Source organism: Macaca nemestrina, chromosome 19 (genome assembly GCF_043159975.1).
Source record: "Macaca nemestrina isolate mMacNem1 chromosome 19, mMacNem.hap1, whole genome shotgun sequence".
Taxonomy (NCBI): domain Eukaryota; kingdom Metazoa; phylum Chordata; class Mammalia; order Primates; family Cercopithecidae; genus Macaca; species Macaca nemestrina.
Genome location: NC_092143.1, coordinates 40,616,376 through 40,875,553, shown reverse-complemented (window position 1 = coordinate 40,875,553; position 259,178 = coordinate 40,616,376). Strand labels below are relative to the sequence as shown.

General features: G+C 40.7%; 4 protein-coding genes across 5 annotated transcripts; 3 read left to right on the top strand and 1 right to left on the bottom strand.

Moving 5' to 3' along the window:
- The first annotated feature begins 22,711 nt into the window (after window positions 1-22,711).
- Window positions 22,712-93,720, top strand: LOC105489415 (malic enzyme 2). The gene is made up of 16 exons (XM_011754235.2): window positions 22,712-22,875; window positions 40,626-40,745; window positions 52,302-52,435; window positions 57,010-57,159; window positions 60,427-60,502; window positions 61,575-61,736; window positions 62,351-62,454; window positions 64,671-64,780; window positions 64,886-64,983; window positions 65,449-65,562; window positions 68,517-68,631; window positions 70,175-70,317; window positions 76,918-77,020; window positions 84,487-84,557; window positions 85,207-85,305; window positions 92,183-93,720. Exons 2-16 carry the CDS (start codon window positions 40,638-40,640, stop codon window positions 92,348-92,350), a joined length of 1,755 nt encoding a protein of 584 aa, XP_011752537.1. The 5' UTR covers window positions 22,712-22,875; window positions 40,626-40,637; the 3' UTR covers window positions 92,351-93,720.
- Window positions 93,721-114,919: 21,199 nt separating this feature from the next.
- On the top strand, window positions 114,920-137,296 carry LOC105489416 (elaC ribonuclease Z 1). The gene is made up of 4 exons (XM_011754236.3): window positions 114,920-115,015; window positions 121,475-121,639; window positions 131,525-131,992; window positions 134,140-137,296. Exons 2-4 carry the CDS (start codon window positions 121,483-121,485, stop codon window positions 134,604-134,606), a joined length of 1,092 nt encoding a protein of 363 aa, XP_011752538.2. The 5' UTR covers window positions 114,920-115,015; window positions 121,475-121,482; the 3' UTR covers window positions 134,607-137,296.
- LOC105489435 (uncharacterized) lies at window positions 135,257-180,714 on the bottom strand. Its single transcript, XM_071085360.1, has 2 exons — window positions 179,989-180,714; window positions 135,257-136,362 (listed from the first exon to the last, which is right to left on the bottom strand). The coding sequence occupies exon 1, from the start codon at window positions 180,712-180,714 to the stop codon at window positions 180,001-180,003; it is 714 nt and encodes a 237-aa protein (XP_070941461.1). The 3' UTR covers window positions 135,257-136,362; window positions 179,989-180,000.
- LOC105489417 (SMAD family member 4) lies at window positions 180,533-242,234 on the top strand. 2 transcript variants are annotated; one of them, XR_011616879.1, is made up of 13 exons: window positions 180,533-180,701; window positions 198,286-198,661; window positions 200,053-200,227; window positions 200,660-200,689; window positions 205,824-206,036; window positions 209,010-209,129; window positions 209,226-209,342; window positions 210,762-210,812; window positions 220,644-220,827; window positions 222,220-222,388; window positions 233,573-233,711; window positions 234,242-234,354; window positions 235,514-235,648. XR_011616879.1 is itself a non-coding variant. In XM_011754237.2 (12 exons), the coding sequence occupies exons 2-12, from the start codon at window positions 198,413-198,415 to the stop codon at window positions 235,723-235,725; spliced, it is 1,659 nt and encodes a 552-aa protein (XP_011752539.1). In that variant the 5' UTR covers window positions 180,533-180,701; window positions 198,286-198,412; the 3' UTR covers window positions 235,726-242,234. The 2 variants fall into 2 exon arrangements, 1 of the variants encoding a protein (XP_011752539.1); XM_011754237.2 differs by lacking the exon at window positions 234,242-234,354 and having other exon boundaries at window positions 235,514-242,234.
- Window positions 242,235-259,178: the final 16,944 nt, after the last annotated feature.

The window sequence follows — 259,178 nt, the reverse complement described above, 5'->3', positions numbered from 1 at the left end:
TCCAAGTTCCATGTTCTCTTCATGACATTATGGATCTAAAGCAGTGGCATTTAAAGAAATGGCACTTCTGGGAGGAGTGGCCCATAGAGGGGAAATACACTGGCTTTGATTTGGATCTGAGCTGTGGTAGGATATCCAATTTCTGATGTTCCATACTGACCTGGCTGATGTCTTGCTTTCCAACCTGACTCACATAAAAACCAGTGATCTTCACTGCACGACTCCCTCTGGATCACACTGGATCTCGGCCATCTCAGGCAACTGCTCACTTAAAACTTCACTTTCTGTCTACAACTCTCCAACTTTCCAGGCTTCCAGCTCTCTCATTCCTATTACAAACACTGAAATGCTTTTGACTTTTTAGTCATCAGTCCCTTGATATTTTTAATTTTTTAGAAACATCAGTCCCTTGATATTTTTAATTTTTGTTTTCTCCCAGTCTCTCTCTCTCTTTTTTTTTTTTTTTTTTTTTTTTTTTTTGAGACAGACTCTCACTCTGTCACCCAGACTGGAGTACAGGGGTGTGATCACAGCTCACTATAACCTCAAGTTCCTGGGCTCAAGCAATCCTCCTGCCTCAGCCTCCCAAGTAGCTAGGACTACAGGTGCCCAACACCACTCCTGGCTAATTTTACTAATATTTTCATTTTTTGTAAAGATAGGGGCTCACTATGTTGCCCAGGCTGATCTTGAACTCCTGGGCTCAAGCAAGCCTCCTGCCTTAGCCTCCCAAAGTACTGGTCTCCCAGTCTTTTTTTTTTTTTTTTTTTTTTTTGAGACAGAGTCTCACTCTGTCACCCAGGCTGGAGTGCAGTGGCGCAATCTTGGCTCACTGCAACCTTTGCCTCCCGGGTTCAAGCAATTCTCCTGCCTCAGCCTCTCAAGTAGCTGGGATTACAGGCACCGGCCACTACGCCCAGCTAATTTTTTGCATTTTTTAGTAGAGATGGGGTTTTACCATGTTGATCAAGCTGGTCTCGAACTTCTGACCTCATGATTCGCCTGCCTTGGCCTCCCAAAGTGCTGGGGTTATAGGCGTGAGCCACTGTGCTCGGCCCCAGTCTTTTTTTTGTTAGTTCCTCCAGACATCTCTATCTCCCCAAATAACCCCAGATGCCTTAGCTCATTATCCAAAGCCTACTTTTGCCTTTGATTTCCCAGTACCCCAATGGAGAAGTACAGATGTTACTCTGTAACATCTCTCAAGACAATACCCCAAGTCTGGCTGGATGTTACAACCTGTCTTCACCTTTACTTAGTTGCCAGGGGAAACTTTCTCAGTCTTCTTGAGAACACTCACAATCTCCAACTTCAGCTGGGCCCTGAGCACCCCTCAATTCTTCCCCTGCCCAGAGTCTCTCCCTCATTGCCTCCCATTTCATAGAAAAAGCCTGAGAGCTTCACACCTTCTCTCTCCATCACCCTCCTACCTATAAATGTAGCAACGTCCATAGCCTTGCCACTGCTTTCCCTCCCCTCAGCAGAGAAGCCACTGTCCCTCCTGCCCAAGGCCAGGACCTGCCCTCCTGGGCCTCCCAGGATTCTGCTTCTTCACACCACTGAGTGTCATCTCTCTTCCTCTGATGCCTCCTTTCTGTCAGCTTCTAACGTGCTCCAACCTCTCCTTCCACACCCCACAACTTCTCCATCCCTGCTTCTCCAAACTTCTCAAAAGAGAGAGAGCCTTGACTTCCTCACCTCACACCTGCTTCTCAACCTGCTGCAGTCTGACTTTCACTTCCATTAGCTCTTGAAACTATACCCCTAAGATCTAAAATGCCCTCCTAATTGACACATCTTATTTTTATCTTCCTGGGCCACTCTGCTCCCTTTTTTAAAATTTTTATTTTAAATTCTGGTCAAATACACATAACATAAAATTTACTGTCTGAACAATGTTTACGTGTACAGTTCAGCAGTGTTACATATATTCACATTATTGTGCAAACCCATTTAACAACAACTACCCACTCTCCCAGCCCCTGGCAACCACCACTCTACTTTCTATCTCTGTGGATTTGACTATCCTAGATACCTCATATCAGTAGAATCATACAGTATTTATCTGTTTGCGTCTGGCTTATTTCACTTAGCATAATGTCTTCAAGGTTCATCCATGTCATGGGATGTGTTATCATTTCCTTCTTTTTTTTTTTTTTTTTTTTTTTTTTGAGATGGAGTTTCGCTCTTGTTGCCCAGGCTGGAGTGCAATGGCGCGATCTCAGCTCACTGCAACCTCCGCCTCCCAGGTTCAAGCAATCCTCCTGCCTCAGCCTCCGGAGTAGCTGGATTACAAGCATGCGTCACCACACCTGGCTAATTTTGTATTTTTAGTAGAGACGGAGTTTCTCCATGTTGGTCAGGCTGGTCTTGAATTCCTGACCTCAGGTGATCCACCCGCCTCGGCCTCCCAAAGTGCTGGGATTACAGGTGTGAGCCACTGCACCTGGCCTAATTTCCTTCCTTTTTAAGGCTGAATAATATTCTATTGTATGAATGAACAATATTTTGTTCATTCATTCATCTACTGATGGACATTTGGGTTGCATACACCTGTTGGCTACTGTGAATAATGCTATGAACATGGCCATACAAATATTTCTTTCTAGATCCTGCTTTCAATTCTTGTGGACAGATAACCAGAAGAGGTATTGCTGGATCATATGGTCTGCTCCATGGTGTTTTGTTTTGTTTTGTTTTTTGTTTTTGAGACGGAGTTTCACTCTTGTCGCCCAGGCTGGAGTGCAATGGCGCGATCTCAGCTCACTGCAACCTCTACCTCCCAGGTTCAAGTGATCCTCCTGCCTCATCCTCCTGAGTAGCTGGGATTACAGGCATGCACCATCATACCTGGCTAATTTTGTATTTTTAGTAGAGACAGGGGTTTCTTCATGTTGATCAGGCTGGTCTGGAACTCCCGACCTCAGGTGATCCACCCACCTCAGCCTCCCAAAGTGCTGGAATTATAGGCGTGAGCCACTGCACCCAGCTGCTCCATGTTTTAAAGGCCATGATTAGGCCAGGCACAGTGGCTCATGCCTGTAATCCCAGCACGTTGGGAAGCAGAGGTGGACGGATCATGAGGTTAGCAGTTCAAGACCAGCCTGGCCAACCCGTGAAACACTGTCTCTACTAAAAATACAAAAAAAAAAAAAATTAGCCGGGTATAGTGGTGCGTGCCTGTAATCCCAGCTATTTGGGAGGCTGAGGCAGGAGAATCACTTGAAGCCAGGAGGCGGAGGTTGCAGTGAGCCAAGATTGCGCCATTGCACTCCAGTCTGGGTGACAGAGCAAGACTCTGTCTCAAAAAAAAAATTTTTTTTTTTAAAAAGGCCATCATTGCTTCCTTCCTGAAGCTCCCTGCTACATTTTCTCCATGAGACACAGTCCTTATTCTCACCTCCAGTTCTCTTGGCACCCTTCTTACCCTTCCGTCTCCTCCTCTGCAGGTTTTCCCTCTGCCTGCCATAGGGGTCTGAATCAGAGTACAATCAGAAAAACAGAAGTTTCCCTATAAAAAGAAGGTGTTCAATACAGGGAATTGATGAAATAGCCATTGGAAAGTTGAAAGAATATACAGGGGAGTGTTGAGATAGCCCAGATCAATAACTGCAGGAAGTCACTCCCACTCCTACAGCTGAAAAACAAAGAGGTGAGGTTCACTCCCACCTGTAGAGGCTCTCAGAGACCTGTCTCCCTTACTGCACAGCTGGGCTTTGACCCTTGAATTAGAGAATTAGAGTCAGGGTTTTCCAGAGAAACAGAGCCAACAGGAGACAGAGAGAGAAAAATAGATAGAAGAAAGAAAGAGAGAGAGAGGAAGGAAGGAAGGAAGGAAGGAAGGAAGGAAGGAAGGAAGGAAGGAAGGAAGGAAGGAAGGAAGGAGGGAAAAAGAAAAGAAAAGATAGGAAAGAAAAGAAAGAAAGGCAGAGGCAAGAAGACAGGCAGACAGACAAATAGGGGAGAGAGAAAGAGAGAGAGAGAGAAGAGAGAATTTGTTGGCTCACACGATTGTGGAGGCAGAGAAGTCCCACAATGTGTCATCTGCAAGCTGGACAGCAAGGAAACCCCATGGTATAATTCCATCTGAGGCCAAAGGCCTGTGAATGGGAGGCTGGGAAAGGGTGAGTGGGAGTGCCAGGGTTGGTGTAAGTCACAGAGTCCAAGGGCCCAAGACTCAGGATCTCTGATATCCAGGAGCAGAAGATGGACATCCAAGGGCAGGAGAAGCTGGATGTCCCAGCTCAAGCAGAGAGTAAAGTCTCCCTTCCTCTGTCTTTATGTTCTATTCGGGCCCTCAACAGATTGGATGATGCCTTTTCACACTGGTGAGAGCAAATCTTTACTGACCCTACTGATTCAAATGTGAATGTCTTCCTGAAACACCCTCACCGACACATCCAGATATAGTGGGAGACTGGAGAAAACAGTTTGCAAACCTCAATCATAGCCTCAAAGAACAGAGTCCAGAAGGACAGATTTGGAGCCAAGAGACAATACACAGATGACGAGCCTGGGTCTCTGTCCTGGGTTCACCATTCTTCTCACTAAATTCACTTTCTAGGAGAGGTCTCAATTTTCCAGGAATAAACCCTCACGCTTCCAACCACTACCTATATGCCCATGACATCCAAATCCATTTGTCCAATGCAGACCTTTCTTCTGAGTTTTAGACACATTTCTTCATCAGTTGCCTTCTGGGAACGTCCGCCCTGATGGCCTTCAAATTAAATAGGCTACAAACAGAACTTGTCATCTTTCCTGCTTGACCCACCTCCAGTCCTCGGTTCTGCAATTGTCTGGGCACGGTGGCTGTTGCCTGTAATCCCAACATTTTGGTAGGCCAAGGCAGGAGAATTGCTTGAGCTCAGGAGTTCGAGACCAGCCTGAGCAACATTGTGAAACTGCATCTCTCCCAAAAATACAAAACTTAACTGGGCGTGGTGGCATGAACTTGTAATCCCAGCTGTTCAGGAGGCTAAGGTGGAGGATCGCTTGAGCCCAGGAGGTGGAGGCAGCAGTGAACCCTGGTTGCACCACTGCACTCCAGCCTGGGGGACAAAACAAGACCCTGTGTCCCCATTATACACTGTAACACTTTTTTTTTCTTCTGAGACAGAGTTTCACTCATGTTACCCAGGCTGTAGTGCAATGGTGCAGTCTTGGCTCACTGCAACCTCCACTTCTCAGGTTCAAGTGATTCTCCTGCCTCAGCCTCCCGAGTAGCTGGGGTTACAGGCATGTGCCACCATGCCCAGCTAATTTTGTATTTTTAGTAGAGGCTGGATTTCACTATGTTGGTCAGTCTGGTCTTGAATTCCTGACCTCAGGTGATCCACCCACCTCGGTCTCCCAAAGTGTTGGGATTACAGGCGTAAGCCACCATGCCCAGGTTGTAACACTTATCGCACTGACATTATAATTATCGGTAGATGTATCTGCCTCCCACCTCTCTTCACCTCTCTGCCATCTCCTGAGAGCTCTGTCATGTCAGGGGCAATCATATATTTGTTTGAAACCAAGTGGGCACTCCAAAGGTGTTTGCTGAGAGAATGGTGCCAACTGGGGGAAAAGGACTGGATCAAAAGTGAAAACTCACAGTGAGGCACCCAGATGTTAGAGTCCTCTCAGTGGGGTTAAGTTTAGAATTGAACCTTGCGGATCACCTCTAATTATGAAAAAGAGGGAGAGGAGATGGCAAAGATGAGGCAAGAGATCCAGAAGAGTCCCAGGCCAAGGGAACCAAAAAAGGTGTTTCCAGGCCAGGCGCCGTGGCTCACGCCTATAATCCCAGCACTTTGGAAGGCTGAAGTGGGTGGATCACCTGAGGTCAGGAGTTTGAGACCAGCCTGGCCAACATGGTGAAACCTTATCTCTACGAAATAAAAAAATTAGCTGGGCATGGTGGCAGGCACCTGTAATCCCAGCTATTTGAGAGGCTGAGGCAGGAGAGTGGCTTGAACCCGGAGAAGGCAGAGGTTGCATTCAGCCAAGATGGAGCCACTGCACTCCAGCCTGGGCAACAGAGAGAGATCCCACCTCAAAAAAAAAAAAAAAAAAAAAGTGTCTCCAGAAGGAAGGGAAGATCAGTTGGGCCAAATTTGGCTGAAAGAATCAGGAAGTTGAGGACTGAGAAAAGGTTTGAATGTCACCAAAAAAGAGGAACTTTTGCACAGTTTTGAAAAAGTTGTGGGGATAGAAGCCAGATTCCCTGAGCTGCAGATGCAACTGCTTTCACAGGAGTCTGTAGGCTGCTTGTGGAAATGGTTTGGCAATAAGGAGGTGAGTTAAGCTCCCCCATTTGGATGGAGTACAGTGAGCCCCAGAATGTTATTTCTCATATTTTCTTCTCACTTCTCCTTTCTGCCCCAATAAGTACAAAACGAACTGACAGTCACAGGGTTTGTGACCTGAGAACAGTTCCATTTCCCTTTCCTCACTGTTGGCATAATGCTTTTTGAATATTATTTTCACAACTGAGGCCAGGTGCGGTGGCTCACGCTTGTAATCCCAGCACTTTGAGAGGCCAAGGCGGGTGGATCATCTGAGGTCAGGAGTTCAAGACCACCCTGGCCAACATGGTGAAACCCCATCTCTACTAAAATTACAAAAATTAGCTGGGCATGGTGATGCATGCCTGTAGTCCCAGCTACTCAGGAAGCTGAGGCAGGAGAATTGCTTTAACCTGGGAGGCGGAGGTTGCAGTGAACCGAGATCACGCCACTGCACTCCAGCCTGGGTGACAGAGCAAGACTCTGTCTCAAAATAATAATAATAATAATAATAATAATAATAATAATAAATGTCATTTTTCTTCACAAAAGAAGTTAAAATATATTTTTGTATCAAAAATAAAGTTGTAAACTGCTTTTTAAAAAATTCCTCTGTGGGAGGCTTTCAAAAACATATTCTACAGCAATTATTCTGAAAGTCAGTATGTCAGTAATAAATTACTTTCTTGACCTAACAATATGTGCCCCTGGCAGAAGGAAAGACATAAACAAATTCCTCTTCACATGGAACAGAAGATAGCTAAGACAAGTTTCCTAAATTATAAACCTAGGAGGCTGGTAAATTTGTCCAGTTTTCAACTTGAAAGTAACCTCTGCAATGTTAATCAGTTAAACCTGCATTTGTGTCATAGTGTGGATTCACCCAGTAACTGGAAAGCCCAGGTAATGTAACATTGTCCCTGGCAAAGCTCAACAAATTGAAAGAGTGGAGTTTACTGAAAGTCACAAAACACCTGTTGACGGAGAATGTCCCCACTTCACCTTGAAATTGCGGATCTGACAAAAGAAATTGCTACGGCAGATTGTTTTCCATGATCACAAGTTGAACTCATAAACTGCTGACAGATAAAATAGGGTTCCTAGTTGAACTTAGATAAAAACTGATAGTCTGGTACAAGAGTTCTTAACCATAGGTGGTATGTGAACTTGGACTGGGAAAAATACACAAACAGTCCCAGACTTTAGATTTTTTAACTTTATGATGCTGGGATAGTCACACGTATTCAGCAGAAAACATTCTTCAAGCATCTATACAACCATTCTGTTTTTCACTTTCAGTACAGTATTCAATAAATTGCATGAGAAAGTCAACACATTATTATAAAATAGGCTTTGTGGACGGGCATGGTGGCTCACGTCTGTAATTACAGCACTTTGGGAGGCCGAGGCAGCTTGATCACTTGAGATCAGGAGTTTGAGACCAGCCTGGCCAACATGGTGAAACCCCATCTCTACTAAAAATACAAAAAATAGCCAGGCTGGTGGCGCACACCTGTAATCCCAGCTACTCAGGAGGCTGAGGCAGGAGAATTGCTTGAACCTGGGAGGTGGAGGTTGCAGTGAGCTGAGATCATGCCATTGCACTCCATCCTGGGTGACAGAGCGAGACTTTGTCTCAAAAATAAAATAAAATAAAATAAAATAAAATAAGATTTTGTGCTAGATGATTTTGCCCAAACGTAGGCTAATGTTAGTGTCCTGAGCACACTGAAGGTAAGTAAAGTTAAGCTATAATGTTCGGTAGTTAGGTGAATTAAGTGTATTATCAACTTAACAATATTTTTATGATGAGTTTATCAGGGTATAGCCCTATTAGAGGCTGACGAGTATCTGTATTTATTTACACTAATTTCTAACTGGAATTTAACATTTTCTTCAATTTTCAATGTAGGGAACAAACTGCTAGAATTAACAAAAAATACAGTTTTTTTTTTTTGTTTGTTTGTTTTTTGAGACAGAGTTTTGCTCTTGTTGCCCAGGCTGTAGTACAATGGTGCCATCTCAGCTCACCACAACCTCTGCCTCCTGGGTTCAAGCGATTGTCCTGCCTCAGCCTCCCGAGTAGGTGGGATTACAGGCATGTGCCACCACACCCAGCTAATTTTGTATTTTTTTAGTAGAGATGGGGTTTCTCCATGTTGGTCAGGCTGGTCTCGAACTCCAGACCTCAGGTGATCCGTCCGCCTCGGCATCCCAAAGTACTTGGATTACAAGCGTGAGCCACCACAGCCAGCCGAAATTACAGATTTTTTTATGTCACTTTACGGTTGTTGCAGATATTAGGTTGGTGCAAATGTTATTGAGGTTTTTGCCATTGAAAGTAAGAGGAGAAACCACAATTACTTTTGCACCAACCTAATACTTTGAAATATCTTTATCACTAGTTATTATAGCCACTGTTATTTAATGCATTAAAAAGTAGCATATATATTATTACACCAGAAATTTGGGGTTTAAAAAATTATTCTGGTAACTTTATTTCATTATAATTGGATTCTGTGGTTATTCTATGTATTTTGTTTCACGAATTTAATAAAACATTCTGAGGAGTCTGTAGGCTTCATCAGACCGCCAATGGTGTCCAGCACACCAAAAAGGTTAGGAAACCCTTGATCTAGGACTTTATGAATAAAGTTTTTAGGCCATCATCTTTTAGTTGCAGGCACAAAGATCTGAACAAGAAATTCTATTTGCACCGTTTGGTGGCCTTAATAAGTTGGAATCTAGATTATCCTTTTTGCAAAGTAGTATTATTTAGGAATAATCTATGTCTTTCTGTATAATCTAATTTACAATTTTGGTTCAATTTTGGTTTTACAATCTAAGTACAATTCCCGTTCTGGGATTTTTTTCCAGATGTCAGCCAGAGACTTTGCCTCTATCCTATTTAGTGAAACCTTCTACCTCGTGCCTTGTTCATTACTACACATCTAGTGAATAGGACAATACAATTGTACTGCTCATGGTTTAAGCAGAACGTGTGGTTCCAGTGCAAGGAAGGAAAGACATACCACTTTCCTTTGGATGCCTGTTATTCAGGAATGCTCCCAGTTAATTTCTGGGGCTGGCACAGACCCCAAAATGGCCAAGTCCCAAGGTGAAACACTGGAATTGAGTCAAACCTCTAAAGAGGTCTTGGAGTCCCACAGACATTCCTAAGGTAGCTAATGGCCATGAGAAGAACATTTGGAAGGATCTTCAGTGCAGGAGCACAGCTTGCTGTGGGAGGTAATTCAATTCAGAAAGCACTTCAGAAGGCTAGCAAGTTTAAAGTAAAAAACTATTGGGACCAGGCATGGTGGCTCACACCTGTAATCCCAACACATTGGGAGGCTGAAGTGGGCAGATCTCTTGAGCCCAGGAGTTCCAGACCAGCCTGGGCAACATGGTGAAACCCAGTCTCTAATAAAAATACAAAAAATTAGCTGGGCAGGGTGGCACATGCCTGTAATCCCAGCAACTCGGGAGGCTGAGGCAGAAGAACCCATGAGCCGGAGGTTGCAGTGAGCCAAGATTGCGCCACTGCACTCCAGCTTGGGTGACAGAGTGAAATCTTGTCTCAAAAAAACAAAACAAAACAAAAAAAAAAAAAACCTATTGGAAGGAAAGGCACACCTAGGAGGTTCCTTTTGTGGTTCGACCACATCTTGTTCATGTAAAATATTTGAAAGATTCAATGTACAATGTCAAAGCTGTTTTTAGGGTTCTGATATCCCATGCACAAAAGAACTTACCATTTGTTGCTTAGTAGGAAAAGATATTGGATAATCAAACATAATTTATCCATTTTGGTGTCCTTAAGTTACTGTACCTGTTGTAACTGCTCTCTTGGCCAGAGAAATTATGAACACTTTACAGAAAAATGTCCCTGTACTGCCCCCAAGAGATAGAATCTCAGAGGTAGCTTTTCATTTATTTATTTATTTATTTTATTTTATTTTTGAGATGGAGTCTCGCTCTGTCGCCCAGGCTGGAGTGCAGTGGCACAGTCTCAGCTCACTGCAAGCTCTGCCTCTCGGGTTCACGCCATTCTCCTGACTCAGCCTCCCGAGTAGCTAAGACTACAGGTGTCCACCCCATGCCCAGGTATTTTTCTTTTCTTTCTTTCTTTCTTTCTTTCTTTCTTTCTTTCTTTCTTTCTTTCTTTCTTTCTTTCTTTCTTTCTTTCTTTTTTTTTTTTTTTTTGTATTTTTAGTAGAGATGGGGTTTCACCGTGTTAGCCAGGATGGTATCGATTTCCTGACCTCGTGATCCGCCCGCTTCGGCCTCCCAAAGTGCTGGAATTACAGGCGTGAGCCACTGCGCCAGGCCCTGGAGTGGCTTTTTCTAACAAGCTGCCAAGTGATGCCAAATTACTGTTTCTGGAGTCCTCAGGTAAGGACTTCCAGATAATGATGGAGCCAGGACTAGGATTTAGAATAAGTAACAATAAGCAGCCTACAACTCAGGAAAATTTTAGGGGTGGGGCTTCAGCAAGATTGAATCACTTTTTATAAAAGAAGAGGGTATTTCCACTATGCCATGATGCTAGTCAATTTTTCCTTCACTCCCTCCGGGTTACCTAAAGCCCAAAGAGAAAAATCAAATGTAGTACAATACTATCCATAAATATCAACATGCTATTTTTCCTTAAGGAATAAAGGTTCTTACTATTGTTAATAAGCCTGTCATGTTAACTTCTTTATTCTTCACAAAAATTTCTAGAACTTATCTTAAAATATTTTGATAATGAAGACACTGCTTATTATGGCACTAGTTTACTCTTTAGGCAGCTTGAAAGCTGTATTTATTTTAATTATATAAAGAATTGTTAGTACTTTTTTGGAGGTAATTACCACCATCAGCACTTCACCATATTTGGGGAAAACATGATTTTTTCTTAATGATCGTACTTACCTACATCAAATGCTTTTATGCTTCACTTTCAGACTAGGCTGACAAAAGGTTTGTTTTTGCAGTATGTCTAGCAAAAAAAAATGTCTTTAGATATACTGTTTACTTACTCTTGTATTTTTAGAGTTTGCATTTTTAAAGATCCTAATTTATTAGAGAATAATTCTCAGTGGTGCAGTCAGTATTCATTATTAATATCTTCTATTCTATTTTTTTTTTTTTTTTTTTTTTTTTGAGAGGGAGTCTGGCTCTGTCGCCCAGGCTGGAGTGCAGCGGCCGGATCTCAGCTCACTGCAAGCTCCGCCTCCCGGGTTTACGCCATTCTCCTGCCTCAGCCTCCCGAGTAGCTGGGACTACAGGCGCCCGCCACCTCACCCGGCTAGTTTTTTTTTTTTGTATTTTTTAGTAGAGATGGGGTTTCACCGTGTTAGCCAGGATGGTCTTGATCTCCTGACCTCGTGATCCGCCCGTCTCGGCCTCACAAAGTGCTGGGATTACAGGCTTGAGCCACCGCGCCCGGCCATATCTTCTATTCTAAAGCAGATGGAGTTATACAACTGTAAAGATGTGAGTAGCACAATCTATCTGCTTTTGCAGTAGATAATGTGTCAACCTAAAGCCAACAATCTTACTCATATACTACTCTCATCACAAAGAGAATAACCTTCTGTAAGTCTCTGAAATCTCAATAATATGGATTTTGGCCAAGCAGGGTGACTCATGCCTGTAATCCCAGCACTTTGGGAAGCTGAGGAGGGCAGATTTCTTGAGCTCAGGAGTAAGAGACCAGCCTGGGCAACATGGCAAAATATATATATATATGTAAAAATTAGCCAGGCATGGTGGTGTGCGCCTGAGTCCTGGCTACTCAGGAAGCTGAGGTGGGAGGATCGCTTCAGCCCAGGGGGGTCGAGGCTCCAGTGAGCCATGATTGGGACACTGCATTCCATCTTGGATAACAGAACAAGACCCTGCCACAAAAATAATAAAAATAATAATAAATTAATAAAAAGGAATCATGGTGCTTGGATGAGATAAGTCTGCTCCATTCTCACAGCAACTGATACTTGATACAAAAGTTTTTCTAGGCATCTTCCTTTAATTTTAAGAAAAGCTGTGAATATATGCCCATCTTGAGATAACTGGCACATATACTGCTTTACACTTTGCCAATGGAAGGATTTTACAGGGAAGTCACATGACCAGGTGTGTGCCCGCAGACTGCCACTTTAAGACTCCTCCCCATTCACAGGTGAATAGGCTAACTGAAAACAAAGCCCAAAATAGCAGCCTCAGTTTCCAACAGTACAGAATTCATACAACTAATCCACACCCCTGCCTTCCTCTGTCTGTTTGGTTATCAAACCAAACACCTATTTCTTCCTCTGGTTTCATGTTCATTTGGGCCTTGGCACCTTGTTTTACCTGATCCTCTGTGTTGTAATCCATCTTTCTTCCAAGAAGAGCTTGTGTCTTCTTTCTGGGGCCAGCATTGTTTGTATTGTTTGCAATGCCATTTGACCACGCTGACAAAGCCTTGTGAGCTTTATTCTGGGCAATCAAGAATGTGCCAAGGATGGCTCTTTCCTTTTTCTCAGAGAGTTTAGTATCAGACACCAAGGAGGAAGTCCATTAGGAAGATATTGAATTCACAACTGAGTTGCAGTGAACCTTTACTCCCAAAGAAACAGCAATGCACAATGCAAATGGCTTGTTTTATATATTCATTGGGGTGGATATAAAATTTATGCAGTGAGGTATACAAAGTACACCAATTTCAAACATTATGAATTTTTACATATGTACACACCTATGTAGCCATTGCCCAGACTAAAAGATAGAATGTTTTCAGCCTCCAGAAATTTCCTTTATGTCTCTTTCCAGCCAACCTATCTTAACGGTAACCAATTTAATGACTTCTGTCATCATAAATATTACCTTAAAGACTTTTTTTTTTTTTTAGGCAGGATCTCGCTCTGTGGCCCAGGCTGGAATGCAGTGGCATGCTGTGATCTCAGTTCACTGCACCCTCTGCGTCCCAGGCTCTAACGATCCTCTCACCTTAGGCTCCCAAGCAGTTGGGACCACAGGTGCGTGCCTCCACGCCTGGCTAATTTTTCTATTTTTAGTAGAGACAGGGTTTTGCCATGTTGCCCAGGCTGGTCTTGGATTCCTGAGCTCAAGTAGTCTGCCCGCCTCATCCTCCAAAGTGCTGGGATTACAGGTGTGAGTCACTGTGCCCAGCCAAGGTTAAGTTCTTAAAACTCAAATGAGTCATTTCTGTGTCCACAATAGCAAATAAAATGTCATAATTGTTTCTCATTCACAATAAACTTAGGTTTCAAGCATTATAATAAGCAGTATTTAATTAAGAAATTGGAAAACTGAAATTCAGAACTACACAAAACCTTTTCCTAATTTCTTTTACCACAAGAGCTTTACTTTTTGATCATACAAATGAATGATGCCCTTGGAGCCAGCTGGGTTTCAGAATTTAGACACTTTTGGAGCATATACTGTTTGTTACATAATACCCACTGTGGGATCCGGAGCAGTGCCTATTAACACATTCACATTTTTGAAGAGAAATAAATAGATACTTACACTATGTTGGGGAAATAAAGACTATAGATAGCCTTGTGACAAATTCTTATTTGTCACCAAATAAATTCTGGCACTACCAAAATGACAAAACTACACAAAAAAAAAACTTTTTGGATTTTGGAAGTATAGATAATAGTTTGTGGACCTGTAGTAGATAATATTTATATTTATTTATTTATTTATTTTGAGATGGTGTTTTGCTCTGTCACCCAGGCGGAAGTACAGTGGCATGATGTCGGCTCACTGCAACCTCTGCTTCCCGGGTTCAAGCGATTCTCCTGCCTCAGCCTCCTGAGTAGCTGGGATTACAGGCATGCACCACCATGTCCAGCTAATTTTTGTATTTTTAGTAGAGAAGGGGTTTCACCATATTGGCCAGGCTGGTCTCGAACTCCTGACCTCAAGTGATCCATGCCCCCCCTGGGCCTACCAAAGTGCTGGGATTACAGGTGTGAGCCACTACACCCAGCTGATAATATATCATTTAAGGGACTTTTCTGCTTGAGGCAAGGCTCATTCTGATATCCATGTTCTCCACAAAGCTTTCTGAGGTAATCCAAATTTAAGAAGTGACTACTTCTTTTGAACTACTACACACTTTGAGCTTATTCTTCACATGGTGACTTTAAAAAAAAAACAACTTTTCACGATGAAATGCTTGATTAAACCCAAAAGTAGAAAATGTAGTATAATGAACCCCATGAAAACTTCATCTGGGGCCGTGTGCAGTGGCTCATGCCTGTAATCCCAGCACTTTGGGAGGCCAGTGTGTGGCAGATCACCTGAGATCAGGAGTTCAAGACCAGCCTGGGCAACATGGTGAAACCCCCTCTCTGCTAAAAATACAAAAATTAGCTGGTGTGGTGGTGCCCACCTGTAATCCCAGCTACTCAGGAGGCTGAGGCAGGAAAATTGCTTGAACCTGGGAGGCAGTGGTTGCAGTGTACCAAGATTGTACCGCTGCACTCCAGCCTCAGTGACAAGAGTGAAACTCCGTCTCAAAAAAACCAAAAAACAAAAGCAAACAACAACAACAAAACCTCATCCAACCTCAACAGTCTCATTAGAAATATAATGATTGTATCACTTCACCTGTACATATTTAATTATTTAATAACACACTGCCTGTTTAAATACTTACATGAGTAAATACTTTGTTTCCATATTGTAATGTAGACTCCTTGATGGTAAATGTTGTGTCTTTTTCACTCCTATTTCCCAATTACCTTTTCTCAGCAGGAAATTTAATACAGGAAAATAAATTATGCCCTGAGGAATGCTTGATGAATGCACATCAAACAGTGGTTCTTAAGCTTGAGTGTATGTCCAGATCACTAGGAGAGCTTGTTAAAAGGAAGACCCTTGGGCCCTAACTCTGGAGTTTCTGATTCAGAGGCTGTCGGGTGGGGCCTGAGAATTTGCATTTCTAACAAGTTCAAGATGATGATGATGATGGCCTGGGACCACACTGTGAGAACTCCTGCGTTAGATGTCAACATTGAGTGACTTGCACAGTAAAACAGACAGTTTTATCCTTTAATCAAGCATCAATCATATGTGAGGACTTAGGAATACAGGAAGAAACACTTTTTATAAATCTCTACTCTCATGGAGTTTCTAATATGCTGTACAAAAAGTATATGAAACAGAAATACACGAGAACTATTAAGAAACATGGATTTTGGAGACCCACATCAGAACATTCTTATTTTATGGGTATAAGGTAGGCATCAATTTGTTTAAAGCTCCCTGGTGATTCCAGTGTGCATTTACATACTATTACACCAGTGTTCACTGAAGAGGTGAGATTAGAATTTGTCCTTGAGTTATGAAGCAATTTTTAATTGACAGCTTACAGCGGGGAAGGCTTTCCCAGGTTGGGGAGTGGGGTGACATAATGCTCCAAGCTTACTTTCAAATCTTTCCAAGACACTGAACTGTACATAAACATATTTTAAAATATTCAGTCCGTACAGTGTAGTTTGTATCCTCTTTCCACTTATTAGTGGTATCCTTGGATGAATCAACCTCTAAGTCCTCAGTTTTCCCACATATAAAATGGGGATAATAATTATACCTACCAGCTGGGCACAGTGGCTCATGCCTGTAATCTCAGCACTCTGGGAGGTCAAGGTGAGAGAATAGCTTGAGATCAAGAGTTCAGGAGCAGCCTGAGCAACATAGCGAGACCTTGTCTCTACTAAAAATAAAAAACATTAGCTGGTTGTGGTGGTGCATGCCAGTAGTCCCAGCTACTTGGGAGGCCGAGGCGGGGGGATTGCTTGACCCTAGGAGATCAAGGCTGCAATGAGCTACAATTGGCACTGCACTCCAACAATTCCAATACAACTGTCCAACTCCAATAGTGACAGAGCAATACCCTATCTCCAACAACGACAACAACAGCAAAAACAGAAGTGGCACAGGTGGCTCATGCCCATAATCCCAATATTTTGGGAGGCCAAGATGGGAGGATTCATTGAGTTCAGGAGTTCAAGACCAGCCTGGGCAACATGTCAAGACCCCCCATCTCTAAAATAAAATAAAAAAAGAAAGAAAACAGAAATAATTATACCTACTTGATAGTGTTGTTAGGACAATTAAATAATTTTAATATATACATGAGGTGGGCAGGGTACAGTGGCTCATGTCTGTAATCTTAGCACTTTGGGAGGCCGAGGGTGGATCACCTGAGGTCAGGAGTTCAAGACCAGCCTGGCTAACATGGCAAAACCCTGTCTCCACCAAAACTACAATAATTAGCGGGGCATGGTGGCACACACCTGTAATCCCAGCTACTCAGGAGGATAAGGCAGGAGAATCACTTGAACCTGGGAGGCGGAGGTTACAGTGAGCTGAGATCATACCAGGCACTCCAGCCTGGGCAATAGAGTGAGACTCTGTGTCAAAAAAAAAAAAAAAAAAAAAAAGTAAAAATAAATAAAATACATTAGGTGCCTTAGAGTAACTCTTAGTAAATAGTAAGTGCTCAGTGAATGGTAATTATTATTTATGGAACATCATCTACATACCAGGCAGAGAGCCTGCATAAGAATACTTTGTATCCTTTTAAACTTTGCAAAACCCTTGCATATTTTTTTCATCTCATTCCTCTTTTCAATGCCCCTTGAGATATGTAGGGAAAGTTTAATTGTGTTCACCTAACAGGAGAAAAAGACATCCAGCCTCTTATTAAGACAGTGTGAGAGCTAGCCCTAGAATTCAAGTATTCCACACTCCCAAAGTGTGCTTTTTCCTTCTATGTAAATAATTAAATGAACAAAAATAAAACAAAAGCAAAAAAAGTTTGAAGAACTGAGGCATTTGTCCAGATAATTTTCTAACACTCCCTCCATGTCTCCCACCCCCATCCCTTAAGAATCCAAATAACCTTCCTTCTATCATTCCCTGATTATCTATAATGGGGATGTCTAATTTGTGGATAACTTATACTCTGCTTGGAGTTATATTTCTTCCTCAGCCATAGTTCTAGTCGAAAATTGTCAGGTTTTATCTTCATTTACTGGAGAGACCCTGTATTTAGAAGAGATTCTTTCCTTCTCTCAAGGATTATCCAGAAAGTGATTGAGCCATGTTTAGCCTTAAATCCTACCTTCATATTTTTGTGAAAAAGCCCATATTTGTATAAATCAACTCTAATTGGGTTTTCCATTGTTGGGAGCTAAAAATAATTTCTAACAGTTACTGTTAAAATGCACAAAAATCTTGTACCTGTCATAGTATCTTCATTTATACTTCTTCCTTTAAAATAGCTCATTAACTCTTATTAGGTCAAATTGAGGATGTCAAGTATAAACTGCTAGTAGTTGAGTAGTATTAATAGTAGTAAGGATACTCATAGTACTGTTTTGGTTCTGTGTGCCCCGACCTACTATATATTAGACTTTAACATTCATTTTAAAAAATTCTACACTTGAAAAATAACTACACACTTACATTATTTCTGGAGACCTAGGGATGTATATAATTCCCCTTGGTCCTTTAAGCATTAACTGATGAGACATTTTAGTGTCTCACTATAACTATTACTGGATCAAAGTAGCTTTTTTTTTTTTTTTTTTTTTGAGACAGAGTCTCACTCTGTCGCTGAGGCTGGAGTATAGTGGTGCCATTTCCGCTCACTGCAACCTCCAGTTTACCTCTGCCTCCCGGGTTCAAGAAATTCTCCTGCTTCAGCCTCCTGAGTAGCTGGGATTACAGGTGCACACCACCAGGTCCAGCTAATATATATATATATATATATATATATATATATATATATATATATATATATTGTATTTTAGTAGAGATGGGGTTTCCACCATGTTGCCCAGGCTGGTCTTGAACTCCTGAGTTCAGGCAATCCACCCACCTCAGCATCCCAAAGTGCTAGGATTACAGATGTGAGCCATTGTGTCCGGCCTTTATTTTCTCTTTTTTCTTTTCTTTTTTTTTTTTTTTTTTTTTTTTGGAGACAGTGTCTCACTGTCACCTAGGCTGGAGGGCAGGGATGCGATCTCAGCTCAGTGCAACCTCCGCCTGCTGGGCTCAAGTGATCCTCCCACCTCAGCCTCTCAAGTAGCTAAGACTACAGGCATGCACCATCAGGCCTGGCTAATTGTGTGTGTGTGTGTGTGTGTGTGTAAAGATGAGGTTTTGTCATCTTGCCCAGGCTGGTCTCAAACTCCTGTGCTCAAGCAATCCGCCCATCTCGGCCTCCTAAAGTGCTGGGATTACAGGAGTGAGCCACCTCACCCAGCCCAAAATATCACCATTTAAAGATGAAATAGCTCAATTCAAGCAAGAATGCTGGACAGATAGGGGATAAAAGGTAAATGCAAGAAAGCACAGTATTTTTCAAAGCTTAAGATGAGTATTGTGTTTAAAGTATGTGAATGACTTTCCGCACATCTGTTTTCAATCACGCAGAAAATTCACAACCAGTTGCAGGGTAATGACCACTTTATTTAACCCAGGAGTTATATCTGCAGTGTAATTCTTGCCTGTAGAAACCAGCAGAGGGAAATTTCAGAAGGTTTTAGACGTTATGTTTCTACTAATGATTACTCATGTTTTCCAATTACATGTGTCTTTTTCCTGCCTTTTCACTGCTCAGATCCTAATACATGTAGTATGTCACTCAGCAGCTGTTACACAGAAGGAACGTGTTAGGTTGCTATATTAACTTTTCCCGTATGCATGTGTGTGCACTGAGGAGAAGAACCCGGGCTCTTCTACTCCTCTGACATCCTTAGAGTGCAGGCCTTCATTCTCTTGTTTGTCATCCTATGGCCCAATGATGAGTGCCATGCAACTAAACATCTCTGGCAAAAAGTGAGATGAAGCAAAAAAGCCAAAGACACATGCTAGTTGAATCTGTTCTTTTTTTTAAAAAAAGCCTTTCCAGAAGCCCCAGCCATCGGCTTCCTTGTATGTGTTTCTAACAGGGTCACCTTAGACCAGCATTGTCCAACTGAAATACAGAGCAAGCCACAAATGGAAACTACGTATATAAGTTTAAATTTTCTGTAGCCACATTTAAAAAGTAAAAGAGATTTAAAAAATAACTTTAATAATACATCGCATGAACCCAAAATATACAGAATATTATTTCAACGTGTGATCAATATTTTAAAAATCAAGTTATTTCCATTATTTACATTTTTTTGCACTGTCTGCAAATCCAGTGCATATCTCAACTTAAAATAGCCACATTGCAAGTACTCAGTAGCCATATGTCACTATACTGGATAGGAAAAGAAGCCTGTGACATTGTGATAGAATAGGAATGTATATTTGGTCTTTGCCATGGTTCCTGAGAAACAGCTTCTAAATCCCTTGGAATTTCCTGAGTGACAGGGGCATCTTTTGTTCTAATGAGGCAACTCTTGGTGGGCTCCTAGATAGCCTCAGGATGGGGGCTGGTTGCCAGGGGAACCAACCACGTGATTAGAGGATTGGAACTTTTAGCTCCATCCCCTGCCCCCTGAACTCCTGGGAAGGAAGAGGAGATAGGGGTTGAATTGATCTCCAATGGTCGATGATGTAATAAATCATACCTATGTAAGGAAGCCTCCATAAAACTCCAGAAGGACAGGGTTCAAAGAGGTTCCTGATTGCTGAACACGTGAAGCATTTGGAGGGTGGGAAGCCAAGAGAGGGCATGGAAACTCCACACCCCTTGCCACATACTGTGCCCCATGCATCTCTTCCATCTGGCTGTTCATCTGTGTCCTTTATGACATCCTTTATCATGTAAGTAAAGCGTTTCCTTGAGTTTTGTGAGCCATCTTAGCAAATTAATACAACCCAGTGACAGGGTAATGGCAACCTGGGACTTGTGACTGGCATCCAAAGTGGGGGACACTCTTGTGAGACTGAGCTCTCAACCTGTGCGATGAGACACTATCTCCTGATAGATAGTATCAGAATGGAGTTAAATGATAGGACACCCACCAGGTCACAGCTGAAGAATTGGTTGTTAGTGAGGAGCAACCTATACACATTTTGGTGACTAGAGGTGAAGTATTGTATTCTGTGGTGACTGTGTGTGCACAGTAGCAGAAAAAGTTAGTTCTGTTTTCTTTTCTTTTCTTTTTTTTTTTTGAGACACAGTCTCGCTCTGTCACCCAGGCTGGAGTGCAGTGGCGCGATCTCGGCTCACTGCAAGCTCCACCTCCTAGGTTCACGCCATTCTCCTGCCTCAGTCTCCCGAGTAGCTGGGACTACAGGCGGCCACCACCACGCCCGGCTAATTTTTTGTATTTTTGGTAGAGACGGGGTTTCACCGTGTTAGCCAGGATGTAGTTCTGTTTTCATTAGAAAGTCTTTGACCAATCACGGGAAGTGGCTAAGGGGAAATAAATTGTCAGAGCAGACCAGAAAACAGCAGTGTCTACCTCCTTGACAGTAGCAGGTATTTAATAAGGAATGAATTGACTTCAATTTAAGCAAAATAAATTCCCTCCATGATAGCTCTCTACAACCTTCAACCTGGGAGTATTTGAATGTAGAATAAACTGTCCTTAAATTTTTTAAATGGACAAACAATAATTGCATATAATTATGGTCGGGCGCGGATGATTCATGCCTGTAATCCCAGCACTTTGGGAGGCCGAAGCAGGCAGATGACTTGAGGCCAGGAGTTTGAGACCAGCCTGGGCAACATGGCGAGAAACCCCGTCGCTACTAAAAACAGAAAAATTAGCCGGGCATGGTGGCGGGTGCCTGTAATCCCAGCTACTTGGGAGGCTCAGTCAAAAGAATCGCTTGAACAAGCAAGGCAGAGGTTTCGGTGAGTCAAGATCACATCACTGCACTCTGCACTCTAGCCTGGGCGACAGAGCGAGACTCCATCTCAAAAGAAAAAAAAAAAGTATATACTTTTATGCAATGGGGTACAATGTAATGTTTCAATACGTTGTGGAATGATCAAATTAGGCTAACATATCCATTACCTCACATACTTATTTATTTTTGGTGAGACTATTTAAAATCTACTCTTTTAGCCATTGTGAAATATACACTATGAACTATAGTCACCACGCTGTGCGGTATTTCTAAAACTTACTCCTAACTAAAACGTTTTACCTTTTGACCAACATCTCCCCATTTCCCGTCCACCCTCCCCACCCCCACAACTGTCTTTCAAAGACAAAAGAATTTCACCTCGACTAATGAAGCGTTTATGTAGAAAGATACTCGTAATGTTTCGTTTCCTTCATCCAACCTGCTGCATCTTGTAAGTTCCTGGCAAGCAGGGTTACTTTAGGTCATGCATATTTATAACTTCTCCACGCCTGCGGTGGTTATTATAGCAACCACACCTATGGGTTATCACCTAACTGGAGTTTCCGCCCCACCCTTCAATGTTCAGAGAGGGGCGGCTACCCCAGATTTTACATAATTGTCAGAGTTTAGGAGGGAGAAATTCACTCTTCTCTACTTCCACTCCATCTTCTTAAACCTACATTTCCAACACTTTTAATTTTATTCTGCCTTGCCTCTTTTTTATATTTTACATCTTATTTTTGAAATTAACATTACCTTGCCTTGTTTTAAGAGTACACGAACTCATTACAGTAAAGAGTTTTGGGTGATAACATTTTCTGAATTAAGGGTGAAGAAATATCCTCCCATGTCACAACAGTTGCGGGGGCGGGGGTAGGGATGTAGGAAGGCACGGTCCCTGCTGCTTTCAAGGACAAGACAATTAAGTGTTCCGTTGCTTTTCTGAGGCAGAACACTGAACATCTATTTATGGTGACTGTGACAGTGAAGGTGATTGGTAAATTCCCCGCAGGCCAATAATCTTGCCAGCAGCCACAAGGAGTGGCAAAGAATTCTGCGGAAGAGCAAGTCCTCCGCACACAAAACAGCTCGGAAAGTGAAAGCGTCGCTGAAGTGCGGAAGCCTCGCATTTCCTGGGTGTTCTTCCTCCTTCCTTTGCAGTGTCCTGCCCTCCCGTCCTCCCCCTTCCTCTGTGGCTCAGGCAGCACGGACCCCAACTCCCAGCTTCCCTGGTCTCGGCGGGTTTGGAGACTAGGACCCTAGGGCCGGGAGTGCTGGGGGCGCGGTCGGCCAGCCCCGGCTTCCTTCAGGGAGCGGCGGAGCTCCTCCTCCTACTCTGCACTGCACTTCTCACACCCGCAGCATCGCGTTCACGAAGGCACCCGCCCCGCCTCAGAACCGTAACCTCCAAGAGCTGAGTTGAGGAAGGCGCTGAGGGCAGGAACCCCGGCGCCGCTCGCTAAGCCTCCAGACGGAGTCCGCCCCTCAGGCCGGTTCCTGCCTCCCATTGGCCCGCGAACCCGTCCGTCTCCGCCGTGGGCCGCGCCTTCCGTGGGCCGCGCCTTCCTGGCCCCGCGCCTGGCCGGCTCCGCTCGCCCTCCTCTCACCCTGCAGCTCTTCGGGCTACCTCGGGGTGTGGGGTCGCCCGCGCCTGTGCGAGCCTGAGCTGGCGGCGGCTCCGGGAGGCTCGCAGAAGGGGAGGGCCGGGCGGCGCGGGAGCTGAGCATCGCCAGGGCGGGCGGCAGGGCGCAGCCTCTCCGCCGGCAGCACCACCTGTCGCGGCGCTAGACCTCTGGTAAGGCCCGGCGAGGTGGGGCCCGGGCGGGGGTCCGGGAGAGGAGCGGGCGCCGGCTTCCCTTGGCCCGGCCCCGAGAGCCCAGCGCTGCCGCGCCTCCGGCTTCCGTGCGTGCGGCCCCAGCCGGTCCCGGCCTGGCGGTGGGGGCTGGGGGAAGGGAAGCGGCCCGCGGAGTCCGCGCTGAGGGCGAGAGACCGGCTGCGTCGCGGCGACCCGGGTTCCAGCGACCGCGGCTCATCCCTGCGCGCGATTTCCAGGTTCCTCCGCACGCTGATGCCGGGGCGCCCCCGTCTCGCCCGGGAGCGAGGCCCTGGGCCTCCCAAACGCCAGCATCTCTTTCTCGCTCTTTCTGCACCCCTCCGCAGAAGGACTTTTGTGGCTGGAAACCCCTTTGGCAAGTCTATCTCTTTTATTCAGTCGGGCCGAGTTAACGGCAGGAGTTAGGCTGTGTGTGTGGCTCCTCCCTTTAAAAAAAAAGACTTGCTGCGGGCTGGAGAGTTATAAGATTGGACTGATTTCGTCTATTCTTATGAAATGCCATCTGTGGATCGGGATTGGCACGTGTTTCTTCCACGCTGGAGATAACTATCTCTGCATATGGTGTTATCTAGGTGGTCCTAGGTTTCGACTTTCTTTTTTGGTTCCAGAGATAATTCTAGAAAATTTATGTTGCTTGTGGTGAGAAGCGTGATCAAATTAACATGTGCTTTCTTACAAAAGGTTTTAACATCTTCTGTCTGTGGATTTACCTTCCTGATGCTTGTGGCTATCACCTCTAAGCAAAGCGGTTAATAGCATTGCTATTTCTGTTAGTGTTGCAGTTGATAACGATAACAATAGTAGCATGTGTTAATCGCTGGTGACAGGCAGAGCGCTGGTTTCTACACGGATTATCTCAAAATAACCCTTTTGAGGTTGATACTGTTACTGTCTCCAGTTTACAAACCAGGAAACTAAGGTTTATGTCGGTTGAGTAACTTGCCCAAGACCACAGTTTTAACGTGACAAAGCCTAGATTCAAACTCAAGTGGTATAACTTCATAGCTGCATCCTTCACCCCCACTCCCATAAACGTGCGTGTTCCTTAAGCATTGCTCATGTTGTTAAGCTAATTGCGATATTGTACCCATGATTTTGATTTTCAATTTGCAAATATTCTGTTAGATGAGAGAAACGGTTGTTTTTAAAAACATACATATAGGTCGTTCGCGGTGGCTCACGCCTGTAATCCAGCACTTTGGGAAGCCGACGTGGGTGGATCACCTGAGGGCAGCTAATTTTTGTAATTATAATAGAGACGGGGTTTCACCATATTGGCCAGGCTGGTCTCGAGTTCCTGACCTCAAGTGATCTACCCACCTTGACCTTCCAAAGTGCTGGGATTACAGGCGTGAGCGACTGCGCCTGGCTCCCAGTATGACTTTTATCGGGCATTAATAGCAAATGTTGGGCTATGCTTCTGTAGAAATATTCTCTTGAGAGTAATATATTTATGCTTAATAGCTATTCCTGAGAACTGCTTATGGGTGACACCCTTAGAGGGTGTTTGTATGTTTTTGTCTTTTAATATATTTATGAAAACAAAATATTCATAAAGGAAAAAAACCCATTTACCATTTGGGAACTTAGTTTGTAAAATTAAAAACTTCTAGTTATATGTGTATAATTTGTATATTAAGTTAAAAACTCTAATTGATTTTGGTGAATTTCAGACAAACTAGACCTATTTTATTTTATTTTATTTTATTTTTTTTTTTTGAGACGGAGTCTCGCGCTGTCACCCAGGCTGGAGTGCAGTGGCCGGATCTCAGCTCACTGCAAGCTCCGCCTCCCGGGTTCACGCCATTCTCCTGCCTCAGCCTCCCGAGTAGCTGGGACTACAGGCGCCCGCCACCTCGCCCGGCTAGTTTTTTGTATTTTTTAGTAGAGACGGGGTTTCACCGTGTTAACCAGGATGGTCTCAATCTCCCGACCTCGTGATCCGCCCGTCTCGGCCTCCCAAAGTGCTGGGATTACAGGCTTGAGCCACCGCGCCCGGCCTTTATTTTCTTTAAGACGGAGTTTCGCTCTTGTTGCCCAGGCTGGAGTGCAGTGTTGGTGATTTCCGCTCACTGCAACCTCCGCCTTCCGCATTCAAGCACTTATGCATCAGCCTCCCTAGTAGCTGGGACTACAGGCATGCGCCACCACGCCCGGCTAAGTGTGTGTGTGTGTGTGTGTGTGTGTGTGTGTGTGTGTGTGTGTGTGTGTGTGTGTGTGTGTGTGTATTTTTAGTAGATACGGGGTTTCACTATGTTTTTCAGGCTGGTCTCGAACTGCTGACCTCAACTGATCCACCTCCTTCGGCCTCCCAAAGTCCTGGGATTACAGGCGTGAGCCATATTTTGAAACACAAATAACATTAAAACCTATATTTACTAGGGATTAATGTTAGAGGACAAAATTCACACTAAAAATTACATTGACTTTATAAAAAGATATCTTTTATTAGAAATTATTTTATTTGAAAGTTACCATTTTGATTTTATGGTAGCATATTATACCTCCTTTGATCAATATATACAGATTTCAAAAGTGATAAAAAATATATTGATTCTGTATATACTTGTTTAGGATGACATTTAATGTTGCCTGTATCTGTATGCCATCCAAATTCTCATTCTTGACTTAGAGATTTGATTTGAAATATTTTAAATAAATGTTAATCATGATTATCCTTTCAGTCTCTTATATTAATTTCATCATTAAAAGATGTTGATGCAGAAACTAGCAGGCATTTAGAAGGCACCTTGAGACCACCTTAGTCTATAACTGCTAATAGTAATGCATATAACTAGCTTCTAGAGCACCTAGAGGGTGTTGTGATAAGCATCTTAAATAGATTATCTAATTTAAATCTTAAAACAGCCTATTAAATAGGTCTTGTTGTTTAATGTTCCCATTTTACTCATGAGAAAATGCGAATCGGGAAGGTTGTGCCTTACTCAGCATCACAGAGCTAGTAAATGGCAAAGCCAGGATTTATTTTGTTTTGCTTTGTTTTGTTTTGTTTTCGTTTTGGAGACAGGGTCTCACTCTAACCCAGGCTGAAGTGCCCTGGTGCTATTATGGCTCACTGCAACCTCAACCTCCCATGCTCAAGCCATCCTCCTGCCTCAGCCTCTGAAGTAGCCGGGACTACAGGCGCATGCCACTACCCCCAGTTAATTTTTGAATTTTTTGTAGAAATGAGGTTTTGTCATGTTGCCCAAGCTGACCCGGAACTCTTCAGCTCAAGCAGCCCACCCTCCTTGGCCTCCCAAAGTGCTGGGGATTACAGGTGTTAGCCACAGGATTTAAATCCAGGCAGTTTGACTCCAGAAATCGCCCTTTGACCACTCTGCTAGACTATTTGGTATGGGTTTTATTAAGCAAACTTTCAAGTCAAGTAGTCAAGCTCTTTATACTGATACTATTGTAAAACTCTAAGGAGTATATTAATAATATGTATATCGATATTACTACACAGAATTCTGTAAGTTTCCCCTCCCCCACTTTATTGATGAGAAAAATGAGACATCTAAGTCAATAGCTTCCAGACTTTTGGACTTAGTGGACAAGTGAAAAACTGTATGTGTGGGGGACAATTGGGACCAGACATAAGATCTCCAACTTTTAGTTATGTCAAGGTTAAGAACCTTCTTAAAAACTACTGCAATCTGGTTGGGCGCAGTGGTTCATGTCTGTAATCCCAGCACTTTGGGAACCAGAGGTGGGTGGATCACTTGACGTCAGGAGTCCGAGATCAGCCTGACCAATGTGGTGAAACCCCGTCTCTACTAAAAACACAAAAATTGGCTGGACGTGTTAGCACACACCTGTAATCCCAGCTACTCAGTAGGCTGAAGCAGGAGAATCACTTGAACCTGAGAGCCTGAGGTTGCAGTGAGCCGAGGTCATACCACTGTACTCCAGCCTGGACGACAGTGATTTTTGAGACTCTGTCTCAAAAAAACAAACAAAAAACCTACTGCAATCTACTGTCCTGATCCTTTTCTTTAAAAAGGGACATTTTTACCACCACAAAGGTAGGAAGGTCATAATTACAACATAAAAACAGAATAATACTATGGAAAACTGTATTACGTTGTGTTAGTTTTTCCTCATTTGGTCATAGACCAGTCAAAAACATGTCCTAAACTAACACCAATTCAGAGACCATTTGGGAATGCCTGGGTGACACAACTGATTCTGAACTGGTAATTAGCTGAGTCCAGTCCAGATTCACTCTCCACTCTGTCTGACCGCAAGGCCTGTGCTTGTTGCCCTGTCTTGAGCTCTTTCTAGTGAACAGTGTCTAGGGTTTTGGTCTCCTGTGAACAGTCTTTCTCAGGTGTTGACTGTTTCCTTCTCCCCCCAGGTAGGGGGCCAGGGAGAATAGTCTCCAACAGCCAATGTCTTCACAGCTTTAGTCCCAGTGCAGTTTATAAATACCACCCAGAGGGTGAGTTCCACTGCCTCCCTGTTTGAAGTAGTTCTTTTGTCCATGCTTACTCATGGAAAGAGCAAGGCAGTGGCCATACCAGGGCAGGAAACCACAGGCATATTCCAGTATTCAAGAAACTCTCCGGCCAAGTGTAGTGGCTCACACCTGTAATTCCAGCACTTTGGGAGGCTGAGGCAGATGGATCACCTGAGCTCAGGAGTTCGAGACCAGCCTGGCCAACATGGTGAAACCCTGTCTCTACTAAAAATACAAAAAATTAGCCAGGCATGGTGGTGGGTGCCTGTAATCTCAGCTACTCGGGAGGCTGAGGCAGGAGAATTGCTTGACCCGGGAGGTGGAGGTTGCAGTGTACCAAGATCGTGCCATTACACTCCAGCCTGGGTGACAGAGGAAGACTCTGTCTAAAAAACAAAAGAAAGAAACTCCGGTGAATAGCTTGATTTTACTTAGTTATTCAAAATTAGAATCCCCACCTTCTTTTATTTGCTGTTTTTACTTCCCTCGCTCCTGTAGTTCTCCTTCTGTCATCTTTGTGTAACATAAGGAGTTAGGTGTGTGTTTTCTGCGTTCTGTCTTGTCTCCAGCAGATATTAAGTCCACCTGTCTGTTTCTCTCTGTAAGTGTTCTGAGTTCTGATTTCTGCAAAGATTGGTTTTTTCCTTAAGTTATTTTTTTGCTTATGCCTACTAAAGACACTGTTAAAATTACTTTTATATTTTATTTTACTCTATCACTTGCTAATAAAATTAAATTCTCTAATACTTTGAATAATATGTTTTATCTTTATAATACTCTTTTGCATATATTCTCTTATTTGATCATCACAGTTTTCTGTGAGGTAGATTTGAGAGGTGATGTTGTCTTTATATACAAGCCAAATTCATTATTTTATTTATTTATTTTGAGACAGAGTCTCACTCTGTCACCAGGCTGGAGTGCAGTGGCGCAATCTCTGCTCACTGCAACCTCCACTTCCTGGGTTCAAGCAATTCTTCTGCCTCAGCCTCCCAAGTCACTGGGATTACAGGCACGCACCACCTCGCCTGGCTAATTTTTGTACTTTTAGTAGAGATGGGGTTTCACCATGTTGGCCAGGATGGCCTCAATCTCTTGATGTCGTAATCTGTCCGCCTTGGCCTCCCAAAGTGCTGGGATTACAGGCATGAGCCACTGTGCTGGGCCCAAATTCATTATTTGATAGGAACAAGATTTTAACTAGGAGTTGAAAATAGAATATTTCATATATCAGAAACCTGATCTTAACTGATGATTCCAAAATGCATTTTTTGGGGGATTGCCTTTGATTCAAAATAAAATGTATTCCATACCATTTTAGATTTACCTAGTTTGCAGTACTAATCACCAAAGTGTGCGTGTGTGTGTTTGAAATGGAGTTTCGCTCTTGTTGCCCAGGCTGGAGTGCAGTGGCATGATCTCCGCTCACTGCAGCCTCCGCCTCTCGGGTTCAAGCGATTCTCCCACCTCAACCTCCCGAGCAGCAAGGATTACAGGTGCCTGTCACCACACCCAGCTAATTTTTTTGTATTTTTAGTAGAGACAGGGTTTTGCCGTGGTTTGGCCAGTCTGGTCCCGAACTCCTGGTCTCAGGCAATCTGCCTGCCTCAACCTCCCAAAGTGCTGGGATTTCAGACTTGAGCCACGACGCCAGGCCCAAAGTTGTAACTGTAGTAAATAATGCTGTCTCTCCCGGAAGAGCCACACAAACATATGATGAATTACTTTAGAACTTCTTTTTAGCTGGATGTGATGGCTCATGCCTGTAATCCTAGCAACTCACGGGCTGAGGTGGGAAGATTGCTTGAGGCCAAGAGTTCAAGACCATCCTGGGCAACATAGTGAGATGCCAGCTCTACAAAATATTAAAATCAGCCAGGTACAGTGGCTTATGCCTATAGTCCCAACTACTTGGGAGACTAAAGCAGGTGAATCATTTGAGCCAGGAGTTCAAGACTGCAGTGAGCTATGATTATACAACTGTACTCCAGCCTGAGTGACAGAGTGAGATACTATCTCTTAAAAAAAAATAATAATAAAACTTTTTTTAAATGACAATTTTTAAAATTTAAATAGGTTTTTTTCACCACTTAGCAGAGTATCAACCATCCCAATTTTGTTAATAATACTTTTGTCGCCATGTTGGGGATTCTGGGGAGAAAGCTACTTGGTGTGCATATTTTTAACACTGTGCTGATATAATTAACATTATTAGTAATTTGATACTGATTAATTTTAAAAGTGTAGAAACATGATGTATATAGAATTTGTACTTGTAGAACCAACTGCTGGTACTTTCTGGAGTACGCTAATAAATGGAAATGAAGTGCCATGGACCTTTCATGCAACATAATCCTGAAACGATGTATAAAAGTCAAATTTGAGTAACTTGAAATTTAAAAATAGCCTGAAAAATCTTGCTATTTAAAGAAATCCAGTGAAGAATTCTCTTATATAGCAAATTCTCTCTCTTAAAAGTAAAATCAACGGAGTTTGTTCGAATCAGGCTCTGCCACTGTTTCTCCTTCTAGATTGTATGTATTTAATAGATATCAATTATTAGATTCAGATAGCGAAGATATTTTGTAAGTACACAATGCTGGTTCTATGTGTGTGTGTGTGTGTGTGTGTGTCTGAATACCCATACAAATTTAAAAATTTTAAAAAAGGAACACTTGGGAAGCCTATACAGATATATGTCTATTTTTTAATTTAAAACTGAGAAAGGGTGAGTTAGATTTTGTTCTGAGATGGAGTCTCACTCTGTTGCCTAGGCTGGAGTGCAGTGGCATGATCTCGGCTTACTATAACCTCCACCTCCCTGGTTCAAGCGATTCTGATGCCTCAGCCTCCTAAGTAGCTGGGATTATAAGAATGCACCACCCTGCCTGGCTAATTTTTGAATTTTTAGTAGAAGTGAGTTTTCACCACGTTGGCCAGGCTGGTCTTGAACTCCTGACCTCAAGCGATGCGCTCGCCTCAGCCTCCCAAAGTGCTGGAATTACAGGTGTGAGCCACTGCACCTGGCCAAGTTCTTTTTCTTGGTTTTGTTCATGTTTATAGTTCTTTTAAAAAGCACAAAGGTGAGCTTTATATAGGACTTTATAACTTACTGGTAATAGAACATTAACAGAATATATTGCATGGTGGTGATTTAATAGATTCTGTTGAATGCTTTTGATGTTTACCTAAAGAAAACCAAATCTGGCTGGATGCAGTGGCTCACACCTGTAATCTTGGCACTTTGGGAGGGCAAGGCTGGCAGATTGCTTGAGGCCAGGAGTTTGAGACCAGCCTGGGCAACATAAAGAGACCCTATCTCTACCAAAAATACAAAAAAATTAGCCAGGCATGGTTGTGTGTGCCTATAGTCCCAGCTACCTGGGAGGCTGAGGCGGGAGAATCACTTGAATCCAGGAGACAGAGGCTGCAGTGAGCCAAGATCGTGCCACTGCACTCCAGCCTGGGTGACAGTGACAGCGAGACTCTGTCTCAAAAAGAAAAAGGAAAACCAAATCTGATGGTGTAAGTTTCATAGAGGCTAAAAAGACATGGATTCCTGTAGTGTTAAGTAGGATTATGAGAGCAATACTAACCGTAGGCCTCATTCCGGCCTTGGCGTGTGGTAGGTGCTCAATAGATGAGTAAATAATTATGATATAGGTTTAAACTGAATCAACTTCCAGTTTAAAGTGATCAATTAGTCACATGCCGGAATCTCCCTTTCTTGCTCTAAAAACACAGAGATGGTAAGTAAAATTGAAACAACACAGAGCCAAGTTTGAAAGCAAGAGAAAAATCTCCGCATGCAGGAATGAAGAAAGAATCTATAGCAGTGAGCTTGATTGAAGACAAATGTTCCATGGGTAGACAGGGAAGAAATACAGTACATAAATACTACTTAGGGTCTGAAGTGTTTATTGCTTGCCAGGAGATGGAAACTGAGTTCCCAAGGCCTGTTCAACATTCAGAACCAAAATTAGACATATATTGGGAAGCTGAGAATGGGGAAACACTTTTCTCTCCATGAATGAAGACTGTATCCTCACTGGGGTTGAGACAAGAGTTAAACCATCCATCCCACCCCATAAGTAGAATCCTAAGCCTCAACTTGTTTGAATTTGACTTTGGAATTCTACCCGAGGTATGTAACCATCTAACACAGAAACTAACGTAGAAACTGGTTTTAGCCTGTAGACCCTCTAGATCTCATATAGAGGCAAACTTAAAACTGCCCCCAAGGGTTGATTTCCACAACATACAACATGTATGGGACCACCGTGAAAGATTGCTCTTATTTTTTTTTAAAGTGAGCTTACAGACAAAAATTATGCCATTGAAAGAGACTGAAAATTTATATTCAGGCACTAAAGACATTAGAAAATGTCTTTAAAATAAATATTTAGGCCAGGTGCGGTGGCTCAAGTCTGTAGTCCCAGCACTTTGGGAGGCCGAGATGGGCGGATCACGAGGTCAGGAGATTGAGACCATCCTGGCTAACCCGATGAAACCCCGTCTCTACTAAAAAAAAAAAATACAAAAAACTAGCCGGGCTAGGTGGCGGGTGCCTGTAGTCCCAGCTACTCGGGAGGCTGAGGCAGGAGAATGGCGTAAACCCGGGAGGCAGAGCTTGCAGTGAGCTGAGATCTGGCCACTGCACTCCAGCCTGGGCGACAGAGCGAGACTCCATCTCAAAAAAATAAAAAATAAAAATAAATAAATAAATATCTATTTAATGAGGTCAGAATTTAAAGTTATGAAGCATGAACTGGTGACTGTAAAACAGAACCAAATAGAAATATAGACATAAAATAATTGAAGTGAAAAAATGGAATATCAGAAATAGATAACTAAAGAGCTGTATAAGAAGTTAGATGGTGGATAAATTGCTTAATCAAGAAATGAGGCCGGGTTCAGTGGCTCACGCCTGTAACCATAATACTTTGGGAGGTTGAGGTTGGCAGATCACTTGAGCCCAGGAGTTGGAAACCAGCCTGGGCAAAATGGTGAAACTCTTTCTCTACCAAAAAAAAAAAAAAAAAAAAATCCTACAAAAATTAGCTGTGCATGGTGGCACATGCCTGTCATCCCAGCTAGTTGACAGGCTGAGGTGGGAGGATTGCTTGAGCCCCTGAAGTCAAGGCTGCAGTGAGCTGTGATCATGCCACTGCACTCTAGCCTGGGGAACAGAGCAAGATCCTGTCTCAAAAGAAAATAAATGAAATGAAATTTTGTCTTTAAAAATGGAATTTAGAAAGGAATGGGAGGGAATACGTTTATGAAACAAAAACAATATAACCAAAGGCTCAGAAGCTGAAAAATTTGGAAGAGGAAGGGAAAGCAAATAAAAACCATGGACTACCACTAATAAGCTGAGTGATACTGGACTGTCCATTTCTATCTCTGGGCTTTAGGGTTTTTTTCATTTAAATTAAGATATTTAAACTAGGTGATGTCTAAGACTTGTGATAACTATAATTATGATTCAAGAAAAATCTATGTAAATCTAATTAGAATAAAGCACTATTTAGTTTAAGGTTTATGTACTTGGTAATATATACTGTTTTAGGAAGGAAGCTCTATAAAGGGTATCAGGGTCATAAAGATGCATTAAATAGTGTGGTATTGTACTGAATATATTGATCTTCCCAATTCTGTCACAGAGCTCCTCCAACCCTTGGATTTCCTGAATGATAGGAATGTCTTTAAAAAAATGTTTTTAACTGATGCATAATAGATGTACATAGTTCAGGGTACATGTGATAATTTAATATATTCATATAATTTGTAAAGATCAAGTCAGTGTATTTTGGTTAGCCATCACTTTCAATATTTGTATTTATGCTAGAAACATTCTTTTAACTATTTTAAAATGTACAGTAGATTATTATAAACTATAGTCACCTTACTGATCTAACACTAGGTCTTATTCCTTCTGTCAAGCTGTATATTTGTATCCATTAATCCCCTCCCCCCCATGATAGGCATGTTTTTTGTCATAATGATCCCCTTTTGATCACACCTGAGTGTGTGCTAGTCACATGAGGTGACTCTACTCTGCCTAGGTAGAGCCCCTAGGCAGCCTCAGGATAGGGCTGATCACTAGAAAGACCAAGTGATTAGAGGGTTAGAACTTTGAGCCCTATCCATGAGCTTTGGGGTGCTGAACATTAAGCTCTATAAAACTCTTGAACAACAAGGTTTGATGAGCTTCTGGGTTGCTGAACACATGGCGCTGGGAGAGTGGCCTGTCCATAGAGGGCATGGAAGCCCTGCATCCCCTTGCCCCCAATACCTTGCCATCTACATCTCTTTATCTGGCTCTTCATCTGTATCCTTTGTAATAAAGGGGGATCTTTTTGAAGATGTATTAGGAAAAAGCAATTTACCACGGATAATAAGACTTAAAAATGGGCCATGGTTAAAGACTTGATAAGAGTTCATAATAATAATGATACAATTGACAAGGAAATTTAGTTATTTCTGTGACATACAACAGTTTAGCATTAGAATTATGACTGACAACATTTCCTAAGACGTATCAGATTTCCAGGAATCTCATGCAGTTTTGGAACACATATTGACCTGTTCGTGTTAATGTGACTGTAGGACATGGTCAAACATTATTCTTATTTGATAATGCTTCCCATATAATTTAACATGCCCAGTAAGCCTAATGTGTTTCGCTTGGGCTTCTGCGTGCCCTTTTGGAATGTCCAAGAGTTGGTTTAAGGTCAAAAAGATATAATTTGGAATTTGAAATTTGATTTGGTGATAGTTTAGAGATTTCAAAAATCAAGAATCCTCACTCTTTGATAGAAAAGCAACCCCATTTTCCAAAAAAATCAAAAGGCTCAATAAAGACAGTATGATGCAAACAGAATGTTTCTTCTATTTTGCAGCTTACTCAAAAGGCAAATTATAGTCTTTTGTTATTTTTTTATTAATACTACACAAACATCTTGTTCAGAAGAGAAAAACAAATTCAATATATTATTATTATTATTATTTTTCCTTTTTTGTACTTTTTGTGGAGACAAAGTCTTACTATGTTGCCCAGGCTAGTCTCGAACTCCTGAACTCAAGTGATCCACCCATCTCAGCCTCCCAAAGTGCTGGGATTCCAGGCATGCGCCACTGTGCAGGGCCTCAATGTAGTACTATTAAAGTGAATTTTAATAAAGCCTTATAAATAAATTCAATCTCAGTCAACTTTGACCACACAAGATAAGATTTCTGTAAATTTTTTACAACTACTTACAAAATTATTTCAGGTTTTTTTCTTCTCTGACTTATTTTATCAATTTAGTTTTATCTATATCATTTTTTTCCTTCATTGTAAAACTTTTAAATAACCTCTAAACTAGATGGAATTACTTTTTTAAACAAAAAACACATCTTTTGTCTTTCTTATAACTTTCCTCACCAAAAAGCATCCTGCCTTTCTTATAAAATAATTTTCTTTATATCTAGTTGTTTTAATTACATATATTGCAATTTTGACTCTTACTAATTTCCAGTATAAAACCTAGCAGGAAGCAATTTTAATTGCTATGTACCAGGTACAGAGTCCTGGACAGAGCTATTAAGACTACGTCTGTCTGGGGGACCCAGCCCCTTCTAGCATGGCCAGGAGGCACTACTGGACCAGCAGGGCAGGACCATATAGGGCCTGGCTCTGCCCTGCAGCTGGTGGCCCAGGTACTGAAGATAAATGTATGTACCTGGGCCTCACCATGGTCACCTGTGTAGACTGCAGAATTTAAAGGCTCAAAACCAAAAACGTAAGTTCAGACAAATCAAACAAATATTTAAAATATCTCAGGAGCAACAGTTTGATGACCTTAAAATAACGAAGAAGAAACTGTAAATCTGACCAGTAGACCCAAGGCAAAAATGTCTGAATTATATTTAATACTGACAATTTTGAGACATTCTTATTTTACCAACAATTTTTAAACTAGCTTTATTTCAAATAGAATTTAAGCTTTTTCAAGAAGGAGTTTGGATAGGTCAGAGGAGACACTGAGGAAGGTTAATCTGAACTACCAGACTACAAGGTGGAGTGGTCTTCTTTATAAATCCCACAGGGGATCCAAAGCAGACAGTTTGAGCATACAAAGAAGTTTTGCTTTGTTGTAAATCTGAATTCTGCTTGCGATTTTCCTTTTGTATCTTTTCATAGATCTCTGAAAAGATAAGAGGTCTCTGAAAAATTTTCTCATAAATACAGCCAATTAATTTATTTCATAAGCACCTAAGCCAATGAGCCTTTTTCATGGAAAGTCCCAGAGGTAACTCTGCAGGTTTAGAATACCATAGACATGAGTGACATTTTTTAAATGGCACAGATGTGTTTCCGCATGATCCCCAAAAGAATTCACTCCCACAAACAGGCTAAGATAGCAGAAGACTCTTGTTGCCATAGACAGTGATGGTGTTTGTTCATGGTGTCTCCAGTATCACACAGATTTGTGGGGGGCACTAGTCACAGACCCGTTTCTCCATGACACCAGGAAGCCTACCTGGACCACCTGGAATTGGACTTACAATTCTTTTTTTTTTTTTTTTGAGATGGGGTCTCACTCTGTCATCAGGGCTGGAGTGCAATGGCATAATCTTGGCTCACTGCAACCTCTGCCTCCCAGACTCATACAATCTTCCCACCTTAGCTGGTACCACAGGTGTACACCACACCCAGCTTAATTTTATTTTTTGTGTGTGTGTGTGTGTGTGTGTGTGTGTTTTGGTGGAGACGGGGTTTCACCATATTGACCATGCTGGTCTCGAACTGCTGAACTCAAACAATCTGCCTGCCTTGCCCTCCCAAAGTGCTGGGATTACAGGGGTGAGCCACTGCACCCGGCCTGGACTCGTAATTCTTTATAGTTTCTTTACTTTCTGAAAAAATGTTAACATCTTTAATCTGTTTGAAAGGTTTTGCTAACTGTAATGGCAAATCCTTCTACCTCTTCTTTTTCAAAATTTCTTGGATTTTCTCACATTTGCTCTTTCAAATATTCGTTCAAGCTGAGTCTAAAGCTCCCTAAAGTTCAAGGATGCAGTGAGCTATGATTGGGCCACTGCACTCCAGCCTGAGCTCAGAATGAGATCTTGTCTCTAAAAAAATAAAAAACAAAGCTCTATAAATATTCGTGGAATTTTTGTTGGAATTGCCTTAGAACTGTGTGGATTGTTTCAGGGGAAACTGATATTTTTACTGTTGACTATTCCCATCCAGAAATGGGTATTTCTGTCCATGTATTTAGGACTTCTTTATGTCTATTAGTTTCTCTGTTGGTGTACTTCCTAGGTATTTTATAATTTGTATTAGTATTATAAATAGAATCTTTTATCCTATTAAAGATCTTATTGCTGATATAATCAGCCACTTTGCTGAAGTCTTCTTATTAGTTCTAGTATTTTTTTCGGTTGACTGTCTCAGATTTTCTAGATGGCAGTTATATCATGTGCAGCTTTAGACCTGTGTTGTAAATGGGCCCAAAATAATGCTGCTTTTTTATTCTAAGAAAAACAATTCAGTGGAGTCATGAAGTGAAAAGTATAGTAAAAAAATTACTCTTTAAGGCCAGGCGCGGTGGCTCACACCTGTAATCCCAACACTTTGGGAGGTTGAGGTAGGAGGATCACAAGGTCAGGAGTTCGAAACCAGCCTGGCCAACATGGTGAAACCCCATCTCTACTAAAGATACAAAAAGTCAGCTGGGCATGGTGGCACATGCCTGTAATCCCAGGTACTTGGGAGGCTGGGGCTGGAGAATTGCTTGAACCCGGGAGGCGGAGGTTGCAGTGAACTGAGATCATGCCATTGCTCTCCAGCCTGGGCGATAGGGTGAGACTTCATCTCAAAAAAAAAAAAAAAAAAAAAAAACCCTTTAAATTTGCTTGAATACTTGAGTTATTATAAAATAATAAGCATAAATATACAGAATAATAGTAATAGTGTATATGCAAAATCGTAATTTTATAGTATTTTGAACTTAAAGCATCAAGATGGTAGCATAAATTAATTTCTAAAAAGATAACCTGAACACTTATTTTTCATCATGGTTATTTTTGCTACTCTATTATGACTATAATAGAAATGCAGCAATGAAAAAGGATGAGGATAATGATGTAGCACCTGCTTAATGAATAAAACCAGTCAGATGAGTAAAATACATAATTTCAATAATTTGTGTTACCTTTCCCCTGAAAAGGCTATCAGGAAGTTGTTAGAGTTTGATGCCTCCCCAGTAGTCAGCCTTGGTAATTGAGAAAGTAATTTGCTTGTGTTTGACTCAAAAGGTTTGTGTAGGCTCAGCTACTGGTTATTTTTCTGTCTTACTGTCTTTTGAACAGCTCAAATATTTCTTAAAAGGGTCTCAAATCTTCTATGTGTGATTTTGTAGTTTTATTCTACTAACAACATATTCAGAAATTAAATCATTTTTTTAACAGTACATTGAAGATTTTCTATTACTGCCTTTTCCTCTTACTCTTTCTGCTCTTCCCATTTTCTACATTCTTTGTCAGTGTTTTGTTAAGGCTCATAATTAATTCTTAAATTTCTTCTTTGAAGCTGTGAACAAAACCATCCCTACTATCTTGGCCTGGCTACCTGTACAGTGTTTTTCACTTTTTTGACAAAGAACAGGAAACCTTTTAAATCATTCACACATTCTTTTCATTCATGTCCTTAATGCTTTGATTATTTAGTTTAATTGCATCAATGACTATTTAATGTGAGTGAAACATTCTTGGCAATGTTGAAGGACTTCTCACTCTGACTGCGTCATATTTAATATCAGGCTTACCATCCATACATGGATGTGTTGATGAAACGCTAAGCCTCATGCAGGTGGTCTTGAAACATCAAATCGCACTTCATTTCAAAGGTTGGTGGATGGAAGTGGTATGGGAGGCAGAAAACAACTTCAGCATAGTTACTTGCAAACTGGAGTGTTTCAGTGTCCAGGAATAAGTGATCATGCAACACCTTTAAAACATCCCTTTTTGGCCGGGCGCGGCGGCTCACGCCTGTAATCCCAGCATTTTAGGAGGCTGAGGCAGGTGGATCACCTGAGGTCAGGAGTTCAAGACCGGCCTGGCCAACATGGTAAAAATGTTGTCTCTACAAAAATACAGAAAAAAAAAAAATTAGCCGGGCATGATGGCGGTTTCCTGTAATCCCAGCTACTCGGGAGGCTAAGGCAGGAGAATAGCTTGAATCCAGGAGGCAGAGGTTGTAGTGAGCTGTGATCGCGCTGTTGCACTATAGCCTGGGCGACAGAGAGAGACTCCGTCTCAAAAAAAAAAAAAAAAATCCCTTTTTTGGTTGGGCACGGTGGCTCATGCATATAATCCCAGCACTTTGGGAGGCTGAGGCAGGTGGATCATGAGGTCAGGAGTTCCAGACCAGCCTGGCCAATATGGTGAAACCCCATCTCTAATAAAAATATAAAAAATTAGCTGGGCGCGGTGGCATGTGCGTATTGTCCCAGTTACCCAGGAGTCTGAGGCAGGATGGCAGGATAATCACTTGAACCTGGGAGGCGGAGGTTGCAATGAGCCGAGATGGCGCCACTGCACTCCAGCCTGGATGACAGAGCCAGACTGTTTCTCAAAAATAAATAAATAAATAAATTCCCTTTTTTGAAGTTCTCACTGACCTCTGGATTGAAATATGCGTAAAAGTAATCCAGAAATCATGCTGCCACTGAACAACCCCCCCACCTCGTGTGTGTGTGTGTGTGTACAACACAGGCAGGATAGTTTCCTTCCTGCCTTTCGGGTCACAGGGATTTGTAACACTTATAGTAGAGCTTGGCAAAACTTTTGTTGTAAAGCATAAATATACACAGTAATAGTAATAAAGAGTTTATGTTGTAACGGACCAAAAGGAGGAATGGGGAATAACTGCTTAATGGGTATAGTGTTTCTTTCTGGGGTAAAAAGTTATTTTGGAATAAATAGAGGTGGTGGTTGTACAACTATAAGAATTTTCTGGCCGGGCTCGGTGGCTCATGCCTGTAATCCCAGCACTTTGGGAGGCCGAGGCAGGCGGATCACGAGGTCAGGAAATCGAGACCATCCTGACCAACACAGTGAAACCCCTTCTCTACTAAAACTACAAAAAAATTAGCCAGGCGTGGTGGCGGGCGCCTGTAGTCCCAGCTACTCAGGAGGCTGAGGCAGGAGAATGCCGTGAACCCGGGAGGTGGAGCTTGCAGTGAGCTGAGATCGTGCCACTACACTTCCACCTGGGCAATAGAGCGAGACTCCATCTCAAAAACAAAAACAAAAAAAGAATTTCTGAAATGCCTCTGAATTGTTCAGTTTAAAATGGTTACTTTTATGGTATATGAGCTTGAAAAAGAAAAAAAAAATCCTTATGTAAATGGTTTTGCTGCCCCCTCACACAGATCATGGATTTCTCCACAAATAGAAATTCCATTTAAAAAAACTTAACAGCATAATCATTGCAATGATTTGTAATGTTTAAAGAAATAAATAGGCATTTCAAATTCTGATTTTTGGTGAGGTAATTGGTAAGCAGAAGAATCTATTGTCACTAAATATTTTATATTTAATGTATAGTTTTCTCTTTAAAAATGTCCATGTTTATGATGGATGCAATTATTTTATACATTATTTCATATAATGTAATTATACACAATTTATATGTTTTCTAGCCAATTTATATTATTTATTTATATTAAATAACAGGTTTGCTAAGACAAAAAATTCTAGTATATTAAATTTAAACATTAAACATAGTACATTGAAATTCTAGGTCTAGATTAAGAATCAGGATAGTTTTTCTTCCTCTGTGTGTGTCTCCACTTTCCTATTATTTACTTTTCTACCTTCAAGCTAAACTCTCACTCACTAAAATGAAACTCACTTTGCTATTTACTATGTTACCTTGTTTCTTAACCTCTTAATTTGTTTCTCTCACAAGTGGGAGATGCATACCTTGCCACACTTGTGTGTCTAGAAAGAGGTTAAATGTTTTTTGCAGTGTCTGATACATAGTAGGTGGTACATAAAGAGTAGCAGTGATTATTTCCCAAGAACATAAGAGTGTTATCAGAAAAAGTTAAGTTTTCACCTTCGCCTTTTGTTACCTTTTTAAAACAGTTGCAGCCTATGGAAACATGAATGTGTTTTGAAAACTGATACCCAGTGGACATGGAGGCCTATAATATGATTCTCAACAGTGGTTTATTTGGTTTGTTTTTTTCAGGTGAAAGAAAAGATGTTGTCCCGGTTAAGAGTAGTTTCTACCACTTGCACTTTGGCATGTCGACGTTTGCACATAAAAGAAAAAGGCAAGCCACTTATGCTGAACCCGAGAACCAACAAGGTGGTAACATTAATACCAATGTACATTTTCTCTCTTCCTGTTAAAGGTTTGATATATTTAAGACTGATAAGGTGTGACATATTTTTGTAGCTTTATGCTAAGGCTGTTCAGAGATAGTTGTTTACATGAACTTTTTACGCTTCTCTACATGGCAAAATCGTGGTTCATCCTCATGACTTTTACCACCAGAAAAGGATTGACTTTGATTCCTAGTTCTAGCTTTAAAAAATAAAAACTTGGAATAGTGCTTTGGCCAGGACGTTGGGCCACATGTGAGATATTTACATTTCCCCAGCTCACATCAGGTACTCACCCTGAGCTAATCAGTTAGGTCCTTGGAAGGTAGGGTCAAAATTGTGAAATGAACCTTTATGTAAAGTCCACATCACCCCACCTCCACCTGTCTTTTTGGACACAAACCATTGCACACAAAAAACTTTCCCCATTAGTTGGAATGATTAGATGACTGCTTCAAAAGAGAGAGACTCTTGACTCTTTATTATACTCTTGGGACAAAAGTGACGCGCAGTATTGAGATCCAGTCATGACTTCGTCCTTCATCTGTGTTTAGTTCAGTGGACAAGTGCCTGTCTGTTTTTTAGTGGCAATATTAAATGGTAAGTAAAAGTTCTGGGAAGAGATTTTTTTACAAGCAGCTTGCAAGAGGATACATTGCAATATATGAAATTTACCTTTGGGGGAAAGGTAAATTCAAATGAAAGGTGTGACTTATTTTAAAAGAGCAGTCATAAAAAACTTGTCAGTCCCATTTGTTTCCCACTATCAGGGAAAATAGTTTATTGTTATCATATGATAAGTAATGAGGGGTTTCAGGCCTACAAAGGGGAATTTGACCATGGGTAACACAGAGCACCTCACCTTTGTATTCTTGTGTGTGACACAGAATGAGTTCGGCAAGCAGTTAGTGCGTTAAATGAAGCTTAATGAAGGATATTCTAATCCTCTCTTCTTTGTGCTTGACCTCTCCACATCACATTTGCTCTTCATTTCAAATCCAGTTCTCCTGTAGAACCTTTTTATACCACCATGGAGGAGTAATTACTCCCTTCTCTGAAACCCCATAGCAGTTTCTTCCTGTACCTGTGGCAAGTAATCAATATGTGTTGCTTTGTGCTTCTTTTCATGGTTTTAAGCTGTTATTGAAGTCATTTATGGTAGTTACATTTTCATGAATTTATATCTTCTTGACTATATTTCTGGTTCCTTTTGGGCAGTGACCATTCACATACTTCTGTGTATCTTTTACAGTGCTATGGGTGCATTTGATAAATATATTGGTTTTATTTTATCTGTTATCCTTATGGAAATAATTTATTTAAAACCTACTCTGGGGATTTAGAGATTATAAGAAATTTATAAAGTACATTGAGTGGCAAACAAGTTTGCAGATGGAGCATAGTCTAAGTGCATTACCATACTTCTCTAAAGAAAATAATGTCAGCCAGGCTCAGTGTCTCATGCCTGTAATCCCAGCACTTTGGGAGGCCGGGGCGGGTGGATCACCTGAGGTTGGGAGTTCGAGACCAGCCTGACCAACATGGAGAAACCCTGTCTCTACTGAAAATACAAAATTAGCTGGGCGTGGTGGTGCATGCCTGTAATCCCAGCTACTCGGGAGGCTGAGGCAGAATTGTTTGAACCCGGAAGTGGAGGGTGCGATGAACCTAGGTTGTGCCATTGCACATCAACCTGGGCAAGAAGAGTGAAACTCTATCTCAAAAAAAAAAAAAAAAAAAAAAAGAAGAAAAAAGAAGATAATGTCTAACATCTGGCCTTCTGAAATCTCTAAGATTGAATAGCATCTGTATGGTCACATCATTGAAGGACCACTTCTGGAAACCCCTTAAACATCAGGAAGAGTTTAATTTTTGTTTGAAGAACATAGACCAGTGATTCCCAAGTCATAGGTTAAAGACTCCTCAGGAACTTACCATGTAAAGAAATCAAGTTTGCACTTCAAACATTGTAGACTTAATAACTTTTCACATTTTTGTAAATATTATTTTAAGGATATGTTGCTGCTATAATTAATAAAATAGTAATTAAAGGCAGTATTGAATTCTGAATCTTTTTAAATGTATGTCTGTAATCACTGTATACTCAAGGTATACCTGCTCTTTGTTTATAAAACTTTTTTATTGTGGTAAAGGAAGCATATTATAAAACTGACAATTTTAACCATTTAAAAGTATACAATTCAGTGACATTAAATTCATTTAGTGTTGTGCAACCATCATCACTATCTAGTTCCAGAACTTTTTTATTATCCCAAGTAGAAACCTAGTATTATTTCATTTTATTTTATTTTTTATTTTTTATTTTTTTTTGAGATGGAGTCTCGCTGTGTCACCCAGGCTAGAGCCAGTGGCACAATCTCGGCTCACTGCAAGCTCCGCCTCCCTGGTTCACACCATTCTCCTGCCTCAGCCTCCTGAGTAGCTGGAACTACAGGCGCCCGCCACCATGCCCGGCTAATTTTTTGTATTTTTAGTAGAGATGGGGTTTCACTGTGTTAGCCAGGATGGTCTCGATCTCCCAACCTCGTGATCTGCCCGCCTCAGTCTCGCAAAGTGCTGGGATTACAGGTGTGAGCCACTGCGCCGGGCCTATGTTATTTTTTTGAGACAGGTTCTCACTCTGTTGCCCAGGCTGGAGTGCAGTGACACTATCACGGCTCACTGCAGCCTTGACCTCCCTGGGCTCAGGTGATTCTCCCATCTCAGCTTCCCGAGTACCTGAGACTACAGGCACATGCCACCGCGCCTGGCTACTTTTTGTATTTTTTTGTAGAGACGAGGTTTTGCCATGTTGCCTACGCTGGTTTTGAACTCCTAGGCTCAAGCGATCCACCTGCCTTGGCCTCCTAAACTGTTGGGATTACAGGCATGAGCCACCACACCTGGCCAAAATTTCTTATACTTTAAAAGGTGGGACACCATTATGCTAGGTTATAAGCAGGAGTTTAGGTGCTAATTTGAGCTTTACCATTTACTAGCCATAAAACTTTGGCAAACCCTTCAACTTCTGTAGGCCTTAGTTTTTTCATGTAAATAATATAGGTAATAGCATTTGGAAACATTTAAAGTGCTATACAAGTATAAAATTGTATTTCTCCTTTTCTCTGCATGCTCATTTGGCTAACTTTTCTAATAATTTTCTGAAATTCAGCTCTGCATCCTTTCCTATACAGCAGAAGGTGAGCAGTGGTTGAGCAAGTGAAGCTTCATCTGTATTTACAGCCACTCCCCATGGCTTGCATTACCACCTGCGCTCTGCCTCCTGTCAGAGGAGCACAAACCGTAATGTGAACTGTGCATGCAAGGGATCTAGGTTGTGCACTAATTATGAGAATCTAATGCCTGATGATTTGAGGTGGCACAGTTTCATCCTGAAACCATTCCCCACCCCCTGAAATATAGTCAACAAGATAAAAACTCATGAAAATATAACTATCATCAATTACTTCAATAACAGCTAAGACATGAAAAGAAAAATTGTCTTCGGCCGGGTGCAGTGGCTCACACCTGTAGTCCCAGCACTTTGGGAGGCTGAGGTGGATTGCTTGGGCCCAGGAGTTTGAGACTAGCCTGGCCTGGTCTCTACCAGCCTGACCTCGTCTCTACCAAAAATACAGAAAAATTAGCCAAGCATTGTGGTGCATGCCTATAGTTTAAGCTACTCAGGAGGCTGAGGTGGGAGGATCACTTGAGCCCAGGAGGTGGAGGTTGCAATGAAATCGTGCCACTTGCACTGCAGCTTGGGTGACAGAGTGAGCCCCTGTCTCAAAAAAAAAAAAAAAAAAAAAGAAAAATTGTCTTCCATGAAACTGGTCACTGGTGCCAAAGAGGTTGGGGACCACTGCTCTAGGAAGTTTTCACTGACCCTTTTTTCTACTTCCTCACCACACTGGATGAGTTACTTCCCTGTTTGTTCTTTGAGCATTCTTGTGCTCACTTCTGTCAATACCATTTATCATACTCAGTTGGAATTATCTCATTCCTCCCTTGAGGACAAGGACCATATCTTGGTCTGTATCCTCAATATCTTACCCCAGAGTACTTAGCACACACAGAGCCTCAGTACATGCTGGATAGATGGATGAATGCATGAACAAATGAACACATAGGAAAACAAAATCTGACATGATTGGTGCTCAGAGTTTCACAGATAATTAAACATGGGTTTTGTTTTCAGAAAAGAAGTTTGGATTAGGTAGGAATTTTGTTACCTACTTCTTGTAAAACAAGTTAGGAAATACCCCTATTCACACCTTTTTTTCCCAATGTACTGATTTATATGTCTTCTTGTCATTTTTTTGTGTTTTTCTTAAGCCCACTTCATCTTACAAAGTCTTAAAAATTGAGTGATACAGTTTTTTTTTTTTTAAATAAGAATAGGAGGAAGAAGAAGGAAAAAAGTAAGAATAATTTTAAATTATGTTAAAAAGTTTTCAGTTGATGAGTGATATGATTTAGCTCTGCGTCACCACCTACATCTCATCTTGAATTTTAATAATTCCCACGTGTCAAAGGTAGGACCCGGTGGAGGTAATTGAATCATGAGGGTGGTTTCCCCCATGCTTTTCTCGCAAGATCTGATGGTTCTATAAGGGACTTCCCCCTTCGCTCAGCACTCATTCTGTCTCCCGCCACCCTGGGAAGAGGGACCTTCCACCATAATTGAAAGTTTCCTGAGGTCTCCCCAGCCATGTGGAACTGTGAGTCAATTAAACTTCTTTTCTTATAAATTACCCTGTCTCAGTATTTCGTCATAGCAGCATAAGAATGGGCTGATACAATGAGTATATTTTATTTCAAATTTATGTATTAAGACCTAATTCCTATACCAAAACAACATAAGCAATAGAACATGCAATGTGAGTAATTGTGGATTTGTGATGAACAGAGCTTTCCACTTAGTTATAATTTGCCCTTTTTAGTGCAAGTTCATCTCAGTTAACACATTTTCAGAAATGTAAACATGCATTTGAATGCTAGTGAGGCACTGGCTATGTAGTGCCTATCCGTATTGAGGTTAAGGGAATGCATTTTATCTCCTGCATATAAATATATATAAATGGATTCTATCTCCTGAATCATTTGCCTTCTTACATTTCTCAGTACAAACCCAAATCAGTGTTAAAGAGTCTGAAAAGTTGTTTTAGTCTTAGATTATTTCTATTACACTCATGATATGTCTTATATTAGATTGTAAAAGGCTTAAAGATATAGATAAAATGTGCTTTAAAGTATGAAATGAGTACCAGTAAATAAATATTTGGTTGAATCATAGAGATAATAAAATATATAATAAATGAATTGGCTATTCATTTTTAGTGTGGATTTAAAGCCTTTAGAGGTAGATAAAAGTGATACTTTCTTTTACACTTTAATAATGCTTCCATAGAGTAGAGTTCTCAAACAAGAAATTTGGGGAGGATTCAGGCTGAAGTTTATTATGATTACAACTGTAAAAGTGTACAATTGTTTGATTACAAGATGAGCCAACTCTAAACTATGTACATAGCCTCCTACCCTCAATTTTTTTTTCACTTTTGTTCTTCCTACCTCTGTGTTGGCTGCCTTAGCAAGAGAGACGCCAGCATTTTTATTGATGACCCAGTGATTTAAAGGTATAGGAGTCCTTCTGAAATTTTTTTTAAAAACACCTGAACACTATTGATAGAAGCTAGTAATTCTCAAATCACTCCTTCTATCTACATTTTTTTCTTTTTCCAGTTCCTCCCATAATAGTACTGAGCATCTCTTTTAAACCAAATATTCTCTTCAAGATGTAAGATTGTAAAGAGATTTTACTACAGATTTTTAATTTATTTCAGCCAAATTAAAATATCCTAATGGACTCTATTTAGAATAATGAACCATAGATTGCCAGAACTAAAAGAGCTAAGTACATAGTAAATACCTATGCAAACCATTAACTTAATTCAAGAAGGAGTGTTGAAGAGAATCAATAACTCCTTTATTTTGTAGATTCCATCCCTAAGATTTAAGGACATGCTCAAGTTTTGTATCTGGAACTCTGGTTTTCTGGTTATTAGTTCTCTGAGGGTTTTGTTAATTTATTTGTTTTTATTTTAACTTCTCCTGGCTAGTTCTTTAATAAATTTAGAATTTTCTTCTGGTTCTTATTTACGCAAATAATATGACTAATAAAAGATAAAAAAAACTATCATCTATTTTTATTTGGCCATGATTCTCTTAAAAGTATATTTACTTTTAAGATTATAGCATATACTTTTATATGCAATTTTACCACTGAGAAAAGTATATTATAAATATATCCCCAAAATGTTTCATAAGCCATATAATAAATACATGGGTACATAATAGTGTAATAGTCATTGGATTTGGAATTCCAATGGCTGATGAGACTCCCACTTTACACCCTTACTGGCTCCCTAGCATGTTTACCTGAATATTCAAGTGTCTGTTTAAGAGATTTGTGTCGGTATTGACTCCTGTGGAGAAACTGCATGTGCCTAAAGGAAAATAGTTCAGGATCTTTCAGGATCAGCCAGAAGAAGTACACCTCTGCTATGTAAATTGGGAGGGAGGGAATTGCTGTTGCATAGATGAGAAAAAGGGAGACTTGGGAGAAGTGGCAAAGGGAGATGGAGAAGAGTAGGTGAGAGGATGATCATTTCAGCTTAATATTAAACTAATAAATAATTTGATATGTTTCTTCTTTTTTTTTTTTTTTTATTGAGGCAGAGTCTTGCTCTGTCACCCAGGCTAGAGTGCAGTGGTGCAATCTCGGCTCACTGCAAGCTCTGCCTCCCGGATTCATACCATTCTCCTGCCTTAGCCTCCCCTGCAGCTGGGAATACAGGCGCACGCCGCCACGCCTGGCTAATTTTTTTGTATTTTTAGTGGAGACGGGGTTTCACCATGTTAACCAGGATGGTCTCAATCTCCTGACCTCATGATCTGCCCACCTCGGCCTCCCACAGTGCTGGGATTACAGGCGTGAGCCACCGCACCTGGCCGATACGTTATGTTTTAATGCAAAGTATCTTCTGATTTCCCTTGTGATTTCATCTTTAGCCAGTTGGTTATTTAGGAGTATGTTATTTATTCAAATATTTGTGAATTCCTCAAATTTCCTCATATTATTGGTTTCTTATCTCCTTGCATTGTAGTCTGAGATCACACATCGAATGACTTAAATTATTTTACATTTTCTGAAACTTGTTTTATGGTCTAACATGTGATCTGTCCTGGGCTGTTCTGTGAGCACCTGAGAAGAATATGTATTCTGCAGTTGTTGAGTGTTCTGTGTATCTGTCAGGACTCATTAATTGATGCTGTTGTTCAAGTCTGCTGTTTCCTTATTTTGTCTAGTGTCTCCTCCATTATTGAAAGTGGGTATTAAAGTCTCCAACTTGTTGAATTGCTTTTCTGTCTTCAATTCTGTTAGCTTTGCTTCATGTATTCTGGACCTCTGTTGTTAGGTATGTCTATATTTATAATAGTTATATCTTCATAATAGATTCACCCTTTCATCGTTGTAAAATGTCCTCTGTAGTAGCAGCATTCATTTTAAAGTCTGTTTTGTCTGTTGTTAGTATAGCCACTGCAGCTCTCTTTTGATTACAATTTGTGTGGTATATCCTTTTCCATCCTTTTACTTTCCACTTAATTGTGTCCTTTGCAGAAAGCATATAATTGGATTATGTTTTGTTTTTTCTGGTTTTTTGTTTTTTTGAGACAGAGTCTCGCTCTGTCACCCAGGCTGCAGTGCAGTGGTGCAATCTTGGCTCACTGCAACCTCCACCTCCTGGGTTCAAGCTATTCTCTTGCCTCAGCCTCCCAAGTAGCTGGGCCTACAGATACCTGCCACCAGACCTGGCTAATTTTTTTTTTTTTTTTTTTTTTTGGTATTTTTAGTAGAGACAGGGTTTCACCACATTGGCCAGGCTGGTCTCAGAACTCCTGACCTTGTGATCCACCTGCCTCGGCCTCCCACAGTGCTGGGATTACAGGCATGAGCCACTGCGCCCGGCCTAATTTTGTATTTTTAGTAGAGACAGAGTTTCTGCATGTTAGTCAGGCTGGTCTCAAACTCCTGACCTCAGGTAATCTGCCTGCCTCAGCCTCCCAAAGTGCTGGGATTATAGACTTGAGCCACTGCTCCTGGCCGACGTTATTTTCTTTAGAGAAGTATGGTAATGCATTTAACTATGCTCCATCTGCAAACTCGTTTTTGTCTTTGTCTAGGTGTAGATCTCTTTGAGTTTATCATACTTGGAGTTGTTGAGCTTGTTGGATTAATGTTTCTCATATTTGGGAAGTTTTGGGGCATTATCTCTTGAAATATTCTTCTGCTTCTTTCTCTTCTCTCCTCAGACTTCATTATGCATATGTTGGCATACTTGATGGTATCTCACAGGTCTCAGAGATTCTGTTCATATTTCTTTTTTTTGAGACGGAGTCTCCCTCTGTCCCCAGGCTGGAGTGCAGTGGCACAATCTCGGCTCACTGCAACTTCCGCCTCCCAGGTTCAAGCAATTCTCCTGCCTCAGCCTCCTGAGTAGCTGGGACTGCAGGCACATGCCACCACACCCAGCTAATTTTTGTTTTTTTTAGTAGAGATGGGGTTTTATCATGTTGGCCAGGATGGTCTCGATCTTTTGACCTCGTGAACCGCCCAACTAAGCCTCCTCCCAAAGTGCTGGGATTAGAGAGAGGCATGAACCACCATGCCCGGCAATTCGTATTTCTTTATTCTTTTTTCTTTCTGTCTTAGACTAGATAATCTTGGGCGACCTATTTTTAAGTTTGCTGGTTCTTTGTCCCACTTGCTCAAATCTACTGTTGAACCCCTCAGGTAAATTTTTTATTTTCATTTATTGTACTGTTGATGAAACGATTAAAAGTCTGTAAAACATTTGAAGAGATTTATTCTGAGCCACATAATGAGTGACCATGGCCTGTGACACAGCCCTCAGGAGATCCTGAGAATACGTGCCCCAGGTTGTGGGGGCACAGCTTGATTTTGTACATTTTAAGGAGACATGAGACATCAAATACATTTAAGATACACATTGGTTCAGTCCAGAAAGGTGGGATAACTCGAAGCGGGGGCTTCCAGGTTATAGGTAGATTCAAATTTTTTCTTATTGGCAGTTGGTTGAAAGAGTTACTATCAATAGAAATAAATGTCTGGATTATGATAGGAGGTTTTGGAGACCAAAGTTTCTTCATGCAGATGAAGCCTCCAGGTAGCAGGCTTCAGAGAATAGATTGTAAGTGTTTCTTATCAGGCTTAAGGTCTGTGTTGATGTTAATGCTGTAGGAGTACAGTGAGGCATGTCCAACCCCCCACTTGCTATCATAACCTAAACCAGTCTTTTCAGGTTAAATGTTAGAGTGCCCTGGTCAAGGAGGAAGTCCATTCAGGTGGTTGGGGGACCTTATAATTTTATTTTTGGTTTGCAGTACTTTCATCCCCAGAATTTCCATTTAATTTCTTTGTTGATAGTCTGAATTTGGTGGGACATTATTCTCACACTTTCCTTTAGTTCTTTAGACATAGACATCTTTTAGGTCTTTGAATGTATTCAAAGATGTGAATTTAAAGTCTTTATCTAGTAAGTACAATGTTTAGGCTTCCTCAAGGACAGTTTAATGATTTTTGTTGAAAACTGGACATTTTAAATAGGGTAGCAGCTCAGGAAATCGAATAGTCCTCCCAGGGTTTGTTGTATTGCTGCTCCTTTTGCTTGTTTAGTGATATTTCCAAACTAATTCTTTTCTTTTTTTGAGACGGAAAAGAAAAGAATTAGTTTCTTTTGTGCAGGCTGGAGTACAGTGGCATAATCTTGGCTCACTGCAACCTCCACCTCCCAGGTTCAAGCGACTCTTCTGCCTCCGCCCCCCAAGTAGTTGAGACCACAGGCACGTGCCACCATGCCCAGCTAATTTTTGTATTTTTAGTAGAGATGGGGGTTTCACCATGTTGGCCAGGCTGGTCTCGAACTCCTGACCTCAGGTGATCTGCCCTCCTTGGCCTCCCAAAGTGCTGGGATTACAGGCATGAGCCACTGTGCCCGGCCTCCAAACTAATTCTTTATAAAGTCTGTATCCTTGTACATGCCCACTGAAGTCTCTGATTGGTTAGTTTTGTGGTCAGCTGATAATTAGACAAAGACTTAAATGCTTGGAACTAGTAAATTTCCCATTTTTTGCCAAGCGGTATGTGTGCATGTTGCGGCATACCTCCAGCACTGAGCCAGGCAGTTTACAACTACCCAAAAGCCTTCACTTCCTGCTTGCACAGAGCCTCAAGGTTAGCCAAAGGTGTGAGCTAGGGTCTTTTTCAGGTGTTTCCTGGGTGTGTCCATAGCTCATGTATGTGACCTTCTAGAGTCCCAGTAATACCTCATGGCTTTTCAAAGCTCCAATCCCATGGTCATCTCATTCTTTAGCTTTTCCTTGTCAGCTTTTTGGTTACCCTGTTGTTTTCCTCAACTGTTATCCACTGTCTTGGGCAGCTGCTATGCTAAATTATTGCCTCTTGATTGTTTCCAACAAGCACTTCTGGGGAAATGGCTTTTCACACTGGGTGAGCACCAAGTTAGGTCAAATGAAGACAGCCTTGCAAGTGGGGTCTTCCAGGAAGCCACCTGACAGGTCAAATAATGACATTTTCCTGGAATGGGGTTTTAGAAGAATCTCCAGCCCCTTCTCCCTGCTCCAGTGGCTTCCAGGCTGCTGATTTTCACAGTAATTGTGAGGTGTTAGTTTTCAATTTAAAACTGGCACAAAACTTGCTGCTTACTGAAATCCAGCCATTTTTCGTGAATAACTGCTCCCTGATTGCTACATTCCTTTGGTAGATTTCCAGAATGTTGAAGAAGTTGTTTCTGGTTATTTGTCCAGTGTTCTTTTGCTTTTATGGAGGAAAAGATTTTCCAAAGGCCTTGCTCCAGCATTTTCACTGACATTGTTTTGATATGAAGAATTTAACCCATAGTCAAATACCAGAAATTGAAAAAGATTTTCTTATGATATAGATTAATTTTTTCTAAAGCATCATTTCTTCTATCCCCTTTTTTATGGTATTTCATGGTATGAATATACTATAGGATGCTTAACTCTTTCATAGTTAATGGGCTTTTGTTAGATTGTAATAGCCAAGAGAACTAGAAACAACGTTACAACTAAATTTTTGTATATGCCTCTGTATGCCATTAAGAATGTTTTTCTGGAATGGCTACCTGGAAGTCAGATTGCTTGATGAATAATATGTGCATTAAAAAAATTTAAGAATACTTTAAAACTGTCTTCCAAAGGCCTAAACTGGTTTATATTTCCAGCAGTGGTTTGTGAGAATATCTCTTTTCCACACCCTGACCAATACTGGACATCAGTCTTACAAAGTTTTGAAAGCCTGGGCAAAAATAATATGTCATTGATTTTTCAAATTTGCATTTAAATTATATTTTGAAGAACAATGTCGTTGCTACCCCAGTAAGTAATAATTTTTAATCCTTTTATTTCTCCTCTTTAGGGAATGGCATTTACTTTACAAGAACGACAAATGCTTGGTCTTCAAGGACTTCTACCTCCCAAAATAGAGACACAAGATATTCAAGCCTTACGATTCCATAGAAACTTAAAGAAAATGACTAGCCCTTTGGAAAAGTAAGAGTTGGTTAGCTGTTTCATTTTTTTATTGGTATTCTGATTAGAAAACTTGTGAGCATTATGGTTATTATGGCATGAGAAATATACAATCTCATATAAGTTTGTGTTTTGTCAGTTAACTACTTTTATAATGATTTTGTTTCTTTTACTTCAGTGAATACTTCAGAAGTATTCACTGTTGTAAAACTTAACAAATTAGTTTTTATGCTTACAGTCAGAGCAATTCAGATTTCAATGGAATATTAGAAGCAAAGGATACCATCTAATTTGCAATCATTTTATTCAACAACTTTTATTGATCACCTACTTTGTGTTGACACTGTACCAGCCACTGAGGCTATAAAGTGGGTAATAGATAGGGTGACCATATGCTATATCACCTAATCCAGGATACTTTGGAGAATAAAAAAGAGGTGTACCTAAAGCTATCCCTGGCAAACTTTTTTTTTTTCTTTTTTTTGGACGGAATCTCGCTCTGTTGCCCAGGCTGGAGTTCAGGGGCGCGATCTCAGCTTACTGCAGTCTCTGCCTCCCGTGTTCAAGCAGCTCTCCTGCCTCAGCCTCCTGAGTAGTTGGAATTACAGGCACCCATCACCATGCCTGGCTCATTTTTGTATTTTTAGTAGAGATGGAGTTTCACCATGTTGGCCAGGCTGGTGTCGAACTCCTGACCTCAGGTGATTTGCCCGCCTCGGCCTTCCAAAGTGCTGGGATTACAGGAGTGAGCCACTGCGCCTAGCCTTTTTCTTTTTCTTTCTTTCTTTCTTTTTTTTTTTTTTGAGACAGGTTCTCACTCTGTTGCCCAGGCTGGAGTGCAGTGGCACAGTTTCGGCTCACTGTAACCTCCACCTCCCAGGCTCAAGCAATTTGCCCACCTCAGCCTCCCAAGTAGCTGGGATTACAGGAGTGCACCACCATACCCGGCTAGTTTTTGTAGTTTTTAGTAGAGACAGGGTTTCACCGTGTTGCCCAGGCTGGTCTCGAACTCCTGGACTCAAGCAGTTTACTCGCCTTGGCCTCCCAAAGTGCTGGGGTTACAGGCTTGAGCCACTGCACCAGGCAGCAAACTTAATATATATGACCAACCCAGTAACTCACAGCCCTGTCTTCTAAAAGGTCATCAACAGATAGTTATGCTATGATTGTTATTGGTCTCTAGACCACAATGTACAGTACAATGAGAAAAAGGTACATGCAGATATATTCTGAGAGCCTGCAGAGGGCATCTAGCTCAACTTAGGGGAATCAGATAAAAGCTTCCTGAAGGGAATGATGCCTAAGCTGAATTGTAAATGGCATGTTACAGGTAGCAGGCCAAGTATTCTGGGTAGAGGGATAAGTCTGCATGTAGAACTAAGCGTATCAATTGAGTTTGTTAAGTATAGGAGATTATTGGTGACTGGTAAGAGTGGTTTCTTTGGTGTGATGGAGCAAAAGAGATACTGTGATAGACTGAAAAATGAATGGAAGGGGAGGAAATAAATGTAAACTACCCTCTCAAGAAGTTCAGATAAGGAGGGAAGGAAGACATTAAACAATAAATAAAGCAAGACTTGGGATTAAGTATGTTTCAAGCTGGGAGAAAGTTTAATGTTTCATCGTAGTTATGAGGAATGAGCCCAGGAGAAAGGATAATTGATGGAGCAAGGTCTCAGGGAAAGGAAGAAGGCATAGGGTCAAATGCAGAGATAGAGTGGCTGGCCTTGAGCAGGAACAAAGAACAGCTCATTCTCCAAAGCTGGAGGAAAGATAAATACAGATATTAGTAAGGATAAGTATGGAGATGATTGAGCAGAAGTAATGAACTCTCAGTTTAGCTGATGACCTTGCTTTCCTTTATGAAATAGAATATGAAAGTCATCACTCAAATGTAGAAGGGCCAAGGTTGAGTAGAGTTGGTGAAGAGAGTGATAAATGCTTGGAAGAGCCACGTAGCTATAAGATAAAGCTGAACAAAAGCTAGGCTTGGTGGCTCATGCCTGTAATCCAAGCACTTTGGGAGGTCAAGGTGGGAGGATCGCTTGAGCCCAAGAGTTCCAGACCAGCCTGGGCAACACAGTGGGACCCTGTTTCTACAAAATTAAAAAAAAAAAAAAAAAATTAACCAGGCATGCTGTTACACACCTATAGTTCCAGCAACTCAGAAGACTGAGGCAGGAGGATAACTTAAGCCCAGGAGGTCAAGGCTGCAGTGAGCCATGATTGCACCACTGCACTCCAGCCTGGGTGATAGAGTGAGAGCCTGTCTCAAAAAAAAAAGAAAAGAAAAAGGCCGAACAAGAGCAGGTTAAAGGGATGAGAGCAGACCCTGATGGCCTGGTGGCAAGATCTTGTTTATATTGGTGCCATTCTGCACAGCAATGTTATTTTTCCACAGAAAGGATGAAATGTAACATTGATTCAGGCTTGGAGTTTGCTGGGCTGGCAAAGGTTACATCAATTCATTCAGTTAATATTCAGGACTGCTATGTGCCTGGCACTGTTCTAAGTTTTGGAACTCCAAAAATGAAAACACTCAGCCCTTCTCTTCAGAGAGTTCACTGTCTCTGGTGGAAAGGCAGACACTGTGGAAGGGGAGTACAGTGAAAAATCATGTGGGGATTCCTAAACAGGAATGACAGGGAGATATTTGCTCAGAGTGAGAGATTTGATCCTGGGATTCAGAGGAGGAAACAAAGAGAATCCCCAAGGGAGCCCATAGAATTGGGAGAGAATGAAGCAGTCAGAGCTAGAGATCCCTCTGAAGGATGATGAAGTGAGGGCATCATATGGTTACCCAAAGTGGTAGAGGATTGTGATCCGAGAGTGGATAAGGGCATTCACCATTACTGAGCTGTAGCAATCCTAGGTGAGTGCTGCCCATCACTGAGGTACACAGAAGAGTGACTAAAGTGAAATAAAGAAAATGGTAACGTTGAAGAGATCCATGACTTGCACAGCTTCCCTCTATCACATGCCTCGTAGGTCATCTGTTCTTTCCTTAACATTACTTCCATCTCACAAAGCCATCCATTCCATTTTAGCAGCCCAATTTGTTTACTTCCCTATACTGCAGAGAGATCTTCTTCCCTTTAATTTCTATCTATTGATACCATTGCTTCCACTATTAGCTATGTAGAAAATATAATTGAAGGGATCACTTCTCCCCATTTATTCACCAAATATTTGCACACCAGTTGTATGCCACATATTGCTATTAATAGTTCCTGGACCTATAGAAGTATATGAGGTGATCGTTTCTAACTTACGGTATTGTCTAGACTGGAGGAATCCAGAAAGTCAAGAAGTGGAGTGAGAGTTACAGAGGGAAGTAGCGTATCATGGGACCTGAAAACAGGAAAGTCTAAAACGTGTATGTATACATGATAGGGGAGGGGAGTGGATAGAAAAGGGCCCCCAGAGAGCACGCCACCTGAGCTGCATTTGGAGCGCACGTGTATAGGACTATGCCTGGAGAGAGAGTGCAGGCAAAGGGTGCATCAAGCACAGCAAGTCCAGGTTGAGTTGTGATCCTTTTGAGGAGCTAAGTAAGTCAGCATGAAGAAGATGAGGCTGAAAAGTAGGCAGAGGTCTTGTTAACTATTTTAGGAGCTTGAGCCTTATTGTACGACAATTTATTTGGAAGCGAAATGATCACAGTTAGGTTTTTAAGAGAAGAATGAATTGAAGCATAGGAGGAAAATTGTATTTATAAAGACTGGTAAGAAGGCTTTTGAGGTAGCCCAGCTGAGAAATGGTGGTAGCTTGTACTGTGTGAGGGTGGAAGGAGCAAATGGATATATTTGAAAGCTATTTAGCAGGTAGACTCTGTAGGACTTGGTGATTTATAGGATTGGTGTTGGGGAGGGTAGGAGAGGAAGAAATCAAGAATGGAATCTGGGTTTCGCATTTGGTCATATGATAGCAGAAGAAACAAGGTCAGGGAAAGATAAGTCTGCTTTAGACATATTTAATTCAAGATGATTACTGACTTTCAAGCTTTCAAGCCGATAGTTCCCTGTTCTCTAAATTTAAAAAGAAGTTATTTATATATTTATTGACATCAATTGACAATTGCCTTTTTTGTGCTGCTTCTGCACTCTGTGTAGACCTTATAATGCTTCTAACCCTCCTGGGTTATAAACTCCTTGAAAACAGGGGTCACTTCTTATATCTCTGGAAAATAGTGCCAAGCAGATAGTGTTAAGCAAATGTTTGAATTAATGCCACTTTATTTTGCTTCCTTGTTTATATGTCAGTGTCCTTGAAGAATGATTCTTTAAGGGTAGGGACCTCATAGTGATCTTTGCATTTCCAGTGCCTTCTACAGAGCCTGACCCACAGTAAGGGTTCAGTAAACATTGTTTCTATTGTTACTTCATCGTCATCATCATCATCTACCATTTAAGTACCCTCATATTTTTGTTAATTTTTAGTCCTGGGTGTTAAATAGTGATAATCTGAGGTTTTGGGTTTTTTTAGAATGTGATGTGAGCGGGGCTCAATTTCAATTTTAGGTTTAACTTTCATAAGCCAAGACTTTTAATGTAATGCAGGCTGACTGAGACATTATTTACTGTGCTTAATTTCAGATATATCTACATAATGGGAATACAAGAAAGAAATGAGAAATTGTTTTATAGAATACTGCAAGATGACATTGAGAGTTTAATGCCAATTGTATATACACCAACGGTTGGTCTTGCCTGCTCCCAGTATGGACACATCTTTAGAAGACCTAAGTAAGGCTTATTTAAAAAAGAAAACTTGTAAATGGTTATTGAATAAGGAAAACATCATTCCATAACAGCTATTACATTTCTATTTTATATATCTTAGCCGAATCACATTTCCTACCTCACAAAAATGTAATTTTTATTAAAAGTGATTAACAAAAACCCAACATATTCATAACTTTTATCTTTGTAAAAATAGCATCATTCATTTCTAATCTTCTTTAAATTATTGTGATTGTTAGAGTCATTATATACTTTTAGAACCTGCCCTCCCACCAAAAAAAGTCTTAATTCTGGTGGGAGAGAATCCAGAATTATTAAAATTTTTGTCAATAAAGCCAAATTAAGAGATTTTTTTTCTCATTTTTTGATCGGTTTTAATTTGTTTGTTTTTTGTTTTTGAGAGAGTCTCACTTGGTCACCCAGACTGGAGTGGAGTGCAGCGGTATGATCTTGGCTCACTGCAACCTCCGCCTCCCAGGTTCAAATGATTCTCGTACCTCAGCCTCCCTAGTAGGTGGAATTACAGGTGCACACCACCACGCCTGCTAATTTTTGGATTTTTAGTAGAAATGGGATTTCGCCATGTTGGCTGGGCTGGTCTTGAACTTCTTACATCAGGTGATCAGCCTGCCTCAGCCTCCCAAAGTGCTGGGATTTACAGGCACGAGCCACTGCAGCCTGTTCTCCTTTTTTTTTTTTTTTAATGAATTTTCATTTCAAATAGTTCTAGCACCTACAAACATTGTAAATGGGAAGAGTACTGAAATGGCAAGAACTGACTGTATTCCTTGAATGAGTCACATGATCCCCATGAATGTGTTTCCTTGTGTAAAATGGGAATAGCAGGACCTATCAAAGAGCTATTAGAGAAACCAATGTGACAGTTCTTTGGAAAATTATAAGCTATATATATATATAGCTATATATATATATGTATACACACACGCACATACATGCACACACACACACACACACGCATGCTGTTTTTACTTAATCTGAGTTTTCTTGTCTTATTCCTCTAATCTATTATTACTTTTCTCAATCCTTATAATATTTTCCCCATGCTCAATTAACACATTCTTCCACGTGTGGAAATTCAAACAATGTATGACAGCTTTTATATTCAGTCTCCTGTCATCTAGTCTAGTGGCTTTCAAACTTTAATGTGTATAAGAAATACCTGTGGGACTTACTCAAAATGTTGATCTCTGCCAACTTTCCTCTCCTCCCCATCCCCAAGATTTCTGATGAAAAAGAAAAAAGGTCTGGAGGTCCGGATTTTAGTGAGCACCCTCAGTGATTGTGTTGCAGGTATTCCCTGGAAGACACTGAGAAACAGACTGTTCTAACCTATATGCTGCCAACAATTACTGTAACTAAAACATTTCTGTGACATAACCATGCTGTTCAGCTATTTTATAGTTTCCTTATTAGAATGATTAAAAGATAGAGAGAAACTTGGAAATACTGATGCCTGAGCCCCACCCCCAGAGATTCAGATTCAGTTAGTCTAGACTTAGGAGTTTCACAAAAGAGCCTGGTGTGATTCTGATGTGTACCCAGAGTTGAGAACTGACTTGAAACATGAAGAGCATGGCTTATGTGTGAGGGCAAATACTGTTTATTATTTATGCAATGTATTGTGCTACGGGTTTTTTTGTTGTTGTTCGTTTTGTTTTTGTAGATGGTCATTAAATCTTGGTTGGTTGATTGATCTAAACTTTAAGCCAATTAAATCAGAATCTTTGGAGATGGGACCCTGGCATTTTACAGCGTACCAGATGATTCCATTATATAGCCATGATTGAGATATTGCTGAACTAAACTGATTTGAACTGTAATAGTGGTGCCAAATTTAAGATACCAATGAGACAGTTAAACATAAGATCAGTTTGACAGCAATGAGGATCCGTTGGCCCTCATGTCTGCCTGAACTGTGTTCTTGAACCTGCATTTCTTCTTTTTTTCCTCCTTCTCTTCCTTCCTTCTTTGCTTTCTCTTTTGAAATCTGGATTGATTATCTGAATTAGGTAACAACATACTGTGTTTAAAATGACTTTTTGTTAGCCATTCCACAATTTATACACATTTCAAAACATGTTTTACATGATAAATATAGTTGACCCTTGAACAACACAGGTGTGAAGGTCCATTTTTACTCAGGTTTTCTTGTCCTTCTGCCACCCTTGAGACAGCAAGACCAACCCTTCCTCTTCCTCCTCTTTTTGATTTTGTTAATAACATTTTCTTTTTTCTAGATTACTTTATTGTAAGAATACAGTATATAATATGGCATATAAAATAGTGTTAGTTGGCTGGGCACGGTGACTCATTCCTGGTGGGTGGATCACTTGAGGTCAGGAGTTCGAGACCAGCCTGGCCAACCTGGTGAAACCCTGTCTCTACTAAAAATACAAAACTAGCCAGGCGTGGTGGTGGGCATGTAAAATCCCAGCTACTCTGGAGGCTAAGGCAGGAGAATTGCTTGAACCCTCTGTGGGGGGCAGAGGTTGCAGTGAGCCGAGATCATGCCACTTCACTCCAGCCTGGGTGAAAGAGCAAAACTCCAAGTCAAAAAAAAAAAAAATTCTTAGTCAACCTATGTGTTACTGGTTAGGCTTCTGGCCAGTGGTAGGCAACATTAGTAGTTAAGTTTTTGGAAAATCATACAATTTTTGTACATAAATTTTTATCATGTAAATTTTTGACTTGATTTTCTAACACCCACATTGTTCAAGGGTCAACCGTATATCCAATTTTTGTCAAAAAAAAATATTAAATAAGTAAAAGTAACTTTTCACTTTTTCCTTATGCTTCAGGTAGCTCATCTTTTGTGTGAATTTATTGTAATTTTCTTCTTTCCCTTCCTGCTCCTTCAAATTTCAAATTTCAGTTTCAGTAAGTTTTAACAGTAGTTTAGTTGGCCTTGTAATGCTCTCCTGCATTGGTGGCTTGCTTCAGATTTTTTTTTGTTTTTTTTCCTGTTGGTGTATTGAGTTTATTTGAACATGAGATGTGGATATATTTCTTCTTGGGTAAAATGATTGTATCATGTAACAATAATCTTTGTTGCATCTGCTAAGAACATTGTAATTACAGTTTGAAGTACTTGAAAATGTTTGAAAATAAACCAATGTGACTTAGGTAAATCTGCTTGGAAATTATACCATGTCTTGATATTTTATTAAAATATCAAAATATTTCAATTATGAACAAAAACTTAGAAACAAAGCTGTTGTGAAATGCAAAGGTGTTTTTGTTCTGTTGCAGGGGATTATTTATTTCGATCTCAGACAGAGGTCATGTTAGATCAATTGTGGATAACTGGCCAGAAAATCATGTTAAGGTACTAATAGTACAACCCTCCTTTTCACAATGTTTTCTCTTTTCTTGTAAATTACCTCTAAATCTCCAAGAACAGTTTTTCGTTGTTGCTCTGATTTATTTTGCACTTATATACATGCAGATTTAGTGCTTTGCAGCTGAGGCGATGATAATAGTAGTAGTTATAAAATGGGCTACCAGTATAGAGTTTGACTCTGAGAAAGAAATTGGAGCTAGAATACAAGGTGAGCCCTGTCGGTATCGGCACCACCGGTGTCTCCTGCCCTCTCAATATCCTTTCCTATTTATCTGATATTATACCATAAAAACTTTTGTTTATAATGGTGTTAGAAAAGTTTGATTATGCCTTTTTTTCTTTTAAATCTAAGATTGAGAACCTTAGCAAATATGAAAGTGTTAAATATAGCAAATAGAAGCCCTGGCCTATTTAGTTATCTTTCATAAAGTGAAATGTAATAACTTATTTCAAGATTTTTGGGTAGGCTTTTGTAAATTTTATTATAGGCAACAATCTTACCTGCCTTTATACTCCTTTCCAAAATAAACGTTGAATGATCATTGGTTTGAATAATCTAGCAAAAATTTGGTCAAATAATTAAACTGACAGTATCATCTTAAGACCTTCCTTATAAGTAGGTATGTTTTTTTTGTTCTAGACCTTTTCTTTTCCACAGTTGCTAAGGTTTTTCTTGTTTGGCCTAGGTTATTGTGTTGGAGTACCATACTGTTTATTTCTAAACTCTTATTTTTCTCTTATGGTAATCTCTCCATCTTGTTCATCTCTGCCATATTTAATCTTTCTGAAGATATTTAAGTTGGTCCTTTAGTCAGAAGAATTCTATTCCTAAACCGAAGTCAGAGGGAAATCAAATCTAGTTAATGTCTCATAATAGTCAGAAATCCTAGAATTTTAAGTATGGTTGATTGGTTTATATTGGAAATTAGCCAAGAAACAATTTTGTTTTTAAGAGCAAAGAGTAAATATATGTGAAGTGACTCAATCTTTTTAAAAATGCTTTTCTTTAGTGCCCCATTTTTGACAACTTTTAATTTGCATTTTTTTTGTGTTTAAGGCTGTTGTAGTGACTGATGGAGAGAGAATTCTGGGTCTTGGAGATCTGGGTGTCTATGGAATGGGAATTCCAGTAGGAAAACTTTGTTTGTATACAGCTTGTGCAGGAATACGGCCTGATAGATGCCTGCCAGTGTGTATTGATGTGGGAACTGATAATATTGTGAGTAACATCATTTTCCCCCTTTATCTTCCTCCTGTATTTTTAAAAATTTGTATAGTATCCCTCTTTTGAAAATGATGATTTAAGAAGGGAAAGTTTTATGATTAAATGTTAGTTTTTTTCTTAAACTCCACTTTTAATATTTATATAAATAATAGTAAATTAAGTCTCTTAAAAGTTTCTTGAGCTGGGCATGGTGGCTTCTGCCTGTAATCCCAGCACTTTGGAAGGCCGAGGCGGGCAGATCACTGGAGGTCAGGAGTTTGAGACCAGCCCGGCCAACATGGTGAAACCTTGTCTCTACTAAAAATACAAAAAAAATTAGCCGTACGTGGTGGCACAAGCCTGTAATCCCAGCTACTTGGGAGGCTGAGGCAAGAGAATCGCTTGAGCCCAAAAGACGGAGGTTTCAGTGAGCCAGGATCATGCCATTGCACTCCAGCCTGGGTGACAAGAGTGAGACTGTCTCAAAAAAGAAAAAATAAAGTTTCTTGAAGGGCAATACATTTAAAAAATTGTATTAGTAATTTTTTATTTTACAATTTTTATTGTATGTGTTTAAACTGATTATATAATATAAATTATTTTATTTTTACATTTGTTTTGTTTTGTAGGCACTCTTAAAAGACCCATTTTACATGGGCTTGTACCAGAAACGAGATCGCACACAACAGTATGATGACCTGATTGATGAGTTTATGAAAGCTATTACTGACAGGTATTTTTTAAAAGTTTGAGTATATGAAAGCACTTTTAATGGGGGTGGGGGCAGGGTAAAAACTAAAGTTTTGTTTTGTTTTCCTTTATTTCTTGTGAAGATAAGCAGGAGGCGATTAAATTTTTGAGAACTTTGTTCTACTGGCTGTCTCTGCCTGATTAGATGTGCTGATTTGAGGTGGTACCCATGGTCTGCCTTGCTTTCTTGAGTTACCTGACATTTTGAGGGAAGTCTGCCCTCACTGCTCCTGTCAAACCCTTACTGCTCAGTACCTTTTTCAGCCTTGACCTTGTGCAGCTTTCATATTTTAAGTTCTCTGACCATTTGGTCCTCCCACCTCTCTACCTCTTTGCAACATCGACTAAGGTTTTCCCACTTCTATGTCCTTGGAACTCTCTCTTCTCTTGATTGCTAAACAGCTTCCTCCTAACTTGGTCTTCCTCCCACCTTTCTCTCTCTCTTTTTTTTTTTTTTTGTCATCTTCACAGGTTCTTGCTGTCTTATTAAATGTGGATAACCACCTAGTCCTCTTTTCTTTCAGCCATGTCAACTATGACCTTTATGCATGTTACTACTAAACCCATAAAAACCCATCTGTAGTCCCCCTGCTCTTCTGAGGCCTGCATTTCTAATAATCAGAATATTCCATCTGGATATTCTGTTGTGTGTGCATATTCATATCCCACACTGAACTCCTTTCCTTTCCAAACAACCTATTTTCTGTATTCCCACCTTCTATTATTGGCAGTAACATTCATCCTATTGCCAAAACTTTGATCTTGGTGTTATCTTTGACCCTTCTGCCTTCTCCATCAGTCTCCCATGCAGTCAGATATTCCTCAAATTCAGTGGGTACTACCACTTAAATGTCTCTTGTTTTCCATTACCACAATCTTGCTCTCTCCTTATGTCTCTTCTGAAGTTTTCTAATTCTTCCTCTAGTTTCTCTCCTCTCCAGTTCATCTCCACCTTAATACCAGATTAATTGTTTTGAAACATGTACTTCATTATGTCATTCTTTTGCTTGAAATCTCTCATTGGTTTCCTATTGCCATAGGATAAAGTCAAACTCTTTACCTTAATGATCTAACCCTGGCCTACCTTTAAAATTGCTGGCATGTAGAAGGTATTTAAAAATTAATTCCTTTTCAGAGTCGAAGTTAACAAGTCTAAAACTGAACTTTACATCTTCCCGGAAATTGTCATCTCTCCTTCTTCCTCTCACTTTCCTACCTTGGACAACCAAATAGTATCTTCTTAGTTATCCCAGTTACCTTGACATTGTAACAGCTTCTTCCTCATTTCCCAGTTGATCCTTATCAATTTCTATTCATCCTAATAGCTCATAATTACTCCTTTTGCTTCCTGCACCTTCTGCTTCAGATCTCTTGTCTTCGTATCACAGTAGCCTCCTAGTTGCTTCTGCCACTCGCATCTCTCCCCACACCAATATGTGCTACGTATCACTGGCAGGTTTATCCTTCCTAAAGGGAGTCATATGTGAATTTTTTCCTTTCTTGGCAGCCTTCACTGTTTCTACATGGGATGCAGAAGAAAGTCCCTCTTCTCTAATTTAGCATTAGAGATTCTCCCTTATTTGGTCCCAACCTGCATTAACCAACTTCTCCCTTATCTCTTAATGTAAACCATGAAATGTATAGCCAGACTGTTGAAAATTCAGGGTCACCCTAATAATAGCCTGCTTTTCTTTCTACCTCTTTACTTTTTGTTCTTTCAGGGCCCACCTCCTTTTCAAGCCTTCCCTTACTACTTAGCTCACCTAAACGATTGACATCTTCTTTTGCTGAATGTCAGTGAACTCAAATAGCAATTATTTTTCAGTTACTTATTTAATATATACTTTCTTGTGTTGCTGTTTAACTATTAATGTAATGAGAATATGCATATCAAATATATATTTTTTGAGGTTCAGAGTCAAAGGAAGTGTCTCCTGGACACTTGAAAATAGTTTACATAGATTGATATCCCATGGGTTTATCATGGTGCCACGTTCTTTTTAAACACCTCATACTTTTTTTATTGAATAATTTCTACATTTTGGATCTAGTCTTTTACAGGCTCTAAAATTTTTCAGATGGCCTTAATTGAATTAACATAATACATTATTTTTGAATGCTATTGTAGGGAATATTAGGTGGAAAGCTGTTTAATAGTATTATTTTCATCACAACTATTGTGGGTTTTGCTGTTTTTAGATATGGCCGGAACACACTCATTCAGTTCGAAGACTTTGGAAATCATAATGCGTTCAGATTTTTGAGAAAGTACCGAGAAAAATATTGTACTTTCAATGATGATATTCAAGGTAAAGCAAAAAAAAAAAAAAAAACTTTAGGGTTTGGATTCCTACTTTTTAAACATTTTTAATGTGCCCATTTTTTATTTGTAAAACTCTTTGTTTTTCTTATAGGGACAGCTGCAGTAGCTCTAGCAGGTCTTCTTGCAGCACAAAAAGTTATTAGTAAACCAATCTCCGAACACAAAATCTTATTCCTTGGAGCAGGAGAGGTAAGTTTTGTAGGCTTTTTAAAACTTAAGCCATCCTCTCTTCTAGAATTGGAAAATGGGCAGAATATTGATATTTATAAAAGAGCATAATGACCCTGTAATTTTGTTGAGATAGAGGGTATGAAATCAAGACTTCTTCTGTAAAACAGGTAATTTAAAATATGTTTAGAGAGAATATCACAAATAATTTTTGTTTGATTCGTAAGGGAAAAATAAACCAAATAGTTCTTATTATAGCATATAAGTTTGCTATTTAGAAGGCTATTAGGGGATGTATGTTTTGACTAGTACACAGTTTGGTACTTTTTGTAATGCTGGTTTTCATCAAATATGTTGTGATTCTTTAGCATATAGCATATATATAAGATTATATAAGATTATATGCTATATAATCTTCATATATAAAGTAATTCAAGCATTGCATCATACTCTAGTATATATTGAAATTTATGTTTTGTTGAACAGGCTGCTCTTGGAATTGCAAATCTTATAGTTATGTCTATGGTAGAAAATGGCCTGTCAGAACAAGAGGCACAAAAGAAAATCTGGATGTTTGACAAGTATGGTTTATTAGTTAAGGTAAGGTATTTAAAATTTGGAGAAGCAAAAGAGTGTATTATATTTTTAGTTGGATTTTAAAAATATTATTCCTTAAAATCTTGTTTCTCATTGGAGTCTCCAAATTATACCAATTGGGACCTTCCGTTCTCTTTTTAACAAATGTCCCCAGTCTTGTTGTCTTTTACAAAGACTCCTGCTTCATATTTAATTAATCTGTATGTTGGCATCAGACTTACTCTTTCTTGCTTTGTTCTCTTGCTCTTAAGAGATCAAATGGCCATTGTACAAGTATGATTGTGTTTGACACTCTTAAAACTAGGTTTTTAATAGGAACTGAGAATTTCCTGATTAAATTACAGTATTGCAGAACTTTTGATATTTGAGCAGAATTTTTTTTTTTTTTTTTAATTTTCTTAATTTTTTTTGTTGGGGGGGAAGGGGGATGAAGTCTCTCTCTGTCACCCAGGCTGGAGTGCAGTGGTGCGATCTCACCTCACTGCAACTTCTACCTCCTGGGTTCAAGTGATTCTCCTGCCTGAGCCTCCTGAGGCCACTGTGCCTAGCCATGAGCAGAAATTCTTAACCCTTTGGAGATGATAAGCCCCTGAAGCAATCTAGTAAAAATCTATGGACCCTTTCCCCAGGAAAAAAGCATGTGCTCCTGAAACCAATTTATGGATAATAAAGAGCTTATCTCCCAGATTAACTTAGTACCTTTGGGCCTGACTATCTTTGTTGGCATTGATTACCATTTTCACTAGCTTAAGAATGTCATATATCTTCTACTGTGTAACACATTGAAATATAAGTAAACTGTTTCATAAACCAATCCAGTACACAATGCTATTATATTTTTGTATGTACACATTAAAATATAATGGTATAGCTGTTCCTTGGCATTTATGTCTGTGGAGCAAGCTATCTAAATGTACTTTACTCCAGTTCTAAAATCTTTTCTTCTTAATTAGAACGAGTATTCTATTAGTACAAAAAATAAAATGAAAAATTGACGTATGTGAATGAAAAATCTTGAGTGCTTAAACTACATGTAATTTAAAATGTAATAATAGTTATATATCAGACATTGTTATAAGACTTTACATGTATTATCTCCTTTAATCATCTCAAAAACCCCTGTGAAGTTTTACAAATGAAGAAACAGTTTAAAAGGTCAAGGGAGTTATCCAAAGTCATCAGCTTATAAGTGACGGAGGCAGGATTCGAAACCAAGTATCCTGACTGTGAAGTCTGTGCTCTGAATAATTAAACTGTGCTGCCTCCCAAAGAGGCTGTAACTACCATATTTAACTACCATATTTACTAGTATGTAAGGCACAAGGATAAAACATCACATATTTAGAAGGCTATTGGGGGATGTATGTTTTGACTAGTACACAGTTTAGTTTGGTACTTTTTGTAATGTTGGTTTTCATCAAATATGTTGTGATTCTTTAGCATATTGGTAGGTCAGGTCTAACATGGTATTGGTAGCTACAATGTGTTTACTTAGCACAAAGTGAGAACCCTGTCCATCTCCATATTCATTATCAGATTATATATTTCTTTTCCAGTGTGCAGGTAGCTTGGCCTATGGGCATTAGGCTTCCAGTGTCTCCTGGTGACCCTAAACACTGCCCTTCATTTTGAAACTTTGAAAACACTGACTTCTTATGTCACTGTTTGCTCAGCCTGGTTTTCTGAGCTGACTGATGATAGTGTGCTGCTTTTCTAGCCCCTGCAGTCTGGGGTTATCTTGGAGTTCTGATGGAAACACACTTTTTCAGGAGAAGTCTTCTTTTTTACCAAAATAAGAATATGAACTTCTCAGGTGGTTTTTGCATTCAGTATGTTTTTGTCTGCCTCAGATCTTTGAGAAACTCTTCATTGTTCTAGTCTGTCAGTGGTATCTCTTCTGGCTTTGTGGCTCTACTAAGAATTTAACGTTTATGGTTTTCGACCTGGGATTTGGAAAAGAAAACATGTCTCTTCATTCAGCCATCTTTAACCAGAATTCCCTGTTCCTCTTGTTTCTGAACTCTTGGTAGTACAAGTCCGTGGTGGCTGTCTGCAATTCTGAAATCCTAAAGGCCTTGAAATTACAAAATTTTTTCCGAAATTTATTTTGGTGACCAATCTGATTGCCCTGAACTTAACTAGTAGCAAAACCTGACTCACACTACAAAGAAGCTCTTGGTAATCTTAACCTTTTGTACTTGATGTGACTATTCGTAAGTTTGTTCAGTTGTGGAGTATCTGTTGGGAGGGAGAATATGTAATATTTGATATATGCCATATTGTATTTCTAAAATATGAAAAATTCTCAGCCAGGAGTGGTGGCTCATGCCTGTGGTGGCTCAGCTTCCCACTTTGGGAAGCTGAGGTGGACGGATAGCTTGAGCCCAGGAGTTTGAGACCAGCCTGGGCAACATGGAAAAACCCCATCTCTACAAAAAAAATTAGCCAGGCATGGTGGTGTGCGCCTATAGTTCCTAAACTATAAGTAGTTTAGTGTACCTAAACCACTCTGGAGGTTGAGGTGGGAGGATCACCTGAGCCCAGGGAGGTAGAGGCTGCTACTGCACTCAAGTCTGGGTGACAGAGTGGTACCCCATCTCAAACCAACCAAATTAAATTAAAATGAAAAATTCCTAATTCCAAAACTCATCTACCTCAGATAAAGGGTTGTAGGCTTTTGTGCCATATTGGACTTAGGAAGACCTCATAGAGTAAATGCATTTTTTAGAGGAACTAGAAAGTTTCTAGGAATAATGGGAGATTGGATTTTTGTTTTATATTTGAGTTTATGGACATGATGAAGATAGAATTGGAAGATACAGGTTGAAGAGGAAAGTAAATGAAAATGAGAAGACATTTCTATTGTAGAAACAATGTGTAACTCATAATGATGTCTTTTTATTTCATCCTTAACATGCGTTGACTAAAAAAATACTGTATTTTATCTCAAAATTTAGGGGCGGAAAGCAAAAATAGATAGTTATCAGGAACCATTTACTCACCCAGTCCCAGAGAGCACACCTGATACTTTTGAAGATGCAGTGAATATACTGAAGCCTTCAACTATAATCGGTAGGTAAAGTTATTCTGTTAAATAATTTTACTTCCTAACTGTATGTTGCCAGTCATAATTACCATGTAGGATTACTAAAAATGAGTTGGCAGTTTTATGTTTTACCTAGATTTCAGCTTGTACAATGTTTTTCTATGATAACTTTTTGGTTACCATGCATGAAATTCAGTTACCAGATGTTGCTTTATACTTTTAGGTCCTAGACACCGTGCAGTCGATCATGCTTTGCTTTTAGAGTTGGTATGACTGTTGGACTCAAAACATGAAAAAGACCAAAGCCATTTGCAGATTTTACCAGGGAAATTCTGTGCAGACTCAAAGTTTTCGTGGGCAACAAAGCTGAAAACGTTGAGTGTGACATTGCATAGCTGCCATCAGACTATGCCATCATGGCATTACCTTCTCAGCAGAAAATGTAAAAATGTTTAAAAGAGGAGCTATTTAATTTTCTATATAGCTGTAAGTTGTTTTGTTTTGTTTTTTTTCTTTTCTTTTTTTTTTTTTTTTTGAGATGGAGTCTCGCTCTATCACTCAGGCTGGAGTTGGCTCACTGTAACCTCTGCCTCCCAGGTTCAAGTGATTCTCTTGCCCCAGCCTCACAATTAGCTGGGATTACAGGTGCTTGACACCATGCCCGGCTAATTTTTGTAATTTTAGTAGAGATGGGGTTTCACCATGTTGACCAGGCTGGTCTCGAACTCCTGACCTCAGGTGATCCACCTGCCTCGGTGGGTGAGACTCCATCTCAAAAAATAAATAAATAAAAATAAACAACTCCCCATTTTCCCCACCCCCCCACCCCCTAACAACCACCATTCTACTTTTCGTCTCTATTAATTTAACTACCTCATATAAATGGAATAACATGGTATTTTTCTCTTTGTGACCAGCTTATTTTATTTAGCATAATGTCAAGTTTCATCCATGTGGTGGGTAGCAAGTTTTATCTTCCCAATTAGAGTGATGAAGATAGTTGTATACTCTTTTTAAAAATTGGCTGGGCATGGTGCCTCACGTAATTCCAGCACTTTGGGAGGCCGAGGCAGCAGATCACCTGAGGTCAGGAGTTTGAGACTAGCCTGGCCAACGTGGCGAAACCCCGTCTCTGCTGAAAATACAAAAATTAGCCAGGTGTGGTGGCACACACCTTTAATCCCAGCTACCTGGGAAGGTGAGGCATGAGAATCACTTGAACCCAGGAGGGGGAGGTTGCAGTGAGCTGAGATTGTGCCACTACACTCCAGTCTGGGTGACAGAGCGAGACTCTGTCTCAAAAAACAAAAAGTTAAAAGAATAAAATTTCTCATAATTTACTGTGTGTATAGTAGACAATAAATATTTAAGTGAGAACTTTCAGCATCTTGTTTTTTCTTTTCAGATTTGAGATTGCGTTCTCATAGATTTTGCATTGCTGAGATAGTGCTGTCTTTGTGATGAGATATTACCTGTGTTTTTGTTATTGCAGGCCTATTGTAGAAATGCTATTGATAAGCATTGCTTTTATACCTATAATGAAGTTGCTGTTTTTCCCTCTTACTACAGGAGTTGCAGGTGCTGGCCGTCTTTTCACTCCTGATGTAATCAGAGCCATGGCCTCTATCAATGAAAGGCCTGTAATATTTGCATTAAGTAATCCTACAGCACAGGCAGAGTGCACGGCTGAAGAAGCATATACACTTACAGAGGTATTACTAATCACATGAATTGATATGTGTATTATTTTCCCTCCACTAGCTTATTAGTTATACATTCTTACACAGTTGTTCTAGTGGTTTCCCTAGAGATTACAGCATGCATCTATGGATGATCAAAGTCTGATATAAATCATTGCTTATGCCAATTATGGGAAACAGGTACTTTATAACTCCATTGAAATGCTCTCACACTGTTTGCATTATTGTTGCAAATTTTGATTTTCTATGTATTTTGAACCCAAAATACATGATTGTTATATTTTACAAAAATTATTCAGATTTACCTACATTTTAATTTATTTATCACTATTCTTCCTTCTAGTCTGCTTCTACCTAGGACCATTTTCCTTCTACCAGAAGAATTCCTTTATTTAAGTGTAGATCTAATGAATTCTCTTGGTAATTTGTTTTGCCTTCATTTTGAAGGATATTTTCACTGTGCATAGAAGTAAAAGTTGGTAAATACTTGAGCATTTTGAAGATATTTTACTGTTTTCTGACTTTTGTTTTGTTTTTGATGACATATCATTGTCTTAGGTTTTTAACAGTTTGACTACGGCAGACCTTTGGGTGGCTTTCTTTGTATTTATTCCATATGGGGATTATACTGCTTCTGAATCTGTGGCTTGATGTCTGTTTTTGGTTTTTGTTTTTTCTGTTTTGAAAAAATACCAGCCAGTATCTCTGCTTTGGCCACATTCTCTTTCTCCTCTTCTGGGACTCTAACTATATGGTCAGAGATATATCTCACATATCTTTTACACTGTTTTCTATATATATTATCCCTCTTGCTCTCTGTGTTTCAATCTGGTGATTTCCTTTGGCCCTATCTTCCAGTTTGCAGATTCTGTGTTCAGCTGTGCTCATCTGTTGTTAGGTTCTTAATTTTAGTTACTGTGTTTTTTTCATTTGTAGAATTTCTGTTTTATCTGTATAGTAATTTATTAATTTAGTAACAGACTTAAAATCATGTACTGTAGAAACAATCAATTTCTAAATATTGCCTTTTTGTACTTACATTTCATGAAACATTTCTTTTTACTCTCTTCAAATGCGTCATCACCATCAGTGTTTGTCTTTTCTAGGGCTGTTTTTTTTTGAGTCATCTGACAGCTGTGCAGAACAAATTTTTATTTACATCCAAACTGTTTAAGATTGACTACTTTTAGATCTTTGACACTAGCATGGGTTATAGCCCAATTAGAAATATCTGCCTATAAATCACTTGACATTTGGGTTTTTTTCCTACCAGTCTGTAAGGATGTAGTTTTAATCTCCACAATTACTTTCTATATTGTTCTGGTAAGTGATCTAACTGGCTCTAGGAAGTGATTTTTAAAGGCTTGTTTACAATGATGTCTAGCAACTGTAATTGCTAGATTACATCCTTGAGATTAAGTAATAAATCTGTGATACATTTTTTAATCTTCACTCCTTTAAAAAAAAGATTTTTATAATAGAAAATATTATAGTATATGTCTTAAAAGCTAAGGATTCATTTAAAAATATAACCACAGGGCCAGGCATGGTGGCTCACGCCTGTAATCCCAGCACTTTGGGAGGCCGAAGCAGGCGGATCACGAGGTCAGGAGATTGAGACCATCCTGGCTAACACGGTGAAACCCCGTCTCTACTAAAAATAAAAAAAAAATTAGCCGGACGTAGTGGTGGGTGCCTGTAGTCCTAGCTACTCGGGAGGCTGAGGCAGGTAATGGCGTGAACCCAGGAGGCAGAGCGTGCAGTGACCTGAGATCGTGCCACTGCACTACAGCCTGGGCGACAGAGCGAGACTCTATCTCAAAAATATATATATACACATACACACACATATGTGTATGTATATATGTGTGTGTGTATATATATGTATAACCACAGTACTGTTATACCTTATAATTTGAACAATAATTATATCTTGTCATTTAATTTTTTTTTTTTTTTTTGAGACAGGGTCTCCCTTGGTCGCCCAGGCTGGAGTGTAGTGGCACAATCATAGCTCACTGCAGACTCCAATTCCTGGCTCAAGTAATCCTCTTGCCTCAACTTCCTCAGTAGCTGGGACTACAGGCAAGCACCACCATACCCAGCTAATTTTTTAATTTTTATTTTTGTAGAAACAAGGTCTTGCTTTGTTGGCCAGGCTGGTCTCAAATTGCTGACCTCAAGTGATCCCCCTGCCTCAGCCTCCCACAGTGCTGGGATTACAGACATGAGCCGCTGTGTCCCACCTAATTTCTTGAATATATGAATTACAATTAAAATTTTCTGATGGTAACAAATATCTCACCCATTTTTATTATCTATCTTTTGTTCTGTCTTGGTTATCAGGTTTGTTTATGAGGCTAATTTGTACTTTGTTTTTTGTTTTGTTTTTTTGTTTGTTTGTTTTGTTTTTCACCTGCCTCAGCCCCCCGAGTAGCTGGGCCCCTGCCACCATGCCCAGCTAATTTTTTTGTATTTTTAGTAGAGACAGGGTTTCACCATGTTAGCCAGGATGGTCTCGATCTCCTGACGTCATGATCTGCCTGCCTTGGCCTCCCAAAGTGCTGGGATTACAGGCGTGAGCCCCCGCACCTAGCCTGTTTTTGTTTTTTTTTAATTGAGTGATGGATAGTGTAGAAAAAGAACTACAGCAATAATTTAAGGCTGAGGATAAAGTTATCTTTGGAGAAAGGGACTTTACTTTTTCAAGTAGATCACCATAATCCAGTCAGGATGTGGTCCACATGAGACCTGGGGTATTTCCAGTTTGCCCTTTCTCCTGGTATCCACTGCTTTGGGTATGAATCATCAAAAGTCCTGAGGTATTTATCAGCACCTCTCATCCTTAATGGTCCCTGAACATCCATTTTCCTCTCTGTCATCATGAGACTTTGGATAGCTTTGCTGTTCAGGGTCTCAGCCACAGCTTTTGATTTGGAAATCAGCAGTCATCTTGAGGGGAAGAGCTTCAAATGCTAGGCTCCTATATCTTGCTTCCCTCTTCTCTTGGATCTTGGAAACCACTCTTCCCCAACACCAAACTCTCACTATCTTGTTAGGTCTCTACTTCCTTACAAAAATTTTTAAAAATGTATTTTATCTGGTTTTTAAAATTGTAACCAGAGGAAAAATTGGTATGAAATAACCCAGAAAATCATTGCCAAAGCAGAACTCTCAGAACTTCTTGAACTTAATATTCATACTCTTGATATATTTGGCATTCTCTTTTTCCCATTGTTGAACACTGTGTAGGCCAGGCACAGTGGTTCATGCCTATAATCCCAGCACTTTGGGAGGCCGAGGTGGGCAGATCACTTGAGGCCAGGAGTTCAAGATCAGCCTGGCCAACATGGTGAAACCCTGTCTCTACTAAAAATACAAAAAAATTAGCCAGATGTGGTGGCTCACGTCTGTAGTCCCAGCTACCTAGGAGGCTGAGGCTGGAGAATAGCCTGAACCCAGGAGGCAGAGGCTGTGTGAGCCGAGATCATGCCACTGCACTCCAGCCTGGGCAACAGAGCAAGTGTCTCAAAAAAAAAAAAAAAAAAACTTTATGTTGACACATGTATTCTCTCAAAATTCTTTTGCTTCCATATGGCCACTCTGTTAGTCAAAATAAATTCTCGTGATGAATAAATTCTCGTGACGTGACTGTTGGTTTCCAACTGATATAATAATTATTGAAATCTCTTCTTCTAAATAAATCACAGAATCATCATACAGATATTTAAAAATTAGTCTCTTTAGTATACTGTCTTATCTTTTTATTACTTTTAGTTTGATTGCCTGTCCTCTTCACCAGGCTTCACCAGTCATTACTTAAAACTAATGATTATTGCTCCCCAAATTAAATCTTAGTCATCTACAATGACTATTTGGTAAGTATATGAAATGCATCATGGATCATTGACATTTCCAAAATATAAAAAATTTAAGTATTTCGAGCAGTAGTAGTGTATCACCAGAAGACTGCTCATTTAAGAATTTTATTTTTTGAATAAATATTGTAATAAATGTATATTATTGGAATACATAAAAATTCCCAAGGAGACTAGTTTGATATACTGTATTTCATCAGTTTTAAGATCAAGGATCACTTGAGCCCATGAGTTTGAGACCAGCCTGGGCAACATAGCGAAACCCTGTCTGTATAAAAAATTTAAAAATTAGCTGGGCATGGTGATGCACACCTGTGGTCTTAGCTACTTGGGAAGCTGAGGTGGGAGGATTGCTTGAGTCCAGGAGGTTGAGGCTGCAGTGAGCTGTGATTGTGCCACTGCACTCCAGCCTGGGCAACAGAATGAGACCCTGTCTCAAAAAAAGTAATAATAAAAAGAGCATTGTGTCATAGTTTACTTTTACATAAATTATTTCTTAGTGTTACATGAAATAATGGCATAGAATTTTGAGTAGTCATCACCTGTTAAATTTTTAGTCCCCTTTTGTTTTCACTGTGGAGATGTTACTCCAACACCCTTTGCTGCTCAGCGAGAAAAATACTTAAAAAAAAAAAAATCTTCATAGTTGAATTGTCAGCTGCTTACATAGGGCAACTTGGACTTCAGAATAAGAATATACTATTATTAAAACCTGGCCACGTTTAAGCCATGGATTAATTATTGGGTTAAATGGGCAGGGGAGGCAGGGATAATGACCTGGAGAACGTGAACTGCTATAGAATGTTGTCATTATTGAAGAGATTCCCAAGACCTGTCTTTTTTTTTTTTTTTTTTGAGACGGAGTCTCGCTCTGTTGCCTAGGCTGGAGTGCAGTGGCATGATCTCATCTCAGCTCATTGCAAGCTCCGCCTCCTGGGTTCATGACATTCTCCTGCCTCAGCTTCCTGAGTAGCTGGGACTACAGGTGCCCGCCACCAGGCCTGGCTAATTTTTTGTATTTTTAGTAGAGACCGGGTTTCACCGTGTTAGCCAGGATGGTCTCGATCTCCTGACGTCATGATCCACCCACCTCAGCCTCCCAAAGTACAGGGATTACAGGTGTGAGCCACTGTGCCTGGCCAACCAAAATCTTTCTAAATTTCCAAACTTAACTGATATCATGAGAACATTTTTTCCATGACGTGCTATATTGTATAATCTACCTTGTAAGACTATTAAAATTAATGGTGCCAGAAAAATAAGTATGTGCTTATTGTGATAACATGTATGACATTAACCATGAACTAACCTTAATCGTCAAAGAAACAAAATTTTTAGTCATAAGTAATGTTTGGAACAGATAGAGAATTGTAATAGCTATCCATAGAACAGGTAGAAAATGATAAAACAATATAGAGTTGCAAGTCTAAGATAGTCAGCTGTGCCCTACTAGCATAGTTAGCTTGCTTCTACTCTTAAACCTTGTATCATTTTGAAATGGAAAGTATTTCCTGTAAAAGTAATGCTTACTCTGCATTGTTGACCTTCAGATTACCTGGATTCAAATTCTTGAATGTTAAATCCACTAAAGCCAAGGGTCTACAATACTATAAAGAATAATAATACAATTAATTATCTTAGAAATACTGAATATGCCAGTAACATTTATTATATGCCATTATAGAGCATAGTATCAAAATTGGATAGATGTGACACATTTGGAGAAGTATTCTTCTTTAACAAGGCATCAGGCCATTTGTTTTCCTGGAGTGATACCATGGTCATGCCATATGCCTGTGTTATAAACTGCCTACTGCTGGGTATTACAGCATCATTGAAAACCTGTGGCTGTGGAGTTACAAAAAAATCTAGATTAAGATTTAACTACTACAGTTTTGATGTGTGACTTTTGACAAAGTATTTGAAAATAGCCTTAGTTTTCTGATTTTTTAAAATTAGTGAAATGGAGATGATGATGAAGTTTTCATGATGGCAGATTAACTGAGTTAACACATATAAAGTACTTGGTTATTAGTTTTAGCAGTTATACAGTAAATGACAGCCATTTGTTTTGGTATTTCCCCTTCATTCATAGGTGTTTATATTGGTCTTTATAATATGGAATGATATTTATTGGCTATCTACATTTTAAATTTCTTTTCTTTTTTTTTTTTTTTTTTTTTTTGAGATGGAGTCTTGATCTGTTGCCCAGACTGGAGTGCAGTGGCATGATATCGGCTCACTGCAACCTCTTCCTCCCAGGTTCAAGTGATTCTCCACCTGAGTAGCTGAGATTACAATAGGCATGGGCCAACACACCCAGCTAATTTTTTGTATTTTTAGTAGAGATAGGGTTTCACTATGTTGGCCAGGCAGTCTCAAACTCCTGGCCTCCAGTGATCTGCCCACCTCAGCCTCCCAAAGTGCTGGGACTGCATGTGTAAGCCGCTGTGCCTGGCCTTAAATTTCTTAAAAATAAGTGTCTGGTTTTTAAATTTTTAGTAATAAATGATGTTTAACTTTATTAATTATTTATTGAATGTATACTACACATAAAACAAACCTCATTCTAACAAAGGATTGTAATGAAAAGATTGTTATATAGTATATTATGCTTTGTTTCCAAGTAATATATTGGTCTACTTTACTCCAGGACTTGATTTTGTATGAATTCACCCCAGTTTTGTCATCCACAGAAAATAACAAAATTGAAGTTATTCTATCTTCTTAACAGGGCAGGTGTTTGTTTGCCAGTGGCAGTCCATTTGGGCCAGTGAAACTCACAGATGGGCGAGTCTTTACACCAGGTCAAGGAAACAATGTATATATTTTTCCAGGTAAATGCTGTCATTATTTATGTTATAGAGCAATAGTTAATTATGTAAAAATACTTAATGGAATTCTTTGGAATGGAAGATTAAAATGAGCAACAGTATTAGAGAATTTTGGTATAAATGTACAAGGAAACTGAAGGAATTCATTGAATTCAGCATGCTCCATTTTCTCTGAAAATTTATTCATATTGTTAATTAAATTTGTTTTTATTATAGAAATAATGTATTACATGATTTGTAAAAGTGCAGAGGAACAGAATGGCACAAAATTCTGTAACCCTCTCTATCTCCCCTTGGTGTACCTCCTTAATCATACTTCCCAGAACCGTTGTCAGTAATTTGCTGGGAGTTTTTCTGGTGGTTACCATCGTGACTGATAGCTTTGTCTCCCAGGTTCAAGCAATTCCCCTGCCTCAGCCTTCTGAGTATCTGGGACTACAGGCATGCACCACCACACCTGGCTAATTTTTGTATTTTTAGTAGAGATGGTGTTTCACCGTGTTGGCCAGACTGGTCTTGAAATCCTGACCTCAGATGTTCCGCCCATCCCAAAGTGCTGGGATTACAGGTGTGAGCCACCACGCCCGGCCAGGTGTTCTCATTTTTTAAGATGCAACCACTATACTGGTATCACACCAAAGGAAATTAATAATAACTGCTTAATATCATTTATTATTAACTCAGTTCAACAACTTATTTTTATTCCCAATACCTTTTTTTTAATTTTAGAATTGCTCTTTCTAAATAACTACTTTAAAAATAAAAACGGCTACAGTATTCTTTCAGCTTTTTCTGGAGAATTATTGGGATACCTTTTAATATTTCTTCCTTTGTGCTGTATTTTCCATAAATTTCTGGTAATCCTCAGTTGTCTCTCTCTTTTAAGCAAGACTATATTGAGTAAAACAGGAATTTTGTATGATTTTCTTTTGCACTTGTGTCTTTTTTCTTCTGGTAGGTCTTTCCCTGACTAGCTGACAGCAGGCTCTAATTAAGATATGACAAGTAGTCTTATAGTTTATATAGGCTGGCATCAGGCAAGCATGTATAACTATTGTCAGAGTAAAGAAGGTATTTAGTCTGTGAATATCCTAGTGCTTTTCTATATTTTTCTCCTTTTTTTGCCCCTCATGTTTTCCTGTTATCTCTTGAGACCTAACTTCTATAATAGAAACTGTCCCGTCATCCATGATCTCTTTCTAGAACTTGATAATGTTCAAAATCAATATGTTCTATTCAGTAACATTTCTATGGCCTAAAAGGCATGAGGGCAGGAAAGGCAATAATTTTCTGCTGATTTTAACAAAGCTATTTTTTTTAACTTTTTTTTTTTAGTTTCAGGGGTACATATGAAGGTTTGTTAGGTAAATTGTGTGTTGCAGGGGAGTTCACGTATAGATTATTTCGTCGCCTGGGTAATAAGCATGGTACCCGATAGGTAGTTTTTTGATCCTTACCCTCTTCCCGCCCTCTACCCTTAAGTAGGCCCCAGTGTCTGTTGTTCCCTTCTTTGTGTCCATGAGTTCTTATCACTTAGCTCCATGTATAAGTGAGAACATATGGTATTTGGTTTTCTGTTCCTGTGTTAGTTCACTTAGGATAATAGCCTCCAGCTCCGTGCATGTTACTGCAAAGGACGTGATCTCATTCATTTTTATGGCTGCATAGGATTTTTTTTATTTATATACATGGTGTGTATGTGCCACGTTTTCTGTATCCATTTTACCATTGATGGGCATTTAGGTTAATTCTGTGTCTTTGCTTTGTGAATAGTGCTACAGTGAACATACACATGCATGTGTCTTTATGGTAGAATGATTTATATTCCTTTGAGTAATACCCAGTAATAGGGTTGCTGAGTCGAATGGTTGTTCTAAGTTCAGCAAAACCGTTTTTTATATCATATCTGAGTATTAAGGAATTTAGCAGTTGATTATTTTTATGTAACCCTTTAAAGTCCTAACTTTAATAACAGGGATACCATAAACATGGACATTAAAAATGACCTGGCCAGGCATGGTGGCTCTCACCTGTAATCCCAACATTTTGGGAGGCTGAGGCAGGAGGATTGCTTGAGGCCAGGAGTTTGAGACCAGCCTGGGCAACATAGTGAGACCTTGTTTCTTCCAAAAATTAAAAAAATTAGCCAGGTGTGGTGGTGCACGCCCCTAATCCCAGCTAGGCAGGAGGCTGAGGTGGAAGGATCACATGAGCCTGGGAGGTCCAGGCTGCAGTGAGCCATCATCATGCCAGTGCACTCCAGGCTGGGCAACAAAGTGAGACTGTCTCAAAAAAATAAAATAAAATGACCTGGCATTTGAGGTAGAAATGAGCCTAAAAATAGGAGGATTGGCTGAAAGTCTGTTTATAAAGCAACTTAAAAAAAACTGTTAATATTTGAATGACCTAGTTCAGCAACTGTAACAACTGGATGAAATTTTTTTTTAAGACCATAAAAGGGTCAAAGGGATAAGATACTGACTCTAATGGAATATTGGGGAATTCTGGACCAAGGTTAGGGAGGGAACTAAGGCACAGAGCCAGCTTTTGAAGCCAGTTTTACAGTGGAAACACAGACCAGGAAGAAAGTGGCTAAGAGGTACAGCTGTGCTTTTCATGGAAGGTGGACAAGATCAGCACCATGTCCAAGTCTGGCACCACCTCCCACTCTGGACTGAAACCCTAAAGTGCTGTACCTTGGATTGGGGGTATAGTTTGCAGCAGCAATGGGTGATTTAGAAAACCTCAGGCCTCTGTTCGAGACTGCCAGTGCCCACAAGCGCCCAGCAGAAGCAAATAAAAATTTCTCTGAAATCAGATAATACTATCCTAGTCCTCAAATTATTTTTATAAATTTTCAAGTACAACCTAAGTGGAAAAATAAAAAAAGATAATGAGGCACATAAACAGACATAACAACAGAAGCCAAAACCAATGAAAACAAGAAAAACAGACATACTGAAACCCTAGATATAACACAAACGCTATGAAACAAATATGCTTATTATATTTATAGAGATAAAAGCCAATCTTGAAAACTTAGACAAGTACCATTAAATTCTAAAATTGAAAAATGTAGTAATCTGTAAGAATTGAGTGGGCTGGGTGTAGTGGCTCATGCCTGTAATCCTAGCACTTTGTGAGGCCAAGGTAGAAGAACTGCTTGAGCCCATGAGTTTGAGACCAGCCCTGGCAACGTAGTGAGACCCCCATCTCTACAAGTTTAAAAAAATATATATATATATTAGTCAGGCATGCTGGCATATGCCTGTAGTCCTCGCTACTCAGGAGGCTGAGATGGGAGGATCACTTGAGCTTGGGAGGTCAAGGCTGGAGTGAGTCATGATTGGTCCCCTGTGCTCTAGCCTGGGTGACAAAGCAAGACCCTGTCTCAAAAAAAAAAAAAAAAAAAAAAAAAAACTGAGTGAATGAGGCTTATGGCAGATTAGACCAGAGAGAATTAATCAACTGGAAAATATCTCTGAAGAAACAATCCAGAATGCAGCACAGAGAGACCAAAAAAAAAAAAAAAATAGGTAAGGGACATACATTTCATTGATAGATCTTTAATTGAAGTCCTAGAATAAATGAGAATGAAGCAGAGGCAACATGTGCTGGCCTCATGGCTGAGTTATTTTTAGAACTGATGATTGACAATCAATATTCAAAAAGCTCGCAGAAACCCATGTGGGATGCATAAAAAGAAATCTACATCTAGGCACATTACTGTGAGGCTTCAGAATCACCACAAAGAGAAGAATATGAAAGCAGCCAGAACAAAAAGATTTCCTTCAAAGAAGCGACCAACAGACTGACAGGAGGCTCCTCAGTGACAATAAAATCCCAAGGCTGTGGAATGACCTATGAAAGTTGCTTATGGGAAATAACTTGCCACCTAGAATTCATTACACAGTGAAAATATCCTTCAAGAATTAAGGCAAAGTGAAGACATTTTTCAGAAAAACAAAAAACTGGGGATTCACCACCTGGCAGACTGTTTTTATATTAAAGGAAAGGAAATTTTGTTCCTTAGGGAAAAAGAAAATACTCCCACATAGAAACTCTAAGGTGTAGGAAGGTATGAAGAGCAAAGAAAGTCTATGAATAAGTGGGTGGGTACAACAAAATGAATGTTGTTTATATAGAATGAAACAAACATGACATGGGATTTTGAAAAATACATATAGAAAGAATTAAAATGCACAATAACAGTAGCTCTGTTAAATAGAGTTAAGCTGTTATGAGGGACTTACATTGATTGGCAGGAAGGTAAATTAAAAATTAATGTGGAACGGGGGACATTGGCTCATACCCATAATCCCAGCACTTTGGGATGTCAAAACAGGAGGATCACTTGAGGCCAAGAGTTTGAGACTAGCCCTGGCAACATAGGGAGGCTCTGTCTCTACAAAAAAAAAAAAAAAAAAAAAAATTAGCCAGGTGTGGTGACATGTGCCTGTAGTCCCAGCTACTGCAGACACAGAGGACGGAGGATCACTTGAGCCCAGGAGTTTGAGGTGGCAAACTTTGGTCGTGCCACTGCACTCTAGCCTAGGCAATAGAGTGAGACCCTATCTCAAAAAAAAATTTAATGTGGAATGTTGGTAGTTAAAGATGCATGATATAAATTTTAGGATAACCATTAGAACACTACAAAGACTTCCTGTTTATGGTAAGGTTGGGATGAAATGAAACAACAAAAATCCGAAAAGCAAGAAAGAAGAGGAAAAGGAACATAAAATAAGCAAGGCAAGATGAGATGAGAGTGATGAGACTAAGTGTTTGGGGGCTAAATCTGCCCCAATCACTTAAAAAAAAAAAAGGTAAAAACTACATTAAATGTAGATGGACCAAATTATCTACTTAAAAAAAATGCTATTAACCATGTGTTCTTTTCAGCCATGAGGTAATTGGATGACTACCCTTCCTCAAAGCCAGTTGGGATATTCTTTGAATAGAATAAAACAGTGTTTCTAGGCTGGGAGATACCAGACATAGTTGAGGACAGAGGTGCTAGAAAATAGGAAGTTTAAAGGCTTGTACGGTGATGCTCAGAGGAGGCAAACCCCACTCTCACGCTCATAGCTTCCAATCATTTTCTCTAGTTCTTAACCCTTAAATGTGAGAAATGCTTGAAGATTACTAGTCATATGAGGAAAGTCTCTTTATGAAAGATTTTCATAAAAGACCAAAGCAGACAAACAGAAAAAGACATATTGGGGAAAAAAACAAGGATAATGGGAAAATTTAAAAATTATCAGTATCCTCAGGGTGACAAAATATTATATCCTCTAAACAAGACAGAATTTTATTTAAAAAAAAATTAGAAAGCAAAACAAGCTCCTAAAAATAAAGTTTGATAGTAGAAAGATTAGAAGAAAAAGATGAGTAAGTTACCTAAAAAGAGAGCAGAGGACAGGAGAAGGAAAATAAAGAAGAAAATTAGCCAATCCAAGAGGTACAGTATCAGAAAATATAAATGTCAGGGAACAAGAACAGAAAAATGGAGGGAAGTGAATCCTCAAAGCTTCACGAACATTTCCCAAAAGTGAAAGACTCATGTTTTCAGATAGGAAGCGCCTACTCACTGAATGCTAAACATGATGAGTTAAAATAATGCACATCAAGGCACAGTGTTAAGAAATTGCAGACCGTTAGGTATAAAAATAAGGATCTGGCTGGGCACAGTGGCTCATGCCTGTAATCCAAGCACTTTGGGAGGCTGAGGCAAGAAGATTGCATGAGTCCAGAAGTTTGAAACCAGCCTGGGCAGCATAGTAAAACCCTGTCTCTACAAAAAATAAAAAAATTAGCCAGGTGTGATGGTACATGCCTGTAATCCCAGCTACTCAGGAAGCTGAGGTAGGAGGATCGCTTGAGCCCATGGAGGTTGAGGCTGCAGTGAGCTGTGATTGTGCCACTGTACTCCAGCCTGGGTGACACAGCGAGACTGTTGCCAAAAAAAATTTTTTTAAAGGGATCCTACATGCATCCAGAGATTAAACAAAAACAATCACCTAAACAGGATCTGAACTCAGATTGATGCTTCTTACCAGCACAGGAAGCTAGACAGTATTGGAATAATACCTCACAGTTCTGAAGGAAAAATATTTCCAAGCCAGAATTCTAAACCTAGACAAACTATCAAATGTAAGTAGAAAGAAGTAAACACACACATTTTCAGAAATGCAAGTTTTCAAAAAATATATATCTCCCATGCACTGTTCTTCGGAAAGCTATGGGAGAATGTACCCTACCAAAAGAGGGAGTAACAAACTAGGAAAAGTTGAATTTAGGAAATGGAGTCAACTTAGAAGCAAAGAGGCCCATGATAATAAAGGGATTTTCTAGGATGACAGCTCCATAGCTGGAATGGGGGACAACCAGACCAGAATGGAGCTTTAGCAGATTTATTCTAGAGCATGAAATTTGAGAATATATAAAGTAACTAAAACAGAAGAAAATTTAGACAATTGAGAGTTCCAGAGTGAAATAACAAAGTTAAATACTAAAAAATCAAAGTAAAGGAAAAAGGATAATTATTAACTTCAAGAAAGACAAAATTGTGCAGAAAACGAAAAGTAATTATGATATAAGCATTGAATATTGATTGAACCAAAATTATGCTCTAACTATATCGGGAAGAAGAGAGAAAGCTGAAAATATGAAAGAGCACTACTTACTCTTATAGGAAGGAGTCAGTGATCTCCAAAACAGAAAATGCAAGATCAGCACAGTAAGAGCAGGCAAAAAAAGGAAAAAAAAAAAAAAGAGAGAGAGAAAAAAAATCACAAGAAACAAGTTATTTAAGAGTGAGAGAGATAAACAATCAGCTAAAAAAAAAATTGAAAGTCCTGGTGATCCGCCAGCCTCGGCCTCCCAACCTGCTGGGATTACAGGCGTGAGCCACCGCGCCCTGGCTGACACGGTGAAACCCCGTCTCTACTAAAAATACAAAAGATTAGCCGGGCGTGGTGGCGGCGCCTGTAGTCCCAGCTACTGGGGAGGCTGAGGTAGGAGAATGGCGTGAACCCGGGAGGCGGAGCTTGCAGTGAGCCGAGATCGCGCCACTGCACTCCAGCCTGGGCGACAGAGCGAGACTCCGCCTCAAAAAAAAAAAAAAAATTGAAAGTCATTGCCTCTGTAGAGCAATAAATGGAGTGTTAGAGGTGGGCTGGGAACTGGTGTTAAAACAAGCGTTGATGAATTGTGTGTATTTGTCATTTTCATAAATGTAAAAACTAAACTGAGAAAAGCCATTTGATATTTCTGAAATTACTTACAAATAAGAATCATTAAAGATCGTTTGATTTTAACTCAGATTTCTGTTTTTTCTTGGCTGTTTTCTGTTTTGGGGGGAGCTGTTTGGGATATGGATGGATTACCATTTATTTGCCTGAATATAGAAATTGACTTCTTTCATAATTTGAAAAGTGACCATACTAAGTAAACTTTAAAATGTATTCTAGGTGTGGCTTTAGCTGTTATTCTCTGTAACACCCGGCATATTAGTGACAGTGTTTTCCTAGAAGCTGCAAAGGTAAATGTTTTAAATGTTGCTTATTTTATAAAGGATGAATTATGAAGGTGAATAAATCTGAAAATTCTAAGCAGAGAGAGAATGGGTTAAATCTGCCTTATTAATGAAAAGGAAGTTACTCATACATTACTTTTATGGTTTGCCTATTTATGCATAGAATTGATTTTTTTAATCATGACCTTTCAAATGTTTGTAAACTGAATCCTCTCATTTTAAGAACATTTAGACTATACTTGCTTTATATATATCTAGATATATTTTGACAGCATAGATAACTCATTGCATGCTTTTAATGGACAAGTACTGGTATTATTTGGAGTGCTGGCCTATGGGAGCTCCAGACTTTGAAGTATTTCTGAAGAACTCGCATTAATACAATTAATGTCTGTTTTCAAAGTAGCCACTGCAATTAAGCCACGCTCTACATGTATAATATAAAGTAGAATATAATCAATAAGTCTTTAAATCTGGTTATTTATTGTTTAATGATAACAGTTTTAATTTCTGCAGTGGTTTAAGTGTATTCCTTCAAGAAATAACGGGAATTATATTACCTGTATTACTCTCTGTTTCCCCAATGCTTTTTCCATTTTCCTGGGTCCTTATTCTGTTATTTAAACAAAGAGCAAAATGCTGTTTTTCTCTTCAGGCACTGACAAGCCAATTGACAGATGAAGAGCTAGCCCAAGGGAGACTTTACCCACCACTTGCTAATATTCAGGAAGTTTCTATTAACATTGCTATTAAAGTAAGTAATAACTTAAACTTCTTCACATTAATTTTAATGACATTTTCTTATACAAGAAATACAGGTTTACTAGAGATAAATCTGAAACATTTAGAAGGCTGCAAAGAAGAAATTTTAGGCCCGTATTCTTACTACCAGAATATAACACACATGATTATTTTGGGCTTGTTGCCTTCTAGACTTTTTTCTTTGCAAACACATACATGCATATACACATGCATGTAGTCACTTGTGCCTTTTTAAAAAATTATTTTAAAGAATAGAGATGGGGTCTCCCTGTGTTGCCCAGGCTGGTCTCTAACCTCTTGGCCTGAAGTGATCCTCCTGCCTTGGCCTCCCAAAGTGGCCTGTGCCCATTCTTATAATTGGTTTCTTACGGCACTTTTTCCACTTAATATATTGTAAGCCTTTTCCATGTAAGTTAATAATAATTCTCATGTATGTGATCATTAATGCTGCATGATGTTCTCTTTATATCAAAATGTGTTTCATCATTTCTCTGTTTTTGGACATTTAAGTTTTTAGCTTTTTATTGTTAGAAATAACACTGTAGGCTGGGTGCAGTGGCTCACACCTGTAATCCCAGCACTTTGGGAGACCGAGTCATCTGAGGTCAGGAGTTTGAGACCAGCCTAGCCAACATGGTGAAACCCCATCTCTAGCCAGGTATGGTGCTGGGTACCTGTAATCCCAGCTACTCTGGAGGCTGAGGCCAGAGAATCACTTGAACCTGGGAGAAGGAGGTTGCAGTGAGCCAAGATCGTGCCATTGCACTCCAGCCTGGGCCACAAGAGTAAAACTCCATCTCAAAAAAATAAATAAATAAAAATAAAAAGTTTTTTAAAAAGAAAGAAAGAACAGTGTAGTGAACATTTATCCTTACAGCTAAATATTTGTGTGTACTTTGTGTGTATTTGTGATGGTTTCTTTTTCTTTTTTTTTTTTTTTTTTCTTTGAGACAGAGTCTCACTCTGTCGCCCAGGCTTGAGTGTAGTGGCGGGATCTCAGCTCACGGCTCACTGCAACCTCTGCCTCCAGGGTTTAAACAATTCTCCTGCCTCAGACTCCCAAGTAGCTGGGATTACAGGCGCCCACCCCCATGGCCCAGCTAATTTTTTGTATTTTTAGTAGAGACAGGGTTTCACCATGTTGACCAGGCTGGTCTCGAACTCCTGACCTCAGGTGATCCACCCAACCTGGCCTCCCAAAGTGCTGGGATTACAGGTGTGAGCCACCACACCCGTACTGTGATGGTTTTTCTTTGCAATAAATTCTAAGCTTAAGAACAAAGGTTTTTAAGGTGTTTTAAGGCTTCTGATGCATATTGTCAAATACTCTCTTCAGAAAAAAAAGTACTGATTTACATTGCAGCAATTAGATATGAGTGTATGTTTTTCCACACTTTTGCCAATACTTACAATTATTTTTTTAATCTTGCATATTTACTAGGTAAAATTGTTTCTCATTATTAAGGCATTATTAGTGAGATTGAATAATTTTTTGTTTATTCAACAATTGTATTTCTTCAACGAACTACTTTTTCATGACCTTTGCTCTTTTTTATATTGGATATTTGCTTTCCTACTTTCTGGCATTGATTTCTGAGGGCTTGTTTTTTATATATATATATATATATATATATATATATATATATATATATATTTTTTTTTTATACTTTAAGTTCTAGAGTACATATGCATAACGTGCAGGTTTTTTACATATGTATACTTGTGCCATGTTGGTGTGCTGCACCCATCAACTCATCAGCACCCATCAACTCGTCATTTACATCAGGTATAACTCCCAATGCCATCCCTTCCCCCTCCGCCGTCCCGGGCTTTTTATATATTAAGTGTAGTGATCTTCCTGTTCGCTGTGGTGCAGATATTTTCCCATTTGTCATTTGTTTTAACTTTATAGAATTGTTTGACATGTCTTTTTAAAGTTTTTTATGGAATTATTTGTTTATTTTGTGGATTCTGTCCTCACCTTTTATGAATATTAATGCCTTCTCTCACCCCAAAATCATAACTATCTACTTGCATTATCTAGAATAAAACTTTTTTAATCTCTCTGGGATTTATTTTAATGTATGATATGAGAAAGGGAAACATTTTTTCCTGAGTAGTTAACCAGTTGCCCCAGCATTGTTTATTGATTAATGCCAATTGTTTATTGATTAATGCCTCTGTTGTTTACAGTTAATTGGGAATTGAATCTGTTCCTGGGATTTCTATTCCTGACCATTTTTGTTTACTATCTGACCCTGTTTTAAGTTTCGTAATGTGTGTAATGTGGTAACATTTGGTACTTCATCTTTCCCATCATTATACTTTTTCAGTATTTTCTTGACTGTTCTAAATTGTTTTCTTTTGGACAAATTTTTGTATCTGCTTTTTTAATTTTAAAAAACTTTGCAACTTTGTATGAAATTGTTACATTTATAAATTGGTGAAATTGGGTCTTTCAGTATTGAGTATTCTCTAATCACTATCTCTGTTTATTAAGATATTTTTTAAAAAGTTTTTCAGTATAATTTTGTTTTCTTCATCTGAATATGGCTACTTTTTCCTAAATATTTTTAAATTTCTGTTATTCTAATATAATAAAGACTTTTTTTTCTTTCCAAATATTTTTTCATTGATCATTTCTAATTTATAGGAAAAGTTAGGAATAATAATACTAATTTGAAAACATTCATTTTTATGAATTTACTTGATGACCAGTTTTTTGAACAATCTTATTTTAATAGTTTTTCATTTCATTTGGAATTGTTTTGTCTGCAAGTAATTTTTTCTTTTTTTAATATGCATAGTCTGTTTTTCTCTAACTATAAATTAGCTGAAACTGCAGAATAGTCTTAAGCAATTAGGTTAGTAAGGGTATTCTTGTATTTTTTTTTTCAATTTAGAGACAGAGTCTATATGGCCAAGCTGATCTCAAACTCCTAGGCTCAAGTGATCCTTCTACCACAGCCTCCTGAGTAGCTAGAGGCACATGCCACCGCACCTGGCTAACATCTTTGTATGTTAATATTAAATATGATGCTAGCTTTTGATTGAAATAAGTATTTTCTTTTTAAAAGAAGTAGTCTTCTATTTCTAGATTACTAAGATTTTTCTTAAACATGAGGATTGACTATGGAATTTATCAACCACAATTTCACTTCTGTACAGGTGATCATAAAATTTTATCATTTTGACTAATTTATTTATTTATTCTGAGGCAGGGTTTTACCCTGTCACCCAGGTTGGAGTGCAGCAGTGTGGTCTCAGCTCACTGCAAGCTCTGCCTCCCAGGCTCAAGCGATCCTCCCACCTCAGCCTTCCAAGTAGCTGGGACCACAAGCGTGTGCCACCATGTCCAGCTAATTTTTTTTTTTTTTGCATTTTTGGTCGAGATAGGGGTTTGCAGTGTTGCCCAGACTGGTCTTGAACTCCTGAGCTCAGGAGATCTGCCCACCTTGGCCTCCCAAAGTGCTGGGATTATAGATATGAGCCACTGTGGCCAGCTTTGACTATTAGTTTTATTATTGCATTATTTTGGTGCCTGTCACCTAAGCAAAGATTGGGAATTGGTAAAGGATGGTATGTTTAGGGAATAATAGTTGAGCCTGGAGTCTAAGGAACAGGTAGGGAAATGGCATAAAAGAGAATTTGAAAGTTATATTAAAGACAGCTGTACAGATATACAAATGCCAGCCTAAGGAGTGTGATTACCTTCTACTGCAAAACAATTGAAGATTTTAGAACCCAGAACTAGGATGATGAGTCCGACTTTAGAATTTATAGAATGATATTACAGGTGGGGGAGATTTTGGAAGATACTGGTCAGTTAAGAGATTACTGGGCTAGACACAGTGGCTCACTCCTAGAATCATAGCACTTTCAAAAGCCAAGGCAGGAGGATGGCTTGGGGCTGTAAATTTAAGACCATCCCTGGATAACAAAGCAAGATCTCACCTCTACCAAAAAAAAAAAAATTAGCCAGGCACAGTGGTATGTGCCTGTAGTCCCACCTACTCAGGAGGCTGGGGTGGGAGGATCACTTAAACACAGGAGGCCAAGGCTGCAGTGAGCTATGATCATACCACTGCACTCCAGTGTGGATGACAGAGCAAGACCCTGTCTCTAAGAAAAAAATAAAAGAGAGAGAAATAATTGGTATGTCCAAATGAGAGGTAGTACATGAGGTCATAGAAGACCTCTGCTTGGGATTAGTATAGGAACACAGGCCCAGGTTCATGTCTCCTTGCGTTTCCCCAGAGGCAGGAGTAGAGAGTGTGCTGCATCTGCAGTGGCATAGGCTTTTCTTTTTAGAAACAAAGAAGAAAGTGGTGAGTAGAGGAGGCAGAGCTTTGTGTCTGTCCCAACCTCAGCCATTGATTCACCCCTTTGGCTCTATGAGCAGGGCTGTGTGTGTTCCTCTGACAGCCACCAGTCACCTCCTGCATGCCTCCAGGACCAAGGGGAGCTTTCTCCAATCTCATGCCTTGTCCCTAATCTTTTTCTGTGGGTACCAGCAGCCTGTGGGAAAGAGATTTGCAGTGAGTGTGAGCGCCCCTTATGGCTAAAGCTTGCAGTTGTTCCGGAATAAAACACTAGCTCTCATTGACCTTTGGCAGTTCCTTAAAATTTTAGCTGACTTCTTATTGTATGCATGGTGGCCACTGCCTCATTCTCCCTCCCATGCTGTGCCACAAGTGAGAATTTGTATGTCTACTCTGCTGCCTTCTCTCCTTCGTTCATTTGTTTATAAATTTATATTTATTTACTTATGTTAATTATACTGCTTACTGGCTTCAGAACACCTCCCACCACCCCTCACATCAGGCAGGCCACGTGCTCAGCTCTCCAAGGTCGGAAGGAATGAGGAAAAGTGTGTTTATTCCATCTTTCTGGAAGCAAAAATCTCTGCCTGTCTTTTTATATCATTCCTGTTTTTCCTGTTTAGTACAAAAACTGAGAAGAGCAGTTTGGTCAACAAACTACTAATGACATGTGTTATGTTTATTGGCCCTTGGGTTTTTTGTTTGTTTGTTTGTTTTTGAGATGGAGTCTTAACTCTGTCGCCCAGGCTGGAGTGCAGTGGTGCAATCTCAGTTCACCGCAACCTCTGCCTCCCAAGTTCAAGTGATTCTCCTGCCTCAGCCTCCTGAGTAGTTGGGATTACAGGTGCCTACCACCATGCCCGACTCATTTTTGTGTTTTTAGTAGAGACAGGGTTTCACCATGTTGGCCAGCCTGGTCTCAAACTCCTGACCTCAGGTGATCCATCCGCCTTGGCCTCCCAGAGTGCTGGGATCACAGGTGTGAGCCACTGCGCCCAGCCAGCCCTTAGGTTTTTAACCTTCTCAGATCTTTATTGCAGTTACCTGCCACTGAGGATCTAGCCCTTCCCTACTTCTTTTTCTTAGTCAATAATAAAATATTAGTAAAATATGTTTTCTATAATAGAACAGAAAACAATTGAACACATTTTCTATCACAAAATACACTGAGATGGAGCTCTTGGTACCAAGGATTATTTTTTTAATCACCATCTTATTCTGAGATTTTTCTTTTAGAAAGTTGAAATACGAAACTTTAATAATGGTTACCATTTGGAATGAGAATTAGAGGAGGAGAATGACACCTTATAATTGTTTGAATTTTTTCTACCTTATGTCACTACATTTTTTTAAGTTAAAATAAAACCTGCCAGGCACGGTGGCTCATGCCTGTAATCTTAGCACTTAGGTAGGCCAAGGCGGGCGGATCACCTGCAGTCAAGAGTTCAAGAGCAGCCTAGCCAACATGGCAAAACCCCATCTCTACTGAAAATACAAAAATTTACCAGGTGTGGTGGCGCATGCCTGTAGTCCCAGCTACTGGGGAGGCTGAGGCAGGAGAATCGCTTGAACCCAGAAGACGGAGCTTGCAGTGAGCTGAGATCGCGCCACTGCACTCCAGCCTGGGTGACAGAGTAAGGCTCCGTCTCAAATAAATAAATAAATAAATAAATAAAGCCATGACTTGAGAACTTTACTGTGTGAGAGGCACTGTGCTACCCTGTGAGGAAGCGTTTCACATTCCTCATTTTATATCAGAACTGAGGCTCAAGGGCTTATTCTCACCACCAATCATGGTATGTGGCTTGGGTGCAAAATTTGAAATTCAAGCCACCTTTGGTGGGGAGTAATCAAGCTTACTGTTGAGGGTCTAATATCTAGACTCAGAATGCTTTGGGTTTGAAACAGCTCTCACGTAACTACCTTGGGCAAATTACTTAAATTCCTCTCATTCCTCATATGCAGAATGAGAATAAAGATAGTACTTATCTCATGGGGTTCTTGTGGAGAGTAAAGGAGGTATCCTTGTAAAACACACAGAATATGCCTGGCAGTCAGTGATAGTGGTGTCAGTTCCCATGTATAGGTTGTAGCTCTGAATTTACTTGACTTTATAGTTCTAGTGTCTAACTCCTGATTTATAATAATTACTATGCCTCTTAATCCAAATTCTAGAGTAGAAACCTCTCCTCACCTTGGGTTGGGTTTTCATCCTGGTCAAATTGGCTATGATTAGGAAACAGTCTCTGTGGCCCTCTAGAAAGGCCACCCTTTCAGCAAGACTGGGAGGAATGACATAGGCCGGGCAGATTACCTAAATGTATTTACTTGAATCATACACAGTAGAACTTAAATGTGTTTGGTTTTATCTTTTAAACTTTCCATAGTTTCCAAATGTTTTGAAAGGAGTCAAAGTAATGTTACTTTTTATTTTGAAAAAAGAAAACTGCCATTCTTTTAAACTTATTTTCCTGTGTTATAATAGTACGTTGTCTCTCTAATAGGTTAATACTCAGAGCCTACACAATAACCTTATTTATTTTTCAGGTTACAGAATACCTATATGCTAATAAAATGGCTTTCCGATACCCAGAACCTGAAGACAAGGCCAAATATGTTAAAGAAAGAATATGGCGGAGTGAATATGATTCCCTGCTGCCAGATGTGTATGAATGGCCGGAATCTGCATCAAGCCCTCCTGTGATAACAGAATAGAAGCACTCCCCTGATAAATACTTTCTGTGCTCCAGGGAATCCCTTTTTTCAGACAAGAAGAGATAATGTCCTCAGTTTTATGGTGTTTTCTGTGTTTTGTTCTGCCCAGCCACTTTGGTTGATGTATTTTTTTCCATGCGTCTCCACATCTGTTGGGGTAGACGTGTTGATTGATTGCATTGCCCACCAGCACCCTACAATCAGATAGTTGTGATGCTTTAATTCTAACATACAGCCCATACCACATCCAGGAGATGTAAAAAGTGTGTTTGTGAATGTCTTCACTTGTATTCTAATTCGGACTTGCCAAAGTATTTGCTATTTACTATTATGGGTAATAATCTTCTCTCGCCTGGTTGTTTTAGAGCTACTAAAATAGAAATTTACTTTTATGGATAGAAGTACAGAATTTTAAGAAGAAACTAAATTTTAAGGAAAAATTGTCAGCATCTAAAAATGTTCTTCTACATCTGCTTCATCTTACCTTCATACTCTGAAATTCCCTTATAGCAGACAGAGCTAGGGAAACATTAAAATTTTACCCTATTTATTTTCTGGAACTAAATCAAGGCTTAACTATAACATTTTGAGAGTAATGGGAACTACTGCTGGCTTTAAATAAATAAAAGTCATTGTTTTCAACAGTGTATAAAAATCATAATGTAACCTTTTTATTTAATAAATATCTTAAATTTAATTGCTTCAGTTATGCTATCTTATTGCCCAACTAGAAATTTAGATTTGCTTATGAAAAACACATATTTTTGTTACTTCTAGATGATTCTAGGAGGGAGTATAAGATACCTAACTCATATGGGGAACATCACATGACTTTTAAAATCTAAGTTAGTCATGCTTCACATCAAAATGAGTCATATTTAACTGGAGAAACTATGCCCTTATTCCAGAACTGATGCTCTTTATTACTTGAGATAATTTTGGAATGTTACTATGATACTGTTTCTTTGAATGTCATTAGTAGTGACATCTCTTTCTCCATTGAAGGCAGACTTAATTTTTTTAAGCCACCAAAATTAATTTAGAGCTAAGCGGGAATGAATAAGGTTGGTGTTCATCCAGGAAATGCCCTTTTTAATCCCAGTAAAATGGGTAATTATGGCTAATGAGGACAGTCTTCTTGTGTAGCTTGCATATTGAAGAATTCTAAAGGAAAATGTATCTGCCTACCGTGGTTGCTTTGAGGGAAGAAAACTTTTAAATGCTCATTCTAGGATAGAACAACAACAGATATTCATTGATAATATGAGCATGCCCAGTATTTTATATTGCTTTGTAGGAAAAAAGAGACCACTTTTTTCATCTTCTGCCTATGGGTACAAATTGATTCTTTTTTTTTTTTTTTTTTTTTTTTTGAAAAACAGAGTCTCGCTCTGTTACCAGGCTGGAGTGCAGTGGGGTGATCTCAACTCACTGCAACCTCTGCCTCCCAGGTTCAAGTGATTCTCCTGCCTTAGCCTCCCAAGTAGCTGGGACTACAGGCACGTGCCAGCACGCCCAGCTCATTTTTGTATTTTTCATAGAGACAGGGTTTCACCACATTGGCCATGAGGGTCTCGATCTCCTGACCTTGTGATCTGCCCATCTTGGACTTCCAAAGTGCTGGAGTTAACAGGCGTGAGCCATGCGCCCGGCCAATTTTTTTTTTTTTTTTTTTTGAGACAGTCTTGCCCCTGTCGCCCAGTCTGGAGTGCAGTGGCATTATCTCTGCAACCTCTGCCTCCTCAGTTCAGGCGATTCTCCTGCCTTAGCCTCCCAAGTGGCTGGAATTACAGGCACCTGCCACCACACCCAGCTAATTTTTGTATTTTTAGTAGAGACAGGGTTTTACCATATTGGCCAGGCTGGTCTCAAACTCCTGACTTCAGGTGATCCACTCACCTTGGCCTCCCAAAGTGCTGGGATTACACGTATGAGCCACCACACCTGGCCCAATTCATAATAATTTTGAATATAATTTGATAATTTTAAAATGGTTGCAATGGCATTGCCATTTGGAGTATGGGAAAGTGCAGTTGGTTAATTCATTGAACAGATGAGTAAAGTCAGAAGTCTTTTTCATAACATATGGTCACAATTCCTTTCTTTTAATTAAAGATGAAAGGTTTGTGGGTTTTGGTTTGTTTGTTTTAGATGCGGGGTTTTGCTGTGTCGCCCTTGCTGGAGGGCAGTGGCTGTTCACAGGCGTGGGTCATAGAGCACTGCAGCCTGGAACTCCTGGGTTCAGGCTCTCCTCCTGCCTCAGCCTCCTGAGCAGCTTGGACTAAAGGTGTGCGCCACTGCACCTGGCTGAGAGGCTTCTGTTTCTCACGTTCCCTCTGTCAAAACAAAATCATGCCTAAAAATACTCTCTGTGTGAAATCTTGATTTTAGTTCAACCTAAGAAGTATAATAAGTATAAACCTGTTTCTTGCTTAATGTTTATTGAAGGCAGGAACATATGCTGAATTAAAGTAATTTTACTAAGAAGTTTGCTTATTAAGTATGTCTGGTACAGTCTTCATGGAAGTTATTAAGTATTTTAAGGAAAAAAATAGGCTAAATGGCAAATAGCCTACTTAAATAAAACTTCTATTTTTTTTAAAAGCTCCCTGTTTTCATTGTTATTTACCAGTCAATATTTTAACAAGTACCAATTATTAGATGTAAATAAAGTAAAATTGCTTAATATTAAGCTAAGAATACAGGAAGGATTATTAGCATTGAGGAAGTCGGGGGAGGCCAGAATGGCATCAAGCTGGAAAAGAAATTAAAATGTTACCTTCGATGAGGCTTTACCTAGCAAGAAGGTAATTATTTTGAATAACAGCAATAGAGAATCTTCTATTTTGAATTGAGAAGAAATTCTGATGATTAGAGTGTCAGTAAGAGAAAAAGGTGAGAATACATGTGTTTCTAATCTCCCACGACCACCTGTTGTATGGAACAAATTGGATTACTAGCAAGGGTAAGGTTTATTGACAATAATGAGAAGTTTTAGTCCAAGATTTTAGTTAAAATATTTTTAAAGGATGGATTCATAACCAAGAAGTTGCCTCAGATCACTGTGAAGCTTTAAAATGCAGGTGCCTTTGCTCCTCTTCCCTCCAGGCCCCCAGGGCAGAGTCCTGGCTGGTGTCTCTTCAGGACGTCCCCCTGACACACCGATTCTGCCTTCACAATCACTGCCTTAAAGCAAGCAGCAGAATCTTTTGGAGAACTAACAAGATTCTGATGCTGATGGAGGGGACCTGGGATAGGGCCTCAGATTCTACTTTTTTGTTTGTTTCAGACAGGGTCTCTTCCTCTCTCACCCAGGCCGGAGTGCAGTGGCACGCACTCACTGCAACCTCCACCTCCTGGGCTCAGATGATCCTCCCGCCTCAGCCTCCTGAGTAGCTGGGACTATAGTCGCAAGTCACCACACCCAGCTAATTTTTGTATTTTTAGAACAGTTGGGTTTTTGCCATGTTGCCTGGGCTGGTCTCGAACTCCTGACCTCAAGTGATTCAACCACCTTGGCCTCCCAAAGTGCTGGAATTACAGGCATGAGCCACTGCACCCAGCCGAGAATGTCCGTTTCTGACAGGCTCCCAGGTGATGCCTATGCTGCTGGTACAGTGAACAACATGCTAAGAGGCATTGCTCCAAGGTACTGCATGTAGTGAGCAGTTCTTTATTGTTCATGTACCATATACTTCAATTTACATGAAAAAGATCAACTGAAATTATGTTCTTACACAAAATAGTTTTCATCTAGTTTTATTATGTTTTTACAGACTGTTTACAAGAACAAAAATTAATAGAGAATTTTTGAACATACTTTTCTGAAAACATATAAAAACTAGAATACTCTTTAATTCTAAATTATAGATTTGTAGCATACTTAGTGAACCTAGCAACCAATTTTCATTTGTAAAAGATTAGCTATCAAGTGGACATTTATTTCTCTGTTATCAGCTTTCTTAGGACATGACTTACCTTATCCTTTGTCGTTTTTCTATAAATTGTCAGCCTCTGGAGAAACACGATTTTGCATTTTTGCCGATGAGTTGCCAATGAATTAAGACCAAAACATCATTATTAAGGAGTATGAAGCATTATTTACTGGCTCTCAGATAACAGAAAACCCAAAAGGGATGGTGGGGGAGTGAAGAAAGCCTTTCCTTGGGAAAAATACTTCAAGTGCTCCTACAGCTTTTTTCTCAAGCCCAGTCAGTATCCTTCAAGGATAACTTTTTCATACTTTTTTTGGTTTGTTTCTGCTAGCTTTATGACAGAGGTTATAATACTCTTTTCTCCTCTCTTCTTCTTTGACATGTTACGTTGTCTTTTTTTTTTTTTTTTTTTTTTTAACTTCTTCATACTCTTAAAAAGCTCCAGAGTGGCCAGGTATGGTGGCTCACGCCTATAATCCCAGCACTTTGGGAGGCCGAGGCGGGCGGATCACGACGTCAGGAGATCGAGACCATCGTGGCTGACACGGTGAAACCCCCGTCTCTACTAAAAATACTAAAAATTAGCCAGGCATGGTGGTGAGTGCCTGTAGTTCCAGCTGCTCGGGAGGCTGAGGCAGGAAAATGGCGTGAACCCGGGAGGCAGAGCTTGCAGTGAGCTGAGATCGCGCCACTGCACTCCAGCCTGGGCGGCACAGCGAGACTCCATCTCAAAAAAAAAAAAAAAAAAAAAAAAAAAAGCTCCAGGGCTTTGTTGAATTCACCAAAATGGAGTCCGCTCTGGTGAGCCTACGTAATACTCGAGAGCATTAATATAAACCTATAGCTCTTTACTGGGCTTCCATTTAAAGGGAAGTCCTGAGAATGAAATGGCACCAGCATCGTGTTTCCATCCAAGACAAGACCACACGTGTTCAGGTGCCACGCATTCATGTAGCTCTCAACTGATTCGTGGTTTCCACTTTGTGCATCTAATTATTAAAATGAAGCTCTCTACAGGTGAGCTGAAGTAACATACTTCATATTTAAAATATTCACAGCAATTTGACCATAGAAAACTTTCTCATCTGAAATCAGGATAAGATTTTTTTTTTTTTTAATGTAAGCAGAGAAAAAACTCAGTGCTTTATTTCAAATGTCAGTAAGTTCAGGTGGGCCTAATTAAGACATGACTATTACTACAAATCCTATTCTTGCCAGAAGTTACTTAGATAGACTAGCGATTGGATTTTAAAAACATTTTCCTTTCTTGAATAAGGAAAATTGTGCATCACAAAGAGAAAAGTAAATATGGAAATATGTTCATAGTTCAGTTGCATAAAATAGACACATTAAGTCAAGTGATTTGAATGCTTAGTATCTTTTGGTAAACAGCATTTTGTCAACAAACTTTTCATATGGCTATAGGATCTTGTTTTTTCCAAATAAAAACTTTGCAATTGGGAAAGTTATTCCTCCATTCAGCACACTTTTTAATGTTAAGACTAGGGGAAACTTGTGGGTATATATTCATTGGTTTTCAGGATTTTCTTTTATGTTCTAGAAAAGTAATTTTTCCTTTCCTAGTTTTAATTGTATATTCTAGCAAATCATTGATTCCTATGCAGCCATTGGATTATCACCAACACATTTGGTATATACAATGGGCTAATAATGACAAACTAAAGTTTATGGATAATACCTACTCTATACCAGACGCTGTTCTAAGGATCTGACATAATTTAATCCTCACTCCTAACCTCTGTTTCTGTGCCTGATTTACAGATAGGGACAGAGGCACAGAGAGGCTAAGTGACTTGTCAAAGGTCTTAGGATGTGTGGCAGAGCCTGGGTTTTTAGCTCAGACCCCTCTCAGTGAAGAAAGGCTTCTGTGTAGGCAATTTTATCTAATACCTTCAGGAACTGTTACTTCAGATGAGAACTCTTACCTATTCTTATGAGATTAGTCTTAGGTCCTTTTTAATACATTTTACCAGTTCATCTGATTTTTACTTTGTTCCCATTTATAATTCAAATATAATACAAGCCGTTTATTCATTTAGTGTTCAGCATTGTAGGTATTGGACACAAACATTAAATATTTGGTTTTGAATTTAATAAATTACACCAAAAATCTCGGTAGCCAATTCACTAACATCTTTTGATTTAGTAATCTTCGCAGAATCAACAACTGTTATCACCTCTGTGCAAATCAGTTTCAGTTGTGCTTATATATTATAATATTCACTTTAGGAATCTACCTGTCAATTTGCAATTCAATTATAAGGCATATTTTAAGTGATATCTATGTATTGTATATATATATTCCATCAAAAGGTGAGAATAATTAGAAAGTAGTAATATTAAAATATGTATGAAATAAGAACTTTCTTAAAAGACCTAGTTTAGCTGAATAAATGACAATATAAAATGTCTGCCCAATGTTTTATTATACTTTGCCTAATGACCTTGAAATTTAACCGAAATTAAAACCGTACTTTTGCAGTTGATATTTGTGTGTTCCCTTTGATAACATCCCAAGCACTAATTATTGACTTAAGGAAGCCACGTATTGCAAGTCATTGCTTAGCCTGTCACATCTTTGTGTTGATAAGATGATGGAATGGGTAGTCTTGTAGTAATTGCTTATGGGAATGCTAGTTTAAGAGGAATGCCTTGTATAGAACATATTATACCAGATTGACTTGTTAAAAATGGTTCCAAGAATCAGTCTTAAAACTTCATAATTATGTAAATTATTTTTTCTCTTTTGTGACATGTTGTAATGAGATGTGTGTTCTTATATTTTCTTAGTAAAATTTTCTTATGCATAAAATGCTTTATGGTCTTGTTTTTAAAGGCTCTATGTATAGGACACTTTTGAAACTTGGTAATATAAACCTTAACACACACACTCTCTCTCTCTCTCCAGAATACTTGATCCCCTGGGAATGTGTTGTTGGACTTAAATTCACATATGGAGTACTAGTTTTGCTCCTCAGCTTTTCATTCCCTTTTGTTCAGCTTCCTACCCTATTCCTCTCCTTATTTGATTTAATTATGATACTAAAGGAATTCTCTATCGCCTTTTCTTCTCCCCACTTCTCACACACAAACACCGAGACTCTAATGTTAAAATACTAAATCAGGAGAGATGTATGTTGATTTTGTGATGAAGGGGGGAATTATATAATAACAAATACCGACTGAGACCCTCAGATAAAAGTTCTTTTTTTGCCTCAGGATTCATGAATAGCTTCCGGGAGTCCACAAAGCCCCTGAAATAATACATGATCCTATGCTTGTGTCTCTTGGAGGGAGAGAATCCATCACCTTCATCAAAGGGCCCTTTCTTTTTTTTTTTTTTTTTTGAGACACAGCCTCCCTCTGTCGCCCGGGCTGGAGTGCAGTGGCCGGATCTCAGCTCACTGCAATCTTCGCCTCCCGGGTTCACCCCATTCTCCTGCCTCAGCCTCCCGAGTAGCTGGGACTACAGGCACCCACCATCTCGCCCGGCTAGTTTTTTGTATTTTTTAGTAGAGACGGGGTTTCACCGTCTTAGCCAGGATGGTCTCGATCTCCTGACCTCATGATCCGCCCGTCTCGGCCTCCCAAAGTGCTGGGATTACAGGCTTGAGCCACCGCGCCCGGCCCAAAGGGCCCTTTCTTTTACCAGAATACGTTGAGAAAAACTAGCCTACACCTCTTTTTTTTTTTTTTTTTTTTTCGAGACAGATTCTCACTCTTGTCACACAGGCTGGAGTGCAGTGGGGTGATCTCAGCTCATTGCAGCCTCTGCCTCCTGAGTTCAGGTGATTCTCACCTCAGCCTCCCAAAGTGCTGGGATTACAGGCGTGAGCCACCATGCCCGGCCGGCCTATACCATTTTTTTAACAAGTCCATCATGCTTCTTTATTGGGAGGGCTGGCATGGTGAAATACAGGCCCCAACTTGCATACAGGCTGAAACAGGTAGCCAGACCAATAAAGGCCTTTCGTTGCCTCTATAGTAAATAACACCCAGATACCTCAGCAAAAGCAGTGGGTCAGTAGCACGTACTTCCCCAAATACAACTGCTCTGTTCTTGAATCCTGAACAGTGTGGACCTCAGATACCACCTGGTCTGTGTCCAAACTGAATAGAATGCAACTTTGAAAACAAATGATTTTCTTTCTCAAGCTGATCTAAAAATTACACTTACAACCTCGCAGATCTCCAACTGCTGGGAATACAAGTAACTACCATCTCCAATTGCAGCGCTCTGAAATTCATCGTGGCTTTCATGTGGAAGCCATGCCTCCTGTGGGCTGCTCTTAGCCAGTGATTTCTCACAGCAGGGATGGTATGACAGGCCTATTCCTGGAAGACAGGAGACTCCTCAGATGTGTAGCTTTAGCCCAAGCCCTCCCCCGTAGCCTTGCCAAGCTCAGAACTGTACTTCAACCTAAGGCACTTCTTCACTCAACCTCTCTTCCTTTCCTGTCTCTTTCACTTGGGATCAGATCTGTATGATGCTATGAAGGCTCTTGCATGCTCTTCCTGGCTCCCTCCCCACGTTCACAGACATTTCTTCTCATATAAATTACTTGCATATCAGCTGGATACGGTGGCTCATGCCTGTAATCCTAGCACTTTGGGAAGCTGATATGGGAGGATTTCTTGAGCTCAGCAGTTCGAGGCCAGCCTGGGCAACACAGTGAGACCTCATCTCTACAAAAGATACAAACAATTAGCCAGCATGGTAGTGTGCCCCTGTAGTCCCAGCTACTCGGGAGGCTGAGGAGGGTGGATTGCTTCAGCCCAGCAGGTCAAGGCTGCAGTGAGTCCTGATTGTGCCACTGCACTATTTCAAGAGACCAAAAAAAATTACTAGCATGTCTATTCTCATCTTGGATGAGATGTTCCTTCTTGGATGACCCAGACTAACATAGCAGGTGATTCAGGATGTAGGTTTGCCAATCAGAAACACTAAAACTATTAGAGCTATTGGTAAGGTAATTAGACTTTCTAGATTTTCTGATACGATCTTTCTTCCAGATACACTGTCTCAACTCCAGACCATGTCGTGAGCTAACCTAAACCAATTTGGACACATGTTCCCAAAATACGTACTTTCAGGTGGCTCACAGTACCAAAGAGGTTTTAAAAACGAGCCCCAAGGGCCGGGCGCAGTGGCTCAAGCCTGTAATCCCAGCACTTTGGGAGGCCGAGACGGGCGGATCACGAGGTCAGGAGATCGAGACCATCCTGGCTAACACGGTGAAACCCCGTCTCTACTAAAAAATAAAAAAAACTAGCCGGGCGAGGTGGCGGACGCCTGTAGTCCCAGCTACTTGGGAGGCTGAGGCAGGAGAATGGCGGGAACCCTGGAGGCAGAGCTTGCAGTGAGCTGAGATCCGGCCACTGCACTCCAGCCTGGGCGGCAGAGCGAGACTCCGTCTCAAAAAAAAAAAAGAAAAAAAGAAAAAAAAAACGAGCCCCAGACCAAATTCTGCCATGTATGCAAACATTCATGAAGCAAATATTAATAAGCAGGCACAGGCCAAGCATGATGACTCACACCTATAATCCCAGCATTTTGGGAGGCCGAAACAGGGGAATCACTTGAGCCTAGGAGTTAGAGATCAGGCTGGGCAACATAGTGAGAACTTGTCTCTACCAATTAAATTTAAATTTAATTTAAAATTAAATTAGCCAGGTGTGTTTGTATACACCTGTGGACCCAGCTACTTGGGAGGCTGGGTTGGGAGGATCTCTTGAGGCTGGGATGTCAAGGCTGCAGTGAGCTGAGACTGTGCCACTGCACTCTAGCCTGGGTGGCAGAGTGAGACTCCATCTCAAAAAATAATAAGAATAATAAAAAATAAATAATTTAAAAAGCAGACACAAAACAACTCATATTTCTTAGTCTACTCAGGCTGTCGTCACAAAATATCAGAAACTGAGTGGCTTAAACAACAAAAATTATTTCTTCACAGTTCTGGAGGCTGGAACTCCAGCAGTTTCTGGTGAGGGCTGTCTTCCTGGCTTATAGATGGCCACCTTTTTACTGTGTGCTCACAGGGCCTTTTCTCAATGTGTGCATGTGGAGGGAGGGAGAGAGCAGAGGACAGAGAAAGCGCATGCTCTGGTCTCTCTTTCTTTTTTTTTTTTTTTATTATTATACTTTAAGTTCTAGGGTACATGTGCATAACGTGCAGGTTTGTTACATATGTATACTTGTGCCATGTTGGTGTGCTGCACCCATCAACTCATCAGCACCCATCAACTCGTCATTTACATCAGGTATAACTCCCAATGCAATCCCTCCCCCTTCCCTGCTCCCCATAATAGGCCCCGGTGTGTGATGTTCCCCTTCCCGAGTCCAAGTGATCTCATTGTTCAGTCTCCCACCTATGAGTGAGAACATGCGGTGTTTGGTTTTCTGTTCTTGAGATAGTTTGCTGAGAATGATGGTTTCCAGCTGCATCCATGTCCCTACAAAGACACAAACTCATCCTTTTTTATGGCTGCATAGTATTCCATGGTGTATATGTGCCACATTTTCTTAATCCAGTCTGTCACTGATGGACATTTGGGTTGATTCCAAGTCTTTGCTATTGTGAATAGTGCCGCAATGAACATCTCTTTCTCTTCTTACAAGGACACAAATCCTCAATCAGGGCCCTACCCTTACGACTTGATTTCACCTTAATTCCTTCTGTAAAGACCTCATCTCCAAATACAGTCACATTGAAGTTTAGGGATTCAACATTTGAAATTTGGGGAGAGATTCAATTTAGTACATAGTATGAACTGTACATTTGATGACATTCTAGCTCTCTGTCCTTTTAGGGCCTCTAACGATACCTTATAGGAAAGGTTCACTCAAGGAGAACAACATCCCCGAGGCAGGATTTTTAATGCCCTCTACTTGGCATCATGAAATTAGAAAAGGCTCTCCCCAAGACAGCCAGGGAATCCAAGCTCAGGCACCATTCCAAGGGTATAAATTATAATCTCAATAGATTCTTCAGTTTGTTAATCCAAGGATGGAGAAAATCTCTGAATTATTTCAGCCAATCTACCTCTATTGAATACCCTGCATTTTACCAATGATAGCTTATTTCTAACATTCATCATGCTAAATAACAAACCAATAAAACCCAGTTTTTGACATTCAGTATGCTAATTTGCAAATCATTGGTTTTCTATCAAAATGATAATAGCAGAAGGTCTTGTGGTAGCTACTTTTACAGTGCAGCTCTTTCTGATATAAGGCAATCATTCCAGTATTCTTATTGGCTGACCACCCCCTAAAATTAAAGCTTAAATTAATTGACAAATACTTAATAATACACCAGTAGACTGAAATATTTGAAAGCAAATTACAGGCCGGGCACGGTGGCTCACGCCTATAATCCCAGCACTTCGGGAGGCTGAGGCGGGCGGATCACGAGGTCAGGAGATCAAGACCATCCTGGCTAACATGGTGAAACCCTGTCTCTACTAAAAAATACAAAACATTAGCTGGGCGAGGTGGCGGGCACCTGTAGTCCCAGCAGTCGCAGCTACTCGGGAGGCTGAGGCAGGAGAATGGCGTGAACCCGGGAGGCGGAGCTTGCAGTGAGCCGAGATCGCGCCACTGCATTTCAGCCTGGGCGACAGAGCAAGACTTCGTCTGAAAATAAAATAAAATAAAATAAAATAAAATAATAAAATAAAATGCAAATTACAGGCGTGGCACAGTGGCTCATGCCTGAAATCCCAACAGTTTGGGAGGCCAAAGCGGTGGATCACTTGAGGTCAGGAATTCAAGACCACCCTGGCCAACATGGTGAAACTTCATCTCTACTAAAAAACACAAAAATTGGCCGGGCGCGGTGGCTCAAGCCTGTAATCCCAGCACTTTGGGAGGCCGAGACGGGCGGATCACGAGGTCAGGAGATCGAGACCATCCTGGCTAACACGGTGAAACCCCGTCTCTACTAAAAAATACAAAAAAAACTAGCCGGGCGAGGTGGCGGGCGCCTGTAGTCCTCGCTACTCCGGAGGCTGAGGCAGGAGAATGGCGGGAACCCGGGAGGCGGAGCTTGCAGTGAGCTGAGATCCGGCCACAGCACTCCAGCCTGGGTGACAGAGCGAGACTCCGTCTCCAAAAAAAAAAAAAACAAACACAAAAATTAGGCGGGCGTGGTGGCAGGTGCCTGAAATCTCAGCTACTCGGGAGGGTGAGGCAGGAGAATTGCTTGAACCCAGGAGGCAAAGGTTGCAGTGAGCTGAGATTACACCACTGCACTCCAGCCTGGACAACAGAGTGAGATTCCGACTCAAAAAATAAACAAATAGGCTGGGCATGGTGGCTCATGCCTATAATCCCAGCACTTTGGGAGGCCGAGGCAGGTGGGTCACCTGAGGTCAGGAGTTTGAGACCAGCCTGGCCAACATGGTGAAACCCGGTCTCTACCAAAAATACAAAAACTAGCCTGGTTAGTGGCGGGCTCTTGTAATTCCAGCTACTCAGGAGGCTGAGGCAGGAGAACTGCTTGAACCAGGGAGGCGGAAGTTGTAGGGAGCTGAGATCGCACCATTGCACTCCAGCCTGGGTGGCAAAAGCGAAACTCCGTCTCAAAAAAATAAATAAATAAAATAATAAATAAATAAAATTATAGCTATTGTAACAGATCATCTCTCCCAATTTCACTTAGAAAATAGTCACTATAGATTTGGAAGGATAGTGTTTAAAAATGCTATCAAGAAGGGTATGGAAATAGTTCATTTGAGTGAAATCCAAGTGCCACTCTCTCTCTCTCTCTCTCTCTCTCACACACACACACACACACACACAATGTAGACGGAAGTGAGGAAGAAGCAGGCTTAGATGAAGAAAACAAAAGTTCTGTGGGGGTCAGTTAAGTCTGAGGTGTGTATTAGACACGTTTTGGGTGACAGTCAACATCCACTCTGTTATTTTGGAGGGATTTCTCACTATGTGGGGTGTTGCAGGGGATAAGGTGTGCTGTCTTCCACTATGGAAGCCAAAGCTGGTATGGGGAGGATCTGCCTGCACCCTACCTCATGGCAACCAAGAACAGAGGCCAGTATCTACTGGCGTTGTCCATGGCAATGCCCTAAGAAGACTCTGAGGCAAGACCTTGACTGTGGTTCCTGCTGCCTCCATTAGCTCATGTTTTCTGTCAATTCTGTGGATTATCCAGTTTCCTTCCAGTCTGCTTAAATTAGCCAAAATTAACTTCTGTTTTAGCAACCAATAATTCTAACTGACATCGAATGAAGAAGATCTCAGCTATTTACAAGGGTGTATATATTAGATCATTCAACCAGACTTTAAGCAAAGTGAGGACAGGAGTTGTGTCTTTTATTTTATATAGTCTCAAAATCTCTTTCTCACCCAGTCCAGGGCTCTTTCCCTTTATTTATTTATTTATTTATTTATTTATTTATTTATTTATTTATTTATTAAGACTAGTCAAGTACAGTAGTGAGAAGGGGGTAAAGAGTAGAAAAAGGAACTGAATCTGTAACTGACTGTGAACAATCTATTGAGATTAATCACTACCTTTGGACCAGCACAGGATTCTTTTTCTACTCTATAGGTTTAAGCAGTGCTTGATTTCACATAATCAAATGATCAATTTCTGACTATAATTTGAAAGAGAAAAACAGTGATGAAGCCTGCCATGTTAGCAGTTTGTTGGCTCTAAAACTTGCCTACTACTTTTTAGTAATTTGTAATCAAAGGCATTATTTTCCCCCTTCATTCTAAGTTAGTTTTTTTGTTTGTTTGTTTGTTTGTTTTTTTGAGCAGCAGCAAGATTTATTGTGAAAAGTGAAAGAACAAAGCTTCCACAGCGTGGAAGGGGACCAGAGCGGGTTATCTCATTCTAAGTTAGTTACCCCTGAGGACAAGGCAGTAGGTAGGTTTATTTACTGATTCTAGAAGACCACTATTATATTACATGTAGATTACCTCTAAGCAGAGAGCAAGAGAGAAAAGAGAAAACAGCTTTCTCTTATCTGTATAAATTGTACTATTAGATGTGCTAAGTATCACTTTGAAATGACTTAAATTTGAATAACTCATTACAAAGCATTTCAACAAGCACCATTTAGTCCTTATAGCAAAAGTTTAAGGCAAAAAGACAATTATTATCCTCATTCTACCAATTAAAAAAAGAGGTTCTGAAAAGTTAAATGACCACCTGATCCAGCTCACTCAAACACAATGGGACAAAATCAAGATTTAAATTGTATTTTGATTAAAAAGTTCATATTGTTAAGAAATGAAAAAAGACATATGAAAAATTGGGGAAAAGATTTGCAACTTATTTCATAGTTAAAGAGTTATTATTGGCCAGGCGCAGTGGCTCACACCTTTAGTCCTAGCACTTTGGGAGGCCGAGGTGGGGGGGATTGCTTGAGCTCAAGAGTTTGAGACAAGCCTGGGCAACATGGCAAAACCCTATCTCTACAAAAATACAAAAATTAGCTGGATGTGGTGGCACACACCCGTGGTCCCAGCTACTTGGGAGGCTGAGGTGGGAGGATTGCTTGAGTCCAGGGAGATCAAGGCTGCAGTGAGCCATAATCACATCACTGCACTCCAGCCTGGGTGACAGAATGAGACCCTGTTACAAAAAAAAAAAAAAAAAAAAGAGAGAGATATTATCCCTAATATACAGAAAGCACCAAAAAAAGAGAAGATAAAGGCCACTAATACAATAGAAAACTGACGAAAATATATGCACAAAAAGTTCACAGAAAAAAATGCAAATGAGGCCAGGTGCAGTGGCTCATGCCTGTAATCCTAGCACTTTGGGAGGCTGAGGCAGGCGGATCACTTGAGGTCAGGAGTTCAAGACCAGCCTGGCCAACATGGGGAAACCCATCTCTATGAAAAACACAAAAATCAGCTGGCCTTGTGGTGTGCACATGTAATCCCAGCTACTTGGGAGGTTGAGGCGGGAGAATCACTTGAACCTGGGAGGCAGAGGTTGCAGTGAGCCAAGATCATGCAACTGCACTCCAGCCTGGGTGACAGAGCAACACTCCATCTCAAAAAAAAAAAAAAAAAAAAGTAAATGGATCTTAAATTTATGAAAACATACTCAACATAGCGCACTTATCAAAGATAAATGCATTTTTAAACTACATTAAGATATTAGACTGGCAAAAATCCAAAAGTTTGACAACATTATTGGCGATGGAGATCCAAGGAAAAAGGCACTTTCATAAATTGCTTAACGGAAGTCAAAATGGCACAACCCTCATGGAGGGAATTTTAGCAATATATAGCAAAATTATATGTGCATTTACCCTTTAAGCTATTTATCCCATTTGGTAGAAATCTATGCCAAAGATATACTTGCAAAAATAAAAAATTACTTATGAAGAAGACTATTTGTTACCATAATGAGATAACAAAATGAAACAAAAAGCAAAAAGCAAAACTGGAAACAACTCGAAGGACTGACTGAATAAAATGATATAAAATCACTCAGCAAGTACTAGGTAACTGTGAAAAGGAATGAGGAGGAATTTTGTGTATTGACACAGGGTTGTGCTATTTAGAACTTCCTTCAGAAAAAAACCTCGCCATTCAGCTACAAGGAGTGCACCTTTACTAGTGCATTTTGGTTTTTGTTCATGGGAATTTTAATTCTCATCTGGGGGCCACTTGCTTTCAGCCTGAAGATATTCCTTTAGTATTTTTTCTTTTCTTTTCTTTCTTCTTCTTTTTTTTTTTTTTTTTTTTTTGAGATGGAGTCTTGCTCTGTCATGTAGGCTGGAGTGCAGTAGTGCGATCTCGGCTCACTGCAACTTCCGCCTCCTGGGTTCAAGCGATTCCCCTGCCTCAGCCTCCTGAGTAGCTCAGACTATAAGCACAAGCCACCACTTTTTAAAATATTTTTAGTAGAGATGGGGTTTCACCGTGTTAGCCAGGATGGTCTCGATCTCCTGACCTCGTGATCCGCTTGCCTCGGCCTCCCAAAGTGCTCGGATTAGAAGTGTGAACCACCGCGCCCAGACTCTTTTTATTTTTCTTTCTTCTGACAGGGTTTCACTTTGTCACCCAAGCTGGAGTACAATGGTGTGGTCACAGCTCACTGCAGCCTCAACCTCCCAGGCTCAAGTGATCCTCCTGCCTCAACCTTCCAAGTAGCTGGGACTACAGGTGTGCACCACCATGCCTGGGTAGTTATTTTTTATTTTTATTTTTTAATAGAGAAGAGGTCTCCTTATGTTGCCCAAGCTGGTCTCGAACTCCTCTGTTTAAACGATCCTTCCACGTCAGCTTCCCAAAGTCCTGGGATTAGAGGCATGAGCCACCACACTCAGCCTGGCATTTCTTATAAAGCAGTTCTGCTAGCAACAAATTCTCTCAGTTTTTGTTTATCTGAGAAAGTCTTTATTAATCTTCAGTTTTGAAAGGTAGCTTTGCTGGATACAAAATTCTTGGTTGACAGGTTTTTTCTTTGTGTACTTTAAATATGTTATCCTACTGCCTTCTGGCTTTCATTGTTTCTACTGAGAAGTCATTTCTTAATCTTTTAAGTGATGAGTCATTTTCCACTTACTATGTTCGAGATTTCCTCCTTGTCTTTGCCTTTCAGCATTTTTATTATGATGTGTCTGTCTGTAGATCTCTTTGTGTTTATCCTATTTGGAGTTTGTTGAGCTTCAGGATGTGAAGATTATTGCTTTTCAATAAATTTGGAGAAATTTCAGCCATAATTTCTTTTTTTCTGCTCCTTTCCCCCTCTCCTGATATTCTCAATACACTGACATTGGTGTGCCTAACCATGACCCACATTCTTCTGAGTGGGTCACTGAGTTTTACTTACCTTTCTTCATTCTTTTTTCTCTTTATTTAGATTGCATAATTTCTGTTGACCTAGCTTCAAATTTGCTAATTCTTTCTTCTGTTAGTTAAAATAAACTATTGGGTCCCTCTAGTGAGTCCTTCTTTTTTTTTTTTTTTGAGACAGAGTCTCTCTCTGTTGCCCAGGCTGGAGTGCAGTGGCATGATCTTGGCTCACTGCAAGCTCCGCCTCCCAAGTTCATGCCATTCTTCTGCCTCAGCCTCCTGAGTAGTTGGAACTACAGGCGCCCGCCACCACACCCGGCTAACTTTTTGTATTTTTAGTAGAGATGGGGTTTCACCGTGTTAGCTAGGATGGTCTTGATCTCCTGATCTCATGATCTACCTGCCTTGGCCTCCCAAAGTGCTGGGATTACAGGTGTGAGCCACCGTGCCTGGCCTAGTGAGTCCTTCTTTCTTTCCTTCCTTCCTTTAAATGAAAAGAATAACATATAAAAGAACTCCAATATGTCTGGCAAGAGATTTCTCAGTTGAAAACTTACAGACCAGGAGAGAATGGCATGATGTATTTAAAGTGCTGAAGGAAAAATACTTTTATCCTAGAATATTGTATCCAATGAAAATATTCAAAAATGAAGGAGAAATAAAGACTCTTCCAGAAAAACAAAAGCTGAGAGATTTTGTCAACACCGGACCTGTCCTACAAGAAATACTAAAGGGAGTTCTTCAATCTGAAAGAAAAGGATATTAACAACCTATAACATGTCATCTGGCCTGGGCATGGTGGTTCACACCACCATGGGAGGCTGAGGTGGGAGGCTGAGCCCAGGAGTTCGAGACCAGCCTGGGCAACATGGTGAATCCTTGTCTTTACAGAAAATACAAAAATTAGCTGGGCGTGGTGGTGTGCAGCTGTAGTCCCAGTTACTTGGGAAGCTGAGGCAGAGAATCGCTTGAGCCCAGGAGGCAGAGGCTGCAGTGAGCCGAGATGGCACCATTGCACTCCAGCCTGGGCAATGGGAGTGAAACCCTGTCTCAAAAAAGAAAAAAAAAAAAAAAGACATCATCTGAAGGTAGGAAACTCACTGGTAACAGTAAGTACACAGACAAATAAAGAATATTATAACACTGAAACTGTGTTCTTAAATTTAAGACCTAAAACTGCTACCGACCTCGATCCCTGGTGGACTGAACAAAGAGAATGAATGCAGGAATAAAGACAAAGACAAACAAGTATGTTTGGAAGAAGGGGTCTGGGGGCACCTTGACTCTAGTGGACAAGGGCCCAGGCTTTCCACAGCCCTTAGTACTTATTGGTAAAAGAGATAGTGAGAAGTGGGGTGGCAGAAAAAGTCAGCTGCTCAGTCCAGAGTAGGCTTGCAAGACTGTATTCCTCAAACAATAGGCTCTAGATGTCCCAGCAGATAACCTCAGGGAGCCAGGTGCCAGGGAGTGACCGCCCTCAGCAAACCTTCCAGCAGCAGGCGCAGTGTGAGTTTGCCCACATCCTGCATTCATGATAGAAGGTTTTCTGTTTGATCATATAGCCTCCAGTGGAATGCTGAGTTAGTCACGATCCCTTTGGCCTTTTCAGCTCCCAACATAGAACTATGGAAACTACTAAAAGAAAACATTGAGGACACTCTCCAGGACAATGATCTGGACAAAGAGTTCTTGAGTAATATCCAAAAAGCACAGGCAACCAGAGCAAAAATGGACAAATGAGATTACATCAAGTTAAAAAGTTTCTGGCACAGCAAAGGAAACAACTAACAAAGTGAAGAGAAACCCACAGAGTGGGAGAAAATGTTTGCAATCTACCCGTCTGACGAAGTATTAATAACCAGAATATATAAGGAACACAAACAACTCTATAGGAAAAAATCTAATCAATTAAAAATGAGCTGAAGATCTGAATAGGACTTTTCTCAAAAGAAGACATGGACAAGAGGTCTATAAAAGGTGATCAACATCATTGATCATTAGAGAAATGCAAATCAAAACTACAATAAGATATCATCTAACCCCAGTTCAAATTGCTTCTATCCTCAAGAAAGGCAATAATGAATGCTGGCAAGGATATGCAAAAGAGGAACCCTTATACGCTGTTGGTGGGAATGTAAATTATTAGGTTGCTACAAAAGTAATTGTGGTTTTTGACATTGAAAGTAATGACGGCCAGGCGCGGTGGCTCACGCCTGAGAGCCAAGGAGGGTGGCTCATGCCTCGGAGGCCAAGGCAGGTGGATCACCTGAGGTCAGGAGTTCAAGACCAGCCTGGCCAACACAGTGAAACCTTGTCTCTACTTAAAATACAAAAAAATTAGCTGGGTGTAGTGGTTTGCACCTGTAATCCCAGCTAGTCGGGAGGCTGAGGCAGGAAAATCGCTTGAACCCAGGAGATGGAAGTTGCAGTGAGCCAAGATCGCACCACTGCACTCCAGACTGGGGGACAAGAGTGAGACTTTGTCTCAAAAAAAAAAAAAAAGGAAAAAAAAAAAGAAAGTAATGACAAAACATTATAGAACAGGGTAAAATCCCATTTACCCTGATGTGATTATTACCCATTGTATGCCTGTATCAAAATATCTCATGTACCTCATAAATATATACACTTACTGTGGACCAATAAAAATTAAAAAAAAAGAATTTTAAAAATTAAAAAAGTTATAAGATGATTAGGAAAATTTGAACAGTCACTGGATATTTGATGATATTAAATAATTATTTTCTTATTTTTACAATATAATGATATTATGGTTCTATTCCTAAAGTTCTTATGTTTTACATATATTTACATACTAAAATGCTCACCATCATTATATAGTGATGAGATTTTTTAAAAGGGTCCTTAAATGCTCATAGAGGTATTTATGAACAAAATGATATTTTGCCTGGAATTTGCCCAAAAAGAATCCAGGGTTTTGTTACTGTTGTTGTTGTTGCCTTTGGAGAGAGAGGGGGATACTGTGGATGGTTGTGCTCTCCAAATCTCATGTTGAAATGTGATCCCCAGTGTTGGAGGTGGGGCTTAGAGGGAGGTGTCAGATCACGGGGGTGCATCCTTCATGAATGGCTTAGTGACATCCCCTTAGTGACATCTGAGTTCTCACTCTATTAGTTCACTGGGGAGCCAGTTATTTAAAAGAAGCCTGGCCCTTCCTCCTCGCTGTCTTACTATGTGACATGCCTACTCCCTCCTTATCTTGCCATGATTGTAAGCTTCCTGAGGCCCTCACCAGAAGCAGATGCCGGCAGCACACTTCCTGTACAGCCTGCAAAACTGGGGGCCAAAATAAACTTCTTTTCTTTATAAATTACCCAGTCTCAGGTATTTTTTACAGCAATGTAAATGGACTAATACAGAGGAATAATAGGTGAAACAAGATGGATTAGATGTTTCTAACTGTTGAAGCTAAGTGATGATTGTATATAAAGGTTCATTCATAAATTTTCTCAACTTTTATATGTTTGAAATTTCCCACAATAGAAAATTTTTTAAATGAACAAATAGTTCTATCCACTATTCTCTAAAAGTATAATAACCTCCGAGAAGGGAGTAGGAAGCTTTGATGGCTGGGCAGAAATAAGTCCTAGCCAGGTCTATGGAGAATACTGCTCTGGGAGACCCCTAGGTCAGGAGTCTTCAGCCCTGGGCTGCAGACCAGTACAGGTCTGCGGCCTGTTAGGAACTGGTCCACACAGCAGAAGGTGAGCGGCAGGCCAGCAAGCATTACCGCCTGAGCTCTGCCTCCTGTCAGATCAGCCGGGGCATCAGATTCTCACAGAAGCGTGAACCCTGTTGTGAATTGTACATGTGAGGGATCTAGGTTGCATGCTCCTTATGAGAATCTAATGCCTGATGATCTGAGATGGAACACTTTCACCCCCAAACTGTATCCCCCACCCCCTGTCCCCAAGGAAAGATTGTCTTCCATGAAACTGGTCTGTGGTGCCAAAAAAGTTGGGGACTGCTGTCCTAGCTGATTGTGATCAAGACCAAGCTGTAGAATGCTATGTGTCTTCTTAAGGAACTTTTAGCTAGGCAAGTGTCAGGATAGATAAGTTCAAGTTCCAGTGTTTAATGCTTTGCTAATTTAGACCCCACTTGACCAAGTCCATTTTATTTTTTTCATTTCCACATTAATTCGAGTGTCATCCATCCTACAAGACCCAGCTCAAATTCTACCTCTTCCTCACTGATCTCTTAGCTAGTGATCTCCCTTTTTCCATATCCTTTTCAGTGGATTGTTTCCTGACAACTTTTGCCAACCTGAGTATAGGCTCCTTAAAACCAGGGACTGGCAGGGCACGGTGGCTCACGCCTGTAATCCCAGCACTTTGGGACACTGAAGCGGGTGGATCGCTTGACTTTAGGAGTTTGAGACCAGCCTGGGCAACATAGTGAAACCTCATCTTAAAAAAAAAAAAAAAATTAGCTGGGTGTGGTGACTTGCCTGTAGTGCCAGCTACTTGGGAGGTTGTAGTCCTGTAGTCCCAGCTACGAACACTTGGGAAGCCGAGGTGGGAGGATTGGTTGAGCCCAGGAGTCAGAGGTTGCAGTGAGCTGAGATCGCGTCACTGCACTCCAACCGCAGTGATAGAGTGAGACCCTGTCTCAAAAACAAACAAACAAACCCCAAAACCAGGGACCATGACAAATTTTAAAAATCTCTCAGCACCAAAAATAATACTATCCACAAAGTCAAAGCTCCATTAATATTTGAATAAAGGTTGAAAGAGTCCAATAAGTAGATCAATTAATGATTTTTTAAAAAGTGCTAGTCTCTCTGTCCTGGTAGTTTCAAAAAACCCCACTCCGATTCCTATTTTGAAGCCGCTGGATTTTTTTTGTTTTTGTTTTTTAGACAGAGTCTTGCTCTGTCGCCCAGGCTGGAAGGCAGTGGTGCGATCTTGGCTCACCGCAACCTCCACCTCCCAGGTTCAAGCGATTCTCATGCCTAAGACTCCCGCGTAGCTGGGACTACAGGCCTGTGCCTCCATGCCCGGATAATTTTTTTTTCTTGTTTTGTATTTTTAGTAGAGACGAGGTTTTGCCATGTTGGCCAGGTTGGTCTTGAACTCCTGAGCTCAGGCAATCCGCCCGCCTTGGCCTCCCAAAGTGCTGAGACTACAGGCGTGAGCCACGGCGCCCAGCCAGCTGCTGGATATTTTGATCACTTCAGGTATACTGAGCATGAAATCAGTGCATCTGGCAGTACATAGGAGACTGAAATACTTTTTTTAAAGCTGTTATTCAAACTGAAGGAGTTTTTCCCTGTGATCTATAATCGCCACGTGCCCGTTCTGTATACGGCCATCCTGGGCTTTTTCAATCCCACGTCCACTACCTAAGAGAACACGTCTGCAAGGCTTGGAGTGAGTACGGTACAATCAGCTTCAGATGTTAAGCAAATATTCCAACCTGGAGTAGGAAAATGGAATATGGATGGGGCTTTATGAAGGTGAATGTTCAGGCAAAGGATCTTAGTGGATGAAAGACAGTAAAGATTCCTCCCAACCAAAGACCAAAAACGATACATATGAGCAAAACATCAGGAAGAACACTCCTGTGTGGAAAATATTACACGGAAAACAAAAGAAGAGTCACTTTTTCCCTTTTGGTTTAGCCCGCTCTGTTCCTCAGGTCGACCGTCACCACCTGACACACAGCGACCTGGGAAGGAGGTAAACGCAGACACTGCCCTCGCTGCCCAGGGGAAGCCCAGAAGCGCGCCCAGAGCCAGGCCCCGGGCGGGTGCCACCGAGCGCGGACCTCCCTCGCATCCTAGAGCGGCCGCGCGGGACCCGGCCGGCGGCGCACTTCCGCCAGGGCGCATTGCAGCCCCGCGGACGGTTGGGCCAGGGTGTGGGCCTGCGCCTCCCTCGGCTTCTGGCGCGGGCCTCGAGGGTGAGTGCGGTGGGCATGCCAGAGGGGGGCGGGCGCGCTTCCTCGGGACTCGCCGGCTCGACCAGGCCCGGCCCGGCGCCGGGGACCTAAGCCTGGGGAGCGCCCGGGAGCGAGGACGCGCCTCGTTCACCGCCCCGGGCCGGAGCCTCGGCCGCCCGGCGCCGCCGCCCACCCCGCCTTTTTCGAGGCTAACACGGTCTCATGGGGGAGCCTGAGCTCTCTAGAGGCGGAAATCTGGCCTTTGGCCCTACCTGTACCTCGGCCTCTCACTTTCCGCCTCCCGGCCCCGGTTCTTTCAGCTCTAAGATGGAGGACGGCGGTATCTGCCCTATGCACAACGCAGGGTGATTGCAGGGTTGACACGGCCTGTCTGAAAACGAAGGAGCTCTGGTTCTCAACCCGGCAGCCAGTAGAATCGTTTGGGAAGCCTCCAAATGCTGATGCCCCATCATCACCGGGGAATTGTGATCTGTGGCCAGGACCGAGATCCACGGGCCCAGAGTGAAATGACAGTACTGTGATCACGACTGGAATATGCACTTCGCCGAATGTGGATCACAGTCTTGAGAAAGCAAGCAGCTGGGTTTTGGTTTTTTTTTTTTTTTTTTTTGAGACAGAGTCTTGCTCTGTCGCCCAGGCTGGAGTGCAGTGGCCGGATCTCAGCTCACTGCAAGCTCCGCCTCCCGGGTTCACGCCGCCATTCTCCTGCCTCAGCCTCCCGAGTAGCTGGGACTACAGGCGCCCGCCACCTCGCCCGGCTAGTTTTTTGTATTTTTTAGTAGAGACGGGGTTTCACCGTGTTAGCCAGGATGGTCTCGAACTCCTGACCTTGTGATCCGCCCGTCTCGGCCTCCCAAAGTGCTGGGATTACAGGCTTGAGCCACCGCGCCCGGCCTGTTTTTGTTTTTTGTCCAAGAAGACAGGGACCTAATCTGGTTTGCTCGCATTTAATTCCTAGTGCCTAGAATGGTGCATGTCCCAAAACATGCACCATTGATGAAATAATTTCTAATTATTTCCCGACCTGTTTGGAGGGTTTTCATTATATTTGTTTTAAATTATTATGGAAACCTTCAAGTCATATATGAAAATTGAATAGTGTACTGAACTTCCAATTCATGATCAATCCTGTTTCATCTGTTACCCTCTCCCCCACTGTAGTATTTGAAAGCAAATCTGAAATGTAACATTCCATCTGTTATCTTGTTCATGTTTATAAAACACAATGACACCTTTTAAAACATAAAGCCGTTATCAGTGTGATTAGCACCTCATTTTACCCTCTACTATCCAGTCAGCATTTACATTTTCGTAGTTGTCTTTCTCCTCTTCCCCGGTTTGTCCAAATCAGTATCCAAACAAACTACACACGTTCCATTTGGTTGATGTCTGTTAGATCTCTCTTAATCTTTTCCCCTCTGTGTCTATTTTGTTCCCCGTATTTTACTTGAAGAACAAGTCATTTGTACGGTTCACGTTTTCTACATCCAGGATTTTGCTTTTTCCATCTCCTTTAATAAGCAGATATTTAGACCTGCAGCCTTGTTCAGGTCAGGTTCTATTTTTTGGCAAGCGAGCTTAATGGGGGATTACTGTGTTTTTCACATTGTATCACGCCAGGAGCTAGAGAGCATCTTGCCTCTTTGTGGACCTTTTAGCATCATAGGGTAACAGTTGACCAGGGAATGCCAGCAAATACATACAAAAGAAATGAGACACTATCACCTTTTGGCAACCTCTAATGAAATAATGGATTCTGGCAATGATCACTAGTGTCTGTTAACATCAGAAAGAGAGACAGCTAGACAATGCGTGCTGCCTAATGGGGTGCTTCCATCAGACAGCTCAGCTTTGTCTTATCAAGTATTCTTGGAGTAATGGGGTTGGTGTGTATAGATGAAACATGATTGCCTATGAGTTAACAATTGTTGAAGTTCGATGATGGGTGTGTGGCATTGCATTATGCTAATTTCTACTTCTATATGTGTCTGAAGTTTTTCAGAATAAAACTTCTTTTAAAAAGATTGATTAGTTGGTGAGTTTAGATCAACCTGATCCATCCATTGCAGTTCTCTGTTAGCCTTTTCACTAAGTGGTTCTCAAATCTGACTCCATGTTAGGATCACAGGAGAAGGCTTTTTATTTTTTTTTATTTTTTATTTTTTAATAAACATGTCTCACTTGCAGAATTTCTTATCTAAATGTTCTGGGATGAAGCCCAATTATTGATGTGGTTTTTTGTTTTGTTTGGGACTACAGGTGTATGCCACCATGCCCGGCTAATTTTTTATAGACACAGAGTCTTGCTGTGTTTCCCAGGCTGGTCTTGAACTCCTGGCCTCAAGCTACCCTGCCAAAATGCTGAGTTTACAAGCATGAGCCACCATACCTTCACTGATATGTTTTAAAAGCTCTCCAGGTCATTCTAATATGCCCCCGGGGTTATGTACTACTGATCTAAATCCATTATTAGTTAGGGATGACAAAGTGATTATATTTTATTATTCCTTCTGCAGTTCATTTGCCTTTACAAATGTTAACTTTCTGCATTCTATTTATTCTTACCTATCTTGCAAATCAATAAAGAAGCCTCTGCAAATAAAGCTCCTTTATTATCAGAGGAAGACTTGATCTTGGAGGTGAAAATGTAGAGTAACACATGGAAGGGATATTAGCAATAACCTCAAGGCTATGCTTAAGGTAGAGATGCACTACCTTATGTATGACGGTTGGCGGCAGGAAATATGGGGAGAAGCTGTTTCCCAAAATGGAAAGGAAGACTAGATGGCGTGTAGTTAGAGAAGCATGTTTGGGCGTATGACACATTTCCAAAAAAAAAAAAAATCAGCGTTAAGTAAATATAAATTTTTAAAAAATTAAATAAAATGCCACTTATTAAAACATAATCCAAAGATTTAAAAGAAAAGTTAATCACCCATGCAGCCCCCACCCCATCACTTTAATCACCCCTGAAATAACCCATATTAACAGGATGGTGTGTATCCTCTCCCACATCAGACTTCCTCTGTCTTACATAAATGTAGGGGTTTGGGGTATTGTTATAAAAATGACATCATGCCATAGCCGTCTGTAACTTTGTCATCCCTCCATGACAGTAGTTACAGAAGACTTTATTAGCTGCAGAATAAATAGTTGATAGAATAAACAATAGTACAAATGTACAATAAAATATTCAGCCATTTTCCTATTGACATATTTAGATTGCTTCCATATTTTAGCCAACTTGAGACCACCACAATATGCGTCATTGTACATAGATCTTTATTATTTGGGTAGATTCTGAAAAATGGGAATTGCTGGGTGAAAGCATATAATTATCAACAGCATCATTATTACTGGTAATATATATTGCCAAATTATTCTCCCAAAGCATAATCGCAATTCATAACTTTGTCACCATTAGTTTGTGACAGTACCCATTTACCCTCATCCTGCTTAGCACTGGCTAGCATTGCTCCATTGATACTTGCCTGCCAACTGATGTGTGGTAAATGGTCGCTTTTTTTGTTTGTTGTGAGAGTGTTCTTGTTCTGTCTTGTTCTGTCAGCCAGGCTTGAGTGCAGCAGTGAGATCACAGCTCACTGCAGCCTTAACCTTCCAGGTTCCAATGATCCTCCTGCCTCGGCCTCCTGACAAGCTGGGACTACAAGCACATGCCTCCATGTCCAGCTGATACTTGTTTTTAATTTTTTTGTAGAGACAAGGTCTCACTATGTTGCCTAGGCTGGTCTCAAACTCCTGGGCTCAAGCGATCCACCCACCGCTGCCTCCCAAAATGCTGGGATTACAGGCATGAGCTACTGCACCCAGCCTCTTTTTTCTTTATTTTGCATTCCACTAACTAACTGAAGACTGAACCCTTATCTTTTATTTATTACTGTTAATTTTTTAAATTGATACACGATAGTTGTTTGAACCTTTTTCATGCTTATAGGCCATTTGGATTTCTTCTGTGATTCATATATATGTGTGTGTGTGTGTGTGCGCGCGCATGTGTATGTGTATATATATCCTTTGCCTGGTTTTCTGTTGCACCAGTATTTTTGTATTTTGAATGCATTTGCATAAACTTTTTTTTAGGAGCATTAACCCCCTCTCATAAGGGGGTCCAAACTATTTTTTTCAGGTTTTTTTTCCTTGTCCTTTGACTTTATGAGTCTTGATATGTATAAAAGATTTTATTTAGTTAAAATGTCTGTTTTTAAAATTTCTGGATTTTATGTCTTGCCAATAAGGGCTTCCCATCTCCACAGTTAAAGATGTAAACATTCTCCTGATTCTTTTGAACACGTTATTGGATTTTTTACATTGAAATTTCTTAACTATGTGAAATGTGTTTTTATATACAATGCAACAGTGAGCATCTTGCTTTGCTTTTTTCTGCTAGAACAGCCAATTATGTCAGTCCCATTCATTAAAGAAACCACACTTTTTACACCTTCGTTGTATACTGTATTGATTCCAATAGGTAGTTGGTTTATTTCTGAACTTTCCCTTCCCTTTTATCTCTATTTTTGTGCCAATATTATTCTGTTTTATTTATTTATTTATTTATTTATTGAGACAGAGTCTCACTCTGTCACCCAGGCTAGAGTGCAATTGCACAATCTTGACTCACTACAACTGCTGCCTCCCAGATTCAAGCGATTCTCCTGCCTCAGCCTCCTGAGTAGATGGGATTACAGGTGTGTGCCAGCATGCCCGACTAATTTTTGTATTTTTAGTAGAGACAGGGTTTCACCATCTTGGCCAGGCTGGTCTCAAACTCCTGACCTCAGGTGATCCACCCACCTCAGCCTCCCAAAGTGCTGGGATTACGGGCATGAGCCTCCGTGCCCGGCCTATTCTGTTTTAATTATGTCAGATTGCTGTAGTAAATGTTAATACCTAGAAAGGCAGGTCACTACTCACTGCGTTTTGGAATTTTCTTGTCCCTTCTCAGACATTTATTTTTTCTTCCGTATGATTTTTGGATTGTTTCTGTTCCAAAATAAATCCCACTGGAAATCTGATAGAATTTGCACCAAATATATCTACATTAGCTTAGGAAAGATGAACATCTCTGTGATTTCAAGTCATCCTATCAAGGACGTAATGTGTATCTCTTATTTGTGTGAATCTTTTGGGTGCTGTTCCTTTTCTGCTAACTTTATTTCTGGTAATTTTGTTTTTGCTCTTGGAATGGGTTTCCCCCCCATTTTTGTTTTTATCTTGTTATTGCTAAGACTGAGAAGAGTTATTGAAGTTTTTGTATCTTATATATCCAGCTGTTGGTCAAATTATCTTATAGTAGTTTTTCTTAAGCTTGTTTTCTTCCCTGACATCAATGTGGATAATCTATAATCGGTTATGTATAAATTTCAGTTCATTCTAATTTATTCTGTTTGATATACATCTTCCATCTCATAAGTATGTCAGCGATGTCAGATGCACCTGGAAATAGTGAAAGGAATAGTGCTAGGAGTTGGAATAAACCTGCACATTCAACAGGTTATTGCTGCTCACTTAAAATAGCAGAGTCCCAAGTCCTCGTGAGTCATGGACCATGTCACGTAGGGAGTGAGACATTTGTTCAGCATTATTGTGAAATATCAGCATGACTGGAGAGCATCATAGAGCATTACTGTTATGATTGTTTAGAGAAAGGGCTGATCATTATGGGCATCAGAGACACCATTTGGTAGGCATCATTAAATACCATCTCTTGCCCAGTATCTCAGCTAGAGTTGTTGTTGTTTAGTGTTTATTAGAAGGAATTTTATTTTATAGTTAATAAGTAGAGAGTACAGAGAGTTCCCATATATTCTCTTATCTCTCACCCCTCAGTTTCCCTTGTATTAACATCTTGCATTAATGTGGTACATGTCAGAAGCTTAAGGGCTCATGAAAAAAAAAAAGAAAAATGTGCTACATGTTACAGTTGATGAGCCAATATTGATACACTGTCAACTAAAGTTTACATTGAACTCATTCACTCTAGTGTTGTTCAGTCTGTATACAATTGACCAATGTATAATGATGTATGTCTGTCTTACTATATCATACAGAATCGTTTCACTGCCCTAAACATCCCCTGTGCTCCACTTGTTCATTCTTCCTTCCCTCCCCCTGTATCACTAGCAAGGGCTATTCTTTTTACTGTCTCCATAGTTTTGCCTTTTTGAGAACATCACATAGTTAAAATTCAACTATAGTTTTTAATTGCCTGGGTTTGGTTATTTTTGTTTGTTTGGGTGTGTGAACGATTATACAAGATTTGTTAACTTGTAGTTTTGCCAAGTTATTTAAAATCTTACTGTGGATATGTGTGGAATACTATGAGAGAACAAGAATCCAGACTTCTAAATAACCAAAAAGTAATAATAGTGATAAATATTACAGGAATGTGTTTTTGGTGCAGTGATATGAAATAATCCGCAGATGATCTTTCTGTTGCAGGGTGGAAGATGTCTATGGATGTGACATTTCTGGGGACGGGTGCAGCATATCCATCTCCAACCCGGGGTGCCTCTGCTGTGGTCCTTCGGTGTGAAGGCGAGTGCTGGCTCTTTGACTGTGGGGAGGGAACACAGACACAGCTTATGAAAAGCCAACTTAAAGCAGGTTAGTGTGCCTTCAGCTATCTCATTAAGATTTTTTTGTTGTTCTGCTTCATTTTCTTGGCTCTCCTTGGACATTTTGTTCGGAAACAGCCCTGATGGTTGCATCCCACTTCAATGCTAGATCCTGGTGAGACTTGGAAGGCCAAGTCCACTGGACTTCATTTACTTATTTACCTGCTTTTCATTTATCCTGTGGATGTTGAGAGCAAGGGTTCATGTAGGCTCGGGGTTTGGGAAATGTCATGGGATATACCAGGCATATTAGATGGACACTACTTTAGCAAGGAAGCAGTGTACATACTTACTTCTACCAGGAGATAGTTTTCCTGAGAGGATGCAAAGGGTAGGAAATGTTTGGAGGAGGGAGATGCTCTTTTCCTCTTGACGTTATCAGGGCAAACTTCTCAGAGAAGTTGACTTGTCGGTTGTCAGAGGAGGAGGAGGAATTTCAGGGCTGAGGAGAAGAGGGGCATTTCAGCCAGAGGGAATGGAGTGAGCAGAGGCCAGCACCCGGGAGACAGAGCAGTCCAATGGTGAAAAGCTTCAGCTCAGAGTCAGGCAGACCTGGGTTCTAGTCCTGGCTGTGTGTTGGGCTTGTGACCTTAGCAGACCAGCAAACTTCGACTTTACTTTCCCCATCTTGCAAATGGGGATAAAAAGTCTACTTAGAAAGGGTGTTATGAGAATTACATGTAATCACTTATTCTCTGTGTGGGTGCCTCTTTGTCAGTTAAATCTTAGCTCAAATGCCATCTTCTCAGAGGCTTTACCAGATCCTCCTGTATTAAATAGTTCCTCTCTCACCCCAGTCATTTCTTTACTTTGTCCTATTTTTATTGACTTCTTTGCATTATCAGTATCTGAAATTATGTTATTTAGTTTGTTTCTGTGTTCTTTATCTCCCTATACTGTAAAGTAGGTTCCATGATCATTTATATACCTAGTAGGTGCCTAGCTATATCTCTTCAGCTAGGCATCTTACTAAGTATGTAAATGATTATGGAACTTACTTTACTTTAGTGAATGGATAAGACGTTTAGCAACTTAGAATAGTGCCTCTCACTTATTAGGTCTTGATAAATAGTATTGAAATCATTATTCCTACAACTCATCACAGTACCTGGCACTTGGTGACTAAAGATACTTCTAGTGTTCAAGGATCTCTTGGTCTAGTGATGGAAACTGACATGCAAACGGACAGTAATCAATCATGTAATCTGATAAGTAGAATAATGGAGGTATTTTCTAAGTACTTTGGAACACAAAGTAGGGGGAAGTAACTAACCATTCATTAAGAGAAGGCATCCCAGAGATTGTTAACAGTTGAGCTGGGATCCAAGAGATAAATAGAAGTTTTTCTGAGAGAGTAGAGATGGACATTGAGGGAACAGACAACAAAGTGAGCAACAAGTAAGGAAGTTTCCAGGAAACTGGAAACTTGGGGAGCATTGAGTAGTTGGCTAGGCTAGATGGAACTAAGAATGCTGAAAAGGTGAGGGCTGACTGTGAAGTCCTCTGTAGCATAGTAAGATATTTAGACTTTATTATTTTACTGGGAAAAAGGAACCATTCGTGTTTTTAAGGGGGGAATAATGCGATCTTGTTTGTGTTTTAGGACAGAATTTTCTGATGGCACATGTATTGAGAGAGAGAGAATAGCGTCAGGGAGACCAGTTCCAAGGCAGTTGCAATTCACTTGTATTAATTTATTTTCATACTGCTATGAAGAAATACCAAAGACTGGGTAATTTATTAAAACAACAAAAAAAGAGGTTTAATGGACTCGCAATTCCACATGACTGGGGAGGCCTCACAATCATGGTGGAAGGCGAAGGCAGAGCAAAGCCATGTCTTACATGGTGGAAGGCAAGAGAGCATGTGCAGGGGAACCACCCTTTATCAACTCATCAGATCTCATGAGACTTATTCACTATCATGAGAACAGCATGAGAGAACCTGCCCGCCATGATTCAATTACTTCCCACCAGGTCCCTCCCATGACATGTGGGGATTATGGGAGCTACAATTCAAGGTGAGATTTGGGTGGGACATAGGTAAACCATATCATTCCACCCCTGACCCCTCTAAAACCTTATGTCCTCACATTTCAAAACCAATCATGCCTTTCCAATAGTCCCCCAAAGTCTTAACTCATTTCAGCATTACTTCAAAAGTCCACAGTCCAAAGTCTCATCTAAAACAAGGCAAATCCCTTCTACCTGTGAACCCGTAAAATCAAAAGAAAGTTAGTTACTTCTTAGATACAGTGGGGGTACAGGCATTGGGTAAATATACCCATTCAAAATGGGAGAAATTGGCCAAAACAAAGGGGCTACAGGCCCCATGCAAGTCCAAAATCCAATAGGACAGTCAAATCTTAAAGCTCTGAAATGATCTCCTTTGACTCCATGTCTCATATCCAGGGCATGCTGATGCAAGGGGTAGATTCCCATTATATTGGGCAGTTCCACTCCTGTGGCTTTACAGGGTGCAGCCCACTTCCGGCTGTTTTCATGGGTTGGTGTTGAGTGTCTACAGCTTTTCCATGCACACAGTGCAAGCTGTCAATATATCTGCTATTCTGGGTTCTGAAGGATGGTAGCCCTCTTCTCACAGCTCTACTAAGCAGTGTCCCAGTGGCTATGTGTGGGGTCTCACACCCCATATTTCCTTTCCACACTGCCCTAGTAGAGGTTCTTCATGAGGGCTCCACCCCTGCAGAAGACTTCTGCCTGGACATCCAGGTTTTTCCATACATCCTCTGAAATCTAGAAGGAGGTTTCCAAACCTCAGTTCTTGACATCTGTGCTTCCACTGGCCGAACACCACATCTAAGCTGCCAAGGCTTGGGGTTTGCACTCTCTGAAGCAACAGCCTGAGCTATACCTTGGCCCCTTTAAGCCACACTGGTACGCAGAGCACCAAGTCCTGAGACTGCACAAAGCAGCAAGTCCCTGGGCCCAGGCCAGGAAACCATTTTTCCTTCTAGGCATCTGGGCATGTGATGGGAGGGGCTGCTGGGAAGACCTCTGACATGCCCTGGCAACATTTTCCCCATTGTCTTGGTGATTAACATTTGGCTCCTCATTACTTACACAAATTTCTGCAGCCAGCTTGATTTTCTCCTCAGAAAATGGGATTTTCTTTTCTATCACATCGTCAGGATGCAAATTCTCTGAACTTTTATGCTCTGCTTCCCTTTAAACATAAGTTCCAATTCATATCTTTGTGAATACATAAAAGTGAATGCTTTTAAGAGCACCCAAGTCACTTCTTGAATGCTTTGCTGCTTAGAAATTTCTTCTGCCAGATACCCTAAATCATCTCTCAAGTTCAAAGTTCCACAGATCTCTAGGGCAGTGGCACAATGCTGCCCTCTTTGCTAAAGCATAGCAAGAATAATCTTTGCTTCAGTTCCCAATGAGTTCCTCATCTCCATCTGAGACCAACTCAGTCTGGGCTTTTTGGTCAAAACCATTCAACAGGAAATTCCAAACTTCCACGTCTTCCTGTCTTCTAAGCCCTCCCAAGTCTCTAGGAAGTTCTAAACCTTCCCACATTTTCCTGTCTCCTTCTGAGCACTCCAAACTGTTCCAACCTCTGCCTGCTACCCAGTTCCAAAGTCATTTCCACATTTCCAGGTATCCTTATAGCATTATCCCACTCTACCAATACCAATTTACTGTATCAGGCCATTTTCATACTGCTATGAAGAAATACCCAAGACTAATTTATTAATTTAAAAAAAGAGGTTTAATGGACTCACAATTCCACATAGCTGGGGAGGCCTCACAATCATGGTGGAAGGCAAAGGCAGAGCAAAGGTATGTCTTACATGGTGGCAGGCAAGCAAGCATGTGTAGGGGAACTGCGCTTTATCAAACCATCAGACCTCATGAGACTGATTCACTGTTGTGAGAACAGCATGAGAAAACCTGCCCCCATGATTCATTTGCTTCCCACCAGGTCCCTCCCATGATGTGGCGGACTATGGGAGCTACAATTCAAGATGAGATTTGGGTGGGGACACAGCCAAACCATATCATCACTGTGTGTGTGTGTGTGTGTGTGTGTGTGTGTGTGTGAGAGAGAGAGAGAGAGAAGGAGGATGTTGAAGTATAGAGATGGAGATGAGAGATTCAATTTAAGAGATATTTGTAGAGCCAAGAGGAGGTGGTCACTGAATGTCTAGTGTGTGAGGAAGTAAAGAATTAATACAAGTTACTGATGGTGATGTCCTGGACTTAGAGAAGAAGTCAGGAAAAGAGTTGTAAGAGGAAGGAGCTAATGCATATTGTTTGGGACATGTGGCCTTCAGGTATGTACAGTTGAACCCTAATTATATACTGTCTTGTGTTGAAACTTTGAGATAAGTCAGGTGCTATTCTTTGCTTTACTTGGATTGTACAGAGATTCCTTTCATGAGAACCTTCATGAGAGCCCTCCGGGCAGGCATAGGTCAGAGTAGAGACTTGATAACATTTCAGACAGTAGGAGTTGAGGTGGCAAGGTGTACTAAAATAGAAACAAGAAATTGTTAAGAGTGAGTACCAGAGGTTTGGCTGTGGGAATACATCTTTTTATTTAATACGCGTGTTAGTTATCTGATATTATCTAATAATGCATAACATTATAAATTTAATGGCTTTTTTGCATTTATTATCTCCTAGTTACTGTGGGTTAGGGAGTTCGGGCCTGGCTTAGCTAGGTTTTCTGCCTCAGGGTCTCAGTAGACTGCAGTCTAGGTGTTGGCTGGGGTTACAATTTCATCAGAGGCCCAGCTGGGGAAGATCTCTCAGCTCTTTCAGGTTGTTGGCAGAACCCATACAGTGGTAGGACAGTCTGCCCTGAGCTCTTTGAGTTCTCTGCATTGTGGGTTTCTGCTTCATGGTAGCTTACTTACTTCTTCATAGCCAGCATGGGAGAAGGAGACTCTAGAGTAAGTCTGCTAGCAAGATGGAGTCTTATGTCCCATAATGTAATCACATTGCATTCTTGTGCCATATTCTACTGGTTAGAAGCAAGTCACAAGTCCTGGCCACACTGAAGGAGAGGGGATTATAGGATGTGAACACCAAGGGGTAGGGGCCACAGGGACCACCTAAAATATCCACCACAATTTTACAGTTCCTTTATATATGATTTTTTTTTTTTTTGAGACAGAGTCTTGCTCTGTCACCTAGGCTGGAGTGTAGTGGTGCGATCTTGGCTCACTACAACCTCTGCCTCCTGGGTTCAAGTGATTCTTATGCCTCAGCCTCCTGAGTAGCTGAGATTATAGGCACACACCACCACACCTGGCTTTTTTTTTTTTTTGTATTTTTAGTAGAGATGGGGTTTTGCCATGTTGCCCAGGCTGATGTCAAACTCCTGAGCTCAGGCCATCCGCCCACCTTGTCCTCCCAAAGTGCTAGGATTCAGGTGTGAGCCACTGCGCCCAGTCTATATGGGATTTAAATAAACAGTTGGAGTTGGGCACAGTGGCTCATGCCTGTAATCTCAGCACTTTGGGAGGCCAAGGCAGGAAGATCACTTGAGGCCAGGAGTTTGAGACCAACCTGGGCAACATAAAGAGACTCTGTCTCGGCCGGGCGCGGTGGCTCAAGCCTGTAATCCCAGCACTTTGGGAGGCCGAGACGGGCGGATCACAAGGTCAGGAGATCGAGACCATCCTGGCTAACACGGTGAAACCCCGTCTCTACTAAAAATACAAAAAACTAGCTGGGCGAGGTGGCGGGCGCCTGTAGTCCCAGCCACTCTGGAGGCTGAGGCAGGAGAATGGCGTGAACCCGGGAGGCGGAGCTTGCAGTGAGCTGAGACCCGGCCACTGCACTCCAGCCTGGGCGACAGAGCGAGACTCCGTCTCAAAAAAAAAAAAAAAAAAAAAAGAGACTCTGTTTCTACAAGAAATTAAAAAGCCGGGTGTGGTGGTTTGCACCTGTGGTCCCAGCAGGAGGCTGAGGCGGGAGGATCATTTGAGCCCAGAAGGTCAAAGCTGCAATGAGCCATGATTGAGCCACTGCACTCCAGCCTGGTGACAGAGCAAGATCCTGTCTCAACAAATAAGTAAATAAGCATGAATGCATGCATTCATACATATAGTTGGTAAATCTAATCCTGGCCACAAAAACCCAAACAAACAAACAAACAAACAAAAAACCCCAAAAGCCCAAAGGAGCCTTTAGTTTACTACATTTCTATAGGCTTAGAAAAAAAATTTCTGAGGCCAGGAGTGGTGGCCCACATCTGTAATCCCAGCACTTTGGGAGGCCAAAGCAGGTGGATCACGAGCGAGGTCAGGAGTTTGAGACCAGCCTGGCCAACAAGGTGAAACCACATCTCTACTGAAAATATAAAAATTGGCAGCGTGTGGTGGCAGGTGCCTGTAATCCCAGCTACTTGGGAGGCTGAGGCAGGAGAATTGCTTGAACCTGGGAGGCGGAAGTTGTGGTGAGCCGAGATCACGCCACTGCACTCCAGCCTGGGCAACAGAGCGAGACTCCATCTCAAAAGAAAAAAAAAGAAAAATTTCTGGCCTTAGAGAGGAAGGTGAGATAGTAATCCCAGAGCATTAACTGTGACTCTCTAGTACTTCATTCAGATGCCCCCAGTCTCAAACTGGAATGAAGCACCCTCAGTACATACTAATTTCTCTCCATAACCTATTATGGACCTATCATTAGGTCCTATCATTAGGTCCATAATAGGTTGAAACCCTTTCAGCTTGTACTACCTCCAGGGATAATAAGTTTTGAATACAATTGCAGTTTTGTTACATGGATATATTACATAGTGGTGAAGTCTGGGATTTAGTGTACCCATCACCAAATAATGTACATTGCACCCATCAGGTAACTAATCATCCCTCATCCTCCAGCCACCCTTCCACTCCTCCAAGTCTTCCATGTATATTATTCTATACCCTATACTCATGTGTACATATGAAATGATTATTAAAAGTATTATAGGCCAGGCGCGGTGGCTCACGCCTGTAATCCTAGCACTTTGGGAGGCCAAGGTAAGCGTATATCACCTGAGGTCAGGAGTTTGAGGTGACCTCCTCGAACATGGTGAAACACCGTCTCTACTAAAAATATAAAAATTAGCCGAGCATGGTGGCGGACGCCTGTAATCCCAGCTACTCAGGAGGCTGAGGCAGGAGAATCACCAGAGCCTGGGAGTTGGAGGTTGCAGTGAGTAGAGATCGAGCCACTGCACTCCTGCCTGGGTGACAGAGCAAGACTCTGTCTCAAAAAAAAAAAAAAAGAAAAGAAAAGAAAAGAAAAAGTACTGTAAGAGCATGATTTTTTAAAGGATATAAAAAGTATAAATGCTTATTGTAAAAACTCAAAGAAAACAGAAAAGTGTAAATAAGAAAAGTCCGAGTCCCCCCCATAGGTGAATTTCCTATGTATATAGATATGGTGACAGTACGGAGTGTGTGTGTGAGTGTGTGTATAGTTCTGCATACATAGAATTATACTGCTCTTGGCATAACCTGCTTTTTTTTTCAACTGAACAATGTATACAAACCATATATTGCAGCTTTTCCAAATCCAGTAAATATACCTATGTCTTCATTTTTAGAGAATGTTCAGTATTCCACTCCTCTGTGGATGACATATTCCCCCATAACTTCCTTGTTTCCAAGGGAAAGGGAACTCAGGCATTTTTGTGTCTTCATTTGAGAGCTTCCTCATACCTTTGATAATTGTGGTTGCCATTCCTTCTCCCTTTGAAATCAGGTTTCTTGAAAAATGAAGTGTTGTCTCCCTGAAACTATGATAACTGTAAGAAGCAGTTTTTTACTTAATTTGCCTCACTTCGGGTTCACAGGTTGTTTTGGTGTTCAGTTTGGCTTTGTTTTAGAGTAGATAGGGAAGGGCCCAGAAAGTCAGATGCTGGCAGTTTTTAGGCCACTGGGGGATCTGGACTCAGTGACTGCTGTAGTTCCTTTTTTTTTTTTTTTGAGATGGAGTTTAGCTCTTATTGCCTAGGCTGGAGTGCAATGGCGTGATCTCGGCTCACCACAACCTCCACCTCCTGGGTTCAAGCGATTCTCCTGCCTCAGCCACCCAAGTAGCTGGGATTACAGGCATGCGCCATCACACCCAGCTAATTGTGTATTTTTGGTAGAGACAGGGTTTCTCCATGTTGATCAGGCTGATCCGCGTGATCAAACTCCCGACCTCAGGTGATCCGCCCACCTTGGCCTCCCAAAGTGTGATTACAGGCATGAGCCACTGCGCCTGGCCCTATTGCTGTAGTTATTTTGTCTGCAGAGTCCTCAGGTCACGCATGGAGGTGGCTTGGCAATCTGGACAGGGAGACGGGGGAAATGAGGGATTCAGGCAGTAAAAAAAAAAACAGCAAAAAGGAGCATATTGAGGAAACTTCTAGCGAGTCTCCTGGGGATTCACAAGTTCCACAATCAGCCTGTGCCAATCTATTGTTCTCTCTGTTGCTGGGGCCTGAGCTTGATGTTGTAATTCTGGGAAGACTTCCTTGGAGAACACTTGATATTATGGAACAAATCACATTATAGTAAACTATTCCTGTTCTTTTATGGTATCAGTAAACTGTTTCTGTACTTTTATAGCATCAAATATTTAAAATAGGTGGGCCTTGGGCAAAGCACCAGAAGCCTCTTTTGTACTAGAAATGTGTAAATTGTGGTTGTTACTTTTGAAATGCCATGTGGTGCATCTCAGAAAATGCTGATATGGCATCCTGCCACATTCCAGCAATAAATTCGGTTTACCATTGGCTAAACCAAGTTATAACCTAAGCCCATATGCACTGAAAAAACTGTTGTGTTAGTTCAGACTGAAAGGAAGAATGGACCCAAGTACCCTTATATAATCGGCCCTCCTGCATTCTGGCATCTATTGCCCATCTTCCTTCTCAGTTCCTCACCTTGTTCCTCTCCTACCTCCATTCTCCCTCCTCCTTTTCCCCTCCCTTCCTCACCCTCTTTCCTTTTTCTCCATCTTCTTCAACCTCACCCAGACAAGCAGGCTGTGACCTGATTGGTTAATCCCTGTCCAGCATAGGGAGTCCTTAAAAGGCAATTTTGGGTTCAGGCACTGGTCCAGTCAGTTGGAGCCAGTGGAACATTTTGTTTTCCTGGAATACATGTTTGCTTTTCTCAGAGGGAGCAGTAGGGAGCAATGTAATTGCTAGATGTTTTTGATACTTGAGACCTATCTATTTAATAGTTAAGTGAATTATTTTGGTGCACTTATATATTTTACTTGTTTTTTTATGTGGCAGAAAATGTATGAAAATACTCTGAGAGCTGTAAAACTATGTAATATGAAGATGTTTTATGAAAAATGTTATATCTTACTGAAACCATCTAGCGGGTCTAGGCACAGTAATCCCAGCACTTTGGGAGGCCAAGATGGGAGAATTGCTTAAGGCCAGGAGTTTGAGACCAGCCTGGGCAACGTAGCAAGACCCCATCTCTACAAAATTAAAAAAAAAGAAAAAGCCAGACATAGTGGTAGGCTCCTGTAGTCCTAGCTGCTTGGGAGGCTGAGGCAGTAGGATCACTTGAGCCCAGGAGGTCAAGCTGCAGTGAGCTATGATCACACCACTACACTCCAGCCTGGATGACAGAGCAAGACCTGTCTCTTTAAAAAAACTATTAAAAACAAACAAACAAACAAACAAACAAAAAACCATCTGATGAAATAAAGCCTGTCTTTCTTGTTTTTGGAATCATGTAGCAAAATGTAAATGAATAAGTTTATGATGGTAAGTAGAACTTTTAAATTCAATTTACTATTTTTAATGGAAAGTGTTAGGCTTGTTTCAAAGAGCTTTGTATGGGTTTTTAGTTAATGAAAAATTTCCAAATGTATTTCTCTATCTCCATCAAAAGGGAGAATTACCAAGATCTTCATCACACATCTTCATGGAGACCATTTCTTTGGCCTTCCTGGGCTCCTCTGCACAATCAGCCTGCAGAGTGGCTCCATGGTGTCCAGACAGCCTATTGAAATCTATGGCCCTGTAGGGCTTCGGGACTTTATCTGGCGAACCATGGAACTCTCTCACACGGAGCTGGTCTTCCGTTATGTGGTTCATGAACTGGTTCCTACAGCGGATCAATGTCCTGCAGAAGAATTAAAAGAATTTGCACATGTGAATAGAGCAGGCAGTCCTCCCAAAGAGGAACAAGGAAGAACTATCCTATTAGACTCAGAAGAAAACTCGTACCTTCTGTTTGATGATGAACAGTTTGTTGTAAAAGCATTTCGCCTCTTTCACAGAATTCCCTCATTTGGGTTTTCAGTCGTGGAAAAGAAACGCCCAGGTAAACTCAATGCACAGAAGCTAAAAGACCTTGGTAAGTGTCTTTTTTTTGTTTTTATGCTTTTCCCCCACTTCTTATCAATAGGGCTCCTATTAACTGAAGCTATAAGAAGTGTCATAGTAAGGCCAGGAGTGGTGGCTCATGCCTGTAATCCTAGCACTTTGGGAAGCCGAGGCGGGCGGATCACTTGAGTTCAGGAGTTCAAGACCAGCCTTGGCAACATGACGAAACCCCATCTCTACTAAAAATACAAAAATTAACTGGGCGTGGTGGCATGCGCCTGTAGTCCCAGCTACTTGGGGGGCTGAAGCAGGAGGATCACTTGAACCCGGGAGGTCAAGGCTGCAGTGAGCCAAGATGGAGCTACTATACTCCAGCTTGGGTGACAAAGTGAGACTCTGTCTCAAGAAAAAAAAAAAAAAAGTGTCATAGTAAACTTCCACTCCTCTATCCCAGGCCTAAAACTGACATTTTTTCCACTTAGTCCCTTTGCCCAAAGTTTGCTTATTAAGGAAAATCCATGGGACCAAAAAATGCTATTTAGAACAAAAGCCAAGTATACATTTGAATCCTGTCTTCAGCTTCCTGGATCCACATTCTTTCTTATACTATCTTGGTTGGCAAGGTGATTTGGGTGATAGTGGTGGTGGCTTTAGGTCCAGGCTTTATTTTTTCACGTCTTCCCATTGATATGTGTTTTTGATGACATCTTTGGTCTGAGAATTTTTGCCATTGATCTTAACCTTATAACTGCAACCATGTGCTTTCAGAGTTTCCTTCTCTATCTACTTTGCTTACTAATTTAACCTTCATTAAATTAATTTGGTATTCAAAACCCTGTGCCTCAACCAGTTTGATATACCAGGGTTCATTACAGTGGAAAGCAAGCATGCAGAGGTGGGCTTGGGGCCCATCTAAGTCTTCACACCTCCTCCATGCTAAGCCAGTATGCATGAGGGGATCTTCAGCACCTCTTGCGAGGTAGAGTGCAGGTACATTATATCTCCAGTGTCACTGCCTTCATGGGCATGGTGTGGCAGTGCCTGTAAAAAGCACGGTGGCATTTTGTGTGTGCTTGTTTTTTTATTTATGCGATCTCTTCCTCAACTAAAACAAAATGCTAGATAATGACGAAAAGTGACTTAGGTTAATGGTATTTTTATTACCTGAAAGCCTGTAGAAATACTATTATATTTGGAAACTTTAAACATGATCTGTGTTGGAATTGGTGGTCATGTTATACTAGTTTGTAAGTATTGTCCATAGTGATGATCAGGTCTTATTTTAAATTAGTATGAGATTTAAGCCCACTTTGATTAAGTGTGGAACTGCCCGTCTACCAAGAAGATTAATAATGTACAATTGCCTGAAAAAATGCTCCTTGATCTTGTAATACAAGCAATCTTCACTAACAATTTTTTTATTAAGTTACTTTTAGGTACTTGTTTTGACGAGGTGTTGATTATATCGTGTTTTTGTTTGTTTGTTTGTTTGTTTGTTTGTTTTTGAGGCAGTCTTACTCTGTTGTCCAGGCTGGAGTGCAGTGGTGTGATCTCAGCTCGCTCACTGCAACTTCTGCCCCCTGGGTTAAAGCAATTCTCGTGCCTTGGCCTCCCATGTAGCTGGGACTACAGGTGTGCACCACTACGCCTGGCTAATTTTTTGTATTTTTAGTAGAGGCAAGGTCTCGCCATGTGGCCAGGCTGGTCTCGAACTCCTGAGCTCAAGTGATCTGCCTGCCTTGGCCTCACAAAGTGCTAGGATTACAGGCATGAGCCACTGCGCCCAGCCTGATTATATCATTATTTAAATGCACTCTCAAATTTTACCCAAAAGTGAGCTTATTAAATAAAGCACTCTCAAAAACTGTTGTTTCCTTGCACGACAGAGAATCAAGGATGTTATAGTGACTACAATAAGGTCCTAGTGATACTTAGGAGACTAAAACTTGTCTGACATGTATGCATGGGAAATGTTTTAAGTACTAAGGCATTGCTAATATCAATCAACACTGAAACTTTAAAAATGTATAAATAATTCCAGTTTTCCACAAGTAGTAAAACATTTATAACAATTATGGATGCCTTTTCCATTAGCTATTTGCAATGCTGTTAAAATAGACTCTTGAAAAGTCATAAATTCCATTCCTATAATGTAATGTTATCTGCCTTCATCATTAGGTGTTCCACCAGGTCCTGCCTATGGGAAGCTGAAAAATGGAATTTCTGTTGTTCTGGAAAATGGGGTTACAATTTCTCCCCAAGATGTCTTAAAAAAGCCTATTGTTGGAAGAAAAATCTGCATATTGGGTGACTGCTCTGGGGTTGTGGGTGATGGAGGAGTAAAGCTGTGTTTTGAAGCAGACCTGTTGATCCACGAAGCGACCCTGGATGATGCCCAGATGGACAAAGCAAAGGAGCACGGCCACAGCACACCACAGATGGCAGCCACATTTGCAAAGTTGTGCCGTGCAAAGAGGCTGGTTCTGACTCACTTCAGTCAGAGGTACAAACCAGTTGCCTTGGCCAGAGAAGGAGAAACAGATGGCATTGCAGAACTAAAAAAGCAAGCTGAATCAGTGTTAGATCTCCAAGAAGTGACTCTAGCAGAAGATTTTATGGTGATAAGCATTCCAATCAAGAAATGAAACCAGTGTTCCTGGGTGCATACTGACATGTCTGTGAATATGTTACTGAACCTACAGTCCAGTTTTTTATTTCTTGTTTTAGTCTGAGATTATTTGGGCCTTAATAATCCTAAAAAGAATGGAGCTGCATTGATGAATTGGCTCAGTATTTAAAGGGAGCAAGCTTTTTGATAGTAAATCTTTTTAAGAGAAAAAAAACCCCAGCATCCTTTTTAAAGTCCAGATTTGACAAAATGATAGACTATTCAGGTATACGTCTCATTTTGTGCTGCTACCACAGATAGCCAATATTCCATGCAGTCCTGGGTTTAGCTTCTGCCCAGCTTTATTGCTGCTATTGGCAAAGAGCACAGGACTCAGCCCTCGTGGCTACAAATGGTATTTTGGCAGTTTGTATTGAATCTGTTTGTGTTATTAACAGAATAAGGAGAAATGTCATGAAACGCTGGACACGCAGGATTGACGATAGCATGACCATAGCTTTGCTGGAATACTGAATGCAGGGTTTGGCTAGGTGTTTATTTTCACATTTTATTGAACTTTCTGTTTGACTCTTAACCCATAGTTCTCAGCTTGGGTGACACTGCTCCTCTGGAAGCAGGTTTGAAATTATGGGGATGTTTTCTTGTCACAGTGACTGAGTATGGTGGGGGTGGGTGGTGGTGGTGGTGGTGGTGGTGGTGGTAGTGGTGGTAATGGTGGTACTACTGCTACTGGTATTTAGTCAGCAGGGATCAGGGATGCTAGATGTCCTGCAAAGTTTTGGTCAGTAATGTACAATAAAGAATCATCTCACCCCAAAATGCAAATTGCAGACCCATTGAGATACGCAGCAAGTTAAAGTTTATACTCTTGATGTGAATATAGTTTACCAAAATTAGTGACATAATGAGTCAAATTACTAGGTAAGTCAAATCCAAAAGAGTGAATATGTTAGAATTGCAATGTCATACCAAATAACATTCAAAAGAAATGAGCCATCAAGTGAAGCTTATGAACCTGGAGGTAAAAAATGCTTATCTATTAAACTAAGGTTTCATTTATGTGTCCCTATTAATAAACATTATTTGCCCAACAATGTTTCTTAAAACATGCTCCATGGCTAGTCTTGAGTGCTGATTCACTCAAAGGGGCTCCTCAGTCAAATCAATTCGGGAAACACTTTATTGCTGTCTGTCCTTCTAGGAGTGGTGTAGTGCCCATCAACATATTAGAAACAGTATTGCTTCAAATGATCGTAAACCAGTGTTGGATGCCAGAAAGACCTGATCCTACAGTCCCGTTCTGTGACTTATGGTGGTACCTCTGTGTGGTCTGGAGCAGGTAACTCACTCTCCGAGTTTCTTCAGCTTGTTCATTTCAAAAATGGGAAAAACAGTAAGACCCATGTCATAGATTGTTAAACGACAACATATATAAGGGGCATAGCACATTGCTTAAATGTGTTGAGAAATCCTGCAGTACAGAGGCCTGTCAGCTCTATTGAACCCCTTTCTCAGTCCTGTTTCACCAGGTACTACCAATTAACATCTCAGGAACCTGGAGAGCTTTACGGCACACATATTTAGAAACACTGTTGTAGTACTTACTGTTTGATTCCTCTGGGTTCTGGGGCTTCTCTGGCCAAAATTTTTGACTCCTGGCTAGTTGTGGAGACTCCAAAGTGGTGATGATTGGCTGGGGGCAGTGGTTCGTGCCTGTAATCCCAGCACTCGGAGGCAGGCGGATTGCTTGAGCCCAGGAGTTGCAGACCAGCCTGCGCAAATGATGAAACCCCATCATTACAAAAAATACAAAACTTAGCCAGGCATGGTGGTGTGCCTGTGGTCCCAGCTACTCAGGAGGCCAAGGTGGGAGCCTGGGGAGGTTGAGGCTGCAGTAAGCCATGATCGTGCTGTCGCAGTAAGCCATGATCATGCTATCGTACTCCAGCCTGAGCAACAGAGCAAGACCCTCTCTCAAAAAAGAAAAGAAAAGAAAAAAGCAATGATCAAGATAGGTCTGGTTACTTAAGATATGATCATCCTGATGTAGTCTCTAGAATGGTCTGTCTTACTGTAGACTCTGCCCCCAGAAAATGCCAAATTTTGATCATGCATAAAGCATGTCATGGTTTCTAAATTCAATTCAAATAAGCATTAGACATTTAATATGTACCCAAACTTGTGCAAGAGGCTAGGACTAGAATGGCTCTAGGACTAGAATGGCTTAGATGAGTGTATCTAATGCATGAAGCCCCTGAAGATAGAGATTATGTCTTAGTCACCGCCACATCCTTAGAAATGCCTACCTAGAGCTGAGTGCAGTGGTGTGTGCCTGTAGTCGCAGCTACTCAGGAGGCTGAGGTGGGCGGATCACTTGAGCCTAGGGGTTTAAGTCCGTAGCGATATGGCAAGACTCCATCTTGGCTGGGAGCAGTGGCTCACACCTGTAATCCCAACACTTAGGGAGGCCGAGGTGGATGGATTGCTTGAGGCCAGGAGTTTGAGACCAGCCTGGGCAACATGGCTAAACCCCGTCTCTACTAAAATTACAGAAATTAGCTGGGCATGGTGGTGCACATCTGTAATCCCAGCTACTCGGGAGGCGGAGGCACGAGAATTGCTTGAACCCGGGAAGTGGAGGTTGCAGTGAGCTGAAATCATGTCACTGCACTCCACCCCCTGCCAAAAAGAAAAAAAAGAAATGCCTACTTATAGTAAGTACTCAGAAATGCTTTAAGTTCAGTAATGAAACTAGCCCATTTCATTGCAGAACTTACCAGAAAGAATTTAAACCACCGGTTTGGTGGTGCCTCATTCACTGAGTACTAAATAAGTGCCAGACTTTATTGTATTGGTAGTACATAAATGAATAGACAAGTGGCAAAATTCCAGCCCTAAGCGCACAGCCTAGTGAAAGAGACCAGTAGATAAAAGTAAATCTGTAGTTGCTTCACATGTTCTAATCTTGTAGCCTGGGCACTCGGATTTTGCTGTTCCTGAGCATTACTTGGTAGCTGACTTGAGCCATGCCCTTAGAATCAGGCTCTATAAATACGTATGGGCTAAGCCCTCAGAGGCCATGGGAATGTGGAAACGATATGTTGGGTCAAGTGTAGAGTATCAGTCCATGATGATAACTTTTTCTAGACCCTCTTCTGGGCTAAAATTTGTTTTCAATGATGGGGACATTCTAAGAATTTGTGGAGCTAGAATTAAGAAAGAAGTTTATATTAGACTTCTCAGAACCTGTAATCTACCCAAGGATTTGACTTTTAAGTGGGGAGGGTGACCATAATATGCATTGTGCCCCAAATTTACTTGATTACTGAATCCTCTTTTTGCCAAGGAAGATGTTGGAACTTTAGAACTTTAGAAATGCCATCCTCCATATGTCGCAAAATTATTCTACTTATATTTTTTACCTGCACAATTTATTGAGGTAATGATTTCCATGTCTACACTTAATATATTACTTCCTTTGTCCTAAACTGAGTCAATTGTGAGGAATCCATAGATACCTACTTATTTTAGATTTTATTATTATTACTATTTTTTTTTTGAGACAGAGTCTGGCCCTGTATTTTAGATTTTAAAAATGTACACTTGCAGCCAGGCACCATGGTTCACCTGTAATCCCAGCACTTTGGGAGGCCAAGGTGGGCGGATCACTTGACGTCAGGAGTTCAAGACCAGCCTGGCCAACATGGTGAAACCCCATCTCTACAAAAATTAGCTGGGCGTGGTGGCTGGCGTCTGTAATCCCAGCTACTCTGGAGGCTGAGGCAGGAGAATCGTTTGAACCTAGGAGGGGAGGTTGTAGTGAGCCGAGATCACACCACTGCACTGCCTGGGCGAAAGAGCAAGACTGTCTTAAGAAAAAAATGCACGTTTTAATTCTCCAAAGTTGTTTACACTTTCCCAAATATACCTTAAATCAGCTCTGTTTAATACTCATGCCTCATTAATGCACTTTTAATGAACTTTGAATTATAAAAGCAGCGTATGCTTGGTACAGAATTTTTTTTTTTTTTTTTTTTTTTTTTTTTTGAGATGGAGTCTCGCTCTGTCGAGGCTGGAGTGCAGTGGCGCGATCTCGGCTCACTGCAACCTCTGCCTCCCAGGTTCACGCCATTCTCCTGCCTCAGCCTCCCAAGTAGCTGGGACTACAGGCGCCCACTCCCACGCCCGACTAATTTTTTATATTTTTAGTAGAGATGGGGTTTCACCGTGTTAGCCAGGATGGTCTCGATCTCCTGACCTCGTGATCCTCCTGCCTTGGCCTCCCGAAGTGCTGGGATTACAGGCGTGAGCCACTGCGCCCGGCCTGAGAATTTTTTTAACATTCAATAAAAGAAGACAAGTATTCATAATTCCTTTACTCACAGAGAGCTGTTATTTCTGATCCAGTGGTCCCCAAACTGAGGGGTGAGTGAGAATTACTCAGGGTGTGTAGGTAGACAGAGATCCTTAGGCTCTGCTTTCAAAGACTTAATTCACTAGGTCTGGGGTAATATCTGCATTTTTAATAAGCCCCCAAGGTGATTCTGAGGTATATGAGTGGCAGACCATATTGGGAGAAAGAAACTGTGTATTCTATGCATTTTTAAAGTTTTGTGTATGTTTAGATATTTTGTATGTGCTTCTACCTATGTTTGTATATATGTACATTATACACATGTACACATGTATATTTTTACATGTAGGCTGACCTCAACTGTTTTTCTCTTTTAGCATATATGAGCATTTCCCCACGGCATTAAGTGTTCTCTGAAAGCATGAATTTAATGATTTTCTATTATTGCATTCTGTAGATACAGTATCATTTAACCATTTTTTTTATTTGGAGGCAGTGAGATTGTTTTCCATTATTATAAATAATACTATCACGAATATTCTTATGCATAAATCTTTATCTCTGAGTATTTCGTTCCTTAGAATTGATTTATCTGAGGGTGAAAATCTGACTTCTTTTTGGAGGTTTTGCGTAGGAATTGCCCACTGGTTTCCATGCTCTTTTACACTCCTAGCAGCAGTGAATAGGAGTGGCCTGTCTCGGTATTCTATCTGGAGATGATATGGAGTATCATCAGCTCATGACCTTGCTAACTCTTCTTCCCCAAGACATTAGTCCTATGAAGATTATTTTCACCTCCCAGTGCAAATAACTTTGTTATGTCTTGCAAGTAGGACGTATTGTGATTTCCTTGAATACTCTTATGCCAACTTAAAAATTTGGTAGTTTTTACTTTAAGGGTAAAAATCCTTGCTTCAAATATGTCCATGACAGACGTACAGTGAAGGTACTTTTTTACTAACAAAGGTATAAATTTATCATGAAATGTGCTGGTTCTGTCCTTACTGATTGATGGATTTTTCAGGTAATGAATGAGTCAGCATTTTTCTTACATGGGAAGACTAAAAAGGAAGCGCTGGTAATGCTTTGAATGTTCCCTCTTGGCAGGATAAGAATAGAGCAGGGGGTGGGCCGGGGGGAGAGGGAGGAACGGGGAGCGGGTAAGATCGCAAAATTCGTTTCTTCCTTAGTAGGAAGTAAACAATGTGTAAAAGTGAAAAATAAATAGTACTCTAAGCATAGTATGTTTTTAAAAAGCAGAAGGGGGGGAGGAGGGACAACTAGATGAATAGTTAAGAGTGGAAGAAGGGATCAGAAGGGTCAAGGGGTGGGGAGGGATGGTCAGGGGACCGCTATTTTTTATTAGCCAAATAATATTAGCACTATTTGATATTTTAAACTATTTGTGTGTATTCATTTACTTCAAAAATTACATTAAAACACACATACAGATAAGATGCTGCTCTGAGTAATCTTATCAACTGCATGTCTCCCCATGGGTACTCCAGGCAGTTAACAGCTGCTCTCAAGCCTTTGTAACATTCCAGTCCCATTCTCCATACTGCAGTCTGAGTCTGTGTGTTTTGTTTTTTTCAAAATGCACATTTGAGTCTCACATTCCCCCTGCTTGAAACTTTTTAGTGGCCATATCTTACCCACCTTCCCAATCTAATCTTCCTCTATACTTCTGCAGCCCCAACCACGTGGGTCTTCTTTCAGTCCTTTGTCAGGACTTTCTGTTGTCATGAAGCCTTTGTTAGGCCTGCTCCCTCTGCCTGGAATGCTCTTTCTCCTCTCCCCAAGTTAACCCTTACTGGGCCTTCAGATCACAGCCCTATAGTCACAGCCTCATGGAAACCTTCCCTGGCCTCCCCACTAGGTAGCATATTACTCTTTTCTTTTCTTTTTTTTTTTTTTTGAGACGGAGTCTCGCTCTGTTAACAGGCTGGAGTGCAATGGCGCAATCTCTGCTCCCTGCAACCTCCGCCTCCCGGGTTCAAGTGATTCTTCTGCCTCAGCCTCCATAGTAGCTGGGACTATAGGTGTGCACTACCACGCCCAGCTAATTTTTGCATTTTTGGTAGAGACGGGGTTTCACCATGTTGGCCAAGATGTTCTTGATCTCCTGACCTTGTGATCTGCCTGCCTAAGCCTCCCAAAGGGCTGGGATTACAGGCGTGAGCCACCACGCCCGGCCGCATATTACTCTTAGAGCACCTGCACCTGACCTTCCTGGTGCTTGGCACTTACTATTTTCATGTTGGTTCTGTGAGCGATATTTCTCTTTCCCATTAGCATTGTAAGCTTCTCAAGAGCAGAACTGTGTCTTTTGTTTCCCTCTGTGCCTAGCTTGGTGCCTGGAACATATTAGGCACTCGATAAATAGTGTTGACTGGTTCAGTTTTCCCTGTCATCCTGTTATTCAGTTAATATGCAGTGCCTTGTTTTCCTAGGAATTCTTCCTGATCAATATTAAAAACAAGCAAAATTTCCATCCCTAGTCTCTGAAATAAAAGTGGGAAGGAGGATAATGGTTGTATATGACTAGTGGGGTGAATCCTTTTAAGTACTAATTTTAAAGCTTTAGTTTTGTGTCATACGATATGCAGACAGAAACCTGGACCCATGGGAAGGGTTGGAAAAAAGATTTACTCTGCCTAAAAAGTTGGGATGTTAGCTTTTGCAATGTGTAGGGAAATCAGAACAGAGAGGAGACAGCCAAGCCCTAGGCAGGAGTCTGGAGCCCTGTGCAGGTAGGAAAAGTGGGAAAACTTTAAGAACGCAGATATCTGATACTCAATTTCATGTTTCCTGCATTGCTTGGAATTAAATCCGTACTTTCTACCTGACTTTCTTTGAAGTCTGCTATACACACATGACTTGGGGATCGCTTCCCCGCCCTGCACACCACCAAAAGAGAACAAGTTCTAAATTCCATAACTAGGTTGACCTGGCAGGGGGCAAAGGACAGCAGGGAAGAGAGTGAGACAATCCCCAAACTCATACAGTTCACAGGAGCTGAAGTCAGAGGTGATTACATGAACCAATGTTTCCCAGTTATTTTCAGAACATTGTGAGGACATTTACCTTAACATAGTCTATGGAATGAGAGTGTCGGGGTTAAGCCAATTTCATGTATATCTTAAAGGACAGGGTAACTCCACCTGACATCTAGACACAGATATTTCTGTGTCCTTGATATGTTTCAAGGGTTAAAAGGCTGTCATATCCAGTATAACAAGGAAGTTTTTTGCGGGGAAGCAGTGCCTAAGTTTATGCAAAGTAAAAAATATTTCCACCCCTAAATAAAGCTAGCTGAGAAGCACTGCTGCTCAGATGTCAGGATGCTAATTATACACCCAGCAGACATGGAAGGTACAAAGATGACATGCACCCACGAAAAAGTAAAAGGGGAAAGGCAAGGAATCAAGTTTTCCAGCTATATAAATCTACCTTTAATTGCCAGAAATGGTTCAGGCAGCCTCAGGTAGAGAACTACACAATGTTTAGTTCACTATCACCAAATGAAACCAAGGTTATCTGGGTTGTTTTCTACATTGTTGTGGCTTCCAGACATCATAGGCTTGTCTGACTATGTCTCCTTGACACATCCTGGGCTGGAAGGACCTTGTCACTTTGCCTTCTAAAGTGCTGGGATTACAGTTGTTGACCCAGACATGGGTACTTCTAAGGTACCCAACTCAAATGCTGATCCCAACTGGCATACAAAGGGCCTTCCCATGGAATACATTTTCACACAGCTAGCAGATAATAGGGCACAATCCTCCCCAGCATGCCTATACCAAGAGGCAGTATAGCCTAGTGGAGTGGTCTTCAGGCTAGGTAATAGTATCCCTGGAGATATGTAAAGACTTTTCTAAGGATACATAGGCATATTCTCATATGAAATATTTCCCAAAGTTTATTTTCCTGAGAACTATTGCAATCAAAGTGTTTTGCTGTAGATTGTGTATTGTTCCAGAACGAAAAGCCTCTGGGATACCAGTGAAAGGGATAATTGAAATATTGATATTGAGGTTGAAAAAAATGAATGATTAACACCTTCTTTTATAAGTTAGGTAGTCTCCAACTTGTTTTGAACAAAATTGAAGGAGGATCTAATCTGTCCAATGATAGATTTGTTTAAGCAGCTTTACGGAGATGTAATTCACATGCCATACAATTTGGTAGTTTTTCATATAGTCACAGAGTTGTGCAACCATCACCACTATCAATTTTAGAACATTTTCAGTATCCCCCAAATAAACCCCATACTCATTGGCACTCACTCCCACTCCTCTCCATCCCCCAAACCTACTATCCCTAGGCAACCACTAATTTGCTGTCTCTATCGATTTGCCTATTTTGGACATTTCAGATAAATGGAGTCATACGTTATGTGGTCCTTCGTGACTAGCTGCTTTTAGTATAATGTTTTCAAGATGTATCCATGTTGTATCAGTCCTTTATTCCTTTTTATGACCAAATAATATTCCATTCTGTGGAGATACCACATTTTATTTATCCATTCATCAGTTGATCCAATAATAGATTATGAAAAATATTGTCTCCAAAATTCGTATATCAGGAATGAAAAATGAGATATTGCTACAGATCTTATGTTTGTAAGATATTGCTACCTGATATGTCCGAAATACTATTTCAACCTATAATCAATGTAAGAAATGATTGAACTATTATTATACATTCTTCTTTTCATACTGTCTTTAAAATCCAGTGACTTTTTCCACTTACAGCACATCTTAATTTGGACTAGCCACAGCTAGATTATAGGTTGAAATAATATTTTGGACATATCAGGTTAAATAAAAGACATGACTAAAATTAATTTCACCTGTCTCTTTTTGCAGTTTTTAATGTGGGTAGTAGAAAATTTAAAATTACCTATGTGGCTCACATTGTATTTCAACTGGACAGCGCTGCTTTAGACAGTCTTTCTCAGTGCCAGCAGAGTGGTTCTTTAAAGATACAATTCAGATCATGTCACTACTCTGCTCAGAACCCTCCAGTAATATCTGATCTCACTCAAGAGTAAGTCAAAATCCAGATCAAAGTCTACCAGTTCTTGTGTGATCAGCCTCCACTCCACCCCCTCTCTCTCAGGTTCAGTGTAAATCAAGTTCCAGATTTTGCGAAACCTGAAGTTTACATCATGGGAGAAAGGAAGGGGAGATGAAGATGGGTTCTTGCTAAGAAAAAGAGTACAAATTATGAATTTATTTATTTATTTATTTAGAGACAGAGTCTTGCTCTGTCCCCCAGGCTGGAGTGCAGTGGCACGATACTGGCTCACTGCAGCCTCCACCTCCGGGGTTCAAGCAATTCTCCTGCGTCAGCCTCCTGAGTAGCAGGGATTACAGACTGGGTAATTTTTGTATTTTTAGTGGAGACGGGGTTTCGTGATTCACCGTGCCCAGCCAGATTATGAGTTTAGAATTAGGTACTGTGATGGTTAGTACTGGGTGTCCACTTGACTGGATTGAGGGATGCCTGGATGGCTGGGGAAGCACTGTTCCTGGATATGTCTGCGAGGGTGTTGCCAGAGGAGATTGACATTTGAGTTCCTGGACTGGGAGAGGAAGGTCCAATCAGCTGCCAGAGCGGCTGGAACAAAGCTGGCCGAAAGGGGGAAGAAACAGCTTCCGGAGTCCTCTCCGGCGCTCTCTCTTCCTGTGCAGGATGCTTGCTTCCTGTCCTCCTGCCCTTGGACATCAGACTCCAGGTTCTTCGGCCTTTGAACTCTGGGACCTGCACTGGCAGCCTCCTGGAGGCCCTCCGCCCGTCGGCCTCAGCCTGAGGGCTGCACTGTCAGCTTTCCTGGTTTTGAAGCCTTCAAACTTGGACCGAGCCATGCTCCCGGCTTCTCTCTGTCTTGCAGACAGCCAGTCATGGGACTTCGCTAATCCTGTGAGCCAATTCTCCCTGATAAACTCCTTTATATATATACACATATATCCTATTGGTTCTGTCCCTCTGGAGAACCCTAATACAGGTTTTGGTACCAGGAGTGGTTCTAGAGGAACATAATTTTAAGCATAAATTTCCTTTGTCGGTTTTGGGGTTTCTGGAGTTGGATATCTAATCTGATTAGACCCAAATGCTAAACACTCTATTTCTAATAGTATGGACAGCAGTAATAGTCCTTGGCTTGAACTGTTTAGAGAGTTATGCAAAATACATGCATTTGATATTCTGATTCCCTGTTCCTAAGAGGCAAGGAGTTCGGTGACTCTATACATGATACCTTTGAACATTTGTGGAGAACCAAGGAATATAATGAAGTTGGTTGGTTGCTCCTAAGTTCACTGGGCAAAGTGATGAAGGAAAAGGATGAGCTCAGGGATTCTATTTCCTGGTTCTAGATACACATACACAGCCAAAAAGTTTCTCAGGGTGCCCTAGGTAAGAGTCTTCTCTTCTGTGGACAAAGAGCTGAAATTGCGGAAAATCAGACACAAGCTCTTATGCAAGTGGCTGACCTGCAATGGAAGGTTCATGCTTAGCCTCACCAAGTGTCTACGGTCAAAGGGAGGGCTTTGATTGGGAAAGAGTGGGACCCTGTAAGTCGGGATGGGAATATAGGGGACTCTGATGAAGCTGGGGACACCTGAACAACTAAATTCTGATGAGCCTTTTTTGCCAGAGGAAATGGCGTCTCCACCCCCAGTAGTGGCAACATGCTTTTACCCACGCACTCCAGTACTAGCCTTTCTATCTTTGAGATTAACCCTGCATTTTCCGGGGAAATAGTGATGTCCTCCCTTGAGGCAGCTGCCAGGAAAGACAATGCTGGTTCTCCTCGGGACCCATCCCCACCCATCTTTGCCTCTGGACTCTAACTGGACTCCAGTTCCTACAGGCCCCTAGAGGTGAGGTTCAGGTTATGACTCATGAGAAGGCATGTTACGCTTCAAATACTAATCAGACTTTTTGGGGGCTACTGGATGCTGGCTCCAACTACTCGAGTTTTCTAATTTACATGAGAAGAAATCCAGGGAACAGGTATGGGAATGGATATTAAGAGTGTGGGATAATGGAGGAAGGACCATAAAGTTGGATCAGGCTCAACTTATTGCTATGGGTCCACTAAAGATTCTGCATTTAATGTTGCAGCTCAGGGAGTTAAAAGGGGTTCTAATAGTTTTATTTGCTTGGTTTGCTGAAACATGGATCAAAAGATGGCCCACTGTGAGTGAGCTGGAAATGCCTGATCTCCCTTGGTTTAATGCAGAGAAAGGATCCAAAGGCTTAGGGAGATTGAAATGTTAGAGTGGATTTGTCAGTGAGGACCTACTCATCCCAACTGGGAGGGTCCAGAAGACACACCAGTACTTTGTGAAACGGATTTGTGAAGGGAGCACCAGCATCCTTGAAGAGCTCTGTGATTGCTCTTTTCTGTATGCCAGATCTTACAGTGGGAACCGCAGCCACTCAATTGGAAAACTTAAATGCAATGGGAATAATTGGATCCCGAGGTGGCAGAGGCCAAGTAGAGTACTCAACCATCAAAGGCAAGGTGGGCATGGTTAGTAATGGATAGCAGAGGCAAAGCAGCAATCAGAGTAGTCTGAAACCTGTACAGCTCTAGCATTGGCTAATTTATCATGGTCTTCCTAGAAGTGAAGTCAACAGGCAGCCTACTATGTTCTTACCTGATCTGTATAAGCAGAAAACTTCCAGGTCAAGTGAACAGTAGTCCAATTTGAATTACAAAACAGAGAATCATGGTCCTTCAATCAATTTCCAGACTTGAGCTAGTTTACAGACCCAGAACCCCTTGAATGAAAGGGAGGCCAGGTCCACTTGAGGAAGGACCCCACTATACTACTGAAAATTTATACTGTTAATCTTTCTCCTAACCTTCCTCAAGGAGACCTCTGGCCTTTTAGCAGGGTAACTGTGCTCTGAAGAAAGAAATAATCAGACTTTTGGGGGGCTACTGGATACTGGCTCTGAACTGTCATTGATTCTAGGGGAGCCAGAATATCACTGTGGGACTGGGCATGGTGGCTCATACTTGTAATTCCAGTACTTTGGGAGGCTGAGGTAGGCAGATCACTTGAGTTCAGGAGATCAAGACCTGGCTGACCAAAATGGTGAAACCGCATCTCTACTAAAAACAAAAAATTAGCTGGGCCTGGTGGCATGCATGTGTAGTCCCAGCTACTTGGGAGGCTGAGGCAGGTGAATCACTTGAACCCAGGAGGTGGAGGTTGCAGTCAGCTAAGATTGTACCAGTATACTCCAGCCTGGGTGACAAATGAGATTCCATCTCAAAAAAAAAAAAAAAAAAAAAAAGTCATTGTGGCCCTCCAATTAGAGTAGGGGCTTATAGGTGTCAGGCAATTAATGAAGTTTTATCTCAGGTCTGACATATACTAAGTCCAGTGAGTCCCTGGATCCATCCTGTGGTCATTTCTCCAGTGCTAGAATGCATAATTGGAATAGATATTCTTAGTAGCTGGCAGAATCTCCACATTAGTTCCCTGGCCTGTGGGGTGAGGGCTATTACAGTGGGAAAGGCCAAATGGAAGCCATTAAGAATGCCTCTACCTGGGAAAATAGTGAATTAAAGACTTGAAACACACAGGGTAGTGATTCCCACCACATCCTCATTCAGGTCTCCTATTTGGCCTGTGCAGAAGATGTGGATCTTGGAGAATGACAGTGGATTATCATTAGCTTAACCAAGTGGTGACTCCAATTGCAGCTGTTATAGTAAATGTGGTTTCATTGCTTGAGCAAATTAACACATCCTTTGGTGCCTGGTATGCAACTATTGATCTGGCAAATGTCTTTTTCTCCATTGCTGTCCGTAAGGCCCACCAGAAGCAATTTGCCTTCACTGTCCTACCTCAGGGGTATATTAACTTTCCAGCTGCATGTCATAATCTTTTTCACAGAGACCCTGATTGCTTTTCCCTTCTACAAGATATTATATCAGTTCATTACATTGATGACATTATGCTGATTGGACCTAGTGAGTGAGAAGTAGCAACCACTCTGGCCTTATTTGGTGAGACATTTGCATATCGGGGGTGAGAAATAAATCTGACTAAAATTCAGGGGCCTTCTGCCTCAGTGAAATTTCTAGGGGTCCAGTGGTGTGGGGCCTGTCGAGATATTCCTTCTAAGGTGAAGGATAAATTGTTGCATCTGGCCTGTTCTACAACTCTGAAAAAGATGCAACACCTAGTGAGCTTATTTAGATTTTCGAGGCAATGCATTCCTCATTTGGGCGTGTTACTCTGGCCCATTTATTGAGTGACCCAGAAGGCTTCTAGTTTTGAGTGGGACCCAGGACAGGATAAGACTCTGCAACAGGTCCAGGCTGCTGTGCAAGCTGCTCTGCCACCTGGGCCATATGACCAGCAGATCCAATGGTGCTTGACGTGTCAGTGGGAGATAGAGGTGCTGTCTGGAGCCTTTGGTCAGCCCCCATAGGTGAATCACAGTGGTGGCCTCTAGGATTTCAAAGGGCAGCCTTACCTTCTTCGGCAGGTAACTACTCTCCTTTTGGGAGATAGCTTCTGACCTGCTACTGGGCCTTGGTAGAAACTGAACATTTGGCCACAGGTCACCAAGTTACCATGCAACCTGAACTGCCTATCATGACCTGGGTGCCTTCTAACCCATCTAACCATAAAGTTGGGCGTGCACAGCAGCATTCCATCATCAAATGAAAGTGGTACATACATGATTGGGCTTGAGCAGGTCCTAAAGGCACAAGTAAGTTACATGAGGAAGTGGCCCAAATGCCCATGGTTCCCACTCCTGTGACCCAGCCTTCTCTCTCCCAAGCTGCACCTATGGCTTCATGAGGAGTTCCCTAAGATCATTTCACATACGAAGAGAAGAGAATACCTGCTTTATAGATGGTTCTGCACCATATACTGGCACCACCTGAAAGTGGACAGCTGCAGCACTACAGCCCCTTTCCAGGACATTCCTGAAGGACAGTGGTGAAGGGAAATCTTCTCAGTGGGCAGAACTCTGAGCAGTGCACCTGCTTGCGCACTTTGCTTGGAAGAAGAAATGACCAGATGTGTGACTATATACTGATTCATGTGACGTAGCTAGTGGTTTGGCTGGATGGTCAGGAACTTGGAAGGATCATGATTGGAAAATTGGTGACAAATCTGGAGAAGAGGTATATGGATAAACCTCTCTGAGTGGTCAAAAATGGAAGATATTTGTCCATGCGAATGCTTACCAAAGGGTGCCTTCAGCAGAGGAGGATTTTAATAGTCAAGTGGATAGGATGACCCATTCTGTGGACACTACTCAGCCTCTTTCCTCATCACCCCTATAGTTGCCCTGTTATGCCCAGACCGTTTATTCCCCGAAGAAGACCACCAGAGTCCAGAGTCAAAGCTAAGCAGCAAGGATCTTTATTACAGGTTCGAACCTGGAGCTCTCACTTGCTCGTGAAACGAGACGGGCAGGAGAGCTCCCCCACTCAGCTCCGAACAATGTTATATAGTCTAAGAAAAGTGGGCATAGAGTTATTATACAAATCAGATATATGATTGGCTAGTGTTTGAACAAGGCGATTTGGCTAACTATGATTGGTTCCCGCCATTTCTGATATTTTGGTTCAAACTTTGAGGCGGGAGAGCAGGTTTATGGCAGCAAGAGTTTATCTTACTTAAACACGTCTTGTGACCTTGCCTCAGAACTTACAAAATCTCTGGTATGTGCAAAACAAAATCTCTGGTACGTGCAGAAAACCAGGTACTCACAGAACTTACGAAATCTCTGGTATGTGCAAAGATTAGAGAGCAGAACAAGGGTGTAGCGGGTGGGGGGCGGGTACACATCTATCTTTGTGTCCTTTCATTTCTCCCTTCTCATAAGTAACTGGATGTCCAATCTTGGATTTCCAGAGTCTTATAATATAGCCTCACTTTCTGGGTGCAGGAGAGGCTGGTGATGGCTACGGAGGACCATTAGTTGGATGGTATCAAACCTTTCTCTGACAAATTGTAAAATTTTATTTACCACACAGGGGCCTATAGTGAATAGAAGTAGTAAAGACATTAGGGGGCCTAAAAGGGGTGCCAGAAGGGAAAACATTGAAGAGCTCCACCAATTGTTAGCGGCTGTAGTGAATTGTTGCTTTTTCATTTCTAAGCTTAGTTCGTGTAGGCGTTGGACTCTTTCCTCAACTAACCCTGACTCATTTATATAGAAACAGCATTCTTCTTTGAGGAACATACAGGTACCTCCTTTCTCAGCCGTGAGTAAGTCTAAGGCTCTGCAGTTTTGAAGGGTGACCTGTGCTAGGGAGGTGAGCTGCCGCTGAAGGGAGGCTAGGGAATAGGCGGAGTCTTCCATAGCAACAGAGAATTGTTGTAACAGCTTGTCGTTTTCTATCATGGAGTGTTGTAGGGCCCCTCCTGCTAACCCCGCTGCGACGACAGAGGTGGTTAAGGATATTCCGGCAATTAGTGGTAGAAAAACTGCTCGTCTATGTCGCGCAGTTTTAGTTGGGGCGGTCCCTGCCCAGCCTATGAACTCTGCCGGGGTTAGCAGTGTCAGTCGGGGAACTAGGGTAACAGGGATACACAACTGTCCGTCAGAGATGCTTTTGGACAGAGTTTTTAACAGAGTCATATTACACCAGAAGAACACACCAGGGGGAGCATATATGGGACTATTAGGGTATGTAGCCGATTGGTTACAGAGGCTGTTGCTAAATGCCGAATAACAATAGGGGTATTTCTCTTGGTATGGGTCACGGTACAGGGCTACATCGGGTATCGTGACTATTGATGAGTTAAAACCTGTATAGTTTGTGGGAGGGGAGGATAGAGGAACAGCCATTAATGGTGGTCTTCCTAGGGTTGCACACATAAAACAAGAGGACAGGTCGCCTAAACCAGTGAGGTTGGCGAATGCTAGCCCTTCCCGTAATAGAGTTAGCCAGGAGAAGGGCTGCAAGTCTTGTGATAGCTTGGTTTCTTGCCTGTGGATTTGTGTGTGGATTAAGGGTTGAATCTGGACTAGACTTCTCCACAGATATAAATGGCTACTGGGCCAGGTACTAGTTGATGAGTAATATACTCCCCCATGTTGTGGGGTTGTCCACCGAGAGTCCCATGGGTCTCTAATTATCCAAGTGTAAGTGACGGGAGACTCAGTTTTGTAAAAATACCACCCTTGTCGTTCTCTCCAGTATCGGACAGAGTGCGTCTTACAGTAGCTATATGGGCAACCTGCACTCTGGTGCCACCAATAATTTTTACAATTATATTCAGTTTGATCATATTCAAAACAGATCATGGGTATTGCTGGTTGGGCAATCTGGAACCTAGTGAAATTGAGGTAAACTATAGTATTACACCCTGAGGGGGGGCAGTCTGCGCTAGCTAGCAGTTTACCCGCTTGGGGGGTTTCCCCGGGGTGAGTTTTGTTCTCATAGAGCCAGAACCTCCAGACATAAGGATTAGACGGCGCAGCAGTGAGGAGAGGCAGATGCATAAGGCATAAAAGCATAGGTAAGCTAGACATGGTTACGGCTATGGGGATGACGGCGCAGGGTTAGCTTTAAGGGATTGTTCTTAGCTTTGTCTACAGTCCATGTAACCGGTGCTCCAGACGGCTCGAGAAGGTCGGATGTTGGGTCCACTGGTTTGACGTGTGTGTAGTGGATCCACGAAGCGATGCCTTCTACTTTGAGAGCGGTGGGAGTAGTCAGGAGTACTTGCAGTGGTCCTTTCCACCTGGGTTGAAGAGTTTCTTGCCGGTGGCGCTTGACTAGGACCCAGTCTCCCGGCTGGAACGGATGAGGCGTCGGCGGAGGTCCTGCCTCGTACAGTTCTCGTAGTCTGGGCCAAATTTCCTGGTGAATTTTCTGTAAGGCTTGTAAGGAGAACAGGAGCTCAGAGACATTTTCAGTTTCAGGTTTGAGTAAGTCATCTTTTAGACTGGGGACCAGGGGTGGGGGTCTGCCATACATGATTTCATATGGTGTGAGGCCTAGTCTGTAAGGGGTATTTCGGGCCCGGAACAGAGCGTAGGGGAGAAGTACTACCCAATTAGCGCCAGTCTCCATGGTCAATTTAGTTAAGGTCTCCTTCAGAGTCCGATTCATCCTTTCTACCTGTCCTGAGCTTTGGGGCCTATAAGCACAATGTAATTTCCAATTTGCCCCCAGAATGGAAGCCAAATCCTGACTTACCTTAGCAATGAAGGCTGGTCCATTGTCTGACCCTATTTGGACGGGAAAGCCATACCTGGGGAGGATTTCTTCCAAAATTTTCTTTGCTACAACCTGAGCAGTTTCTCTCTTAGTTGGGAACGCTTCTGTCCATCCTGAAAAAGTATCTACAAAGACAAGTAAGTACTGATACCCATATTTTCCAGGCTTTATCTCAGTAAAGTCTATTTCCCAATAGATACCAGGCCTAGTTCCTCTACACCTAATTCCTGCGGTGGTCTGGGTTTGGGGGCAAGCGTTGTTTAGTTGGCAGGCTTTGCAATTTGTTGTGACATCGCTGGCCAGTTCAGCTATGCGCCTGATTCTAAACTTGGCGTGCCTGATTAAGTCCATCATTCGCCGGGCACCCAGGTGGGTTGTCCGGTGGATGTGTTCCACCACCTGCCGTCCTAATTTTTCTGGTAGGATGGTTTGGTCATTTATATCAGTCCACCACCCATTTTTAACCTGTTTTAGGGGAAGCGTGTTCATCCATTCGCGATCCTGTTCGGTATAGTCGGGAAAACATGGCAAATTTCGCGGGCCAGGATCGGGGAGCTGGAGCACGAGGAGCTGACTGGGAGCTTTTGCTATGCTCCTTGCGGTTTGGTCGGCTAAGAAGTTGCCTCGAGCAATTGGCGTAGTTGGTTTCTGATGCCCAGGGCAATGTACGATAGCCAATTTCTTTGGTTTCCACAAAGCAGTTAATAGAGCTAGGATCTCTTGCTTGTTTTTTATTTCTTTGCCTTCGGCTGTTAATAGCCCCCTTTCTCTGTAGATGGCCCCATGTATGTGCGCAGTAGCGAAAGCATAGCGGCTATCCGTGTATACTGTTAGTTTTTTCTCTGCCCCTAGGGTGAGGGCCTGTGTAAGGGCTATCAGTTCGGCTCTTTGGGCCGATGTCCCTGGAGGCAAGGGTTCCGCCCAGATTACCTCAGTCTCTGACGTTACAGCCGCTCCTGCATACCGCTGGCCTTGGTGGACATAGCTGCTGCCATCAGTGAACCAGGTGAGTTCTGTGTCGGGGAGCGGACGATCTTGCAGGTCCTCCCGCACCCCATGCACCTGAGCCAGTATCTCAGTGCACTCATGGGACGGGGCGTCCAAGTCTGGATTTGGCAGCAGTGAAGCAGGGTTTAAAGAGGTTGGGGGCAGAAAAGTTATTCTGAGGGGGTTTAACAGCAGTCCTTGATAGTGGGTGAGCCGGGCGTTACTCATCCATCGGTCCGGCGGCTGCCGGAGGACGCCTTCAATGGCATGCGGGGTTATAACGCCCAACTCTTGCCCCATGATAAGTTTATCAGCGTCTCGGACCATTAGGGCGGTCGCCGCGATTATCCGGAGGCAGGGTGGCCAGCCAGCAGCCACTGAATCTAATTTTTTTGACAAATAGGCAACTGGCCTCTGCCAGGGGCCTAGGTACTGTGTTAACACGGCTTTTGCAACACCCTTACTTTCATCCACGTATAAGTGGAAGGGCTTGGAGACATCAGGGAGCCCCAGCGCGGGGGCTGATAACAAGGCAGTTTTGATTTGCTGAAAGGCCAGCTCAGCCTCTTCCGTCCAATTGAAGGGCTGCCGTTCCTTTGTTGCCTGGTATAGGGGCTTGGCTAACTCAGCAAATCCGGGTATCCATAACCTACAGAACCCTGCCGACCCCAGGAATTCTCTCACTTGCCGTGTTGACTGGGGTCGAGGGATGCGTAGGACTGTTTCCTTTCGGGCTTTGGTTAGCCAGCGTTGCCCCCCTTTTAATAGGTACCCCAGATAAGTTACCTCCGACTTGCAGATCTGAGCCTTTGTTGCTGAGGCTCGGTAGCCTAGCTCCCCCAGAGTCTTCAGGAGGTCCTCAGTCCCTCGAACACAAGTTTCCGGGGACCTGGCCGCTATTAAGAGATCATCAACATATTGCAAAAGAGTTATTTCAGGGTGTTGCCGCCGGTACTCACCCAGATCTTCATGAAGGGCTTCATCGAACAGGGTTGGCGAGTTCTTGAACCCTTGTGGCAGTCTGGTCCATGTTAGCTGACCGTTGATGCCCCTCTCAGGATCCGTCCATTGAAATGCAAAGAGTTCTTGACTTTTGGGAGCCAGAGGAAGGCTGAAGAAAGCGTCTTTTAGATCAAGAACGGTATACCACTGTTTTTTGGGATGTAAGGCACTCAGAAGGGTGTATGGATTGGGCACAGTGGGATGTATGTCCATGACCCTTTTATTAACTTCTCTTAAATCCTGTACTGGCCTGTAGTCCGTACTGTTGGGTTTACGAACAGGTAACAGTGGAGTATTCCAGGATGAGTGGCAAGCCCGTAGGACTCCCTGGTCTAGGAGTCGGCGGATATGGGGCGTAATTCCTTCTCTTGCCTCCAGGGGCATAGGATATTGCCGAACCCGAACCGGGTCCGTCCCTGGCTTAACTTCCACAAATATGGCAGGTCGATGTTTAGCTAGCCCCAAGCCCCCAGTTTCTGCCCACGCTTCAGGGAAACGCTGGAGCCAAGAGTCAATTCCCTGATCGGGGGGCTTTTGCTCTTGATGGAGTCGGTACTCATCTTCTAAGGTGACAGTCAGGATAGATATTGGCCTGTTTTGGGAATCAGTTATCTTGGGCCCTTCTGGCTCAAAGTGGATTTGGGCCCCCATCTTTGTCAGCAAGTCCCTCCCTAGTAGAGGGCAGGGGCTCTCTGGGATGACTAGGAAGGAATGGGAGACTTTTCCCGTTCCTAAGTCTACAGTCCTCTGGGTTGTCCAGGGGTATTTTTTGATGCCTGTGGCCCCGTGCACCCAGGATGTTTTCTTAGACATTTTTCCAATTGGTTTGGTTAGGACTGAGCGTTCCGCCCCAGTATCGACCAAGAAGCGAACTGGGGACCCCTCCACTTGCAAAGTTACCCTGGGTTCGGGGAGGGGGTCCGAACCCCGTCCTCCCTAGTCAGAGTCCTGGGTAACGAGTACGGAGGTAGGGTTAGCTGGTCTCCATTTCTTTGGGCAGTCTTTAATCCAGTGGCCACGTTCCTTGCAATAAGCACACTGATCTTTTTCTAATCCTTGCCTAGGGCCTTGCTTTTTCTGCTTTCTGTTTTGGCCATTTCCTGCCTGGGGGAAAGCTGCTACTAAGACTTTGGTCATTTCTTTGGTTGCCTTGAACTGTTTTTCTTCTGGAGTATCCCTATTATTATAAACTCGCTGGGCCATCTGAAGGAGGTCCTGAATCTGCTTTCCCTCTAAACCTTCTAATTTCTGGAGTTTTCTTTTAATATCTGGTGTTGCCTGGTTTACAAAGGACATTACTACCGCTGCCTGATTTTCCGGTGCTTCCGGGTCCATAGGGGTAAACTGTCTGAAGGCTTCCATTAATCTCTCTAAATACACAGCGGGGCTTTCTGTCTTACCTTGTAACACAGAATATACTTTAGCCAAATTGGTGGGCTTGCGAGCTGCAGCCCGGAGACCCGCCATTAGAGTCTGGCGATAAATGAGCAGTCGTCCCCTACCTTCTGCCGTGTTGTAGTCCCATCTGGGCCGGGTCAAAGGGAAAGCCGCATTAATGAGGTCAGGATTTGCAGTTGGCTGGCCGTCATCTCCTGGAACCAGTTTTCTGGCCTCAACTTGGATTCTTTCCCGCTCCTCCGTTGTGAACAGGATTCGGAGGAGCTGTTGACAGTCATCCCAGGTCGGCTGGTGAGTAAACATGACACTGTCTAACAACGAGGTTAGATCTTTGGGATTATCTGAGAACCGAGCATTTTGGGACTTCCAATTGTATAAATCACTGGTGGAAAAAGGCCAATACATGAGACGGGAGAGCCCGGTATCATCGAGCGATCCTATTTCTCTGAGAGGCAGGGCTACAGTGGAGTCAGGGAGTCGGGAAGCTTGGTCCCGCTGTACGCGGCCTCGTGTTCGGCCGGCCGGCCCCCCCAGGTTACTTTCGCTCTCGGCTGCTTCCGCTTCTCGGTTTCCCTCTACGGAAGCACCACCCTGGGGGACTGGGTCCTGCGGGATAAGGTGCGGATATGGTGGGGGAAATGTGGGTTCTAACGTTAGGGGGTCCTGGCTGTCCGGCAGCACAGGGGCCGAGGGAGCAGAGGGAGTCTTTTGTCTTGTAGGTCGCGTTACTAGGACTTTGCAGGGCTCAGGGATGAATGGAGTTATCCAGGGTGGTGGGTTTTCCACAAGATCCTGCCACACTAGAATATAAGGAATTTGATCAGGATGTCCTGACTGCCCTGGCAGGAAAATCTTAGTTTTTACCTTAGTAATAATAGAGAGACAGAAAGTTCCTTCGGAGGGCCACCCTACGCCGAAAGAGGGCCACTCCGAACGGCAGAAAGTAACTAGCTTTCCCTTCTTTAGTTCTATGCTTAAGTTACCCCCCCGAGCCTTCACATCCTTAAAATTGGTAACAAGGAGTGAGAGCGGCGTGCTCTGGTTGTTGCCCATCTTTGGACTGCTCCTACAAAGAGAAGGGGGGACGAAAATGAGTGTGAAGCAGAGGGGAGTATCCGACAGGTCCGGTCCTGGAAGGGGAAGAAAAGGTTTTATGTTTCGTTTTGGGCTTACACTTAACACTTAACAATAACGGACAGACAGTAATAACGATGAGCATTCGCGAGCGCGTGTCGGACTTCCGACCTGAGTCAGACGGGGCAACCAAGGATGGAGGCCCCCAGATGGGCACTGGGGAACGTCTCCCACCAGTCCCGAGTGGCTGTCTTCTAGCGCGTCCGCCAAGACCGTGCCACTTACAGAACAGACCAATACAGATTACAGATTACGGATTTCGCGAAATTTCAGGGAGACAGACAGAGACAAAGACAGAGACAGTGACAAAGCCGGCTTACCTACAGATTAAGATCCGTTGACTTGGGGGTCTGGTGGGCTTGGGGGAAATCCCGGACGAGCCCCCATTTGTTATGCCCAGACCGTTTATTCCCCGAAGAAGACCACCAGAGTCCAGAGTCAAAGCTAAGCAGCAAGGATCTTTATTACAGGTTCGAACCTGGAGCTCTCACTTGCTCGTGAAACGAGACGGGCAGGAGAGCTCCCCCACTCAGCTCCGAACAATGTTATATAGTCTAAGAAAAGTGGGCATAGAGTTATTATACAAATCAGATATATGATTGGCTAGTGTTTGAACAAGGCGATTTGGCTAACTATGATTGGTTCCCGCCATTTCTGATATTTTGGTTCAAACTTTGAGGCGGGAGAGCAGGTTTATGGCAGCAAGAGTTTATCTTACTTAAACACGTCTTGTGACCTTGCCTCAGAACTTACAAAATCTCTGGTATGTGCAAAACAAAATCTCTGGTACGTGCAGAAAACCAGGTACTCACAGAACTTACGAAATCTCTGGTATGTGCAAAGATTAGAGAGCAGAACAAGGGTGTAGCGGGTGGGGGGCGGGTACACATCTATCTTTGTGTCCTTTCAGCCCAATGGGCTCATAAGCAAAGTGGCCGTGGTGGCAGGGATGGAGGTTATACATGGGCTCAGCAACATGGATTTCCACCCCACAAGGCTGACCTGGCTACAGCCACCACTGAGTGCCCAATCTGCCAGCAGTGGAGACCAACACTGAGCCTTCGATATGGCACCATTTCTTGGAGTGATTAGCCACCTACCTAATGGTAGGCTGATTACATTGAACTACTTCCATCATGGAAGAGGCAGCGGTTTATCCTTGTTGGGACAGACAGTTACTTTTTTTTCTTTTTCTTTTTTTTTTGAGATGGAGTCTCGCTCTGTCGCCCAGGCTAGAGTGCAGTGGCGCGATCTCAGCTCACTGCAAGCTCCGCCTCCCAGGTTCACGCCATTCTCCTGCCTCAGCCTCCCAAGTAGCTGGGACTACAGGCGCCCGCCACCACACCCGGCTAATTTTTTGTATTTTTTTTTAGTAGAGACGGGGTTTCACCGTGTTAGCCAGGATGGTCTCGATCTCCCGACCTTGTGATCTGCCTGCCTCGGCCTCCCAACGTGTTGGGATTACAGGCGTGAGCCACCGCGCCCGGCCGGGACAGACAGTTACTTCTGATATGGATTTGCCTTTCCTGCATGCAGTTCTTCTACCAAGACTACCATCTGTGGGCTCACAGAGTGCCTTGTCCACTGCCATGGTACTCCACACAGCATTGCTTCTGATGAAGGAACTCACTTCCCAGCCAAAGAAGTGCAATAGTGGGCTCATGCTCATGGAATTCACTGGTCTTAACTATATTCCCCATCATCCTGAAGCAGCTGGCTTGATATAATGGCGGAATGGCATTTTGAAGTTGCAATTACAATGCCAACTAGGTGACAATACTTTATGGGACTGAAGTCTTCTCCGGAAGGCTGTATATGCTCTGAACCAGTGTCTAGTATATGGTACTGCTTCTCTCATAGCCAGAATTCACAGGTCCAGGAACCAAGGAATGGAAGTGGAAGTGGCACCACTCACCATCACCCCTAGTGACCTACTAGCAAAATTTTTGCTTCTTGTTCCAGTGACATCATGTTCTGCTGCCTAGAGGTCTTAGTTCCAGAGGGAGAAATGTTGCCATCAGGAGACACAATACAATTGTGTTGAACTGGAATTTAAGACTGCCACTGGATACTTTAGGTTCCTCAAGCTTCCTAGTCAACAGGTTAAGAAGAGAGTTACAGTGTTGCCTGGGGCGATTTACCCAGACTGTCAAGATGAAATCAGACTGTTACTCCACAATGGAAGAAAGGAAGAATGTCTGGAATTTAGGAGATCCCTTAGGGTGTCTCTTAGTATCACCCTGCCCTGTAATTAAGGTCAATGGGAAACTACAGCAACCCAATCCAGGCAGGACTACAAATGGCCCAGACTTCAGAAATGAAAGTTTCGGTCACACCACCGGGTAAAAAAACCACAACCAGCTGAGGTGCTTGCTGATAGCAAAGGGAATACAGAATGGGTAGTAGAAGAAGGTAGTTATTGTTAGGGACAAGCTGCCTCAGGGATTCCCCCCACCCTCCCCAGCAATGCAGCTGACCCTTACCCTGAATACTCTGCAGCTGAACTCCTGAACCCTTATCTAGGTGCCACAGCAAGGTCACCAGACTTGCTGAGCAAACCCTGATTATAGGCCCCCGGGCAGCACTGGAGAGGTCACAAGAAACCTAAGTTACACCCTCTTGTAAATTCCTATTTTCACAAGACAATATATTGTAAGGCAGTCACTGTCACAAGATGATATGTGGTAAAGTTAACTGACAAAGAATCCCAGGTCTCTCTCCCCCATATAAACCCCTCATTTTGTAAGCTCAGGGCTGCCTCCTCTGACTATGGTGGTGGTAACAGCCTGGCAGGTTAATGAACTTCCTTGCCTGACCTTGGGTCTCTCTCTCTCTCTCTCTCTCTCTCTCTCTCATCCTTTCTTTCTACTAACCTTACAGTTATCAATACCAGCTACCACTACATGACCCATTTCAGAAACGAGGACTGTAATTGTCATGAGTATACTCCTTATTTTGTTAATAATACGTTTGTGCATATATACACCTGTATTAAGCAGATATCTTTGTTTTATGTCTTTTCTTGTTCCTTTATGATGTAACATAAGATTTACTGACTTCACATCAGCACTTAAGTGTTGTTAATTTTATGTAATAGTATTTAAGTTAAGGATTAGTGCATTTTCAATTGTACAAAGGATAGTTACATTATGTTGGGTGGAATTATGACCTTGTTATTGTCTTTATTTGGAGATAAGTATGATTTAAGAAGGTGTGTGTGAGTGCCAAGTTGACAAGGGGTGGACTTGTTATGGTTAACATAGATGTCAACCTGATTGGATTGAGGGATGACTTCATGACTGGGGAAGCATTGTTTCTGGGTGTGTCTGTGAGGGTGTTGCCAGAGGAGATTGACATTTGAGTTGTTGGACTGGGACTCAGTGTGGGTGGGCACCATCCAATCAGCTGCCAACAGAGGCTGGAGCAAAGCAGGCAGAAGAAGGGGGACAAAGCAGCTTGCTGAGTCTTCTTGCTCTCTCTCTTCGTGTGCCGGATGCTTGCTTACTCTCCTGCCCTTGGACATCAGACTCCAGGTTCTTCAGCCTTTGAACTCTGGGACCCCCACCAGTGGCCTCCTGGGGGCTCTTGGGCCTTCAGCCTCAGACTAAGGGCTGCATTATTGGCTTCCCTGCTTTTGAGGCTTTTGGACTTGGACTGAACCACACTCCCAGCTTCTCTCTTTTTCCAGCTTGCAGATGGCTTATTGTGGGACCTCACCTTGCTATCATGTGAGCCAATTCTCCCTGATAAACTCCCTTATATATATATATGGAAGAATATATATCTGGAAGAATGCTTCCAGATTGCAACTTGGTTCCCCTTTACCCCATCTAGAATTCTCCACAACCCCAACAACAACTGCCCAGGCTAAGGGGAGCCTTGAAACTCTGACCTCACTGCCTTTGACCTCCCCTCTCTTTCTGCCTCCTTACTCTTGTTTTCACCATGCCGGTGCCCACTGTACAGCTTTTCCATTTGCTCTTTCTTGTGCTTGAAATGGTCCATACCCAGCTGTCCACAGAGCTCACCCTCTCATCTTCAGGTGTCTGCTCAAATGTCACATCAAAGCAACCTACCCTGTTCTCCCTGTAAAAAGCAGCAACGCACTTCTGCACTTTCTATTCTCTTTACTGTGCTTTAATTACTCTCATAACACTACCAGCTGACATATTCTGTGTTTACACATTTGTTTATTCATTGTCAGTCTCCCTTCTTTAGAATGGAAATTCAGGAGGATAGGGACTGTTTTGTCTCCTTAAGTACACCTAGCACCTAAAACTAGGCCTGGCCCTTGATAAGACACTTAAAAACTATTGGTTGAATGAGTGAATATAAGTTGAATAACAAGGAAGCCTTATTTTTCAATATGGAATCAACTCTTTAAGGAAATAATTCACTCCACACTCCCAGCCCATATCCTCAATTATCAGTTACCTCAATTACCTACTGGTGTGTAATAGCTACTATTTTTGGCTACCTGGCATGCTTCCACATCATTCTTACTCTAATCCCACACTCCACTTATCCCCAGGAATAAGCACACACTCTAAGCATGGCCAAGTGGTATGCTCCAGATGATTGGTCAGAAATGAGCTCACCACCTAAGCTTGGCCAATCCATGACTTCCTCAAGATCATTCTCACTGGAGTTAGGGAAGAGGAAGTAGCCCCTTGACATGTGTCACATTATTGAGCTAGAAAGCTGTGAATTAAGGGCTCTGAGGGATGTGTTTTTCTCTGGCAGAGAAAGAGATGGCTTGAAAGAAAGTCCCAGCAGCATGCAGCCCTGGGTCCAGTTTCTGGAGCTCCTCTGCTTCCTGCAGCTCTTCCTGCATTTCCAGGATGCTGGAACCTAGGAGTTTCCCAGCATCCTTCCAACTTCCTTTGCTGCTTTAACAAATACCAACTGAGCTCCTGTTACTCACGATTAAAACTCCTCACTAATATGCACCAGGCACCAGGCTGTTCACTGAGGATGTAGTGATGACCTGGACACTATCCTTGCCCTCAAGGAACTTACAACCTTCAGGGAGAAAGCAGAAGGGAAGATGGCAATGGCAATGCAGTCCGAACACATGTATTGGATACGGGACTTGCCAGAATTCAAAGATCTGATGTGTGTTATGACATTGATCAGCTACTTTAAGATCTTGTGATAATTCTATGTTCAAAGCAACCTAAGGATCTAAAATAATATTGTTGGTCATCAAATCAATATATATACTAACTGAGCACCTACTGTATGCAAAGGTTACCGTAAGTGCTATGATACAGACCTGTAGAGCATTCTAACTGGGGTAGGTTGCCCTTCTAAAAAATAATACATGGTAAGTGTGAAATGAAGTCATAGGGGCCGGGCGCGGTGGCTCAAGCCTGTAATCCCAGCACTTTGGGAGGCCGAGACGGGCGGATCACAAGGTCAGGAGATCGAGACCATCCTGGCTAACACGGTGAAACCCCGTCTCTACTAAAAAAAAATACAAAAAACTAGCCGGGCGAGGTGGCGGGCGCCTGTAGTCCCAGCTACTCGGGAGGCTGAGGCAGGAGAATGGCGTGAACCCGGGAGGCGGAGCTTGCAGTGAGCTGAGAGCCGGCCACTGCACTCCAGCCTGGGCGACAGAGCGAGACTCCGTCTCAAAAAAAAAAAAAAAAAAAAAAAAAAAAAAGAAATGAAGTCATAGGGCATTCTATTTATTCATATCTGTGTCTTTCTTTTTTTAATTCTATTTTTTTTGATATGGGGTCTTGCTCTATCACCCCAGCTGGTGTGCAGAGGCACGGTCATAGCACATTGCAGCCTCCAACTCCTAGGCTCAAGTGATCCTCCTGCCTCAGCCTCTCCAGTAGCTGGGACTACAGGTGTGCACCAACATGCCCAGCTAATTTTTTTAAGTAGTGATGAGGTCTTGCTATGTTGCCCGGGCTGGTCTTGAAATCCTGGGCTCAAGCTATCCTCCCACCTCAGCCTCCCAAAATGCTGGGATTATAGACATGAGTGAGTCACTGTGCCTGGCCCTATCTGTGGCTTTCTAAAGGAGCAGCTTAGCATATGGTTGGGAGTGTGAGCTTTGGAATCCCAATTGTGTCACTAGCCAGGTGATCTTGGGCAAAGTCACTATCTCTGTGAGACTCAGTATGTTCCTGTAGACTGGATAATGTAACTATTGATTTTACAGGGTTGTTAGGAAGATTAAATGGGTCCATTTGAGTAAAGCAGTTAGAATAGTGCCTGATACATAGTAAATCCTCAATAAATGTTAGCTAACAACACTATGTCTAAACCATATAAATTATAAATTCCTCAAAAGAAGGAGCCTTACATTATTTGTAGCTGTGCTAACATGTACAGACCACTCAAGATTTTTCTAGTTGCTTGGCTCAGCAGTATTAATATATTAGCAGATGTAGCATTGTCTTGCTTGCTGGTTTTTCCATCTGCTCTAAATTTAGTACTAAATAAAGCCAGTTGTAGGGGTGGAGGAGGTTTTAAAGATCTCTGGTCCAAATCCATTAGGTTTTTTGTTTTCTTTGAAAGCTGTCATCCAGAGAGAGTTTGGAAGCATATGCTAAAGACCATTTTTAGGCATGTTTTGCAGAAATTTATAGCATCTATTTACATTATTATGTGTTTCCATACTTTGAACTGTCAACCCTTTGCATATAGTAGTATCCTAACTGATGTTCCAAATTTGCTACTATGCTATACGTGGGCTTGCATAATTCCTTTTTTTTTTTTTTTTTTGAGACGGAGTCTCACACTGTTGCCCAGGCTGGAGTGCAGTGGCGCGATCTCGGCTCACTGCAAGCTCCGCCTCCCGGGTTCCCGCCATTCTCCTGCCTCAACCTCCTGAGTAGCTGGGACTACAGGCGCCCGCCACCGCGCCCGGCTAATTTTTTGTATTTTTAGTAGAGACGGGGTTTCCCTGTGGTCTCGATCTCCTGACCTTGTGATCCACCCGCCTCGGCCTCCCAAAGTGCTGGGATTACAGGCTTGAGCCACCGCGCCCGGCCGCATAATTCCTAACTCATAACATATGGATATTAAATAAATTAGGTTATGAGAAGCAATTCACTTTTTTCCATCTTGGTAAGCAGAATAGTCACAATCCAATAAAGATAAAGATGTCTAGGACTAAGGCATCATAATTACACCTTGTATTTGTATAGTGCATAATAATACCTTACATTTGTATACCTTATTTAATTCTTACAACCACTCAGTGAGGTAAGCAGGCATGGAAGTATCATGAATTCCATTTTACAGATGAAGATATTAGAACTTAGAGGTTTTAACTGACTTGCCTAAGTTTACTACATGGTAACAAATGGCAGAGCCAAGATCAACTTGGGTTTGTTGACTGGTAGCCCAATGCCCTTTTTACTTTACTGGTAGAGGAAAGTGTTAGGAATTCTCATTTTCTTCCACTGATATTTACAGCCTGACTCTACGAAGAACCTTGCCAATAGTGGTCTGTTGTGAGCCTTCGGCAAGGTATGGGTCTCAGATGCTTAATCCCAATTTGTAAATGTTATAGAACCATCCCCCTGGCAAGGAGGATTTATATCAGACAAATGTTGCAGATAACAGTATTTAGCTGCATGTGCTAGAGCTGACAAACTTTGGAATCAAAAGAAGAATCATCAGTGAAGTAACTCAAATAATGGGAGAGAATCTTCCAGTCAACACTCAATCTCCTTGGTCCTTAAATTTCAAGCTAAAGATGCCTATAAAACTCCATATAATATAATCACAGAAGATATTTTGTAGGTAGTACTTTGCACAAAAGCAATCATAGGAGTTTTACAGTTTGTTTTTATTGGAAGAGAGCCACCACTCCAGAATTTCTTGTCATTGAATAGATGGGAGGGAGCGGGAGTTAGAAGCAGAAAAGAGAATCAGCCTGAACGTACAGATGCTGGGGACTATGTGGTTGGGGCAGAAAATGTTTATGCTGTGAGGAATTGGTATGAGTGGTAGAGACAGAATGACTAAAATTTCTACACAATTACTATATAAATTCTTTTTTTTAGTATGTAAATTCTGATCAGACTAGTGTAAACTGGCACAGACAAATATGAAGCAGTTGATGTTGGACATAGAAATGGCAGAAAAGAAAGCCAGACAATGTAAAAAATTTATTCCCCTCCCACTCCAGATAACACCCCATTGTGAGAGTTAGGAGCCCATATATTTCGAGAGACTGAAAACCAATTCAATGAGCTTGAAAAATAATAAGATGTATTGATTCTCATAGGTCAAAAAACAGGGATGGTACCAGCATCAAATGCAATTGTCTCAAAGGATCATAGGGTTTTCCCTCTCTCTCCTTCTGGCTTTCTACTCTGCTTTCTTGTTTATTATTTTCTTTCCTACTGCAAATGAGCTTCCTCGATGTAGTCAGAGAAGCTGGCTGCCAGCAGTGGCAGGCCGATACTCCATGCTAGGGTACCACTGTTAAACGAAATCCCAGCACAAAGAAAGAACACTTTTCTCTGATGGCTTCCATGTATAATGTCTTAGAGAAAGATTGTGATTGGTCAGTGTGGACCACATGTCTGCCTGTGAACCAGTCTCAAGCTCTTGAGCAATGGAGTGCTAGGACTGGCCAATCCTTGGTTATGTCTTCACACTTGTAGCCAAAGCAGATGGAGTCCATCACCAGAAAAGTGGTAAAGAATTCAGCTGAGCTATCCCACTTAACTACAGCAGCAGTTCCCAAATTGACCTGAAGATAAACATCCCCTGGACCCTTGTTAAAAAACAGATTCTTTGGTTCCCAGCGTAGACCTCCATAATCAGAATTTATATAGGAGAAGGATGGTAATTTGTATATTTAGCAAGTACCCCAGGTGTATTAGTTTCCTATTACCACTGTAACAAATTAACACAAATTTAGTGGCTTAAAACAACATGGATTTATTATCGTCTGGAGGTCAGAAACCCAAAATCGGTTTCACTGGGCTAAAGTTCAAGGTGTTGACAGGTTTCTTCTGGAGGCTCTGAGGGGAGAATCCATGTCTTTGCCTTTTTCAGCTTCTGGTGGCTGCCTGTGTGTCCCGTTCCACCATCTTGGAAGAGCATCACTCCAGTTACTGCTTCTATAATCACATCACCTTCTCCTCAAACTCTTGACTCCTTCTGTGCCCCTTTTACAAGGACCATTGGACATGGGTCCACTTGGATAATCCAGCATAATCTCCAAGTTCAAGATCCTAACTCAGTCACATCTGCAAACTCCCTTTTGCCATATGCTATATGGTTTGGAAGTGTCCCTCAAATTTTGTGTGTTGAAAACTAAATCCCCAAATTCATATCTTGATGCTATTTGGAGGCAGAGATTTGGGGAGATAATTAGTATTAGATGAGGTCATCAGGATGGGGCTCCTATGATGGGACTGGTGGCTTTATAAGAAGAGGAAGAGAGACTTGAGCTTGCATGTCTGTGGTCGTTTGCCATATGATGCCCTTCACCATGAAAACCCTCACCAGAAGTTGAGTAGATGCTGGTGCCATGCTCTTGGACTTTCCAGACTCCAGAAGTGTGAGAAATAAATTTCTTTTATTTATAAATTACCCAGCCTTAGGTATTCTGTTATAGCAACAGAAAACAGTCAAAAACACTATTCATGAAAACCCTCACCAGAAGTTGAGCAGATGCTGGTGCCATGCTCTTGGACTTTCCAGACTCCAGAAGTGTGAGAAATAAATTTCTTTTATTTATCAATTACACAGCCTTAGATATTCTGTTATAGCAACAGAAAACAGTCAAAAACACTATTCAAGGTAACATTCACATGTTCCAAGGTTTAGGACATGGACATAGTGAGCCACTATTCAGCCTACCGCACCAGGTAATTATTATCAGGTAAATCTGAGAAATACTGATAAAGGAGTTAAAAAGAAATTACTTACGCAGGTTGTGAAGGTAAGGACGTCCTTGGTAAGGTTCTCCTTTTAATGAAAAGCAGCCCCCAAATCATTTTCTTTTCTAACAAAGAGCAGCCTGTAAAATCAAGCTGCAGGCATAGACAAGCAAGCTGGAAGCTTGCACGGGTGAATGCCGGCAGTTGTGACCATAGGAAAAGGCTACCTGGGACTAGGCATGATTAAAATGGCAGCTCCATGTTTCCTTCTCTTTGCTAGCCATGTGTACAGTAAGGAGCAGACAAGACGGCACTGGCCAAGTGGAAACCATTTGCATAATAAGATTAGGGTGGGGCAACCAGCCATCTCCGTGTGCTATGTAAACATCACACCTGGTCAAACCAATCTGTGGGCCCTTCGTAAATCAGACACCACCTCCTTAAGCCTGCCTATAAAATCTGCTGCAGTTTGCAGCAGGCCAGCTTTTCCCTTCAGACAATCTCTCTCTTCTCTCTTCTCTCTCTCTCTCTCTCTCTCATAAAAGAGAGCTGTTCTCCTTTCTCTTTCTTTTGCCTATTAAACCTTTGCTTCCAAACTCACTACTTGTGTGTCGGTGTCCTTAATCTTCTTAGCACGAGACAATGAACCCCAGGTGTTTACCCCAGACAATGATACCGCTTCAGCACCATAGGAATGGTTAACACCACAAGTGCAACATAAATATTCCAAACATAAAAATTCCCAATATTATATAAGCCTAACTAATCACTTAACTGTATATAATATATAGATGCCCCAATTGGGTGGCCCAACCACCATGTTTTTGAATGTGCCAGTAACTCATTTTATTTTTATTGTTTAGTGTTCCATTGCTATGGTTTTGAACATCCCCCCAAAACTCGTGTTGAAATTTGTCATTGTGATAGCATTAAGAGGTAAGGTTATGATGAAGCACAAAGGCCCTCACCAGATGCTGCTGCTATACTCTTAGTCTCCCCAGCATGCAGAACCATGAACCAAATAAATTTCTATTGTTTATAAAGTGCCCAGTCTCAGGTATTCTGTTTTAGCAACAAGATAGAGCCAGGATTTGAATGCTTGTCCATTTAACTTCAAAGCCCATCCATTATCTTAGCCTCTATGCTACTGTCTCATAATGAAGTGGAATGTATACACACAAGACTACAAAATCAAGTGCCAGTGGACTGGCTTGAGGTTGTTTGGATGAGATCAGCAGAGGAGATGGAGTCATCAGTAGGAGGGGAGTTGGCCTCATGCATGAGTGAGATTTGTAAAGATGGAGGCAGGAGGGAGGGCAAACCTTGGGCCTGGACCTGCGATTGTCCACCGTGGCTTTGTCCTTGGCTGAAGAAGCCAGTTCCCACCTTCTCCTGGGAGAGCAGTGAGGATGGAGGGCCAGCTGTAGAGTCAGGACTGTGTAAGCCACATTCCTGGGCCTTTGTGTCATACCTACCAACAAAGGACACTTTCTGAAGAGCTTTTGTGGACTGTGGTTAGGCCTGCAGTCAGGACCCGCATTCTAACTAAAAAGTATAGCCTCCGGCAAGTTCAGAGCCACTTTGCAGCTCCCTGACAATGGGGATGATCTGTGTACTGGGGAAGGCAGCTGGGCCCAGAGGGGCTTTTGAACCACAGCATTTTTCTTAAACATGAGGGATGTTATTTTTGGACCAGGTAGGGGGTGACCCGGGAACCAGCCTCCCTGAAGAGGAGGGAGGGAAACACCTATGGCCAGGGTTATGTGGTGCTCTTATTTCCTTCCTGATTAAAGATGTAGATGCGTTGGTACTTGAGCCCTGGAGGAGGCTCCTTCAACCTGAGAAAGCACTGTGCCCCAGCTCATCCTGGGAGCTGGCACAGAGGGAAGGAAGGGGGTGGCAGTTCAAGGGCAGCAGCTGGGAGAAGCATGTCAGAAGTGCTGGGGAAGCGAAAGTTGCCTAGGGAAAGGAAAGGGGAAGAAGGAAAAGCAGAGAGGCAGCAGCAGCTCTGGGAGAAAGGGACAACAGACCCTTAAGAAGGGCAAGTGTTCTGGGAGCCTCAGAGCAGTGATGGGTTTTCCATCTTGGAATCCCCTCCCTTCTCTGCCCCTTACACACAGCTTGTCCTGAGGAGCAGACATGTGGTCTGTGCTCACCCAGGAACTCACAGTCTCCTTCTCTCTTCAATACCCATTTGCTGGGCCTAATTCTTACCTCAAAAAGGTAACTCTTGATTATTCTTAAAAGTTTTAAAAAAAATAATAACTGTGATTTTGGTCTAAGCTAAAGTTAATCATTTTTCCTCAAGGTTGTCTCCCAAGAAAAATGCTTAAAGAGGCCGGGCGCAGTGGCTCATGCCTGTAATCCCAGCACTTTGGGAGGCCGAGGTGGGCGGATCACCTGAGGTCAGGAGTTCAAGACCCGCCTGGCCAACATGGTGAAACCCCCATCTCTACTAAAAAATACAAAAATTATCTGGGTGTGGTAGTGAGTACCTGTAATCCCAGGTACTCAAGAGGCTGAGGCAGGAGAACTGTTTGAACCTGGGAGGCGGAGGTTGCAGTGAGCCAAGATCGTGCCATTGCACTCCAGCCTGAGTGACAGAGTGAGACTCTCTCTCAAAAATAAATAAATAAATAAATAAGAAAAATGTTTAAAGAATATGAAAATAATTTGGTGTTGTTTAGGTAGATTGTTTTCCTCCTCAGAGTTGAAAGCTAAAAAAAGTAACACAGATATTCACTAGATTTTATCACTGAAATGACACCATAGCACTGTTGCCCAGGCTAGAGTGCAGTGGTGCAATCTCAGCTCAGTGCAACCTCTGCCTCCCTGGCGCAAGTGATTCTCCTGCCTCTGCCTTCTGAGCAGCTGGGATTATAGGCACATACCACCATGCCTGGCTAATTTTTGTATTTTAGCAGAGATGGGGTTTTGCCATGTTGACCAGGCTAGTCTCAAACTCTTGACTTCAAATGGTCTGCCTTGGCCTCCCAAAGTGCTGGGATTACAGGCGTGAGCCACTGTGCTTGGCAGGTTTTTTGTTTTTGATGAACTTGTCATTTCCAGCACTCCCTGCTTGCGATGTTCTCTCTTGTACCTGTGACACTGAGGGAAACTGTTAGATGCCAAATTCACCTGAGGGACTAAAATCTGTCTAGATGTAAGTCTGATCTGGCGTCTACTGGGGGAAGGGAAAGACTGAGTAAACTCTGTTTTAGTTCATATCCATTGCCATTCAATTCTGAATTCTAAGATATGGCACCCAGTAGGGTCACTCCACATGTTTATTCAATGGAAATGATGTCTGAAAATTCAACCTTTATCAAAAAGCATTTTAGGTGGGTAGAATCATGACTGTGAACTGTCTCCTAAATAATTTAGTGTTCCATTATTCCCCTTCCCAATACATTTTGGATTTTAGGCCCTACATAGGTCTAGACCCTGGAGTCTAGGACTCTGCCTCTGGAACCAGCAGTATTGGCCTCACTTGAGAGCTTATTAAAAATGGAGAGTCTCAGGCCGGGCGCGGTGGCTCACGCCTGTAATCCCAGCACTTTGGGAGGCCGAGGCGGGCGGATCACAAGGTCAGGAGATCGAGACCACGGTGAAACCCCGTCTCTACTAAAAATACAAAAAATTAGCCGGGCGCGGTTGTGGGCGCCTGTAGTCCCAGCTACTCGGGAGGCTGAGGAAGGAGAATGGCGTGAACCCGGGAGGCGGAGCTTGCAGTGAGCCGAGATCGCGCCACTGCACTCCAGCCTGGGCGACAGAGCGAGACTCCGTCTCAAAAAAAAAAAAAAAAAAAAAAAAAAAAATGGAGAGTCTCCAGCCCACCCTCAGATCCAAGGAATCAGGATGGACTTTTTAACATGCTCCCCAAGTGATCTGTGTGCATGTTAAAGTAGGAGAAACGCTGCTCTGAGCATCTGATCAGGAGGCCCTCCCAGCCCTGGCTTCAGGGTAGAGCTATCTGGGTTGCAGGGTGGCACCATGCCACACATTGTGGGCAGAGAGTTCAAATTCCAGCTCTGCTGTGAACTTCATCACAGGGACAAGTGACCTAAAATTAAAAAAAAAAAAAAAAAAATTCAAACTCACAGAAAAGTCGCAATAATAGTACAAAGAACTTCTGTAAATACTTTACCTAGATTCACCAACTATTAACATTTTGCAATGTACACTTTATCTTTTTTTTCTACCTATGTATGATGATTATTCCTGAATTATTAGAGAGTTAATTGTATATACTGGCATGTCTTTACCCTCAAGACTTCAGTGTGTAGCTCCGATGACAAGGACATTTCCCTACACGACAACACCAGGGCTAGAACTAGAGGGAGGCTAACAAGGCCTGAGCCTGGGTGGCCCTTCAAGAAGGCTTCCTTCAACTTTGTACCCTAGGAACCTCTGTTGTCTCGCCCTAGTTCTGGCCTGCATGCTACAGGTATCAAAATCAGGAAACCTAACGCTGACTCAATACTATTATCTAATCTACAGTCTATTATATTTAATCTATAATCTATTATATATCTATAGTCTAATCTTTAAGCTATTTTCCAATCATGTCTATTGTCCCAATAAGGTCCTTTGTAGCAAAAATTTTCCCCAGATTCAATTCAGGATCATGTATGACATTTAATTATCCTGTGTATTTAGTCTCCTTTAATCTGGAACAGTTCCTCAGGCTTTGTCTTTTATGATATTGATATTTTTGAAAATTATAGACTAGTTATGTTACAGAATGTCCCTCAATATGGGAAGAAGTTACTTTTTAATCTCTTAATGGTTCAGTTTCATCACTATTAAATTGGGAATAGTCCCTCCTTGTTGTTGAATCAAATAGATGAAGACACGTAATGGGCTTGACACATGGCAGGTGCAGGTGGATTAAACAAGAAGCTGCCACTGATCGGGCACTTGTCAGCGCCATGCCAAGTGCTTCACACGCATTGTCTCATTTTGTTTTTACTGCAGCTCTGTGAGATGGGCTGTATGTTTACCCCTACTTCACAGAAGAAGAATCTGAGACTTAGAATCATTTGTCCAAGGTCTCATAGCTAGTAAGGAGTGACATGGGGACTTGAATCAAGTCAGTGAGACTGCAAAGATTATTCACTTGTAACATGCTTGTGGTGCTTGCTAAAATCTAGCTTTTAAGCATAAAATTTTCCTAAAGTTCACCATTTTAACCATTTCAAAGTGTATAATTCAGTGTCTCTCAGTATATTTAAAAGGTTGTACAACTCTCAGCACTATCCAATTCCAGAACATTTCCATCGCCTCATGAAGAAACCCTATACTTCCCAATTCCCCTGATAACCACTAATCTGTTAATCTACCTCTGTTTCTGTGGATTTGCAGATACATAAAATGAAATACTACTAAGCAATAAAAAGGAACTAACTACTGATACACAGTAACATTCTGGATCTCAAAAACACACTGAGTGAATGAACCCAAATACAAAAGACAGCATATGGAAATATTCCATTTATGTGAAATTCTAGAAAAAACAAAGCCTTAGGAACAGACAGCATGGCAGTGGTTGCCTGGGGACAGGAACATATGGTTGGGAGGTGGCACTGACTGCAAAGGGGCATAAGGGAACTTTTTGGAGGGACAGAGGTGTTCTAATATTTGATTGGTAGTGGTGGTTGCACATTGGATATATTTGCCCAAATGCATCAAATTGTCCACTGTGTCAAGTTTATAATATGTAAATTATACCTCAATAAGATTATAAAAAAAGAAGAAAAAAATCTAAGCATATCTGATCCTGAATGGAGTTCAATTCATTAGCACAGCTTCCTTTGTTGCCTGGCCCCAGATCCATCTTCCCAGCCTCATCTCTCACTTCTCTGACACTTGCCATGGGCAAGCCCAGTGTTGGGCACTCAGAGAATGTGGGGGAAGGAGAACCTCTATCTTCAGGGAACTCACAGCCTAGTCTGGGAGCAGAAAGAAAGGGCAGCCAACTCTGACATAGCAGGGCACCCTTCCTAGAGGACCACTGAATCCTAAGGACAGGAACAAAGATATTCCAGACACAGCCTGGATTCCAGTCATTTTGAATCTCAAGTTTGAATCAAGTTTCAACCTAATATTTTGAATAGGTAATACATTTCTATGGCTGTATACTTTAAGCCAAAGAGATGACAGAGTTTATTTTAGTGCTTTTAGGAATGTGGGAATCACTTGTAATGTTTAGGTTAATCGATGTTAAGTAATTTTCGGGAGTAACTGGAATTATTTTAAAAATCACTGGGTTAAACTGGGTGCAGTGGTGCGTGCCTGTAGTCCCCAGCTACTCAGGAGGCTGAGGCAGGAGGATCACTTGAACATAGGAGTTTGAGTCCAGCCAAGGCAACACAGCAAGACCCCATCTCTAAAAAACAAAACCAAACCAAACCCAAAACATTGGGTTGACACTAAAATATCATGATGCTAACCTGTGCCAGGAGGTCCTTTGCTTGAGGGAGGAGCACTGTCTCCATCCCTAGGATGAAAAGATTAAACTTCTATATTCTCTTCACCCTTAGAAAGCTCCTATTCATAAGAGGTGAAACCATTAAATAAAACAAAAGGAATATAAACCTTTCAAGCCTTTGCCTGCCCCATCAGAGATCTATGTGGAACTGGCAGTAGCTTGGCTCCCTTTGAGTGCTTTGGAACTATGGTCTTCAAGATTTCTTGCTTGCTTTTCTCCTATAAGAAATTTGAAAAACTGTGTTTTGTTCTTTCTTCCTTCTTTTCTTTCCTTTTTCTTTCTTTCTCTCTCCTTCCTTCCTTTTTTTTTTTTTTAAATAAGAGATAGGGTCTCATTCTGTCACTTATGCTGGAGTGTAGTGGCATGATCACAGCCCACTGCAGCCTCAAACTCCTGGGCTCAAGCAATCCTCTCGCCTCAGCCTCCTGAGTAGCTGGGATTACAGGCATGAGCCATCATGCTTGGCTAAAACTGTTTCTTCTTGTACTTTTAAAGGTCATATCTAAAATGTTTCATCACAAGTTTAAATTATTATTTAATTTAAATTATAAATTATTATTTAACAAACCTATTATTTAATAAGGTTTGTTATTTCTGGCTTAAGTATTGGCATTTTAAAATAAGATTGCTACATCATTCTTTAAATGTATCCAAGGAAATTTAAAGATCATAATGCATCTATCATCCATTTAAAAAATACATGAACAAGCTTTTCTTTAAAGTAAATTTTACATCAGTCTTTATTTTTCTTATCTTGTACTTCCATTCCACTTACCTCTGAACATTTTAATATAATATTTTAAGCTGGAGAGTCTTTTATTGATCAACCTACCGCATTTCCCTACAATTTTTTTTTTTAAAGAAAATTCTTGACTGACTCTGATAAGCTTAAAAAGCTCATTTTGATTGCATAATTTTAATACCTAATTGATCTAAATAACACAAAGTATTACATATTTTGGTATCTATTAAAATTAAAGGATATTTTTGCTGAATGAAATAGAATTGGGTCAAACCTAGTCCTAGTTTTCACTTCTATGGATAGAAACACAAAATACCTTGTTCATTCATTCAACAAATATTTATTGAGCATCTCCTACGTGTCAATAGCTACTTTAGGCACTTGTGATACACTGGTAAATACTACAGATAAATCCTTGCCCTCATGGAGCTTACATTCTAGTCGGGGGTAATAGGCAATAAACAATAAACACAACACATGAGTAAATCATATAGTATGTCAGAAGTGCTATAGCAAAAGAGAAAGCAGGGTAAAGGGGCTTTAGGTGTACTGTGAAAGTTAAGAATGGGTTGTGATTTTTAAAAGGTCAGGGTAGGCTTCAATGAGGTAACTTTCGACCAAAGGAGGTGAGAGAGTTGGCAATGCAGATATCAGGGGGAAACATGTACAAGGCAGAGGGCACAGCCAGTGCAGAGGCCCTAACTTGGGAGCATGGCTGACATCTTCTAGGGACTAGAAAAGACATCGGGAAGGCTAGAACATATTGGAGAATGACTGATAGGAGATGAGATTAGAGAAGTAATGCTCAGGGGTGGAGTGGTGGTACTGATCTTATAGAACCCTTTAGACTATTGTAAGGATGTAGATTTTTACTCTAAATGAAATGAGGATCATTTAATGTAGGGGTTTAAGCAGAGAGAAGATATCTGACTTATTTATTTTTTTGAGATGGAGTCTCGCTCTGTCGCCCAGGCTGGAGTGCAGTGGCGCAATCTCCACTCACTGCAAGCTCCACCTCCCAGGTTCACGCCATTCTCCTGCCTCAGCCTCCCGAGTAGCTGGGACTACAGGCGCCCACCACCACACCCGGCTAATTTTTTTGTATTTTTTAGTAGACCCAGGTTTCACCGTGTTAGCCAGGATGGTCTCGATCTCCTGACCTCGTGATCCACCCGCCTCGGCCTCCCAAAGTGCTGGGATTACAGGCATGAGGCACCGCGCCCAGCCCTGACTTACGTTTTAAAACGATCACTCTAGCTATTATATTGGGAAGAGGCAAGCATGAGAACAGGGAGAGCTTTTAGAAGACGAATCCAAAGATGAGATGATGGTGGCTCAGACCAGGGAGTAGCAGTGGAGGTGGTTAGGGATGCTCTGTGGATTAGACATGCGTGTGAGAAAATGAGGGGAATCCAGAATTGCTGGACAGCACTAAGGATTTACTTGAGGTTCATGGTGATGAAATTAAAGTGAAACTACTCAGGGTTTTTGGTCTGAACAACTTGCACAATAGAGTTATCAAATGAGATCGGAAAGCTAGTAGGCTCAACAGGTTTGAGGGAGAATATTGTTCAGTTTGTGACGTGTTTGAGGATATCAGAATCTGGAGTTCAGGTAAGAGGTCTGAACTGGAGATATAAATTTAGGAGTTGTCATCATATATGATGATATCATATATCTTAGATAGTACTGAAAGTCAGGAGACTGGATGAGATCAAGGAAATGTATATAGATTAAAAAGAGTTCAAGGGGCCAGGCACAGTGGCTCACGCCTGTAATCCCAGCCCTCTAGGAGGCTGACGCAGGCAGATCACCTGAGGTCAGGAGTTCAAGACCAGCCTGGCCAACAAGGCCAAACCCTGTCTCTACTAAAAATACAAAAATTAGCCGGGTGTGGTGGCGGGTGCCTGTGATCCCAATTACTTGGGAGGCTGAAGCAGGGAGAATTGCTTGAATCTGGGAGACAGAGGTTGCAGTGAGATGCGATCATGCCACTGCACTACAGCCTGGGTGACAGAGAGAGACTCTGTTTCAAAAAAAAAAAAAAAAAGAAAAAGAGTTCAAGGAATGAGCCCCAGTTAAGGGGTTTGAGAGAAGAGATGGAATCCAGCAAAGATGACAGGGAAGGAGGAACCATGAATGAAGGAGAAAAACCAAGAGGATGTGGTTAAAAAAAAAAAGAGAATCAAGTGATTAGCTGTGTCAGCTGTTACAGATAAGTCAATCAAGATGAGAACTGAGACTAGATCATTGGGTTTAGCCAGCGTGAAGTTCTTTGTTGGCCTTCACAAGAGTAGTTTTGATAGTGTGGTAAGGATGAAAGCATGAATGGAGTTTAAGAGAGGATGGGAGACCTAACACTCAGCTGATGACCTAAAATACACCACATGTGTACCTCACATGTAATGATTCTACTACATATGTATGGAGTCTTAACATACATATCATGCTTGACATGTTTTTGAACTTTATATAAATGGTATTGTATGGGATGTATTCTGCTGTTGTAGAATGGGAGAAGAACTGCAGATAAAGTATAGAAAACTCTTTTAGAAGTTTTCTTGTAAAGGGAGTAGAGAAATGGGTGATAGCTGACAGTAGAAATAGGTCCAAGAGAAAAATCTGTAGGATTGGAAAAATCACAGCTGCTGGTAAACTTACCAGAATGACACAGTAGAGAAATATTGATAATACAGAATAGGGGGATAATTGCTGGAGTGACAGTGAGGATACTGATTAGGCAAGATAGGACTGGAATCTATGTGTTGGTGACAATGCTCCTTTAGCTAGGAGCATGGCAATTCAACCATGTGAGGGTGGGGAAGGCAAAGTAGAGGCTGGCATGTGGGTGTGGGTGATGCTGAGATTCTGTGGAATTTTTTCTCTTATTGCTTCAATTTTCTCAAACAAGGCTGTTAATTGAGAATGATGGAGGGGAGGATGTGCAACTTAAGAGGACAGAGAAAGTACAAACTCCAGAAGAATGGAGGAGGGAAGGAGAATTGCTGGACAGCACTAAGGGGTCTGCCTGAGGTTCCTGGTGATGAAATTAAAGTGAAAGTAGTCAGTGTGATTGCGTTCTTCTCTCGCCACATTCAGGGCGCTAGCTTGAATGAGGGTTGTGGCTTTGCCAGGCAAGCACAACAAAGGGAGAGAAAGGCAAGGGGGCTGAGGGCATGTGTAAGAGTGATTGTGATTGGCCAGGGGTTGAGGCTGGGTGAGAGCAGATATGAGGGGTTAAAGAATTGTCGCAGTTAGAGTACTACAGGGAGTGACCTGGAAAACCGAGGTGGTGATCAGGGTATGAGATGTTTGAAACTGAGATAATGAAGTTGCAGAGTTCGATAAGGCTACTGTGATTATGACCATGGGAGGAAGTGGCTTAGTTAGGGTATGTGCAAGTTAGAAGTTAGAGAAGGTACAAAATCCAGAATGATCAAGGGGAGGATGTGTAAGTTAGAGGACAGAGAAGGTACAAAATCCAGAAGAGTGGAGCAGAGAAGTGTAAGAGAATTGCTGGACAGCACTAACGGTCTACCTGAAGTTAATGGTGAACAGTGGGGGTCTCCAGCCAACAGCCAGCAAGGGACTGAGGCCATCAGTCCTGAGGCCTGCAAGGAACTGAATGCTGCCAACAACCACATGAGCTTGGAAGCAGATCCTCGTCCCAGCCTCACGTTGTAGAGGACCCAGCCAAGTGATGCCTGGACTCTTGACCCAGAGAAACTGTAAGATCATAAAATTGAAGCAATGAGAGAAAATCCTTGAAGAATAAAAGGAACTGAGAGGCCAGAGTACTGGGAAGATCTTATAACCACCTAGCACTAGGACAGAAGTGGCATTGGAGTGACTGACAGGAGCAAATTGTGCAGAGATGAAGTGGGGTAAGGTCAGCGATAGAGGTATTGGATAGCAAGATTTAAAGTTGCTGGTTTAGAGGAGGAGGGGGACGGCCTGGAAGCAATGTTGAGAAGCAAGAAGGAAACCTACCTCACCTCCAGGCACTAAGAGGCTGAAGGTTGAAAACACCGTTGCCACTACTTGATAGGTGGAAGAAAGAGCAGTGTCCCAGGGCAAAGTTGGGTTTCCCTTAAGTAAAAAGGTGAAGGGAACCTGAAGGGAAATTCTGAGAAGAGGTTGAGCTTATAGGGAATATCATTTGCATAAATAAATAGATGGTGTGGTAGATTCTAAACAGGCCCCAAATGATCCCCGCCTCCTAGTGTTCAAGCTTTTGTGTTTCCTTCCCCTTCAGTGTAGGTGGCGCCTGTGATTTGCTTCTGGCCAGCAATGTATGGCAAAGGTGACAGAGTATGAGTGACACTGTGTATGTGATGATGTTACATAAGATTGAAACCAGTGTCGGCCGGGCGCGGTGGCTCAAGCCTGTAATCCCAGCACTTTGGGAGGCCGAGACGGGCGGATCACGAGGTCAGGAGATCAAGACCATCCTGGCTAACACGGTGAAACCCCGTCTCTACTAAAAAAAAATACAAAAAACTAGCCGGGCGAGGTGGCGGGCGCCTGTAGTCCCAGCTACTCAGGAGGCTGAGGCAGGAGAATGGCGTAAACCCGGGAGGCGGAGCTTGCAGTGAGCTGAGATCCGGCCACTATGCTCCAGCATGGGGGACAGAGCGAGACTCCGTCTCAAAAAAAAAAAAAAAAAAAAAAAAGAAACCAGTGTCTTGCTGAGACTCTCCCCGTTGCTGGCTTTGAAGAAGCAAGCTGCCATATTGTTAGCTTCCCTATGGAGAGGACCACATGGCAAGGAACAGAGGGGGTCTCCAGCCAACAGCCTGCAAGGGACCGAGGCCCTCAGTCCTGCAGCATGCAAGGAACTGAATGGTGCCAACAACCACATGAGCTTGGAAGCAGATCCTTTGTTCCAGCCTCACTTTGTAGAGGACCCAGCCGAGCCATGCCTGGACTCCTGACCCAGAGAAACTGTAATATCATAAATGTTTGTTGTTTCAAGCTTCTATATTTGTGGTGATATTGTTATACAGCAATAGGTAACTAATACAGATGGAATGGAAGAAGTTTAGTTATAACTATGTGTCAATTTTTAAAAAACTTCTTCTGAGGTATATTACCTAAGAATCACATATTGATCTATTACCAAATCATGTTTTGTAATCTATCAGCTGACAGATCTTCCTTCAGTTTCGTTGACAGAAAAGATCTGAAAACTATCTGACTTGAAAAATAATTTAATATCCATTCACTAAAGTCATTTACTTTCTCAGCATAGATACCGATTTTTGAATTGTCCCTTTTGGATTGCTGGGGAAGTACTGCATTGATCCAATGCACATTAGTAATGGGTGAGAATTTTGACTTTCTTTTGTAAGGTGGGAGGACAGTTTTGAAAGGGGATGCTGTGTCCTCAGCTCCTTTCTTAAGCTGGGCAATTTTCGAAAATAGAACATACAGCAGTGGAAGATGTGGAAATGAATTCCCTTAAAACTAGTCTTCATAAATCCCAGGAGTAAGAGAACACCAGTTTGGAGCTTAAGGAGCTTTCTGGTAAAAGAGGGAATGGCCCAGGCAGTGATGTGGAGGATAGAATGAAGCACTGAGTATGAGTGATGAAGGCGTGCGGTGGGTGTAGAGAGTTTCTGGGCGACGTGACTTAAGAAATGACTTTAGAACTGGCTAATCATTAGTTTTGGAGGGACTAAAAGTAGTTCCAAAGTAGTTCCTGGTTGGTGAAAATAAATCATTAATGTGTTTTAAATGAAAAAGAAATGCATACGTCTTGTAAAAAATATGAAATAAAAGAAGCATAAAGTCAAAAGCAGAGCCTGTGCCTTCCCCCACCAAACAGGTAACCTAGTTAACTGGTGTGTCGTAGGATTCGAAGTTCCCCTCCAGCAGAGAGTGCGCCTACATCGCTTCCAACAAAATCCACTCACACTTGCAACGCCTGGCAAGGCTCTTCAATATGTGATTCCTTGACTGTTCTGTGCGTCTCTCGAGTTCAAACACCTCTGGGGCTCGTGATTTGGGGCTGCCAGACAGGGAAGGAAGGTGCGGCCAGCGTCTGTTTCTTCCCTAAGTGAACTCCTACAACCTAGCCACCTTCTCCCTAGAGCTGTCGACCGGTGGTTGAAGGCCAATTTTTGTGCCTACGCAGGTCCTCCACACAGAACAAAACAAATACACAACAAAAGCCGGGCTAATAGCTATTTATAAACACTTACTGGACGCCCACTCTACGCCGAGCTCTCCCGCGCTCCTTGGGAACTTTTTTGCCAAGAGATGCCAATTTTCCCGGCGACCACTCCCTCAAGCAGGCCTTCGCCTCTGCCCGCGCGGAGGCCCAGGCCCAGGCCCAGGCCGGGATTCAGAGCCGCCCCTCGGCTGGCGCTGCCCTGCAGGCGCCTGCGCAGAGCGACTCTCGCCGTCACTTGGGGCGGGAGGCGGCGACAGCCGGGAGAAAGGAAAGCTGCGGGGAAAAAGGGCCAAACCCTGAAATTACCCGGATGTGGTCCCCGCGCGCGCATGCTCAGTGTGTTCTCGACAAGTTGGCAGCAACAACACGGCCCTGGTCGTCGTCGCTGCTGCGGTAACGGAGCGGCTCGGGTGGCGGAGCCTGCGTTCGCGCCCTCCTGCTCTCCTCGGGAGGCCCTTCCCGCCCTCCCCTCGGCTCCGCGGCCGCCCAGGGGGTGGGAGCGGGTGAGGGGAGCCAGGCGCCCAGCGAGAGAGGCCCCCCGCCGCGGGGCGGCCCGGGAGCTCGAGGCGGTCCGGCCCGCGCGGGCAGCGGCGCGGCACTGAGGAGGGGCGGCCTGGCCGGGACGCCTCGGGGCGGGGGCCGAGGAGCTCTCCGGGCCGCCGGGGAAAGCGACGGGCCCGGCGCGTCCGCGGACCAGCAGCGGCGGGAGAGCGGACTCCCCTCGCCACCGCCCGATCCCAGGTAACCGCGCCATGTCCCCTCCCCTTCCCCCGGCCGGGCCCGCGCACCCCGCCCGCGGCTTCCCCGCCCCGGGGCGGGCTCCCGACTGCTGCTGCGGCGGCGGCGGCGGCGGGGAGCGCGCGGAATCCGCTGGGAGGGCGACCGCGGCCGCCTGACGAGCCGGGCCGGGCGGCGGTGCCTTGCCTCCGTCCGGCCCCCAGCTTCGCTTGCAGCTCGTGGGAGAATCAAGTTAAAGTCAGACGGGACTCCTGCCGCGGCCGCCGCTCCTCTTTGTTATTCTCGAGTAGTTTCACGGTCGCCCCGGCTGAGCGCGTTGGGTCGGTTGGAATGTGTTGCCTTAGGGTCTAAATGAAAGTTGTAAATTGTTTGTCTTAATTTATTTTCTCCAGCCAATTTCGGTTTTCTCTTTGTCCCCTACTTTCTCTTCCTAGTCTTGTCATGCCAGTTTACGCTTCTGGCTTTGATATGTTTACTTTTTGAGTATTGAGAGTGACGGCGGTATGCAGGACACATTCTTAGCACCTAACTGAACCCCTCCTTGCCCCCAATAAAACATGCTTCCTATTAAAAGACATAGTTGATCTTACTGTTAGCACTACATGTACTGAGAGTGAAATTGGTGTAGGGTGGAGGGCGGTGGCTCCATCACTTGTCCCAAACTGTTAGGATTTCTCAAACTGGATTTTCAAAGGGACAAGTGTGTAGTTAACGTGAAAAGTTTATTTGCTGGTGCAGAGGCTTTAAAAAGCCCTATTGAAGATTGATAGCTGTTTCCCCTCAAAAACCTAAGTACGTTTGTTTTTATTTTAAAAAAACCATTTTATTATGCATTATAATTTGGAAACTATTATTTCCAAATTAGTTTCTTAATGCATTTAGTTTTTGCACCGTAGTTTAAGATGGAATTGCCAGTTATTTAGGAATAATAAATACAACAAGATAATAGGGGAATTATCCTGAAATTGCCTTTCTGCAAACATACGGTCTTAGCTAATTTTTGTTAATAACCTTTGACTTTTGCCAGAATTAGCATCCTTTTAGTCTTAGTAGCAGCTTGGTTACTCGGGTGTTTAAGAAGTAGGTTCACTACTTTCTGCTGGCAAAAACCATTTAGTCTCTAAAAAAAAAAAAATGAAATGCATAATTTCGTAATTAGATTTAGAACATGGCATTTGAATAATTTTTATGATGGATTTCATAAATTGCTTTTGCCATACCCTGCGGAGACTAAATATATACATTTCAGTTGAAATATAGGAAGTTCTAAAATGTACCTTTTTTTTTTTTGATGCTGAGGACTTTATATTGGAAAGTTCTGATATGATTAATACATAATATTCCAAACTGTAAAATGATTAACATTTAAAAATACAGTTTTTTAAATTAGTGTTTCTTCCATAATGCTGTCATGATTTTGTTTACTTAAATGGGTTTGTTACAGAACAAATGTAATAGAGATAGATAGGCCAAGCATTTATAATTTGGAGTAGCTTTAGATCTAAAGATAGTGGTGAATTATGTAGGTTTTAAGTTGTTGGAATTAAAACTAAAAGCTTCTTTAGATAAAAATTGTTGTAACATTTTGTGACTATTAATAGAAGTGGCTTTTTCTTTGCTTTCCAGGTTTTTGGGTGAGTTTTAAAGAATTATTGCATCTTAGATTTTTATTTTTGAGGTGAGAGTGTATGTCTGTTTAGGTAACTGCCTTCAGTGTAAATCTTGAGTTTAGAAAAAACCAAACTGCAAATGTTTTTCAGACTTAATGAAAATTTGTACTGAGAAAGTCACTTTGAAATATTTTGGAGTAAGTTGGCTGGGCGGGGTGGCTCACGCCTGTAATCACAGCACTTTGGGAGGCGGAGGCTGGCGGATCACGAGGTCAGGAGATCGAGACCATACTGGCTAACACGGCGAAATTCAGTCTCTTCTAAAAATGCAAAAAATTAGTCGGGCCTGGTGGCGGGCGCCTGTGGTCCCAGCCGCTTGGGAGGCAGAGGCAGGAGAGTGGCGTGAACCCGGGAGGCGGAGCTTACAGTGAGCAGAGGTCGCGCCACTGCACTCCAGCCCTGGCGACAGAGTGAGACTCCGTTTAAAAAAAAAAAAAAAAAAATTGGAATAAGTTTTACGTGAATGATTTTTAAAAGCCTGTGCTTCACTTTCTTAAGCTACATTTTAGTCGAGTGATTGTGTGTGAATTCTTTTTCTGTATTCCCCTTCAGTTTTTCTTTCCCCCCCAAATTAAGGAGCAAGAATTAACCTAATTTACGCTGCCCAGTTACACTCCAGCTCTCTCACTTGGAAGCAGTTTTTTTCTGATTGAGCCAGTGTTATAGTAACATCATTAGGCACTATTCTAATTGAGGTGTGAATTACTGAGGCCTCTACTAGGGAGGTTAACCCTACAGAATCTGCAGGGTTCATTATATTTAAATTGCATATTTAGGCTTGTCTAAATTTTTGCCTATTTTGGTGAAAACATGTTGTTCTGCCGATGTTTAAACTTGCTTCATTTTATCCCTCTCTAGTTCATGACTAACCATTTTTTTCATTTTTCATTCAGTGATTTTTTTTTTAGAGTGACTGGTTCTTTAAGCATCTTGTATTAGCCATTTCAATGCTCATTATGTGTGTTTGGATTTCTCTTATTTTGTTGGTCTAGAAGACAGTGTAGTTATGCCAAAAAAATTTTTTTTTCTTAAAGCGATGATGAATGGTGACTCCGAGTTGACCATTAATCGTGTATAAAAGTAACCTGACTAAAATGTTTCATTGTTTTCTACAGTTAAAAGACTTAGACCAGCATAACACAGCATTTTTTTTTTTCTTTGACATGGAGGCTTGCTCTGTTGTCCAGGCTGGAGTGCGGAGGCATGATCTCCACTCACTGCAAACCTCGCCTCCCAGGTTCAAGCGATTCTCCTGCATCAGCCTCCCGAGTAGCTGGGATTACAGGCATGTGCCACCACACCTGGCTAATTTTTGTATTTTTAGTAGAGATGAGGTTTCGCCATGTTGGCCAGGCTGGTCTTGAACAACTGACCTCAGGTGATCTGCCTGCCGTGGCCCCCCAAAGTGCTAGGATTACAGGCGTGAGCCACTGTGCCTGTCCTATAATACAGCATTTAATACAGTTTTGTAAAATTATCACATTTTGTAAAATCACATATGCCAAGCATATGCTTGATCGTAAGTCAGATTTAGAATTTTTGGATTTTGTTTTCTCTTTCTAAAATGTTTAATTTTGGTAATGGGAAATTTGACTGAATTCCAGTTTCTCAGGAACAAGGTATTTTAGGTTGTGTCACCTTGACACTATTGCATGGTGTAGTTGGCATCCTGGAATATTTGTGTTTAATTATGAGAGTGAATGAAAACTAGGGTAGTGCTTACATACGTAAAACTAAGATCATGCATAGTCGGATTCTTACAGTTTATAAGGTTCTTATAATCTAAGCCTTGATAAATTGCTACTGCAAATTATATCATAGATCAGATAAGTACCAAAGACCAATTGTAGAGAGGGTCTGTTAACATTTTAATCAGTTTAAAATTGGTGGTAACAGTAAAGACCATTCGGCTCAAAGAATGTATTTCATTATTTATATTTCTTTTTTTTTTTTTTTTTTTTGAGACGGGAGTCTCGCTGTGTCGCCCAGGCTGGAGTGCAGTGGCCGGATCTCGGCTCACTGCAAGCTCCGCCTCCTGGGTTCACGCCATTCTCCTGCCTCAGCCTCCTGAATAGCTGGGACTACAGGCGCCCGCCACCTCGCCCGGCTAGTTTTTTGTATCTTTTAGTAGAGACGGGGTTTCATCGTGTTAGCCAGGATGGTCTCGATCTCCTGACCTCGTGATCCGCCCGTCTCGGCCTCCCAAAGTGCTGGGATTACAGGCTTGAGCCACCGCGCCCGGCCTCATTATTTATATTTCAAATGAGAATTTTTTGCAGTTTGGAAAACTTGTAAATGTGTTGAATTCATCTTTTTATTGCTTTTTTACTCCCAACGTTTAGGGCAATGGTCTTCTCTTCTCTCCTGTCTTTGTTTCTCTCTCCCTTTCTCCCTCCCTCCTTTCTTCTTTTCTTTTCTTTGTTTTTTTTTTTTTTTTTCTCTGAGACGGAGTTTCGCTCTTGTCGCCCAGGCTGGAGTGCAGTGCAATGGTGTGATTTTGGCTCACTGCAACCTCCACCTCTTGGGTTCAAGCTATTCTCCTGCTTCAGCCTCCTGAGTAGCTGAGATTACAGGTGTGCGCCACCATGCCAAGCTAATTTTTTTGTATTATTAGTAGAGGATGGGGTTTCACCATTTTGGCCAGGCTAGTCTTGAACTCCTGACCTCAGGTGATCCACCTGCCTCAGCCTCCCAAAGTGCTGGGATTATAGGCATGAGCCACTGTGCCCAGCCTTCTTTTTTTTTTTCTTTTTCTTTCCATCTTGCTCAGTGCCCCAGCCTGGAGTGCAGTGCTGCAATCATAGCTCACTGCTGCCTCTACCTCCCAGGCTCAAGCAATCCCACCTCAGCTGCCCCAGTAGCTGGGACTACAGGCACACACCATCACACCTATCTAATTTTTTGAAAATTTTTTGTAGACACGGGGTCTCCCTCTGTTGCCCAGGCTGGTCTTGAACTCTTGGGTTCAAGTGATCCTCCCACCTCAGCCTTCCAAAGTGCTGGCATTACAAGCATGAGCCACCATGCCTGGCAAGTAGTTTTCAATCTTGGTTGTACTTTTAGATCCCTTGAGGAGCTTTACGAAATACTGATGCCTGAATTCTAGCCCCGGAAATTATGATTTGGTTGGTCTGGGGTGCAGCCAGGTTAGCCCTCCACAGTGATTGAGCCGTTAGGGTCCTCTGACTTTTTCTTTTGAGCTGTTTCACTTGTGTTAGCTTTACATTCTTTAATGCAGTGATATACGCATGTACAGTGTAGTCATCTCATACATCTATGTTAACATGTTTTTTGAAAGTATTGCCACATTTGCTTTGCTTCTGTGTCTGTCTCTTTTCTTTCTTTCTTTCTCTCTCCCTTCCTGTCACCTATTCCTTTCTCTGTTTGTTTCTTCGCATTCAGTTTATTTGAACTGTCTGGTAGTAAGTTTTAGGAAGCTGTATTTCCCATGATGAGAAGTTAATATATCATCATTATTTTAAATAGGAAGTTGGTCTTCTTTTAAAGTATATTCTCAAATGCTTACTTGTACTCCTTTTGGAGACTAATTACTTTAAGTCCCCAAGTTAGCATCTAAACTCCCTATGGACTTGGTTTAGTGGCTCACATCTATAATCTCAACGCTTCTGGAGGCTGAGGCAGGAGGATCACTTGAGCCCAGGATTTCAAGGCCAGCCTGGGCAACAAAGTGAGACCTTGTCTCTAAAATAAATAAATAAATAAAACAAACTCTCAGTGCAAATTGTCTTCTTAGGGGGTTAATCTGCTTGGTAAACCATACATTTTTGCGCCTCCAATTAACTAGTCACTTAACTGGTTTCTGAGAGGCAGGTTGCGTTGGGCCTTTTCCGTCAAGGCTTGTCTTATACACTGCGAGACCGTTGCTCAGCTAGGCTAGCTAGCTATTTTCTTTAGAGATTATCTAGGGCATGTTCAGCTCTTCATTTACGTCACCTGAAGTAGTTCCCAAGTGCTGGGCTATGGAGTAGTTTCATCTCTGTCTCTGGAAGAGCTATTTAAAAAAATAAAAAAATTTTTCCCACCTGATTTCAACACACATTTTGCTTCAGAATGGGAATGGAATGGAGGAGGCATGGGAATCTGTGTTATTTTTAAAAAGTGCCTCTTGATTCTAAAGGTTTTGTTTATTTTAGTATGCTTATCCTTATTGCTTTATTTATCTATTTTTTAGAGACAGGTTGCCCAGGATGGAGTGCAGTAACACCATCATAGCCCACTGTAACCTTCAACTTCTGGGTTCAAGAGATCTTACCTCAACCTCCAGAGTAGCTAGGACTACAGGCATGCACCGCCACACCTGGCTGATTTTTTAAAATTGTTTTGTAGAGATGGGAGTCTTGCTTTGTTGCCCAGGCTAGCCAAATCTTATTTATGATTTAAAACTAGGACTGCTACTGAATATTTATTTTTATAGGAAGGTATTATTTCTGTATCTTAATATGGATGAAGGTATGCTATTTAGGTCTTTTCAAGTAAAAATGTATCTCTAAATATAAACTGAATTAAGGATATTTGTCAGTGATACTCACTAGTGAATTCTAGAGCATATGTTATCAGTAGATGGCCAGTCATTGTAAAAATTGAATAATCTAAGGAAAGGATGACTGGAAATAATGGGGTAAGCTAAGCCAGGAATCATTGTACATAAACACATTAGGTGTGTCTTATGTCATAAGTATGCCTACTAAAACTAGTTGAAGGAAGAACGTGTATAGATGTTGCAATAATGAAGGGCTGGCTAATTGTAAGGAAAAATGATACAACTTCTATGTAATTAGTATTTTAAATCAGTTGTGTATATTCATGGTATTTAATTTGTGAAGTAAAGATTGTAGACTAGATCAATGCTTTGTAAAACTAACAGTACCTCAGACTTCCAGAGTGCTTTTTATTTTTTTTATTTTTATTTTTTGAGACGGAGTCTCGCTGTGTCGCCCAGGCTGGAGTGCAGTGGCGCAATCTCGGCTCACTGCAATCTCTGCCTCCCAGGTTCACACCATTCTCCTGCCTCAGCCTCCCCAGTAGCTGGGACTACAGGTGCCCACCAACACGCCCGGCTAATTTTTTTGTATTTTTAGTAGAGATGGGGTTTCACTGTGGTCTGGATCTCCTGACCTCGTGATCCACCCGCCTCTGCCTCCCAAAGTGCTGGGATTACAGGCGTGAGCCACCGCGCCTGGCCTTCCAGGGTACTTTTTAAAGGTACAGCCCCACCCTTGATTCTAGTTAGTGGAGCTGGCCTAACCTGCAGGGGATTTTGATACATCCCCCTTTGAAGGAATAAGCTAGATGACTTGAAAGTCTCATTCATTTAAAAGTTTTATGAAATGAGGCCGAGTGTAGTGACTCATGCCTGTAATCTCAGCACTTTGGGAGGCCGAGGTGGGGGGATTACCTGAGGTCAGGAGTTCAAGACCAGCCTGGCCAACATGGTGAAAGCCTGTCTCTACTAAAAATATAAAAATTAGTCGGATACGGTGGCACACGCCTGTAATCCCAGCTACTCACATGCCTGTAATCTCAGCTACTTGGGAGACTGAGACAAGAGAATTGCTTGAGCCGGTGGACGGAGGTGCAGTGAGCCGAGATTGTGCCACTGCACTCCAGCCTGACCGACAGAGCGAGACTGTCTCCAAAAAAAAGAAAAAAAAGCAAGAAAAATTTTATGAAATGTATTTTTCAATTATCAGTTATTGAAATTCAGTTTGGTTTCCACCATCTTTTGAAATGGTGGTTCCCAAAGGGTGGTCCACAGACTCCTGGAGATCCCTAAGATCCTTATATTTAAGGGGTTCACAAAATCAAAATTATTTTCATAATGAAACTGAGATGTTATTTGCCCTTTCAGTGTGAGGACATTTGTATGAATGGTGAAGAAACAGTGGTGGGTAAATTGCTGGCACTTTAAAATGACTCTAGGCAGTTGTGCCAAACGTATGAGTCTTTATAGTCAAACACACATTAAGCATTTGAAAAAAATGCTGGTTTCACTTAATAATCCCCTTGCTGCAGCAGTAAAAAGGTGTAATTTTAAAAATCTCTACCCTGGAGTACTTGTCTTTTTAATATTCAGTGTGATTAAATGGGAAGTATGCATAAAGCATTTCTTTACATTGAAGTACAGTGTTCTTTTCTAGGAAAGGCACGTGTGTGATTGAGCTGCAAGCTGAACTAGCTGCTTTTTAGTGGGACACCATTTTTATTTAACAGGATGACAGATAAGCTCAGATAGCTATTTAGATTTGAGTATTTGGCAGGTAATTCTTTGGAAATGAATAAAGTGAGCCGGCCACTTTGAGGAAAACGTTTATAGCCAGTGCTAAAATCTAATGTTTCAAGTGAAAATTAGATTTTTGGGAAACTCCTGTCACTATGACTTGCCAGTTTCTTAATACTTAAAGACTTTTCTGATGAGATGGGTGGTGATATTAAGGAATGGGATTAAAAATAATATGTTGGGCCAGGCCCAATGGTGCACACCCGTATTTCTAGCACTGTGGGAGGCGGAGGTGGGAGAATTGCTTTTGGCCAAGAGTTCGAGACCCTGTTTCTACAAAAACGTATAAAAAATTAGGTGTAGTGGCATGTGCCTGTAGGTCTAGCTGCTCAGGAGGGTCAGGTGAGAGGATTGCTTGAGCCAGGGAGTTCAAGGCTGGAGTAAGCTAGGATCGCACCACTGCACTCCAGCCTGGGCTACAGAGTGAGACTGTGTGTGTATGTGTGTGGGGGTTGGGGTTGGGGGGGCAGTATGAGGAAGTGTGTCAACACTGGGAGGATCTGTGTAACTCATTGGACCAATATTTTCCCAAATGACCAATTCATGTTATAAAATCGTGCATGGGTAGGCGATCCATTCAAAGTACAACATAGACAAATGGATTTTTATATACCAGAGCCAAAAAGTTCATTGATACAGTGAATTCTACATTGCAACTAACTTTTCAGAATTGCCACTTGAGTTTTGGTGTTGAATAAAAGATGAATATCCATTGCTTTCTGAAAAGGCTATTAAAATACTCCTCTCTTCCAATTAGCTGTCCATGTGAGGCACATTTTCTTCATGTACTTTAACCAAAACAACATATCAGAACAGATTTAGTGCAGAAGCACATAGGAGAATCCAGCTGTCTCCTATTAAGCTAGGCATTAAGAGAAATTTGCGAAGATGTAAAACAGTGTTACTCTGATTCCTGACTTTTTTGTTTTAGAAAATTCTGTTTTTCATGAACTTATTATTTATATTAACATGTAATGGGTTTATTTTTTAAGTGAATTAATAAAGCAAATACCAAAAATTTTAGTAGTTGTATTTATTTGTAATATGATAAATATCGATGTATATAGCCCATATAAAAGCTATTTGATGTCTTTAATAATTAAGAATATAAATAAAGGTCCAGCTTGGCCAACATGGCAAAACCCTGTCTCTACTAAAAATACAAAAAATAGCTGGGCGTGGTGGTACATATCTGTAATCCCAGCCACTTGGGAGGCTGAGGCACGAGAATCACTTGAACTTGGGAGGTGGAGGTTGCAGAGAGCTGAGAACATGCCTCTGCAGTCCAGCCTGGGCAACAGACTGAGACTCTGTCTCAGAAAAATAATATGAATAAAGGTATCCTGAGATCAGAGAGTTTGACAGTTGCTATTTTAAAGTAACTATTTCTATGTATTCTTGACTAAATTACTGATTGGTTTGTTTATGTGGTTTATACTATATTGCTGTTATTTCTAAGGATGTTAGTCATTGAGTTTCTGTTATCAGGGAATGTGTAGTAGACTTAAGTAAAAAGGGGAATTCATTGGCTTGATCTGGAGATTGCTATATCCAGGGTTTCAAGCAACATCACCAGGGCTCTTCACTTTACTTCCTTTCAGGTAGTTTGCAGGCTAGCTACTCCCAGCTTCAAGGAAGCATGAAGAGGGCTTTTTTTTTTTTTTTTCTCTGTAGTTCCATCGGAAGTGCTGGCGCTATGTCACTGGCCTGCCTTGGGTTCTTTTTCATCAGAAACAACACTGTGGCCAGGGGGTGGCTCTGGTTAGTCTGGGAATTGTCCCACCTGGCCAGATTGGGAGATTCTCCTTGGAAAATCAGACAGCTGTGTTACAAATGGGGAAATATACGCTGGTACACAGAAACTGATGTCCACCTATAGTACTTTGTTATTTCTTCTTTTAACAGCCTTTATTAATCCAAAAAAGGTAATTTTTAAATAAGATCATTTAAACTGAAGGTGGCATACCAAAATGACATTTAAACTTAAGACTCATGGGTAAACAAGAAGCATACCTCTCAATTTGTCCTTTGTAATTCATCTTAAAAGTTAAAAAAAAAAATCTTTTTGTTGCTTTTATTGCTTTATAAATCCTTTGTGCTCTTGGAAGTTTGCCAACTGCCCTCAGTTTGAAGAACCTCAACTTGCTGTCTAGTGTTTAGTCTTTAGCTTGTGCTGCAGACAGTTGCACTAACCGTGAACACCTTTTTTTCCTGTTGGTAAACCTAAGTTTAGAGTTTCTTCCTAGTGATATATTACCAGGCCCAGCTTTTTTCTCCCTCCCCTAGTTGAATTTAAGCACTTTTCCGCCGGGCATGGTGGCTCATGCCTGTAATCCCAGCACTTTGGGAGGCCAGGGTGGGCGCATCGTAAGGTCAGGAGATCGAGACCGTCTTAGCCAACATGGTGAAACTTGTCTCTATTAAAAATACAAAAATTAGCCAGGCGTGATGGTGTGCCCCTGTAGTCCCAGCTCGGGGGGAGGCTGAGGCAGGAGAATCGCTTGAACCCAGGAGGCAGAAGTTGCAGTGAGCCAAGATCACACCACTGCACTCTAGCCTGGGTGACAGTGAAACTTTGTCTCAAAAAAAAGAAAAATTTAAGCACTTTTCGCAAATATTCCCGTAGTAAGTAGTTTATTGATCACTGATCAAAAAAAGACACAACTTCTAAAAAATATATGTTTGACACATATAATACAGTCAATTCAAAAATAAACTAACATCTGAGAAAAAATGTCAACATTCCTTACCTAAAATGTATGAATTTACATGAGAGCCTCTCTCAGGCCAATATTTAGCCTGTTTAATTTTAGAGAGTATCTTAATTTGGTTATTTGGCTTTCTAGTCCATTGATTATTATACCTGTGGTCAACATCAGGTGACAGCTTATAATTAATAGCAAGGCTAGAGGAAAAACACAGCAGGCAGGTACAAGAATCAGCTGTCTCTTCCTGCTGACTCTTTGCCTCTCATTACTCTTTACTTGACTGATTGTAATACCTGTATATGTTAGTGCCTTCAGATAGGCCTAACTTCTCTACTCATCTCTTCAAACTCAGGATATCTAAAACTGAATTTGTTACATACCTCCTTTGAATTTTTTTTTTTTTTTTTTTTTTTTTTTTTGAGACGGAGTCTCGCTCTTTGGTCCAGGCTGGAGTACAGTGGCGCGATCTCGGCTCATTGCCAGCTCCGCCTCCTGGGTTCACGCCATTCTCCTGCCTCAGCCTCCCAAGTAGCTGGGACTACAGGTGCCTGCCACTAATTTTTGTTTTCAGTAGAGATGGGGTTTCACCGTGTTAGCCAGGATGGTCTCGATCTCCTGACCTCGTGATCCGCCCGCCTTGGCCTCCCAAAGTGCTGGGATTACAGGCATGAGCCACCGTGCCTGGCCCTTTTAAAATTTTTTTATCATTGAGTTATCTAGAAATGGGTCATCTTTTAATTGTCCCCTCTTTTTCACTTTTCATGCTTCAGTTGGTTAAAGACTCTAATCTTTTCTACCTAGAAATAGCTCACTGATTTCCCCCTCCCCTCTTTGGCCCATTGCCCATGGCCCTAGTCTAGGATCTTACCACATTTCTGATAATTGTTTCCTAACTGGTTTTCTATTTCCTTTTCCAAAGCTGTTCTCCAGGCTCTCACTGAAGTTTTCTTTCTAATACAAATCTAATGCTGTTTTTTCTCCTCTTTTTCTACCATGAACCTACTCTAGACAAAGCTCTTATCTGTCTCTGCTTTTCTTCATCATTTTCCTTCAGCCTGGCAAATTCTTATTCATGTGTGGTAATCCATTAATACTACTGTACCAGTATTCTGATGGCTCTCCCCTGGCACATGGTAGTATTGTGCTTCTTTGTCTCCCTTATCCCTACCTTGAAATTAGGCATGGCTCAGTGTTTCTTGCATTGGCACTGTTGACATTTTAGGCTGGATAATTTGTTTTGGGGGTTGTCCTGTGCTTTGCAGGGTCTTTAGCAGCAACCATGGCCTTTAGCCACTAGATGCCCGGTAGTATCCAGTTGTGACCATATATTGCCTCCACATACTGCCAAGTGTCCCCTGAGGGACAAAGTTGCCCCTGGTTGAGAACCCTTGGCATGGCCGTATGACTTTAGCCAGTCAAACATGAGCAGAAGAAGTAGCCTTTAAAAGAAGATACGTAAGCTGTCCTATCCCTTTTCCTGCCATTTAAGGACATATGTAGAAATGGAGCCTTTGTCAGTCTAATTTCTGAGCGATGACAATGAGCAGTGCCCGCAGTTGATGAATGTGTGTTATATCTTAAGCAGAAAATAAGCTTTTGTTTTAAGCTACTGATCTTTTGGGGGTTGGTTGTCACTGCAGCATAGACTTGCCAGTCCTTACTGATGCATTGTGCCAAGAGCTAGGTTACCTATGAACTTTCCATGCTCCCTCATTTATAGTCCCAAATCACTTTATACCTACTTCTATTTTTTTTTTTTTTTTGAGACAGAGTCTTGCTCTGTTGCCCAGGCTGCAGTGCAGTGGCTCGATCTTGGCTCACTGCAAGCTCCGCCTCCTGGGTTCACGCCATTCTCCTGCCTCGGCCTCCTGAGTAGCTGGAACTACAGGCACATGCTGCCACGCCCAGCTAATTTTTTGTATTTTTAGTAGAGATGGGGTTTCACTGTGTTGGTCAGGATGGTCTCAATCTCCTGACCTTGTGATCCGCCCGCCTCAGCCTCCCATAGTGCTGAGATTACAGGCGTGAGCCACCGCACCTGGCCCTGATACCTACTTCTTTTAGCATTTATTACTTATGTAATAATATGTTTGGGTCTTCCAGATTAGTAGTTCTCAGTGGAGTAAGTACTGCTCTTTAAGGGATGTTGTGGAAATTTGCGGATGGGTTTGGTGGGTTGGGGGCCAGGGATGCCATCCTGCAATGTGAGAGTGAGTAATTATCTTGCATCCCACAAGACTTTCAGATGCCCCAGAAATTCATGTAGGAAGAAAACATAATTAGCCCAGAACCTAACTCTATAATGTATATTCACTTTGCCAGGAGTTAAATTTCTTTTAATTCATTTTTTTTTCTTGCCTGCCTCCCTCTCTCCCTCCCTCTTTCTCTGTTTTCTGTCTTTTTCCTTTCTCCCTCCCTCCCTCCCTTCAGGCTCTGTCACCCAGGCTGGAGTGCAGTGGTGTGATCTTGGCTCACTGCAACCTCTGCCTCCCAGGCTCTAACCATCCTCCCATCTCAGCCTCCTGAATGGCTGGGACTGTGCAGTGGTGTGATCTTGGCTCACTGCAACCTCTGCCTCCCAGACTCAAGCCATCCTCCCACCTCAGCCTCCTGAGTAGCTGGGAGTACAGGCATGTGCCACCATGCCCCACTAGTTCTTTGTATTTTTTGTAGAGAGGAGGTCTCACTTTGTTGCCAGGCTGGTCCTGAGCATAAGTGATCCAATCATGTTGGCCTCTTAAAAGTGCTGGGATTACAGGCATGAGCCACCCTGCCTTTGTTTTTTTGTTTTTTGTTTTTGAGACCAAGTCTTACTCTGTCACTTGGGCTGGAGTGCAGTGACTCAGTCATAGCTCACTGCAGCCTCGGTCTCCTGGGCTCAAGTAGTCCTCTTGCCTCAGCCTCTTGTTAATTCATTTTCTTAGTTCAGGTTGTTTAAGAGTTCACCATTTGGGAAAATCCATGTTACTGACTGCAGTGCCATTGTGCTATTTGAGTTGCCAGTATAACACATTTGTCTTGGAAGGTCTGAATTTGTAGCTGTCATGTTTGTGATGATTCTGTACATAAGTGCTGGCATCTAACTTCTTCGTTATACATTCTAACTTAGTTGGCATGCCTGAGTATAGGTGAAAGTACACATTATATGTTAAGCTTTTCCTCCTTTTTGTTATAGTTAGGGCATTGTTGAATTTTCAAAATATGTGTAAGTAGTTTAGAATTTTGTTTCAGTAAAGCTAAGGTGGTAATATAAATTATTTGTTAGAAAAAAATGGATGTTGCTCTGAGAGAGTCCAGACCCACTTTCTTACTGTGGGCTACCTGTTTTTGTATCTGTAGTGCTTTGTATGTACAGTGTTTGTTGAATTGGTCAATTTATGTTTCCCAGATTTCTTTTATGTACATTGTTGCATCTAATTACCACAGTAAATTTGTAAAGTTGGCAGGGCAGGTGTTTTCATTTTATAGATGAGAGAATTGAAAGAGATGTTAACATTCAGTCATACTGCTAGACCTTTACTTAGAATATATAATTTTATTTATATTGATATTATGCCTTTGCCTACCATACTTCCATAATCTAGAACCATTTAATGTAGGAATACATCTCAATATTCCTGCTGGGATTATTTTTTGTATGCATAACTTCTAATTATGTTTCAGGCACTTGTGATCATAGGAATACAATAAAGAGAAAGATGAGAAAGCTGTGTTTGTTTAAGAAAGCAAGGTCATTATCATTTGTATTCAAAGCAACTTGATATTAAAACAACTTTGAGATACCATTAAGGCCCCAGAATAGCATACATTTTAGAAATGATGACATGTGATGGTGAGATTGTGGTGAAATAATTACACTTAAACATTTTAATTACATTGTAGATTCATGCACATCTTTTGGAATATAATATCAGAAAATGACTTCAAAAGTATATGCAGTCTTCTTATTTGTTGTAAGACAATTCCACAGATAAAAAGCTATGGTCAGTCCAGAAATACTTGCCTGGTATTTGTCAGGAACTGTGCATGGTGCTGGGAATTTCTAAAATGAGAGTGTTGTTGCTGTTTCCTTGGATTTCTAATTAGTGGCAAAAATGTGAGACAGGTATGTAATCAAATAACTAATGTGTTAAATTGTAATTTAACATATCTTTCCTTTTCCCTATTCCCCAATTCCTTTCCTTTCTACTGAGTCTCACTCTGTTGCCCAGGCTGGGGCGAAGTGGCACAGTCATAACTCACAGCAGCCTTCAACTCCTGAGCTCAAGCAATCCTCCTGCCTCAGCCTCCTGAGGAGCTGGGACTACAAGCCCACACTACCATGCCTGGCAAACCTACATTTTTGAGACAGATTTTAATAGAAAATGCAGAAAAATGCGTAATGCATTTTAGGAAAAAATACCCTTGTAAAACTACTACTATTTTTTTGAGATAGAGTCTCACTCTATCTCAAAGTGAGAGTGGCTCTATCTCAAAGTGCAGTGGCACAATCACGGCTCACCACGGCCTTGACCTCCCAAGGCTCCAGTGATCTTCAAGCCTCAGCTACCCCGTGTAGCTAGGACAACAGGCGTGTGCCACCACACCCAGTTAATTTTTTTATTTTGAGTAAAGATTGGGTTTCGCCATGTTCCCCAGGCTGGTCTCAAACTCCTGGGCTCAAGTGGTCCACCTGCCTTGGCCTCCCAAAGTGCTGGGATTACAGGTGTGAGCCACCATGTCTGGCCACAATTAAGCATTTTAATATTTCAACGGTAGCTTTTTCACTGAACACTATGTATCAGACACGTTATGTAGAATTTTTCCTTTGAGCTTCTGTATACCCTCCTTTTAACCCAGATTCAGAGTAACTTCATTTTCTGACTACCGTGAAAACTGGAATTTTAATCCAGATCTCTGACTCCAAAATCTCCATGCAGGTTATCTTTGGTTATCTGGAAGGTGTACCTTCAGTGTGTGTATTGAATGTGGGCAAGTGCTATAAGACATGTGAAAAACTTCTTCTCTGCATGGGGTTTATGAGTTGAGACAGACATTTATGTAAAAGGGATAACAACAGAGGGAGAAGCAAGTCTTAAATATCAAGTGATGTACATTCTGAAGAGGCTCCAAACTACAACAGCGGCAGGGAGAATGGAAGGAGAGAGAGAAATGACTGAGGTAAAGAGTCTTGTAACTGTGAGGGAATGTAGGGATAGTGAAAGAAAGAGACAGGTCAAAGATCTTTTGCAAAGCTTTCCAAGGCTGGGTAATTGAGTGGAATCGATACTTTAACAAAGGTCTTCAGAAGAGGAAGAGATTTTGGTAGTATGATGAGTTTTATTAATCTTGTGGGAGGATGCTTTTATACAGCAAAAGAAAATGAAAGCAAAGTGAGTCTGGAATGCAACTTCAGTGAACAAATAAAATACAACCAAGCACACACAGTACACGCTCCAGTCCTGCTTTGCCTTCTTCTTAGGCTAATGGCCTTTTCCTGTTCTCTGTGGGGTCTTGGCGTCAGATAAGTTACTTTAGTTTTCTACCTGTTGAATGGATTATTTATTAATCTTCACTTTTTGTTATTTTTAAGTTTTTTGAAAATAATTTACCGTGATGCTTTTACAGGTAAAATCTTTTGAGGAATTTAGTGATCTCTTTAAAGAATAGCTGTATTGAGATATAATTTCCGTACCATAAAATTCACTGTTAGAAAGTGTACAATTCAGTGGTTTTTACTATAGTCAGAGTTGTGCAACCATTATCAGTATCAATTTTTAGGAGTTTTTCATTACAACAAAGAAACACCGTACCCATTAGCAGTCATTCCTCATTCCCCTTTTCCCAGGCCCTGGCAACCACAGATTTACTTTCTGTCTCTGTGGATTTGCCTATTCTGTATATTTCATATAAATGGGATTATATAACGTGTGACCTTTTGTCAGGGACTTCTTTCACTTAACATGTGTTTTCAAGGCTTATCCATGTTGTAATGTGTTAGTACTTTATTCTTTTTTATGGTTGAATAATATTTCGTTGTATGGAATTTTATTTATGCATTCATCAGTTGATGGACATTTGAGTTGTATCCATTATGAACAACGCTGCTGTGAACATTCATGTACAGGTTTGTGTGGTCATAGGTTTTCATTTCCCTCAAGTAGAAGTATGAAGAGTGGAATTGCTGGGTCATATTTACTCTGTTTAACATTTTGTATTAATACCAGACTGTTTTCCAAAGTACCTGTGCCATTTTGTAATCCCAGCAGCAATGAATGAGGGTCCAGTTTCTCTGCTTCTTCAGTACTTATTGTCTTTTTGATTTATCCATCTCAGTAGGTATGAAGTGGTAGCTCATTGTGGTTTTGATTTTCATTTCCATGATGTCTAATGTTGAGCATCTTTCATGTGCTTACTGGCCACCATCTTTGGAGAAGTATCTTTTAGAATCCTTTTGTTCATTTCTAAAAAAATTTTTTTTTATCAGTCTCTTTTAACAAAGGTGAGTGTTAACTGCTAGGTAGCATTTAATATCAGGGGATGGTAAATTTTTCATAAATATTAGTAATAGACTTTTAGGTTTAACTAGTGCTGTTCCTCATAAGTAATCCTTTAAAAAAGTGCTGGTGAGATTTCCTTTAGGGTGACTAGTAAAGTCAGTAAGACTTGATTGAGTGTGCCACTATCATAATGAGAAGACCTAACTTTAATAGTTTTGGAATGTCAAAAACAGTGACAATTAAGTAATTTTATTTTTTAAAATTATTTTTAATGGTTAATATTTTATAAGAATTTTAAGTAATTTTCAACTCTGAGCATCAAATTTTAATTATGTGCATTGAATCTCTGACTTAACCAGAGCAATTTCATTTTTTCCCTCTACTTCGTGAAATGTGTTCTCATGTGTGTCTTTTTTTTTTTTTCTTTTTTAGGTTATCCTGAATACATGACTAACAATTTTCCTTGCAACCATAGCTGTTGTTTTTCACTGTTTCCAAAAGATCAAAATTGCTCCAGAAATTGGAGACATATTTGATTTAAAAGGAAAAACTTGAACAAATGGACAATATGTCTATTACGAATACACCAACAAGTAATGATGCCTGTCTGAGCATTGTGCATAGTTTGATGTGCCATAGACAAGGTGGAGAGAGTGAAACATTTGCAAAAAGAGCAATTGAAAGTTTGGTAAAGAAGCTGAAGGAGAAAAAAGATGAATTGGATTCTTTAATAACAGCTATAACTACAAATGGAGCTCATCCTAGTAAATGTGTTACCATACAGAGAACATTGGATGGGAGGCTTCAGGTTAGTCTTACAAGAGTTTTTCTATACCCTCTGTGTTGGCAGATTTAAAAACTTGCTAAGTTTCCTTTCAAGCTCTACTACAGGGTAATTTAATGCATGCTCCATCTCTTCAGATACTGTGCATCCTGTACAAATATGCGTTATGGGAATTTGTGGAAGAATATGCAAAAGATAAAATTTTAAAGTTTTTTAATGTTCTATCAGAAAAAAGTTCAATGGAGAAAATTTGGAAAATAAAAATAAAAAGCAGAAGAAAACCCACACTTTGCAAGAACTACCTTTAGCACTTTGGTTTTCATTTTTGTAGCCTGTTGTTTTCTTTTTTTTTCCCCTAGATGGAGTCTTGCTCTGTCACCCAGGCTGGAGTACAGTGGTGCGATCTTGGCCCACTGCAACCTCCACCTCCCAGATTCAAGCAATCCTCCTGCCTCAGCCTCCTAAGTAGCTGGGACTACAGGCGAGTGCAACCACGCCCGGCTAATTTTTGTATTTTTAGTAGAGACGGGGTTTCACCATGGTGGTCAGGCTGGTCTCAAACCGCTGACCTCAGGTGATCCACCCGCCTTGGCCCCCCAAAATTCTGGGATTACAGGCGTGAGCCACCGTGCCCAGCCATGTTGCTTTCTTTTTTGATATCGTATGTACATTTAAACAATTGGATTACACTTAGTCTTTTTATAATTTAGAAATCTGATATGTTTCACTGTTACCAAATGTTTCATTGATCACATTTTTCAGGTAGAACTTCATAATCTCCCTTGCTGAAATAAATCTTACAGACATTTTATGTCTTAGATTTTAAAGTTTTATTTCAGGACTTTATACATGGTTTCTACAACACAGTCTTTTTAAATATTTATTTATTTCATTTTTTTTTCTTTGAGACATGGTCTCACTCTTGCCCAGGCTGGAGTGCAGTGGTGCAAACATGGCTCACTGCAGCCTTTACCTACTGGGCTTATGCAATCCTTCTGCCTTAGCCTCCTGAGTAGCTAGGACTACAGGCACATATGACTATACCTGGGTAATTTTTTATTATTTGTGGAGACAAGGGCCTTGCCATGTTGTCCAGGCTGGTAATGAACTCCTGGGCTCAAGCGATCCTCCTGCCTTGGCCTGCCAAAGTGATATGCTTACAGGTGTGAGCCACCATGCCCAGCCACTTTTTGCATTTTTAAAACCTGAACACAGGCCTTGAAATTATACCAAGGTTTAAATTACAGGTCTGATGCATGACATGGCCAAGTTAGTTATTTTGAATTTTAGTTTTCTCATTTATGAAGTGGGGATTGTAATACTGACTTGGTAGGATTGTGAGGATTAAATCAGAATATATATAAAAGTGTCTTGCATAATGTGACAGATGAATAAATGGTCGTTTATTTTTCTAGGTGGCTGGCCGGAAAGGATTTCCTCATGTGATCTATGCCCGTCTCTGGAGGTGGCCTGATCTTCACAAAAATGAACTAAAACATGTTAAATATTGTCAGTATGCATTTGACTTAAAATGTGATAGTGTCTGTGTGAATCCATATCACTATGAACGAGTTGTATCACCTGGAATTGGTAAGTAGACTTTGCTTTTATCCTAAGAAACATAAAGGGAAAAGGATCTCAATAGTGTTTTAATTTTTGTAAGTTAAATTATAAATTTGGAAGATAGCCCACGACTTTAAATAAGGTTAAAGAATCAGACATTTTTAATATACGTGTTTTAATTTGAACTTAGGAACAAACTTATATTTTGACTGCTAAAACCAAGTATTATAGTTCATATTTTGCCCATTTAGAACATTGTTTTTGAGAAATAAGATGGAAAGCATTATAAATTTGAATACTTAGTGTGTGTATTGTTAGATAGTGTTTATGCTACTTCTGAATTGAAATAGTTCATGAACTTTTGTAATCTCTGGTTTAACTTGACATTCTCTGTTAAATGGAAAATATTTTCATTGTAATGATTAATGTTTCATTTGTTTTCCCTTTTAAACAATTAAGATCTCTCAGGATTAACACTGCAGAGTAATGGTAGGTAATCTGTTTCTTATTACTTTCTTTTGTCCTATCCTCTCTTTTTTTTCGTTGACCTAGAATTAGTTTGTGTGGGCGGCAGTAACATTAACAAGAAAATAACTTACTGATTTGGAAATTTAGATTTTGGGGTTATGGGGCACGTCAGCATTTAAAACTGGATTTAAATTGGCTATTTGCTCTTTGTATATGAACTGCAATTTATGAACCAAAGTACTGTAAAAAACATGATAGAGGAATGTACCAAAAACAAATACAAAGAATATTTTTTGAGTTAAGACCCATTTTTGAAGAAAATCTCACAGAACCAGTTTTAATGGGTGTTAAGTACCCAGAACGTTTGGTAATATGGAATCACGTATAACATATCCTTTAAAAATGCCAGTATTCTAATTTTCCTTCATTTCAGCCTAACATTTTTATGAATGATAATGTTGAGAATGGTTTAAAATCGTGCTCATTTGTATTTTTTCAGTCTTGTTACATTTTGAGTAAATAAATCAAGGCTACTTAAAAGCATATGCCCATCACAGCTTACCTAATTGTATTCTTAAAAAGAAAAACTGTTTTAAGGTGATTAAGAAAATGAAATGCGAATGGGGGTGTGTGTTTTTGTTATTATAATATTTGAGAATGGAGTTTTATTAAATCTTTAGCTCTGTTACTTAGAACTTAATAAACTCAAATTTCTGTAAGAACTAATTATTTGCGGAGAAACTCTTATAAGGAACCACTGTCAGCCAGGCATGGTGGTTCACGCCTGCAATCCCAGTACTTTGGGAAGCTGAGGCAGGTGGATCACCTGAGGTCAGGAGTTTGAGACCAGCCTGGCCAACATGGTGAAACCCTGTCTCTACTAAAAATATAAAAAATTAACCAGGTGTGGTGGTGGGCGCCTGTAATTCCAGCTACTCAGGAGGCTGAGGCAGGAGAATCACTTGAACCCTGGAAGTGGAGGTTGCAGTGAGTTGAGATCACGCTGTTGCACTCCAGCCTGGGCAACAAGAGTGAAACTCTGTCTCAAAAAAAAAAAAAAAAAAAAAGGAAGCATTGTCGTCTTAGAAAAGGTGTGCTGTTGCTCTGGAGGGAAATTAGTAGTAGTTTAGCACCTTTTTTGTTTGCAGAATTTTATAGGTGAGTCAGAAATACTAGGTGACCTTAACCAAAATTTAGGAAGAGTATGCAGTTCTACTTGATATTATTTTTCACCTTTCTCCCATATCACTAGTAATGGAGGAAGACTCAGTGCCTTCTTGTGCTCGTTAGTGACTAGTAGGTTTCTGACAAGTGTGGGTTTATTGTTAGGAGCTGTTGTGGTGGTCTGGGAAGGGTTGCTTTAAGATTGGTTAAAACTCTGCCTCTTTGCTATGCAGACATTGATATTATATCACTTCTTTTTTTTGAAAGTAAACACGCTTCATATCTTCACCGTTTTCCATCCATGTTTTTGGAGAAAACATTTGGCTCAGTGGGTGTTAAAAGTTGGGAGACTGCAATGATAAGTGTATCTGAATCTCTCTATGGGGCTGTTTGTGAGGGGATTCAAATTCTGAATGCTCATCACACACCTCCCCATTCTAAAATTATTGATGCACCATTACTGATGGGATTGTATGGGTTTTTTAGCCTTTCTTTAGTGACTGTAGGACTGTATTCAGCCTTGTAGGTCCCCCTAGTGGTGGTTTTGTAAAGGCTGTCTTCAGTGCCTTATTTCCTCAGAAAACAACTGGTATTTCTCACAGCTCCTTCTAGATTTGGACAAAGGAATAATATAAGACCAGGTAACTAAAAGTTAAGAAAATAGGACGGTTCCTTCATTTTTGAGTTAATGTCTTATGGTAGTCATTTCCAGCCTTTTATCTTTCATGAAACTTTCTGTGACCATGTCGACCTGTGTATTCATTTTAACAAATATGTAATGAGCATGTATTGCCTGGTACTGTGTTAGTTTCCAGGGATGCTAAGATAATAAGGTATGTTTTGTCTGCTCAAGTGAGCTTATAGTCTAGTGGAGGAGAGAAAAAGTAAATAAGAGAGTGATAATACCATCAGATAGGTGCTATGTCCTGGCTGCTGGTGATGATAAAAAATACAGACCTAGGGTGGGCCCAGTGGTTTCAGCTTTTTTGTCACCTATAGAAAATATATTCTTTGACCCTCTTAGGACATTTTGTTTTTCTTTTTTGAGACAGAGTTTCGCTCTTGTTGCCCAGACTGGAGTACAATGGTGGGATCTCGGCTCACTGCAACCTCCGCCTCCTGAGTTCAAGCGATTCTCCTGCCTCAGCCTCCTGAGCAGCTGGGATTACAGGCGCCAGCCACCATGCCCAGCATTTATTATTATTATTATTATTTTTGTATTTTTAGTGGAGATGGGGTTTCACCATGTTGGCCAGCTGGTCTCGAACTCCTGACCTCAGGCGATCCACTGTCTCAGCCTCCCAAAGTGCTGGGATTACAGGCATGAGCCACTGCACCCAGCCCTCTTAGAACATTTTATAATCACTATATATATGTAAAACTACTCTAAAAATATGGTTAAATAATAATAGCTAACACTTACTGGGTACTCATTGTGTGTCAGGTCAGACTGAGCTAAATGATTTCTGAGTATTATGTCATCATTCTCATGATACTTCTACATGGGAGGTGGGATTATTTATACTTTAACAGATGAAGGGACTGCTACCTGGAGAGGTGAAGGAACTTGCCCAAGAATAGACAACTAGGAGGAGCTGGAGTAATGTGTGTTTGCTATTAGATATTTAAACAATGGGAAAATATTACAAAAGACTGCAAACTCCATGACAGCAGGGATATTTGTTTTGTTTATGGCTATATCCCAAGTACTAGAACAGTACCTGGAACATAGGTGCTCAAGAAATATTTTTTCAGTGAATGAATTTGTTGAATGCTAGCCCATAAAGAGAAATATTTAACAGTTTGGTGTCTGTTTTTCTGGACTTTAAAAAATATATACTATATGTTTTTTTAATTTTATTTTTTTGAATAGGCAATACATGGTCCATAAATCAAAATACTATAAAAAGGTATACAGTGAAAAGAAGTGCTCCCACCCCTGCCCCCATTCCCCCCTAATTCAGGTAATCACTTTTTTTAGTTTCTGGTGTTTCCTTCCAGGGTTTCTATATGCAAAAAATACATACCTCCTTTCTTACACAAAATGTATACTGTGCATACTGTTCTGGACCTTGCTTTTTTACTTAGAGTATATGATTTTTTAAACATGCATATGATCATAGTGTACAATAGTGTTTTGTAACATGCTTTTTTTCTCTTGGCAAAAATATATTGCAGATTTCTATACTTGTTGATACCTTCAGTTTTACCTGAGAAACATTATGGATTATCTGGGGTTAAAGAAATCTGTAGACCAGTAGAGGTTTCAAACTTACATTTGGGAAGTTTAGCCAGCATATTTAAGGCAAGAAAGATTTATGAGTCATAACTGTTTAAAAGCAGAATGCAGTAGGTACTTAAAGATATTATGATTGCTGATTACACTGAAGAGTCACCTGAAAAGCAAAAGCAGTGAGTACCAAATTGACCAGTTGTATCCTCAAATCAGCTAGCAAAACCAGTAAGTCGGTAAAAAGATCCTGGCCGTTATAACAACAGAAAACCTAAAATGTCCAGGAATTATTTAGAGATGTCAGGATTTATATGAAGAAAATCATTGAACTTTGTTGAAGGGTATAATACAGGGCTGAATAAGTGTAGACATACCAATTTTATGCCCCATTTTTTTTCTTTTTATTATTTTTATAATTTGGCCAACGTTAGTGATGAGTGATTGTGTTCAGTTTTTTTATCGATACATAATTTGTTAAACATCCTTTTGATTATCTTTTTGTTTCTGTAAAATTTCTAAAGAGGAACTTTGGAATGGGATTTATGGGGTCTTCAGAATATCATCGTCATGACTTTTGATGCATGTACGTACTTCTTAAGAGGTTTTTAAGAGGTTGCACATAGAAACTTGCACAATGGATGATTATTACTGCCTTGAAATAGTCTCAATTTAATAAAAAATGCCCATGTAACTTAACTGATATTTACATGAAGATTTTTTTCAAAGGTTGACATAGGGAAAGATAAGGGAAATGATATGCTGGTTCTTAATGAAAAAGGGAATGTCTTTTTGTGGTCTACTAATTTACTGCTTTAAGAAGAGAACCTACTATTAGTTCAGTGGATTGTTAAGTTCTGGAGTAGTGTTAGTTCAGAAGCAATAAAGGATTGGTTGTTAAACATAAAAAGCAAACCTTAAAACAATAACCTAGAACCAAAAGGAAGGTTCCAGGCAGAGAATTAACATTTATGCAGTTCAGTTTCAGTTTTCTTTTTCTCATACAACAGAGCAAACTGTTTCCTGGTTTGTTAATGGAAAGGTGTTATGCTATATCAGCTGGAATCTAGCTTTACTTATGAAGGTGTAACCACATAGGTGAAAGATTGATTACTGAGTTTTCTCACACCATATGTTTATCAAATATTCTTATTTGGGTTGGGTTTCTAGAGGGAAATTTCAGCTTGACTTTTCATTTAGAATTTTTCTGTTTGGTTCTAAATCTATAGGGGACATTCAGTACACTTCATTTTTAAAGAATATGTTACTTAACAATAATTCTAGATCCTGGAATTGGATATCTGTCAGATCCCACTGATATCTCCACAGTGTGAAATTAGCAAAAGGATGTAGTTAAATACTCAATCTCGATTTAGACCGAATAATTGTTTTTCTCAGCTGGATACACATTTTCCAGCCTTTTGGTTTTTGCCTGCCTTATGTATTTAGGTGATTATTATTCTACGTTTCTCAAGAAACTGAGGAGTACCTTTTTAGGATTGTTGCTGGAGGCTGTTGGAACGTAGACTAGCTTCGAATTTGAGAGTCAGATTGATGGATAAAATATATCTGATGCTGTTACCATTAAATAAATGACTTGCTGGTAAAGTAGTATGCTTTTAAAATAATATGAAAAAATTCTGATTTAAAGTTATTTACACTGTAATTGATTTTAGATGTTATATTACTTGCTAATAAGATTTTTTTTTTCTGGGGATAGAAGCTTATAAAAATTTAAAATACGTTTAATTTTCTACATAGCTCCTTCAAGTATGATGGTGAAGGATGAATATGTTCATGACTTTGAGGGACAGCCATCGTTGTCCACTGAAGGACATTCGATTCAAACCATCCAGCATCCACCAAGTAATCGTGCGTCAACAGAGACATACAGCACCCCAGCTCTGTTAGCCCCATCTGAGTCTAATGCTACCAGCACTGCCAACTTTCCCAACATTCCTGTGGCTTCCACAAGTGAGTTCTAGAATCAGATGTAGTCAGCAAGTTGAGTTTTCCTAATCATTGCTTATTTATGTGTAGTCATTTGGGGGGAAACTCCAAGTAAGTAAACATTAAAAGTAACTGTGGTATCTTTCATAGGTAAACAGGTGTTAGACAGGTATGTATAATCGCTTGGAATTTAATGGCTTTGATTAGAATATTGATTCAAATTAGTGATCTGATTTGAACTTTACTATTACATGTAGAAGTAAGTAGCCTCTTAAGCTCTCAGATAGATTTTGGAGAAATATTTAAATAATAAGTAGTTTTGATCCAAGATGTTTATGAAGGTCTGTGTTAATGGAATTGCAACCTTTCTTTTAATCCAGTGTTCTTATTTTGGTTTATCTGGGAGAATATTACCTTATAGTAGTTGTCTTATTTTCTCACTGTGCAAAGGGATCTTGACAAATTTGTTATGTATTGCTCAAGATAGACATTAAGTAATTAAGTCAATTTTGATGTAAGCTAACTTCTATATCTCTTTTAAAAATATTTGTCTATATTTTTAAAAAATTAGTCTGTTTCAGAAGGATCCTTCTTTTCTGCCATGTCATAGGAGGCAAAGGGGCTGCTAGGTTTAGGTTTTTTGGGGCCTGATGATATGACCTGGTTCTGTTACTTATTTTCACAGTAACCAAAGGTTTGATAGTTTGCTGCCTTGCAAATGAAGTAGCTTTTTTTGCTTTTTTTTTTTTTTTTTCCAGTTAATCATAGTGCATTGTCTTGGCATGTGTATGGTGTTAGTTGCATGCAATTGCTAAAGGAATTATATGTAAACCTACATCAGAATAGATTTTTGACAGCTCTGGTCTAATACTGTGTTAGTTGCTGCCAAAAGTACCATTATTCTATTTGCTTTACTATCAGATTAGATTCAACATAGAAATTTTGATCTTTGGAATAAATGGGGGACTGATTTCTGTAATTGTGAGTTTTCAAGTGAAGTATACAAAAATTTCCCCTCTTTAATTCATTACACCACTTCAAAGCAATATGTTTTTGGTTTGCTATATAAGAGATGACGGTCTCACTATAGGCAGCATATACTAAATGGGTCATATAGGTTAAGCACTTGGGAACCCAGATCCTTAATCACTTGGTTCTTCTGTTATCTGTCTACTTTTTATTTACCAAATTAGGAATATGGTTGATAAACAGTGGGTAGTGATAGAAAATGAAAGAAGGTACATTATAGCCACTTGAACGTAGATTAGTGCTAGAGCACAGCTACCTACTTCTGTTTATATTATCTGGAGATTGAATTTCTGTACCTTTGTTAATGCTTGCTAAAGTGACTTCATTTTGACTGTTTTATTCCCTAAGGTTGAGTCCTGTGCAAAGATTAGAAAAAGTGATATAAATGAAATGCAGCTAATTTTATCCTGGTATTTATTGGGTAGATTTTAATAATCAAATACTGTAAATACTGTAAGTTTTAGAACTTGTGTCAAAATGTTCCCTTAGATCTCAAAAAGTATATTGATAAAATTAAATGAACAAAAAGAAGTTGAACTAGAATAGAAGATTTGAAAGGCTATTTTACATGAGCTGATATAGTCGTGTTGTTTAACTATTTTACATACTTAGAATTGCATAAAGGAAGTATTCAGTATGGGTAACTACAGTGGGTCACTTTACAATTTATGTTCATTTGACACCTGAATATTTTAAGGATTTCCTTTTAAATATCTGTAAATTAAAATAATTTATCCTGTGTAGTTAATGACAATTTTGGTAAGTTAGCTAAGAGTATTGCATGTATAATTATTAAAAACACGAACAAAACCATAATTAACCTTTAAAGATAAATTGCAGAATCTGGGGGATGAGTAGGAAGGGAGGTTGCTAAAATGCCATTTTTACAGATAAATAATTTGGGGAGTATTGAAATATTCTCTTTAGGTTTTGGTTTTGTAATTCTTAGCTTTAAGGAAATGTGATATGTAGAGAAAAAAAAATATTCCTTTTCTTTGATAGTTTGAGCAATGGTGACATTTACTGTCTTCCAGATATCTGATTATACTCCCATTTAGAAAAGAATGAGATGATGCCAGTTATAAATAATTATAAATTTAGTGCTTTCCAAATGGGATAAACAATTGACTTAATTAATGCTCTTTAAGAAATCAAATTTCCACTTTAAAAAAAAAGCCTTAAAAATGTAGGACAGTAAGCAATATCATAGGATGGTTTTTGAATAGAATAGAAGCCAGGAGAAGTTTGCTTCTCTTGGTATATTGCATACAGAGAGGGCAACTAATTTTGTGTAAATCTGGGAATATGATGGTGTTGTTGAAAAGAAATGACTCTTGGTTTATAAAAGCTCTTGAAAAAATTGGAAAGTAGAGTGATAGTTTTTTTGTTTGTTTTTAACCAGTAAATGGTATATTGATTGGACAGCAGAGCTAGATCTTTTTAACTTCCTCCTCTTCACCATCACATCGTGTTTAAAATAATTTTCTGCTCTGCTTTTCTCTGTCAAACCCTAGCATTCTGCCATTACTAGTACCAGTGCTGACAATGATTTTCAGTTTTCAACATTTTCTTGAGCCTGGATTTTTGGGATCCTAATCAGAAAGGTCCAGAGAGAGAAGTGGTTGGAGTGGCCAGGATGAACTGATACACTTCTGAAGAAGTTAATATGATAGGCCAGACATACAGTGGTGTTTTGCTGGCATTTGAAATACGTTTGTGAAGAAATAAGCCACTAAAATTAGCAAGACATTACCTAAAATGGAATAATTTTGAGCTTCTTCAAGTTAAGGTTTGTCTTTATAGATGACTTTAGGTTTTTTTTTAACCTAATAGGCCATGGGTGAGTTACACTTTTTGCCCATCTTTGTAGTTGTGCATTATCAGATAAAATTAGTCCTTCATTTAGTATATGAAATCATAAGATGACATCTATGAATGTACCATGTTAATGTCTTCTTGTTCCTCTAGGTCAGCCTGCCAGTATACTGGGGGGCAGCCATAGTGAAGGACTGTTGCAGATAGCATCAGGGCCTCAGCCAGGACAGCAGCAGAATGGATTTACTGGTCAGCCAGCTACTTACCATCATAGTATGTACATACTTTAAAAAAATCTTTTAAATAGTTGAGAAAAAAGTAGGCAGCCTTTATAAAAGCAAATTAACCCATGTGGGCCTTAATTTTTAGACAGCACTACCACCTGGACTGGAAGTAGGACTGCACCATACACACCTAATTTGCCTCACCACCAAAACGGCCATCTTCAGCACCACCCGCCTATGCCGCCCCATCCCGGACATTACTGTAAGCTCTTGTTTTTGTTGTAAGGGCTCTTTTTTTTTTCCTTTTTTTTTTTTTTTTTTTGGTAGGGCTTTGTTTTCTATTTTTTAAAAATGTTTTTACATCTTTTATTCATCCTGTGATTTTGTTTCATTAAATAGTGCTTTTCAGTAGTTTTTGTAAACAGTAGTATTTTTCATAGTTATTATACCTTTTTATTTTAGAGGAGTGATGTTTGCTAAATACGTTTATTTCTCTGTTGCTAATGTTTCATTGACATCACATTGATTTCCATTCGTTTGTTTACTTTGTATATGTTCTTAGATCTCATCTGTGTCTTGTATATCCACCCATAATGGATTAAAATCCTTTGAGCACTGAGTTCTCAAGGTTTTCCTCAGCGTAGTATTCAGTGTACTTTGGATAATGTTGAATCTATAGATAACTTTGTGCCGGCATGGTTGGGAGGAATACCCTACAGATAGCCTGTAGTTTCAGGTAGAATAGGAGCACTGTTCATATGGCTTAGTAAAATCAAGAGTATAACTTTTATATACATTAAATTCCTTCTCGTTATAATATTAATAGTACCAAAGAAAACTTAGAAAATACAGAAAAGTGTAAATAAGAAAAGCAAAATTACCCTGAATCCTGCTACTCAAAAATAGCCACTTCTAATATTTTGTCATTTTCCTTCCAGTCATATAAACAGGTATATGTAAATTGACAGGGGGCTCCTACTCTATGTGTATTGTATATGTCTTGCTTCTTTTCAGTTATGTTACTATTTTTTCCATTTCTTAAGAGAATGTAATTTTTAATGGCTGCCTAGGCATAGTGTTTAAGGGTGCTGGGTTTGGACCTTTAACAGGCTTATGTGACCATTGGCAAGTTATTTCACCTCATTAAGCCTCAGGAGCAGTAATACTAGTATCTACCTCAAGGGGTGTTTGTAAGAAGTAAATGTAATAATTTATGTGAGGTGTTTAGCACTGTGTCTTAACACATTACAAGTTTCCAGTTATGTTAGCTACGATTCCATTAAATAAACATCCTTAATTAACGTAAGCACTTGTTTTTAGAATAGACCTAATAGTTTGTTGTTATACATTGCATTATAAATTGTACTATATTGGATGTTACATAAATAATTCATTTATGATCTGTATTAAATATTGGATGGAAAATTATGTGTAAATTGTGTAATAATAACACTTGGCAGATAGCACTAAAATGTTAGTTATTAAATATCCACAAAAGTGTTAATAGTTTAAGACTATTTGCTTATTGTAAAGTAAACTTTTAAGTTCTTAGACATTGCATAAGCTTGTTTTCAACAATTCCTAACTGATAATAGTTATATTTAAGTAAGATTTACTAAAAGTTTTAGCATTAGACAACTTTTAATAAATAAAAATGGAATTTTTGTTGTCTTTTCTTTAGGGCCTGTTCACAATGAGCTTGCATTCCAGCCTCCCATTTCCAATCATCCTGGTAAGTGTATTTCAAAATTGATTTCCTGTATTTAGATTTAGTGGTGATTGAAACGTGCAAACACAGGCTTTAATAGAATTATAGGGTCACTTCTCAGATAAGTACAGTACTCATCATGACATGAGTTAATCAACAGTATGAATAGCCGATATAGTCACACATAGACTGTCTATATTTTATTCAGTTTAACTGTCCCCGAAAGAAACGAACTGTCTTTTCAGCTAAAATGAGAATTACAGAAATGCTGGCTTCAGCATTGAATACATACATATGCAGCAGAATAAAACTAGGTTTCAAAATAGAACAGCTGTAAAACTATAGCTTAAAAAGCCAGGAAAGAATCTTAAGTACATGCTGAAAAGAAAAATAATTCACTCTATTATTCAGGATCTCTGGTTAACTGGAATTTAGAAACTATTTGATTAAATTGTATACAAAAGAGTAAATAGCTAAATAGCTTTCCTCAGTTCAAAGTTTGTGTATAATTTTTGAAGTTATAGAGATAATAAAACAGAAAACACTTGAAAATGAAATACTGAAAGTCCCTTGTAACACAAACATAGATTTTGAATTTTTTTCTCATCCCTTCATATCTGTTTTTCTTAGCATAAAAGGATGCAAATATATTACTTCAACTAATCACCTTAATTTTTTGGAAACTATAAACTCAATTTTCCTCCTAATTAAAGTAACATTATTATGAAGAATTATGTTTTTATTTTTACTTGTTTATTTTTGAGACTGGGCCTGGCTCTGTCACCCAAACTGGAGTGCAGTGGCATGATCTCAGCTTACTGAAGCCTTGACCTGCTGGTCTCAAGCAATCCTCTTGCCTCAGCTTCTAGAGTAGCTGGGACTATAGGCAGGTGCCACCATGCCTGGCTAATCTTTGTATTTTAGTAGATACAGGGTCTCACCATGTTGCCCAGGCTGGTCTCGAACTCCTGGGCTAAAGCAATCCTTCTGCTAATAATTTTATTTATTTTTAAATTTTTTGCCGAGATGGGATCTCGCTATGTTGTCCAGGCTGGTTTTGAACTCCTGGCCTCAAGTGATCCTCCTGCCTTAGCCTCCCAGAGTGCTGGGATTATAGACATGAGCCACCACACCAAGCTTGAAGAATTAAAAAAATTTTTTAAATGATTTTATTTTTCATCTTTGTGGGTACGTAGGAGATGTATATATTTATGGGGCATATGAGATGTTTTGATACAGGCATGTAATGCATGATAAGCACAACATGGAAGATGGGGTATCCATCCCCCTCAAGCATTTATCTTTTGTGTTATAGTCTATACTCTGTTAGTTATTTTAAAGTGTACAGTTAAATTATTGACTACAGTCACCCTGTTGTGCTCTAAAATATTAGACCTTATTCATTCTAACTACCTTTTGTACTATTAACCATCCACACCTTCCCCCAACTCCCTACTACCTTTCCCAGCCTCTGGTAACCATCCTTCTACTCTCTGTCTCCATGGGTTCAATTATTTTGATTTTTAGATCTCACAAATAAAAACGTGATGTTTGTCTTTCTTTGCCTGGCTTATTTCACTGAACGTAGTGCCTCCAGTTCCATCCATATTGTCGCAAGTGACTGAATCTCATTGTTTTTTATGGCTGAACAGTACTCCACTTTTTATATAAAAAGTTTATATAAAAAGTTTTTATATAAAAACTCCATTCTTTATATAAGTCAAGCATAAAGAATTTTAAGCATACCAGAATAGTACAGGAAGTTCCCCTGTTGTACTCATTCCTCAGTTTCAGCTATTATCAACTAATGACCAAACTTATTTCATTCATACTCTCTTTCTTCATTCTATATTATTTTGAAGCAAATCCTGTATCATAGTTTTATGTGTATCTTAGTATATACTTCCAATAAAGGTTTTTTAAAAACATAAACACAGTGCCCATAATGATTAATTTAAAGGGTAACATACAATTCTTAAATAGGCCCACATAATTTTCTCTGTGTAAATAATGTTCTGTTATTGATTGTGTTGGTTTCAGTTTTTCTTCTAGCTGTTTAAAAAAATAGAAGGGAACATCTTTGTGTTTGTAACTTTTCTCATATTTTAGTTCAAGAGATTTATAGAATTTCTAGATCGAAAGGCCATATTACAGTGACATCAGAGTGTGAGAACCAGTGTTACTGTGCTGGCTAGCGGTAGATGTGATAGTTTAATAAACTTTCTGCTGCTTTAAGAGGCAAATATTTGTTCTGGTTACGAGAAAAGTGATGCTAGTGGGGCAGAAGCATTCTTTTAACTATATATTTATTATCTTCTTTAACGGATTTTCTGTGTTATATTGTGTGTTGTGATTTTAAACATTTTTGTAGGTCAAGGGGTCTAGCCTTTTCATAAAACACTTTTTTTGAGAAATGTAATATACAGAAAAGTATATAACACAAATAAGTATATAGTCTAACATCACTGAAACCAGTACTCATGTAACCACTACCCAGATCGAGAACTAAAACATTACAGCATCCCAGAAACCTTCCTACCCCATGAATTTTGTCTCTGTCAAAACCTTCTCTTTCCTTCTCCCCAGAGGTAGCCACTGTCCTGCTTTTTATGGATAAAAAGCACTTTTTTTTCTCTTTCATTTATTTTTTATTTTTAAAATTTTAAAAATTTATTTTGAGATGAACTCTCGTTCTGTTGCCCAGGCTAGAGTGCAGTGGCGCAATTTGGCTCACTGCAACCTCCACCTCTGGGTTCAAGCCATTCTCCTGCCTCAGCCTCCCGAGTAGCTGGGATTATAGGCACCCGCCACCTTGCCTGGCTAATTTTTGTATTTTTAGTAGAGATAGGGTTTCATCATGTTGTCCAGGCTGGTCTCGAACTCCTGGCCTCAAGTGATCTGCCCCATCGGCCTCCCAAAATGCTGGGATTACAGGCATGAGCCACTGCACCCGGCCCTTTTATGCTCTTTTAAAGTGATGAAGACATCCCTAATCAGTCTAGTAATCTGGCTTTACTTGTTTTTTAAATTATATAAATGGAATTACTGTATCAGGATCTTGATTCGTGTGTGTGAATATATTGTGACAAGAGGGGAAAATCTAGAGTCTGAAGAATGAGAATTTTTGCTGGCTGTCCTTGAGAGTCATTAGTGGCTCCTGGCAATTTAGGGATCTCAGTGTTCATATAGCTTAGTGGGAGGTAGTCTGCAGTAGTGAGGGTAATCAAGGCTCTGAAGAAAGACCTACCCTGGATAGAGTCACGGGTGGGTATAGCGGCGGTGACATTTAGCTAGTCATTTAGACCTCTTCAGTACTTGCCTTTGGCCTCTTGGTAGATTTAATTCATTCTTTTCATGGTAGAACTGGTGTTTAGGCCCGACATCTGGTTAGAAAATAGCATTAAGCAGTTGAGGCTATGCTTTTATAGTAGTGTGCATTGACATTAAAGCCTCTGTCTTTTTTTTTAAAGAAACCGGGTCTCACTATGGGCCTCTGTCTTTGAGTAGAATAAGGAAGTGATTTATTGGTGAGGCTGGTCCTGAAAAGGTCTCTGTCGAGGTAGTTGCCGCAGAGGATTTGCTCTGCATGCACACCTTTAATGGAGTCAGCAGGTAGAACCCAAATGGTGTTTGGCTGTGGATACTAATGGGCCCTTGAGGAGTTCTCTCTCACAACTGTTCCTCTTCATTTCTCCTTTTGTACTGTTTCAAGAGTATTGTAACTGATTTCCCTGTTAGGAGAGCTTCCAGTTCTAGTACCCTCCTTCTCAACTGTATCTCTACTGCTACTCAATATTTATTTTAAAATTTGAATCTAATTATTTCTTTGCTAAAGAACTTACTCCCCTACTCAATGCTTGGCCATAGGATAAAGTCCAAATTCCTTAGCTAGGCAGAAAAGAATCTCTGGTCCTTGTCCTTGTGTGCTTCTCTAGCCTCATCTCTTGAAGCTTTAACCTAGGTATATCATCCCTCTGCTTTTTTCTCGTACTCTATATTAGTTATCTATTCCACAACAAATTACTCCAAAACTTAGCAAATTGAAACAATAACAATTTGTCATATCACTTAGTTTCTATAGGTAGGGATCTATACAAGGCTTAGCTGGGTGGTTTCGGCTCAGGATCTTATGAGGTTGCACTGAAGTTGTCAGCTGGGGCTGCCATCATCTGAAGGCATTTTCAGAGGCTAAAGGATTCACTTTCAGGGTCGTTTACTGACATACCTGACAAGTTAGTGGTCTCGGCGGCCTCGTTGGCAGGAGACTCCAGTTTCTCTTCTTGTGGATTTCTCTTATAATGTGACAGCTAACGAGTGATCAGGAGAGAGTAAGACAGAGTCTCGGTGTCTTTAAATACTTAGCCTCAGAAGTCACATCATCTTATCTGTAAGAGTCCATGTCCTGTGGGAGGGGCCTACACAAGGATGTGAATATCAGGAGGTGAGAATCATTGGGGGTCATCGTGAATGTTGGCTCCCGTGCTCTCCTATCCTCCCAAATGTGGTGAGCTCTTTGAAAATCCAGCGTAAGTGCACTACTGATGGGAAGCCTTTCCTAATCCTTTTTCCCTGCTACCTAGTACTTTATAATTGTAGTAAATTATAATTACTAGTTTACATGTCCGCTATCCTTGCTTAATGTAGAAAAGAAGCCAAAGTTTAAAACTTTGTGTAGGTATATGGTTAGTGTAGACTCTTATGATCTGATGAAGCAGTGCTAAAATATTCTACCATAGATTTAGAACTATTTAAACAGGAAATATACATATACCTTTGAATCTTTTATATGTGTAAAAATCAATAATATATAGTAAATTTATTTTGAGAAATTATTTTTGAAGATAGTTACATAAATGTTTTAGGAAATAGATGATATAATTGTAGAAAATGAAAATAAAGATTGGTCATAATTACCTTGGTGTTAAAAGATTTCAGATAGGCAGCATACTTGGTGGTTCCATGTGTTGACTTTGGAAAAGTTTAATCACCTCATTTCTTTTTTACCAACTTATTGTTTTTGCTTTTTCTTAAAACTGAGGTGTATTCATCAAATTGAATACTGATTGCAAATTAAAGTGAAAGATTTCTTCAGTGTCTGAGGTTATTTTGTTCAGATTCACAAATGGATTCGAAACCCACAAATTTCCAACTTCAGGTGTGTTCTAGACTTTGGAGAGTACCTTTTTGTATTAATAAAAGATTCTCACAGGGCATCTCATCCGTATCTAAATAATAAAGGTAATAATTCATAGTGAGTCACTTAGGTGCTTTAAGCAAATCTTTACACTTTATTGGAATGACTTTATTTTTATTTAAAATATTGAAGATAGGCAGAGCACTTTGGCTTACTCCTATAATCCCAGCACTCTCAGAGGCCCAGGCCAGGGGATCGCTTGAGCCCAGGAGTTTGAGACCAGCCTGGCCAACATAATGAGACCCCGTCTCTACACAAAAGTACCAACAAATTAGCCAGACATGGTGGTGTGCACCTGTAGTCCCGGCTACTCTAGAGGCTGAGGTGAGAGAAGCACTTGAGTTGGGGAGATCAAGGTTGCGTGAGCCATGATTGCACCATTGCATTCCAGCCTGCATCTCAAAAACAAATACGTAAAAATTCCGAAAACAAAAAATTGAAGACAATACCTTGGAGACCTAAATCTTTCATTATAATTTAACAGCATTTATTTGATAAGACGGTACTTTATAATTTCCCCGTTACAAAAAGTATTTAGATAAGTTTTTTCATTGTAAACAATTTTTTTGTTAACTCAGTCTTTTAAAACCTTTTCTTTGGCCAGTGATGAACAGTTTTGGGCTTCATGAGACTGGCTTAACTTCACTAATTTAGGAGCAAAGAAATAAAAATATCAAAGTTAGCTCATAACTGTCTTACTCCCTTTCAAATGAGTTGGGGCATTCAGAAAGCCCATTCTGTGCTGAATAATTCCAGCCTTCTGTTGATGCTAGTTTTGAGAACTGCGGAGTTGTCATTATATGGCATTAGTCCTTGTGGGCAAAAGCTTAAAGAGATTCTAGAAAATAGTTGTTTCCTATTACTTTCCCCTGTTTTTAAAATAAGAATGATCCCTTCTGACTGATTAGCAAATTGAGAGTGGAGTAAAAAAGTTTTTCACATAGTGCTTTGTATCTCAGTACTGTCAGATTTGCTGGGGCTCATTTAGATGAACTCTAGCCTTCTCTGTCCTCCTAAGTGGTAGCCCACTTACCTTTGCATTCCTAGGCCTTTTTAAGTCACTGATCGGTAGTGCAACTCTCCTATGCTGGTTTCTTTTTATTCTCAAGTCTCTTAAAACGTGTCTTCCCAGTACTAGCATGTCAACTCAAACTAAACAACCTGTTCAGAGTGCAGCTTTAGATAACCATTGTTGTTTTATGGTGTCTGAACTATTAAGACAAACAAAAACAGTTACTTTAGTGAGTAGGAAATAATAGAGTAAGGTTTAGGTACAGTTGCAAATGTTGTAAATAATGATGATAAGAGTACATTTTTCAGGCCCGGTGTGGTGGCTCACACCTGTAATCCCAACACATAGGGAGGGCAAGGCAGGAGGATCACTTGAGCCCAGAAATTCAAGACCAGCTTGGGTATCATAGGGAGACCCAACCCCATGTCTACAAAAAATTTAAAAAATTAGCCAGGCATGGTGGCCTGCACCTGTATCCCCAGCTACTTGGAAGGCTGAGGTGAGAGGATAGCTTGGGCCCGGGATAGCTTAGGATAGCTTGGACTGCAATGAGCTGTAATCGTGCCATTGTACTCTAGCTTGGGCAAGAGAGTGAGACTCCCATCTCCCCCCTCCTCCCAAAAAACATATTTTTCTTTTTTTTTTTCTTTTTTTTTTTTTTTTTTTTTTGAGACGGAGTCTCGCTCTGTCGCCCAGCCCAGGCTGGAGTGCAGTGGCGTGATCTCGGCTCACTGCAAGTTCACGCCATTCTCCTGCCTCAGCCTCCCGAGTAGCTGGGACTACAGGCGCCCACAACCGCGCCCGGCTAATTTTTTGTATTTTTAGTAGAGACGGGGTTTCACCGTGGTCTCGATCTCCTGACCTTGTGATCCGCCCGCCTCGGCCTCCCAAAGTGCTGGGATTACAGGCGTGAGCCACCGCGCCCGGCCAACATATTTTTCTTAACCATGGAGGCTATAAAACTCCCATTTACCCCCCATCCCCCGAATTGACTCTCACAGAAAAAACGTTGCTTACCATGGAACTTTGCTTCTGGTTAGTATCTTTCGGTATAAACCAGGAAATGTATGTACTTGGACCTCATTTTTTTTTTTTTAAGACAGAGTCTCACTCTGTTGCCAGACTAGAGTGCAGTGGCACCATCTTGGCTCACTGCAAACTCCACCTCCCAGGTTCAGGTGATTCTCCTGCCTCAGCCTCCTGAGTAGCTGGGACCACAGGTGTGTGCCACCATGCCCAGCTAATTTTTATATTTTTAGTAGAGACGGGGTTTCGCCATGTTGGCCAGGATGATCACCATCTCTTGACCTCGTGATCGGCCCGCCTTGGCCTCCCAAAGTGCTGGGATTACAGGCGTGATCCACCACGCCTGGCCCTCATTTTCTTCTTACCTAGTATTATAAATATTTGTTTATAACTAAATTTAACATTTGGACTGATTGTGTAAAGACAACTTTTAAGTGCTGTTACTGTTTTTTTGCTGTAGTTTTTTTTTTGGCCACCAAAACATTGGGTGATTGATGTCTTAGACAATCTCTGTTTTTGGTTTAACCAGTATACCTATCAGTTGTTCGCTGAAGCTTCTTGTCCATAGCATAATGTGATATCTTCACATTACATTTTCTATAGACAATAATTTTTTTTTTTTTTTTTAATTTTTGAGATGGGGTCTCTGTGGCCTGGGCTGGAGTGCGGTGGCACTCTCATGGCTCACTGCCATCCCGACCTCCCAGACTTAGGTGATTCTCCTATCTCAGCCTCCTGTAGCTGGGACTACAGATGTACACAACCATGCCCAGCCAATTTTTCTATTTTTCGTAGAGACGAGGTTTCACTATGTTGCCCAGGCTGGCCTTCCTCCTGGGCTCAAGTGATCTGCCCATTTTGGCCTCCCAAAGTGCTGGGATTATAGGCATGAGCCACCATGCCTGGCTGAAAATAATTTCATAAATACTTCAAAACTGGCTTTTTAAGAAGACACTCAGTGAAGACACTTAGTGTATCACTGGTTTTTGTGTTCTAATCATAATGAAATATATTTAAACAAATACTTATCTTTGTGACGAGTTCATTAGCGTGACATGGCAAAACATTTGAGTTTTTAAGTTTTTGAATTATCCAATCTTCATGTGATCTGTTTTGGTAACTCCTCATTGGAAAGTACTTTATTGCTTGGCAGCATTTCGAAAAGTAATTAGGGTACATAGCTTTTACAAGCTGTTTTCTTTTTAAAAAATTTTAAGCATCAATCATACTTCATTTTAGGTTATTTTTTTTTCCCCCGTAAGATCTGGGTTTCTTTTTTGTCATTCTAAGTAACTTTGTCGAAAGTAAGATTGTTGAAAGTTTTGTTGCTTCAAATTCTAGTTTAAAGTTCATAAATAGCATATTGAGATACAGATAAATCTTTCTTTTAAATATGTCGAACCCATTTCCACCCTAGGGTCTTTGCTTTTGCTTCCTCTCTGAAATCTGTTTACAGTCTTCACATAGATAAAAGGTTATTCAGATCTCATCTTTTCAGATAGGATGTCCCCTACCATCCAGTCTGAAGTGTTTTTTCCAGTCATCTGCTGTTCCATGCCCTGTTTTATTTTCTTCACAGTGTTCATCGTTACCTGAGTTATTTTATTTGTTAGCTTATTTGTCTGCCCCTGCACCTCTGTGAGAACGGGGACTGTAGCTGTTTTGTTTCCTACTGTGTATGCAGTGCCCAGAAAGATCCCTAGGTACTCTGTAGATGTCTGTTAAATGAGTTAAAACAGGAAAGCCAAATAATTTTTATGTATTTGGGCTTGATGTAATAATTATTGTATACAAATAAAAATTAGAAATACTTGATCAGTTGTCTTTGCAAACCAAAGTAGCACCTCTTTTTTCCCCAATTATTTAAAATTGTATATTGCTGTTCAAATGGATACACTAAATACGTCTTCAAAGTTAAAATTATGGTAGTTAAGATGACCTGACTTCACTAAAAATGTCTTTTCCTCTGGCATAGATGGGACAAATGACCTACTATCCAAGAGACAATTGAGAATCTGTGTGTACAACAACTGTGTGATTAGAGTATAATTAACCTTAACTCAGGGATGAGATAGCTGATTTGCTTGTGCACTTTCTCTCAATTAGGGAATCCATAAAAACATGTCATGAATCGATGTTATTCAAGGACAGTTCCCTGGAATACATCTTAGAGTCAGTGTGTTTTTAAAAAATGAAAGTTGAGGCTAGAGAATATGAGTAGTCAAATGAAACATCATGGTAAAATAATTTATTTTAGATTCTGATTATTTCTGTTTCTTTAAATTCTCAGTTGACCTGGTCCTTTGAGGTAAGAACCAAATTCCAGATTTTAAAAAATGACTTTTAGAACTTGAGGATAAGTGGTAATTAGAAATTAAAAAAAAAAAAATGACTTTAGGGTTTTAAGAACAGTGCTAGGTACTCAGCTAGAAAATAGAAGACATAGAAATTCCTACTTTTTAATGCATTATGTTATTTTAATCCAGTTGTTTTGGGGGCATTACATTTCCTCTCCCCTTCCTTCACCCTTTCTTTTAGGAAAAGCTTTGTGTTGTGGAGTGCAAGTGAAAGCCTTATACCTTTCTCTCATGGGAGGATGTTCTTTCCCATTTATTTCCTATAGCTCCTGAGTATTGGTGTTCCATTGCTTACTTTGAAATGGATGTTCAGGTAGGAGAGACATTTAAGGTTCCTTCAAGCTGCCCTATTGTTACTGTTGATGGATACGTGGACCCTTCTGGAGGAGATCGCTTTTGTTTGGGTCAACTCTCCAATGTCCACAGGACAGAAGCCATTGAGAGAGCAAGGTATTGATTGTATAGTCAGATAGTTACTTTAAAAATTTAGCATAATACATTGTCTTTTATTCAAAGTTATGTTTCCCCGTTTACATTGTATGTGTTCTTAAATATAAATAAAGGAATAAAGGTCATGTTGAAAATTCAGAATTTGTAAGCACTCCATCTTCATTGTCGATGTTTTTGTTGTGTAACATATAATGATAAAAGATAGCCTTTTTTATGTTAGTAGATTTCTGTTTCAAATAGTAAGTATACCTTTTGGAATTCAATTTGAAAATTTTGTTTTCTTGATCATACATTTCTACAAATTACTGAAAGGAAGTAATATTAAATGAGAACATGTTTCTGAAAGTTTTAGTTACAATGTTAAAAGCGTTGGTAATAAAAGGGAAATGGTTAAGTAAATTATGATAAATTTTTCATTTTTTATATAGTCATTAAAATGTTTAAAAGTTTGTATAATGAAGTTGGGTGCGGTGGCTCACGCCTGTAATCCCAGCACTTTGGGAAGCGCACTTGAGGTCAGGAGTTGGAGACCAGCCTGGCCAACATGGTGAAACCTTATCTCTATTAAAAATACAAAAATTAGCCGTATGTGGTGGTGCATACCTGTAATCCCAGCTACTCAGGAGGCTGAGACAGGAGAATTGCTTGAACCCGGGAAGCGGAGGTTGCAGTGACCTGAGATCATGCCACTGCACCCCAGCCTGGGTGACAGAGTGAGACTCCGTTTCAAAAAAAAAAAGTTTATATAATGAAATGGAAATGCTTACAATGAAATACTACAGGAACATACCATTTTAGCTACTGTATGATCTCAGCTTTTTAAGGATGTGTGTGCTAAAGAACATAATCTTGGCCCTATCACTTGCTGTGTGACTTTGGCAAATTACCTAACCACTAAGCCACTTCTGGCTAATAGAGTTTTCTGTGATGAAGAAAATGATTTATATTTGCACTGCCCAGTTCAGTAGCCACTAGCCACATGTAGCTATTGAGCACTTAAATTATAGCTCACTTGATTGACTAATAGGATTTCTAATTAGTTTTAATTTAATTTAAATAGTCACATGTGGCTAGTGGCTATCATTTTGGACAGTATGCCTTAGTTTCCTTATCTAAAAAAATAGTAATAGTACTTATTGAGTTGTAAGGGTTTAATGAGAATTCATACTACATGGCTTCTGACACATAGTAAGCGTTGTATATATGTGCGTCATTATTAGATATGAACAGGAAAAGAAAGAAGGAAATATACAAAAATGTTATTAATAGCTATCTTTTGGTTTTGTATGATCATTTTTAATTTTTCAATATTAAGCATGCTATACAGTCTGAACTAAAATTTAATTTTAAATATTTATCAAGATAAAATGTAATTTCTTTTTTCTTCCTAAGGTTGCACATAGGCAAAGGTGTGCAGTTGGAATGTAAAGGTGAAGGTGATGTTTGGGTCAGGTGCCTTAGCGACCACGCGGTCTTTGTACAGAGTTACTACTTAGACAGAGAAGCTGGGCGTGCACCTGGAGATGCTGTTCATAAGATCTACCCAAGTGCATATATAAAGGTTAGTTACAATTTTATTTGAATAGTTTAGACTTAAAGCTCTATTTGTTGTCAAAAGAATTGAAATCCAGGTGGAAGGAATGGAAAAATGTTTGTTTTAAGTATAAAGCACATTTTCGGAGGGCATTTATTGACATGATCAGTAATCTAGTTTGGTGGTTGCCAGTTTGTTATATGTTTTATTTTTTATTTTATTTATTTATTTATTTTTGAGACAGTCTTGCTGTCATCGCCCAGGCTGGAGTGCAGTGGTGTGATCTCGGCTCACTGCAACCTGCGCCTCCCAGGTTCAAGCAATTCTTGTGCTTCAGCCTCCCAAGTAGCTGGGATCACAGGCACATGCCACTGTGCCTGGCTAATTTTTGTATTTTTAGTAGAGACGGGGTTTCACCATGTTTGCCAGGCTGGTCTCGAATGCCTGACCTCAAGTGATCCTCCTGACTTGGCCTCCCAAAGTGCTGGGATTACAGGCGTGAGCCACTGCGCCAGGCCTGTTACATGTTTTATAGTAATACAAAGGCTCTTGAAAATACTGAGTGAAATTTCCAAAGTTGTATTCCTTTAACTTGAAATTTGTAAGAATCAGACTCTGGACTTTCATCTTAGCCAGTCTTCAGGATTTTATGGAAGGGAATTCTAAAATTAATAGCTTTTCAAATTAAGAACCTGATAAGCCTGAAATATTTTTCACTAGTTATTATATGTTCAACCTATTTGAATTTTACTTTATAATATAACCTGTTTTTGAAAGAGAAAGATAGTTGTAATTAGATAGCTTAAATATATTTTTAATTTTGCATCATCCTCAGCGTTTTCATTGTCAGTGATTGTAAATTGGTGGAATTAACTGTATCTCATAACTTATTCCCAGGAGGTTGCTTAGGGTAAAAATAATATAGCCCCATAGCATCTATAAAAATGGAATTGCCTGATTGCCTTGCAACAGCAAACCCAGTTTCTCATTTCCAGTTATAGTTCAGTTAAAGAATATTGGAATTTTTTTATATGACACTTTAAAACATACCAAGTATAGAGAAAATAATAAACCACCTGTACGTATCATCTAGCTTCAACGATTATCAGCATTTTACCAATCTTTAATGTGTTTCTCCCCCAACTTTTTTTTCCTGGCATCGTTGAAAGCCAATTTCAAACAGCATAGTCACTCATAAAATATTTCTGTGTGAGTAACTCATAAAATACACCTGTGTGACTCACAAATCTATCCAGACTTCTGAAAAACATAATCTCTGTGCTGTTTATTAAACTTAATAAAATTAGCATCAATTCCCTGTTAAAATTTTCAACAATAGAGCATTAGTTATAGTTTTAGTCTGTTAGAACAATAGAGTAAAACAACAAAATATTATATTTATTGATAAGATATCCATGGTATAGAAAAGTTAGTTATTAAACAATACATAAGGCCTGATTCAGTGGCTCATGCCTGTAATCTTAGTACTTTGGGAGGCCGAGGTTGGAGGATTGCTTGAGGCCAGGAGTTTAAGACCAACGTGAGCCACAAAGTGATACCCCCCATCTTTACAAAAAAATTAAAAAATCAGCTGGGTGTGGTGGTGCATGCCTGTAGTTTTAGCTACTTGGGAGACTGAGATGGGGGTATTGCTTGAGCCCAGGAGTTCAAGATGGCGGAGAGCCATGATCATGCCACTGTTCTCCAGACTAGGTGATAGAGTGAGACCCTTTCTCAAAAATAAATAAATAAGTAAATAGACAATACATAGACTATGATCCCATTTTTTTTGTTTTTGTTTTTTTTTTTTTTTTTTGAGACGGAGTCTCGCTGTGTCGCCCAGGCTGGAGTGCAGTGGCCGGATCTCAGCTCACTGCAAGCTCTGCCTCCCGGGTTTTTATACCATTCTCCGGCCTCAGCCTCCCGAGTAGCCGGGACTACAGGCGCCCGCCACCGCGCCCAGCTAGTTTTTTGTATTTTTTAGTAGAGACGGGGTTTCACCGTGTTAGCCAGGATGGTCTCGAACTCCTGACCTCGTGATCCGCCCGTCCTAGCCTCCCAAAGTGCTGGGATTACAGGCTTGAGCCACCGCGCCCGGCCCCCATTTTTGTTAAATGATGTCATGGTATTTGTATTTGTTTATACGTACCCATAAGTCTAGAGTGGCATGTATAATGCATTTGTCTCTGGGAGGTAGAAATTATTTGTATTTTGCAGTTTTTTTCCACAAGGAATTTTTATATTGATTATTTATGCTTTATTATTATTATTATTTTTGAGACAGAGTCTTGCTCTGTCACCCAGGCTGGTGTGCAGTGTTGCCATCTTGGCTTACTGCAACCTCTGCTTCCAGGGTTTAAGGGATTCTCGTGCCTTAGCCTCTCTGGTTGCTGGGATTACAGGTGTGCACTACCACGCCTGGCTAATTTTTGTATTTTTAGTAGAGACGGGGTTTCACCATGTTGGCCAGGCTAGTCTCGAACTCCTGATCTCAAGTGATCCGCCCAACTCGGCTCCAAAAGTGCAAGGATTAGAGGTGTGAGCCATTATGCCTAACCTGTTGTTATTATTTTTTAATGGCTTTGGATTTCCTTATATGTTTTGTAGTCCATTTTGTATTTGTTGGCCAAGGTTGTTTTGAGAGAATTCACTCATTTTATTTTTTATTTTTTCTTCCTGTCGTTGCTTCATCCCATGTGGCAATTTTGCCTTACCCTGGCATCTGGGATTCACATCTCAGAACCAAATCTTATGAATTTAGGAAGTAAATTAGGGGGATTTTGTCTCCTGAGGAAATTGGGTTCCATTCTGTAGGTATGCTTGGGGCCTAATTCCCGATTGCCTAGATTTCTCTGAAACTTATTCCTGCCATGGGCAAGTATTTTATTCCTAGGTGTACTTCTGAATTGGCTGTATTTTGCCAGCACTTGATTTATGGGCAGGTGCCCAGTTGTAGCCCCCAGAGAGTTTGACTATTGTCTCTCTCCATATTATTCCAAGAAGTCAAATTCCTGTCCCCTGCCCTTTGTTTATGGTCTTGGTACCCCTAGTACCTCCTATCTTTAGTCTCTGCTCTCCGCTGTGGGTTTTATTTATCATCAGTTTGGATGTATGGATTGTTTCTGTATGAATTCCATGATCAGTTTGGAGAGGATAACTATTTTAAATAGTTTTTCTGTTATTTGTATGTGGTTGGAGCAGAGAGAGAAGGTGATTACGTATACCCACTTACCCATCTTGACTGAGAAGACTGTTATGTTACTTATGTAATTTAAAATGACTGGATAGAGAACTACAGTGTTGAATATATACTGTGTGCCAGATAGTATTTATAAACTTAATCAGATATGGAGTAGTAGTTAAAACAATTGGGCTTAGGCCGGGCGCGGTGGCTCAAGCCTGTAATCCCAGCACTTTGGGAGGTCGAGACGGGCGGATCACGAGGTCAGGAGATCGAGACCATCCTGGCTAACACGGTAAAACCCCGACTCTACTAAAAATACAAAAAAAAAAAATTAGCCGGGTGTGGTGGCGGGCACCTGTAGTCCTAGCTACTTGGGAGGCTGAGGCAGGAGAATGGCATGAACCTGGGAGGCGGAGCTTGCAGTAAGCTGAGATCCGGCCATTGCACTCCAGCCTGGGTGACAGAGCGAGACTCCGTCTCAAAAAAAAAAAAAAACAAAAAACAATTGGGCTTAAAATGTGGAGTCTTGCAAGTGTAATTTCTTGGATTGTCAAATAAATATATTGTGACTTATTTATATTTTGGTACAGATGGCCTTTGAAAAGCCCCCAAGGTGTGAGACAAGTCATCACTTTGATAAACCACTGTCTTGGACAGATCTTAATAGTGATCTCATACTTTTACCATGAACAGTAGATAAATATCTTGTTGGACAAGATATTTGAAGTTAAAAAAAATCTCATTTGGTTATATTAACTAAGATTTTAAAATAATTATTTCTGTTTGCCAAGTATATTACTGTTCTTTAGGAGAGTCTTACTAGTCAGAAAGAGACAGTTACAGGTACAACCCCTATCCACAATTTTACTTTCCATGGCTTCGAGTGTTTATGGTCAACCAAAGTCCAAAAATATTAAATGAAAAATTCCAGAAACAATTCGTAAGTTTTTTTTTTTTTTTTTTAATACTTTAAGTTCTAGGGTACATGTGCACAACGTGCAGGTTTGTTACATATGTATACATGTGCCATGTTGTTGTGCTGCACCCATTAACTCGTCATTTACATTAGGTATATCTCCTAATGCTATCCCTCCCCCCTACCCCCTCCACATAATAGGACCCGGTGTATGATGTTCCCCTTCCTGTGTCCAAGTGAGCTCATTGTTCAGTTCCCACCTATGAGTGAGAACATGCGGTATTTGGTTTTCTGTTCCTGCGATAGTTTGCTGAGAATGATGGTTTCCAGCTGCATCCATGTCCCTACAAAGGACACGAACTCATCCTTTTTGATGGCTGCATAGTATTCCATGGTGTATATGTGCCACATTTTCTTAATCCAGTCTGTCACTGATGGACATTTGGGTTGATTCCAAGTCTTTGCTATTGTGAATAGTGCTGCAATAAACATGCGCGTGCATGTGTCTTTATAGCAGCATGACTTATACTCCTTTGGGTATATCCCCAGTAATGGGATGGCTGGGTCAAATGGTATTTCTAGTTCTAGATCCTTGAGGAATCGCCACACTGTTTTCCACAATGGTTGAACTAGTTTACAGTCCCACCAACAGTGTGAAAATGTTCCTATTTCTCCACATCCTCTCCAGCACCTGTTGTTTCTTGATTTTTTAATGATTGCCATTCTAACTGGTGTGAGATGGTATCTCATTGTGGTTTTGATTTGCATTTCTCTGATGGCAAGTGATGATGAGCATTTTTTCATGTGTCTGTTGGCTGTATGAATGTCTTCTTTTGAGAAATGTCTATTCATATCCTTTGCCCACTTTCTGATGGGGTTGTTTTTTTTTCTTGTAAATTTGATTGAGTTCTTTGTAGGTTCTGGATATTAGCCCCATAAGTTTTAAAATGTGCACTGTTCTGAGTAGATGATGAAATCTCACTCCATTCTACTTGGGATGTAAAACCTTTTGTCCAGCAAATCCATGCTGCCTACACTACCCACCCGTTAGTCACTGAGTAGCGAGCTCAGTTATCAGATTGACTGTCGTGGTCTCACAGTGCTTGTCGTCCAGTAGCCTTTATTTAGTTTATAATGGTCCCAGAGTGCAAGGGTAATGATGCTGGGATATTTATTAAATTGTTCTGTTTTATTATTACCTATTATTAATCTCTTACTATGTCTAATTTGTAAGTTAAACTTTATTATGAGGTTTATGAGGTATGTATGTATAGGAAAAAACATAGTATATGCACAGTACTATCTAAAGTTTCATGCATCCGCTGGAGGTCTTGGAACATATCCCCCATGCATAAGGGAGGACTACTGTATACCTTAAAATTTAACCATTGGCATTTTCTTCACTTGTTTTTTGGGTAGCAGTAACTAAGGGATTTGTAGGTTGTCACATTTTCATGGAAGATGATATAATTGGGGTAAATTGTATGTAGATAACATGCACTCCTGGAAGGAGTGCCCACACTTTGAGTACACATACCTGGGCCTACACACACACACACGCACGCACGCACGCACGCACGCACACACACACGCTTTTCCCTTTTTAATTAAAATGAGGAAAACAGACTTGGAGAGCCATAATTTCATTTTATAAGCCAAGAAGCTAGTACTCAGTTGTGTTTTTTTTTCCCCTTCTAAGTTGACTTTTTTTCCTGATTCTCTCATGACATAGTAGTCATTTTATACTTGTGAAAATCTGATGTAATGAAATGACATTTTACAAGCTTTAAATGAAGCACATGTTTGAATTCTCTTCAAGTGGCTTTGTTCTTTTGCTTTCAAAAGTAAATCTGTTTTGTGTTGTTTAGCACTGGGTGTTCTAGGTTTTTAATAGCTTTATTGAGATTTTGAGAGATAATTCACACGACATACAAGTCACCCTTTTAAATTGTACAATTCAATGATTTTTAGTATATTCACAACATTGTGCAGTTATTACTGCTCTTAATTTTGGAGCGTTTTCATGACTGTGGAAAGAAACTCCATACCCTTTTAACTATCACCCCCAAATCTCCATGCCCATTAGCTCTATTCAACCACTATTCTACTCTCAGTCTCTATAGATTTGCCTACTCAGGACATTTTATATAGAAGAGAATTATGTAATGTCGTCTTTTATGACTTGTTTCTTTTCACTAAGCATAATGTTTCAAGCTTCATCCATGTAGCACATATCAATACTTCTCTCCTTTTTATGGCTGGATAGTACTCCACACACATTTTGTTCGTCAGTTTATCCGCTGATGGACATGATTTCCACTTTTTGGCTATATTCTGAAGGATACTACTATGAACATTTGTGTATAAGTGTTTGTGTGTTTTCATTTCTCCTGGGTACATACCTAAGAGTAGAATTGCTGGATTGTAAGGTAACACTATGTATAACTTTTTGAGAAACCGCTAGACTGTTTTACAAAATGGCTGCACCATTTTACATTCTCACTAGCAGGGTGCGAGGGTTCTAATTTCTCTGTATTCTCATCAATACTTGTTAACTGTCTTATTTATTTTAGCTGTTGTAGTAGGTGTGAAGTATAATCTTACTATGGTAGTTTTGATTTGCAAACTTTCTCTGATAATACTGAATTAGGTTTGTTTTTTTTGAACACATTTATTTTAAAGGAAGGGACAGCAGATGCTTCTAAACCACTGGTGGGCTAGGTCAGAGGGTATTATGAACCTCATTTAAATGTATTCCCAGTTACCACATACTGTGATTCCCTAAGTCAAGTAGAACTTAGAATGTCCTTAGTGCAATCTTATTTATGTTCAGATGCATTTTTCATTCTGGATTATTGTTTCCTAATGTTAATTTAAGATTATATAGTATTGCAGTTAAGCCTTGTCAAAGGAAAATGGCAAAATTTGACTCCTGGTTGTAAAAGACAATGACCTAAAGCTGTTGATAGTGATCTTTATGAGGCATGTGTCTTTGTTAAGTGATGGGTTTGTAATAAATTCACAAAACATGGTTAAGTAAATTAAAGCAGAAATTAGCTCAGGAATGGTGGTCAGAAATATTTTTTGGATCTGAGCCAAAAAGAATGTTTTAAGCCTTTGGTTACTTTGAATTGCCTTTGTCAACAATTTAGTCAAATTATGAAAGGAAGATGGTAGCATTTCAATAATAGCTGTAATTTTTATCATCTAGTGTAACAAATGGAATCTGTTATGGTATCAGTTATCAATGGATTAGTTACAGTGTGGAGTCAGGAGGCAACGCAGGTTTTAGTTAGTAGTGAGCCTAACTGAATAATTTTAGGTATTCTGATTTGAGTGCTATAATTAGGTAAATAATCTGTGGAAGGGAGGCTTGCTGAGGTGCCTGATGAATCATTTTTACTACATCTGCAGATGCAAGTCATAAAGTTTAATCCGTGTGGGTAACCTGTAATATGTACTGCTGACGTTCGCATAGATTCAGGCTGAAACAATCCTAATCGCGATTATGTGCAACACATTGGAGAGAGCCTATGTGTGATATATTACTTGGTTATTTTTTTAAATGACTCATGGTGGGGGTGGGGGAGTGTTAATGTTAAAGGCACACTTGAATCTTGGATATTATAATTAAGTTTTATTCCCCACTCCCAAATAACATTATATATAGATACCATACTTGGTTAGTGATGATTTAAAAAAAGTGGTTGTAGAGACCTAAATGTAAAACACAAAACTATAAAACCTCTAGAAGATAATATGAGAGAAAAGTGAGAACTTTTTTTTTTTTTTTTTTGAGACGAAGTCTCGCTCTGTTGCTCAGGTTGGAGTGCAGTGGCGCCATCTCGGCTCACTGCAACCTCTGCCTCTCGGGTTCAAGGGATTCTCCTGTCTCAGCCTCCCAAGTATTTGGGATTACAAGCTTGCGCCACCACGCCTGGCTAATTTTTGCATTTTTGGTAGAGACAGGGTTTCACCATGTTGGCCAGGCTGGTCAGGAACTCCTGACCTCAAGTGATCCGCCTGCCATGGCCTCCCAAAGTGCTGGGATTACAGGCGTGAGCCACTGTGCCCAGCCAAGAGAAAAAGCGAGAACTTTTAACATACAGCATCAAAGGCGTGATCCATGAAGGAAGGAATTGATAGGCCTGACTTCATTGAAATGAAACACTTCTGCTCTGTGAAAGACAGGGTCAGAGAACAAGAAGACAAGGCACAGACTGGGTGAAAATATTTGCAAAAGACACATCTAATAAAGGTCTGTTATCCAAAAATTACAAAGAACTCTTTTTTTTTTTGAGACATAGTCTCTCTCTGTCGCCCAGGCTGGAATGCAGTGGCCGGATCTCAGCTCACTGCAAGCTCCGCCTCCCGGGTTCAGGCCATTCTCCTGCCTCAGCCTCCCGAGTAGCTGGGACTACAGGCGCCCGCCACCATGCCCGGCTAGCTTTTTTGTATTTTTAGTAGAGATGGAGTTTCACCGTGTTAGCCAGGATGGTCTCGATCTCCTGACCTCGTGATCCGCCCGTCTCGACCTCCCAAAGTGCTGGGATTACAGGCTTGAGCCACTGCGCCCGGCCCAAAGAACTCTTAAAACTCAACAATAAAATAAACAATGCAGTTAAAAAATGGGCAGAATAGCCTGGGCATAGTGATTAACTCCTGTAATCCCAGCACTTTGGGAGGTCAAGGCAGGAGGATTGCTTGAGCCCGGGAGTTCAAGACCAGCCTGGGCAACAGAGCAAGACCTCATCTTTACAAAAAAAAAAAAAAAAATTAGCCAGGCATGGTGGCATGTGCCTGTAGTCCCAGCTAGTTAGGAGGCTGATGTGGGAGGACCCTTGAGCCCAGGTGTTCAAGACCAGCTTGGGTAACATAGCAAGACCCCATTTTAACAACCAAAAAAAAAGGGCAAAAGACGTGAACAAACACCTCACCAAAAAAGATACACATATGGCAAACAAGCATATGAAAAGATACTCAGCATCATAAATGTGTACAAACCCACAGAATGTATAACACCAAGAGTGAACCCTTATGTAAACTGGATTTTGGGTGATAATGATGTGTCAGCATAAATTCGTTGATTATAACAATTGTGCCACTGTAGTGGGAATGTTGATAGTGGGGGAAGGTTGTATGTAGGGACAGGGACACTGTACTTTTTGCTCAATTGTGCTGTGAACCTAAAACTGCTTTAAAAAGTAAAGTTCATTAATTTACTTCTTTAAAAAAGTGGTTGTAGAGCTATTTACCTTTTCAAATGTTTGAGTCCCTGTTTTGTTCTGTACTGGGTAATGCCGAGAAAGCAGTGATTTCACTTCTGGGTATTGTAGGCTTTCTGGTTTCTGGAACCTGACTTTGTCATGCATTCTTTCTTTTAAATTTTAATTTTTTGTGTGGAGATGGGGTCTTGACTGGTCTTGAACTCCTGGGCTCAAGTGATCCTCCCATCTGGACCTCCCAAAGTGCTGGGATTACAGGCATCTGCCACAATGCCCCTGTCATTGCTTTCTTTACTAAAGTATTTTAGGACCTAATAGTCCAGGAAATACATACATGTATATTTGACACATTCGTATCTCTTCAAAGAATGGGGTAGTCTGACTGTTGTCCTTCACTGGTGCTAATTGGGAAAGGTTTTTTGAGGAGGTGGACACTGAGTAGAGAAATAGGAGTAAGTAGGAATGCGATTTGTTATTTGGAGAGCATATTATTGTATGTTTTTGTGGTTCATGTAAATACCACGGTTGAAGATAGAATTTTTTCAAGCATCTGAAAATTATGGTTTAAGTTCTAAAACTATTGTTTATCAACTAATAAATTATGCATTCTCAGATTTCTCTTATTTTCAAGATTGATTATGCTTGCTTATATTGGGCCCCTTATATACATAATAGGACTTTAAAAAATATTCATGTCCTTTTAGAATAGGGAGTATAGCCACATGGTTCAGAAATTAAAGTGATTTAAAAACAGTGGACATTGAGCAACCTTGCTTCTACCCTGTCCTTGTCCTCCTTTCCTACAAATTCTTTTTGTGTAATCTTCCAATGCTTTTTAAAAATGCAAATAAGCAAATATTTTAGGAAGATTTTTTCCCCAGAAAGAAAGATGTGATTTATTATCTGTAATTTGTTCCATATTAAAAAAACATTCCAGTACTTTTCATGAATATAAGGGTAGGTATGGCAACCCCTTCCTTCCTTTGCCAGTTCTTCACTTGGTTGATAAAAGTAAAATTATTTATTAACTCCTTAACTCATCCTGAAAGATAAATGATTACAGGGGAGGCTAAAAACAAAATAAGTAACTGTATACTATGCCAAGTTTGCAACAACCTCATGAAAGTATGTACACTTAGCATTCCAATTTTATAGATAAAAGAAACTCAACCCATATATTTAGTAGATATCAGTGATGGGATTTAAAACTGGACTTTTTTTCCTTTAAAAATTATGAACGTTTTCAAACAAATATAAAGAGAAACTAATGAAATTCCATATACCCATCCTGCAGATTAAGTAGTTATGATTTTGTATTTTTGTTTGATCTAGTCTTTTTTTTTTTTTTCGTTTCTTCTCAAGTATTTTAAAGCAAGTCCTGGATATTATTTTGCTTCTATTTGCTAAAGCACACATCTCTGAAAAATGTTGATGTCTCTTATATAGTGACAGTGCCATTTTGTTAAACTCCTCCAAATAAAAATAAGACCAAAAGTTGGCCAGGTGACCAAAGCTATCAACTCCAGCCTAAGGAAAATTCAGCAATTTGGTTATGAAACGGGGAGGGGGACTTCTTAGTTGTTCATTTTACACAGATTTTCACAAGGACAGTAACAGCTGACCCACATTGCACATCTTAGATAAAAGATACAGAGGCGTGTGGCAGCCAAAGCCATCATGGTGTTGACATGGTCTTCTTGGTCAGCTCCAAGCCACCTTTCCTAACTAGTTTTAGACCAATCACAATGTACATAAAAGTTTACATGTTTTAATTAATTATCTTCGTGTGAGAAGTAAAATGAAACTGAGTCTTAAATAAGTCAGGCATTGGTTTTTGATGTATGGAATTTTTCTTTATGGACTCATGAAATGTTTTTTCTTAAAAGGTCTTTGATTTGCGTCAGTGTCATCGACAGATGCAGCAGCAGGCGGCCACTGCACAAGCTGCAGCGGCTGCCCAGGCAGCAGCCGTGGCAGGAAACATCCCTGGCCCGGGATCAGTAGGTGGAATAGCTCCAGCTATCAGTAAGTATGCTTTTGATTTTTTTTTAAAGGTGTAATAGTTGAAATTTTTATCTTGATTTACTCAGTTGATTAGTTTCTTTGAGCAATAATAGAAATTAAAGTTCTTTTTACTGGGACGATAACATTTTTGAATTGGTGAAATCTGTTCTTCTGTAATAGTTGCTTTTTGCCTGTGACCCTGTTTGCATTCTTTTTGTATCAAAAATGGAGTATGGGATAAAGGAGAAAGGGGATGATTATATTATATTATACTGTTCCATCTCCTCCTTTTTTGTTGATGCTCATTATAATTCCTGTCTCACCAGCCAGGGTGGGTTGTAATCACCGAAGTGCTTGGCTTTATTCTAGTAAGGAAAGCATATTTCAATTTCAGAATTGGACATCTTTCCAATTTTTTTTAAAGTGTGCTAAACGTGGAGAGAAAACTAAGTGAGGGTGGTATTTTGATAACTTGTAGACTTTTTTTTAATTTTAGGGTAAAATTGAACTGTGTGCCAGGTTTCACACTGATGGGGAATTTTTTACTGCAGAGTTAAACTCCTGACTATAGACTTTTATGATGGAAACACGTGGCACCCATCTTCCACGTCTGAAGGCATAACTAGTGATTCATTCAACCCCTGTTCTTAACCTCTTCAGTGTGGTAAGCAAATCACACTGGCTAAGAAAACTGCAGTGGCCCTGCAGGTTTCTCTACAGTACATGCAAATTCCTCCCATTAGTTTCGTTGTAATATTGATGAATGCAGATGGACTATATGACTGTATGTTCTGACTGGAAAATTAGATGCAGTCTCCATTGTGACTTATGTTCAGGAGTTTACAATTTACAGGTAGATTAGGCATATTCATTGAGATAAGTTGATTTTTTAAAATTTGGGGATCTAAACCATTAATTTGCTAGTTTCAGTGTTATAAACATGCTTTTACTGAAGAATCCAGAACTATTATTAAATTTCATATTCTCATCAGTTGCCACCACTGAGTAATAGTGTATTACTCTGTTACACTTTGAAATTGAGAGAGAGACTTCATCTCGGTCATCTAAGAGGTCCTAGTGGAACTAAGAATATTAACTGCTTCATTATTAGTTATATCTTATTCTGAATTAGGCTGTTCAGACAGTAAGGTGTTTTTTTTGTTTTGTTTTTTTTTTTGAGACGGAGTCTCGCTCTGTCGCCCAAGCTGGAGTGCAGTGGCCGGATCTCAGCTCATTGCAAGCTCCGCCGCCCGAGTTTACACCATTCTCCTGCCTCAGCCTCCCGAGTAGCTGGGACTACAGGCGCCTGCCACCTTGCCTGGCTAGTTTTTTGTATTTTTTAGTAGAGACGGGGTTTCACCGTGTTAGCCAGGATGGTCTTGATCTCCTGACCTCGTGATCCGCCCGTCTCGGCCTCCCAAAGTGCTGGGATTACAGGCTTGAGCCACCGTGCCCGGCCCAGACAGTAAGGTTTTTAGAAGCAACCTGTGGACATGCACTACCTCTTAAAAACAAGTTGTTTCTTATCCCTTCACCTCCACTTCTAAAGAGAAAAATAGGTGAGGTGTTGGTGGATTGTGGTAATTTACTTTATAATTGGTCGTAGCTAGAAGACACATGTGGAATGTAAAGTTCCTTAACCAAAAGGGTTCAACTTGTTGATAACGTTTAGATCTATTGTTACTTCTTGGCACTTTAGCAGAGAAAGTTATATGCTGAGGAGAATGAAATACAGAAAGCTGGTCACTTGATTAATTTAGAATGTAGGGAGGATGGAAGAGATCACCCTGTCCTTCTAATGTCTTCCAAATCTTTTCTGTTAGGTCTGTCAGCTGCTGCTGGAATCGGTGTTGATGACCTTCGTCGCTTATGCATACTCAGGATGAGTTTTGTGAAAGGCTGGGGACCAGATTACCCAAGACAGAGCATCAAAGAAACACCTTGCTGGATTGAAATTCACTTACACCGGGCCCTCCAGCTCCTAGACGAAGTACTTCACACCATGCCGATTGCAGACCCACAACCTTTAGACTGAGGTCTTTTACCGTTGGGGCCCTTAACCTTATCAGGATGGTGGACTACAAAATACAATCCTGTTTATAATCTGAAGATATATTTCACTTTTGTTCTGCTTTATCTTTTCATAAAGGGTTGAAAATGTGTTTGCTGCCTTGCTCCTAGCAGACAGAAACTGGATTAAAACAATTTTTTTTTTTTTTTTCCTATTTAGAACTTTTCAGGCATGGCTCAGAGCTTGAAGATTAGGAGAAACACATTCTTATTAATTCTTCACCTGTTATGTATGAAGGAATCATTCCAGTGCTAAAAAATTTAGCCCTTTAAAACCTCTTAGAGCCTTTTATCTGCAGAACATCGATATGTATATCATTCTACAGAATAAATCCAGTATTGCTGATTTTAAAGGCAGAGAAGTTCTCAAAGTTAATTCACCTATGTTATTTTGTGTACAAGTTGTTATTGTTGAACATACTTCAAAAATAATGTGCCATGTGGGTGAGTTAATTTTACCAAGAGTAACTTTACTCTGTGTTTAAAAAGTAAGTTAATAATGTATTGTAATCTTTCATCCAAAATATTTTTTGCAAGTTATATTAGTGAAGATGATTTCAATTCAGATTGTCTTGCAACCTCAGTTTTATTTTTGCTAAGGCAAAAAACTCTATAATCTGTGTGTATATCGAGAATCCCTTAAAATTACCAGACAAAAAAAGTCATTTAAAATTACATTTGTTATTCCTAATGGATGACTGTTTATCAAGAAGTATACTTTCCCCTGTGAAACAGTAGTTGTATTCTTCTGTATTTCTAGGCACAAGGTTGGTTGCTAAGAAGCCTATAAGAGGAATTTCTTTTCCTTCATTCATAGGGAAAGATTTTGTATTTTTTAAAACACTAAAAGCAGCGTCACTCTACCTAATATCTCACTATTCTGCAAAGGTGGCAATGCTTAAACTAAATAATGAATATTTTGGAAACTGCTAAATTCTATGTTAAATACTGTGCAGAATAATGGAAACATTACAGTTCATAATAGGTAGTTTGGATATTTTTGTACTTGATTTGATGTGACTTTTTTTGGTATAATGTTTAAATCATGTATGTTATGATATTGTTTAAAATTCAGTTTTTGTATCTTGGGGCAAGACTGCAAACTTTTTTATATCTTTTGGTTATTCTAAGCCCTTTGCCATCAATGATCATATCAATTGGCAGTGACTTTGTATAGAGAATTTAAGTAGAAAAGTTGCAGATGTATTGACTGTACCACAGACACAATATGTATGCTTTTTACCTAGCTGGTAGCATAAATAAAACTGAATCTCAACATACAAAGTTGAATTCTAGGTTTGATTTTTAAGATTTTTTTCTTTTGCACTTTTGAGTCCAATCTCAGTGGTGAGGTACCTTCTACTAAATGACAGGCAACAGCCAGTTCTATTGGGCAGCTTTGTTTTTTTCCCTCACACTCTACCAGGACTTCCCCATGGACATTGTGTATCATGTGTAGAGTTGGTTATTTTTTGAATTTTTATTTTACTATAGCAGAAATAGGCCTGATTGTCTACAAGATGATAAATAGATTGTCTACAGGATAAATAGTGTGAAATAAAATCAAGGATTATCTTTCAGATGTTTCTACTTTTGCCTGGAGGACTTGTAGCTATAGAAACACTTGTGTCATGATAGTCCTCCTTATATCATCTGGAATGAACACAGCTTCTACTGCCTTGCTCAGAAGGTCTTTTAAATAGACCATCCTGGAAACCACTGAGTTTGCTTATTTCTGTGATTTAAACATAGATCTTGATCCAAGTTACATGACCTTTGTTTTTAAATAACTTATCTACCAACTCATTTGTACTCTTGAGTACTACAGATTCTTTCAGTAAAAGCCTAATTTTCTTCTGTAAAAGTTTGGTGATTAACTTTTATTGGCAGTTTTATAAAAAGACATCTTCTCTAGAAATTGCTAACTTTAGGTCCATTTTACTGTGAATGAGGAATAGGAGTGAGTTTTAGAATAACAGATTTTTTAAAATCCAGATGATTTGATTAAAACCTTAATCATACATTGATATAATTCATTGCATCTTTTTTGTTTGTTTTTTTTGAGATGGAGTCTTGCTGTGTTGCCCAGGCGGGAGTGCAGTGGTATGATTTCAGCTCACTGCAACTTCCACTTCCCAGGTTCAACTGATTCTCCTGCCTCAGCTTCCCTGGTAGCTGGGATTACAGGTGCCCACCACTATGCCTGGCCAATTTTTGTAGTTTTAGTAGAGACGGGGTTTTGCCATGTTGGCCAGGCTGGTCTCAAACTCCTGACCTCAAGTGATCTGCCCACCTCGGCCTCCCAAAGTGCTGGGATTACATGCGTGAGCCACCACCGTACCTGTGGTGGTGGTGGTGGCCTCATTGCTCCCTTTTCTACTTTAAGGAAAGTTTTCATGTTTAATCATCTGGGGAAAGTATGTGGAAAATATTTGTTAAGAAGTATCTCTTTGGAGCCAAGCCACCTGTCTTGGTTTCTTTCTACTAAGAGCCATAAAGTATGGAAATACTTCTAGTTGTTAAGTGCTTATATTTGTACGAGATTTACTCACATGCTTTTGAGAAAACATCTAATATGTTATGATCAGCTATTCCTGAGAGCTTGGTTGTTAATCTATATTTCTATTTCTTAGTGGTAGTCATCTTTGATGAATAAGACTAAAGATTCTCACAGGTTTAAAATTTTATGTCTACTTTAAGGGTAAAATTATGAGGATATGGTTCTGGGTGGGTTTTCTCTAGCTAATTCATATCTCAAAGACTCAAAATGTTGAATTTCAGTGCAAGCTGAATGAGAGATGAGCCATGTTCACCCACCGTAAGACCTCGTTCCACGTTTGTCCAGTGCCTTTCAGTTCATTATCAAAGGAAATCCTTCATGGTGTTGCCTTTGTTTTCCAGGGAGTAGATCCTTTTTGTGGGATATGGTCTATCTCATTTTTAATAGTTTACTGCCCCTGGTATACAAGGATAATGACAATAAATCACTGCCATATAACCTTGCTTTTTCCAGAAACATGGCTCATTTGTGTTGCTGTAACCACTAAATAGGTTGCCTATCCCATTCCTCCTGTGAACAGTGCAGATTTGCAGGTTGCATGGTTTGGCTTAAGGAGAGCCATACTTGAGACATCCAAGTAAATGGAACTCATATTAGCTGTGCTGCATTTCAGACTTAAAATCCATTTTTGTGGGGCCGGGTGTTGTGTGTAAAGGGGGATGTTTGTAATACAAGTTTTGAAGGCAGAATAAAATGTCCTGTCTCCCAGATAATATGTATCTTATTATTTTTAAAGTTTATTGCTAATTGTAGGAAGGTGAGTTGCAGGTATCTTTGACTGTGGTCATCTGGGGAAGGAAATTTTTACATTTTACTATAATGCTCCTTAAGTGTCTATGGAGGTTAAAGAATAAAATGGTAAAGAAATATTTCTGTGCCTGGTTTGATGGTAACTAGTTAATAGTTACTATTTTATGCAGAGTCATATTAGTTCACACCCTTTCTGAGCCTTTTGGGAGAAGCAGTTTTATTCTCTGAGTGGAACAGAATTCTTTTTGTTGACAATTTCTAGTTTGCTCCCTTCATTATTGCCAATTTTATTGGCATTTTATTTAATGATAGCAGATTGGGAAAATGGTAAATTTAGGTTACTGAGGTAAATGAGTATATGAAAGCAATTACCTCTAAAGCCAGTTAACAATTATTTTGTAGGTGGGGTACACTCATTTTAAAGAAATGCATTTTTTTTTTCCTTAAAGGCAGAATCCATCTTGTTGCAGATAGCTATCTAAATAATCTTTTGCAAAGACTATAGAGAATAGGCTATGAGAATCTTGTGCAAGCCTTTCCATTTTTTTTCCGTGATAACTAAGTAATTTCTTTGAATATACCAAGAAGTATGTAAAAAGTCCATGGCTTCATTCATCTGCAAAGTGGCATCCTAGGCCCAGCCTTATCCCTAGCAGTTGTCCCAGTGCTGCTAGGTTGCTTATCTTGTTTATCTGGAATCACTGTGGAATGAAATTTTCCACATAATCCAGAATTGCCTTATTTAAGCAGTAAAATGTTTTAATTTTTAGCCTTTTTTTGGTGGAGTTATTTAATATGCATATCAGAGGATATACTACATGTAACATTTCTTTTTGTGCTTGGCTATCTTTGTGGACTTCAGGGGCTTCTAAAACAGGCAGGACTGTGTTGCCTTTACTAAATGGTCTCAGACAGCTATGGTTTTGAATTTTTAGTTTTTTTTAACCCGCTTCTCCCCTCCTGGTCTCTTCCCTCTCTGATAGGTACCATTCATATGTGGGTGTTAAGTGTGTCTCCTTTTAGCATTTTCTTCTTCTCTTTCTGATTCTTCATTTCTGACTGCTTAGGCAAGGAAACCAGATAACCAAACTTAGTAGAACTTTCTTTTAAAACACAAGTACAAACTCTGGGACAGGACCCAAGACACTTGTGAAGTGCTGAAAAGGACCTCATTGCATTGGCATTTGATACCAGTTTGATGTAGCTTAGAGTGCTTCCTGATTCTTGCTTAGTTTCAGGTAGTTGAGATAGAGAGAAGTGAGTCATATTCATATTTTCCCCCTTAGAATCATATTTTGAAAGGTTTCATTGCTTCCACTTGAATGCTGCTCTTACAAAAACTGGGGTTACAAGGGTTACTAAATTAGCATCAGTAGCCAGAGGCAATACCATTGCCTGGAGGACACCAGCAAACACCACACAACAAAACAAAACAAACCTTGGGAAACTAAGGCCATTTGTTTTGTTTTGGTGTCCCCTTTTAAGCCCTGCCTTCTGGCCTTACTCCTGTACAGATATTTTTGACCTATAGGTGCCTTTTTGAGAATTGAGGGTCTGACATCCTGCCCCAAGGAGTAGCTAAAGTAATTGCTAGTGTTTTCAGGGATTTTTAACATCAGACTTGAATGAATGAATGAATGAAACTTCTTTTCCTTTTTTTTTTTTTTTTTTTTTTTAATGTAATAAGGACTAAGGAAAACCTTTGGTGAAGACAATCATTTCTCTCTGTTGATGTGGATACTTTTTACACCGTTTATTTAAATGCTTTCTCAATAGGTCCAGAGCCAGTGTTCTTGTTCAACCTGAAAATAATGGCTCTGGGTCAGGCCAGACAGTTGCACTCTCTAGTTTGCCCTCTGCCACGAATTTGATGTGTGACCTTTGAGCAAGTCATTTATCTTCTCTGGGCCTTAGTTGCCTCATCTGTAAAATGAGGGAGTTGGAATAGATTGATTATTCCAGCTCTGAAATTTAAGTGACCTTGGCTACCTTGCAGCAGTTTTGGATTTCTTCCTTATCTTTGTTCTGCTGTTTGAGGGGGCTTTTTACTTATTTCCATGTTATTCAAAGGAGACTGGGCTTGATATTTTATTACTGTTCTTTTATGGACAAAAAGTTACCTAGTATGCCCTTAAGACTTAATTTTAACCAAAGGCCTAGCACCACCTTAGCAGCTGCAATAAACACTTTACAAACACACACACACACCCCTGAGAGGGAAAAGCTTTCATTTTTCTGTCATCTCTGGTCAGAGTTTATTAAGGCTTTCTTTGAGTCATGACATTCTAGCTTTCGAGTTGGTGTGTGTGACACCACCCTCCTAAGTGATGTGTGCTGGTAATTTTTTTTTTCAGTGAAAATGGATTTAAAACCTCTTGTTAATGCCTAGTGATATTATGCTCAAAACAAGGAAATTCCCCTGAACCACATCAATTAAACTGGTTTATATGACTCAAGAAAACAATACCAGTAGATGATTATTAACTTTATTCTTGGCTCTTTTTAGGTCCATTTTGATTAAGTGACTTTTGGCTGGATCATTCAGAGCTCTCTTCTAGTCTACCTTGGATGAGTACAGTTAATGAACTTGGTATTTTCAAGGACCTGGGAGCCTTCCGTGGGGCTGGGTTGAGGGTGGGGGGTTGGGGAGTACTGGTAGAGGCCAGCTTTGTGGTAGCTGGAGAGGAAGGGTTGAAACCAGCTGCTGTTGCAAAGGCTGCTTGTCATTGATAGAAGGACTCATGGGCTTGGATTGATTAAGACTAAACATGGAGTTGGCAAACTTCAAGTATTGAGTTCTGTTCAATGCATTGGACATGTGATTTAAGGGAAAAGTGTGAATGCTTATAGATGATGAAAACCTGGTGGGCTGCAGAGCCCAGTTTAGAAGAAGTGAGTTGGGGGTTGGGGACAGATTTGGTGGTGGTATTTCCCAACTGTTTCCTCCCCTAAATTCAGAGGAATGCAGCTATGCCAGAAGCCAGAGAAGAGCCACTCTTAGCTTCTGCTTTTGGGACAACTGGTCAGTTGAAAGTCCCAGGAGTTCGTTTGTGGCTTTCTGTATACTTTTGCCTGGTTAAAGTCTGTGGCTAAAAAATAGTTGAACCTTTCTTGAGAACTCTGTAACAAAGTATGTTTTTGATTAAAAGAGAAAGCCAACTAAATCATTATGTGCTCATTCTTTTTCTTAAGCTTGTGGATGTCTTGGATCTGGAAAGGGTTTCTAATCACTTAGAGAATTTTCAAACTTTAGGTCAGCATTTTCCTTTATTGCCTTGTGGCCATTGAAATGGGAAATGTGACATTTAAAATATGACCCTGGAATAACAATCCCCATTTTTCATTTTTAAAAGGAGAAGGTGGAGTGATGGTGATCAGAGAGATGGGTGCTAGGGGATATGAGAACCAGGATGCTTAAAGGAGAGGTACAAATTGGAAATTGGAGACCCTTTCATTGCCCAGCTAAGGGATAAGGAAAGCTGTTTCTCTTCCATCTGCCTTCTCTGTGAAATGGGGGTCAATGGGAGGGGAGTGGTGGTCAGGTAAGTTGCCTCTATGGCAATGGCTTGTATATAACATGACCACATCAACATTTGATTTCTAAGCTTGCTGACATGAGTTTCAGAGAGTTTATCGGGCTGAGAGATTTCTTCTCACCTGTTTGCTAACCTGAAATTTAGAGTATTTTAGGCCAGAACTTGAAGAGGATAGTAGGTTAGCATGAAGTTGAGAAAAAGGAAAAACATTCCTTTGTGGAGCACTTCAGGAGAAAGGGCAGTTGTGTGTTTCTCTGCCTTCTGCTCTTGACCCTTAATTCTTTGTGCTTAATTCCATCTCCTCCCACATCACAACTCTCCCACAAATGGCAGTCTCAAAGCTGAGGACGTCTCCATCACTTCTTCAAACCTTTCCCACCCCTGTTGTCTCACTGATAAATTGTAATGCCCTTTCTCCTCAGCCCTTTGTATTCTAAAAGAATAATTCCATTAGTTCTGACCTACTTTTGGAGTGGCATCCACATCTATATTTTGATAGTTTTTTGGGCCACCACTGGATCTCAGCCAGATGGACAGGAGGGGTTTAGGGAGAGCAGAGAATTCATTGTCAGCACACCTACCTTAATCGAATGGTAGTAAAGGAAGTTCCCTAAGTGGAAAGGAAATAATGATAGAAGGAAAGTTGGAACATCAGGAAGGAAAAAACAAAACCACCCAAAAAACATGGTAAGCAAAAATATGGGTAAGTAGGATTTCCTTCTCATCTTGAGTTTTCTAAATTATATTTGATAGTTGAAACAAAAATTATAACACTGCCTGAGGTGGTTCAAAATGTATACAGAGGAAATATTTAAAACAATTATAAACAGGTAAGAGTAAAAGAACCTATAGGAATATAGGTTTTCTACATTTCACTCAAACTGGCAAAATGACAATAGTAGACTGTGATGTTATGAATATATAATGAAATTCCTAGTACAACTACTGAAAAAAGTATACAAAGATGTATACACAAAATCATTACAGATAAATCAAAATGAAATTCTCAAAAATGTTGAGAATTCTCAAAAAGTAACTTAGGATAAGGCAGGAAAAAGAACACAGAAACAACAGAACAAAGGTAAATGGAAAATTGGAGACTTAGATGCTAACATATCAATAATTACATTAATAGAAATGGTCTATATTAATTAAAAGAAATGCTGGCAGAATGGATCAAGAAACATGACCCAACTGTATACTGTCTACAAGAAACTCACTTAACAATAAATGCAAGCTGAAAGAAGTATGGTAAGATACATATCAGGTAAACATTAAAAGAAAACAGTAATGGGGCTATACTAATATCAAAATAGGTTTCAGAGCAAAGAAAATACCAAAGAGGAACATACAATGATGAAAGGGTCAGTCCATGAGGAAGACATAGGAATCCTAAATGTGTATGCACCAAACAACAGAGCAGCAAAATATGTGGAGAAAAAAAACTGATAAATCCGTAACTATATTTGAGGACTATAATACTTCTCTTTCAGCAATCAATAGAATTAAACATAAAATCAAGAATATAGAAGAACTCACTACTATCGGCCAATAAGATCTAACTTACATTTATAGGATAAGCCATCCAATAACAGCAACATTCATCTATCTTTCAAATGCTAACAACATAAACCAAGATAGGTCATATCATGGGCCATAAAACAAAACTCAAAAAGTGTAAAAGAAGACAAAGTTTTCTCTGACCACAATATAATCAAACTAGGAATCATCAACAGAAAGATAACAGGAAAATCTCCAAACACTTAAAACAATGTAAGTAATCCATGGGTCAAAGAAGTCTCAAGGAAAATTAACAAAACCATGAACTGAATGAAAATGAAAATAAAACACCAATGTTTGTGGAATATGGCAAAAGCAGTTTGAAAGATAACTTTATAGCACTAAATGCAAACCTTAGGGAAAAAAGGGAAAATTTCAGTACTCTAAGCTCCCACTTCAAGCACCTAGAAAAAGGAGAGCAAGGCCGGATGCAGTGGCTCATGCCCGTAATCCCAGCATTTTGGGAGGCTGAGGCAGGCAGATCACCTGAAATGGGGAGTTTGAGACCAGCCTGTCCAACATGGTGAAAACCCATCTCTACTAAAAATACAAAAATTAGCTAGGCGTGGTTACGCATGCCTGTAATCCCAGCTATTTGGGAAGCTGAGGCAGGAGAATTGCTTGAACCTGGGAGATGGAGGTCGCGGTGAGCTGAGATTGTGCCATTGCACTCCAGCCTGGGTGACAGAGTGAAACTATCTCAAAAAAAAAAAAAAAAAAAAAAAAAAAAAACAAAATTAACTGAAAACAGGCCAAAAGACGGAAATAAAGATAGGAGCAGAAACTAAAATTGAAGCAAAAACATTAGAGAAAACCAATGAAATAGCTTGTTATTTGGAAAAATTAAAATTGGAAAAACCTTTAGTAAGACTCACAAAGAAGACAAATTACCAATATGAGGAATGAAACAGGAGATCACTAGATTCTGCAGACATCAAAAGGATAATAAGAGAATGCTACAAACAACTCTACACACATAAGTTGACAAACTAGTGGAAACACCAATTTCTTGAAAACCTACCATAGCTCATCCAATATGAAATAGATCATTTGAGTGTCTATAACTATTAAGGAAATTAGGTTCTTAATTTTAAAATCCCAAAAATATCAGGCCTAGATGGTTTTACTGGAGAATTCTTACCAAATAACACCAATTTTGTAGTCTTCCAGGAAACAGAAGAAAAGGAAACACTTTCCAAATCGTTTTATGATACTTGTATTACCTTAATACAAACTCAATACAAAAAAAAGAAAATCACAGATCAATATCCCTTGTGAATATTCACACAAAAATCCCTCACAAAACATTAGCAACTGGAATTCAGCAACCTATAAAAAAACAATACATCATGAGCAAGTGGGGTTTATTCTAGGAATCCCAGACTTCATGTTTGAAAATCAGTCTAACCCACCACATTGTCAGACTAAAGGAGAAAAATGTTGTCATATCAATTGATGCAGGTAAAGCACGTGACAAAATCCAACAACCATTCATGATAAAAACTCAGAAAAATAGGAATGGGGGAGACTGCCTCAACTTGATAAAGAGCATCTAGCAAACACCTGCACCTAACATTTTATGCCTAATGGTGAAAACTGAATGCTTTCTGCCTAAGATTGAGAACAAGTCAAGGATGTCTGATTTTACCACTCTTTTCAAAATAATGCTGAAAGTTCTAGCCAGTGTAATAAGGCATGAAAAGGAAATACAGATTGGAAAGGAAGAAACAAAATGGTTCCTATTTGCAGATGATATGATTATCAATGTAGAAAATTCCAAAGAATGTATTTTTAAGTAACTAATAAATGAGTCCAGCAAGGACACAAGATACAAGCTCTACAGACAAAAATTCTATTATTAGCAATGAAATGTGTGAACACAAATTAGAAATACAATACCAATTACACCACTTAAAAAAAGAAATAGGTGTCAGTCTAAAAACCATGTATAGGACTTACATGCTGAGAACTATGCAATGCTGATAAAGATCTAAATAAATGGAGAAACCATGTTCATAGATTGAAACACTCAACATGGTAAAGATGTTGATTCTCCCTCAATTTTATTAAAATTTACAGGCTTAATGCAATTTCTACCAAAATCTCAACAAGATGTTTTTGTATACAAACAAGATTATTCCGAAGTTTATGTGTAAAGAAAAACTAGAATAGTTAAAACAATGTTGAAAAAAGAATAAAGTGGGAGGGATCAGTCTACCTGATGTTAAGGTATTATAGCTACAGTAATCAAGACTGCGTGTTATTGGTAGAGGGATAGACACATAGACCAGTGGAACAAAAGAGAACCCAGAAACTGATCCACACAAATACAACTGATTTTTGACAAAGATGCAAAAGCGATTCAATGGAGGAAAGCTAGCCTTTTCACCAAATGGTGATGGAGAAAGTGGACACACATAAAAATGAATGTTGACCCAAGTCTTATACCTTGTACAAAAATGAACTAAAAATGGACTACATACTTAAAATGTAAAACTATAAAACTTTTAGAAAATAACCAAAATCTTTGGGATCTAGAATTAATCAAGAAGTTCTTAGACTTGACACCAAAAGCTCAATTCAGAAATGGGAAAACTGATCAATTGAATTTCATCAAAATGGAAAACTTTTGCTCTGTGAATGACCCTGTTAAGAGGATAAAAAGACAAGTTTTGGACGGGGAAAAAATATTTACAAGCCACATATCCAATTAAGGCCTTGTGTCTAGAATGTATAAAGAATTCTCAAAACTCAACAATAAAAAAAATCCAATTAGAAAATGGACAAAAGGCATTTCACCAAAAAGGACGTACAAATGGCAAATAAGCACATGAAAAGATGTTCAACATCACTAGCTATTAGAAAAATGCAAATTAAAACCACAGTGATGTATCACCACACATAAATCAGGGAGGCTAAAATAAAAAATAGTGACAACTGCTAGTGGGGATGCAGAGAAAATGGACCACATATACACATTGCTAGTGGGCATGTAAAATGGTACATCCACCCTGAAAAACCGTTTGGCAGTTCCTTTTAAAGAAACTAAACATGTACCTACCATTTAACCCACCAATTGTAATCCTGGGCATTTATCCCAGAGAAATACGAAAATGTACCTGAACGTTTATAGCAGCTTTATGTATACCAACCAGAAACTAGAAACAGCACAGATGTCCTTCACAGATGAATGGTTGAATAAACTGTAATACACACATGGAATACTACTCAGCAATAAAAAGGATCAAATTATTAATACATGCAGTAACCTTGATGAACATTTAGAGAATTATGTTGAGTGAAAAAAACCATTCCCAAAAGATGGATTATTCTATTTACAAAATGTTCTTGAAATGACAAAATTACAAAAATGGAGAACAGATCAGTAGTTGCCAAGGGATGGCATAGGATGGGAGGTAAGTGGGTGTGAATCTAAAAGGGTAACAGATTATTCTAGGGATGGAAATGTTGTCTATCTTGACTATTAATATGGATACCCTGGTGTGATATTGTACTAGCATTTAGCAAGATGTTACTGTTGGGGTAAACTGTGTTAAGGGTACCTGGGATTTTTCTGTCATTTCTTAGAACTGCATGTGAATCTATAATTATCTCAAAGTTTTAATTTTAAAAAGTCGTTACTATGAGGCTTATGATGAAAGACAACAGTCTCTTACCTCCCCATTTTCCACTCCCATTCCTGTTTCTTAGCTGTTTTTTTCTGGGTTAACTCACATCTTCATCTTTGTAAATAGCATACTCATATTGCCATATCTTTCTCCCGTTCTTTTATTATTAAATGTAGACATCTACTGACTTCTTACTCTGGAAAATGATGAGTTAGCTCTCTCGTATCACTACTACCACCATTATTACCCATTCACTGAAGAAAGTAAATCATAACTTTTGATTAATTCGTTATTCACAGCTGGGCCACTCTGTAAATTTTATATCTTACACAACTTTTTTGCCTTTTCCTGGAGGTTAATTGCCTCAATATGTTCATTTGCTTGTTTTTCTGTGTAGCTCTTATTTGAGCCCCCAACTTTGCAACAGAATAATAAAATTTCTTCATTACGGTCAGTCACATCCGACAACCTTTCAGTTCCATTCATTAATTGACTCTTCTGGAGGTGGCCCTCCATCTTAGAGCTTCAGTTAGGACTAGCATTTCTCTAGGGCTGCCTCATAATTGTCATCTATGGACATCTCTTCACCATCAGTGACAGCATTCTTGAGGTTTCCTTCTTTGGGACCAAAAAGGTGAAAGCAAGAGTTGGAGGATGTGACCTTAGTGAGTTGCCAGTGAAAACACATAGAAATGGGCAAATCTAAAACATCCCTGAAACAGAAATGTAACAGCAGGTATAGTAAGAGTAGGGGATTTCAATTAGGGAAGGCAGCCAAGCCTCTCCACAAGTATCTACTGATAGGCCCAGGAAGCAGGACTTCAGCAGGGACAGAATCTGTCTCACTTGTCCTTGCGGCAGGGACAGCTGACATCACCATCATCTGACGCAGGCTACAAGCAGGAGTCAATTGACAGGCAGGAGGATCAGCCATGAGAGCTCCAGTGCCAACAGTATCCTTTGCAAAATTCCTTAGAACTTTGCAGACAACCCCTTTGGCTATAGTTATTGGCATTTAAAACAATTAAAACGATGCTGGGATAGGTGTGGTGGTGGCTCATGCCTGTAATCCCAGCACTTTGGGAGGCCAAGGTGGATCGATTGCTTGGGACCAGGAGTTTGAGACCAGCCTGGCCAACATAGTGAAACCCCGTCTCTACAAAAAATACAAAAATATTAGCTGGGTGTGGTGGTGTGCTCCTGTAATCCCAGCTACTTTAGAGGCTGAAGTAGCCTCTAATGGCTACTTTAGAGGAGAATTGCTTGAACCTGAGAGGTGGAGGTTGCAATGAGCTGAGATCACGCTACTGCACTCCAGCCTGGGCAACAGAGACTCCATCCCAAAATACATACATACATACATATTTACATACATATATACATACATACATACTGTGTAATGATAAAGAAAAACATAATATATAAGATATGCAGTGTAATAGTAAAATGAGCACCCACAAACCCACTCTCTACCTTCAGAACTAGAATGGTTGTGACAGTAACAACCTTTTACAAATCTCCTGTGGGTTTGGGGACCTAGGGCTGCTGGACCACTGGGGAAGCATTTACTTGAAGAAAACCTGCAGAGCTACCATGGTCCACATCAGCTGCCACAGTTGCTGCTTCAGGCAGAAATCAGGGGCAGTGCAGGTTATGGAAGCATAGGAAGAGGGCAGGGCTGGGGACATCTGTGACTGCTGCCGTGCCCGTGGTGTTCCTGTAGAACTCTGAGAAAGTCCACGTCGACCATGAAGTAGCCTGCAGGGCTCTTCAGAGCCTCCTTTAACTCCTGTTTTGTATAGTGGGCTTGTTAGGTAAACCACCTCTCTCTGCCACCCATGAGTTCTCAGAGAGCAGAGTGTACTTTACACTTCATGTTAAAAAACATTTTTTTTTTCTTTGAGACAAGGGCTCACTCTGTTGCCCAGGCTGGAGTGTAGTGAGCAATCACAGCTCACTGCAGCCTTGACTTCCCAGGCTCAAGTGATCCTACTTACCTCACCCTCCCAGGTAGTTGAGATTACAGGTTTGCACCACCTTGCCTGGCTAATATTTTGTATTTTTTGTGGGGACAAGGTTTTGCCATGTTGCCCAGGCTAGGTTTTTTTTGTTTTTCTGTTTTGAGACAGTCTTGCTCTGTCACCAAGGCTGGAGTGCAATGTTGCAACTTCTGCCTCCCGGGTTCAAGCGATTCTCCTACCTCAGCCTCCTGAGTAGCTGGGATGACAGGTGTGCACCACCACGCCTGGCTAATTTTTTTTTTTTTTTTTAATACTTTAAGTTCTGGGATACATGTGAAGAACGTGCAAGTCTGTTACATAGGTATACACGTGTCATGGTGGTTTGCAGCACCCATCAATCTGTCATCTACGTTAGGTATTGCTCCTAATTCTATCCCTTCCCCAGGCCCTCACCCCCTACAGGCCCAGTGTGTGATGTTCCTCTCTCCCTGTGTCCATGTGTTCTCATTGTTCAGCTCCCACTTATGAGTGAGAATATGCAGTGTTACTTTGCTGAGAATGATGGTTCCCATCATCATCCATGTCCCTGCAAAGAACATGAACTCATCCTTTCTTTATGGCTGCATAGTATTCCATGGTGGATATGTGCCACATTTTCTTTATCCAGTCTATCATGGATGGGCATTCGGGTTGGTTCCAAGTCTTTGCTATTGCGAACAGTGCCGCAATAAACACATGTGTGCATGTGTCTTTATAGTAGAATGATTTATAATCCTTTGGGTATATACCCAGTAATGGGATTGCTGGGTCAAATGGTATTTCTGGTTCTAGATCCTTGAGGAATTGCCACACTGTCTTCCACAATGGTTGAAGTAATTTATACTCCTACCAACAGTGTAAAAGCATTCCTATTTCTCCACATCCTCTCCAGCATCTGTTGTTTCCTGGCTTTTTAATGATCGCCATTCTAACTGGCATGAGATGGTATGTCATTGTGGTTTTGATTTGCATTTCTCTAATGACCAGTGATAATCAGCTTTTTTTCATGTTTTTTGGTTGCATAAATGTCTTCTTTTGAGAAATGTCTGTTCATATCCTTCGCCCACTTTTTGATGGTAGTTTTTTTTTGTAAATTTGTTTAAGTTCCTTGTAGATTCTGGATATTAACCCTTTGTCAGATGGATAGATTGCAAAAATTTTCTTTGTAGGTTGCCTGTTACTCTGATGATAGTTTCTTTTGCTGTGCAGAAACTCTTTGGTTTAATTAGATCCCTTTAGGGCCGGGCGCGGTGGCTCACGCCTGTAATCCCAGCACTTTGGGAGGCCGAGGCGGGCGGATCACAAGGTCAGGAGATCGAGACCACGGTGAAACCCCGTCTCTACTAAAAATACAAAAAATTAGCCGGGCGTGGTTGTGGGCACCTGTAGTCCCAGCTACTCGGGAGGCTGAGGCAGGAGAATGGTGTGAACCCGGGAGGCGGAGCTTGCAGTGAGCCGAGATGGTGCCACTGCACTCCAGCCTGGGCAACAGAGCGAGACTCCGTCTCAAAAAAAAAAAAAAAAAAAAAAAAAAAATTAGATCCCTTTGTCTATTTTGGCTTTTGTTGCCATTGCTACGTCCTGAATGGTATTGCCGAGGTTTTATTCTAGGGTTTTTATGGTTTTAGGTCTTACATTTAAGTCTTCAATCCATCTTAAGTTAATTTTTGTATAAGGTGTAAGGAAGGGAACCAGTTTCAGTTTTCTGCATGTGGCTAGCCAGTTTTCCCAACACCATTTATTAAGTAGCAAATCCTTTCCCCATTGCTTGTTTTTGTCAAGTTTGTCAAAGATCAGATGGTTGTAGGTGTGTGGTGTTATTTCTGAGGCCTCTGTTCTGTTCCATTGGTCTATATATCTGCTTCAGTACCAGTACCATGCTGTTTTGGTTACTGTAGCCTTGTAGTATAGTTTGAGGTCAGGTAGCATGATGCCTCCAGATTTGTTCTTTTTGCTTAGGATTATCTTGACTCTGCAGGCTCTTTAGTTCCATATGAAATTTAAAGTAGTTTTTTCTGATTCTGTGAAGAAAGTCAACGGTAACTTTATGGGGATAGCATTGAATCTATAAATTACTTTGGGCAGTATGGCCATTTTCATGACATTGATTCTTCCTATCCGTGAGCATGGAATGTTTTTCTATTTGTTTGTGTCCCCTCTTATTTCCTTGAGCAGTGGTTTGTAGTTCTCCTTGAAGAGGTCCCTCACATCCCTTGTAAGTTGTATTCCTAGGCATTTTATTCTCTTGGTAGCAACTGTGAATGGGAGTTGACTCATGATTTGGCTCTCTATTATTGGTGTATAGGAATGCTTGTGATTTTTGCACTTTGATTTTGTATCGTGAGACTTTGCTAAAGTTGCTTATCAGCCTAAGGAGATTTTGAGCTGAGACAATGGGGTTTTCTAAATATACAATCATGTCATCTGCAAACAGAGACAAATTTGACTTCCTCTCTTCCTGTTTGAATACCCTTTATTTCTTTTTCTTGCCTGATTGCCCTGGCCAGAACTTCCAATACTATGTTGAATAGCAGTGGTGAGAGAGGGCATCCTTGTCTTGTGCCGGTTTTCAAAGGGAATGCTTCCAGTTTTTGCCCATTCAGTATGATATTGGCTGTGGAGTTGTCATAAATAGCTCTTATTATTTTGAGATACGTTCCATCAATACCTAGTTTATTGAGAATTTTTAGCATGAAGGGGTGTTGAATTTTGTCAAAGGCCTTTTCTGCATCTATTGAGATAATCATGTGGTTTTTGTCACTGGTTCAGTTTATGTGACGGATTTTTACATTTATTGATTTGCGTATGTTAAACCAGCCTTGCATCCCAGGGATGAAGCCTACTTGATTGTGGCAGATAGGCTTTTCAATGTGCTGCTGGATTCAGTTTGCCAGTATTTTATTGAGGATTTTCGCATCCATGTTCATCAGGGATATTGGCCTGAAAGTTTCTTTTTTTGTTGTGTCGCTGCCAGGTTTTGGTATCAGGATGATGCTGGCTTCATAAAATGAGTTAGGGAGGATTCCCTCTTTTTCTATTGTTTGGAATAGTTTCAGAAGGAATGGTACCAGCTCCTTTGTATCGCTGGTAGAATTTGGCTGTGAATCCATCTGGTCCTGGACTTTTTTAAATTGGTAGGCTATTAATTATTGCCTCAATTTCAGAACTTGTTATTGGTTTATTCAGGGATTCTACTTCTTCCTGGTTAAGACTTGGGAGGGTGTATGTGTCCAGGAATTTATCCATTTCTTCTAGATTTTCTAGTTTATTTGCATGGAGGTGTTTATAGTATTCTCTGATGGTAGTTTGTATTTCTGTGGTATCAGTGGTGATATCCCCTTTATCATTTTTTATTGCATCTATTTGATTCTTCTCTCTTTTCTTCTTTATTAGTCTGGCTAGCAGTCTATCAATTTTGTTGATCTTTTCAAAAAACCAGCTCCTGGATTCATTGATTTTTTTTGAAGGGTTTGCCAAGGTTGGAGTGCAGTGGCATGATCTTGGCTCACTGCAGCCTCCGCCTCCTGGGTTCAAGCGATTCTTCTGCCTCAGCCTCCCAAGTAGCTGGGACTACAGGCACGCGCCACCATGCCTGGCTCTATTTTGTATTTTTAGTAGAGACACGGTTTCACCATGTTGGCAAGGCTGGCCTCGAACTCCTTACCTCGTGATCCACCCGCCTCAGACTCCCAAAGTGCTGGAATTACAGGTGTGAGCCACTGTGCCCAGCCTGAAGGGTTTTTTTTGTCTCTATCTCCTTCAGTTCTGCTCTGATCTTAGTTATTTCTTGTCTTCTGCTAGCTTTTGAATTTGTTTGCTCTTGCTTCTCTAGTTCTTTTAATTGTGATGTTAGGGTGTCGATTTTAGATCTTTCTTGCTTTCTCTTGTGGGCATTTAGTGCTATAAACTTCCCTGTAAACACTGCTTTAGCTGTGTTCCAGAGATTCTGGTACATTGTGTCTTTGTTCTCATTGGTTTGAAATAACTTATTTATTTCTGCCTTAATTTTGTTATTTACCCAGTAGTCATTCAGGAGCAGGTTGTTCAGTTTCCATGTAGTTGTGCGGTTTTGAGTGAGTTTCTTAATCCTAAGTTCTAATTTGATGGCATTGTGGTCTGGGAGACTGTTCGTTATGATTTCCGTTCTTTTGCATTTGCTGAGGAATGTTTTACTTCCAATTATGTGGTCAGTTTTAGAATAAGTGCGATGTGGTCCTGAAAAGAATGTATATTCTGTTGATTTGGGGTGGAGAGTTCTGTAGATGTCTATTAGGTCCGCTTGGTTCAGAGCTGAGTTCAAGTCCTAAATATTTAAAAAAAATTAACGTTTGTTAATTTTCTGTCTCAATTGATCTGTCTAATATTGACAGTGGGATGTTAAAGTCTCCTACTATTATTGTGTGGGAGTCTAAGTCTCTTTGTAGATCTCTAAGAACTTACTTTATGAATCTGGGTGCTCCTGTATTGAGTGCATATATATTTAGGATAGTCAGCTCTTCTTGTTGCATTGATCTCTTTACTATTATGTAATGATGCCTGGCTAACTTTTGTATATTTTGGTAGAGACAGGGTTTCACCATGTTGGCCAGGCTGGTCTCGAACCCCTGACCTCAAGTGATCCACCCTCCTTGGCCTCCCAAAGTGCTGGGGTTACGGGCTTAAGCCATCTCAGCCAGCCAACTTAATTGGTTCTTACTGAACCAGCCTACCTGGACACAATTAAGAATGTCAGAAACCTAATATTTCAGTAAAATGTTTATCCCAATGAAATATATCAATATATTTTATTCATTTCTTTGTAACTCATTTATTCAACCAATATTACGGAGTTTCCCTACTCCATACGTCTTCTCACCTTTTTCAATTGCGACAGAACTCCAATCTTATTCTGGGTAGAAAAAGATCCAGTTAAAAGACGACATTTGCTAGCCTTTTTTTGCAGCTAGGATACCAACTCAGGATTTTTTTCCTTACTTGGTTTTATAAAAGTTACTTGGCTCTCTGGATCTGTGTTGAGCAGTCTAGGGCTCTGGTGCCCATGCAATGCCAATGGGAGGGCTGCCATAATCTCAGGACTAAAGACCCTTTCATAGTCCTCAGGTTCTCATCACTGCTTCCCATTATGCTGCCATTTGAGATTTATAGATTTGTGATCCAGGTCTTATTTGACTTCACTTCTATTTTTCATTGATACCCCCGTTTAAGGTAGTAGCATCCTGCACTGCATGAGAGGGGCCGGGTGTGAATTGGATCAGAGGATGCAGTGGTTTCCAGACAGTGGATGTGGGGGTTGGCAGCAGTGCTGGTGCAGGGTTGGTGACACTCGAATGTCCCAGGAGTTCCGGGAGCTTTATACAAATGCAGATTTCCTGGTATCCCAACAGACTTACTGAATCAGACTCTGGGGCCTAATAGTATGTATGATTCTAAGTTCCCTGGGGGATTATGTTGCACAGCCTGGTTACAAACAACTAGGTGACCTATTTATAAGATTTGTTCAAACTCTATATTTGGCTGATGCCATCTTAATTTTATTTATCCAAAACTTACCTCACTGCAAATAATAAACAGAATCTTGGGTACACTCCTATTTTAGGATTTGGTGAATGTGGTTGATTTTATTGTTGTTTAAAAAAATCCACTACCCGTCCATGGGGGGAATGATATGGGAAGGGGACAGGGAAGTGAAGGGTATAGAAGGGCAGGGTCCCTAGTGAGGGCTCCACCCTCGGGACTGTGTCCATGGACCTGAGTGAGAACAGGCACTCCTCTTTTTGCGCCCAAATGTTGCATTTTCCAAGACCACTCTGACCTGCCATGCCACCCTTCCTGTGCCCATATAAACCCAACAGCTCAGCGGGCACACACGCAAGTGGCTGAATGTCAAGACCAGCAGACCAGTGATGGTAGAACGACAAAGGAAGAGAAAGAAAAGAGGAGGGATGTTTGGACGCCAGGGGAGTTTGGCAGAGGGCGGTTGGGGAAGAGTCCAGCTGCTGGATGTCCTGACTCCAGGGGAAGACCACCTTCCCACTCCATCCTCCCTTCTGGCTCCGCACCCATCTTGCTGAGAGCCCTCTCTACCACCAGTTAAACCTTGCACTCATCCTTTCAGCCTGCATATGACCGGATTCTTTCAGGACACTGGACAAGAGCTCGGGATGCAGAAGGCTGTCATACTGGCCCTCTGCCCTTGCGATAAGGCAGAGGGTCTATTGAGCTGACTAACACACAAGCCATCTGCAGACCACAAAGCTGGAAGAGGTTGGTAACACTGGGGTTGCAGGCACCCACCCCTAGACACTACTGCAGGGCTGAGAGCCCAAAGCACTCACCCCAGCCTCTGCACCTGCCCATCTGCATGCTCCCCCTGGGGGTCTGAGCTGCAGGGTGACAAAACAGGTGAGCCACATCCCTGTCACATGTCCTGCAAAGGGAATCAGGGAACTCTCCTGTTTCAGGAAGATTATACTCTCTTTCCCCCAAGTTGATACCATGTGACCTGCTCTGACCTTTGAAATGCAGCAGAAGTAATGTGTCACTTTCAAGAAGACAAAACAGAAGAAGGAAGAAGTGTCCTGAGGAAGAAAGGCTGGTTCAATCTCTTTGAGGTGGTAAGTACCAAATCAAGGGGCTGGTGATCACACCCACTGCTGCAGCTCCAACCGAAATAAAAGATGCCTTTGGTTGAATGTTTTGAGAGTCCTGTTGCTACCAGAGACTGACTGCACTAGACCTAAAACAACAGTGGAGGCCCTTGTCTTCTGCTGAGCCCCTAAGGAGGTCATATTTTCAAACGTTCTCTTCAGATGCAGCCAAAGAGGATGATAATGGAGAAAGAATGACCTCCTGGGGTGGAGCCAAGGGTCACAGAAAACTATGGACTGCCGTCAACTCCCGGGAGCAGAGCTTCTTGACTTCTGATACTGCATTGTATCAACTTAATTGAGGAAGACAATAAAGCACGTCAATTTAAAGTTTACCATTCAATGAGTTTTGAAGCACCACCAACGTCGAGATAAAGAACATTTCTATCACCCCAAAGTGTTCCCTCTTGTATGTCAACTCCCTTGGCCCTGGGCCACCATTGCTTCCTGTCCATATAGAGTGACCTTTTCTAGAAATGGAATCATACAGTCTGTACACTCTCGTGTTTGGTGCATCTTTCTCAGCATAATGCTTTTGAGACTCATCCAAACTGTTGTATGTATTGGAAGTTCATATCATTTTGTGCTGTGTGCTACTCCATTTTATGAATGTATCACAATTCGTTCATTCACCTGTTAAAAGACGCTTGAATTGTTTTTAGTTTTTTGCTATTATGCATAAAGTTGCTATGCACATTTGTGTGCAAGTCTTTAGATGGACGTTTGTTTTTATTTTTCTGGGGTAAACCCCATGAGTGATATTGATTGGTTGTATAGTGAATGTATGTTTAACATTTTTCAAGCTCTTTTCCAAAGTGGTTGCATCATTTTATTAATTTTTTTCTTTTTTAAGACAAGGTCTCACTGTCACCCAGGCTGGAGTGCAGTGGCACAGTCGTAGCTCACTGCAGCCTTGAAATCCTGGGCTCAAGAAATCCTCATGCCTTGGCCTCCTGAGTAGCTGGGACTACAGGTGCATACCACTACACCCAGATAATTGTTTTATTTTTTGTAGACACAGAGTCTCACTATGTTGCCCAGGCTGGTATGGAACTCCTGGCCTCAAATGGTCCTTCCATCTTGGCCTCCCAAAGTGCTGGGATTACAGGTATGAGCCACTGCATCCACTGCTTCATTTTACTTTTCCACCAGAGAAAAATGAAAGTTTTCATTACTCTACATTCTCACCAACACTCGATATGGTGAGTCTTTTCAATTTTACCCATGCTAATGAGTATGTAACGGGATCTTATTGCAGTTTTAGTTTATATTTCCTTGATGACTAATGATATGAGCATCTTTTCATGTGTTTTTTGGCCATTTGCATATCTTTTTTGGTGAAGTATTTATTCAAATTTTTGCCACTTAAAAATTGGATTGTTTGCCTTATTAATGAATTGTAAGAGTTAAAACAATTATTCTGGATAAAGACCTGTATCAAGGAGAAAGATATATTTTCTTCCAATCTGTAGTTTGCCTTTTCATGTTCTTAGCAACTTTCAAAGAGTTGTTTTAAAATTTTGATGAAGTCAACTTTATGAATTTTAACATTTATTTTTTGTGCTGTTTGTGTTCTAAGAAATCTGCCTACCTCAGGATCACAAAGATTTTCTTCTAGAAGTTTTATACTTTTAGGTTTCATGTTTAGGTCTATGATACATTTCAAGTTAATTTTTACATGTGCTATAAGGTGTCAAGGTTCATTTTCTCCCATAAGTATATCCAATTGTTCAAGCACCTTTTATTGAAAAGTCTTTCTGTCTCCTCCATTAAGTCACCTTAGCACCTTTGTGAAAAGTAATTGCCCAAGTAACTTCACACTGAAGAAACCCAACAAACACTGCCTCAGCCAAGGCAGTCAAGGTTCACATCAACAGTTATGTTGATACTCTGTGCCCTTGATATGATGTGATAAAAATGTGACTTTACCTCTTTGGTCTTTTTTCCAGTCTAATCATAAGAAAAATATCAGACAAATTACAGGTGAAGGGCATTTTATAAAATGCCAGTACTCCTGAAAACTGCCAAGGTCATTCAGAATAAGGAAAGTCTGAGAAACTGTCACAGCCAAGAAGAACCTAAGGATACTTGAGAATTAAATGGAATGTGGTATTGTGGATATAGGATCCAGGAATAGAAGAAGGACATTAGGTAAAAATGAAGGAAATCTGAATAAATTACGGACCCTGGTTAACAGTAATGTATCAATATTGTTTCATTAATTATGCCAAATGTACCATTTCAGTGGAAGATGTTAATAACAGGGGAAACTGCATGCAAAATATATGGAATCTTTTTGAATTATCTTCAAAAATTTTCTGTAAATCTAAAACTTCATAAAATAACAAGTTTAACAAAATCAAACAAAAAGTCAATTAACCACATGTGCTTTGAAGCTCTGTTATTGATTGTGGTTACATTTAGGATTTGTACATCCTTTTATGAGTTAGCAATTAAATGGTGAAATGTCTCTCTTTATCCTGATAATTTCTTTTTGTTTTTTTTGAAACAAGATCTCACTTTGTCACATAGGCTGGAGTGCAGTGGCACGAACATGGCTCACTGCAACCTCAACCTCCCAGGCTCAGGTGATCCTCACACCTCAGCCTCCTAAGTAGCTGGGAACATAGGCACATGCTACCATACCCAACTAATTTTTCAATTTTTTTGTAGAGGTAGGGTTTCTGTGTGTTACTTAGGCTAGTCTCAAACTCCTGAGCTCAAGCAATCAGCCCA

Coding starts and splice junctions, on each gene's coding strand:
- LOC105489415 (XM_011754235.2), top strand. CDS start 40,638: ATGTTGTCCCGGTTAAGAGTAGTTTCTACCACTTGCACTTTGGCATGT. Junction 65,563..68,516: donor AGTATGGTTTATTAGTTAAG/GTAAGGTATTTA, acceptor CTCAAAATTTAG/GGGCGGAAAGCAAAAATAGA. Junction 70,318..76,917: donor AAGCATATACACTTACAGAG/GTATTACTAATC, acceptor TCTTCTTAACAG/GGCAGGTGTTTGTTTGCCAG.
- LOC105489416 (XM_011754236.3), top strand. CDS start 121,483: ATGTCTATGGATGTGACATTTCTGGGGACGGGTGCAGCATATCCATCT. Junction 121,640..131,524: donor GAAAAGCCAACTTAAAGCAG/GTTAGTGTGCCT, acceptor CTCCATCAAAAG/GGAGAATTACCAAGATCTTC. Junction 131,993..134,139: donor ACAGAAGCTAAAAGACCTTG/GTAAGTGTCTTT, acceptor CTTCATCATTAG/GTGTTCCACCAGGTCCTGCC.
- LOC105489435 (XM_071085360.1), bottom strand. CDS start 180,714: ATGGCGCGGTTACCTGGGATCGGGCGGTGGCGAGGGGAGTCCGCTCTC.
- LOC105489417 (XM_011754237.2), top strand. CDS start 198,413: ATGGACAATATGTCTATTACGAATACACCAACAAGTAATGATGCCTGT. Junction 200,690..205,823: donor ATTAACACTGCAGAGTAATG/GTAGGTAATCTG, acceptor TTTTCTACATAG/CTCCTTCAAGTATGATGGTG. Junction 222,389..233,572: donor ACCCAAGTGCATATATAAAG/GTTAGTTACAAT, acceptor TTTTCTTAAAAG/GTCTTTGATTTGCGTCAGTG.